The 268,781-nt window shown below is 38.3% G+C and overlaps 1 protein-coding gene across 4 annotated transcripts; it reads left to right on the forward strand.

The window, feature by feature from the left end:
* Positions 1 to 2,497: 2,497 nt before the first annotated feature.
* On the forward strand, positions 2,498 to 237,771 carry pcdh15b (protocadherin-related 15b). Of its 4 annotated transcripts, none has more exons than XM_081393091.1 (37): positions 2,498 to 2,622; positions 22,119 to 22,233; positions 46,410 to 46,424; positions 46,770 to 46,835; positions 61,194 to 61,354; positions 63,175 to 63,330; positions 67,200 to 67,319; positions 69,103 to 69,213; positions 70,131 to 70,301; positions 91,571 to 91,679; positions 92,217 to 92,329; positions 96,940 to 97,146; positions 101,380 to 101,514; positions 118,945 to 119,094; positions 124,976 to 125,169; positions 127,981 to 128,113; positions 129,539 to 129,618; positions 133,847 to 133,940; positions 140,954 to 141,082; positions 147,292 to 147,597; positions 148,773 to 149,000; positions 155,880 to 155,996; positions 176,448 to 176,588; positions 178,838 to 178,950; positions 202,046 to 202,155; positions 204,199 to 204,339; positions 207,241 to 207,368; positions 211,236 to 211,451; positions 213,955 to 214,043; positions 217,895 to 218,071; positions 220,024 to 220,242; positions 221,918 to 222,028; positions 230,857 to 230,878; positions 231,684 to 231,722; positions 231,933 to 232,006; positions 232,813 to 232,942; positions 236,598 to 237,771. In XM_081393091.1, exons 2-37 carry the CDS (start codon positions 22,137 to 22,139, stop codon positions 237,168 to 237,170), a joined length of 5,175 nt encoding a protein of 1,724 aa, XP_081249217.1. In that variant the 5' UTR covers positions 2,498 to 2,622; positions 22,119 to 22,136; the 3' UTR covers positions 237,171 to 237,771. The 4 variants fall into 4 exon arrangements, with proteins under 4 accessions (XP_081249217.1, XP_081249219.1, XP_081249218.1 ...); XM_081393093.1 differs by having other exon boundaries at positions 232,813 to 232,885; XM_081393092.1 differs by lacking the exon at positions 231,684 to 231,722.
* Positions 237,772 to 268,781: the final 31,010 nt, after the last annotated feature.

The raw sequence follows: 268,781 nt of genomic DNA on the forward strand, positions 1-268,781 counted from the left end.
CAGAAGCTTTTGAGTGAGATAATTAACCCACTAGTGAAGTGCTTCAGTAATTCACCGGTGTTCATTGATTTTTCAGCTTCAGCTCAAGCAGGTCAATCCTCAACATTACTGACTGATTAGACTATTTGAAAATCAAACTCTCTATGTTTTTTTTTCTTCAAAAAGCGTTTTTGCTTTTTTATTGTCATATTTTCATTAACACTTTTTATTGTAATTGTCCTCACAATGTACATTTTTCATATCATTTTTGTTATTGATGACAAAAAACAACAAAAAAACAACAGCATCTTTAATAATTCTGCCTGTGATGCATCACGGCACAGACACTCTTTTCATCCATAAGAGTATTATGGTCTGTCTCTCCCGACACAATTTTGACTGATCTTATATCCTATTAACATGAGTGTCCTAAAGCATGCTTGTTTAAAGTTCCCTGTATCTTTCGAGCTGTCCTCATACAGCTTATCAATTCCCTTTCTCCTTGGTAGACTATTTTCTGGCCTCTTGGTGGATGGTTTTCTTAATACTGGGGTTGAATAGGATTTAATGTAATCCCACTCAGCGAACAGATGGACTGATAGCATTAATACAGACCTACGTTTAACCCATGGGCTATATTTATACCCCCAGTGCAGCCCCTCCCAAAGCCTCTCACTGTCTTGGATTATATCTAGACATCAGTTTCCCCCCAACAATGATTCATTCTAGTGCATGAACGTTTAGAGATGGATCTTCATTTTAGAGACTCTTCAATGAACCACTTGCTAATAAAATGCCATATCAGAAATGTACAATAACGATTGTAGACAAAATAACAGTACAATGTCCGGAAATTAATTTCAGTAGTACATTGAGTTTATTTTATCCACATCTCATGTTTAATGTAATAGTTTCGTTCTTACATCTAATATATTACAATGTTGTTAGTCCAGAGATTCTTTACATTCATGAATAAATACTTATATCCACAATTAGCAATTGGATTCAAATGGTTTGGTGGTAGAACATTTGGTAAGTGTGTCAGAGGTTCCGGGTTCTATAATTCGCCCTTTTATAGTTTGCTTTTTTCCTCATGCAGATCAAAGATGTTCATCAATGATTGTATATCAAGTGCAGGGACATGTTTGTATGCGTTTTGTTTTGTGATTTCACCAGATAGAATAGAGAGTCTCCACAACGGCATTAGGCGATAGATTGAAGCGCTCGTCTGTGTGAAGACTGTGCAGGAGCCAAAAGAGAACGTTCCGCAGGTGTTAACATTGGCAACAAACACTCGGCATGATTTAAAAAAACAACACATTCCAGTTTGTCATTTATTTAACACAAGTGAATGTCAACTGGATATGTTTCATTTGTATTTGGTATATCAGTGCAGGGAGATATCGACAGTATCGACCCTGGCAAAAAGTGGTGGGGACATGTCTGTAATTGGTTTTTATAAAATTAGCCTCACAATCTGCTTTTAAATTGGCCCCATTCACTTCCATTATAAATTCCTCACCACAACCTATTTATATATTGTGGTAATCAATATTATTCAACATTACAAATGCTTAAAGCTGCACCATGTACATTTCTGTAAAAAAATATGGTAAAACCATAAAACTGTGAGTACAGGTGAATGAACATCGCGAATGTCATCAAAACTCTCCGACCTCTAAATATGTAAACTAGCAACAAAAGAAAAAGATGATCAGAAAACTGTAAGCCACTACCACACCATATGCGTGAAAAAAACACACATGAGGTCTATTCATTTACGGAAACACACACAGACTAATGACGTAAGTGTGCAGTTTCCTGCGAAATCCGTCCCGACGGTTCTAAAATAAAATATTAAATATCAACATACCCATTATTATATGCTTAAAAGCTGTCAAAAAAAGTTAGATAGTGTAAAAGTTCCCAACACAAAATGTAAAGAGACACAAATGAAAAATATTTTGACATTAGAGCTATACAAATAATATGAATAGCAAAGCTCAGATCCTTTTGGAGAATTTCATGGGGAATTTTTGAGATTATATTGAGATGTCTGACTTAATGTGAACACAGGTAATAGCTCGTCTTTTTCTCAGGAGAACAATCTGAGAAGCATGAAGACTCCGATTGTTCTCCCATTGGTAGTAGCATTTGAGATTTTAAAGAGATATCATTTGTGTGTTTTTTCCCTCTCATGTGGGTGGCTGTGCGCTCTTCACACTCTAATAAGATTACTCCCACGCCAAGGCAGGTGCATATTCACCAATTTGAGCTCTCAAAATAGATGGCTGCCATTAAGGCGGATGAGACCTCAGAGGCTAGATCGCATTGCCACCCAACTTCGTGATATTTTCTCTCTGTGTGGGAATCCTCGCTTTCCTCGGGAGTGAATTAAAGACAGAGGGCAGCAGAGCTCCTAAACCCGACTGCTCGGGATGTGTTCGGCACTGAGGAGTTTCTGATACTCTCCAGCCGTCTGAGGAGGATTTGCATGGCTTTACAACTCACGCGGTAAGACTTTCTGCGCTTCTTCAATCGCTGCGCAGTAGCGCGTCAAGGAAAGTTAGTGACACTTCGCGCGCAAAGCGACCCGATTTTTGGATTGTTATTCCGATGGTTGACAAGTCGTTGGATGAAGAGGTGAGTAGAAATAAGAGAGGGGGTTATTTCTCTGTGGGTCGACTGCACTGACTGAATCACATTTGGGTCTCGGGTTGCGTGTGATGTGAATAGAATCTCGGTTCTTGGCGCGTAACGGCGTCTGGACATGTTGTGAATTTCTCACAGGAGTCAGACGCGTTGACATGCTAGCAAATGCATTTAGAAGATTTATTGATGAAAACCGGCAAGTGGTTTTGGTACAGTGACTGGCACAGTTTTCCAGCCTGACAAGAGGGATGTGTCTAAAGGATTCCGGATTACCGTATGTTGCTCATCCTATTACGCCGCACATTCCCGCAATCTGTTGCCCCCGCGTTTAATTCATTTAACGAAAGTAAAAGAGAAATTGATCAGACTTATTCAAACATTGACAACAGTCTAAAACATAAGATCCGAACGCATGAAAAGTTTGACTTGCATACACAATATAATACAGTTATTGTTAAATACAATTAAGATCAGATCGCTTTTAAACAACACTCTCATTTTAATTTATCTTTATGACAATGATGGCTATGAACTTATTTCAGTTTTACAGTTGTAACAATTGTAACTATGGCGTTTTGGTGATCATGCTAGATTTTTATAAGGAACGGTAATGGTAAATTATGTTGTTAGTGTTAATGAAAATGATCTGTCTACAGAAAAAAAAAAAAAAAAAAAAAAAGGTGAAAATGTGCAGTTGTTAAGGAGCTATTTCAACCTGACTTGACCCTTGAAAAATGACTTCTGTATGTGTAACCTACTGTAGTTTAGTTGATTTAGTCATATTAAAGAAACCACTTTAGGTATTACCACATGAAGAGAACATTCAAAACATATAAATTTAAGTTGTTCCTTGACATAACTAGATCATGTCAGAATTATAATCGACCAGCATTCAAAAGAGAAGAAACCAAAAAGATAATCTCAATATAATGTCCAAATCTGATATCAATATGAACTCAAACATTTCTTTGGGTGTCATTTTTGACAGATCGATGTGTTTTAACAGTCATGTTAAGTTTGTGGTTCGCACCTGTTTTTTTCCATCTCAGGAACATTGCTAAGATTAGATCTATGGTTTCCAAAAAAGAGATGGAGATGCTTGTTCATGCCTTTAATTCTACACGGTTGGACTATTGCAATGTACTGTACACTTGTTTGAATAAATCTTCTATAGATAGACTGCAAGTTGTACAAAATGCAGCTGCTAGGCTTTTGACTAGGACCAGCAGGAGGTTACACATTACTCCTGTGCTGAAGGCCCTTCATTGGCTTCCTGTTGGTTTTAGAGTACATTTAAAAAATTTGGTCATTACTTTCAGAGCCTTGCATGGTCAAGCACCCTCTTACGTCCAGGATCTATTACATATGCATACTCCATGTCGGTCTCTGAGGTCTTCAGGCCAAGATCTTTTAACTGTTCCCAGAACATGCCTTAAGACAAGAGGTGACCGTGCTTTTTGTATTGTGGCTCCAAAGCTCTGGAACTCGCTCCCTTTAGCTCTGAGAACTATGAGTTCTGTGGAATCTTTAAAAAAAACACTTAAAGACTCATATTTTTGGACAAGCTTTTAACTAACAATTTGATTTGTTTGTTATTGAATTTTTATGGAATCTGATGGTAGTAGAGTTGTGGAGTTGTACTAGGTTTGTACTTGTACAGTTGTTATTTTATTTTATTGTTTATTTTTTTGCAGCACTTTTGTGACCCCTTCCACATATATATATATATATATATATATATATATATATATATATATATATATAATATATATATATATATATATATATATATATATATAAATATATATATATATGAACAATATAATTTCTCTCTGGGGAATGTCCCCATCTCAGTGTTCCTCTAGATAAGTAAGTGTGATCTGACACCAGTGATGAATTCCAAAGTTAGACCATATAGAAGGAGCTGATGTGGAACTGCAAGATCACTAAAGTGAACACAATAAAGTGATGCTGGTCTTCTGATAACCTCTTCTGGAGCACGTATGGCGTCTACCCCTCCTTTCCTCATTAATTATTGACCCCCACCACATGTTCCTCAACTCCTTTGTTATTTGTGATGGTGTCTGTCTCTGTGCCGCAGGTTAGGTCAACAGCTTGTGAGTCACCCAGTGGGTCTATTACCATGACGCCGTGTTTGCCCCTTTTAAAAATTTACAGAAGTAGACATGTGCTGGTGGGTTTTACAGTAAATTAAATACTATGTGTTTAATGAGGTAATCCAACCTAATCCCCATTTCCTCCAGTGACAAGAATATGTTAGGGATAATGTACATCCAGCTGGTACAGCACAAAATAAACCCAGAAAGAGCTATCAAGTCTCGTATAAACCTGAAGGGGTTTATTTTTTTTGCGATAACAACTATCTGGATGTACATTTTCCTGCTTATTACACGGCTGCTTGCCACACAAGTAAATAATTATACACTAAATATTGATTCGAGTTGAAATATTTTATTAGCTCAGTAAACGCAAAGCTTCCATGAAAAAAAAAACAGTTCTTAGCAAGCAGCTTTGAGCCTAGACAAATGAAGACTGATAATTTACAGTCGTATCATATCATTTGAGGACATGAAATGCATAACATTTTAAAATCTTCCTGTTTATTATCTTATAATGTACAAAGCAATTGTGCTAGCAACAAGATGAACACTTCAACAACATTACCATAGAGCTACTATTAGTACTAAAGTCCTCCAGTTTTATTTTCTTGTATATACAGTCATTAACTAAGGCGCAAGATGGCGCATTTTAGGAAAACGAGAGAGAGAGAGAGAGAGAGAGAGAGAGAGAGAGAGAGAGAGAGTGTGTTATACGAAAGACATGAAGGAAGTGCTGGTCCCAAATACCCATAAGAGTGGTCATTATACAGCATTGCTATTGACAACGGTGATTATTGGGTAATAAATGACTCCGGAATTTCGCAACTGACCTATCAGAATCAAACATTTTAGAGGGCAGTGTAATAGTGTAAATTAAATTCAGTGTATTTAACTCTTTCCCCGCCAACTTAAAAAAAAAAATTGCTAGCTAGCTCCAGCATTTTTGAAATTGCTGAGAATGCGTTGCAGCCTCCAGACGATTTTGTTGTATGACTTATTGAACGTAATATATCAAACAAAATAACAAACTCACTGCTTTTAAACAATAAAAAACTTTTTATTCTGGCTTCACGCATTCTTTTTTTTATCAACACTTGAAGTTGCATAAAAAACATTTTGAGCAAAAAGCTAAGAAAATCACATTTTTGTCAAAGACTACGTCTGCATCGGATTCAGAATGATGATCAAAACATAGATAGATTATATCGTGTCCATCAACACTTCCAAAGCTTCACAGACCTATACCTCATCCTGCGTCGACATTTCATGTGATAACGTTAGGCAGTCTTCTTTTTTAATGTTCATGATGGCATTATTTTACAGATGCATCTGTTTACATTATACTATCGCTTATGCTATAGCAGCTATAACTGTTAAATATGTTCTGCTTCTTCACATGTGTTTTGATCCGGAGATTCTCTCTCTTTCAGAAGATGTGTCATAGCTAGAGATTTTCTTGACCGATTCAGATGTTTTTGTAAGTGTGACCTGCCGATTCCGATTTTCTTTCAAAGAATAGCATATATGATATATATGACAGCATATACAAATAAAAAATTACCTTTCTTCAATGCAAAATTATAATGAAATAAATAAATGCAATAGAATAAAGAGAGATATGCAATAAACGCGGCTTTAAGTTTTTCCTGGTGGGTATACAGTATATTCAGGTAATACAGAAATTAAAGTAATCAAATGTACAATAGTCTTCATTGTAAAAATTAAATACAGATTAATGCTTACAAGTAGATATACAAAAGTTATTCAGTCAACAGCGGAGAGTAATTTTCTTTGTCTTTTGTTCTTTGATTAACATGACAGACAGCAGCAGGAAATTTAGACTGCTGTCACTTTAAGAGCTTTCTGTATGCACGGATCCAATATACTGATACACAACTTGCGTTATAACTTGCGTAACTAACTAGGTTCCAAAACTGACTGTGTTTAACTGAATACTCACCAATACTGGCATTTTAACCATTTTTTTTTTGTGTAATTGGTCATTTGAGTGCAGTAAGCTACTCAGTACTTGCGACTCAAAGGCTGTTTGAGAGGCGGCTTGTGCGCACCACTTATACAGATCAGTAGTGCACGTTTTTAGTGTGAGCGCGAAACCTGCGGGAATTAGTAAAACTATTCGCAATTCAAGCACTATTTTACTGGAGTGAAGGAGACGACTGAGTGAGAAGAGGCTGGTGTGTGTCACTTTGTCGTAGGAGAGAAGAGAGTGAGAACGCACAGCTGACGTGATTGCCTGTGCCGCTGGCAACAAAACAGACCAGCTCGTAATCGAAAAAACATGATACTGACCGTCCAGTTACCGAGCCGGGCCGATCATGTGGAAAATCGTCCAATTGCGGTCCCTGGCCGGTGGATAGGTGCATCTCTAGTCATAGCGCCTTCTACCATATAACAGTGAAAACACGGAAAGCCGGAAAATTCCGTCAATGGCAGGGAAGCATTGTCTCACAAATTACAGAAAATTCCATCAATGGCGGGGAAAGAGTTAATGAGCTAATCCAAACCTATCCTCATTTCCTCCACTGACAAGAATATTACTACATAATTTCCTCACAATATAGCATCAGTTCTTAGTGCGCATATTCACGCTGGCTATTTTGAAATTGCCAATTTGGCCAAAAGCCAAGCATCCATTGCATCCATAGCTACAGTATGCCCTACATGCTTATGATCCTGCATATCTCAGTGTACCCTCCCCAAACGTCTTGGTTTGCGTGGGTTGATTCATTGCTAGGCTGCCCATCATTGTTTCACTGTCTCTGGCTGTCTCATTAAAGACATTGGCTAATAGGATTTATCCTGCTCCGAGGCAACCATAATAAATGCTCATTTAGCCGGAGCACCCTCATCAAATGGGGCCTCTGTAATCAGACACTCAGGGACGTTCGTCCCTCCAATTCAACTCGGCCACCTGGTCTAAACACTGGCTGGAGGAGGCGGCGGCACCGCGGAGGGCTTGTGGGATACAGTGAGCTTGTCATTAGAAAGAAATGACCCGTCTGGGGTTGGCAAAACCTGGAAGGGGAAAAAGTGAGAGGGTTTTGACCCTCTGATGGAGGTCGACCTCTGACAGAACCCTCAGTGGCTTTTACATTTGCTCTTGGGCTGAATTCTGTCAAGGGTTGAGGACCACATGTCTTTCTCCAGACTAAATACTTTTCAGCTTGTAGAAGTTCAGTGGGTTTTATGTCAGATTTGAGCTTGATATTTATAGATTCTTTTCATTTCTGTGCTACCCTTGCAGGTCACAAGCTCAAAATCCAAGGAAAATTTGATAAAAGATACTTCCATGTACTTGTTCACATGCATTTCAAGAGATAGTTCACCCCAAAATGACAACTCGGTCATTATTTACTCACTTTCAAGGGGTAGTTCAGCCAAACTCAAAAGACTTTTATTCATCTTTGAAACACAAATGAACACATATCAACACACAGACATAGAGCTCATCAAATACAGTTAATTGAAGCTCAACCTTGCTTGCTTGTCAAGCAAGAATATTTGAGCTTCTGTTGATCTGCTGATGTGCTCAATGAATGTTCACTGATCATTGTTTACATTTGAATAGAAGCCTAAATTAGATCTGTTCATCATATTATGTGTTTGTGCCACTTCAGACGACATTGCAGTCGGATTAAACCGCTCGATTCATAAAGTATTTATTTTAGGATCTCTTATTGAGTCGTAAAAGTTTTGGTGGAATGGACTTTGATTGGAGGGCTAGAGATCTATTAGGTTTAATTTAAAATATCTTTATTTGTGTTTCAAAGATGAATCAACAGACTTATGCTTTTGGAACATCATCGGGGTGAGTAACTAATGACTGAATTTCTCATTTGTTGGTGAATTTCTTTCATGTCTTTCCAAACCTGTATTTTTTTCATGGAACACAAAATGGAAAAATGTTACGATTGTTTACGTTGTCCCCCCCCCCCCCATATAATGGTGTTAAAAGTGTCATTAGAGATGTCAGTACAAGTTATGCATTATATTCCATATCGTCTGAAGCCACAAGATCATTATTCACTGAAAATCTGGTAACACTTTACAATAAGGTTCCACTTGTTATCTTTAGTTTACTGTTATTCTAGTTAATGCAACTAAAGTTAACAAATGGAACCTGGAGTGTTTGGAGTGTTTCCAAAACTCTTACCATGAAAATATTATTCTCATTCTGAATTTCAAAATGCCATACACACATGGAGCTAATGGTGTTTTGCATCAATGACAGCAAGAGAGTCAGTAAATAATGACAGATTTTTTTTTAAGTGAACTATTGCTTTAATTTACAGATAATGTGCTTGGATGCATCTTTAAATCCTTTGCATGCATTATTACACAGTTGTTTGTCTGGGTGACATCCAAATATAATAAGTCATAAACCCATGCTTATGTCTTTTGAGCCTAAAAGGGTGTACAAATTAATGAGTCTGTCTTTCTCTCCATGTGTACTGCAACATTTGACTAGATATAATGAATCAGCATGATTTATTATGTTCTTTTGTAGGAATGGTTAATAATGTCTCTCTTAGATGAGTAGTAACTAAATCAGTTATCAGTAAAAAAACCACGAAAAAAACAGATGAGATTGGAGATTACACGCTTCCATTAGTTTACCAAGATGGGTTTTCCCATTGTTTTTTATGCAGGGAATTTAGATTTGCATTAGTGACCTGTTTAGTTCTGTAATGGAAAAGAAGTCCGTTTGAAGCCATTTTCATAATTTTCCCATTTCATCCTTCCTTTTAGCATGCTGAACTGAAACATCTGTGGAAATTATCCTATGAATACTTTCAGGAACAGAATGAAGCGAGGAAATAATCAATTCAGCTTGTGTTTGAGGGGCTCACACTGGTTCACATACCCTGCTTATTTTACACTATTGATCACAGAATGGAAAAAAGTAAATAATTTGACCATAAACGTTCTTTTGTGGCAAACTCAATTCATTTGATTCCTCATCTCAGAGCCAGTAACTCATAGGTTCTTGTGTTTTTGAATGACAGGAAAATATCAGCAAATGTAGATAAAACCCGTTAATAATTTATCCTCATTCATAGGCTAAACAGTTTTACTTCAAAGAGGATATAAGCTCAAGAAGCGTCACTCATCACAAGGCAAATAGACAGAGAATAAGTCATGAGCCAGAGGAAAGACTTATTTTTGTTCATTTGCCGTAGCAGATGACGTCCCCCTCTCTAAGAATACACACTGCCTGATTACCTCACACCAGAGATAATGAAAGATGATTGATTTCAGCCACTCTCCTAATGGACAGTAAAACACCCTTGGCAAGATCAGGCCTTTCAAGAACTGTTCATTCAAAAATTCATTATTTTAAAAGTCTGACAGTCATGGTCACTCTGAACATATGACAAATCATTTTTCAGGACTTTATCATGTTAAAAATAACATAATACACGATTGTGTGTGTGTGTGTGTGTGTGTGTGTGTGTGTGTGTGTGTGTGTGTGTGTGTGTGTGTGTGTGTGTGTGTTGTGTTGTTTTGACAAATCATTTTGTCAGATAAATGCCTTAACAAAGTTTAGTGTTGTTCTTCCCTCATATATAAAATATTAAAACAATATTTTTTCCATTTTTGATAGTTTACTTCCCCAAATATCAAAATATCCCCTTCAGACATCACATTTGGCCACTACTGTATATATATTGGTCAAAAGTTTGGAACAATTAAAATGATATATTTCATATTTTTGAAAGAAGTCTCATGCTCACACCAAGGCTGCATTTAATTGATAAAAAAATACAGTGAAAACAGTAATATTGTGAAATTTTATTAAAATTTAAATCTCTTTTCTATTTGAATATATTATAAAATGTAATTTATTCCTGTCATGGCAAAGCTGAATTTTCAGCAGTCATTACGGTAGTCTTCAGTGTCATATGATCCTTAAAAATCATTATGATATGCTGACTTGGTGCTCAAGAACCATTTCTAATTATTATCAATGTTAAAAAAAAGGTTCAAAAGGTGAGATTTAATAAACCAACAACAACAACAACAAAACATTTTATTCAACAAGGATGTGTTTAATGTAAGAAATTTGTTTTTATGAACTATCCATGTAAACTTGTATACATGTACCTGTAATACAGCTACGCAAAGCTATCTAGCGTGGTCAACAGTGGTTGAATGGTATGTTAATTTCCTCATGGCAGAATAAATCACTGCCTCCTGCAGTTCCATCACACTGCATTTCGCCCCTGCCTCATTATGTCCTGACCGTTGTTTTCTAGCTGGCGTGTGGCTGAAGTAATGGTGTACTGTTCCACAGTCAGTGAAACTGAGAGGAGTGTAATGGATTACCTATGTTGACAGGTTCAGTGTGGCCCATTACCTTACTGATCTCTGTCAGAATCCCAGCCCACTCAGTTCAGCATTGAGACGGACTGATTTTAGCATTACCCACAGTTCTTTACTGAAAGTGCTTTCACACTTTGTCTTGCTTGTTGCCAGGAATAAAAAAAAATGGGATCCATCCATCCATCCATCCATCCATCCATCCATCCATCCATCCATCCATCCATCCATTCATCCATCCATCCATCCATCCATCCATCCATCCATCCATCCATCCATCCATCCATCCATCCATCCATCCATCCATCCATCCATCCATCCATCCATCCATCCATCCATCCAATACATGGGCATACAGTTTTTCTCAAATGCATTAAGGCACATTTTATGAAACAGTCTTAACATTTTCTAAACTATAAGTTAAATTGTCACAACTGTTTGCTTGAACATCTGAACTCTATTGCATGTCTGCAAAACGTAGTTTTCAAAACTCACCCAAAACATTTAATTCATGCTTCAAAACCTAGTTATTGTGTCAGTAAGTTCAAAATCAAAAGTGTTTTTGTCATCGTTTGAGCCACACTTGTCAATATGTTTAGGTGTTTTTCACCATGGAAATATACAATATAACAAGAAATTTGTTATATACAAATGTCATGTTCATTTTCTACTTTTTTGTTGACACTAACTGCTTTATACTATACTAGAATGTCACTTTTGTCCACCTGAATGCTCTTATGGATCACACTGAGCTTTTTAGATAAAGATCCAGACAATACATTTTACTTGAAAGGTCAATACTACAGTACACAAAAAGAAATTGGACATTTATACTGTACATTTATTTTTGCAGAAATTTGTAAATGGAAAATTCTTAGTTGCTTGTTCATTTTTACACACCCTATTATGTCTTTCTCTAATATGGAAGCTTGTTTCTGCCACAAAATAAATAATTGCAACTTTTTATCTCACAATTGCGAGTTTACATCTCGCAATCCTGACTTTATTTCTCAGAATTGCGAGATATAAAGTCAGAATTAAGTGAAATAAAGTCGCAATTGCGTGTTATAAAGTCAGAATTGCGAGGTATAAAGTCAGAATTGCGTGAAATAAATCCACAATTGCGTGTTATAAAGTCAAAATTGCGAGATATAAAGTCGCAATTGCGTGTTATAAAGTCAAAATTCTGACTTTTTTTCTCGCAATTGCGACTTTATATCACGCAATTCTGACTTTATAACACGCAATTGCGACTTTATTTCACGCAATTCTGACATATTTTCTCAGACTTTTTTTTTCTTTTTTTACCTCGGAATAGTTTATCTCACAATTCTGTCTTTATAACACGCAATTGCGACTTTATATCATGCAATTCTGACTTTATATCTCCCAATTGAGTATTATAAAGTCAGAATTGCATGATATAAAGTCACAATTGTTTATATCTTTATATCTCGCAATTCTGACTTTATAACACGCAATTGCGACTTTATTTCACGCAATTCTGACTTTATATCTCGCAATTCTGACTTTATAACACGCAATTGCGACTTTATTTCACGCAATTCTGACTTTATATCTCCCAATTGCATATTATAAAGTCAGAATTGCATGATATAAAGTCGCAATTGCGAGAAAAAAAGTCAGAATTCTGACTTTATAAGACGCAATTACGACTTTTTTTCACACAATTCTGACTTTATATCTCGCAATTCTGACTTTATAACATGCAATTGCGACTTTATTTCACGCAATTCTGACTTTATATCTCGCAATTCTGACTTTATAACACGCAATTGCGACTTTATTTCACGCAATTCTGACTTTATATCTCGAAATTCTGAGAAATAAAGTCAGGATTGCGAGATGTAAACTCGCAATTGTGAGATAAAAAGTCCCAATTATCTCTTAAAATGTTTTATTCTGTGGCGGAAACAAGCTTCCATACTCTAACATACATCTTCTTTCATATCTTCATATTGCTCTTGATTGGCTGATTGATAAGATTGTAGGCCATTTGCCAATTTAGCAAACATTCCATGTCATAAATATTTATGGGACATAACATGTCTAGCAGATTTTGAGAACTGACATTTTGACAATTTTCGATGAAAGAATGTTTAGAGGTTGTGAAGAGTTTGACAATTTCTTTGAGAAACAACTTTTCAGTTTAGACCAATACACCATGTGCATTAAGTCATTGTGCAAATTCTAGACAATAATTGTACTGACTATTTTACACACATGTGCAAAATCAATTAGACATTAAAATCTGATATGAACAAGAAACACATCACATTCAGAGATCTTTGAAATTATTGTTTGAGAAGAATTGAGCCAAATCGATTGAGAAAAACTGTAAATAAAGGTTGCCTAGTGGTAACTGGTAGCACTCATGTGCACTCATCTCATAAATGCAAGTATTCTGACGTGATTTGAAGGCAGCATATGTTCAGCCCCTCTTTGTGAAATTGTGGCTCTGATAAGCCTTTACACAGTCAAGCAGGTGTTGTCTCAGTTACTCTGAAAGATTAGGATTGAACTAGAGAGCGCTGTTCTAGACCATTAGCTTATTGGAGGCCTGCAGCCTTATTGTGCAATGATTGTAAGACTGCACACAAAAGCCTGCACTTAGTTTCATGAAATTTCTCGAAACCAAAAAAATTTCGAAGGAAACGCATTTATAGAACTCGCCCCTTGACATATTGTGTCTGCCGTCAATCCGTTGCATTCTCACAGCGTAGCGCTGAAGCATCTCTCATTGATTGTCCTGAGGAAGACCTTTGTATTGAGGAACGCAGGGGAGAGATATGCTTCCGTCCTGACAACAGAGGATGAAATTACATTCATGTCTCCAAAGACTCTTTCAGTTTGAAAGAACAAAGACCATTCATAATGATAGTCAGCGAGCATGGCAGTGCAATGATCAACTTCGGTGTTGAGGGTTTTGATGTTGTACAATTCGAAAGGCTTGAAAGTCTCCCTTTCTCTCTCTGTATGGTTGTCTCTTTTTCTCTCTGCATTGGATCTTTCAGTCAAGTATCTTTGGATTTGCCGTTTTGATTTGATGTCTGGATCACAACAAGTTATATTTTTGTTGCGATTACTTTTTCAAAATAACCTATGTACGTTTTGCAAAGCCATGTCCTGATACCCGAAGGGAATCTGTCAAGATTGTATTACAGATGCCAAAGACTAGCTTGTTCTCAGCTGATGTTCATTCAGCTCATGTCAGTAGTTTATATTTGCAAATGAACTTATTTCCATTCATGCTGTATATCTGTCAATGACGTCTAATGATTTATTTGTGTCACTGAATCTGAATACTGGGACAAAAATAGGTCACAGAATGAAAAATTGCAATTATGTTTTTGTTCAACCAAGTTAGTTTTTTCTTCCCTTTGCTTATTAGCAGACCCATATATGGAAGCTTGTTTCCACCACAGAATAAAGAATAAAAACTAAAAAAGGTAATTGCGAATTTTTATCCCACAATTCTGACTTTTTTTCCTCACAAATGTGAGTTTACATTCTGACTTTATAACACGCAATTACTACTTTATATCACACAATTCTGACTTTATAACACTATTTCTACTTTATATCACTCAATTCTGACTTTATAACTCGCAATTGTGACTTAATATCACGCAATTCTGAGAAATAAAGTCAGAATTGCGAGATGTAAACTTGCAATTGTGAGATAAAATGTCACAATTATCTTTTAAAATGTTTTATTCTGTGGCGGAAACAAGCTTCCATACCCATATGAATTTGTACCTGCAGAACTCATTTGTAATGCTCTAAACCACATGTGTCAAACTCAAGGCCCGCGGGCCTATTCCGGCCCGCCACATTACTTTATATGGCCCGCGAGAGCATATGGGTAATTAGGGATGCAACGAAATTTAGGCTGCTGCAAATTTTGGCCGAAAATAACATTTTCGGTTTTTGGCCGAAAGATACTAAAGCCGCCGCGCCCCTCCGTGTTCGGCGATGGTTTGACTCTGGCTCAGCGTGTTTTATGACTTTGCGTGCGTGTCTGCTTCCGAAGATGCATAACTTAAAAGCGCGTTCCGCTGTGTGTGCGCGCTGTGCTCTCCGCTCCGTGTTCACAGCGCGTTCTGCTCAATGTTCCGCAAGCAACCTCCGTGTGTGTGTGTGTGTGTGTGTGTGTGTTGCGAGCTCTGCTCACGCTCACCGGAAAGGCAAAGTCCGCTAAAAAAAACGTACCGACATGAAATTTCTCTGGACTTGTTTCTTTAGCACAAATAGCACTACTGTGCTGTAACATGGTGTGTATAGCCGTGCAGGTCAACACTGGTAAAATTACACGAATCACGATCCTCTCGTTCACTGGTTCTCTCCCTGCTCTGCTCATGCTCTGATAAAAATAGCTTTGTAGGACTATACTTTATTTTGATAATTGGTCAAAAAATTATTTTGTTAAATCTGATTCTGCTGCATAGAACTGATTGAAGAATAGTATATTGATATTTTATATTATTTTAATATAGGTACCAGTATTAGCCTTTTCACCATTTGTATCACTCCGCTTGTCTGTGTTTGCTTTGCGCCACTTGCATCATTAAGTGACTGTCAGTAAGTGAGTGACTGTCTTTATGAGTGAACAATTGAACTTTAAACTGATTAGTGCCAAAAACATTGATTAACTGAGGAAAGAAACAAGTTGCTGAAACCAATCTTTAATGCTAATATAAATTGCTCATTTGCCTCTGGACACATAAAGATTGCACTGGTTTTTGATTGAAATGTAACATCTATGCAAAATAATCCTTGAAAGATTTCTCATTTAAGGCCATTCCTGTTTGGAATATGTGATTGTGTATTGTCAACAATAAGCAGAAACATTCTGCATTTCCATTTTGTAGTGTGGATCATTCATTGCAACATTTTTCCTCATTCTCATTTTTAAGAATCTGCTTGACAAATAATTTATGCTACTGCCCATTGACATGCTTTTAAAGCTATTGTTATCCAATTTTTTTGGGCCTTTAAACACCTTAAAATGCACATGTAGGTCCGAGAAATCCAAATTTTATCGGGGGAACATGTCCCCGAACCCCCCTAACTACCTCACATTTGAATACGCATGACTGTGTTGTAATGTGTGCAGTGTGGCTACAGTGCCAGGGCTGAATTTTTTAGCCAGTTTGCCCCTGCATATATACAATATACGTTATTCTCTGTATCAAATCATTATTACCCAGCCCCTGATGTTTCGGGCTCATCCCCTGATGTTTTTAAAACCTAGAAACATCCCTGCAAATGCATATACAATATTTGTAACTTAAATAAGTAATAATAAAGAGACAATATATTAACATTTTAAAAGTCTTACAGTTACAACCGGCCCTTTGAGGGCAGCCATAATGCTGAAGTGGCCCTCAGTGAAAATGAGTTTGACACCCCTGCTCTAAACATATGTTTCACATGTTTTTTTATTTTATTTATTAAATATTAAATAGCTATTAATGTTTAAATATTTTTTTAAATATTTATTTTTTGTTTTCTTATTTATGTTCATGATTATTTATTAGATATTATTAAAGTTTAGGCTAAATTCTTGATTATACTTTCAGCTACCAATACAACTGTTGTCCTCTCAGTTCCCATTAACACATTTTATTATGTTTAAATCAATTCAGAAGATTTTCACAATGTCAATCAGTATAGGTACTACACAGATTTTGTTTGGGTCTGCTCATCATCTGCTCATGGATCAACATAGCCAAATTAAAAAAAAAGGAAAAAAGTGTACTGTCATGTCAAATATTATTTATAAATATTGACAAAAATAACATGCAACTTTTATTAAAAACCAGTAATGATCCTCAGCCCCATCTATTGAACAAGGTAGACCCACGGTGTTGGGAAAACCAGGAGTGGATCTGGAGTGAACTCAATTTCAGAATGTTTTCCAAAGGGATGTCATGGTACCAAAATTCCAGTAGTCGGAACCAATACCATTGAAATTTTACGGTTCTCGGTACCAATTTCGGTACCACAGCAAAATCTGTTGGAACTATTTTTCTATTTTATTTAACTATTTGAAAAACATATTAAATTCAATTCAATTACTTTATTTATTATGCTAATCATAATAATACATACAAGCATTAAAGACTACATGCTGTTTAAACGTAAATATTGCTTATACAAAATCCCATGGAGACGTAGCTAAATCTGTACAGTAGCCTAATTATTTCTGTCAATTTCTTCAAGTTAAACCGAACTTTTATTTTTTTTTTAAATGTTTTTTTTTTTTTGATTCTCTAATATTTATTATTTTTTTTTTAAAAATATCCCTTGAATCTCCGGACCCAGAGGCCGGTCTGCCCTTGTGTGGTCGGCTGCCGGCGGAGCCTGCGGGCTTGCCGTCACGGCACCCTGGGGCGTCTATACTGTGGCTGTCAGGGGTCCCACCTTCGGGTTCTCCTCTGCACTTTTCTGGGTGGGGGCCGCGGTTGTCCCTGCGATTGACCCCCTGGGGGTCCCGTGTCCTGGGGGGCCAAGCACGCTCACACATACAGGTGGACACTCAAGCATTCACATTGGTGTAAAAACAGGTGCTCACAGACACACATTGTCTTGATTTGCTGTTGCTTCAAAACTTATTTTGTAATATTAGTTATGTGTGCTGCTCAATAACATTTAACTATTAGAATGTATTGTGATTCATACAGATGTTGGTTGTTGCTACAGTTTCTCTGATGTTGTGTCTTCTGTTGTTTTCTCTTTTTGTCAGCAGGTATCGAAGCAAATTGTCTGTTTTTTGTTTTTTTTTGTGTTTTCCTTGTTTTTTTTTTCTTGTCTTTTTCCTCGCTTTCCCCCCATTTTCCTTCTTTCTCTCTCTCTTTCCCCCCTCTCTGTTGATTTTTTCCACAACCTTTTTTTTTATTCTTTATTTTTATCATTTATTATTTTTATTATCATTTTTTTTATTATTATTATTATTTTATTTTTTTTGTCTTTCCTCTCTCTCTTCTTTCTCTCTCTTGTTTTCTCTGTCCTCTGGCCTTGTCTGTCATAGTATGATTAAATAAAAGGGTATATAAAAACTACATTAAATTAATTAATTAAAGAAGGAAAAAAAAATAATAATAATAATAATATAAAAATAATAATATATATATAAATAAAAAAAAAATAATAAATATTACCGAACTTTTATTTTGACGGGTTGCCGTGAAGACCTTTGAGTTTCTGTGTGTGTATGATATGACGATAGTTTTTTCTCACATTAAATGGTAAAATGCTCATGAAGTGACACTCAGAGTGGCTTTGGAGATGAATTTCATCATGTCATCATATCGGCAAGAGACTGAAAACAGCGCAAGCGTCTCTCGTGCTTCAGTGTGTGTGTGTGTGTGAGGTGACGTTAAATGAAAGCGCGCGTCTGCGCCATTAATTCACACAGAGACAAGCAGAACATGCAGGGTTAATATTTAAATAGTCTTTTTGCAGTTTAATATACACAGACCCTATATACTGTATATCTATATCGGCTACAGACAGTGCTCCACGTAAAAAAGTTAGTCTGGAGCCCCGCGCTTAGATAAAAACACGGAAGCGACTTAAAGCAGCTGCCTATTAGTGGGCAACGAATATACCCGCCGGTACTACAGAAATGCTGGTATCGTCACATTTTCAGTCAACTGTAATGTAATGCCCTTTCCACATTTCACCTGTTATCAGCTACACAAAATCACACAAGCTTAACGGTTGTGCACAATCATGATGTCAACACTGCCATCCAAACAGAAAGTTTCCTTTCCTTTTAGGTAGATACTGTAAGCCCTATGGCCAACAAAAAATTATGATTCTTTCATGTTTTGTTCATCGTGATCATCTTCACAAATCAACTTTTTTGAATTTTGAAGCATAAATACGATCGCCAGAAGTAAAAAGCTATAGGCTACAAAAGAACTAGCCTACATCATGATCACTACACTTCTTACAACTCTTTCAGTCTTTATTTAAAATGCATTTAAAATACCTTACTTAACCCTAAAAGTTTGAGTTAGAATAGTTGGCAAGAGAGCGATTATAAACATAATGTAAATGTGAACTAGTGAGTAGATGAGTTTACCTGTTCTGTGTGATGATATTTAATGTCCCGACAACCTCTGAATGAATGTTTCTCAGATTTAAAAGTCTGTCCATTTTATTATGAAATTTAAACAGTACATTCAAGCTATTTTAAGGCATGAAAAACTTTTTTTTCAAGGAAAACGTTTAAATATGTCATTTTGGTGATCAAAGATTAGTTTTAAGGTATACAATTATTGACTAGAGGGGGACTTTAAGTTAAGCTTAAAAAAATCACAAGGGGATTATTACTGAAGTACTGTATGTTGTATAAAAGAATAAAACGTGAACATATCTTGAGCTTGTGTTAACCACAGACCTTATTTCAGGCATTGGACCAAAACCCTTTAAAAAAAACCATTGACTTCAGGACGATAGAACAGGAGGTTCTAAACTCATTTACAGGTTTTGGCTTACAAACATTCGTCATCCCTACACCACTTTGTTGGAATGACAGGAAGAGGAGCTTACTGATTTATAGTTAAAAAAAAATCAATCCTAAATATATTATGTTTTTTACAAAGAGCTATAACACAGCTGTGAATCTTTGTAAAACAGGGGGATACAATAAAACAAAGACATAATAAAGTGAAATTGTACACTTGTTTAGAACATTGTCATTTCTGATAAAATGGAAGCACCATTTTGTCCCATGTCTCAATAATCAGTATTTTTGAGCACTGATGTCATTCATTAAAGCCTTATCTAAATAATGACTATTGATTTGCTTGCATTATCTAAATTCTTTCAGATGTTACAGACTTGTATCATTGTAAGAATCACTTCTGACTCTCCTCTGATTAGTCATAATATAAATAAATTGACTTTGTACCAAAGCTTATCTTTCCCTTGCATCCAGACCTGCCAAGACAGGTTGGTCTTTGAGTCTTTTCCAGGAAGGAGTTGTTTGACCCCTTAGACATGTTGCAGACTTCAAAGCTGCACTTGTTGCTGTGGATTGTTATGTCTCTCACAAGGATCATAAACACTATCTCTCTGCTCACTTCAAAGGAAAAGGTTATATGTGCAGCAAATGCTTCCTGCCCGCTGTTATTACAGAGAATTTCAGTTTGATGCAACATCCCCAAAGCCAAACTTTCTATTATTTTTATGATGTAAAATGACTTGAGTAATTATGGTGGGGAAATTGACTCAGCCAGCTTCATTGTCTGTTTTGATGCCAGAATTAATTAGAACGTTCTTTGAGTAAACTTCAAAGTCTTGGGACTGCTTTTTATGGGAAATGGTAAATAATTTTTTCAAAGAGATGAAAATCAAACGGTCACTTGGCATCTAAATCCCCCTGTAAGCCCGTCTAAATAGGCCCAGTGGAGGTTGCCAATAGAACGGGTGAAGGTGTCTGCGTGTTACTGTCTTTCTGCGTGGCAAAGTAATTTAATTCCATTTAAGCTTTTATCTGACTCCATTTAATATCTGAGTCCATTTTATCACGACCTCGAATTTAGGTTAGATTGCCAATTGGCTATTGGTCAATTATATAATAGTTTAGCAATACATTTGGTGGTTCTATTTAACTCTTTACTTATATTTTACCCGTTCATATTGGAAGCTCAGAGGTCCTCACGCCTTGTTTAGCGCGGATCTCACGGTCACAAGCTCGCCAGCTTCGGTCACCAAACAGAGGTAATTGCTATATACCTGAGATTGGTCGCATTCATGCTTACACAATCAAAGATACTTTGGTATAGTCCCCATGGACTTGCATACACTTGAATTTAACGTTGCGTTTACATGAGTAGAGGTATGGCCACTAGTACAGATATAAGCTGACCAACATTACTTCTCTAATCATAGCTTTTGATTGGCCATGCCGTGGTTTCCCATGTACACTTATCTAAAGTAACATTAAATTAAAACAGAGGTAAGACACACCCAAATTTAGATTGGTCAAGCAGCATTTGCTGTTCTAAATGGAGGTTCACTTCTTGTCTTTGCAAAACCATGTACACTTGAATTAGTGCCAAATATTAGTTGTCACTAATCTGACGCAGAACTTGCAGTAACATACGAATCCGTTTAATCTACTTGGGAAAACACTTTCAGAGTCAGTCAGAATAAAATCAAATGTAACAATTTATTATGTCAGGTAAATGTCTCATGGCAATTTCATAATCAGTTCAAAGATAATAAATACAAAACATCAAATGCTCTGGAATAAAGAGAGAAGATGCGAACATGACATTATAAAATACATGATGCGGAGTGGCTGCATACACTCACAGGCTAATTTGAGTTACAAATCGCCACAAGCCTTCTTCAGCATCTCCCTAAATACCCAGACCAAGGCAGAAACTTCTTTCACATGGAAACATTGGCTAACAATTGGAATTTGCATTCAGAGTTTACACCTTTTTGGGAGCAGAATGCCATTTGCCTGGAGGAGCCACCCCTCCTCTATGTGCAAGTTATCTCTAAACTCTTAAGAACTTCATTACCTTTTGGTTTACTTCTTTGGGAATGATACATTTGTACCAGTCGCACTGAGACATTTCAAATGATACCAAACATGTATAATACTGTATGATAATTATTCACACTAAACCATATAGATTTTGGGGTGAATATCTGGTGATCTCAGTGTGAGAGAGAGACAGCATGGGGGAGGTGATTGACTCGGGGATGCTAGTTTCTCAAGGGAGAGTCAAATGTTAATTTCCAGGAAGGTCCTTTGTCTTCTCGAGAGTGGTCGTTCCTCAACCAGACTGCCCGGCATTTCTCAATTCTTACACCCCTGAGGTCTGTTATGAAATGCACCGTATTTAAAGGGTACCAATTATACGACATATGACTCATGCATCTTAAATGGTGCGCCATTATGCAGCTCATGAAAGAAGTGTGAAAGAAGCACTTCAGTCATAGAGGAGATCGTAATATGTCTCTTTATGTTGGCAGGTGAGCATGCTGTAATACATGAAGATGCGCCAGAGGTCGTGGCTCTATAAGTGGTTGGGAATAGGCATTGGCGTTCTTCTGCTCACTGCTGTTAGCTATTCTCAAGATTCAGAAGGTAAGTTCTTCCTCATGCAGTTTCCTCAAAATCTTGCATCTCCAGTATTCCTGCTTCTGAGCAATTGAATTTAGATGATGATTTTCCAAAACTCATAAGTTCTGTTTCATAAGCTGGCGAGCTGCCCACATACACAGGCACAGTCCTGATGTTCTGAAACGTAGGCAGCATGATTATGCTGTCTTCTGAGATAACCAATGAAGCATCACATGCATCCTTCGAGAAGAAGAAGAAAATCAAAGAATTCTTTGCTTTAAGCTCAGTCAAAAAAATGATCTAAGATGGCATACAATGTGACAGAAATGTTGATTGTAGATGTAAATACTTACTGAAAAGTAGCAGTAAGTACGTAATAGCGTTTGTAAAATTGCTATTGAAATGAGAAATGCTATCGTAAAATTTTGGCATTAACAGTGTGGTTCCGAGGTTCAATTTTAGCAGTATACAGCAATGTAGCACACTAGGTTTTGGAACAGAGCCCTTACATTTGCAGATATAAAATGAGAATTTTAAGCTTAATTTTGTGTAATTGTTTTTAAAACAAGAAACATTTAAAAACTTAGTTCATGAATAATAGTCTTTAATAAATCCACAAGAGCAAAAGAAAAATCCACATAACATAGATGACACCAGACAAAGAAAACATGAAACACAGGGCTGAAATAACAAGCAGAACCAATAAGATAATTGACTGGTACAGTAAGACAACAGGTGAACGTTATGAGACACACTGGGAAACATGGGTCACAGAAAAACAAAAAACAAAAGGTGATTTAAATTACTTTGAATGTGGCATGGTTGGTTTGAGTATTTCAGAAACTGCTGATCTACTCGGATGATCTTTAGGGTTCACAGAGAATGGTCAGAAAAAGATAAAATATCCAGTTCTATGGACAAAAATGCCTTGTTAATACCAGAGGTCAGTGGAGAATGGCCAGACTGGTTCGAGCTGATAGAAAGGCATCAGTCACTCAAATAACCACTTTTTAACCAAGGCCTGCCGAAGAGCATCTCTGAACGCACAACACATCGAACCTTGAAGCAGATGGGCTCCCACTCCTGTCAGCTACAAACAGGAAACTGAGGCTACAATTCGCACAGGCTCACCAAAATTTGACAGTTAAAGATTGCAAAAACTTGCCTGGTCTAGTGAGTCTTAATTATTGCTGTGACATTCAGATAGGTAGGGTCAGAATTTGGTGTAGACAACATACATGCATGGATCCATCCTTGTATCAACGGTTCAGGCTGCTGGTGGTGGTGAAATGGTGTGAGGGATATTGTCTTGGCACACTTGGGCCCCTTAGTACCAATTGAGCATCATTTAACCCTCTGAGGTCTGAGCTGTTTTCTGGGCCCTGGAGGTGTTCTGACATGCTCTGACATTTGTGGTTATTTCTGTTACTTGTGACATTTTCATGGCTAAAGTCTAATTACACTGTATTCAGCACAAACTCTGCTACAATAATATATCAGCAGCATGTATGTAAAAGTTTGTAGTTTTGAGATAATGACATTTATGCGTGGTTTGTGAAAATACAAAAATAAATTCTCACTGAAATAAGGTCATGAAACCCATACTGATTATTTCTTCACAAGACTTTTGAAAATTGTATCACGTAGCCTAGAATATTTGCTCTAAAACTATGTGAGAATCACCCTGACTGCTCATTCAGAGAAGACAATATATTGATTTAAAAATTTTACGACGTGTTTTGTGTTAGAAAGCAATATGCGAAGGGGCGGATCACCTCATTAATATGAAAGCTTTCCACACCTGAGAAAGACAAAGAACCTCCCTAATGGCCCTATTAGGAGCTTATCAGGGCCCATCATTCTGACCAACCTTGCACAAAGAATGAGGAGATTTAAAAAAGAATGGCTTTTAAAATTGTTTGGATTTATTTACAACACAACATAATCCAAAGATACACAACAAAAAAGCACTTATTGAAGAAAGAGACCTTTGTGCCATTCCTAAAAACATTGTACATACCTTTCATTTTCTAAGGTGTTTGATTTTCACTTTACCATGTTCATGTACAGAGACATGTACTGTGAATGTTGAAGTCAGCAGGACTCAGTGGCATCTGGTTCCTGAAAAAAAAAAAAAAAAAAGTGAACATACTGATATCAAGAGAAAGGCCTGCACGATTTTGGGAATACATTTTAGATTTTTCATGTTAAAATTGCTTTTTAAAATTCACAGAATACACACACACACTCACACAAATGTTTCCAACAATATATAATGAACACCAGGTTTGTTGTGCCTTGTAGGTATAGGCTATGCGCAGTGCTGTATAAAATAATAACAATATAGCAGCCTATATATATTTTCAAAAAGATTTCAGTAACAACTAAGCTAGAGAAAAATATATTGATTATCATGTTACTTCAAATGTTTCCATTCGTTATGATGATATGAAATGAGATAATAGTAAAAACATGAAGCCGTTTGGAGCGTTTTGCTTTTCCAAAATATGATTCACCATATATCTAGCAACAGTTCAACTGCAATGTGAAATTTATGCAACAATAGCAAACTAATATGTAAGAATTTCTTACCTTATCTTTCTTGTCTTCAAATATCGTTCTTCTTCTTCTGATGTAAATCCAATGTAAGCTCAGGCACGTCTTTCAAACTCGACGAAAAGTGAAGTGTTTTGTTGTTGAGGTAATGAGGGCGATCGCGTTCCATGTGGAGATTTGCATGTGAATATCTTTTGCGCGAGTGGGCGTGGCCGAATTAAAAATAATTAGGAAGCGTTTGAGAAGCTGGAAATCTTGTTGGTTTTATACAAATTACTTAAACAGAGAATATTTGTTTTCGTTTTGAATCCGATCATTTAAAAGTACACACTTAAATGTTTATAAAGGTGTATGGCTCATAAATGTGTAACAAGTATTCGCTGAGTTTTGTTTCAGTTTATAGACGTGCTCAAGAAAAAAAAGTTCACCGCGACGGAGAGGCAGAACGCACACACTGTTTATTTTCTTTATTTTACAAAAGCACAATGTTTTGATTTGATTGGAAGTGGACACATACAAAAGTAGAAATACCACAGATTCTTTTTTTATATTTATTTTTTCTGTATGACCATAAATGACGGAGAAATTTAAGTTTAAAGTGCTACAATGTGGAGAAAATCCAGCAAAACGCGCCGGCGCGTTTGTCGACCTCAGAGGGTTAAATCCTACAGCCTACCTGAGTATTGTTGCTGACCATGTCCATCCCTTTATGTCTACAGTGTATCCATCTTCTGATGGCTACTTCTAGCAGGATAACGCACCATGTCACAAAACTCAGATCATCTCTAACTGGTTTCTTGAACATGTCAATGAGTTCACTATACTCAAATGGCCTCCACAATCACCAGATCACAGTCCAATAGAGCACCTTTTGGATGTAGTGGAACTGGAGATCCACACCATGGATGTGCAGCCAACAAATCTATATGGACCAAAATCTCTGAGGAATGTTTCCAGCACCTTGTTGAATCTATGCCATTAAGAATTAATTACTCATGCTGTGATTACATAAGTCAACCCATCTCGTTACTGATTGAATCATCCTATTGATCATTATACATGTGACACTCTCTGGGTGGTATGGGTTTTTAATGACAGGAATGGTTTTCTTTGAAGAAACATCTTAGAGAAGCTAATTACTGTACATGTGGCAGACAGCATGGATTAAAGCTGTTTGAATTTAACCATTTTATTTTGGTGGGAAAGATAAACCAATTTTTGTCAAAAAATGCAAACAATAATAAAACAAATTAATTAATCAAAATTAGGTGAGTTTTTATTTTATTTTTTTAAACAAGTAAAATTATCTGCCAGTGGTATAAGAAAAATAATCTTAATTCAAACGGAAACATGGTTGATTCTCTTAACCTATTGGCAGATCATTTAGCTTGTTTTTAGCAAAAACTCTCTTCATTTTTATTTAATTTGATTTTTTTTTTCTTAGAAAGCAAGACATTATATCTTATGTCATTGTACTTGTCTAGTAAATGCAACTTGATTGAGAATCTTTAGATACTTGAACTGGAAACAAGACAAAAATACTAAGTAAGAAAAGCATTTTTTTTTTTTTTTTTGCAGAGTGTAGCCTGTCTGAATAACTATGATTACGGTTAAGTCATCTGGAGTGTTTTGTTAGTGAATATTGTACAGAAGGTAGTATGACATATTTTAGGTTCGTTTGTATGGAATTTATGGCTCTACAGGGGGGCAATACATCTATTTTAAATGTGTTTAAAAAAAACCCAATGCAAATAATATCCAAGGTCCAAGCAAGCCATAAGACATGCAAAAGTCTAGATGATTAAAAGAAAATAGAAGATAATAACTGAACAGTGTTTGGCAGGTATACTCAAAGTACATCCCCCCACCACAATTTGGACAACTTTTGAGAATTTATTAGCAGTTTCTGGGTCAACAATACACATGAACACTCCCTTTATAATCAGCAAAGCTGGTTACATCCCAACATTTCATAATGTGAAGTGTCTAGTTTCCCCTTAGTATATTTTACAACTTAATATATTTTAAATTACATTTATGTGGTCGTGTAATCAGATGCATTTACAAAAGGTTTCACAATTATTATTCCCCTTTTAATAATTGTAAAGCAAAGCATTAGGGAATGCAAATACTGTAATCAGTGATTTGTGCATAGTGACAGACTGCAAGAAAATAGCACACAAATGTCAAAAGCTTGATAGCAAAAAAGACAATTTAACACAAAAATGGAACGATTGCTAAAACACTCCATCCAATCACTATGGAAGATTGCTGTTCTGGACAATAAAAATGAATTATAGCGAATTTGTTGAGTATTTTCCATTTTTATAACAGAATAGAATTATATGATAGATAGATAGATAGATAGATAGATAGATAGATAGATAGATAGATAGATAGATAGATAGATAGATAGATAGATAGATAGATAGATAGATAGATAGATAGGTAGGTAGGTAGGTAGGTAGGTAGGTAGGTAGATAGATAGATAGATAGATAGATAGATAGATAGATAGATAGATAGATAGATAGATAGATAGATAGATAGATAGATAGGTAGATAGGTAAGTAGATAGATAGATAGGTAGGTAGGTAGGTAGGTAGATAGGTAGGTAGGTAGGTAGGTAGGTAGGTAAATAGATAGATAGATAGATAGATAGATAGATAGATAGATAGATAGATAGATAGATAGATAGATAGATAGATAGATAGATAGATAGATAGATAGATAGATAGGTAGGTAGGTAGGTAGGTAGGTAGGTAGGTAAGTAGATAGATAGATAGGTAGGTAGGTAGGTAGATAGATAGATAGATAGATAGATAGATAGATAGATAGATAGATAGATAGATAGATAGATAGATAGATAGATAGATAGATAGATAGATAGATAGATAGGTAGGTAGGTAGGTAGGTAGGTAGGTAGGTAAGTAGATAGATAGATAGGTAGGTAGGTAGGTAGGTAGATAGATAGATAGATAGATAGATAGATAGATAGATAGATAGATAGATAGATAGATAGATAGATAGATAGATAGATAGATAGATAGATAGATAGATAGATAGATAGATAGATAGATAGATAGATAGATCTGAAAGATACTTCTTTTACCAGGTCCTTTTGTTCACTGGCCCCTGAACACCCTGCATTTTCTGAAAGTGACCCCTGAGCTGTGCAATTTGAGTATCTGTGGTATATGGTTTTACTGCCCCAGGGTTTCTATGAAGAATCTCTAGAAAAATAAAAGGACAGTGCAGTGCAGGAATGGCATCCACGTCAACACACTGCAGCACATGGATGGTTGTCCAGCGGGACACATCCATCACAGCTAAGGTCAAAGTTCTGAACTTCTACCTTCTGAGTGGGATGGATGTCTCCACGGGGAGCCATTCACTACTGTCTGCTGATCGGTCCTTTTCACGTCTCCTATACATCAATCTGCCCTTGTGCTTACAGTAAGTCACAACTCTTGCCAGAAAATAAGTGTGAAGATGAGCACTCAGCAAAAAACTTCCAATCAATTTAATTTGTTTTGAATTTGAAAGTACAAAAGTTTGCATGAGTGTTTTATAATTTTAATTGAAACTGTTCTGGGTGTTAATGCATGCCAGAACGCAATGATTGGAAGGAAGACGAGGAGGGAATTGCAGTGATGACACACGTACAATAACTGGCTGGTTTTTGCTCATTATGTATCCCATAACTTTAATCCACAAGCCAAATTTACTTTAAATTACTTTTAAGTCTTTAAATGAGGACTGACCTCTTTTGAGTGGAGAACCATCATCAACTCCAATGGGTCTGCAGTGTATTATGCATTATGAACAGCTCTGACCTGATACAATATAAACATGTTGACTCACACCGCGTGGCGTCCCTGAAGGGAAACATTATTGCAATTCTAATGACCACTGAAATGTTTAGCAATGAAGCATGTCTGAGCTGCGAATTCATACAGCCTGATGAAAAATGGATGAGATTATATTTCTTGGAATGAATCTCGGCCTTGTCCTTAGTTAGCATTCAGTGGACACCGTGCCTAGCTGACCTACCCTGGCAGAACCATGTCCCTGAATGGAGCGGGTGCATTTGAAACTTCGGGAGCGAAAGACAAACCGCTTGGGAAGCTGGACCGCCGAACTCTAGTGGTCTTGGTTCAAGTGATTGTGTAATTGTATCCTCGCACACTGCAATATGGGAAGTGTCAGCTGTTCAGTTCAAGTCCGCAGGGGTAAGAATCCACCAGATAACATACAGTATCTAATAGTATCAAAACTTAGTGGTCCAAAAGGACAAAGTTTAGCTGGTTAGCATTGGCCAGTTAGCAGCTACAACTACACACACTGTTCTAAAAAAGGTTTTTCTCAATGGACAATTATCAATAATATATCAGGCAAGCTACTGCCATCGAGATGAATGGGAATGCTTAGGGATAGCTCTCTCTAGACCTCCATGTAAAGGACAGGAACCACAGCAGAGACAGTTTGAGAGATAAAGTCAATGACAAGTAGAGTCTCACAGTAAATGATCCTCTCTGTTGGTTTTGTCTTAAAGCTGCCATCAAACTGAATGAGTTTCATGGGCATCTATTGGAATGCAGCTCCATTTTACCTAAGCAACAAAAAACAGCAAAAGCTGTGGCCCTGTTTACACCTGGTATTAAGAAGCATTTTTGTCAGTCCGATCACAAGTGGTCAACGCTAAATACAGGTGTAAACGGGTTATAAAACGTTTTGACCTTGTCCACCTTCGACCACTTCCAGAGGTAGTCGAAAACACATTTGACCGGATTGCTTTCGTAGTGTGAACGCTCGTGTGGTTAAATGTGTTCAAACAGCCACAAAAGAGCAGCCTGCTCTCTGCCTACTGACTTAATGCATAAACATTTTAGGAAGCGCTCTAGCCAGACGGGATTCAAAATTTGTTGGCTGAAGACCCAAGTCTGGTTTGAAGACGAAAAACGTACCAAGCACAATGTTCTCTCATCATTCCTCATTTCTAACATACACTCTCTGAGTTTGCCATGGTCTTGCGACTATCAGAGCAGAAATGAAAGCTTTTTTGTTTTTGTTTTTCATTAATGCCCTGTTGCATTCTTATGGATTTTATGTGAGCTTATTTCATCCATTAGATCGAAAGATCTGAAAAAGCCCATACTGTACATTTACCCACCCATACACTCTCCCCTCAAAGGAATCAGGGCCGAAGTGGTCGAAAGTGGACAAAAGAGACGGATTACGCAATGACGGATCGACCAAAATACCAGGTGTAAACAGGGTCTGTAAAATCTACCATATTTCCCACAATATAAGGTACAGTATATATATTACCTTATACTGTGGGAAATATGGTAGATCTTACAGACCTTGTTTAGACCTTATTAAACCTGGAGGTCAAATGCAAATTAAGTCTTCAACCCAGACAGACTTAAATAAGTGGCTTTGTGATACACTATGGACAATTCCAGTTGTAGTTTGGCTTTTCCAATCATATATGTGATTTATATGGACTTTGTGCACAGAGGAAATGTCATCATGGAACAGAAAATGCCCCCCTGTTGCCATAAAGTTGGCAACCCATAATGTCACTGCTTGCTTGGTGTAGCATTAAGATTTCAAAAAATCATACAGCTTCCAAAACCACCAAGGGAGGAGTCCACCTTACCTTATAGTTACTTTCAATTTGAACTGGATCAAACTGTTTATATGGGGGTTCATTTAGTATTCAGCTATTAAAGAACTGACAGTTTAATGGAGTTTTACAAAGCTTTTTTTATGATTTCAGAAAACATGAATATAACTCACCCATTATTTATACTACTTTTGTGAATTTCTGTCAGTGGCTATGGGAACTATGAACTACTGTTGAATAGATATAATATTAAAAAAATAATAATATTATTTTGTGTTAAATAAATGGGAAAAAATATATGTATTTTTGGGTTAACCATTTAGTCAACACTCTTGGTAAAGCAAAAAAAAAAATCTAATTGTCTCCAACAATAACATATAGAGTGTGTTCAAGAGAAATTGGGGAGAAAGGTCAATATAGAGAGTTCCTCTGATTTCATATCAGTGTGCTACATCAATAAAACACTAGGAATTAGACATCTGCGTTCCAGTGGCATCCAATGTGACAGTATATGCTTAGTGTGCGTGAGAAGAGAATCTAGTTGCGTTTAAGCTGGAGATGCATTGTGCAAATTTTCTACATCACAATCTTCATGAAATTAGCATCTATCTTACTGTCATGCCAAGTCATTATGGTTTCTGCAGAGACGAATGTTTTCTACAAGTAATGCATATTAAACTGTGACTATGCAAAAAACAAACTGTGTAGCATTGTATCAGTGAATATATGAGAATATGAAAGCATGTTTATTATATTTTGAACACTTTAATTTGTCATGGGTTGTTTTTTTATTAATTGTATTTATTTACTTATTTTGTCACATGAAGGTCACATTAAAACTGGACTCTTTTTACCATAATTTCATCATCTTGCACCATTTCAAGTGCCATTTATGGATTGATTTTACCATTGTGCCAATCCTGAAATATGAAAATCCATCATTAAAAAAATTGTATTATTCATTACATACATGGCTTTACATGGCTCATTGGCCACTTTAATAGGTACACCTTGCTAGTAACAGGTTGGACCCCCTTTTGCATTCAGAACTGCCTTAAACCTGTTAGATCAGAGCAGTCTCAGATGCATCATGGAAGATTTTATGCATTAAAGTTTCATGCATGTCTTTAATGTTTATTTACATTTTATACTACAGAAGAGGGAAATGGCAAATATGGTGTTAACTTAAGTTTAGTATTTTTGTAGCCTGTCAAGCCAGACCTACATCAAGATGTTTGGTCTGGCAACTCACCATAGACACGGCTCAATCCGAGGGGCGGGATAAACGGCTGTCTTTCAAATTCACTCTGCACGCAATAGGACAGCGCTTCAACCAACCAGAGTGTTTTCCCAACAGCGGAGCTAACGTTAGTTGATAGATTCAACTTTTGCCATATCTGGCCGGCAAAACTACGAACACATCTTCCTTTTTTAAGAATGACTTAAGTGCTGTTCTTTGCTCTTTTTCCAAAGAAAAACTCCAAGTCCTCCAGAGTCGCGGCCAAAGCCGATTCGAAAGACTGTTCTCCAGCAGCAGCTCTTCTTTGTTTTCAAGTAACAGTCAGCAGGGAACCGTCGCAACTCTGTCGTCATTATGTTAAGCCCGCCCCGCCTACTCTATACACGACGTGATTGGCCTGACCCAATTTAGGTTTTTCCTGCACGAAAGTCAATGGAGAGTTGCTAGACTACCCTGGCTGCAAAATACATTTTGCTGCCGCTAGGGTGCGTCTAGATTTCTAGGCTAGTATTATTGGTTTTCGATTACAGTTATTTACTAATAAGGGCAAAAAGTAAAATAATAATAAAAAATAAAAAAGTATTTAAATGAAAATATGACTCTGTCACCAGGTATTCAGACAATCTTTAATGAACAATTTAGAGGCTGATATTCTTTGTATCACATTAAAACAGCATACTGATACATTATGATAAACCTCAGTAAGAAACCAAACATTTTTGTAACATCTACGCTCTTCAGAGATCTGTTTCTGGTGTATCCAAAAAGTCATTGTTTATGATTATATTCTTTATTCATATTATTTCTATCCATATTATTAATTTATGATGTATTACTTATCAATTTTATCTTTAAATTATTAGGGGTTCAAGCATGAAATGCTGAAACCCTATTGTAATTGTAAGGATTCGTAAAACGCATCGTGCAGGACAAACCGTAAGGCCTAGAGACTTGAAACCTGGCCAGATGGTAGGCCTCAATTTGGGGACAACCTATCAGAGTATGACCCCGATTGGCCCATAGGTGGCGCTACAGCAACCAAAAGTTCAAAATCGCTCATAACTCTTAGACCGTTTGTCCCGGGATCAAGTGTCTTATATCGTTGGAATCCTTGGCTCAAGGCGGACAAAATGGCTATCTCCGATTTGGATGTAGGCAGGGAAAATTTTCTGCTATGTTGAATTTTGTCCAAAACCTACTTTTGCGAACTAGTCCCTGGTTTTTCGCCCGATCGGAACCAAACCAGTCTAGGACAATTCTCTGGACTCTCTAGATCAATAATTATCAAAAAAAAGTTGAACTTTGGCATTTGCGTGGCTGTAACAGGGTCATTTAGCGTGGCAAAATACGCTCAAAAGCCTATAAATCCCAAAGGAAAACTCAGAACTTCACCAAAATTGATGAGCATATGTGTCAGAACATGGTGAGGAAGCATGCAGAGTTTCATGGAGATCGGACCATAGGTGGCGCTATAACTGGCAAAAAGCCTTCATTCTTATTAGGGGTTCAAGCATGAAATGCTGAAACCCTATTGTAATTGTAAGGATTCGTAAAACGCATCGCGCAGGACAAACCGTAAGGCCTAGAGACTTGAAACCTGGCCAGATGGTAGGCCTCAATTTGGGGACAACCTATCAGAGTATGACCCCGATTGGCCCATAGGTGGCGCTACAGCAACCAAAAGTTCAAAATCGCTCATAACTCTTAGACCGTTTGTCCCGGGATCAAGTGTCTTATATCGTTGGAATCCTTGGCTCAAGGCGGACAAAATGGCTATCTCCGATTTGCTCGCCCTTCAGGCGCCAATTTTGAGTAAATTGCATTTTTTTGAAAAACCTATTTTTGCGAACTTCTCCTAGGTTTTTTGCCCGATCGGAACCAAACCACTGCAAGAATATTCTCTGGAGTCTGACAATCAGTAATCATCCAAAAAATTCAAAATTTCAATTAGAGGTCGACCGATAGTGGATTTTACCGATAACGATAGCTAGGTTGGGCCATACTTGCCGATAACCGATTAATGAACCGATAGTTTTTAAAATTGATACTGGATAAAAACAAATTGCACCTTGATCATTCATGTTAGTTTGATGGTTAACAAATGGTAAACAAATAAAAACCTTAATTTAAAAATGTATTAGTACATGTTAATTAACAAACAAACAATGAACAATCCTTATACAGCAGTTATTAACCATAGTTAATGTTACATATGGAATTTTATTGTAAGTGTTATCATTTCATATAAATCCAAACAGTCATGCTTAAAGATGGCCAACTTTAAATATCTACAACGCCAGAGCATTGAAATGACATAAATATTACATGTATAGTCTCACACTTTTGCTTCTATTTTATAAACACTTGATGATTATCTAATCAAAATAACAAAATACATATTAAAGTGATGATGAAAAAATAACCGAAATCGAATGCTTTTCTGATTTATGTTTCTGTCGGCTGTATGAACATATCAGTTTGCTATCTTACATCTCTAGCTTTAAATATGCAACTTCTCTGCATATTTAATGCATAAAAGTGACTAGCTGGATATAAACTAATGCAAATAGATGTTAACAATTGTGACATTAAACATTCGGTTCGGACTTAGTTTATTTTTGTCAGTGTTTTAACCACTTGAGGTACTGGTACTAATGTTAGCGTCCTCTCAGCCTCGAAGGCAAACAAACAAACTGTTGTGCTGTTCTTTCTCTACTAATGCAGCATTTAGTCAACAAATTAATCGCTTTATAATGATATGAAAAAATACCTTTTAGCTGTTGGTGGGTTAAACGCGCATCTGAGCGCTCTCCACGCAGCGTGTGCTCTCAGTGCAGCACGCAGAATCACGTGTGGAAATAAACAACACGAGGCATCAGCGATAGTTTTTATTACACCTCTAGAGGCCGCTCTTGTACTGCATGATGCCAGCAGAGCCTTCTCAGCTCTCTCTTACTGTGTAATGAATGACAGCGCGCGCTTCTCAGCCGCTCCAGCAACGGACGCAACCAGGAAAAACTATCGGTATGTATTTTTGCCGATAACGATAGTTCCACCAATCAACTATGGGTGCCGATGAATCGGCAAAACCGATGAATCAGTCGACCTCTAATTTCAATTAACGGTCGATAAGGGGAACCAAAATATTTGATGGCACGAGGGCCACTTTTACTAAAACGGTTATAAATTGTGAACAGAAAGAGATTTGTTTGCTAAACTTGGGATACATCTTCCTGAGCTCAATCTGAGATCACTTGAAAAAAATCGCAACAATTGTCCACTTGGTGGCACTATAAAATGGTTATAACTTGTGAACGGAAAGAGATATTTTCGCAAAACTTGGGACACATGTTCATGAGCTCATTCTGAGGTCACGTGAAAAAAATCATGACAATTGGCCACTTGGTGGCACTATAAAATGGTTATAACTTGTGAGCGGAAAGAGATATTTTCGCTAAACTTGGGACACATGTTCATAAGCTCAATCTGAGTTGACATGAAAAAAATCGTGACAATTGGCCACTTGGTGGCGCTATAACAGTGAAAAAAATCATAACAATTGCTATAAGCGCACCCAACTGTTAGTCTACTGAAAATTGGCACGCAGTGTCTTTGTCCAGGGTGCCATGATAGTCTATGAGAACATTGGTGTATCTCAAAAAACTCAGTATACGTCATTGGCACAATGCCTTGAAGGAGCCTTAGAAGTTTCAAGCCAGTGTTTTTTCACAGGAGTGACCTCCTAAGACTCCTGAATCCTTGCCGAGTCCAACAATACCAAACATGACAGGTTTCGCCCATAGACTGTAAAAAATATGGACAAAGCGTCTGTGACGTCACCCATAGACTTTCTGCAGAACGGTTTTGAAGCCTTTTATGGGGGGTATGGGCGGCGCCATCTAGGAAAATCTTGGGAAATCCTAACCCCGCCCACCTTCTGACGCAGCGCGCGTCACTCAGCTCGCTCTGCTACTCCGGTTATCTCTGTATATTTTAGGCAACGAAATATGTTATAAAACACCATACTAACTCTTTTCGTTTTCATTTAAAGAAATCTTAATATTATAGCCACACAAATGTGGTTCAGGCAACGCGTATTGATTATATTCACTGCACACAGTTTGCATATTTATAAAAAAAACAAAATATAAAACACAAACCTGCCTCTTTTCGTTTTAAATATAATATAAAAATATTAAACATTTTAATATGGTCCAGGCAATATGTGCATTTGTACTAAACAACAGATTTTGCAGTAAACAACATATAGATCATCTTCGTTGTGTTAAAATTTAAAATGACAAAACTCAACCCAGTCTCTTTTTGTTAAATTTCAGTTGTATCAATATTAGCCATTATAAAAGTATAAGTAAAAGGTATAAGAAGCTATACAAATAAAGCAAACAATTCAGTCAAAAACACAAAGTCAGCGCTCGATCTAGTCTAACAATACAACAGTAAAGTTAAATAGTTTATAAAGTTATGAAACTTCCCCTCAGCAAAAACGATTGGCCAGGGAACAAATTATAGTTTCACAAAACCAAAAATCGCCCGTTGGATATAGACAAGACAAATTATATTTCATGTTTAACCACTACAGAGACCCCAGGGTCAGCGGCGAACGACTAGCCGAGGAAAAGCTGTTCCAGGCAGGGTACATGCGCCGAGCGCCCGGTCATCATCGCTGGATCTCACAACTGGATAAAATTTTCATAAATCTTTAAATAAACCACAGATTTGAGCTTTAAATAACTACATTCTCGCCTGAAAAACTCTTAAAACTACATTTCATGATACAGAAACCGTAGTATTATATTTCAACTGTGTTAAAAAATGCCGCTTCTTATGTTGTCATTCTCCTTGGCGCAGCCTAAGCTGTCAATCAAGCTGTCAATCAAAGTTAACCACGCCCTTATTTGTCATACATTTTATATCTAAATACTATCTAAACTAACGAGTTAGAAAAAAATTCACTACCCTCGCCATTGTCAGGCACTCGGAACCTATCGAAAAATACAATAAAAGTCCATGGGACCAACCTGTAAAAACATGAATTTATGCTGTGAAAACGGACATTTTAACATGGGGGCTATGGACATTTGCTCCCTTTTGGGACCTTCCCCTAGCAGATTTTCGATGTATTGCAGTTTTTCGCACTTCCGGGTAGGCTTCATTTTTCAGATGAGAATGTTGCCCCTTGGTTTCGCCTTATGGTTTTTGTAAGTGTCATTTAGAGCTTTAAAAAATTGTGGTTATCTTCAAAGCCGTTAGTCCGATCAAGACAAAAAAAAACAAAAAAAAGCTAAACAATAACACCAAAATGTTAAAATTATGATAGGGACTGACAAAAAAAATAATTATATCCAATCAATTTCACCCATGGATCATTTTGATGCTCTCACATGTTTGAAACGAACAATTGATGGATTGTGATGAAATTTGTTTTAAAATGGGACTGGCGAATCCCTGTCCATAGAGCTAGTAAGTCCCGCCCATCCGTAAAACCCCACTGGACCTCTAGGTTGAAAAATCGTCAATGCAAGTGAATGTAAGAAAATAATTATTTTCCGGTCCAGTTTGAATTGTGCCATGAATGTGAACATACGTTGTCTGTGAATTTTTTATATAATTTTTCATATTACGAGTTTGACAGTATATTGTATGATTCTTTGGCTAGCAGTTGTGGAAAAGACATAATGAGAAATTCTACGTCGCCTATGTGACGTCACCCGATAACACATTTTTCCTTCCACTTGTCAAATCACGGTGCTAATGCTGCGATAATCTATGGAGACAGATCGAGATGCCTGTGTGTTTTGTACCCAAATGTCACCATTCAAACCAAATGGGTTGTTCTTTCTTCAGATTCCCGTCTGATGTAAAAACTAGTTGTAGTCCACAAAGTGCTCTCACACAAAGTCTAACCGTATCAAACTTCTACCCGCTAAATTGTAGCATTCTTCACACGAAATATTATATTAAAAATTCACAGACAACATATGTTCACATTCATGCCAAAATTCAAACGAGACCAGAAAATAATTATTTTCTCACATTCACTTGCATTGACGATTTTTCAACCTAGAGGTCCAGTGGGGTTAGCGGAAGGGGCGGGACTTACCAGCTCTATACTGTCAATGACCGTTTTCAAAGACCCGCCCACTTTAGTTACTGTTGCTATGTCTGACAAGCGACGCCACTCTCACACCACATCACCAAGTTCTCACGCAGTGAAAAATACACTGCGGATCAGAGAGGATACTGCGCGCTGACAGACAAGTACTTTTGATATGAAACAAAGTCTCACCTTTCAAATGTAGTCATTTTTTAGAGACATTTAAACAATAAATACCGTTTTGTGACTCTTTAATGTGTCTGACAGATCGCTGTAGACTCGAGGCTCAGTTAAAGCTGCTCGTGAACCGATCATCCTTTCCTTCTAGTTAATTTATAGCATTAAAATAAACATAAATGAACATATAAGGAATGTTGTTTTAAAGTGCTATGACGTCAGTACACTTTGTTTTTCAAATTGAAATCCTCCAATGTTAATCTACTAACTCTCCTGACTGCTTTGTTGGACAAAATGGCGGATTATGATTAGTCAGATCGCCTGTCATTCAAACTCCATACGAAGAGTCAATTGAGAATGCCCATGCTCACAATCCTGATGTAATCGACAACTTTGCAGTTGCACATAGGAAAGCCCGGAAAATCCCACTATAATGTAAGAGAGCATCTTTTTTATGTATTTGGACCTAGGCCTAACAATGTGTTATCGTGCGCTGACACCATGTTTTTTTTTTTTTTTTTTTTTTTTTGGTGAGGCTACTCCTGATTTTGTTAGTCATCTCATCTCTTATATGCTGTGTATGATCATATCCTGCCCTATTCATGGTAGCCTACTTGCAGACATTGCGTCATCAATATCATTAATTGCGTCATCATACTTAAGGGCCCAGTGTTGGCTGGTTACGCCACTGAATATAATTGTCTAAACTCCTTATCAAAATTACATATTTACAACAAATTTGACACATATATATGGGCACACTTTGAGTACTACTAATAAAAGTGGTGGAGATCAGGCAAGACTGTAAGAAGACTCAGGCAAAAAGGTGCTATAACTGTAAAAACGCTTTAAAACCATATATTTCCTATGGTAAACTGCCTGTATTGGCTGTAAATTGACTTTTTCATCTATGATGACAGTTGTTAAATGCTTGCTAAATAAAACTTAATGTCTTTTGATGCTTGTGAGCTTAAAGGCCTTAAAGGCCTTAAATGCTTGAACCCCGATAAATGCTGCTTGCAGTTTTAATTATTATTATTATTATTATTACTAACCTTTATTTAACCAGATAAGTCACTTAAGAACAAGTTCTTATTTTCAACAACAGCCTGGCAGTCGTACAAACATACATTACCATACACACACATAAACATTCATTTAAAACATTTACAGGCTGTAATAAAAACATTGTTTTTTTTTAAATGCAGAGATTGAAATATATGTCTCTAGTTTTAATTACTTTTGTAGCACATTCCAATCATTTGGAGCAGCAAAACCAAAAGCGGAACGACCATAAACAGTTTTCTTCCTAGGGATAATTAAAATAATATGATTAGATGATCTGGTTGAATACGTACTAATATGAGGTTGCAGCAACTCTCGTAGATATTTGGGTAACAAACCTAATAGGACTTTATAAATAAAAATATACCAGTGTATTTCCCTTCTAATACGTCCAATTTAAAAGGGAATACAGTTCACAGTAATGCGTTCTATAAGGTGCATTAGTAATCGGTCTAAAAGCTGCATGATATAACAAATCTAATCGTTCTAGAACACCTATACACATCACCATAGTCAACGGTACATGCATTCATGTATTCATTCCTCATAAATGAACCTTCATCATATACAGTATTTAAGTATTCACTCATTTATGTTTATCTATTCCATTTTATTCAATGTAGTGTTATTCAAGAATTAGCTTGTTGTATTTACATGTTCCTATATGTTAAGAGATATTTTGGTACTTGTGTTTTGTCAGGTATTGGACACTTTCCAACTACTGCCTGAGCGATAATGTTTTTCAGAATTAGTAATTTACGGTACTAGGTGTGCTTGGTGTACTAGGTCTCTTTTCCGTAAGATATGGTATTTGAAAAGTGCTAGCTTTGCTGTCTTTGTTGTAAACCACACTTTGTGTATCTATGTTCGTTTATATTTGCTACAGTCACAATGAACCGTCACGACGACCTGCAGTAAATATCGCACTGTGACACAATGGATCATTCGTTTGACCTTTTCTTATCAGACCAAAACACACTGTTCATTGCTCTTGTTTCTCTATACTCTTCTAGCTCACTGCTACAAGGGCCCTTCTTTTGTGTTCTCTTCTGGCAAAGATGATTATACTCAGAATATCAGATTATAGAATTTAGATTCTTAATTGTTAGACTTAAGTTTTCTTTCTTTTTACTTCAACATTGTACTCAATTATTAAAAGTTGATTATCATCATTTAAAATTGTTCTTCATTGATTATTTCATTTATTTAACAAAATAAAATAATATTTCATCCAACTTCTTCATGTGCCTGTGTCCTCATCCTTTCCTTCCTGTTTGCTGGCTTGTTGCTGACTATTGATTTATTTTTTTATTTTTTTCTGTGATTACTCCCACTGGCTCCGCTCCAAGTTTTCAGAGGTGTGTTATCTAAGGCATTTGTAAGACCGACTCTCATCGTCTTGTTTTTACACCTTTGATTTTGCAGTGAAACCTGGTGCCATACATTTAAAGAATGCTTCACCCAAAATTACAAATCTGACATTTACTCACCCTCACAATCAATCAATCAAATACTTTTTTTTTTTAGTGGATCAATGTTTATGTTGACCAATGTTGACCATGGGCTATAAAGCTCCATAAATGGCAAAGAGATTATCTAATAATGACTTAAATGTTCCTCACGCAAAGCTGAGACGTAGAATTGAAATGATTTCAGAAAAGTTCATTTTAGTTAAAATTTTGGTAATTTTGTTGTGCGTTTTAGTCATTTTTAATAGTTTTTTTTAAATATTTTTTAGAAGTTAATGTAGTACATCAAGTTAAACTAAATGAAAATGATTTTGTTTGAATTTAATTGTTGCATTATTGGCAACTAGCTAAAATAAAATAATGTTAAAGTTTTTTTTATATTTATTTTTTTATATTTTATTTGCATTTCAGATACTGAAAATGTTTATTTTTTTATTATTTTAATATTTATGTTTGTAGTTTCAGTTAACTATTATAACCCTGGTATGGATTACCTATGGACAACACTTATTGTTATATGGAAAAGAGCTGCCAGAACATCCTGACAATCTCTTTTTTTTTGTGGTCGGCCAAAAGAAAGACCATCATGTTGTTCCAAAGCCATATTTAGTTGAGTAAATGATGACAAAATTGTCATTTTTGGGTGAACTATCCCTTTAACAGTGCCATATTTGTTTACTAACTTCAAGCTACACTACACAAATCCGGATAGATTTGAGTTTTTGTTTCAAAAAGCTCTCCATCCATACTAGCGTTTTCAAGCATTTTCCAAAAGTTTCCAGCCCACACTAAAAACGTTGGAAGATGCTTAAAGGTCCCGTTGCATGCGATTCCATGTTTCAAACTTTAGTTAGTGTGTAATGTTGCTGTTAGAGCATAAATAATATCTGTAAAATTATAAAGCTCAAAGTTCAATGCCAAGCGAGATATTTTATTTAACAGAAGTTGACTACAAAAAACGGCTCGATTGGACTACACCCCTCTACATCCTGCATTGGTGACATCACCAGAACCGTTTCTTGACTAACCTCCGCCCACAGGAATGCTCCCTCAACTCTACTGGCTACTTGCACACTTCTTATAACTTAGCCTACTGTGTTTACTCAGCTCTTACGGTGATTTTCTGAAGTAAAACTGACGCTTCATCTTTTGTGTGATGTACAATAAACTTTATTAAACTCATCAGTACATGTTTGATCATCATTCAGACAGCAGACTTGTAGGCTATTAATAAATAATGGATACATAGCCTACAAGCAGATGACAAATACGTTATAATAACCGTAATTAAACTACTAAACCATACCTGTTTCATCTCTATACAGCAATCTGACTCTGTAGGCATTATTGTCCGACTCGAAATGAACGCCGTTACTGAGAGTTTCTGATATTATCATCATTCCGTGAGATGAATTTGTCCTGACAGACTGAGCACGAGCTCATGAAGCTCCGCCCCCTGTGTCGTCCAGCAGCACCTCATTTGCATTTAAAGGGGACACACTGAAACGGCTCGTTTTTCTGAGCCCCAAAAAATGTCAATTTAAACATGCTGTAAAAAATGATCTGTTGGGTATTTTGAGCTCAAACTTCACATACACACTCTGGGGACATCAGAGACTTATTTTACATCTTGTGAAAAGGGGCATAGAACGGGACCTTTAAATTATCTTACTGCACATGCATAAAACATAATAAAAGCTCACTGAGATGATGAGAGACCAGACATAATAAAGTTCTCACTCTGTTCTTATGGCAAGATCACTTTATTAGCAAAATCTCTCACCTGGTGTGTTCAGGTCGCACTGAATAGGCACTCATTATATTGTCTGAAACGCAATTGGCCTCATGATATGCCATAGGGCATCAATTGCGAGTACATTTTCTATCATTTTTGCAGGAATATAATTTAAAGACTGTACAAATGTAACATATCTTTAGCAGTCTGAGACAGTGAATGGCACATATCAATATATGATGATTACTGTTCTGAAATAAGACATCCGTTATGATGTATGCGGTCGACAAATGTGACCTCCTGGGGACGCAGCCTTCGAAAACGCGTTGATCTGTACAATATGTGTCACATAACTAAACATGCGTCATTATTTTCAACTACCTCTGTTAACAGTCCGCATTACAAAGCAATTTTATCCACTTGTCTTCAAAAAGCTTAGTTTTTCAGAGGACAAAAACGCCATCTCAGTGTGGACCCAAGGTCAAAACATAAAGAAAAAGATGCGTTTTCAAATAGACTTGGCCTCAGAGACTACAGAAACTCTATACTGTGGTTCTCACCTCAGCTGAAGCTGAGATAAATGTAGGTCACGTCTTAGGCTAAAAGAAAGAAAATTAAAGCTTATTGGTCTAGGGTGCTACTTAGAACCCAATTTGTCCCAAGTTCATCAATGATAACTATGCTTCTGCCTGAGTCATGCTTTTCCTTTGCTCAGTATAAAGGGGCCCCACAGCCATGAATCTTTAATGGGAACACAAGATAGTCTGTCTTTCCTTTGAAACCCTGCTCGCCATCATAGGCCTAGTTGCTAAGAGAGCCCAGCTTGCCTCGGTTTAATGTGTCAGCACTTCTGATGTTAGGTAACGCCACACAAATGCTATCAATCTCTAATTCATGAGCGGCAGGCCAGAGACAGGACTTGAAGACACAAGCACAGATGCAAACGGTCGTCGTCACAACACAGCAAACCAATCCCAGGAACTTTTACTGTAGACTTGACCTTCACTTGCTCTTCAGACTATTAACCTTTGCGGAACGGGACAGTTAATTTCCTACTTGTCCTCTTTTGTGAATGAAGCGCGGTTTAGCGCCCCTGAAGAAAACCCATTTTGTTCATAATCACTGATCTGTGTTGCAGAATTCATGGTGTCGATTTTGTATGATTTATAGTCTACTGTCTTCTTCTCATAACTTGCCATTAATTTTCGGATAAGGGTACGTAAGGAGGAGAGACCGGTGGAGAAAAGCCAGCGAGTTGAGACCGGATTCCTCCCGCTAGCAACAGCGAGCAACAGCAGTCGTAGATCTGGTCTTGCCTACCGTGAAGGAGCATGTTAATCAAATCAGTCACTCAAGGACTGCAGCGTAGCACTGTCTCATTGCTTGCCACTGTAAATCAAGAGGGCGGGATAGTCAGTTTCTGCACTGCTGAGGCGAAATAAAGCACGCAGGAGCAAAATGCAGTTGAAGCTTAAAGTAGAATTAGCTGGATGGTACAAGGTTAGAAGTTAGAAATTGAGGATTTAAGAGATACTTGGATGATTAGAAGTTGTGGATTTAGGAGATACCTTGTTAAACATCTTGTTGCTTTTCCTGTTAAAGGGTCATGAAACCCCCCTCTTTCAGCTCAAGTCTAGCTCACAATCTTTTTGAAAAATGCTACTTAAATGGGCGTGGTGGCTGTGAGAAGGAGGGAGGGGGAGTGGGTGTGGTCAAAGCCAGTGGCCACACCCACTCCCCCTAAACCCACTAAAGATGGACAATGAATGTGACAGAAATTTGCACAAACTAAGCATACGTTCAGGTATTATCGAAATATCTACATTTTAATAACGAGTGATTATTTAACAAAAGGCAAGTAAAACGGTCAGGGTTACATTTTAGACACACACACACACACCTCTGAAGCGATAGAAAAGTCCTCGGGACCGCATCACTCGCAAGACGAAACCTGCATTGGTGTACAAGGCCGAAGTCCACCATTCTCCAGTTGAATGGTTGCTACACACACATAGTTTAGATGTGCCCGTGGTTGATGGCCAACCGCCCACAGTCAGAGTCCAGCCCTGGCAGCATCGCGGGGACAGATGCACTGGAACTTTTGCACCATGAAAACAAACGCGCGTCCCATCATTTCCTCTCTCATCTACTACGCGATATCACAGTTTGACATGTCTGTCTTTGGAAAGTTCCACGTGGTGTCATGAATAATTAAAAAACAGTGTCTTCTCATTGGATAAGAAAACTCAGTCATGAATAATTATGAGACACCGATGAGTCATCAAAGTACTATAGTGCTCTGCCACGTCACAGCCTGTGACGTGGACACAATGAAGATTTTAAACCCGGAAGACGAAAATAGCGGAAAAAACTCAAATTTAACCATTTTCCCCCTATTATTAAATCTAACAGATGCTAACATTGTCTTTAATGGTGTTCAACACACATACCTCTGTTAAAATCTCAGAAAATTTGGTTTAGGGTTTCATGACCCTTTAAAAAGCAGTCCGTTCTTTCTTTTTTTATTTGTTGTTGTTGATTTTTTTGCCTTTCTTTTGACTACAAAATTCAAAAGTGGACTGTACTAAATTTGAAGGTTTCCATTGTCTCTCTTGTAACTTCAAGATGTGACATGTCTGAAGAACATTTGCTAATGGCAAGGCAATGGCTTTGAAAAATGCAATCGCTATACTGTCAGGAACAATTATATGTATGTCAATCATCTCTTTGTTGTTCTTAATACATGTAGCACTGATGAAGAAATTGCATCGGACTCAAACTGTTTGCAGCCCATTTTGCTGTCAAGCTGTACAGCGATTTGGACAAATGGGACATGTTTAGGATCATCATCCTTGTTGGTCATGGAACAAAATTACGTTAACCATTTGCAGGTTGGAGTGTGAAGAACAACTAGACTAGGTAACTAGAGAGAGTGTCAGCTCCATTTTGGATCCAGCTTCTTATGAAGACTTCAGATGCCCCAACACCTGTGAAGAGCTCAATGTTTCTGCCATAAATTAATACATTGTTAAATTAATATATTATTAGCCAGCTGTGTGATTTGTATATGCACATTTCTGAAGTACATAACTTGGACACAGTCACCTCTGATAACAGATCACTCTAAATTGTAATGTAGACACATGCATTTTCTGTAAAGCTGCTTTGAAACAAAATGCTTTGTGAAAAGCGATTCAAAAAAATCATTTTTATCAACTCATCATATATTTTTTCATCGTTTTTTAGACTTCAAGTTAATGGTTACGGTTAGATGGAGGCATGTACTGTGTGATAAAGGGCTTTATTAGTATGAAAGTATTGGTGTTCTAGGAAACCTTGAAGATATTGATCTGGGTACAATTTGCCCTAATTGGCCAACTCGTGGTCCAGGTCATTTGTGACAATAGTCTTGCCAATTAGGCCATGTTCCTGGATCAACATTTTTGTTGGTATTGAATCAGATGTGCTAACCACCAACTGGGTTTTAAGTTTGTAATTAGTTTTGTGTAAGGTAAAGGTAACATTTTAGCAACCCAGGCTCACTGGAAATGTGCCTGTAGCATCATTTCTAGAAAAGGGAAATGTTTTGTGAAATTTCTGGTTATGTTTGTGACATTTTCAAAGTAAAATGTTCAGGGAGTGGCACTACTAGCATGTTCAGTATTTTCAAAACTTGCAATATTTTATTAATTTGGTTGGTGTACACATTGCAGTAGTTTGGAAATTAAATGTCTGTTAAGTGCTAAAAGATTAATGTTCTATTGAATTTGAAAATAATTCTTTATGAATTGATAATCTGCCCCTTTAATAATAATTTGTGTTAGAATGAATAAAAGTTGTTGGTGTTTTACTGCCACTAGTGTTTACAGTATTTCAGCTAGAAACTGCAGTGAATTATATTTATTGGTATGTTTTTGCCAAAAAAAAAAAAAGGGAAAGTTTGTGGTCCACTTCTGAAAAAAAAAAAAAAAAAAATCATGATCACCTTGAGGTCCATTAGAAAATAAATGTACTCAAATGAACACCACTTGCACTGCTTATCTTCTAATATTCTCCATGTATATGTCTCACTCTCTGTTTTCTTATCTCATGAGCACTGGATAAAAATTTGATTTTGTGCTTCTTTCTCTCTTTTTTTCTTCTGTCTTTCCCCACCTTTTTGTCACTCCATCCTTCTCCTGCTCTCTGCCGATGACACTATCTGTAACTCCAGACTGGCAGTATGAGGGTAAGACAATGTATCTTATCTTTCTGTTACTCTTTTGTTCTCTCATCGGGCATGAGAGCACACCTCTATTAACCCTTCGCAACCCCAGTGGTAACAGCTCTCTCTATACACATAAAGAAATCATTTTGTAAATCTATCTTTGACTTGTGGTCCCGCGGCCGCAGTGGTGGATAGGTTACAGTACTCATAGATCTTTTTTTTATGTGTGGGTTGTGTGACTTAATGTGAGCTGAAATTGAAATGTCTTGTTTAGTATGAGTTACATCGAGGTCTAGACTGGATGAAATTCTGATGTCTTTTTTTTCCATTCCTTATTTCCATTTACTCTGTGTCCTTGCTTTTCAGAGTGCAAGCTCTCCAGAACAGGCCCACCTGCCACCATTGTAGCCATAGATGAAGAGAGCCCTAATGGTAAGTCTGTATTGTTGGTTTCTTTTTTTAGCTGCATTTCATGAAACTAAAATGAAGGTCAGTGAGTTTGAAGGTGTGTGGTCAGAATTCTTAACAGCACTTAAATTTAGTCATGAAATTCAAGTCTGGCAATTTTTGGTTTGGCTCAGATTATCTGTGATGGACAAAATTCACTAAAAAAGAACTGTGCCCACTCAATGCGGCATGTTGTTGTTGTTTTGTTGCTGATTCACCATAGGAATTATGCCAACATGGTAATAACATAAACATGTTCATAAAAATGGACTGAATGCAATTTGAACGGTGCAATTCCGTGAAGGTTTGTACAGGTTTCGTGCAATTTCGTGCAGGTCTGTTCTGAAGGCTGGGTTGTGGAGGATTCTGGTTCGCAAGCTCTTTATTCGATTTGAATTTGATTTTGATTCAGTTATAATTAAATTTAGGAATGCACCAAATCATGATTTTTCATGACCAATTTAGATTTTTTTACAAGAAAATGGGCCGATTCCGTTTCCAGTTGCTGATTGTTTTTTCTTTTTTCTTAAAGCTAATTTATTAGTCTGTTTGCACTTTTACAGACCAATCTGGTCTTAAATGAGAGGCAACCACCACATTTTAATCAAGATCCAAGCAAATATGCTACACACATGTAGCATGAGTTGTTTTTGTTTTAAATTAGATGGTATAATTTCTAGATTTAAAGAAATTATGCAATATAAAACATAGGCTACCTGCTCAAAATAAAAACAGCTGAAAGTACTGAATGAAAAAGCAAATCTGACAGTAGGTGGCACTTATGGAACAGTAGCAAAATAGCATTTCCTTGGTTATTGCTATACACAAAGCAGCGCTGCGCTTATAAACACTAAAACAAACTGGTTCATAAGAGTCATTTGGTTGTGAATACACTGACCATGCAAGGACATCTCTAACGAAGACCTGTTTTCTTGCCATTATTTTGTTTGTGGTAATGAACTTTTACATATAAAAGAGGTGTGCTTGTGCAGAAAAAAAAAACCTGACAAATGACTTAATTTAATACTCATGATACAGTGCAAAGAGTTCCTGGTTAAACTGTATTGTGCGGGGTTAGTTAATAAGAGGCAGATTGAAATAGTGTACAAAAGTGGCGCAACTCTCCTGTGCGGTTTCCCTTCTATATGCGCTAATTGACAGTGATTAATGTGAACAGATTTGCTCCGATCCACTGGAGAACATTTGGACAAAATGATGTGTATGTTGCACTGATGAAAGCAATTTTTGTTCTTCACACTTATCTTAGACCTCCCATGGTGCACCTCACCAGGGTGCAGATGCACAGATGGTGTACAGTACGTTGCTTCTTTGATGGGCCTTTTCAAGTACTGTCTTTTCATCCTCTCTTCATCTGCTCTCTGTCTGCTCAAATAGGTGCAATAGAAAATTGACAGCTTACAGATGTGATAAAGGGTCAACACTTTTGCTGACCTCCTACTCAGCTAACAGGGGAACGTTCTCTTAACGTTCTGGCATGATTCTCTCAAAGTTATGAGCAAACATTCTTTCAGTAATGGTAATAGAAAGTTCGGTCAGAGCTATCTGGGGACCTATTATGCAGAATTCACTTTTACATGGTATTTGAAACTTAATTGTGTGTCGGCAGTGTGTGTACACAACCACCCTAAAATGGTAGAAATCCACCCACTCCTCTTTTTTTAATCCCCATAAATCATTAGCAGAGTCTCAGAACAAGCCTTTGTGTGCAGTGTGACATCACATATGCTTAGGCCCGCCCACTACAATAACTAAAGTTATTCAATCAAGAGCAGTGAGTGATTTTCTGTTTTTCTTTTTTTGTTTGATTCATATTAAAAGCATATATAGCAGTAGGTACTGTATATTATGCTGCTTTCACTTTAATACACAGATCTAATATACACATGTAATTTCTTTACTTGCTGTTTATGTTCACAGACATAACCGACTGTGTTTATGTGAACCGTTTAAGCGCAATAACACGTGAAAGAGAACTTAGTTTAATACTCAATCCAGCTTTCTGTGCGCGTGCTTCGGATGTGTGCGCTCAGAAAACCATATATCTGAAGTTTAGACTGATATGGCCTTAAAACGCATGCATATAAAAAAAACTGTCATGATGATGAAGAACTGCAATGTCATGTGAGCGCGACCGCGATAGAGATGCTAATCAAAACCAAACAGATGTTTTGGATGAGTATCTGAGGCAAGAGCTGTTAAGGCTCCGCCCTCTTCTGGAAAGCAGCAGCTCATTTGCATTTAAAGATACATGCATGAAACCAGCATGTTTTTCCTTCTACTCAAAAATAAGCTTTTACAACATGGTATAATGATCTGTGGGGTATTTTGAGTTGAAACTTCACAGACCCATTCTGGGGACACCTGAGACTTATATTAAATATTGTAAAAAGAGCCATAATAGGTCCTCTTAAATTATGTTCTCAAAATGTTAGCACAAAGTTATTTATACATCGTTCACAGAACATTTTTTTATGAAAAATGTAAGTTGGATGCTCATCTGTGGGTTTTTTCTTAAATGCTAATACTTAGAACATTCAAATAACTTTCAAAAGTAACATTCCTATAATGTTTGCAAAATAATAAAGTGGAATGTTACCTTAACATTCACATTACCCCATTTTTTAAAAAAAAAATGCTTTAAAATGGAGATTCCCTCGCTCCGTTTCAACGGAGTCTGGGTTTTCCAATGTTTGGAGATCATCTCAGCAAACAATTGTATTTTAGTATGAGTGAATCTTTTCTCTCTATTTGTCTATAATACCATATCATGGCAGAAATAGATTAAATAGTTGAGCTTTTGTCCAGAAGTTGGAGAAGTGTTTGCTCGGTCAAATTAAGGAAAATTGCTTCTCTTAGGCTTATTTCAGAGCTTCTGTAAGTTGGCAGGATTTGTGGTAATCTCTCCTTTTGCAATTTACCTTGAAATTTCTCTCCTACAGCTGTGAATCTCTTCGCAATTATTAGAGTAAAGAATAATCATATTCATCCAAGAGTATTATCCTCCTTAATATATGCAATGCGACGCTGCCTTTACCTCAAATTACAGATAATATGCTGTTTTCCTCCATTTTCTCGCATTTCATCCTCCCGTCTCTGAGATCCACTCATTATCTTTAAAACCCCTTGAAAGCTACACCACAAAGGATCATCATTTGACTAAAAATGTGTCAACTTTGGAAAGCTCAAACTGTAATCAAAGTTGTCACAGGGAAATAGTGATAAATGTTTTAGATATAAAATCTTCTCCCTCTCTCTCTATTTCCTTCTCTGTCTGTTGTTTAATGCACTTAGTTACACTTTACACAATACATGTTTATAATCACAATATAATTACTTGGGTAAGTATTGAGTACAAATATTAAACATCATCTACTTGGAATGGGCAAGATGGCCAAGTTTTTGGCCAACAACTGACTAAATGATTGCTGAGGAATAGTTTCGGAGTTTTCAAACTGATGGCTGTAATGGTGGTACATTAAAGGGAAATAATTAAGAGAAGCAACTTAAGCATGCGTTTTATTTCTTCCTTTCAAAGGGCTGCATTTTCTCATTTTGTACTATTTTTTAATCGCTAGTCAATGTAAATGCCATCATGCCATTTTGTCACTTCTCACTGTTTTTTTCTTTTTCTCATGCCATGAGTTAAAATTAGTTAAAAAATATTGCATTCCTTTCCATTTTGTTGTGCTTTATCTAAAACACAAAACATTGGGGTTCTGGTGCACCCTAATTATGCAGGGTCTAAGTATGTGTATGAATTATTAATTCATAGATTTCAAATATTGCCTGTCATGATGGTCTGCAGGGGCCCTTTCTATGACTTCTCATTGCATTTATTTATTTATTGCATGTTGGTTGCATCACAGGGAAACTTTTCTTTTTTTGTGAGAATAATCAAAGGTTGTTATCAGAATTGTATGATGATTTTTGTAAAGTTGCATAATCCTGGTATGTTTAAAGTATGCACTCAAAAACAAATCTTATCAAACAAGAGGTGTATTCAAGTCTTTGTATGTATGAATTGTTTTTAAATATCTTTAAATGAATTAATCTTGAAAAAATAAATAAATAGTGAATTAAATATAATTAGTGTATGTGTTAGTCAGTTGGAGTTTTAAGCATTTAGATGTAAGCATGACTCATTCCAACCTGTGAGATGTCAAACCTTCTATACCCCTATAGAATATATAATTTCTCAGGTTGTTGCTATGATTGTACTTATCTATTAATTAAATATTTTTGACTTATGTATGAAACTACTCATACGCTGTACTCAAATTCTGGAATGTCCGTGCAACTGCTGGGAAATTCATCTAAATGAAACAAACGATTTTTCCAATGGCAGGAAACAAATAAAACTGTAACCTCAAGGACGATTTCACTTAACGCTTGTCTCAGCAATTTCTTCAAATGGCTGGAATTATGATTCTAAATAGCCTTCCACTGAAAAAAGGAACGATTTCATCTTTAGCCTCTCACCATTATTTAGTCCTGTAAGGCATTGTAGGACCATTACACATTGATCATTATTACATTAGCACCTCATTATTGTTCTTGTGCTCCTTTTGTTTACAGTGAATGTGAGGTATTGGGGGTGAGGACCCTGGTGTTGATCGAGTGTACGTTGGAGGTTACCGCATTGTTTGCTGGATAGATTAATTGTCAGAACTCGATGAAGTTGGTGGCTCAATGGATGACCAGGCAAACCTGGTTTAGCATCCCCTTGAGTGTTTTCAATATAGGTGAGATGACAAAGGTGGGATGCTTGGATCAGTGGGTAATTATTGCTACGTTTGAGTGACAGTTAGGCGGTTGGATGGAAAGACTATTGATCTAGGCAATATAAGTCTGGAAAAAGTGTGGGATTTTGGTGTCAAGGTAGAGTTGGATTTGTTGGAGGCTTTTGAGGACTCTTAAGAATAAACTGACTTGTTGTCTGACTGAAAGGATGAGGGGTGGAAGGACATCCATTTATATCCCAACATTCGACATGTCTTGCATCAACTGCAGCAATCATCTTCATCTTACCATGCTGTCCTCTGGCTTTTATTCCCACATGCTCTCTGATCATCCTCTCTGCGTCCAATTACAGCCAAAAAACTGACCAAAACGAACCTTGCTTGCTGATTAGATTTGCTCATGCCTCAGCCAAGTATGTCACTTAGTATGTTGCATTCGATGTGATTTATTAGTTTTGTCCTCATCTTTAATAGGGCCAGCATCCATTTCTTTCTTTGAAATGTGTTTTCTTGTCTCCTAGACCTACTGAGCTGCTCAAAGTCTGTCTTGAATATTATCTATACCAATGGTTCTCCAAGGGGGACTCAAGATTACTTAAAATGGTGGGGGAGGGGGAGAGGCTTGTTGTGATAGTCGGTGTTACCGGAGTTACACAGTGTTCAGCCACACACCAATTTCATCACGTGTCCACCGCGGCACCTCCCCCCACTGTCGTTTAGATTTTTTATAGTAATAAAAATTATTTTGTTAAATTAATAGAAGTTAATAGTTTAGAACAGACACTACAATTAAAAAACTGTTCTAACTCAGGTAACCATAGCGTGAACATATTAAATATGGCGATGTCCATAACTCCAGAATGTTTTATCATAGTTGACAGTTTGTTATTAAATAAATCAATCAAATCAAGGCATCAGTTTATCCATCATATCTTATCAATTCTCCACTAAATTCATATGTCTGAGGGGTGTTGGAGCGGCAAAATCGCACTTAAGGGGGTGGAAATCAATCCGCAGAATTTTTATTTTTACCCACGCCGACAACTTAAAAGTTGCCCAGCGTGGAGTAGGAGGAGGAGGGGAGGGGAAAACAGCTCTATCCAATATTTTGAATTTCGACTGCAGTACCCATTTCAACCACTAGCTGAAATTTACATAGGGGATCTAGAGTTTATATACTACTTTACATACTAATCAATTTAAACTCTAGATTCCCAACTTTTTTCTCGTACATTTCAAAATTTCTCCAATGCATATTTGTTGTATGTACTGTTATGTAACATTTGCAGTCTGAGAGGCATTTTATTATGACATTTTCGGGTAAGATCTTTTTTGGTTTTGGGTTACAGAGGTACTGAAGTGGCGGTAGAGGTAAACAATTCTTAAAAACTGCTTGCGTGGTTTGGAGGATAAAGACTATTGTTAACATGAGTCATTGTGGTGACAGATAAATTGTTCCATACGTCAATATTTTTTCCAGTAATGTGCAACAGATAATTTTAGCTGTAGCCTATATCTGTTTCGAGTTGACAAAACCAAACCATTCCAATCAGGTCATGACACTGATCATCAACTTTCTCTGTCAACTCTGGCTTTGATCCTGAGTTAAGGAGTTTAGGTGTGACATCATAGTGAACAGCCAATCACATGCTGTGGAACAGTGAAACCACGTTTCACCTCTCGCGAGAGAAGCAGCACAAATCACTTTTCTCTATCTGCAAAATATTACGAGGTAGAAAGATATTAAGAATTTAAACAATTTTACACAGCAAGATGAAAATAATTATTAAGATAATAATTGATAAACTAAAATTGTATATGTGTAATGGATTAAGGGTATAATAATTACATAACATCTAAATCATACAAAAATATTTTTATAAATAAGCATTGCAAAAAGCCAGACGATTTTGTCTTTAAAATTATTTTGCTATATAGTGATCTTTAATGGGAGTATAAACAGGTGGAGTGACTTTATTGCATCAGACGTGTCACTTTGCTCACAGCTGATTGGCAGCCATTTTAGGAGCGTAAGTTACTATGGCTATGAACACCGCTAAAAGCTGAGCCACTTTCATGGTGGTTCATCGTCCGTGTTGTCAGTTGGACTGCAGTACCCATTTCAACCACTAGCTGTCAATATTATATACTGAACCTTTAAATATCCAGCAGTGGCTTTAAATGCTTTCTGCTGGAGTGCACAGAGTATGTTTGAGCCATGTGCCTCATAGCTTACACTAACGGCAGCTCCGGGTGAACTTCTTTGGATGATAAGTAAGTAAGCTAAACTAACACAAGACTAAAGATTATATTTCAATGTGGCTTGTGCGTCTTGTTTTGTGTGAAACATGACAGGGATTGGGAATGAACGTAAACAATGTGACACACTGTACGCAAATCAAAGTATTTACATAATTAGCGTCATCGATTACGTCAGCACGTCATTTAGGTCATAGTCCCAGTTAGCTTCAGTGTTTCCCCTTCAATGTGGAGCATAGCTTGGCACCAAACCACCCCCTTCCCCACATCCATTTCTTCTAACGACAATCTGCCAGGCCATATATAGGTTTATAGGGGAAATAAGCCTGTCTCAGCAGCTAGAGTTCGTCCCAAAACCACTTCATCACTGACATCCACCAAACCCTAGAGTTTGCATGGTCTCTTATTTTTACTAGCTGACTATTCATCCAGAAATGCACTTATCGACTAGTCAATGTAAACTCTAGATCCCAAACTTTTTTTGTCTTACATTTCAAAATTTCTCCACTAAACATTTGTTGTATGCTCTGTTATGCATTCGCAGTTTGAGAGGTATCTTATTGTGCACTTTTCAGGTAAGATCTTGTTTGGCCGAAGGTACTGAAGTGACGGTAGAGTTAACAATTCTTGAAGACTGCTTGTGTGGTTTGGAGGATAAAGACTATTGTTGACATGGGTCAGCCAGTGTGGTGGTCACAGAGAAATTTTTCCACAAGTCAATATTTATGGCTCCAGCAATGTGCAACAGGGAATTTTAGCTGTATAATATATGGCTATAGTGAAGTAAACACACAGATGGCCTATATTTGATTTGTGCATGTTGTGAAAAGAGCTGGTGGAAACTTGTCCGTGTCGTCAGTATTTTGTCTTGTCATTCCAAACCTATAGTTTCTTTGTTCCATCAACTAGGGATGCTAATTTCGTCTTTTGTTTTCTAACCGACAACTGAAGCTCATTAATTAACAAAATGTGAAATTAAAATTAAATTAAATTAGAATGGATAAGTGTCTGTGACTCTGAGTTTTACATGTGCAAATAGCAGCATAAACAACAGGATGAGGATTCAGGTGGATTTATCGTCACAACACTTCCATGAAAGGAGGAAAAACAGAATAAAATCATATATATATATATATATATATATATATATATATATATATATATATATATATATATATATATATATATATATAAGAGGAATAAATATGCTAAATATATTTCTTTAAAATAATTAACGGATTCAAAAACTCTGCGACAAGTAGAATATGCTGAGTTTCGGATTATTTTTGTGATGCGCTCCACAAACAAGTTCATCAAAAGGAAACCGAGATGGCATAAAGCGAAAGCGCATCCTGTTTGTTTTCTTTATTTTACAAAAGAAAAGTTTTGTTTTGCAAGCATGGTGTTTCCAGCATCTCAGAGCGGCTCCATCTCTGATGAACTCCATATTTGCATGTTACATTTTAACTTGTATTTGAGAACACAACGTGCATTGTTTACACTTTATTTTTACAGTTAAATAATTTCCAGCATTTCACTAGATTTGTAGTGAGATGACTTTGTAAACCTGTTTTTAAAGAAACTGCGATTTTCTGCCAAAATAAAAGCTCCGACTGTGAAATATTCATTTTTTATTTACATATATTTTACAGTGAAGTTGCATCACAATCTTAATATATTGCTTTCTTAGGAATACTACTAATAATAATGTATTATTTTCAAATTGTTTGGCTTCCTAAAAACACTGTTGTACATTTAGTAATGTCTAGGTGGTCACTGAAAACGGGTTGGTGCTCTAAATTATGCTGTCAAGGTCCACCAGATTTATGTATTTAACTTTAAAACTTTAACCTGATTGTTTCCCCTGGGATTTCCCATACAAAACATTCTCATGCGTTAGGTTAAGTGAAGCAAAGAAGTGGATGATGTTTTGCTCATTTTATTCCACAAAAAGACAAATCTTTCAGCTTTCCAACGTTTCAGAAATAAAGCCTTGCAGTCACAACTCGAGAGGCAAACGAAATATCAATTCTTAGTTTCATGTTTTTGTTATAAGTTGGGAATTGGAGAACAGAGTTTGCTGTGCAGCTTTATTGGGATGTACAGCTTTGGAGATGGTTTAGTATGTCTTTGATCTTGACTGTTATTACTGGTTTAGTTGAGTCACAACTAACTCTGGATTCTTGCGTACATTTTTATGGATGCTTCACAAACAGTATATTGCTATACACAAGCGTTACAATGTCAATTATTTGAATGAATACAAAATGTGTCATAATGAGAATGAACGTGAGCTAATAGAAGTTTGAAAACTAGATTTGACTTTTTATGCTAGTGCAAAAGTCAGCACCACAATTATGGATGGTTCCCTGGGTGTTGCTAGGCAGTTGCGTTTTCTGGATGGTTGCTAGTACATTACAAACCTCTTTCAATGTACATTTATGGTGTTACTAAGTTACTAGTTACTAAGGTCTAACACGTGCTGTTTAAGCCTTGTTTAAGCCTTGACGTATTCACTGAGTGAGAGGTACTGATAGTCGACAATGCAAGGCAGTAGTGCAGAGAAAATATCAGATGAACCATCTAGAAGTAGTTTGATAAATGTAAACATTTTCCAAACTCGAATAAATTATTAATTGTATGCTAGTAGTTGATCATGTAAGGTGATCCAAAAAAAACTTTCAAACACTAGCAAGTATCCAGTATTGAGGGTAATGCATTACATGTTATGTGAGTTACATTATCAGATTACTTTTTTCAAGTAACTAGTAAAGTAATGCATTACTTTTAAAAGTAACTTCCCCCAACACTGCTAGTATCTACACTAGCTATGCCAGTTTTTTTTTTTACTCTTGAATTTCACATTTAAAATAATGCAATCAAATTGCATTTAAACACACTTGAAACTGCATTTAATTTTACAATATATTAAACCAGTTGTACAAGAACCTAGAATGTTTTTTTTTTTTTATTAAATGACCAAACTATACAATATTTATTTAATGAATGAATGAATGACATTTTTTTAGGTTACTTTACTATTTTGAGCTTTCACAATACAAGTAATGTTTCTTAATAATAGTGTTTGAACAATATAGATTTAAATACCCGATGTCAAAATCTTAGAGAATAGGGCCGCTGATGGCTATAAAGCTGATATGACACTACGCTTGTCACGGTTATCTGAACTCATTCATCTTTAGTGTCATTTTCATGGACTTTCAGTTAGTTTTCATTCATCACATGTGTTCCTTTGTGTAATTTTCCCGCCACTCATGGACACAGCCTCTCGTCATTCAGTTCATCACCATCATGTATTTAAGTTCCTCCCTGTGGACCCTCAGTTGTCAGTTGATGTTTGTGTGTGTTAACCTTCGTTTCACACACACACTTTGTAACACTTTCTGTCAGTTCCTGAGTTTATTGTATTATTAAAATCACTTCGTATTGGATCATGTGTACCTTCGTCTTCATCCTCATCTTCATCTTGTGACAACAGTATTAAATTTAAAGATAGTAAATAACACATGCGGAATTGTTACAATGAAATATATATTTATTTTACATAATTACTCAAATAATTGGAAATTATGTGAAAATGAATCTCTTAAATACTGAGTAACTTTAATAAAACACATTTTTAAATCAATTTCTTAATTAAAGGGATAGTTCACTTTGAAATAAAATTTTGGTATGTTTTAGCTTACCTCAAGGGCATCCAAGATGTAGGTGTCTTATTTTCCGCAGTAGTTTCAATTTTGATATTTTTAGCTCAAACCATTCTTGTCTGTCAGTCAAATAATGCAGGTCTATGGTCACTGTCTCAAAGAGCATGCACAAAGTCCAAATTAAAACAATTCCCCATCGTCCAAATTAAACAATTCCCCACTCCAAACGAGCGGTTTGTGTGAGAAAACGAACAGTATTTATATCGTTGTTATCTCTTGAAAACAGCACACGTCCAAATGATCTGAGGGCGCGGGCGGGTATAGATATATACATAGATGTCGCCTTTGCTACTGCAGTTCATTGGAACGAAACCGTAGCCAAGGCAACATCTATGTATATATCTATACCCGCCCGCGCCCTCAGATCATTTGGACGCGGCTGTGTTCAAGAGATAACAACGATATAAATACTGTTCGTTTTCTCACACAAACCGCTCGTTTCGTGTCTTAGGCCGTCAATGTGTACTTACGATGGGGAATTGTTTAATTTGGACGATGGGGAATTGTTTTAATTTGGACTTTGTGCATGCTCTTTGAGACCGTGACCATAGACCTGCATGAAATGACTGACAGACAAGAACAGTTTGAACTAAAAATATCAAAATTGAAACTACTGCGGAAAATAAGACACCTACATCTTGGATGCCCTTCAGGTAAGCTAAAACATACCAAAATTGTATTTCAAAGTGAACTATCCCTTTAAGTTAACTTTTTAATTAGTAAAACTAGTAAAAATACTGACTTCACATCAAACTTCATATTACTTTGTAAAGTGTATTGTTTGGGATTTTTTATTTAATACAGTATATACAATATAGTGTTCAAATACTCAAACACTATAAAACCAACAACTGGTCAGTAATAACAGGCAGTTTCTCTGTGAATCTGATGAAAACACCATCCTGTGTAGTTTGTTTGAATTGTAAATGTCCTTATCAGTGTTAAAACCATTCTTACTAATATATACATAGATGATATTCATGGGTTTTAATATCAGGGTCAGGATGTAACAGCCTGGCTCCGCTTAGCAGGAATGGCTGATAAAACTGCCATTTGGTCTCCAACTGAGGGAATGAGAACAAATGTGCAGTACATTTCTTTTTTATACCGTTATCAATGTGAGTGATAAAACATTCATAGAATGTCAGATTCTCTGTGTCCAAGGAGTCTCTTTACACCACTGCAGTTCAGAAGAACACAGGACGTACATTTTCAGGCCAGGAATGATAGAGCTGGATGGACACGGTGCTTTCTGCTGGGGTGGAACCCTGTAGAGAGAACAGTGAGAACAATGAAGGAAAGGAGGAGGATTCACATTGAAGTGTGAACAGAGATAACTCAACGTACTGTGCCGAGCATCACCCAGGTGTGCTGCCAGCTTGCAAGGGCTTCGGCCTGCTGCAAAACAGCTGCCAAGGGACATCCAGGATCAGGCACACCGCTGTTTGAGACAGCAGAGAGAGGGAATGGCGTGCCACATCCCAGTGCTCGCCAAGAATGCGTTCATCACCCATTGGCGTGACATAGAAAACCATCTGGCCGCATGCTGAGAGACAGGGCTTTAGAGAGGGGGAGGAGGAGAAGCGGTTACCTGTAACCTGGAATAGTGTGAAAGAGCTGTACTGTAGGTGTACGCTGAGAGGAAGAAAAGAACACACTAGAGAGAACACACTTCTAGTGCTTTGCCGAGCTGGGGAATATCATTAGTATGTTGTCAGAGTATATATTTTTCTTTTTCTTTTGTTTTTTTCTATTGAAGTGCACAGAAAACACACAATCCTTTTCAGTGGACCACAACATTTCTATCTGTCTGTCTGTCTATCTTTTAAGTTAAATGAGAGGTCATCTAATGTACACCAAGCAACTGAAGAGTCACAGGTCACTTTGCAACCATTAAAAAAGTATGTTCCATATAGTATGAATGTGTGTATTATGAATTCAATTCTACCATAGTACATCTGTTATGTTGTCATTGTCATGTGACCTATGGCATCAGTTGCGTCGTTTCACCTCCATTCACAACTCTTCTCCCGTGGCCTCATGGGATAGTAAAGTGTCCATCGAGTGTACACTTCAGAATCTCGCCGGAAGTAGTATCATCCAGGTACTTTTCGCTTACTGTTTTATGAATATGAATTCGGACATGTTACTCAGCTCACATACTGTTTCTTTCGCCTGCTATGGAAGTAGGCATATTCAGATGCAGCACAAGTCTGCTGATTTGGGACAGCACATCAATTTCTATTGGCAACTTAAGGAAAGGAAATGATGTTAGCATTATAGTGTTAAAGTGCTCTTACTGTTAGATGCACTTGGCCCTTTAAAATGACATTGTGTTCCCAGGCTGTTTTATGGGCAGCAATCACTGTAGCTGATGACTTGCAGGGAAAAGATGACTTATGAAACCATATTAGTTTATTTTCCATTGCTCAAGGTTTGTGCTTTGTTTACCCTGTTATGTGTCTTAGTGCACCGACTAGCTATGGCTGTGTTTTAAACATAAATCGTCTCTTACAATACGACGCAAACATATAAAACAATATTAAACAACAACTCAGTGTGGAATCTCCTCTAGGATTTAGTTTGAATTAATAATGTCCTACAGCTGTTTGAAATGAAAGGCTAAAGTGAGCGTGAGATGTTCTGCTCTACTCTGTGAACTGCTACTGTTGCTCACGCAGTGTGTTCTTATGCTGTCAGCTGCTTTAAATTACCTGCTGCAGTCAGAGAGGTCTCATTAAACCCACACAACAACCTGGATACTGCTCTACACCGTTTTTGTTTGCATTTTCTGACACACCCCCTGTGAAAAAGAAGTGTGCTTAACGTTTCTTAACACACTTAAGTACACGTAAAAAGTTCACTATGTTTTAATGTCTAATGAAAAGATTGAAGGACAGTTTAAAATTTTTCAATAATCCTTTTTCATGCTTTAAAGAAGTACACTTTTTGATTTTGATGAGTTGACTATGTGTTAACTGTAACGGGTTGTGTGGGAGAGACTCAACACTCGAGGATGATGAAGTAGGTAGACAGGCTTTAATTCCAACTACGTCAATCCAACACAGTACATCCAAAACACAAAAGCACAAAGACGAGACCTGACCAAGACACACCAACTGAACTGAACTTAGGTAGGGGAGATAATGAAACAATGGGAAACAGAACACACTTCAAAACAAGAGTCCATAAACACAAAACCAAGACGGGAACACAGACCGGGATCATGTCAACAATAATATAATTTTTTATATTTTATATATAGCATATCATTGATATCTTTGCAGGCAAACGTCATTGAGATCTATTCTAAAAATTTTGAAGGGAAATTAAAACACATCTGTTCATCCGCTCTACATCTTAGGTCTCTAATTAGCTTTATTGTTTCTTCCTACACAAAAACAACTGACACTTGAAAAAAAAAGGTCCCTAATTATATTTGCATGTGTGCCATTCTATTAGCATGCATATGGCAAGAACAAGCAATTCATGCATTTGCATTTAATAGTATAATTAAATGATTAGGAATATGCCACGAATGCGTTTTGAAAAAGAAACAGTGAGCAAATAAGAATGTTTGTTTGTTATTATTACAGGAACCCTTCTGGTGGAAAACATGCAGATAAACGGGAGAGCAGAAGACCCTGACAGGACCATCTCTTTATCTCTACGGGACAACCATGACCACTGGGTCATTCTGGACCCGGTCAAGCAGCGCTTGTATCTCAACAGTACCGGACGCGTTCTGGACCGAGATGTAATTATCTGAAATCCTTTTACTATTCAAGTCTGAGACCACCATTGAATGCTAGTGATACAGCAATGAACACACTTCACCTTTAAACATTACAATAAAACATGTGTGCCCAAATTATAGTATTTGAAAAGGTTTCTAATTTTGTTTTGGAGGTCTCCTACAATAGATTTACAGTGCTGGTCAGAATTATTTGCCCCCTTGGTAAATATTATCAAGGTAAATAAATCTGAATTGTTAATCCTTTTGATGTTTTATTAAAAAATCACATTATGAAATAAATGTTTTTCTCTAATACACGTTGGGAACAATTATTTGCCCCCTTTCATTAAATAATTTTTGCAAACTCCTTTTCCCAAGATAACAGCTCTGAGGGCTGGGCCTAATTTTCTGCCAGAGGTCCTGGACATCTTGTTCAGATACATGGTATCATGGATTCGATCAAATACCAACTGATAAAAAATCTAAACCTGACGGCCTGTGCTAGAAATCTTATAACGGGCCATGTTTGGATCTTCCAACAGGACAGTGATCCAAAAAAACCATCAAAATCAAAACAAAAATGGGTCACTGAGCAAAAAACAAAGCATCTGCAATGGCCATCCCAGTCCCTGACCTGAACCCTATGAGTGAGCTGAACTGAAGAGAAGAAGCGCCAACATGGATCTGGGAATCTGAAGGATCTGGAGAGATTCTGTATGGAGGAATGGTCTCTGATCTCTTGTCAGGCGTTCTCCAAACTCATCAGGCATTATAGAAGAAGACTCGCAGCTGTTATCTTGGAAAAAGGAGGATGCAAAAAGTATTTAATAAAAAGGGGCAAATAATTGTTCCCAATGTGTTTTGGAGAAAAACCTTTATTTCATATTGTGATTTTTTTTACCCCCACTTTCAATTCTTTTACTTCAATAAAAGGTTAGTTTTTTATATATTTATATTTTATAAAATATCAAAAGGATAAACAATGCAGATTAATTTTTTTACAGCCATCTTTGATTATATTTACCAAGGGGGCAAATAATTCTGACCGTGCATCCAAGGTAAAAACAAACAAACACTTACAGTACATTTTTTCATAATATGCATTGCACATCATCTCATTTCCCAAAGAGTCTGAAAATGGTTAGTTCGAAGATTCAGTCTCTCTAAACCACTCCTTTCCGAGAGCCTACTATGCTCTGATTGGTCTAATGGCCCAGTCTGTTGCGATTGGTCAACCGTTTACAACGCATGTAAGAAACAAAACTCTCAAAAAAAAAAAAGACTCTTCCAGCCCTCTGAAACAAATGAAGTGTTTGAGGACGGGTCAAAGAAGACATTGTTTGTGAGCAGCCAATGAAGACCATTGGCTGTCATTAATCAAATTTGTTACATTGTTACATAGGTTTGTAACAGGAAGTGGGTCTGGAATTGACGACAATAGCTTTTTGTGGTTCACTTTGATCTTTAAAACTTTGCAGAAAGCTTCACAAACAACTATATTATGTACTGCATGAAATGTAATATTCAAATAAGCATAATAGTGGCACTTTAAATCCTAAAATTGTTAGGCTGATAATATAATTTGGAATACAAAATAAATAAAAATCAACCAGTGGTCTTTTGGACACTCTTTACCTATTCATTTCTTTAGGTTCAATCAGAACTATGATAAATAATAAATAAAGAAAATCTTCTTTTTAGCTGGGAAATCTGTTGTTCACAGCATGCACTTTGTAATGGGCTTCATAATGGACTGCAAATGGTCATTTTTAGTTCGTCCTGCTGAATGCACACCATGCAAATGAACTGCTTGAATTCGATCTTTTCTTTTTGTCTTTTAGCCTCCCTCCTACATTCAGTCCATTGTAGTGCAGGTTCAGTGTACTAATGAGCTTGTTGGCACGGTGATCCTACACGAAGTGCGGATAGTCGTCCGGGATCGAAACGACAACACCCCACGCTTTCAGCAGCCACGATACTATGTAGCCATTAATGAGGTGAGTTTCTATTTAGCGGGGCTTCTTTTGTTCTTCTTCTGTAGTTGTAATGACTTTTTCATGAACACCGAAGTCACTGGCATTCTGGAGCGCACGTTATTAAAAGTTTGCAGAAGTGAGTTGCTTAGCTAAAACTGAACATTTGCTAGCTGTAATTGGAAATTCAACCAGTGAATTGTGTCAGTATGATGGTTTACCTACGCCGGGGTTATTTTGCGGTAAATGGATTGCACTTGTGGGCTTTGGAGCTGAATCATTTAGCTGTTAACATTTCTCTGTATTTGACTGCCATGTAATTACCCCAGAAGTGCTGTAGCTCACTGAGTAAATCTGCCAGTCACCTTTTGTGACTTATTTAGCTTCTCTTTGTTTTTCCACAGCAAGGGTTGTGTGAATTCCCATTACACCGTTGTTCAGCATACACAATATTGAAATTTTAGCTGAAACCTTCTTGTGATATACTCTGCCCCTCTTTTTTTTTTTTTTTTTTTTGCATCCCAAATCACAAAAGCTAACATTCATCCATTCTGATCCATTCAACGAGTCAAAAGTTTGGAATAATTGAAGGGATAGTTCACCCAAAAATGAAAATTCTGTCATCAATTACTCACTCTCATGTCGTTCCAAAACCGTAAGACTTTCGTTCATCTTCGGAACACAAATGAAGATCTTTTTGATCAAATCTGAGAGATTTCTGTCCCGCCATTGACAGCTTCACAACTGACACTTTGACGCTTCAAAAAGATAATAAAGAGATCGTAAAACTAATCTATATGAATTGAGCGGTTCAGTCCAAATTTTCTGAAGTGACTCAATCGCTTTATTTGTATGAATTTAGGTAACAAATAGATTTTTTTTTTTTTTTTTGAAAGAAGTCTTTTATGCTCACCAAGGCTGTTTTTATTTAGTTATATTTTGAAAAACAATTACAATTAAAAATGACATTTTAAAAAGTAATTTACTCCTGTGATGGCAAAGCTGAATTTTCAACATCATTACTCATTACATCATTACAGTCTTCAGTGTCACATGATCCTTCAAAAATCATTCTAATATGCTGATATCTCATTTTGGTAGCTAAATGCATTATTAAGTCCAAATACAGTATAAGAGATATGCAAAGGGCCGGAGATGTGTAAAACTTTGTGAATGACAGTAATGCTAGTTCCGTGGAGTTTCATGGTGGAGATTTTGTGTGGGCCTCCCATTACGGTCACGATACACCACATTCTAAGACTCTATCTTTCCCGTTAAAAATGGTGTCCTTTTCTGGACATTCATTAGCCCTATTTTTATTTTTTCCTTCATTTTTGATTAGCTTCCGAGAACATTCAACACGTAGTGTCATGGTGGGTCTGTAGCAATGCTGCCTCGGTCTCCAGAGATCTTCTCACATTGGATTGACTGCATGGAGAGTGTGTGGCTTTCAGCTAATTGAGAGTTGTTCCCCGGAGAGCTGTCAGTAGAGATTTCCCTCATTAGGAGGCAGCTTCAGTGGCAGGCAGCCTCCTCTTGAGTGGCCTCAAAAAACGGCAGGCTGTATTGCCCGCCATTGATTTAAACCGGAGTTTGAAACGTCTGACTGACACACAGATAAGGGGGACTAACACAGCTCAGTCCATCAGTCAACAAGCACTGCAGAGTGCACTATAAAAGTCCACCCTGGTGGTATGCTGAGTTTAAGAGAGACAGTGAAGTAAATAATAATGTTGGGGGAAAAAGCATTTGATGGACGTGTGGATTGAATTGCAAGTGGTTCTAAATGGCTAAAGGGTTGTTTGTGTTCATTGAGTGTCTGCAGATGCTGTGAAGTTATAGAGAAGTTCAGGTGTTCATTGATCAATGTCACTAACTTAATGTCCTTTTGCCCTACAGCTATTGAGATTGATTAAACTGTAAGCTACAAGAGTCTGTGCTATACTGAAATTTGTCAGGCTGACAACTGTTGATGACCATTTTAGTCACGGCTACCCTGTACATTTACTTGTAGCATTTTATTTATGTCAGATCCAAGAACCGTGATTAGCTACTGTGCATGCTCTTCATGGCTGTCGGACAGAAACCTCATATCTCTATATTTCGTGTTTAGTTTTTTTTTTAGTTTTTTTTTTCTTACATAAATCATTACTATTGGTCACACTTTATTTTACACTATTAATTTTGGTCAAATGTTAATATAATGACACGCTCGAGTGTATAACCATAGTGACCCTGGACCACAAAAACAGTCACATAGGATTTTTTTTAAATTGAGATGTATACATAAGCTTTCCATTGACGTATGGCTTGCTAGGATAGGACAATATTTGACTGATATACAACTATTTGAAAATCTGGAATCTGAGGGTGCAAAAAAATGTAAACATTGAGAAAATCACCTTTAAAGTTGTCCATTTATGTTCACGATTGTGCTGCATTCACTCACAAAAATAAATGTTTTATACATTTACGGTTGGAAATTTACAAAATATCTTCATGGAACATGATCTTTACTTTACATTTTACATGATCTTTAATATCCTAATGATTTTTGGTGATTGCCACAAATATACCCATGCGACTTGTGACTGGTTTTGTGATCCAGGGTCACATATGTAAGGCCACAGTATCTACTTTGACAACACAGTGTTTGAAAATTAAAAAATACAGTTTTTTTTTTTTGAAAAATAGTGAATTTGGGCATACAAGGTTTCCATCTGACAGCAACATATTGCTTGTGAGAGCAGAAAGGACATTCTCAGTATTAAGATCAATTGATTGGACAAAAATTTGAGTGCAAGATGAGTATTAAGTCATTAATATTTCAAGATGAGTATTAAGTCATTATAAAACCACCTTTATATATATATAATATATATAAGTATGTAGATTCAATGAAAGTGTATTTGTTTATATATCAGTCATTGCATTGCATTATATGTTAAAAACTGCAGAGCTTTGATCATAAAAGTATTTAAATATAATATTACTAAGACATATTATTGGGAGATATGGAATGACAACTAATATTTAATGCATTAAATAGTCTGCTATACTGTAAAAAAAAAAAAAAAATCTCACTGATTGCACTTTGTGGAACATATGCTAATAGATATTCTATTGTGCTTTATTTGACACTGTCAGATTCACTCAGGATTTTGTTTCTAGGATCTCATTATGCATAACAGGCTGTTTAATTATTCTTTGTTCAGATAGCCTTACATGACCTCGTCATGACAGCAGTCAGAGAGTTTTCCTCACATCGTGATGGCGGTTATTTTCATCATAAAGGCTCTCTGAAGCATCCTAACTCTCTTTGCCAGTTTTGTTGTCTGGAATTTGTCTTTTTTTCTGTGTAATATGTCTTGTCAGAATGTCAGAGTAGCGGCGCAGAAACTAACGTCTGAGTTCCCAGGTGCCTGTAGCTTCCGCAGTAGACTCATACCTATTACTTCCTCTTTTTCTTTGCACTTCTGAGAGCTGCACCACAGCAGGGGCTTCTCGGATCTAAATAGTAATGGGATACTTAGTAATAGTAATGGGATACTATTTAATTAACTCACCATTAAATCAAATATTAAATACCATCACAACCATTCTGGTTCCAGTTGTTTTGAAAAAAGCCAGAATGCGCTGAAAGACATGAAGAGAATGAGCGCTGTGTACTTTATAAGAGCATATCCATCAAACTCTCCCTCAAAGGATTGCTGTTTAACACAACGGTCAAGACACTTAAAGCATAAACCAGTCCGCTAACTTACCAGCACCAGGAATCAAGCACAAGATGATGAAATGGCAGTAGCAACTAAGGATGAAACCACGTTCATTCTGATAGGTGGCCAACTGAGAAAGTGTTAAATATGCTTAACTTGTGTTTCTATCTTTTTCAGCTAACGCCTGTTGGAACCACCATCTTCTCAGGTTTTACAGGGAACAATGGGGCTGTTGACCTTGATGATGGTCCTAACGGGCAAATTGAATACACCATTCGGTACAACCCTAAAGATCCAGTACGTGTTTTTCTTTCTCTTTTTTTTATTGCTCAGAATGTCCTTAGAATAATAATAATAAAAAAGCTTAAAGCTAACATCTTCAAATGTGATTTGAGTAATGAATATGTATTATACCGAATATGCATTGATATGAAAATACAACAGCATCAGCATCAACAACAACAATAACATTAATACAAATGTATATTTATTATAAAAGTAACATCAAAATATGATTACTATTATTAAATTCATTTTAATACATTTTCAGTAACACGTTATTTTACAGTGTCCTTGTTCTATTATATAGTACTATACTCTTACTATAGTAATAACAGTAAATTCTGTATAAATATAAGCAACCTAATGCATAGTAAGTACATGCTGTTCATTTTCCTTTATTTTAAGGTGCCCTTGTTACAATGTACATTTAAGTACTGAGTACTAATTAACTATGTGTACTTACTATAGGGTTATGGTTAGGATGTTTGTTGCAGGGTTAGTTGCATGCAAATATGCAAAATTTATTGTTATTGCAATAGTAACCATATGTAACGTGTAACAATATATTTACGTTTGTGTAATTACACTGTAACAATGTCTCCTTTACATAAAGTATAACCTAATTTTCAATTAGTCTGCCTTCTAACAACTGGTCAGAAATATTTTGTTATAAGTTTAATCACAATTGTTTTTTTTGTTTTTTTGTTTTTTTTTTATATGATTTTTATTTTTTGTTATTTTACTTTATTTTACTGCCAGCCATAGTTTTATATTTCTCTCCATGTTTATTAATTTCTCTATATGGTCTGGGTGTACTGGAGAGGTAACAGAGAATTTCCAGCAAGTTCTTTTTAATTGATTTACTCCACAACCTTACAAAACCTAAACATTGGTGAATACATTGTGCATCATTGATACAAAGCATAATTTAGCACATTTTGGCAACATGAAAATATACAAACAAAGCAGTAAATACACCAAATATAATATAGCAGAAAGTATGCATGCGATGAAATGCAAATACAATTCAGCAAATCGTTTAAATGAATATGGTGGTATTACACATGCAAATTTGTGACATTCTCTGATTGCTTCTTAATGAGTGCAGCATTATTGCTTTGAGTGGAGTGAGAGGAGCTAAACACCACTTAACCATTTCAGGAATATTTTATTCACAAAGTTCAAGTGTTTTGTGTGACATTTCTAAAGTCTCAGCCTCAAAGTAACACATTTAAACCACCCACAGTCTGTTCACTGACCATCTGATGCATATGTTTACTGAAAAGCACTCTCAATGTGATGCAATGAAATCTGTAATTGAGCTCTAAACAGTAATTTTATAAGTTCACCTGGGGAAAAAAAAGTTGATTTCAAGGTATGGCGGGACATTTTCTAGGTAAATAATTATTCCGTCTAAGTGGTTGGTTCTTGGCCAGAGTAACCTGCAATGTGGATTGGATTTAATGTTGAAATTCAAAGGTCTAGCTATGCAAAGACTACTGCGTTCACTTTCTAATTCATGGTTAGGTAATTGTGATAGGTGGCCATTTACACATCAAACATTTTTATTTCAAAAGAGCAAGGAACATCCTGTCTCCATGTCCCTTTTAAAGTGTTACGCATTGTATGTATTGCTAATAAGGGTGAGAAGGTTTTGAAAGTCAAGCAGTTTTGTCCCATCAGCATTCTCTTCTTATTGAAGCAGATAGATGATGAATTTCTCATGAGGCTGGAAGTGTGTGAGCCTTTGTGTATGTGTGTGGGAAACCCTTTTGACCTACTCTTTCCTTCTCCACAGACCACAAACAGGACATTTGACATCCCTCTCACCCTGTCAGGATCTGTGGTTCTGAGAGAGAGGCTGAATTACGAAGAGATCACACGCTACCTGGTCATCATTCAGGCCAACGTAAGTCTCCACGGGAGGAGATGATATATAGTACAAAAGAAAAAAAGAAAAATGTCCCTCATGTCATTCCAATCCTGTAAGACTTTCACAAACTGAGATGTTAAGCAGAGTGTCCAATCTTCTTTTGTCTATAAAACAAAAGTGGATGGTCGTTTACACAGCCAAACTCCAAAATGAAAAATGAAAAAAAAAAAAAAAAAAACAGCTTCATGTAGTTTATACAACTGAAGTCATATGAGAATTTTGTGTGAGGAACAGACTGAAATTGGAGCTATTAATCACTGGAAATCTCTGAATCCCTCAAGTTGCATTTGCTGTTGTGTTCAATACAGAAATGGTGCCTTTAGACACGTAATGAGTTTAACGTTAATTGGTGCTAAATGGCATTGGTTGGACTTAAATTTCAGTCTGTCCCCTACACAAAGGCTGAAGTCTTGGAATATCGTGGGAAAGAGTTGTAGAAACTAATTTTATGATACTTATTTTGTCATTTTGAAGCAAAAATGCGGTCTTAAGGTGCAGTCACATTTACCATTTTCAATTATAATCCACATGATCAGAATTTTGCATGAGGGAAAAAGATTTTCCCAAAGAGATTTTGCAACAGGTTCAAGATGGTAACACATCTGTTTAATGTGAACTTTATTCAGTATCTTAATCTTGTTTGTATGTTGAATTTTTTAGACCTAAACAGCTTTAAATCCCAACCAATTTCATTCACAAGATATTCAACAAGAAAAAGATGTAGGACTTGAAAGGGATTTAAAAACTAAGCGAGATATCCAATCTTCTCATTTTGTCAGTAGAATGTCTTATTTTGACTTTGACTGGAGTCTTTTTGGGTAGCGAGTAAGTTTGAAATCTTGGAGTTGGATTAAAACGTCAGCCCTAAAACCAAAGTTTGTGTTTCCCTTCAGGACCGAGCTCCAAACCCAAAGGACCGGCTCACCGCCACCACTACGCTTACGGTGGATGTGTTGGACGGAGATGACCTGGGCCCCATGTTTCTACCTTGCAGCCTGGTAAACAACACCCGAGACTGCAAACCTCTTACTTACCGCGCCAGCATCTTGGAGCTCACAGATCCGGTGAGTGCTTCCTGATCCTGTGCTTTAACTAGTAGCGTTAAGTCTCCTCATACTCTATCTTGTAGCTCCAGCCCGAGAATTTAACTGGCAATGGTTTGTAGTTTGACTGAAGTGTATTTTGCATTGCTGGTCTTGAAAAACATCTTTATTCTCTATGACAGACCAAATGGCTTTGCACATGCTTCTACCGTTAGAGACCTTTTTAATTCTGGTTTCATTTCCGAAACCACTTAAAAATTCCAGTGTTTTGATTCTTTTAGTATTTTCTGTCGCAAATTAAGTGTCTTGAGACATTTGGCACAAGTTTCGGTTTATTTTGAGTCGGACATGTCGAAAATAATGCCTTGCGGTTCAGTGGATAAGTTGAGAACCGATTTGTTGAGGGAGTGTCTCATGAAACTGATTCAAACAGATTAAATGCTTATCATTTTTAGTGTTTTTGAGCCATATGTTGAAGTTTAGTAAATAAGCCAAGAACCACTCCAACCAATTAAGTAAGCAAGTCCTTAGAGAGATTTTAACTGATTACCTTTCAGTTGGAGACTTTTTCTTTTAGTTTTTTTGTTATTTTAAGCAATTCATTTAAAATAAAAGGCTCATTTTGTGAAATGGACAACTCTGGTCTTGCTGTATGTTTACTTGCAAAGATGTCGCTACACCCTTTTTACTGGGGCACAAGCACTAGTGAAATACTGCTGCACCCAAATAAAATATTTTTCTATAATCTTTATCTCTCAATGGAAATTTCCATATACTAACCTGAAAATCTTTTTTTCCTGAAAATCATGTTCAGTGTTTTCTATCAGCTGTTTAAAATTGTAACTAATGATGCCAAACTCACAAATAAATCAAGTTTCGATTTAATATGTCAAATAGGTTGGCAAAAAGGGTCTGAAATTTTTGCAATTCAGTTAGATTCATTTGGAGAGTTCAATCATACTCTGAATCATCAGCAGGGGCTTCTCGGATCTACTTAATCAGGCAGCTATGTATTATGCTGTACTGCAGGTAAAGACAATTTGTATCCATAACAATGATATATATGTGTGTGTATATATATATATATATATATATACATGCCACAGTACGTTAACTCACTCTCTTTTTAACTCACCATTAAATCAAATATTAAATACCTTTACAACCATTCTGGTTCCAGTTGTTTTGGAAAAAAGTGGACACAGTTCTGCATAAGAACCAGTTCTTGGTTACAAACCCTACAAACAAGTCACTGTTGCATTGACATTTCTTTTTAATTACCACTTAAAATGATTTTGTGAAGTGAAAGTTATAATGTAGATAAATGAGGTGATTAAGGGACAATTTGTGAGTGGGAGTGAATGTGTAGGCGACACAATGCAAGTGTAAAGTGTAAATAATAAAAAAGTCTTATTTTTGTGCTAAACTTTGTCTGGCTCAAGGGCAGAGTGGTGATGGGGTTCTTAGTAACTCAGTTCACGGGTCACCCCTATCTACGATTGCACCTGCAATATTTGCAGCTCCAGCGAAGAGCCTTGAGCACTAGGATATCGCCACCCGGCTTATGTGATAAATGCTTCTTTAAAAACATGAAATTATGGCCATGGGGCATACAACCTTAAATCAGCATTTCTATTAGCTTCAAAATTTGGTTGATGTATTGAAAACTTGATTTATTTTCAGCCAACTCTCAACAAAGTGAAATGATGTTTGACTGAATGATGAATATTGCATGCATTGTTGTTGTTGTTTTGTTTAGTTTTTTTACATTAAGCTACATTCACAAACTATTTTATTATGGTAATGTGTTGTGTTTTCCAAGTGAAACAGGGTAATCAACTAAAAAAAGGGTAGGACAGAACATTATTGTATTCATTGAGAGTTAATTGGATAATGAAAAGTGAGAGTGACAAGAATTCAGTGCTAGTTAAAGGAGAACTCCGGTCAATTTTAACATTGAGCTCATTTTTTTGTAAATTTGGAGTGCTGTCAATACAGAGAACAAAATCGGTGTTGCCTACACCGTGTTATCCTCTTTTTAAAATTTGCACCCTGTTGACTTCAATGGGGCAAGTTTTAAACCTGCTTTTAGCCTCTTAACATCCTTGATGTGACATTACAAGTGCTCAGCCATGTGAGTGATTCCTTTAGAGTGAACGCGGGTCAATCTGACTGCAGTAGATGTGAAAGATATGAATAAAAATGATGTTATTTCAGCCAGCGCACATACCTGTATTTTCTTCCTGTTTTCGGTCGAAGTCCAGAGTAGTCGATTGTCGAGTTCACCCGCATAGGTTTAGTTACCTATGATCACGCGCGTGAACTCGACAATCGATTACTATGGACTTCGACCGAAAACAGGAAGAAAATACAGGTATGTGCGCTGGCTGAAATAACATCATTTTTATTCATATCTTTCACATCTACTGCAGTCAGATTCACCCGTGTTCACTCTGAAGGAATCACTCACATGGCTGAGCACTTGTAATGACACATCAAGGATGTTAAGAGGCTAAAAGCAGGTTTAGTACTTGCCCCATTGAAGTCAACAGGGTGCAAATTTTAAAAAGAGTATAACACGGTGTAGGCAACACCGATTTTTGTCGTTGTTCTCTGTATTGACAGCACTCCAAATTTACAAAAAAATGAGCTCAATGTTAAAATTGACCGGAGTTCTCCTTTAACATTAACCAATATCCCAGGCAGCCTATGTAACGTTGCTTGGAAGTTGTTGAACCTCTGTTATTGGCACCAACCCTAATCCAAGGTTACATCTGTTGGACGTCTTGCTCGATTGGTCTGCTTCTTGTACCGCAACAACGTTTGGCAGGAATGAGTTCTGGATATTTCCTCTGTTTGAGTCACTCTGTTGGTGACGTACTACTTTATATTTAGTCATTGGCATGTTACTTGAATAAGCTTTGAAGTTTTACATCACAGACTGGTGCTTTAATATTCCGCTGTATAATGTCTCGATACACCTTGTAATTATTTTGTTCCTCAATGATAGAAACCCACTACCAGAAAAATAAATAAATAAATAAATAAATAAATAAATAAATAAATAAATAAATATGTATGTATATATATAACATGTACCAATATAGAGTTGAGTAGAAATTAGTTGCAAGTAGAGAAAGAGCAGCTTCTTCTTTCCACCTTTTTCCCCAAGCATGAAAGTTCCTCATGATTCAAACCAGACGCCTGTAGGCATCTGTGTTTTTGTTTTTTACATTCATGTTGCTTCATTTTTATAAAATTGAAAGACCAATTCAAAGTCACCATGAAATCAAAATGGACTATTCTTATTGTTTATGAAATATTGCTGTTCATTATTAATGATTTATCCATGCACATATATATATATATATGTTTTTTTTTTCATGTGCCCTCGTAATAGATAATCAAAATAATATCTTTTCTCTGATGACGTGTTTATTGGCGTGAGGGCGGGGCAACCTGTCACTCACATGACATCACAGCAATAGCAAACCACACCCATCCAATGATCCAATTAATTCCAGATGAACAAATCAAGGCCTGCCCTACATTTTTTTTCCTTGTTCGAAAAGACATTTCACACGAATTACTCTATGTCTCAATAGGGAAGATAAGACTATCAAAACTTCTGTTTCATGCTGACTTTAACTGAGTCTTTTTTTCTAACCAGAATCACACTTGTTTATATTTTTACGTGTAAGACAAGTGGCATAGACATTCTTCTGAAATGTCTTCTTTTACACAAACATTTCCTAGATAGATATTTTTGTAGCAAGCAACAACAGCACATTTAACTTAAGCACACATGTAACTTACATTTCACACAGTTCTGTTAATGCTGTTTGTATAGCTTTTACAATGATTTTAAATGGGACCAAAAAATTTAAAGCAAACAGGGAGTCTTCATTGTTTGGTCAAGACACATGAATTTGCTGGCTCTTAAATCTTTTGTGTACGTTGTTAGTTGAATTTGATTGGAAATATTAGAGAAGCTACAAGAGTAAAAAAAAATGGATATTTTGAATATATTCTTTGTTATAAACCCCAGTGTATCCAGTCAAGCTGTCAGTCCGCAAAGTGCATTAACAGTGCTAAAAGCACGGAAAGCTAAAAGCATTACGAGACAGATAATTCACAGGTAATTAGTTTAACACTTCAAACGCGAGAGGTGACAGTGATTCATTGATTAAATGTTCCCAATTTAAATTTAAAACAGATAGCTTCTTAACAGCCTACTGAAGAAAACTTTTTTAAAACAGAAGGGGAAAAAACATTTCTTAGCCTTACTTCTAACACTGCAGAATCATTCAGTTTTATGATTGTATATAAATAGTAATTTGCTTATTGTTCACACATTTTTGTTTGTTCACTTTTTTAATTAGGTTTGTAAAGTCCCACAAATATAGACTAGAAAAAGTGGCATAAAACACAAATGTTTTGAATCACATTTGCTTTTTCCCAACCGTAGTAAAAGCAACCTAAAAGCTTTTTTTGTTCATTGTGGGAGTGTTACATTAGCACTTTAGTTCTTTCAGCCCATTTGCCTTATTCGTGCTTGACTGACAGCCAGAGTGAGCCAAGAGGTGCTCTAAATCATGTTTACTTTAACATTTGGAGCTGTTTGACTCCGGGCCAGCAGATACATCCAAGGACATGTTTTAGAGGAACTGTGTTGTGCGTGGCCAATGAATAGGCATTCTAAAGCCCAGCTTTCAGAAGAGCTGCACTCTGCTCTGTGTGCCGTTACTCAGGTGGTCGGTTCACAGCTAGCCTCTTTTCACTTCCATGTGTTTCCCTCTGTCTGTACCCGCTTCAATTTTACACATCTGCACTCCTCTTGTTTCTCTCTCTTTTTTTCCCCTTGCCTCCTGTGCTATCTCATGATGTGCTTCCTTGAGTATATCACTACCTCTGCTACAGCACAATTGAAGTACTTCATGTACTTAATTATTTTGCTCATGTTCTTGCTAGATTAAAAAATGCCATCTTCAGAGTATGCATTTAAATGAAAGAAAGCTTTACATACGCGCGAATGATAAAAATCATATCATGCTGTAATTTTTTGTAAAGTAATTTTTTATCATGGCAACCAAGGGGTTAATGTGTAGATATGTGATATAAATATATATTGGAAAAATAACTAAATAAATCAATCAATCTCTTATCTCATCACACATTTAAAGATAATAAATGCATATATATATATACGATACAACTATTTATAAAAATCGTATTTAACTATTTAGTTTGAATAATTATATATATATATATAGTTATATATATAATCATGAATTGTAATAATTAAGTCTTATATTTTGTCTCTGAAAGATAAAGCAAATTTGCATTTTAATTAACTAATTGATATTATACATATTTGCTTTATCTTTCAGATATGTCTATTAATTAGTAGAATTAATGACTATATATTTATAAATTATGTTAATTCTACATGCTTGTTTTTAATCTCAGTTTAGTATCTTTGCTCTAACTGTAACGTCTCTGGGTTGAAGATAAAGATGAAAAAGACGATGATCCACGATATACAAAAATACTCTAAAGTTTATTTACAAAGGAAAACTCGAAACAGTGAGCGTGTGCTCAAACATACACTAACACTCAACATTGACCGACAACTGAAGATCCAAAAGGGAGAACTTAAATACACAGATGATAATGAGTGACGACAGGTGACGGTGATGATGAAGATTGACTAATTAACTAAACACAGGTGACAGAACTGAACTAATAATGATGATACTAATGACAAAGAAAACAAACAGAAAGTCCATGAAAACGGGACATAACTCCCCCCTCCCGCTAGGCGCGACCCGCGCCGAAGAAGGACCAGGGAGGAGACGATGGAGGGAGGAGCCAAGGAGGAGCAGGATGAGGAGAAGGCAGCCACGGTGATGACGGCTGAGCAGGGGTCCACGGTGATGACGGCTGAGCAGGGGTAAAATGAAACCCCGATTGAGCCGGCCAGACCCAGAGCCGAGGCGACACTGCAGGTCCGGAGGGACAAAGCGACACCTACGACCCATGGGACCGAGGTGGAACAGGGGATCCGGAGGGCCGCGGCGGAACCAGTGGTAGTGAGGACGATGGAGGAGCAGTAGGGAAGACGGAGCCCGGTGGATCGGAAGGGGCGAAGGGCAGAGGTGCAGCCGTCAGCACGGAGTCCCGAAGAGGAGCCAGGGTGACGGCTGACCAATGTGATGACAGAAGGACGAGTGAACATGGTGGAGCTGGAGGCCTGACGGGACATGGTGGAGGTGAGGGCACTATGGGTCGAGGAGGAGCTGAAGGGTCGAAGGAGCCAGGTAAAGTCAGAGGTGCAGGGGACATACAGTAGGTCATGACAGGGGATCATCAGCCCAGTGTGCTGATGAGCTGGGCAGAGCCAGCGATGAAGGCTTCGAGGTTGGTGTGACCAGCAATGAGGGCTTTGAGCTGGGCAGATCCAGCAATGAGGGCTTTGAGCTGGACGGAGCCAGCGTCGAAAAGGGTGGGCTGGGCGGGACCAGCGTCGAAGAGGGCTTTCTGCTGGACGGAACCAGCGTTGAAGAGGGCTTTGAGCTGGGTGGGACCAGCGATGAGGGCTTGGTGCTGGGCAGATCCAGCGGTGAAGGCTCTGTGCTGGACGGGCCCAGCGGTGAAGAGGGCTCTGAGCTGGGCAGGACCAGCAGCGAAGAGGGCTCTGAGCTGGACGGGACCAGCGGCGAAGAGGGCTTTGTGCAGGACGGAACCAGCGGCGAAGAGGGCTTTGTGCAGGACGGAACCAGCGGCGAAGAGGGCTCTGAGCTGGACGGGACCAGCAATGAAGAGGGCTCTGAGCTGGACAGGACCAGCTGTGAAGAGGGCTTTAAGCTGGGCGGAACCAGCGGCAAAGAAGGCTCTGATGGATCGATGGGAGGAGGGAGACCAGAGAAATCCTCCACCTCTGGCCGAGCTCCGCACCCAAACCGAAACGCCAGCTCAGCCGGACACAATCGGAGGAGGAACGGGGCTGCGTCGAATTGCAGAGCCAGTAGAGGTGCTGGGATCGCAGGGCGTGAAAGAACTCCATCAAATCAAGCCTACTCATCTTTGTTGGGTCGGTCAATCTGTAACGTCTCTGGGTTGAAGATAAAGATGAAGATGATCCACGATATACAAAAATACTCTAAAGTTTATTTACAAAGGAAACCTCAAAACAGTGTGCTCAAACATACACTAACACTCAACATTGACCGACAACTGAAGATCCAAAAGGGAGAACTTAAATACACAGATGATAATGGGTGACGACAGGTGACGGTGATGATGAAGATGGACTAATTAACTAAACACAGGTGACAGAACTGAACTAATGATGATGATACTAATGACAAAGAAAACAAACAGAAAGTCCATGAAAACGTGACACTAACTCTGGTCTATTTTTATTTTTTTTTACTGGAAAACAAGAGAAGAATACTGATTAACAAATCGTTTTTGTGATGTTCATATCGTCCAGCACTAGCTCCACACATTTTTTTGAATTAAGAAGTCATACAGCTTGCCTACCATGTACACACACGCATACACACCTTACCTCATCCTTACAATCCTCTATTTTTTTCTCAGAAAAAAAGCTGTTTCCTTTATGAGACAACATTTCTCTCAGCAAATCAGCAGAAGAGAGTCACATCTGTTGCTCTCCTGCACAGAAGAATAGCGTGTGGAAGGTGTGAGGAGCGTCGACGCTTTCACCTAGACAAACTGTTTTATTCGGTCTCTGAGAGCCTTTCCACTCCTAACACAACATGAAAGGTCAAGCAAAGCCAGCCTCGAGTGGTGAACGCCTCCCTTTAACCATCTTCCTGCGTAGGCCACCTGAAATGGATACCAAGTCAAATCCCTTTGGGGAAACGGATGAGTGTAAATGTCACATATCCCCCATCCAGGACTGAAGAAATTAATAGCATTTTTTGGAGTCCTGCCCATTTTGGCTGAGCTACAGCTGCTTTTTGAAGTCCTCTCCCGTTCTCACATGGGTGATTATTGAGAATATACATGCAGGATTCACTGTAATGGCTTTTCTCCATTTCAACACATAGCTGAAAGGGTGAGTGAGAAAATGCAGCAGCTGTTGTGATCCAGGTGCTGTTTTATAAATTCTGTAATGGCGATGATTAGGTAATCTTCTGCTTTTGCCATGTGCGTTTCATGTGTTGAGGGTATCCATTACTGTATCACCTTCATAGAGGGTTCTACGCTTTTAAACGCTGAAAACTTCCATTTCTTAAACTTAATTTTCCAGCAAAAAATATCATCAAACATTAAGGTTTAATTTGTATTACATTTTTAGGATTATGATCTTGAATTTACTGATACAATAAAACAAGAATACAATTATTTAAAATTATTATTTTAAATAATTAAAAAATTTAAATATATATATTTTTACTGATTAAAATTATATTTTGCAAGTCAACAGACAGATTATTAAATCTTTTTAAAGGTCCCATGACATGCTATTTTTTGTAGGCTTTAATATAGGCCTTAGTGGTCCCTAGTACTGTATCTGAAATCTCTTTTCAAAAATTCAGCCTCGGTGCAGAATTATAGCCACTACAAGCCAGTCCCAGAATGAGCTTCCTTCAGACAGGCCGTTTCGGTGTCTGTAGCTTTAAATGTTAATGAGGAGGAGAAAGGCGGCGCAAGGTGGAGGGTGGGTGTGGCCTTGACCATCTTGCGCAACGGTACCGGTCCGTGCATGTTAACGTTGGATATAGCAATGGCACGAAGACACGCAGTCGTTCAAGCATTTCAGTTTGACCCAGAATCTGATCCGGATGGAGAAGCAACAACTCAGCGGTTCCAGCAGGACATTTCCGAATGGTTAGTTTAAAATATTATGTCTGGATACGGTACTTTATTCGGATGGTTTACAGTTATTATCATGTAGCTAACGCTAACCTACTGTTGCCTTTTCATGAGAGATCTGTAACATCTGTAATTTATCTTATTACAATTACATCATCAAGCTCTGCGATCTTGAAATGCGGATATCGCGCGCGCCGTATAACCAACAGGAAAACGGTTATCCAAATAACAAAGAAGTGTACAACACTCGCGTTACAGTGTGTGTATTCACACACATAAACTGCATAGCTAATGTGACAGCCACATTCTACGTGTAACAGTCTAGGCAACCATAAACAGTAAAGCAACACACTTATATATCATTAGTTGACTTACTTGTCCGAGGTGTGTAGCTGAGCCAAAGAGAGTGATCCAGACTTTAGTTTCAGACGTTCAGCAAGCCCAGCTCTGTATTGACCCTTCGGTGTTCATTTGTACATCCAATTATTGAGCAATTGTTATGCTTCGCTCGCTCAAAAGCCATGATATCGCTCGTGGACAAACTAAAATCGCGCGCGCGCGTTCCTACTTCCTAGCTCATTTTCTCATGAGCGGAAAATATTCTCTGGGCGGGCAAAGCAGAGACAGGGGAGGTAACATTCCTCCTTATGACGTCACAAGGAGGAGATTCAAGATCAGCGCGATTGAGCTTCCATTTTCTCAAAGGCAGAGAAAGATAACAAAAGCTCGATTTACACCGATTGAAATTTCTAGAAACTTGGGGACCATATACAGGCTAGGGGAACTCATATTAATGTTAAAAAACCTCAGAAAGTGAAAATTTCATGTCATGGGACCTTTAACCAGATTGAATAAATAATTTGTATCCCACCAGGGGTCTGAATGTGTTACATTGGAGACTCTCTGCATGTGGACTCTCTGTGGAAAGCAGTCTTGACATCAGTCCAGTTATATCTAAAGGGCAGAAAACAGGAATGACACACTTTTTGATAATCTAATTTGGTTATTTGGCCAGTTAATTGGTTCAGCGGCCTACTGTTGGGAGCTCTTGGTGGGAGGTTAATAAAACGCCAGTAATGAGTCACGTTCCTCATTAATTACTGTAATAAAAGACCGGGTTCAAAGATCCCGCATGAACCGCGCTCATCTCAACCCCCTGAACACTTAGGTCAGAAACATACTCTTTGCAGAGTCATAAATACCGTTCTTTTTTTTTTTTGGTAAGATTTATTTTTGCTGCTTTTCTGTTATTTGGATAGGGCAGTGTGGAATGTGGACAGTAAGTAGGAAAGAGAGAAAGGGAAGGGACTGAAAAGGACCATGAACCAGGATTCAGAATCGGGTCAAAACTGTTATGCAGTTAATATGACCACAATGACGAATGCAATACCGTTCCAAAGATTGAAGTCAGTAAGTTTTTTTTTCTTTTTTTTTTCTTCTAAGAAATAAATACTTTTATTCAGCAAGGATGCATTGCATTGATCAAGTGAAAGTATTTATTAGACATTTAAAATGTTACAGAATATTTGAAATAACTTCTGTTCTTTTGAACTTTCTATTCATCAAATAATCCTCTCTTATTTTAGCTCATGTTCCACAAAAATATTAAGCAGCAGAACATTGATAATAATATTTTAATATATATATATATATATATATATATATATATATATATATATTTTTTTTTTTTTTTTTGAGCAGCAAATCAGCAATCATGTGACACTGAAGACTGGTGTATTGATGTTGAAAATTCAGCTTTGATAAAGCCCACTATAGCACCCCTTGTGGCAACACTGAGAATTGCATTGCATTTTAAATTACACCACTCAGGACACAATATTGCATTAGTTTGCATAGCGAGAAGCATTTGCATTCACATACTTAAAGGAACGCATCGACTTTTGGGGAATTTAGCTTATTCACCATATCCCCATAAGTCCATACATATCTTTTTCATCACCGTGTGTGCCGTAACTCTCTGACGCACCCACCGCTAGCCTAGCTTAGCACAAAGACCGGAGGTAAACGGCTCCAGCTAGCATACTGCTCCCAATAAGTGACAAAATAACGACAACATTTTCCTATTTACATGATGTGATTTTTATAGTCACAGCGTGTACAAATAACAAGATCACATGAGACACAGCCATCTTCTAACCGCATACATACGGGAACTCTATTCTCAGAAGGCGAAGCACTGCTACTTCTGCGGAGTGATTTACTCCAACTCTGAGCGAACTCTCTGCTCCTTACCACGGGGCTTCTCAGGTGCTGCGAGCAAATCACTCTGCCCAAGTAGCAGAGCTACATGCTGTGACTATACAAATCACAACATGTAAATAGGAAAATGTTGTAGTTATTTTGTCACTTATTGGGAGCAGTATGTTAGCTGGAGCCGTTTACCTCCAGTCTTTGTGCTAAGCTAGGCTAGCGGTGGGTGCGTCAGACTTACGGCACGCACGGAGATGAAAAAGGTATGTATGGACTTATCTAACTCTGGGGGATGCCGTGATTAAGCTAAAGTCCCAAAAAGTTGACGTGTTCCTTTAAGCGGGCTATATTACGGGGCTACATTCAGACAACGGCACTATACAGTTGTCAATCCTGTTTGATAAGCTAAATATGGTTGTGTTTATATGTGACAACCAGCAATTTTCATGGGTCATGACTGAATGTTTAGATTGTGTTCAGTTGGTAAGTGGTGTATTAACGGAACCACAGTCGACAATTAGCTGCCTGTCTATGTCACTGACATATATGTGGCATAAGCGCTCTCTTCGCAGGTTATTGTTTTGCTGTCAATCACTTATTGCCTGTGAGGTTAGGAAAAATGGCAGAAAATAGGGCTATTGTGTAGCTGTTGAGCGAGACTAAACTCTCATTCTGTCTGGGTGCAGGAGGACATAAAAAAAAGAAAACCACATAGAGAAAATTGTTCGCAACAGAAATATTCAATAATGAATTACTTTTTATTAATAATCAATTATTTTACATGCTAGTATAGTTTATTAATTTAGCTATTTATGCTGTTGCCATGCAACCTAATAACAAACAGCCTTAATTTATTTTAAAATATTGATTTGGCAAAGCAAGCATACTAGCCAAACATATTCATGTTTATGTGGGCAAACATTGCTCTAGCTAATATGAAACAAAGCACACTGTGAACTGTGAGCTACTTCAGCTTACGATGTCTCGCATAAGTAAAATCAAATATATGACTGTAAATAATTCATTTTCCCTTGTGTATTTTCTCCCAGGACTGTACAAATACAGCGTTTGTGTGCATAATGGATGACTGAGAGAGTATTATGGGTAATCACACCGAGCGAAGACCCCACAAGCTTGTGATTTACTGCTGTCAGAGGAATTATAATTGCAGGGGCCTGGAATTACAGGGCAGCCATAAGAAATAAATCTTAACCATGCTGATTTTCTGCTGCTGCTTATTAAGTCTAGGAGGAATACATGTGTTTGTGTGTCCACTTACCATTTTTATGCAGCATAGCCGAGACCGGGCAAAGTGTTGGGTTTGTCGAAATGAGAAATGAACTTTGAGATTGTATTGCTCTCCTTGCATTTGGCATTCGTGATCTACGGGTGTATTTGGATTGTATTTATAGTGCTTCTTGCTTATCTCCTATAAGATTATATAAGCCTTTCTGATTACACTCTAAGTCAGTTTTCATTTCACTTTAAATCAGTAGTGTTTTTTATTTTCTTTAAGGTACACATCACTATCACTATTGAACAATTCTAGTACTTCAGTGCATAATTTGTGTCCCTCCAGTTTTGCATTTTTTGCAGCTTGTTGTTGAGAAGAGCTGTGCTATTACTTTTCTGAGCGATCCCAAGTTTTTTACCTTGGCAACTGGGGCATAAGTGACATACCCAAAATAAAAAAAGGCTGCTGCTCATGAGTCATTCTGAAACGACACATAACCAACATATATTTGGAAAGTGAATGTATATATTAAATGTGCAGTGAATGTTGAGCAACAATAATCTGGGTACATAAAGTCTTTGTATGTGAAGGGGTTAACTGAACATCGCTTGTTCTGATTATAAACAAACAACATAAATTATGGGAGACACAAATGTGTTGCTAAAGTATTGGCAGGAAACATTGTAACATTGTGAAACATTGTATCTGAAGCACGTGTACAAACACCAATGCAATTGGCTACGGAAGTCATCTGACTTCACTGCCACGCCAGCATAACTATAAAAGGGCACCTGCATAAAACATCATCAGCTTTAAATTTGTCATGTACTATGCAGGCATGGGTAAATTATCAGTGTCAAAAAGGCCAGAGGGTGAAACCGGGACATCGAGGAGGAATGATTTCTCCTTTATCCTTGAGACAGCGGCACACGCCAAAGGCATCCCCATAGCATCAGCAACTGAAGCTGCATCTCCATCTCTTCTCAGGGAATCGAATTACATATGTAACCCTAAGACGTTTATTCAACCCTGCTACTTAATCAATGGCTTTGCTTCTGAAAAACTGCTTTGCCAGTGAAACTGCATGGTTTAAAAATGAAACCACATGAAGCTACACAATTTGACACTACCACCTTGCTACTAGGAAAGGCAGTTAAAAGAATATCTCTGTTACTTATAGTGATGCTATTGTCCAACATTTAGAACCACATATGTTTTTCAAAAGATTTAAAGTGTTGAATGTTGAATTTTTACTCAGAAGTGAGAGTGATGTCTCACATGCATTAATACTAATGGAAAATATTAAGATGTCTTAAATTGCCATCTTTGTCTGTCTAGATTTTTCATCACCTTTTACTAAATTCCTCTTTAAAGTTAGCGTGATATGAAAATTCATTATCTATTTTCTAAACGCTTTTTATAGATCTTACTGTGAATGATTCATCTGTACGTATGTTTGTTATTATTTTTTTACCTTGTCATTTTTAATCAGAGACTTCTCTCTGGTGACGTATGACATATCTCAAAATCCAAACATTTTCTTACGACCTTACATGAATCATTTTAACAACATACATCATGAAATATAATTGTGTCTGGGTAAAAAGGTGAATTATAGCTAAAATTAGCATGAAGTTACACAAGACCATTTATGAGATTAAAGGTAAAATATGTAAGAATTTTGTATCAAAATATCCAAAATCCACTTGCACAGTGTTATACATTTCTTTCAATTATGTACTTACATTATCCTAAATGTTTCCAAGAATTTGTAAATTCAGGGAAATTCACAATCTTAAATAGTCCCTTGTCACTTGTCGCCTGTCAATGACGTAATAGAGCTGGTAAGTCCCGCCCCTTCCGTAAAACCCCGCTGGACCTCAAAGTTGAAAAACCGTCAATGCAAGTGAATGGGAGAAAATAATTATTTTCTGATCCCGTTTGAATTGTGCCATGAATTGAACATATGTTGTCTGTGAATTTTTTATATAACTTTTCATGTTACGAGTTTGACAGTATATGGTATGATTCTTCGGCTAGCAGTTGTGGAAAAGACATAACGAGAAAGACTACATGTCGCCTATGTGACGTCACCCCATAAAGTTGACTTACCCGTGGTTCACCAACCTTAACGATTTTGTCCTCTCCCTGAAAGAAGGCGATGAAGTGCATCAAAGACACAGCCATGTTTAGCGGGATCCGTGAGCTAGTGTCCGTGTGCTAGCGGTGGTGACGTTTCAAACGCGTCGAAAGCAGCGAGAGTTGTAGTCCACAAAGTGCTCTCACACAAAGTCTTACCGTATCAAACTTCTACCCGCTAAATTCTAGCATTCTTTACACAAAAAGTTATATAAAAAATTCACAGACAACATATGTTCACATTCATGGCACAATTCAAACGGGACCAGAAAATAATTATTTTCTCCCATTCACTTGCATTGACGATTTTTCAACCAAGAGGTCCAGGGGGATTAGCGGAAGGGGCGGGACTTACCAGCTCTATATCTGCCTTATCCCTGGTATTCGCTTGTACTGCCATTGTAACCATAGAGACAGATGTGGACAACTGCATAATGTTTAGCGGCACGCTGTTGTTGTTTCGTTCAAACATTATGGATCATGGCAAGCAGACTTAGGGACAAAAGGAAAATTAAAAGGAGGAGAGTGGCAAATTCGAGATCCTGAGAGCTTTGCTGTAAACTTGGACTTGACAGAGACGCCGCTCTTGCATGTGCTTTATTAGACAGGTGAGCAAATGTACATAAAACAAATCAGTGTTATATAGCTCAGCATGATGAAATGTTAGAATATTATCAGTATGTTATTCAAATGTTGATCTAGCTTACTGCTAGTCTCATATAGCCAACAAACTAACACATAGAATAACATTATAACTTTCAACAGACTCAAATGCAGTTTAGTATGTTAGTGTAACGTTAGACCAAGTGAAACAGCGCTGTGTTACCTCACAAGTTTAATTCATCAAATAAACTGACTTGTATGAGTAGTAGTTCAGCACTTGCGGGTAGTTCGTTTACGTAATATTTTACTATACTATATTACTATACTATTTTATATATAGGGACTCGTGTGGTGCTGATATCTGTCTCTCGTTAGCAATCGTGACCTGCTTCATACCACAGTCATGTTAAAAAACATCAATGCATTCACTCATACATAAACATTATTATATCCATCAGCATGACGACAAGTTCCATGATTCCGCTTATCAATGCATCATCAATTTACGGCTTTGTTATTGTAAGAGGTTAGCGACCCCTAGCAGCGAGAAAAAAACAAAAAACAAACATATTGTAGCTTTAATACTAGGCCTTTACTCATAACTTATGGAAACCACCTTTGAGTGTTTGTAATAACTTCTGACTGCGATCTAATGTGGATTTTGGTCATATGATGAGGCAGAAATGTGTTGTTTGAAGCATTTTAGAAGCTAATCGCTACACCTGTTTAGCATTTCTCTTGTAAACATTCTTATAAAAATATCCCAAATCACACGATTTTCTTTGTTGATAGTCTGTTAACTCTGATGTACGTCACAATATGGAAGAAAATATCTGTCGTTACTTCAATTTCATCGCAACTTTAATCTCGTTCCAGGCACTTTGCTTTAAGTGTTTATCTCAAGATCCTGCCACCCAATTGGACACATAGTTTTTCGGAACAGGGTTTTGACACAGCTGTCTTGGGAACTTGTTTATCTCTGCTCTCTGCTGACTTGCAGAGCAGATTTATATTTATTTATTTATTTTTCTGGAAACTTCATTTTTACCCTGGTCGTCTCAGGGTTCACCCATGCCACTCACTGTAACACTGTCATTTTTCAGAGGCGGCTTGAATTATAGATGAGCAAATTTACTGACTGGTGATATTATGGCCGAGACTGAGAGAGAGGCAGACGGAGATTTGCTTATCCCTCAGGCTCAGGAAACGTGGAAGACGGGTCTCCGGAGCTCATAAACGAGAGAGGGGAAATGTGGCCTTGAATTTTTCGGACAAACATCTGCAGCTCATTTGCAGCAAGTGACAGGAATGTTGATGCTGCTTCTCACATGTGATCATTGTGTTGTCGTTTTGTCCCCTGACAAATTTATGCTGTGTCAATCTCCCCTTGCTGTCTGCTTACCTCTATTTGCAAGTAAGATGCACATAATTATGATGTAACATGACAATGCCAAAAATCGTATTTTCTAGTAAAAAATCGTACAATTGCACAACATCCAATTATTTTGTGTCTTAAGTGTCTAAATACTTTTAGCTTTTATTAAGTATGTTTATTCTTACTGGAAAAATGATGTTACATCTATTAATTTATTCCAAAATATTTTCTGTGGTGTTAATTATTTGTATAGTAAATGTAATCAGTTAATGTACTTGTGTATCTTTTGGCTACTTTGCAGTTTTACTGAGTATCAAATATATTGCCGTTATTGGAATTGGTGACTTTGGAATTGGAATTGGAACTTGCAGTGGGATCATTTTCGCTGTAAGATATCTGTAATTTTACAAGTATGGTTTTCAGGTACTTTTTAAACCTCTGAATATATTACAAATATACAATGAGTGAACACACATGCTATATGATATGAGCATGAGCATGTAATCCAGTTTTTGGGGGCATGAAGTGAAAAAAAAAATGTCTTAGATGTCATCTGTCCTGATAAGATATTGAAGAAAAACATAGTTTAAAAGAAAACCTTAAAGTCCAACTGAAATCAAAATTTACCCTATTTACCTTGTTAGCGCATATTACTAGTCTTGTGGTGAAAAATTAATCCGTGCAAGTTAATACACAGAAAAAAATTGTTTGCCGTCATAATCTTTAATCAAAGTCTGAAAAGTTACTTCCGGTCTGGAATGGCGTTCCTTCTCTGATGATGTAGGTTTGACGGCTTGGGTTGGGAAACGCTTAACCACTCCCCTCAAACCGTTAGTCTGCTATGAGCAGAGATGGAGAGGAGGAGCGCTAAAACCCTGCCCTCTGTTCAATATTCCGTTTCACTTGGAAATACGTCACAACACTGGAGAAAAGTCGTTTGCAACTTCCGGTTCACGCTGACTTTAAGTAGTTTGGTTGATTGATTGATTGATTGCCAGGTCGCCATTGTAAATGAGAAAGTGTTCTCAATGTGCTCACCTGGGTAAATAAAGGTTAAATAAAAAAATAAAATAAATAAATTGATTGATTGATTGAAAAATAAGCAGTGAAGCCATTTTGGGTAAAAAAAGCAACGTTCTGAATTAAAGGGTTAGTTCATACAGAAATTAAATTTCTGTCATTAATTACTCTCTTGTTGTTCAGCATGCATCATGGTGCTCACGTGAACAGCGTCGGCCAATAATGAGCCGGCGTTCTGACGTAGAACCCAGAAGTGCTGCACTGTATTTACGACTTAAAGGAGAACTTGGTAACTTTTTTAACTTAATAAAACTGTCTAGAAATCATTTGGATGGTTAAACAACCTGTTCTGGTGATATTGGTGACTTTCCCCACTCCCCCCAGCGTTCCCAGGCGGAAAACCAACCTTGCAACTTGGGGACTACTGTCCCGGCAAGATAGAAATTGGAAGTCTCGTGAGAAGCGAGAACGAGAATGAGCGCGAAACACGAATTGCTTTACGGCAATTCGACATAAACACACACGCATGTATGATGTATTACCCACCTCGGTAGACATAGCTCCACACGATACAGTTGGCTTGCTCCGATCAAAACAAATGCACATGAGCAGCGGTAGAGAGGGGGAGGAGGCCGCCGCAAGTGAGTTTTTTACGACCGTGTTGTGAAATATACGCCCCCCCACAGCTGTAGGGGGAGCTCGTGGGGAAAACATGCGACAACAAAAGGGAAAATCAGCGAAGAAGTGACTAGAGTTCGGTAGTGTCATAGACATCATATAGATAGACGCTAGGGATGTCAATTTTCACAAATTCCCATGATCGATCGTCGTTTAAATTAACGATCAATTAATCGATTAATCGTTAGCCATAATACTGCGATATGCGTCAACTGCAGTGGCATATGGCCAACAGCATGACAGGGTCTGCAAATGCTAATGTTCCTCACCAAATCGATTAGAATGGTTTTAAATAAAAGGGCTAGTAGGATTGTAAAATGTTTCGATGTGATTGATAATTAAATTAATTATTTAATAATCAAATATAACTACTAATACAACGCGTCACCAGCGCCGCCTCATATGCGCTAGAATGTGTGACTGTTGTGGACGCGCTCTTGATGGAACAACTGCACGCGCTGAATGAATCTGCAACCGTTAAACTGGAGCACTTTGCTAGCACGTTATTTATCTAAAAGAAACGCATCCTATATGAGATTAATCAGATATATTTAAAATAAACAATATTACAAATTATATCTGCACAAAATGACGCAAATTCATGCACAAGTGAACTTGAACTAAGTTACGTGCCATTCATTCAGAACTACTCCTTTTGTGGACGCGCTCTTCCTGAAGCAACGCGACACGGCAACTAAACCCAAATAATTCACAATGTTTTATTACAATATTGTTCTCTTTATAATGTTATGTAATATTACAGTCCCAATAGTCATTATTAGTCGTGCACTGCCGTTTGAGCTGCGTGCGCTGAAGCTGACGCTTTACTACAGAGTTCTTAACCAAATGCATCCAATATGAGATAAATCAGATAAAGATAGGCATACACAAAATAAACAGTATTACAACTTACATTTGAACAAAACAAAAGGCTGCGAATGCACACGCAAACTTACATGATGATGAAGGTGTAAAATGGTCCCAAACATAACTCCGGCGCGCTCGCTTTACATGTTTCGCGGTTGAGCAGCACCCCACGAACCCGCATGAAGACCTGCTTAATCGATGATCGATAAGTTCTATCGATTAAATGTATTATCGACAATTAATCGATCGCCGATTAATCGTTGACATCCCTAATAGACGCCCTATCGACTGCTACTGCCTATTGGCGCGGTCGAGCCGTAGGGCCGCCATCTTAGACCGGTCACCCGCTCCACTCAGTGTAATCTGTATGGCAGGTGCAATGAGCTGTCAGCGCATTTAATTAATCATATCTCACTGAATACCGAACTGATTTTCACGCGGGTTTTTTTGCTGCAAAGGTCATTCATGTTGCTATGATACAGGACATGGTTCGGCGTATTTTAATATTCATAGTAGGCTTAACAGTAATATAATATTCTGAAATAATAAGATATAAGGTGACCAGACGTCCACAATCAAAATATGTGATGTAGGATATAAGATATTTTATAAATCACACACTATAAATATGATAAAGAAGCAGAAACAGATAGTTGCAGTAAAGTAAAATATTTTAATAAGTTGAAGAAACGTGTGTATTACATTGCTTCCTGATATCACATGCGCAAACACAAATAACCTATATTTATATCATATTTATATCATTATATATTATATATAAAACAGTTATGTCCGATCGAACAATGTATGAATTAACTTAAGTTTGGATTATGTTGGTAATAGGCACTTACCTAATGCTAAAAGTAAGTTTCGTGCCTCTAACAAGTGCTGTCGATCTTCTTTCTGATCTGAATGGCATGTGGAAAACACTTGGGGGAGACTTCTCTGTGTCTGCAACTGAACGCCTTTTCAAGCGTCTCAATACTTAATACAAATAACCACAGGAAACTACTTTTAAACTCGAAATTACTTGATTTACAGAGGGTAACGTAATATTCGCACGTCTATTAATATAAACATTTCCTGAGGTTATTTTCCCGGACCTTTTTACAGAAGGTAAAAGTCGACGTAATCTTTAATGACATTGTCCGTAATGATTACTGAGATGGCACATTAGGATGGGACTAAAATAACCGAGAAGCTCTTGTAATTATTACTTTACCCCACCTCTCCATGCCGGGTGAACATCGGCTGGTGCAGTAAACACAGCCTAGCTAACGTTAGCTGGCTACGATTTCAGTACAGTAATATCAAAGATCCTTGCTCCTTCTCAATTATCTGGTAATATTCTATTCACAAAATACAACCAATAGTACGGTAATGTTAAAAGTAATCCCCCGGGCTCTATTTGCGATGGTCCGCCGATTAGTTCTCAGTGCCCAGCGGCCAATAGGGCATCTAGTCTCTATATAATATCTATGGCTAGAGTTGCCGAGTTCTCCTTTAAATAGTGTAGGAGAATGACATGGAAGAGAAGAGATTGTTGAAAAAAGTCGTTTTTGTTTTGTTTTTTTTCCGCACAAAAAGTATTCCCGTCGCTTTATAACATTAAGGTTGAACCACTGTAGTCACATGGACTATTTTAACTATAGTATAGGACTATAGTCTTTACTATCTTTGTGGGCCTTGAAAGTTGCAATGAGATTGCTGCCTATGGCTGGTTCTGAAACCTAGTTAGAAAAATTGGTTGTTCCAATTTAGCAGACTTAAAGTCCACATGAAATCAAAATTGACCATATTTACTTTGTATGCCTAAATTGATCGTTTTGTGGTGAACAATTCATCCATGCAAGTCAATCCACACAAAAAAATGTTTTGGCTTCGTAATCTTTAATCAAAATCTGAAAATGCCCCTCCCCTCTGCATTGGAGGACCTTCCCTGATGACGTAGGTTTGACGGCTTGGTTTGGGAAAAGCTTAACCACTCCCCTCAAACCGTTAGTCTGTTATGAGCAGAGATGGAGAGGAGGAGCGCTAGAGTAAAACCCTGCCCTCTGTTCAATATTCCTTTTCAATGGGAAATACGTCACAACACTGGAGAAAAGTCGTTTGCAACTTCCGGTTCACGCGGACTTTAAAGTATACCAATTTAGTATACTAAAAATACAATCGCAGGGTATTTATATTAAGTACATAAATATGTAAATGTTTTTGTAGTATACTTAGCATAAAATAAATGTATTTCAAATACATTTTAGTATATTTATTTTTCACTAGGGAAATAATGCAATAATCTTCTCTGTGTCTCTTATCCAGAGCCGAGTTAACCCTGTCAATGTGACTCCTCCCATTCAAGCTGTGGATCAAGACAGAAACATCCAGCCTCCGTCAGACCGCCCGGGAATCCTGTACTCCATTCTCATCGGTAGGTGGCTGTCAGGCCCTCTGTACTCTATATCGAGTCGCTACCGGCATGTAAGGCCTCACCGTGGAGGAAACAGTGGTTTTCCAAGAAAAGGCAGAACAGAGTGGAGCGGGAGTCAAATGCATTTATGCCGCAGGCAAGGTGCGCCCACCAACTGTGCTTTGAGATGAAACCTGGAAGCGGGAAACCACGCTGTTCGTGACCTGAGCCGAGGAACTAAAGTGCGCTGCTGGAATGGTTAGACTGCCAGTCAGGAATATGTCAGAACATATTGTAGGCCACAGCTGTGCTGGCTCAATCTGACAGCAGCCTCATGCTTTTAACTATCAACAAAGCACTCACTATTGAGTGTGGCTATTTATAGAGGAAGTGCATTAATGATTTTATTCTGCCTTTCTGTATGAAGTATGGCTATGGAAATGAATACACTATGTTTCTAAATCATGGTGAGTTATTATGTTCAATGGCAAACACTTCAATGCAAGTCGTTAATCTTATGCATCCCTCCATTTCACGCCCATTCTTCTGTTTTTGTAGGGAAACCGGTGCCATATGCAGAGTATTTCTCCTTGAATCAGACAACAGCTGAGCTCCAGCTCCTGAAACCCATCAAAAGGGAACAGTACCAGCATTTCGACTTGGTAATCAAGGTAATAATGACAACTTTGACAACAAAATGTTCACTAATGTAAGCAAGCAAGTAATAAGTAGTGAAGCAAGCAAGCAAGTGGAATTAGGAAATTGTAAATATCTCATCTTTTTGGATAAATAAATAAATAAATAAATAAATAAATAAGTAAATACATGCATACATTCATACATACATACTTGTACATACATACATACATAAATGCTGTGAAAATTAAATGTCAAACATCAAGAAATTTAAAATATCTCTTTTGGATAAGTAAGTGAGTGAGTTGGTCAGTGAGTGAGTGAGTGAGTGAGCTAGTGAATCAGTGAGTGAGTCTGAGTGAGTGAGTGAGTGAGTGAGTGAGTGAATCAGTGAGTGAATCAGTGAGTGAGTGAGTGAGTGAGTGAGTGAGTGAGTGAGTGAGTAAATCAGTGAGTGAGTCTGAGTGAGTGAGTGAGTGAGTGAGTGAGTGAGTCTGAGTGAGTGAGTGAGTGAGTGAGTGAGTGAGTGAGTGAGTGAGTGAGTAAATCAGTGAGTTAGTCTGAGTGAGTGAGTGAGTGAGTGAGTGAGTGAGTGAGTGAGTGAGTGAGTGAGTAAATCAGTGAGTGAGTCTGAGTGAGTGAGTGAGTGAGTGAGTAAATCAGTGAGTGAGTCTGAGTGAGTGAGTGAGTGAGTGAGTGAGTGAGTCTGAGTGAGTGAGTGAGTGAGTGAGTGAGTGAGTGAGTGAGTGAGTAAATCAGTGAGTGAGTCTGAGTGAGTGAGTGAGTGAGTGAGTGAGTGAGTCTGAGTGAGTGAGTGAGTGAGTGAGTGAGTGAGTGAGTGAGTGAGTCTGAGTGAGTGAGTGAGTGAGTGAGTGAGTCTGAGTGAGTGAGTGAGTGAGTGAGTCTGAGTGAGTGAGTGAGTGAGTGAGTGAGTGAGTGAGTGAGTGTGTGTGTGTGTGTGTGTGTGTGTGAATCAGTGATTGAGTCTGAGTGAGTGAGTGAGTGAGTGAGTGAGTAAATAAATAAATAAGTAAATAAATACATACATTCATACATACATACATAAATGCCTCGAAAATTAAATGTCAAACATAAAGACATTTAAAATATCTCTTTTGGGTAAGTAAGTGAGTGAGTGAGTCAGTGAGTGAGTGAACAAGCGAGCAAATGAATGACTGCCTTGAAAATCAGTGAAATTTGATGTCAAACATCAGGAAATGTATCTCATTGTTTTGGATAAATATATACTACATATATACATGCATTAATGCCTATAAAATCAGTGAAATTAAATGCCAAACATCAAGACATTTAAAATATCTCATTGTCTTGGATAAATTAAGGAATTAATAAATGAATACATACATACATACATATTACATGCCTAGATAGATCAATATGCAAGCCTGAGAAATCAGTGACAATTTAATTTTTGAAGTCATGGACAAATAGTATCAGTAGCTAAATATTGTAAATAAATATTTTTAAATGTATCAAAAATAAATGTATTCAGTTATCTTTTATGACTTGGAGATTTGTGGGGAATTTGTTGTTCAAAAAGGTATAGGAACCCTGGACATGGTAAAAAAAAAAGGCAACATCCGCGCAAGTTTAATTGTGATATTTCAACAACAACAACAAAAAAAAAACCACAGAAGATTTAAATATTATTTACAGCATTTTAAGACATACATAACAGGGGTATAAAACTGTACTGCATTCTAGGAATGAATCCCAGGGGCAAGAGAAAAATAATATCGTGGAGTTGAGCCAAGCGTGTTCATGAGTGTAGGAACTGAATGTCAGGCTCTAGGATGATAGTCAATGCAAGCATGATCTGTAAGGAATGCTGTGCATGCCACTGACCTTTTCACAGTGGGAAGCATGGACTGGACATGGATTTATGTTGATGAAACAGACTGGGTGTTGAACATTGTCACTCTTTTCAGGATCAAAGAGCAAGAACAAGACTAGCTGCATACAGCAATACCACTAATACAGCTATGGTTCATGAGAGTAAACAGATTCAATACTAATTGACTACATTAAAAATCCTGACAATATTTACTCACTCTCATGTCATGTCAAACCCATATGCTTTCTGCTGTGGAAAACAAAAGGAGCTCGAACCTCATGTGCCAAGATTTTTAGATTTACAGTACCTATTGGTCTGTTCATCACATAGAGCTACTGTACAATTTCAGATGTCGTGGAATATACATATGAAGTATTTTCATGACTCTTGCATGTCTTTGTGGTCCTTTTATGTCCCTTTTGGAGCTTGACCTGGCCACTGTCTGCTTTCAGTGTATAGAAAAGAGAAGCGTGAACAGTAACTACGTTTACAATACAGTTTGTTTCGATCGGAATGAATTCATTCACATTGAAACAAGGCATCTTTGGAAGAGAGTCCGAAACAATAACTGGTGGTCTTGCTCGACTTCACAGATGATGAGTGGAAGGAGTATTCTATATTATATGCTTTTTAATGTTCCCACAACCAAACTGAAATGTTAGCTGGGTTGGATATAGTCATGAATGTAGTTCACAAAGTATCACAGACTGCCAGGTACAGTAGTTTTTCCCCTGCAAATCAGTGTAAGATCAGCAAAAGAGTAACTCTTAGTTTTTCCTTAGGGAATTTCAGTTCTAGCACCACACATATAAAATCAGTCCTATTGTGACAACAGCATGTCAACCTGCCAGTCAAGATCTCAGTTTCAAAGCAAAAGCAGCAAGGCTGAGCCCCCTCAAAATCCAATCACGTAGTCCGTACGCTACAAGACTCCCAGAATCCATCGGTTTACACATACCTGTCAGTTGGATTCTGTAATATATCAGATATACAGTGGCTTCCAAAAATATTCAAACTCTTAAGCCACACTTAAAAATGGATGAATGTTATTGCATTAGATCAAACTCAATGCTTCAGTAACATTTTTGTTCAGTATGAATGAGAATGTCAGTCAACAGTCTGTGGGTGAACCATAAGCTGATTCACTCGAGTGAGACTAGCTTTATTGACGGAAATATAATCTCTTTCTGTTGCTTTAATTATCTTTTTAATAATGTCTTGCTGTAAGCCAGTATACACCACACCACCAAAATATTATACATCATTTCATTTCACATTTGCATGCATCCCAAACTAAAAATGTCTGCGAGGTTTCAATTTGAGCATGAGAGGTAATCTAGCTGATGCAATAAACTTCATATTCTGATGTTAGCAACAGCCTTTAGCAAAAGTAAAAGCTTAAAAAAAAGAGATTCACAAGTGAGTATGACCAATGCCATCTCATGATCTATTCATACGGATTTGTACAATTTGTCTAAACCCCCGTGATGGGATACTGTAGGTTTAGGGGCGGGTCAGGGTTAGGTCATTCGAACGGATTCATACTTGTGTTAACCTCAGACCTTATTTCAAAATTTCAGAAATATCACAGTTACTCCTACATCATGCAGCCCTAGTATTCAGTCTGTTTTATAAGGGGCCCTATCATACACACAGCGCAATGCAGCGTCAGACGCAAGTGTTTTTTGCTAGTTTAAGCCCGACGCAGTTATAATTTTCATGTCCTGCGCCACGTTGTTTAAATAGCAAATGAATTTGCGCCTATTTATGCGCCCATGGGTGTGCCGGTCTGAAGGCACATTGTTGGCACGTTGCTATTTTGAGGCAAATGAAATAGACTGCGCCATTGACCAACAACAACCTGGTCTAAAGTCAATGGCGCAGTATTTTATTTTATTTTATTTAAAGAGCGCGTTAGTAATGTGCGCCTATAGGCGGGTCCACAACACGCGTGTACTTTGTCCCGTAGATGGTCTTTTTGCGCACTTTAACCTCGTGCACGAGGAGATCCGTTTCCCCGCTACAGAAGCGTTCAGTTTTTCCGCTTGCAAATTCCGCCATGTAAATAGCGAATCCGACATGGCGCGAGCATAACTGGCTTTTAAAGGGAATGGGAGATGAGACTCTGATTGGTTTATAGCACATTATGCCCAAAACACACCCTTTACTCATTAAGATAATAGGGACAATCCTTTTAGACCATACGCCGGGCACGCCGGCCATTTTTCCCATCATTAAACTAGCAAAAGTGGATTCGGACACGACCTAAGTGCACTTGCGCCGTGCACTTTAGACCATGGCTAAGATTGTTGAAATTGGGCCCAAAGTGTGTAATTTTAACAGTACAAAACATTTCTTTATATCTACATGGAGACTATAAACCATGCATTTTTTAAACTTAAAAATCGCTGCATGACCTAGTAATCCAGGACCTCTGTTCAGGATTTTCAGACATTAAAATGTTATGTTAGTTTTATATAGGTGCTGCTGGTGAGGTAGGAATTAAGCAATAGTTACAACACTACATTTTCAGATGCCCAGAGCACTTGGGCGCATGCCAGGCTCAGATGGAATTAAGTTTGAGAATGACCTGAATTAATCAGCCATGGTCTTTATTTAATTTAGCGGGGCAAGTCTGTAGATAGTGTTAAGCCCTCGTATGCCCATAGAGGCTTATCACATTGCAATTATTATATGCTGCATGCAGTAATCCAAAAAAGCAGTGGTTTCACACCACAGTATTCCATCTTAAGGTCAGGATCTCTCAACTCATGGCATTCTTTTCTCTAGGCGGAGCAGGATAATGGACACCCTCTCCCAGCATTTGCCAATCTCCACATTGAGGTGCTTGATGAGAACAATCAGGCACCGTACTTCCAGGTGGCCACTTATCATGGATTCATCTCGGAATCTGCTCCGCTGGGCACAACTATCTCGAGCAGTGCCAATCTCTCCACCCCCCTCGCCATTATAGCCCTGGATAACGACATCGAGGAGGTGAGGACTCGTTCTTTTTCTGTGCTTGGGCTCAGACAGCAATCATTTTCACATGTCCTGAGGGATGTGTGTGTATAGAAATGTTCCTCTGATGTTAAGCAAAGCTCCTGCTCTATAGAGCATTTAGAAAAGCAAATTAAAATTGAAAACAGCATCAGAGATACGGTCTCGGAGGCTCGCACTTAGAGAGTTATTGGGGTGGCGCTTAGTGCGCTAATGTTCTCTCTTTGCAATTATCTCCGCTTTATAGAAAGGCAAAGTATTTAGAACATAGCGAATTCTGACAAACGTCTAACTTAAAGGGACAGTTCACACAACAATAAAACAATCATTTACTCACTCGCATGTCATGATAAATCATCTGAATGCAAAAGAAGATATCTTGAAGAATGTCTATGTTGCTCTTTTCCTTGCTTCTACTCTCATAAGTCAAGTCACCTTTATTTATATAGCAAGTTATACTTTAAATTGCTGAAAAGCAAACTGCTTTATAGTATTAAACATGAAAAAAAAGTTTCAGTGTCACTTTTCATGAGAATTACAACTTACAGTTTCTACTGTAAAGCAGCTGTGCAGTGTGTTCATGTTTTTATTCGCATCTGAGAAGAAAATAAATGAACTTGAATAAATGAAGATGTCCACATCAAAGAAGGCGGAGCCTCAGAGCCACACCTACGTTTTACGTAATCACCATTGACCAATCATGTTTACTTTTCTGGAAAGTTTGCTTTAGCAGTCTGTTTTGAACTCCCAAAATGAACTACAAACAAACTTTGTTTTGGCCCGATTTTGTTCTAAATCATGTCACTCCAGTTCGTTGTTGATTTCGTTTGCTACTAGTATATCGTGATCTTTATGGTGTATGGAAAGTAGAAGTCTGGACATTTTGAAAAATATGTTCTTCTGTGTTCCATGGAAGAAATAAAGTTTTGGAATGACATGAGGATGAATAAACAACGACAGAATGTTCATTTATAGGTGAACTATCTCTTTAATCACATAAGTCTTATAGATGGAAAACACTCTAATGTCAAGCATATGTTTTGTCTCCCATCTAAAGCTGAATCCCAGCGATGTGCCTGTAGGTATTAATAAAATTACTGTGAGATGTGAGAAGTGAAAAAGCCCTTGTTTGCTTTCTCTTTCTCATTTTTGCTGTGCTGTCTTTTTGTATTATTCAATTTGCTTAATGCTCTGCATGATTACTGCCCTGCGTCTTGTTTATTGATTTTGATTTACATTTTTGGGCTGACTGGCAATCAATCTAATGTATCTCATTAATAATCTGGTAAATTTGGAGGACTGCATTCAGCTGAAAAATCTAGAGCATAATGAGGAATTGCAAACAACATCAGTGTTACATTTGAAGTGTGTGATTTGTGTGCCACTAAATGTAAATGCAATAATAATAATAATTTTATATATATATATGTACTGAGATCCACCATGATTATACAGGTGGTCAAAGATAAAATAAAACATTTTCAATAATATACAGTAACTGTATGTGATGTGTCACACAGGGACTTCTAGGAAAGTCCTTTTACTGTCGTTTTCCCCCCGCCATAAATTAAATGGTAATGATAGTTTTTCACCATGTATGATAAATTAATTTAACAAAAACTAAAAAAACTAGTTTATTTATATTTGTATTTATTTATTTACTGTAGCATTCTTACAGTTTTTTTTCTGTACAAACATTACAAACCTGTTTTTTACAGTATAGCATTGCCAAAGCCAAAATTTAACTTGTTAGAGAATTAAATAATGTAAATGCACAGTAATATATATATAATATTTAATGCAATATATATGCAGTAAATCTCTTTCTGGGCTACTGTGTAACATTTGGATTAAATATGGGACGACACAAAAGCAAATGTTAGCGAGTCATTTTCAAACCTTGTATACACAGTTTCTGTGTACAGAACCACACATTCTAAACTTGTCTAGATGTAAAATATTTGATGCAATAATCTTTCCCAATCCCTGATAATCTCAGGGATTCTATTTACAAAAGTATGTACATTTTGGTAGTAAAAAGGTCAGAAATATAATACTTGCTCACAGCTAAGTGATTGTCATGCGAGTATGTACATAAACAGATAAGAGGCTACACAGTCAATGTTCTAAGCCAGTTTACTTCTATTGGCAAGACCACTTAGGGTCTTTTTTGGTCTTCCAACACCTCAAATATTGGGTGAAGCAGGGGTCAGCACCTCTGCAAGGACAACATTGTTATTTTCATCAGTTGTAACCTTGTTTAGGGCATACAATATCTCTATAACTTTCTGCCACAAATTCCCAAATCTCATTGAAGAGGTACATTTTCCTCTTGTTGCTTAGTCCTTCTGGTACCAGAGTGGCAGGTTTCTCACTGTTTGACTGGCTCTGACTGTGTGGCTTGATTGATGGATGCTTTCTGAAAAACTGGTAGGAACCGGTAGGAGTTCAAGCCATACATGGGGACAGTAAAAAGCCTTGTGCCCTGTTCCCAGGTTCCAGCAGTTTGGAGTCACCATTCTCAGCTAAAACTCTGCAGCACTCCCCGACCTTGCTGTTGTAGTATGAATGTTGTTTTGTTGTGTCCTGCCACATATGTTTTTCTGCTTTTGCTAGTGCTCTCCCCCAAGTCTTTCTTTGAGGCCTTTACCAAAAAAGCACTGTCCTTTTGTCAGGTCCAGCATAGATCTGACATCAGTTTCAATGGCGACACGTTTGGCACATTCTGCTGCCATAGACAATAAAATGTGCGTTCACTTATGGCTCGAAAGCCGATGACCTCACTAGAATCACTATACAGTTTGTGCATGTTAACTTCACAGAATACCTCGTTTTAGGTTGTCCCTAACAAGTATATAAATTGAAGTAAATGGTGCCCCACAACTGTTTGGTTAAAACATTCTTCAAAATATCTTCCTTTGTGTTCAGCAGAACAAAGAAATGTATTCAGGTTTGGAACAGCTTGCGGGTGAGTAAATGATGATAGAATTTACATTTTTGGGTGAACTGTCCCATTAACAGGTGTTGACCTGAATGCCGTTGGTGCGGACTGATATTAAGGCCTGTTTGCGTTTTCTAATGGTAGAAAAGAAGTTCCTGAACTGAATGATACAAGAATCAGCAGGTGTTTCTGCACCGAAAGTAAACCAAGAGATGATTGAAATCAATGTTTACGAAGCCAATGTCTGATTTTTTTTTTTTTTGCGCAAAATAATAAAAAGTAGTGTCGATGTTATAAATGAAAATTTGACTACTGTATCTCGAATCCCTTGGTGTAATCCACCATTCACAGCAATAAACACACATTAACTATTTTCTTCATTTTGACTAATTTGATGCTCTTCATCTCATAATTAGATGCTGTGATTTTATCCGGGTTTTCACAGATGGGGTCACTTATTTTGCACTATACTTTTCAATTAAACCTCACACGCAAATTTGTATCTCATGCACTTTTTAAGAGGTCTGCAACAGTATCTGCACTCAGATCACATAATGCACAGTGTGCCATGAAAAATGTATGTACTGCAAGGGCATAATGGTTGATTTAATAGTCTACATATATTGTAGTACTGCAGGAATTCTAGGGTCCGGCAGGAATTTGAGCAGGTATAAACCGCAATCTGCTCTTTTAGATAATGGTTGGGTGGGATTGAGAGCACCATGTAAAATATCAGCATTCATACAGATGGAAAATTCTTAATGTGATTTCAGGAACTCTTTACTCTAAATTTTTCTAAGTATCTTTGTTAAAGCAAATATTTCAATGAAACATAGTAAGAAAATATTGTTAGATCATACATGATATTATTTTTTTCCTATCCCATATTATGTGCAGAAAATACAACGCTATTTTAACCAATTTTGTTAGCATGAAAGTGTTTTTTCAGCTGCTCTCTAAGTCTTGAAATGCTGTTGCTCTTTTATAAACTGTTTAGATATTTATGTTCCTTAATTTACTTTGATATATCAGATATCAGTGCCAGTGCCTTTAACTTCACAAGTCGGTGCTTCTGGCTCTTGCACTTTCTTTCAGAAGGTTTTGAGTTGTTTATCTTTCTTATGACTTGTTTTCTTGAGTTCTCCTTACAGTGTGTTTTTCTAATGCACTTGGTCTATGAGTGTTTTCCCATTCATAGCAATTTGTGTAGCCATATTCCCAGCAAGCTCTATCTTCTGATGTCTCTGCCTTCTGACACGGGTGTTTACGGTGATTTATTTCCACTGCAGACGAAAGATCCTATGGTGCACATCTCTCTGGACAACTACAACAGCATCTTTGCAGTGACGCCCAGTGGGATGGCACGCTACCTGACACTACTGAGGCCCGTGGACCATGAAGAACAGCCGAGTTATGCCTTCACGGTAAGGGCTCCGTGCCACCTTTCCTTGACAAGCCTGCTTAGCTCAGTTTCTGTCACTGGGGCTTGCAGCTTTCATGTCAAGGACTTTGTCCAAACTCGCTTCTCCACACTCGATTTTTCTCTCTGGGGTTATTTTTAAAACTGCATACTGCACTAAAGGAATTCTGATCGACTGCAATCCGTGTCGTTGTATAGATTCTCAATGCAAGTGGAAATATTTTATTATATATATATCGATATATATTGAGTCTGAACTGAATCTGGATCTATAATGCCCTTTTACAAAGTATGATTTTTTTTGTTTTTGGGGGCTACTTAGAATATATTTTTATGCTTGAATGTTCACATATTTTACAATGTTGCAGCACCTCTATTCACAGTCTGTCAGTAACTCTCTGTTTAGTTCTGGTGTCTATGAAGCCTTTATGTCCGAAAAGCTCAATGTGTTCTGATTGGTCGGCTGGACCAGTGTGTCCAGTTCTTGGTCAAATGCCATGCCACTTAGCATAACCATGAGTTTCATCACACTACTAATGCAACTCAACCAGGCCTTGCCTCAAGACTACAATCGAGCCGTTTCAGGGAGTTATGAAACAGTGTGCACTGATATAGAGAATAGCTTTATAACTTTGCAGAACTTTTTCATTCTCAAGCAGCAACATTACACACCAAAAAAAAAAAAAAAAAAAAACGTGTGAAATGTATGTGTGAAACCATTATGAAACCATCAATTAAAAAGCATTGAATCAACACATTAAATATATGCGAGTGTACACACCCTAATCATATATATTTTGACGTTTATTGACCTTGACACAGTCATGAGAAACTGTTTTGTTACTTTGTTCCTGAGCATTTTAATCACACTATATGATTTTATTTTATTTTATTTTATTTTATTTTATTTTGTTTTGTTTTGTTTTGTTTTGTTTTGTTTTGTTTTGTTTTGTTTTGTTTTGTTTTGTTTTATCAAATATTTATAATATTTAAACAAAAAAGGCTGTACTTGAACTTCTTGATTTTATTCATCCTTTTTCATCCATTTAATGAAAAATCAAATGTTAATGTATTTTTTGAATTTTAAATATAATAATTTATTTGAAAATAAAAACTTAAGAGTTAAAGATGCAGTATGGAAGATTTGGCCCATAAGATGTAAAATTGCAAGTTACTCACTGGGGAACATTGTTTTTGTAATTACATGAGATGTGCTTCAGCTCAGCACTTGTGTGCAGATGAATATGATGGTTTGAGGCATACTGGTATACCTGTGATTAAAGTCAATTATTTTATCAGAGCAATTTTCATTAACAATGGCAAAATTCACACCCTCCAAAAAGAAAGGACATAACTTAAAAAAGACGATTATCCATACATTGTCTTTTGAGTAGATAACTGTCTTCTACTATTCAATGAAAACATCTCCAATTCTAAACCATTATTATAGTCTTACCATTTTGAATCAGGATAAGGAAACAGTTTTGAAATATGATATGTGATATACTTGCACAATAACTGATTTTAGCCAAAAAATCTTCTGTAATGCAATTTTTAATATTGTCACTGTTTTTAGTAAGTTACTCTCCAGCAATACTAAATATCACAACACTGCATCAGGTCACATGGAAAGTGCAGGCCACTGTGGTGCCATCAGCTAATTTTCTCTGGGTCCTGCTATTCAGTTCATAACAGCACCATATTTCACTGTCTTTCAAACTGTATTATGAATATAAGCAAATCTCAGTTTGGTAACATGGAGGTTGCTGTTTTCCTAACATTTTTTCTTGGTGGTGAATGGGTTTGTATTAACGCTGCTAAGCACGTCCATGGTTATTTTAGTCTCTGACATATATTACAATGACACAGTGGAGTGAAGTGTATTATAGCCCTGCTGGCTTGTTAATGAGAGAGAACAATGGTATTTTTAGAACCAGGGAAATTATGGTATATGGGTCATACTATTATGACCTACACAAAGGATACACAACTGCATCTCCCTGGTTAATGGAAACACATTTTCTGCGATTACACATGTTTGCACACTTACTTGTCAGTTAACATTTTTAACAGCATTTTCTATGAAGCCAGAATAAATAATGTGTTTTTATTATGTAAACCCACCACGCGGAGTCACCTGTGCTTGACGATTATTGACACAAATGTCACGCTATAATGTTAAATTATAAATTAATACAATGAGGTTATGTATTAATACAAAATAAATACTTAATAAAAAATAGATACTTAAATAAAAAGTTTTAACTTTTTCTTTACTCTTTTACTTCTGAAACTTCTGAAAACAAACTGTCACAAAACATATTAAATACATTATTTGCAAAATATCCTCCAACGTTTTGCAACACTTTGCAGTTTGAATGATGTCTTGTATGAACATGACGGAGTATGTTTTTATATTTCCACTGTTTGATCGCGCCCGCGCCTCACACACACAAACACACACACACACACACACACACACACACACACACACACACACACACACACACACACACACACACACACACACACACACACACACACACACACACACACACACACACACACACACACGCACACACACACACACACACACACACACACACACGCCTGCTCGTTATAGCCATAATAGAATATAATAATAAAATTGTCAACCTAACATATAAAAATTACACTGCTCTGTTTAAATAGTCAGTTGTACAATTCGTACATTCAGCGTAAGCACTGCTCCACTGTGATGTTTCCAAGCACATTTTAGCGCAAGTGAAGAGGATGATTTTTTTCCCCGTCAATATTGGAACGCGAGTAAAGTACAAAACCTATAATAAAGAATAGTTTACCATCCAAATACATCGCGAATGTTGAAACATTTTGATTCTTTTGAGAGAGATACGTGAGCCCAACGCCGCTTACTTTCACTTTCGCTTTCAATTATTTCGTTTTGGCTTGCTTATAGTTATTTTTTTACTCTTGTTCTGTTCAGAATATTATTACATTTAAAGTATAAATCATTGATTTAAATGTAAATCATCAACCATTGATCAAATCCAATTTTTGTGACATGGCTTAACATACCGTGACTTTGCGCACGAATTGTCTATGCACGCGAGGTTATGCGCATGACTCAAACACTGGCAGACACAGTTGTTGTAGGCAGGTATATTGATCATGAAATCAGAATTTTCTTGTCTTGAATTAGTCATTAATTCATTCATTTATGTCACTTGTTTAAGTTAATTAATATGTAAAAAAAAAACAAAAAAAACAAAAAAAAAAACCTCAATTGTCGATTGGGGGCCCCCTGGTGGCCACGGGGCCCTAAGCAGCCGCTTAGTTCGCTTATGCCTCGGGCCGGCTCTGTAGGGCGCTCTGGTTTGAGATGGCACCTTTGTTGTCAGGCATCTGCATTCTATGTGATGTATGCAATTAAAAATAGCATGTAGTGTCATTCAGTAGCTGAGTTTGGTGGAGTTTAGTGAAGTAGCTAAAATCATTTTGTTCCATTCTAAGTTAACAATGAGATGAGCAGTGCAGCACTAAACACTACTCCATACAAAATTAACAGTCCATCCAAGTGTGGGGACTCAAACCAGACGCAATAAAATAAGAAGAAGAAGAAAAAAAAAAAGAGATTACACCTGCATTTATTTAAATGTCAGGACATTACAGTAATGGAGGGATCACTGAAATGTCCTGGAAATGTGAATGAACGCAGGTGTATTCTTGGAATTGTATGGCACTGACTGAACCTGAAAAAAAGCAGAATTTTCAGCAGCCATTACTCCAGTCTTCAGTGTCACATGGTCCTGATTTAGCTGTTTTACCTCTTCTCATGACAGTAGTAGTTGCTAACCTTACTTCTCAGTGGCGTATAAAGATGAAATTTCAACTTTAGTAATGGTGCCTTTCAATAATGAAGCTAGCTTACACTTACTGGAGATACAAATCCTTGAATTAGTTTTTGACAAAGGGGGCCGACATGAAGGACTCCACCGAAGCGGCACCCTGGAGATAACTGAGATGTCTGAGCTTTCCAGTTTGACATGCCAAACTTTGCACATGTTATAAGCACAGCTCTTGAAGCACCTCGCTGAGATGATGTCATGACTGTATGATTGATTCCCCTTTCAATGTCTTGTTGGCAACAGCAATTTTCATTTGCATTATTTTTGGTACAGTGCACTCTTACAGTAACTAGAGATGTGCACCACACCTAATTTCATTAATGTTTAAATGGACATTTTGTAACTGACTAGTACAGTATGTGAATATGCGTATGAATCAGTCTAATCCAATATTGAATACCACTGAAAAAAAAAAAAGATTATAAATATGCAATGTTATTGCCTTGCATTATGATCTTTGTACACTAAACATTCACTAATGGATATTAGCCAATAGTGACATATTTATTAAAATCAACTGAATCAACAGGCAGTGCAGAACCTTTTAACATACAATGTGATCAGGGTTTGAAATGAACTTTTTCACTCACTGGCCAATTTCGCTACTGGATTTTTAAGTTACCGGCTATTCAGAACCTCTACTAGCCAAAAAAAAAAAAATTATATATATATATATATATATATATATATATTATATATATATATATATATATATATATATATATATACAGTGGTGCTCAGAATTAATCATACCCCTGGTGAATATGATCAAAAATGGCTGTAAAAAATAAATCTGCATCGTTTATCCTTTTGATCTTTCATTCAATAAATTGACAAAATCCTAACCTTTCATTTAAGTAAAAGAATTGAAAGTGGGGGGGGGGAATCACATTATGAAATAAATGTTTTTCTCCAAAACACGTTGGCCACAATTATTGATACCCTTTTATTAAATACCTTTTTGCAATCTCCTTTTGCAAAGATACCAGCTCTGAGTCTTCTCCTATAATGCCTGATGAGTTTGGAGAACACCTGACAAGAGATCAGAGACCGTTCCTCCATACAGAATCTCTCCAGATCCTTCAGATTCCCAGATCCATGTTGGCGCTTCTTCTCTTCAGTTCACTCCACTCATCAGGTCAGGGAACTGGGACGTTCATGGCAGAAGCTTCATTTTGTGCTCTCTAACACATTTTTGTGTTGATTTTGATGTTTGTTTTGGATCGTTGTCCTGATGTAAGATCCAACCACGGCCCATTATAAGATTTCTAGCAGAAGGTGTCAGTTTTTGATTTATTATCTGTTGATATTTGATAGAATCCACGACGCCATGTATCTGAATAAGAAGTCCAGGACCTCCAGCAGAAAAATATGTCCACAACATTAAAGATCCAATGGTATATTAAATTATACACATGGGGTACTTTTTATTCTTGTGTGCACCAAACTAGCGTGTTTGCTGGCAAAAAGCTCTTTTTTTGTTTCATCTAACCATAGAACCCTGTGCCGTTTGAAGTTCCAGTCGTGTCTGACAACTGAATATGCTGGAGTTTGTTTTTGGATGAGCGAGGAGCATTTTTCTTAAAAACCTCCCAAACAACATGTGGGGATGTAGGGTTTTTTTTTTTTTTTTTATAGGCTTTCTGACCCCAAGACTCAACTAATCTCTGCAATTCTCCATCTGTGATTATTGAAGAGTCTTTGGCCACTCAAACTTTCATCCTCACCGTCCATTAAGACAATATAGATACACGTCCTCTTCCTGGCAGATTCGTAACATCTTTAGTTGATTATAACTTCTTAATTATTTCCCTGATGGTCAAAATGGGGATTTTCAATTCTTTAGCTATTCTCTTACAGCCACTTTCTATTTTGTGAAGCTCAACAATCTTTTGCTGCACATCAGAACTATATTCTTTGGTTTTACTCATTGTGAAGGATGATTAAGGGAATTTGGCCTTTGTGTTTCCTCATATATAAAGTCCTGTGAAACAAGAAGTCATAGCTGGACAATTTCATGTTCCTAGTCTCCCTGGTGTGCTAAAAAATAAGGTAAATATTAATGGGAATATACTTCAGAGATATTTTATTCATAAAAAAAAAATCTAGAGGTATCAATTATCAATTAAATATAATTGTGGCCAACGTGTTTTGGAGAAAAACATTTATTTCATAATGTGATTTCCCCCCCACTTTCAATTATTTTACTTCAATGAAAGGTTAGATTATTGCCAATTTTTTGAATGAAAGATCAAAAGGATAAACGATGCAGATTTATTTTTTACAGCCATTTTTGATCATATTTACCTGGGGTATGATTAATTCTGAACACGACTGTATATATATATATATATATATATATATATATATATATATATATATATATATATATATATATATATATATATATATATATATATATATATATATATATATGAAGAGTTCAGATGCAAAAGCCTCTAGTCAAGTCAAGTATATTTGTATAGCGCTTTTCACAATACAGATTGTATCAAAGGAGCTTCACAATATTAAATCAAAATAACACAACAAGGTTTGTTTCTAGTGGAAAAAACGTCCACGTTTGGTAAGGCTGATCAATAGTATTATTGATTGATTAAATTAAATTAAATATCCCCAACTGAGCAAGCCAAAGGCAACAGTGGCAAGGAACCGAAAAACTCCATCAAGTGACCTAATGGTGACCTAAAACTCCATCAGGTGACCTAATGGAGAAAAAAAAAAAAACCTTGGGAGAACCCAGGCTCAGTCGGGGGCCAGTTCTCCTCTGGCGTTTATGAACTAGAGGCTGGATTTAACTGTAAGATTAAAAATATTATATGAATGCCTGGCTGAAGAGATGCGTCTTTAATCTAGTTTTAAACTGGGAGAGCGAGTCTGAGCAACGAACAGTATCAGGAAGGCTATTCCAGAGTTTTGGAGCTAAGTGTGAAAATGCTCTCCCTCCTTTGGTGGATCTGGATATCCTAGGTATGACCAAACACCTCGAATTTAGTGATCTTAAAGAGCGCGATGGATTATAGGGCGATAGAAGATCCGTTAAATAGACTGGAGCTAAGCCGTTTAGGGCTTTATAAGTCAGTAGCAATACCTTGTAATTAATACGGAACTTTATAGGTAACCAATGTAGTGATGATAAAATGTTATATGATCATATTTTCTTGATCTAGTAAGAACTCTAGCGGCTGCATTTTGGGCTAACTGTAGCTTGTTTATTGAGGATACAGGACAACCAGCTAACAGCAATTACAGCAATCTAGTCTCGAGGTCATGAATGCATGAACTAACTTTTCTGCATCAGAAACTGATACTGTAGCATATTACGTAGCTTAGCAATGTTTCTAAGGTGGAAAAAGGCTGTTTTTGTAACATATGAAATATGATTTTTAAAAGACAGGTTGCAGTCTAGTATAACACCCAGGTCTTTTACTGTAGAGGATAAAGTAACAGGATATCCTACTATGTTAAATTTGTATTGTGAGAGGTTTTGTGGGCGGTTTTTTGAACCGATAAGTAGTACCTCTGTTTTGTCTGGATTTAATAAAAGAAAATTACGCGTCATCCAATCTTTTATATCTTTAACACACTCTGTCAATTTGGATAATTTAGCGTTTTCAGCCGGCCGTGATGAAATATATATTTGAGTGTCATCAGCATAAGAATGGAAACTAATTCCATGTTTCCTTATAATATTTCCAAGTGGCATCATATATATTGAGAATAATAGAGGGCCCAACACAGATCCCTGCGGCACTCCATAGTTTACTGAAGTTATGATCGATTTTTCTCCATTTAAATAGACAAAATGGTAGCGGTCAGATAGGTATGATTTGAACCAGCTTAATGCTTGTCCTTGAACACCAGCATAATTTTGTAGTCGATCTAAGAGTTTTGTGTGATCTATAGTATCGAACGCAGCACTAAGATCAAGTAAAACTAGTATTGAGATACAGCCTTGGTCAGAAGCTAAAAGTAAATCATTTGTGATTTTAACGAGCACAGTTTCAGTGCTCTAAGTGCCATCTGAAATTTTCTTCTAGAATGATCATTTTTATCAAGCTTGTATATGTAAGTTCAGTAAATTCACTTAAATGGCAATAGAAATTACCTATTAATTGTCATTTAAGTGAAATTACTGAACTTAAATATACAAGCTTGATAAAAATGTTCATTCTAGAAGAAAATTTCAGATGGCACTTAGAGGCTTTTGCATCTGTTATATATATATATATATATATATATATATATATATATATATATATATATATATATATATATATATATATATATATATATACACTCACCTAAAGGATTATTAGGAACACCATACTAATACTGTGTTTGACCCCCTTTCGCCTTCAGAACTGCCTTAATTCTACATGGCATTGATTCAACAAGGTGCTGAAAGCATTCTTTAGAAATGTTGGCCCATATTGATAGGATAGCATCTTGCAGTTGATGGAGATTTGTGGGATGCACATCCAGGGCACGAAGCTCCCGTTCCACCACATCCCAAAGATGCTCTATTGGGTTGAGATCTGGTGACTGTGGGGGCCATTTTAGTACAGTGAACTCATTGTCATGTTCAAGAAACCAATTTGAAATGATTTGAGCTTTGTGACATGGTGCATTATCCTGCTGGAAGTAGCCATTAGAGGATGGGTACATGGTGGCCATAAAGGGATGGACATGTTCAGAAACAATGCTCAGGTAGGCCGTGGCATTTAAACGATGCCCAACTGGCACTAAGGGGCCTAAAGTGTTCCAAGAAAACATCCCCCACACCATTACACCACCACCACCAGCCTGCACAGTGGTAACAAGGCATGATGGATCCATGTTCTCATTCTGTTTACGCCAAATTCTGACTCTACCATCTGAATGTCTCAACAGAAATTGAGACTCATCAGACCAGGCAACATTTTTCCAGTCTTCAACTGTCCAATTTTGGTGAGCTCGTGCAAATTGTAGCCTCTTTTTCCTATTTGTAGTGGAGATGAGTGGTACCCGGTGGGGTCTTCTGCTGTTGTAGCCCATCCGCCTCAAGGTTGTGCGTGTTGTGGCTTCACAAATGCTTTGCTGCATACCTCAGTTGTACTGAGTGGTTATTTCAGTCAAAGTTGCTCTTCTATCAGCTTGAATCAGTCGGCCCATTCTCCTCTGACCTCTAGCATCAACAAGGCATTTTCGCCCACAGGACTGCCGCATACTGGATGTTTTTCCCTTTTCACACCATTCTTTGTAAACCCTAGAAATGGTTGTGCGTGAAAATCCCAGTAACTGAGCAGATTGTGAAATACTCAGACCGGCCCGTCTGGCACCAACAACCATGCCACGCTCAAAATTGCTTAAATCACCTTTCTTTCCCATTCTGACATTCAGTTTGGAGTTCAGGAGATTGTCTTGACCAGGACCACACCCCTAAATGCATTGAAGCAACTGCCATGTGATTGGTTGATTAGATAATTGCATTAATGAGAAATTGAACAGGTGTTCCTAATAATCCTTTAGGTGAGTGTATATATAACAAATGTATATTATACAATTTGGATTTCATACATTTCTTTCTTATTTTTTTTTTATTCAAACAAAACCTGTCATCCTGCGTCCCTCATCTCCTCCCTCTTTCATCCTCATCCTTTTCACCAAAAATGTATTTTAGGTGGACATATCAATACAATACAAAACATATTAAAAAAATGTAGGATGTTGGAAAATAACAATGTATTTTCTGTTAACCGAATGCTTTTTAATCTGTAATTTTTAATGATATATATGGGGATTATTAGGAGGCCATGATGGACTTAATGTTCAAGTAAGCCAGATATGTGCAGATTCTGCACAATACGCTATATTTAATACATCATGATGACTCATGAGTTGAGTATTTGCGTTAAATCTGCGCATATTTGGCTTACACGAACTTCCCCTGCAAAGTGAGTAAACATAATAAGTAACCCGCCAAATTGGCTAGTGATTCAACAGTTGATTTTTACCCGCATTTGGCGGGTGTTAATTTCAAACCCTGAATGTGATGCATGTGATACACCTTGACACATCGTCAAGTAGGCTTGGGCGGTATTCGAATTTTGATACCGTCAAACCCCCTCCCTATTTTACCGGGGTATACGGTATTACCGTGACTAATTAAAAATTATGACATAATGGGCTCAGACGGCGTCACCAAACTGTTGGTTTGTGCCTACACAGTTCAGAAACTGAATGCCAGATCGGGCAAAAAACAAAAACAAATCAAGCCGTGCACGTTGTGTCTGAGTCCGGTCGACGGCATTAACTGTTATTATGAGCCCGAGCCCACCATTATTTAACATAATATCTGTGTGCGTGCAACAAGCAAGAAGTGCCTTTGTAATCCGGTGACGCGTGTCCATTTGATTTTTATTAAAACTTTTCTGCAAAGGTGGAAGTTGACGATCGCCATCTCTGTAGTGAGCGCGCATATAGAGAGAAATGCACATCATTGATTAATCAGACTATATTTCTTTTCGTTTTGAATTGTTTTGTTTAAAGAAATTGACGATCACCATCTCCATAGTGAACGATAGAGAGAAATGCACATCATGGATTACAGAGAGTAGGCTAGTCTATTTCTTTTCGGTTTGTATGGTTTCGTTTGCTGAAATTGATGATCACATCTCCGTATGAACGCGCCTAGAGAGAAATGCACATCATGGATTAAATAATCAGAGTGGCCTTTGTCTTTTCGTTTTGAGAAATTGACGATCGCCATCTCTGTGAACGCCATAGAGAGAAATGCACATCATGGATTAATCAGAGAGTAGGCTACCCTATATTTCTTTTCGTTTTGAATTGTTTTGTTTAAAGAAATTGACGATCGCCATCTCCAAGTTTCGGTTAATTTATGAGATTTCAATGCAAGTGACCGCGGCATGCCATCGCCCATCATGTCATGATTATATTAAATATATAGGCAATTGGTTGATGAAAAATGTATTAAAATTAAGATACAATTTATACAAAACGAAATTCGTTTTAAAGAGGCCTTTTACAAAACGAAATTTATTGAAGTGGTCAAATCGTCTGACTCCCGATGCATCCCATCTTATTTGTGCTGTTCACTTTTCATAATCAAGAAAGATGGAAAAAATAACATTATAATATTTTAACAAATACGAAACTTAATGCGTTTATTTAATGAACTCGAGAACAAAATGCATCCTGGCAGCAGTGAGTGGGTGGTAGTTTCGGAGATGCGACATTAGGTTAGAGGTGTTTACATCTCTCGCGGTCACCTTTTTTTGGAACAATTTACAAATTGCCTCGTCAGTATTTACCGCCTCTCCCTTCTCATTCGGTTGGAACCAGAAATATTGCCAAACTGCAACCACACATAAGCATTTTTTAGGCAATAAATAAATTATATATATTATAGGCTATATAAGTGCCGGTAATGACGGTATTGAAACTGATACCGGTGCTATTTTAAGATCCCGCGGTATCCGATATTAATACCGCCCAACCCTATCGTCAAGTGATGTTGGGGTCATCAGTTGATTTGGCCTTGCCCAGGGGATCCAGGGTTGATCAAGCCCCGACTTGTGTCCAGGTAGCACTACCCCACCCACGACTCTCCTCTTCTGATCCATAACCACCTCGAAGCAACTTCCACTGTCTTTGTGACCGGCTTAATGCCCCTTTGTCTACTGGCCCCTTTTATACCCAGCATGTCATAGGCCCTGCAGAGAGACTGAGCTGCGAACCTTCTGCACCGCACCTCAGTGGGCTCGCACCTTGCATTCTAGCCATTAAATCATCTCTCTTGTACCAGCTCAATGTACTTGACTCAATGTACTCTTCCTCTCATTGGCCTCCTCGAGACAGTCCTTCCAGGGGACTGAAAGTTCTAAGAGGATAATCTGCTAGGAGGCTTCTGAGATCTGGCCTTAGCGATGTAATGGCAGCAGCTTCTGGAAACTTCAGTTCCTCAATTCGACTTTGAGCTCCCAAGCCTGTGCTGCTGTTAGCAGGCCACATGAGGTGATTCTGGCAGCTGGTGTTACCTTCTCCTCAGCCCTGACAAAAGGGAAAAGTACAATAAACACAAACTTAATAGCCCATTATTAACAGAATTCCTCAAATAAAAGTTAATCAACATAAATCAGCACATCAAGGTATTGTTGAGAGAATTCCTCAAATAAAATTATTAACAGAATTCCTCAAATAAAAGTTAATCAACATAAATCAGCACATCAAGGTATTGTTGTTAATTACACATCAACCAATGAACACGCTTCAATGTATGGCCCACGGACCGTTGGCTAAACATCTGATGCATAAGGCACACTAAATAGGAAATACTTCGGGATTTTCAAAGTCATCATTAGGTGAATTCTACAGGAGTTCTGGGAGATTTGTGTCATGTTCTTTAATGGTCTGCCTGGAAACAAAGCCGCTGTGACACCAAATAACATCATGGAAGAGGAAAGCTATCGTGTTTACAACTGTAACAAAAGAGCGCTTATTGCGATCAATTAAAAGCTGGATTTTCAAAAGTATGTGAAGTATGGTAAGTTCACAGCATAGACATTCAAGAGTTTTACACGTCTGTCTGTTAGGGACATCGAGTTCAGATTTTCACATACCTAAATATGACGCTGAACAAAACAAACGGTGATTGCTTGCTTTAAATGTCAGTCAGACTGCCTCTGTTTGGCAGTCTGGCAGTTGGCAGTTCTAGGCCAATGAAAGCTGTTATGGAGTCCAGACCTTCTGCCATTAGTCTGAAGGTCTGGCTATGCAAGAGTAGGACATCCCTACACTTAACGCTTCATACTTTGCCTTTTGTTGATATCACAACTCCGAAATTAAGCCTAAATTGAGCCTAAAGGTTAAGTTGCACTTTGCAAAATGATGCTTCTTTGTTATTTTTCCCCATGTTTTCTTGTTTAAGTTTTACAGGAGATTCATCTTCTTTCTTAGATTGATGCAGTGAAGAGGAGGCAGGAAATTGTGAGAGAGAGAGGAGTGGGTTTAGATAATTGCATACCCTATACCAGATGCAAACTTGCATCTACCACAAGAGAGCCACAACTCAGACATGTCAAGTGCACAGGCACTACCTGACAGATATCACTGAAATATCTGTCCTGTGCAATCACGTCTGTCTGACAGACTTCTAGCAAACAACATTGAGGGGGGTGGCTTATGCTCCCTTTTAGCCAAACCCTGATGACCAGGGGCCTGTTGCACCAGCTGCCTAATTGCAACTTAGCCTAATTGTGAAGTAAAAAGGCACTAAGTTTCAAATTACGCACTACTAAATATTTGTGTTGCGCCATTAAACTTAGCTGAAACGTAACTCTGCATATAAACTAAATATTTACGAAATCCTCCAATAAAGAGGAACCGTTGGACTAAAACAGTATTGATCAAATTGCATCATTAAGCTCATGTTTTCCTTAGTTTTGCACAGTCGAGCACATAGCCTTTAAAGTTTACTCCACTTGATAGCGTGTTTGAACACAGGTGGTCAACACATGCATGCAAGAAAGATTCATCCTTGCCCAGTGTCTGCATTATTTCTCTCCAAATCTTGTGAGCGATAAAAAAAAGTCTTTGTATTTTACTATTATCCAGTAGTTTATCGTTGTTCTGTCTGCTCTGCTTCTTTTTCAACGTGAAACAACTGCCTTATGAACAAACTAATTAGTGAAAAAAATGCATACGTGTGTACAGATTATATGCTGTGCACATACAGTATCCACTTACTGTACTGATGGAATTCATGTCGTCAAGATTAATCGTCACAATACACATTGTTTCAAAGAAGCTTTATAATATCTTCACGCCTTTTGAGATATGCTATATATTATATATCACTGTACGTGAGTAAACTGCATGTTTGTGGATAAAGTTTGTAAATGTATATATGATAATACAGTTTACATTTTGCAATGGTATTTTCAGCCATATAGTCATATTTCAGCAAAGTGATTTGCTATATACTGTAGTATTTATTGCTTTACATAAGTATACTGAATGTATGCAGGTAAAGTAATATGTACTATATATCCAACTTTTAATATATTCCTGGGTGGTAATGTAGTTAAATTTTTTTGACGATATAACAATCAAGAGATTTGATATGTACAGTGTGTAAAAAGCAATGTATCCAGTGGGTTTTTCACTAGGCATTTCTCAACATGGTTTCACTGTTGAAAAGACCTTCGTGCCTGATTCTATAGGAGTGTATAATTACGGTATGAGAAGACTAAATTGTGGAGAGGTCACCGACTGAATGCTGATTCTCAGTCAGACGTGCGTTAAGGTTGGCTCGAGGGACGCGTGCTATGGGACTTAACATTCACTGCACTCCACCTCACTCCTGCCGAATTCATTCAGAAACTGAAACCAGCTGGTCTCGTCTAAGGGAACAGAAGAGTCCGGGTCCCGCTGGTGATGTTACTGTGCCGTGTTAGGCTTGTGTATCACATACAAATGGCTGCTTAGAGATGCCATTATCTGTTTTGCGACAAGATGAACTTTGTTTGCCGAAGCTGTGGAATATCAAGTATCTCATTTGTCCTGTCTTTGAAGCATTGTTTTCACTCATTTAAATGAGTCTGTAGGGCAATGTTGATCTATCCATGATGCAGTAAATTTGTAGGAAAGTGTTCCCTGAAATAACACAAAATATTGCAGTTGCAGCTTTTTTTTTTTTTTTGGTCCTTCATCGATGAATTATCATGTTTCAAAGCAAACCATTAATACAATTTACTGTGGTGACAATAGTTTCTGCCAAAAAAAAAAAAAAAAAAAAAACATTGTCAATACACTATCAGTAAGTACTGTCATAAAAAAGAGAAAAAAATATGTTGTTACAATTTGTGAAAAAAACTATGCAAAAGTAGCTGCCAAAAATGCTAAGTTGTTAGCATGCTGTGATTGAAGTTCTTAGTGGCTTGTGACATTGAGGTTGCTGAGGTGTTGTTAGGTGGTTACTAGGGTGTTGAGGTGACTGCTTAAGCCCAAATTATACTTTGTTTTGTTGAATGCACAGCCCTTTGAATGTCTACTCTATTTGATATCACGCACAACATGCGTGGTGAGAAAAATCCGGAGACCTACACAATACAAACACAAAACTAGATATTTCGAACACCCGGTAGAAAATATACACATCAATAAATAATCATACTTACAGGCTGTGATTCTGAGGAGCAAGCTGGTCCAAATAAACTGGGTACTGACTCATCTTTCAAGAGCAAGCATTTTGCGAATCCCGCGTTGAACTCTGAGATTTGAGAAGCAGTCGTCAGTAAAATGATGTGTTTGAAGGCGGGTCAAGTTGTTGGCGGGCGTAAAACGTACAACCTACTGTAGGGGGGAATTATGCGATTGTCTTTTCTAGTGACGTAGAATACTCACGCAGTAGGATTCGAAACACAAACGACTCGTATTGTCGGTCCAGAGTCAATTCTTTCTTTTCGGAGACAATAGCTTTATTTATCATGCACTTTCGACTTTACAACTTTGCAGAACGTTTACAATCACAAACAGCTATATTACACACTGTATGAAAGGGAATATCAATATTACTTTATACTTGGTCTTAACATCTGCTGCATTGAAGCAAGTGATGCTGCTGGAGTTGACCGTTCCCTGGAAAGAGCGGATAGCCTGCGAGTGGAAGAGGGCTAAGTACCTCAAGCTGGTGGAGGCTTGCACAGGAAATGGGTGGAGGGGCTGCTGTGAACCTATTGAGGTGGGATGCAGGGGATTTCCAGGGCAGTCTCTTCACCGGGCATTCAGGCTCCTTGGTATTAGAGGTTTCCAACTGAGAAAAGCCACCAGAAAAGGTGCTCATGGGTGTCTGTGGATCAAAAGGGGAGACCCATGGTGTAGCATGCTGCTTGGAAACAAACCGGAGACTGATCACCCCTGGTTGGGTTGCCCAGGTGAGGGTATCTGATGATCGAAGGCCCGGAACACCCTATGAACCTGGGTTCATCACTGAGGATGTGTCTAAGCTGCGCCGCACCATCTAGATGTAGATGGTGTTTCTTCAACCTTCTAACTGATTGGTAGTGTATAACCTACTGTATTGTTCATGCCCTAGTATACAAACAGCCCCCCTAAGCCCCCCTAATATTGAAATCCTAGAATTGCCCCTGGACAGCACTGAGAACCAAGTGTCTGAGTGCAAACGCACATGAGCTTCATTGGCTTCCTGCGAACAACATCTACTTTGACCCACTCTCAAACACTGTAGTAGTAGCTGATGCCTGGAAGAGTTTGGTTTGTGTTGTAAGCATGTCGAAAAGACGCTGTTTTCTGCACTGCAAAAGCCATCCACTTTGCATGCTCTTCCAAAAGAAGGGGATGAGGGCTCAAGCTCGAATTGATACGGTAAAACCAACGCCAGCGTTACTGTTCGGATCACTGTGCATACAAGTGCCGAGTGCGCTGTAAGCAGTAGACCTATCGCAACAGACTGGGCCATCTGACCAACCAGAGCAGAGTAGGCTCTCGGAAAGGAGGGGTTTAGAAAGACCGAATCCTTTGTCGAACTGTTTTAAACACTGTGAGAAAAGAAGTGATGTTGCAATGTATATTATGATCTTTTTTTTTTTTTTTTTACTTTGGATGAATTTAAACCTATTGTAGGAGACCTTCAAAACAAAGTTAGGAACCTTTAAGATAGCATTTAAATTCATAATGTTATACTATGCTGCACTATCCAGTTTGCCGCTATAACATATTCACTGTGTACTGTAAATAAAAATAGGCTTACCCTTTCTTTGGATTTTTAGTCCACACAGAAAGAGTACTGTTGGTTACAGTGTTCACTTCCTGTGTAACTGACTTCTTTATTTGTAAAAAATACTGTAACAGGATCTAATAATCAAGTTCAAATTATTTCTTAATTTTTTTTGTTAATATTATGAAACACTTCTAAATTGCAAAATTTAATTGCAGAAATGATGCACATGTTATTTACTATCTGTAAATAAAATAGTGTGGTATCATATAGGCCTATATCGGCTACCAATTATCAACACGTTTTTATTTATTTGCGTTGTCTTTTATTCATAATATTTGACTTGACTACATCCTTTTGTGCACGAGCTTCTGCTTTTTTATTCCATGTGGAGGTTGACAAAAACACTTCACCCTTCTCACAGCACAGTCTGCAACCTCTCTGTGATGTCCCATTAGTCTAGTTGACAGCTAGTGAGGCAGTTGGGAGTACCGCCAATGGACTGTTCTCTTCACACAAGAGCTTTCATTTGAATAATTTGGCTAGGCCTATGCTATCACAATAAGAAAAGGGAAAATGTTATGTCACAGTATATGTTTGCTGATGTGTAATTAGTAGCAATTTTAATACTTTGCCTTTCCTTTCTAAAATGGCTGATTTTCAGTGATTGATCCGTGCACAATGTGCAATTATGAAATTAAGAAGCAAATGTGGTTCTTATCAATGCCTTTCTCTGCCTCACGGTTTTATTACTTGCCTGTGTCTGTAGATGATTGCCTCAGATGGAGTTCAGGAGAGCTCTCCAGTCACTGTTAATATCACTGTGATTGATGCCAATGACAACACACCCACCTTCCCCAACGTCTCCTACAGTGTGAATGTTTACACAGACATGCAGCCTGGGGACACAGTCTTACAGGTAATCATTAAGTTATGCTTTTACTGCAATACAATCACTTTCTTTATTAGCATTTCGTCTTGTTTTCCAAGGAAGACATCTAAGCATCCTCTAGTTTAGCTCCAACCCTGATAAAAACTCTCCTGCCTGTAGCTTTCTAGTAATGCTGAAGACATTGTTCTGGTGTGTTTGATTAGGAATGGTAGACAATGGCACACCAGGACCCATGCCCATCCCTGATCTATAAATAATTTACTTTTAGCCTCATTTTAAGAAAAAAAAAAATATATTGTGGTTTATAAATTACTTTATATATACTGCCAGAAAAAAATAACCATGGATATATTCTCTGAAAATATCCATAATCTTAATATTTTACTACATTTTTCTTCTACATTGATCTTGTGTTAGTGATGTTTTGATATGTTTCCTGGAAAACAAGACTAAATGTTTTTTTTTTTTTTTGCAGAGCTTTTCAACCTTAATCCACTCATTTGAATTGATAGCTGTAGTTCCCACATTTATGAGGGGCTTATTGCTAGAATAATTGCTCAGATCTCGATTTAATCTTTGTCTTAACCGGAATTTTCTTTTGAAATGTGTGCATAACTGATCTTTGCTATCAGGACATGAGCAGAGCGCAGATTTGCTCTGACATCTGACAAGATTAACCCCTCAAGTCAAAATTAAAAAGTGCAAGTTATATCATCTAAAAGGTTAACTGTTCCAGTGTATGCTTGTAGTTGTCACTTTATAAAGGTTCTGAAATAAATCCTTATCTCTCTGTCTGAAGAATCAGTGAGTCGAAAACATCAATGCTACATGGTATTGTAATTCTCACAAAACATGTCTAAATAGTTTTTTTTGTTGTTGTTGTTTTTTTGCTCATTTTTGTTATTCGTATTTTTTCATTTGTGATTCTCATTATTGTATTACAGTAATTACAGTAATTTTATCCATCCATCCATCCATCCATCCATCCATTCATCTTCTACCGCTTCTAAGCTGGGATGCCCAGACTTCCCTCTCCCTAGACACTTCCTCCAGCTTTTCCGGGGGACACCGAGGCGTTCCCAGGCCAGCCGGGAGACATAGTCTCTCCAGCGTGTCCTAGGTCTTTCCCGGGGTCTCCTCCCGGTGGGACATGCCCGGAACACCTTCCCGGGAAGGCGTCCGGGAGGCATCCGGAAAAGATGCCCGAGCCACCTCAACTGACCCCTCTCGATGTGGAGGAGCAGCGGCTCTACTCTGAGCTCCTCCCGAGGGACCAAGCTTCTCACGCTATCTCTAAGGGATCGCCCAGCTACCCTGCGGAGAAAGCTCATTTCGGCCCCTTGTATCCTAGATCTTGTCCTTTCGGTCATGACCCACAGCTCATGACCATAGAATAGAATCGGGCATTTATATAGCGCTTTCATATGTACTACTGTACACCCAAAGCGCTTTACAATCATATCAGGGGATCTCTCCTCAACCACCACCAGTGTGCAGCATCCACTTGGATGATGCGACGGCAGCCACAGTACAACGGCGCCAGTGCGCTCACCACACACCAGCTATAGGTGGAGAGAGGAGAGAGAGTGATAGAGCCAATTCAATGTAAGGGGATTATTAGGAGGCCATGATTGGTAAGGGCCAACGGGTGGAATGTGGCCAGGACACCGGGGTTACACCCCTACTCTTTACGAGAAATGCCATGGGATTTTTAATGACCACAGAGAGTCAGGACCTCGGTTTAACGTCTCATCCGAAGGACGGTGCTCTTTGACAGTATAGTGTCCCTGTCACTACACTGGGGCGTTAGGACCCACACAGACCACACGGTGAGCACCCCCTGCTGGCCTCACTAACACCTCTTCCAGCAGCAACCTGGTTTTTCTCAGGAGGTCTCCCATCCAGGTACTAACCAGGCTCAGCCCTGCTTAGCTTCAGTGGGCAACCAGTTTTGCGCTACAGGGTGATATGGCTGCTGGCGGGACCATAGGTGAGAGTAGGAACGTAGATTGACCGGTAAATCAAGAGCTTCACCTTGCGGCTCAGCTCCTTCTTCACCACGACAGACCGGTACAGTGACCGCATTACTGCAGAAGCTGCACCGATCTGCCTGTCAATCTCCCGTTCCATCCTTCCCTCACTCGTGAACAAGACCCCAAGATACTTGAACTCCTCCACTTGAGGCAGGAGCTCTCCACCAACCTGAAGCGGGCAAACCACCCTTTTCCGACTGAGAACCATGGCCTCGGATTTGGAGGTGCTGATTCTCATCCCAGCCGCTTCACACTCGGCTGCAAACCGTCCCAGTGCATGCTGGAGGTCCTGGTTTTATGAGGCCAGCACGACAACATCATCCGCAAAGAGCAGAGATGAAATCGTGTGGTCCCCAAACCTGACCCCCTCCGGCCCCTGGCTGCGCCTAGAAATAAAAATTATGAACAGAACCGGCGACAAAGGGCAGCCCTGCCGGAGTCCAACATGCACCGGGAACAAATCTGACTTACTGCCGGCAATGCGAACCAAGCTCCTGCTCCGGTCGTACAGGGACCGGATAGCCCTTAGCAAAGGGCCCCGAACCCCATACTCCCAGAGCACCCTCCACAAGATGCCGCGAGGGACACAGTCGAATGCCTTCTCCAAATCCACAAAGCACATGTGGATTGGTTGGGCAAACTCCTATGAGCCCTCCAGCACCCTGTAGAGGGTATAGAGCTGGTCCAGTGTTCCACAACCGGGACGAAAACCACACTGTTCCTCCTGAATCCGAGGTTCAACTATCGGCCGGATTCTCCTATCCAGTACCCTGGCATAGACTTTCCCAGGGAGGCTGAGAAGCGTGATCCCCCTATAGTTGGAGCACACCCTCCGGTCCCCCTTCTTGAAAAGAGGGACCACCACCCCGGTCTGCCAGTCCAAAGGCACTGTCCCCGACCGCCACGCGATGCTGCAGAGGCGTGTCAGCCAAGACAGCCCCACAACATCCAGAGACTTGAGGTACTCAGGAAGGATCTCATCCACCCCCGGTGCCTTGCCACCAAGGAGTTTCTTGACTACCTCGGTGACTTCAGCTTGGGTGATGGACAAGTCCGCCTCCGAGCCCTCAGCCTCTGCTTCCTCAATGGAAGACGTGACGGCGGGATTGAGGAGATCCCCGAAGTATTCCTTCCACCGTCCGGTGATATCCCCAGTCGAGGTCAACAGCTGCCCACCTCCACTGTAAACAGCGTTGGTAGGGCACTGCTTCCCCCTCCTGAGGCGCTGGACGGTTTGCCAGAATCTCTTCGAGGCCGACCGATAGTCCTTCTCCATGGCCTCACCGAACTCCTCCCAGACCCGAGTTTTTGCCTCCACAACCACCCGGGCTGCAGTCCGCTTGGCCCGTCGGTACCCATCAGCTGCCTCAAGAGTCCCACAAGCCAGCCAGGCCCGATAGGACTCCTTCTTCAGCTTGACGGCATCCCTTACTTCCGGTGTCCACCACCGGGTTCGGGGATTGCCGCCTCGACAGGCACCGGAGACCTTACGGCCACAGCTCCGAGTGGCCGCGTTGACAATGGAGGTGGAGAACATGGTCCACTCGGACTCAATATCTCCAGACTCCCTCGGGATCTGGTCGAAGCTCTGCCGGAGGTGGGAGTTGAAGATTTCTCTGACAGGAGATTCGGCCAAATGTTCCCAACAGACCCTCACAGTACGTTTGGGTCTGCCGAGTCTGTCCAGCCTCCTCCCCTGCCATCGGATCCAACTCACCACCAGGTGGTGATCAGTTGACAGCTCCGCCCCTCTCTTCACCCGAGTGTCCAAGACATACGGCCGGAGGTCGGATGAAACGACCACAAAGTCGATCATCGACCTCCGGCCTAGGGTGTCCTGGTGCCATGTGCACTGATGGACACCCTTATGCTTGAACATGGTGTTCGTTATGGACAAGCTGTAACTAGCACAGAAGTCCAATAACAGAACACCACTCGGGTTCAGATCAGGGGGGCCGTTCCTTCCAATCACGCCCCTCCAGGTGTCACTGTTGCTGCCCACGTGGGCGTTGAAGTCCCCCAGTAGAACGACGGAGTCCCCAGTCGGAGCACTTTCCAGCACCACTCCCAGAGACTCCAAGAAGGCCGGGTACTCTGCACTGCCGTTCGGCCCATAGGCACAAATGACAGTGAGAGACCTATCCCCGACCCGAAGGCGCAGGGAAGCGACCCTCTCATTCACCGGGGTGAACTCCAACACATGGCAGCTGAGCTGGGGGGCTATAAGCAAACCCACACCAGCCCGCCGCCTCTCACCATGGGCAACTCCAGAGTGGTGAAGAGTCCATCCTCTCTCGAGGAGTGTGGTTCCAGAGCCCAAGCCGTGCGTAGAGGTGATCCCAACTATCTCTAGTCGGAATCTCTGAACCTCACGCACAATCTCAGGCTCCTTCCCCACCAGAGAGGTGACGTTCCATGTCCCTAGAGCTAGATTCCGCGTCCAGGGATCGGGTTGTCTAGGCCCCCGCCTTCGACTGCCGCCCGATCCACTTAGCACCGGCCCCTTACGGTCCCTCCTGCAGGTGGTGGGTCCACGGGAGGGTGGCCCCACGTCGCTCCTTCGGGCTGAGCCCGGCCGGACCCCATGGGGGGAGGCCCGACCACCAGGCGCTCGCATAAGAGCCCCAACCCCGGGCCTGGCTCCAGGGTGGGGCCCCAGCTGCGCCATACCGGGCGACGTCACGGTCCTCGTTTTTTTTTGCATCATAAGGGTTTTTAAACCGCTCTTAGTCTGACCCGTCACCTAGGACCTGTTTGCCTCGTGGGAGACCCTACCAGGGGCATATAGCCCCAGACAACATAGCTCCTAGGGTCATTCGGGTACTCAAACCCCTCCACCATGGTAAGGTGGTAGTTCAAGGAGGGGAATTTTATTATTATTATTATTATTATTATTAAAGTACCATCAATGTAAGTATTTACGTTTTTGTTAATCATTTATTACTGTATAAGTTAAAGACAGTACAATCAATACGACCTTGAGGCATAAATATTAAATACATACTTAAATACAATTTATATATCATAAAATATTAGTTTTTGCATTGCACCTTGCATTGTAATTGCACCTATTTGATTTTATGATTTTTTTTTTTATCTACAAATTTATTTTCTAAATGCATTTTTTTTTTTTTTTTTTTTATTGCTTAGAATCTGTATGGATCTGTTAAGTGTGAAAATAAAGCAATATATTCAGTTAAATAGTATGGACATGGTTAAAAACTGTCTGTCTAGCTGTTAAGCAAGCAATATTCAATATCCATATTCTACCCATATGTATAAATAATAAATACTTAAATACAAGTTATATCATTATATATATATATATATATATATATATATATATATATATATATATATATATATATATATATTGCTTTATGGTAATTCAAATTTAGATGCGAAATATGATTAATTGTCATAATTTTTTTTTGAATGAATGTATGTATGTATGCATGTATGTCTGTATGTATGTATGTACTGTATGTATGTATGTATGTATGTATGTATGTATGTATGTGTATGTATGTACAGGCATGTATGAATAAATTAATAAATTGATAAATTAATGAATGGAATGAACGAATAAACAAATCACAAATCAAAGTAGTGAACTTCAGCACAAAAAAAAAAAAAAACTAAAACAAAAAAAGTCTGTGCCATTATTCACAAACCACCAACAATCAGTGTTGCCAGGTGATGAATGTGCTGAAATATTTAATCTGAATATTTTATTGAATCTGGCAAACATGACCCGGTTCTGGACATGTACTTGACAGGTTTCATGATTCAAAAGCTTGGACAGTGATGAACGTGAATAAGCGCCTTTGCAGCTCCTTTCTGAAGTAACGGCACCAATTATTTTTATTTTTTAGCTGACAGCAGTGGATGCTGATGAGGGTCCCAACGGGTTGGTGAGCTACAAAATCTTGGCGGGGGATCAGGGACACTTCACCATCAATGACTGTACAGGAGTGATCACCGTGCCGCCCAGTGTCAACCTGACCGTGGGCCGCTCCTACGCCCTCACCGTTAGGGCCTCCGACAACGGCCCTGTGTCCCAGAGGAGGTAAATCAACTGAAAACCCAATGAGGGTTGAAAAGGAGTGTCCCTCTCACTCTCTAACAGAAGACTCAACCTCACATGCCCAGTTTTAGATCAATACAATGCCACATGGTGACAAGTTTTGCTTCGGAAATATCTCTGAGAACACGATATTGGCCCCTGCTCTTGTCCATCTGACACTTGGAAGAGCGGAAATTAAGGGCTTTTCACTCTAATTGCCGCTACCTCCCCTCTTGTTCAATTCATACCAGCCGCTGCCCTCTGTAATTCTTGCTGACCGCTGGATCAATACAGTGGAATGAAGCAGAAATAGAACGAGTGCAAGCGAAGTTCAGGAAATGCATTGTTTCACTTTGCTGTTCGGGAACTAGTTTAAGAGCCTCTAATATACACAACAAATCAACAGATCCTAAACTTGGAAGTAGTGGTAACACTTTTATTTCGATAGTCCACTTTAGACATTCTACTAACTATAAGTAACTTTGCAACTACATGTCAACTAACTGTCATTAAAGTGTTAGTAGACTGTATGCTTAATATCTGCTAACACTTTATTTTGATGGTCCCCCAACAGATATTCTACTGGCTATAAGTAACTTGGCAACTACAAGTCAACTTATTCTACTAACCCGAACCCTAACACCTAACCATAACCTAACAGTCTATTGACAGTCTACTACAGTTTACTAATACTCTAAAGAGAGTTAGTTGACATGTAGTTGCAAATTTACTTATAATTAGTAGAATGTCTAATGTGGACTATCGAAATAAAGTGGAACCATTATACTTGGTTGGAACTGTGTTCTCACTTAATGAGGTACACTTTATCGAGGCTTAAAATTAAGATTTATGTATTTGAATTGACAACACTTTATTTTGATGGTCCCTTTCGAACATTCTGTCGACTATAAGTAGCTTTGCAGTTACATGTCAACTAACTCTCATTAGAGTATTAGTAGACTCTCTGCTTCATATCTGCTAACACTTTATTTTGATGGTCCTCCAACAGACATTCTACCGACTATAAGTAACTTTGCTACTACATGTCAACTTATTATAACCATAACCCTACCAGTCTACTAATAATCTACTAACACTTCAATGAGAGCTAGTAGACATGTAGGTGCAACGTTACTTATAGTCAACAGAATGTGTTAAAGGAACCATCAAAAATGAAGTGAAACCAAATTTCCTTTCCTTTGGATTACACCGTTGTAGCATAAACAAATTAGCAAACTGGGAACACTTTGCAATAAGGTTCTATTTGTTACCAATAGTTAATATGAAAGCATTTAATAATCTAACTTAATATTAATTTTAACATTTACTATAAGATTATTACAATTTAAAAGTTGTATCTGTTAATATTATTTTAATGGACCTGAGCTAACAGGAACTAACAATGAACAGTTGCTAACAAATACACATTTATGTATGACTGACAAATGTACATCACATTAGTTATTTTTATGTGAAAACTTAAGTTAAAACTGTGTAATCTTAACAGATGGACAAGTCAAAAACATGAAACTTTAGACTTAAATATATATTTTTGTATAGAGAGTTAAAGGCAGCAGGTGTGCTATTAGATGTGTTGGACAGATGGCGGTTGAGCTTGTGAGAACCAGAGAGGTATTTTTATCTCTTATCTTCCCATTTTAAAACTTTATGAGACCGCTGGCATCAAATCCACCATATTGGAAAGTTTCCAAATAGAATTATCCCCAATCCAATTTGCTTCAACCACAGCTCCACACACGTTTGATGAGTGCCTTGATACAATGTGTCATAAAATAATGACAATACATGGTTGGGTTTTCACTAAACATCCAGAAAACAACCTAAGCAATTGGACTGCAAAGTCTTGCTTATTGCAAAGTGTTCCCAGTTTGCTATTGTTTGCTAGACTTAAAAGTGTTCAGATCTGGGAGGAAGCTTGGCGATATCTTTTGCCAAAAGACAGAAAATCCATATCAGAGCCCATACAGGAAATGCTGCATTTGCTCAATCGAAAGCATCTGATTACATCTCTTCATTACTGCAGAAAGTATGTTTGAATCGTCTTTCAGTTCGTAAAACTGAAACCAAGAGAAAACAATGTTTACAATAATGTACTTACAAAGGAAGTCAAGGGAGAACAGTTTGTCAAAAACATTGCTGTGATGCATTCATAAAGATTAGAAAACTCTTATACAAATAAATGAATATGTAACAGATAGTAAGAGTGGGTAAACCTCACTCCTCTGACCTCAAGAGGCGCATTGGCAACTGATACTTGTTAGTGCTACCGCCTCACATGTCTGAAACACCAGTTCAAATCCCACTCAGAACAATGCTAGTACTGGAGGGGTAACATTGGTGCCGTGACCCGGATGGGAGTGAGGTTTACGGGAGTGACTGTAACCGAGTCCTCAAGTGGCGCATTAGTGACTGACTGACTGACTGACTGACTGACTGACTGACTATTTATTTATACTTTCATCACTTGAAGGTAAATGTGTTGCCTTATAGTTGGGCCAAAAGATGGTATCTTAGAAGGCAGCATAATTATAGAATCTCATTTTTTTTGCAACAGGAGTGTCTGTGGTGCCTTACAATGGTGTCTATTTTATTAGATCACTATATTTTGGAACAGAGCCATAGTATTTCCAGGAAATTATATGTTGAAACTCCATTCCTGATTGTTTTGTAGCTGGTCAGGCATAGTTGGTAACTGGAGGGGAAGCATAAGCTATCATGTCATACCTCTGAGTGAGTCACTTAATACGTCTGTCTAATAAAGGAATATAAACTCTATTCCTTTTGATTCTTCAGAAGTTCCATCACTACAGTGTATATCGAAGTGCTGCCCCCCAACAACCAGAGCCCTCCCCGTTTCCCTCAGCTCATATACAGCCTGGAGATCAATGAGGCCATGAGGACTGGAGCCACACTGCTCAACATACAGGTGACTTCCCCATCAGCTCCATTGGTGATTAAAGGGATCGTTCACCCAAAAGAGGAAACTTCTGTCATCATTTACTCACTAATTGTTGTACCAAACCTGTATGAGTTTCTTTCTTTTGCTGAACACAAAATAAGATATTTGAAATAATGTTGGTAACCAAACAGTTGATGGTAGTCATTGACTTCCATAGTATTTTTTCCCTGTTTGGAACAACTTGAGGGTGAGTACATGACCTGAACTGAATTTTTCATTTTTGGGTAATCTATCTCTTTAAGCTACTCACATTAGGATCTTGTTTAAACAAAACTGTGTTGAATATTATTAATACTAATATTGTAGATATTGTAGAGAAAAAAAAACATTATTATTACAACCTTTTGACAGATATTGTATACATTTACACTATCTGTCAACAGGTTGTAATAAGGTTTTTTTTTTTTTTTTTTTTCTTCTGCTCACCAAGGCTGCATTAAATGGATCAAAAATACAACCAAAATAGTAATATTGTGAAATATTATTACAATTTAAAAAGTTTTATATTTGAATATATTTTAAAATGTTGAAAAGCTGAATTTTCAGCATCATTGCTCTAGTCTTCAGTGTTACACGACCCTTCAGAAATCATTCTAATATGCTTATTTGCTGATCAGTTATGCATAATTATTATTGGTGCTCAATTATTAGTAATGTTTCTTCTGATTATCAATGTTGATTTTTATGTGTATAAAAATATTTTTGTGATGCATTTTTGATGTTCATGATTCTTTGATAAATAGAAAGTTCAAAATAACAGCATTTGTTTCAAATATAAATCCTTTGTAACATTATAAATGTCTTTACTGACAAGTATTGTGTCCTTGCAGAAATTTTTTTATTCTATTATTTTCTTTTATTTATTTATTTATTTCAATAAATAAATAAAAATAAATAAAAACAATAAATGTTTCTTGAGCTGCAGATCAGCATATTATAATCGTTTTTCAAAGATCATGTGACACTGAAGACTGGAGCAATGATGCTGAAATCCCAGCTTTGCCATCACAGGAATAAATTACAGTTTAAATTATAATAAAATGGAAAACAGTTATAAAAAAAAAGAAAAAAAAAGATCTATTTATCTGACAGCAAAACAAACTATATACTGTATTTAGGCACCTATATATATATATTTACACACACACACACACACACACATACACACATATATATATATATATATATATATATATATATATATATATATATATATATATGTATATATATATTTTTTTTTTTACACACACCCACACACACATATATATATATGTCCAAATACAGTATATATTTTATATTTTGCTGTCAGAGGTTTCGTGATGACGAAGTATGGAGGTTTAGTCTTTCTGAGCGTAATTGAATTAACACAAAATCGCTTTCTGTCATTTGCAGGCAACCGACCGTGAAAGAGATCCCATTACATATACCATCCCGAGAGGAGATCCAAACAACGTCTTTGAAGTCTCCCAAACGTAAGCTGGCTTTAAAGGCCGGAAAAAGGCTGCTCTGCCAAAATCGTTTCTGGCTTTGAATAAGCAAAAAATGATGTCTCAATTGTGATACAGACACTGACTTTAATTTGCTTTGCACTCACACAGAAAAATACAGAGAAACAAAAGCGTATTCTCTTTGAAATATTTGTGTCTTGGTTAGACATGTCCTAGTATGCACTGGATTCAGATTACATTCTGACACAAACATGATGCATAATTAATAAGAACCGATGAAAATATGAAATCCTCCATTTCAAATAGCAGCTTAAGACATTTCAGGTTTTGCTTGCAGCGAAGGACCGATAGTCCTTAAATGTTTTTAGAGCAAATCCTCAGATGCATTTTATTTGATTTAGCACTCAGTAAAACGAGTAAACAACATTAAGTGATGATAGTGGCTGATATCTCACAATCTCTTTCTTTAGTAATGCATTTAGTAAAGCATGTTATAGTCCGTAGTGTGGAGGGTACCAAAGGCTAGTTCAATCATTGCCTGGAGCAAAGTTTCTGATCCTGTTCTCCAGTTATTTAAGCAAGATACTATTTCACAACCATACACTTCTAATGAACTGTTACTGTTCTTTCAATGAGCAGAATAGAACTAATGTGGCTTGATTTCTTGCTTTAACTACCTGTTCTTATCTCTCACGGTTACAGTCCCTTCCCTTCCTCTCCTCCTTCCCACAATGCCTTCTGCTCCCCGCGGAGTTTACGTTAGAGCTGTCTGTTAGAGGGGATTGTGTAACTGTGGAGCCTAGAAAAGTCTGGCTGGAGGGTGAATATGATAATATAAAGTGTATGTTTAAAAGCACATTCATTGGGGTTGAAAGTGTGGGGTTAACCTTTCATGAAGTAAGTGAAATGAAAATTTAAAAGTGGAATTATTTAGGAAAGTTCAAAATGACTGTGATAGATCAAGTGGAAGGGATGTAAGCGTTTTAAATGGATTTTAAATATTCTCAGTTTAGCTTAGGCTCACCTACTTTATTTTGGAAACCAGATGTCTGATAACTTTTACATAAAGCACGATAGATTAGATTTTCGAGCTATGTGTCTTGGGGGTTAAGACACTTAATAGCATGTTGTTTCATGGGGGCCGTCTTTGTAACTTAAAAGGATCATATCACACTTAAAAAAGAAAGAAATAAAATAATAATAATTCTTATTTTATTTTCTTCCCTGAAGTCCATTTCTAAAATCATAATTGTTTTTGGCACATTTTTATTGTTATTTCATCTCATACCCTTTAATTAACTCTTTCCCTACCATTGGTGAGATTTTGTGGAATTTAAGAAACAACGCTTCCCCGCCATTGACATGTTTTTTCAGCAATCCGTGTTTTCACTGTTATACAGTAGGTGGTGCTATTATGCATATACTTAAATAGTACGGAATTTCCAGATCCAAAAACAAGCAAAGAAGATCTGTGTAAACCAGAAGAAGTGAATAGAAGCTGCTTACTAGTAAGCAAACGTAGGGAGACCAGCACATGCAAGAAAAAAAGGCAAATCAAGGGAACGAAATAGTAAATCGTGTGCACAATTTAGTAAATCGAGGGATTTAATTTGTAAATTGCGTGCACAATTTAGCCTACTATTTTTTTTTTTCCTGGATGTCTTGTGCGGGGCTCCTTACAAACGTGATCACCAAAGCATATAATCAAAACCAAATTACATTGCAGCATTCATAAGACAATCTGGACTGAAATGTTACAATCAAACTGTTACAAGATTACTGAAATGATCATAGACATTGTTAAACCGTTGGGATTCCTCAGAAGGATATGCAGAGCTGTAGGTGCTACACACAGCCAGGAAGAGCAGTTTAGCAGTTTTTTCTGCATAGTGTAAAGGGTGTTCGGCATGTCATATTTATTTTGCTTCAATGTGACAAGTTTCTGTCATTATTGATGTGTGACTGTGGGGAATCTTGCATTTATGTGCATTTATTCAAATGTATTCTGCCTGACGTAAGAGAGTTGCAAAAGTAACTTTAAAACAAATCTCTTTTTTAACTTTAGTTTCGATTGAGGAGGAAGTTTTGAGTTCTAAAAGTTACAGTAGATTTTCATATTACAGCAAACTAAAAAAAAAAAAAAAAAAGGGGTAGAAGAAAAATTGATTCAGGGCCTCTTTAGTCTGTGGCGACATCATGACAAATCACAACAAATTCCAAGTCTTGTGACTATAAATATCATACGGTTCACTTTTAGGTATTCATAAAACCCCAGATATAAATGCATTTCCATAACCAGTTCGTCTGGTTTGGTCTATCTTTGCAGCTGCAGTCTATAATAACAGTAATAAACTCTGTGTTCTCTGGTTATCATTCCAATTGATGCTGGTCTGTAGGGCATCGTCTGCACGTCTAAAAGCATACGTGCACCATGCATGCATGCTTTTTTTGGTGTGCAGACTTTGCTTTGCAGTGAATGTGTTATGAATATACATGAGGTCCTCTGGAGACTTGGAGAACGCATGACTGTCTGCGGTTGTGTCCAGCCTTTTTTTTTTTTTTTTTTTTTTTTTTTGCGTCAAGACAGAATGATTGACTGTTTGAAAACATGAAAGGGCAAATTCACTTAATCATTTTCTTTTACACATGGTATTTCAGCAATGCATCTCATTCATTAAACATTCGCAATCTAATTAAGAAGGCATTAAATGTTCTGAAATATTTGCAACGTTTTTCTGCACAAATTAGACCTGTAATATTTTATTTTGTGTGTGTGTGTGTGTATGTGTGTGTGTGTTTGTGTGTGTGTGTGTGTGTGCGTGCGTGCGTGCGTACGTGTGTGTGTGTGTGTGTGTGCGTGCGTGCGTACGTGTGTGTGTGTGTGTGTGTGTGTGCGTGTGTACGTGTGTGTGTGCGTGCGTACGTGTGTGTGTGTGTGTGTGTGTGTGTGTGTGTGTACTCTTTATATCAAACAAGGCAACAGTTATTTATCAGATGATAAAAAATAATAATCTTGATGCTTTAATCTTGAATAACAACAAAGTCGATTGCATAAAAGTGTGATGAAATAAGTACCAAATTAGGTCTTATTTTTTATAACTAGAGATATACAGTATATATAAAAAATGCTCTTTATTAAGGATTTATATGCATTTAATTTATACAGTGAAGAATAAATAAACCTACCTAAAAAGCACTATTTATTTCAAATGTATCTTTGTTCTGTTGTATTTATATAATTCTCTTGGCCAGCTGAATGTTAAATGGATCAGATTCATGTTCATTAAAAATTATTTGATGATATCCAGCTGGTATAACTTAAAACATGCGTTTTTTAACTTTCCTAAATGAAAACATGATCAAAACACTGTCTATTTGAATGACAAAACTTCAGATAAGAGAGAAAGTGACAAATATCGGTATTAGATTCGGACAATAATTGTTTGTTAAAATCGGTATCGGCCCCAAAAAAATCCTATCAGTGAATCCCTAATGTCTATGCATATTTTTCATTTCCAAAAACAAAAAACAACAAAAAAACTTTTTTTATTAGTTAATGACGAGGATAGTCACACCACAAGACTTGAAATTGCAATAAAAATAAAATCAATAAAACACAATTAAAAAGTATGTTCACTTCCCAAACATTTAATTTAATCTAATGTGCCATAAATGCCATAACGCCTACCATAAAGTGTGTATTTATTGATTGATTGATTTGGTTTGTATTGGTATTCGTAGAATAATCAAAGTAAGCCGGCCACCAAACAATCCCCCAACTTTTACAATCCACAGTTTTGTTGTATGACGCAACTCACTGCTTTACGAGTTCTCAATTAAACATGCATTGTCATGTAAACAAAGGTAAATGTGTGAACAAACGCACTGCGTACTAGAACTCATTTGAATGGGGCACAATGTTTCACTCATGGCTGCTGTCGACTGACAATTAATTCAGTCCTAATCGTCCCCAGGCACACGTAAAATATCCTCAGCCTTCCACAGTGGCGTGAGTCTTGCAAGGAATGAACATATTTGCTGGCCATGCCATTCAGCAGCACATAATTCCATCCAGCCTATATTTGATGAACTAATTTCCGCCGAAAATGATTCACTTTGTCTGGATTTTGGCTGTGGCCTGTTCTGCGTATGACATTTTCCAGTTTTGTTTTCTTAGCACATGATGTGAATTTTAACACTTTTAACCTTGTTCCACTTGTCCTCAGGTTTACAACACAATCTTTGCTTTCAGGTCTGGGCTATTGTTGCTGGCGAAGACGCTGGACAGAGAGATCGTGGATCACTACACGCTTACTGTCACAGCCTCCGATGGAAAACCAGATGGGGTAAGACTGAAGTCTGTCAATCAATCACACGAAACACTGCTGTAGAGCGTAGATGCAGTTCAAAAGATCGCAATCGAAACGTCTGCTTAAACGGACATCACACGTAGACGCAGTACAACATGTCAAGCAGAGTCTAGCAGAATCAATCATGTTGAAGCAAAGAAGTGCAAACACAAGAGTTAGAAATAATCATAAAGATGTGCTGGGAATATTGTACAGTCATCTTTAGTACCACAAATCTGTACAGAATTATAGGCTGCATGAATGTTTTTTACACGGTTGTATAGAAATTGGGGAGGCACCGATATATTGGCCAATTAATTTTTGTTCTAGAAATATACTGTCATTTTAAAAAGGTAAATATTCTGAAACATTGAATCAGATCCCATAAATCCCATAATAATTTTATAAAGTTTTACAGTAGTAACAAATAAATATGATATTTTATTATTTGATATGATTAATATTATAATTTTAAATATGATGGTTTCATTATAATCATGGTGATAAATAAGGTGGACACCTAATTTGATCAATTATATTTACCATCTGAATCTAACCATGTCATGTCAACAAATGGAAAAATAAATCTATAACATTTAAAAAACATTAAATTAAATTAAAATCTGCGTAGAATCAACTTTGCGCTGCTGCCCGCGATCGCGTCAAGGATCAGACAAATTTCCATGCGCATCATAAAAAGCGATTTTTTTGTGCCATCTAGTGGTTTAAAAGAGAATAGTCAAATGTGCCTTTTACCCTGGTGCACCTTTAACCCCATTGTACCCTATATGTAGTGATGAAACAAAGTGTATTTTTACCAAAACACCAATGATGTTAAAGATTTTATTCAAATGAAAACTGAAAACAAAAATAAAGTTTAATAATTAATTAATTAATCAGATTAGTTTAATAATCCATGCTTAAATAAAAACATGTTTGTACAAACATTTAAATTGCACAAAAGACTATTTATTTATATCTAATTATTTTTCTACTTGCAATTGAAATATAAACATTTACACGGTGGCTGTAATAACTCGTTTTCATGACAGATTTATTCAAACACACATCAAATAATGAAGACATCACTAACTTCGAAAGCTGAGATTTTGTTTCATATTAGAAGCAACAAAGCACAAAGCCTATGACGATTGCAGGATGGGGGGCCTGTTTAAAAAAAATGGTTAGTGATGTTTTGTTCACACATCAACAGAAAATAGCATTAGATTAAAAGATCGATCTTGGGATTTAAGAACCCATATCAGTATTGATTCAAATCGAGAAATCGATATTGTTCACCCAGCCCTAGCGTCCACACAGCTGACATGTTTACTTGTTGTAACACAAAATAGACAGTCAAAATGTGCCATTGAAGATGCGTCAATTAAAAGTTATTGTTTCGGTCAATACTTTTGGCCCTCCACAACCATTTAGTCCGAAACCGAAAATTGCAGTTTCAGTCGATAATTTTCAGTTGCCAAAATTTCAGTGCAAGTACTATATATTCGTCCACCAAAGAGTTTTTTCACGCGGCTGGCGTGTTTTTTCAATTGTTTTCAATGGGAGCGCCGCGTTTTTAAAACGCCATGAGCGTAACGAGGCACTGAGCGTCTTTTTCACGCTGAAGCGCTGAGCATTCGGCGTTTTTTACAGGTTGCCGAGAGTTGAAGAATGTTCAACTTTTGGTAAAACGCAGCACTCATCACTGTCACTTTTTACTCAACCGTCCAATCACAGTGGAGGAGGGGCGGGACTAATACCACACCGACCAACCACGTCCGCCACATTCTGCTTGTACAACGTACGTCAACAGATGACAACAACAAGCATAATAATGGAACAAAATGATTTAAAACAAGAGCCAGAGAAAATACATTACATTGTATTGACATTTTAATATAGAATCAACACAGAAACAAAATATGTGTAAAATGAGATACTAGTAACACTTTTGCGGATATTCCGTATCATAACAAGCAAAGTGTCTCAACTGAAAAAAACGCAAACGCTGGCAAATCGCTCTCAAGCGCCCACAGCTAGGCGTTTTCAGCAGAGCGTGTCTTTGGTGGACACACGGCCTAAGGCCCCAATCACACCTAACGTGTTTTTCAGGTTCGAAAACGCGAGGCACACAGCACTGCCCCATCACACAGAACGAGCAGTGCGCTGCGTTTTTTATGTTGCTAGGCAACCACCGAAACAGCTGTCCTGTCAGTCAAGTAAACGTCAAATCAGCCTTTTATTAACTTTATTTAATTTCTGTTAACATTGTGGTAGTTACGGCTTGTGAAGTCGTTAAGCTCCTGGTAACCCGCGAGAGCACCACAAGTTTATCCTCCATCATCGCATTCTCCGGGCGTTCAAAGCAACTGTAGCTTTCATCACTACAACGGAAGGCCCGCCTCTCCATTCATTCGATTGGACAGTGAAAAAAAAAAATGCGATGACGTTGTACGCATTATCCGCTCGGAGTTGCTTTTTTTTCAACTGCAAAAACACGAGGCGCCTGGGGCGCATAAACAGCACGCAGAACGCTCACTGCCATAGGAACATTTTTGAAAAAAGGCGCCTCTCACTGCAAAAAATGCCTTAGGTGTGATCGGGGCCTAACATTGATTCATTTATGCAACAAATCAGTCAATAATGTGAGTCGATCAAGCAAATGATTCCGCCACTCACTGATTTCTGTTTGTTCGTTCATTTGTTCATTTGCTCGTTTGTTTGTTCTTTTGTAAAAGTATTTGATTTCATTTAATGGGGTGAGTTTCCTAGCAGTCGCTAGTGACTCTCTTTTGCACTCCACTCTCACAAAGGGCTCAAAGAGATTGATCTAAATAGAGGAAAATGAGGTGCATCTTACAATGGAGTGATTATGCCGTAATGATGGAGATAAAATGAGCCGAACGGGCTTTTTAATTATGAAGCACCTTCTTTCACTCCATTTTCTCACTGAGCCTATCTTACTGGATGAACCAACAGAGAAAATCTCACTTAGTATTCATCAATAAAAGAAATGCCTGGATTTACAACCCACTTCAAGGACATGTGATGTGTTCACCTCCAAACTCAAGGATAATCACTTGCCTTCCTCAGGAAGAAAGTGCATAAAGATCCGGCCTTAAGCACAATGGTGTCCATAAATATCCAAACTGTCAAGGTGTTTTTCAGATGGTGGAATTATGTTACACCAGAGTCGCATGTCTTTGCCTTCACCGTCACGTCAGCGTAGCCTTTACAAACAAATGCATGTGATTCCAATACTTTAATAATAACCCCTAGAATAATTCAAAGCACATCTTAATTGGCAGAATTCTCCGAGCCTTGACGGCTCCTCTTTCCCGACCTGTTGAGAAAGACGTCTCTGCGTGCTTAGCTCATGAAAGTAAGATGAGAAAACAGTGCAGTAGGTTTCATTCCCATCTTCCCATTTACCCACGAGTGTCCCTCCATGACCTTTCTGCTTCTCTTGCGGATAAGAGCCAAGGGTGAAGTTGAGACATAAGGCTGGGGGAGCAGGTGCGGTTTGGAAGGTTTTTAAAATTCAGTGACCTTTGCTAAACCACCTGGTCATTAGCCAATTCAATAAACAGTCCTTTTTTTCTGAGGAGGAGAGTTGGGGAAATGGGTCCCTTTCTAAGGGCCCTTGGCGACACACAGCGTTTGACCTCTGTGCCTGCTGAGGGCCTACAGGGAGTAGGAGAGATTTGAGCCAGACAGATTCACAGAACCAAAGTCCATGAGAGACTTTTTCATCCCCAAACTGTGGCTTGTCACAGAAATTTGACTATTGGCATAAAGTCTTTCTTGTTCTCTTTGCACGGATGGGCAAAATTCTGAATTTTGAAAAAAAATATCTGTCCGTCCGTCCGTCCATCTATCCTGTCTGTCTATCTATCTCCCTGTCTGTCTGTCTGTCCATGCATCTATCATCTGTCCGTCTGTCCATCCATCTATCATCTATCCCTCTGTCTGTCTGTCTGTCCATCCGTCCGTCCATCCATCCATCCGTCTGTCTGTCTGTCCGTCCGTCTCTGTCTGTCCATCCGTATCCGTCCGTCTCTGTAAATACACTTTTAAATCAACTGTCTGTTAAATCAACTGTTTTAAATCAACCGTCCATCCATCCATCTGTCTGTCTGTCTGTCTTTCTATCCGTCAAGTCCAGCTATTTTCTGTCTGTCTATCTATCTATTCGTCCGTCTGTCCAGCAATTGTCTGTCTATCTATCCGTCCGTCCGTCCAGCTATTGTCTGTCTGTCTGTCTATCCGTCCGTCCGTCCGTCCAGCTATTGTCTGTCTGTCTATCTGTCTATCCGTCCGTCCGTCCAGCTATTGTCTGTCTGTCTGTCTGTCTGTCTGTCTGTCATGTCCCTCCAGCTATTGTCTGTCTGTCTGTCTGTCTGTCTGTCCGTCATGTCCGTCCAGCTATTGTCTGTCTGTCTGTCATGTCCGTCCAGCTATTGTCTGTCTGTCTATCTATCTGTCCGTCCGTCCAGCTATTGTCTGTCCGTCTGTCTGTCTGTCTGTCATGTCCGTCCAGCTATTGTCTGTCTGTCTGTCTATCTATCTATCCGTCCGTCCGTCCGTCCAGCTATTGTCTGTCTGTCTGTCTGTCAAGTCCGTCCAGCTATTGTCTATCTGTCTATCTGTCTATCTATCTATCCGTCCGTCCGTCCGTCCAGCTTTTGTCTGTCTGTCTGTCAAGTCCGTCCAGCTATTGTCTGTCTGTCTGTCTGTCTGTCTATCTATCTAGCCGTCCATCCGTCCGTCCGTCCAGCTATTGTCTGTCTGTCTGTCTATCTATCTATCCGTCCGTCCGTCCGTCCGTCAAGCTATTGTCTGTCTGTCTGTCTGTCTATCTATCTATCCGTCCGTCCGTCCGTCCGTCCGTCCAGCTATTGTCTGTCTGTCTGTCTATCTATCTATCCGTCCATCCGTCCGTCCGTCCGTCCGTCCAGCTATTGTCTGTCTGTCAAGTCCGTCCAGCTATTGTCTGTCTGTCTATCTATCTATCCATCCGTCCGTCCGTCCAGCTATTGTCTGTCTGTCTACCTATCCGTCCGTCCGTCCAGCTATAATCTGTCTGTCCATCTGTCCGTTTGTTCGTTCGTTCCAAGCTTGTATCCTTGCCGTTCCTAATCACAAGATGTGAACCTGTGTTTGTTGACAAATGAAAGCACCAGTTTACCTTATGTTACCTCCACGGCGTAGTGCAAACTCAGCAGGCTTTATTGCCGGCACATGAAAGATGTACAGGGCCAATCTGCCGAATACTCCAGCCTTTAAACCTTTAACATATAAGTCCAAGCAGCAGGGGAGAAAAAAAAAAGCTAATTAATGGAATATTGGTTTCCTCGCTCGCCCGTCTGGGATTTCTCTCTAATGTTTCATGTTTCAGGGAAAGTAACAAAATTGACTCCGACTTGACATAAATGGATGCAGAATGATCCGAGAAGAGACTAAACAATGTTGTCAGGGGAAAACTTCCTTACTTCATGGGTTTCAGTCTGCTAGGTTTTGGACTGTTTTCCTTCTAATTGTTTCAATGATTTATTTCTAGTGATGGAGTATGTCAGGCTGCTTGTATATACAGTGTGCCCAAATAGTATTTAGCCATTTAAGACACTATTACGAATCTGTTTTTGCATTATATATCACCACATCAAACCAACTGTCATTCAATTTAAAGAAATATATCAGAAATACACTTTTACAGCAACAAGTTTTTAATGAGACTGATCATTACGATACACTGCTGATCTGTTTGTCTGACTCGCTTGTTCATCATTCATTTGTTTGTTTGTGAAACCTGGTCTAAAAGGCCTGGCTGGCTCACTTGCTCATTTATTTATTTTTGTTTGTTTATTCATTTAGTCATTTGTTGGTTCACACAACAATTTTTTTGCAGTAGTATTTGTTTTGTTTGATTTATTATGTAATTTTCATTTGTGTAGTCTGAGCGTCTAGAAGACTTGGTAGGAGGAAAAGCAATAATTTGTATGAAATGTTCTCAGACACATCTTTCACCCTGTAGACTATGCAGTTCTAATTTGAACTGACTGCTGCTTCCAACCTAGCCAGCTGAAGAGACACTACATAACCTGACTTCCAAAAAAAAAAAAAAAAATACTTGTACTCAGAAAATAAGCACACACAAATAATATGATTTATAGTCTACTGCAAATAACTTGTGTAAAGTAAAGTCAATGCCCTCAATTTATGTATTTATTTATTTATTTAACTTTTTGCTTCTTTTTTAATGAGAAATAAGAAAACACATGGCAAACCTTGCTTTCATAACCACTAGGACAGCTTGCAGCTGGTTATAAATGCCAACATGAGTTACTGGACCATTGGACCATTTATTTCTGTCAATAACATAATTTATGGGGTTTTATTTCTCCCCAAAATCAAAAGAAAGAAGCAAGTAATTATCTATAGAATAAATGAGAAATTAATAATTAGACTGTTTTAGGATATTTTGGATTATGGCATTATGCAAGTTTAATAAGTAACTGTAGATAAATGTCAATTATATGTTTGCTGTGCATGCATGAATGTTTCAGTGTTGTTTCCATTACTCATCTTTCAAAATAAGACACTTTGTGAAGTATCGGAAATGTAGACAGTTAATTGTTGTTACTGAGTAGAAGGAATTCTCCCTGCCAGCTTGTTAATTTGGTTGCATCCATCAATTTGTTGAGGCGATCTATACTCTGAAACACTAATCTGCTCAACAGCTGTGGATATTTTTCATTAGACCCCATTCATAGCTTGATGATGAATGCAAATATGTTAGCAATTTTGCAAGTTCTTTGCAAATTAATCATGGGAAATGGATAATTGTGTATGAAAGCCAACAGTGTCTGTTACCAGACAGTAACAAAATCACACGAGGTTTGAATTTCAGATTTATTGATGTCGTTAGATTACTGACTGAAACTGTGGAAGTTTTTTATTTAGAGGTGTCCATGTAACGATTTAAGTAACCTGAAGGCTCTTGTTTTCAGACCTCGACTGCTACGGTGAATATAGTGGTGACTGATGTCAATGATAATGACCCTGAGTTCGATCCTCTGCTGCCCCGTAATCTCACAGTTCAAGAGGAAGAGGCAAATGCTTTTGTGGGTCAAGTAAAGGTAAGGTCGCAACCACATTCAAAATTCTTTATACTTGTTCTCCTCTCTGTTTGATCTCCAGACTATTTGCTCTGCAGCAGTGGAGTCAACACAGATGGAAATCATGAATCTCTACAAGTCTCTTCAGAGTTTAACTTTCTGATTTCTTATATCTTATAGTTGAGTATCTTCACCCAGAAATGAAAGTGATTTTTTTTCACCCTCATGTCGCTCCAAAACCAAAAAGGAAAAACTAAATAGCAAAATCTTTTACACCTTTTTTATTGAATATTCCAAGGGTTTGTTTTATGTTTTTTTCCCGTGAGAAACAGACCAGTATTTAGAATCATCACCTCCATGGAGCTGTTAACTGTGAACTGCTGTTACCAGACTGAATCAGTGAGTTGAACTTGTTGTTGAAGGGATAAAATCAACCTAAAGAACTCATGTGCTTGCTCTGTCATAGTTATGTGCACAGAGCATAAATGTTCTTTTGTCCAGTTCTATGTGAGTATTTCAGTCCCTTCCGCGGTCTCATATGAGCGGTGTTAATCAGTGCCTGCTGGGGTTTGGGCCTGACGCCAGCAGCTGGAGTGTCTTCCTCTGCCCTCTTGAGCCCTCATCTCACTCTTTCCCCATCGCCCAGCTGGCAAACACCCGCAGCCTATCCGCCAAAGTCCCTGCCCGCTCCACTGTTTATGATTTTCCAATTAAAGAAATGTAATTTAAATAATTTGTTACCTTCGGGGACATCCTGTAATGAGCAGCTTTGTTGGGCTCTGTTAAGCTGCGAGACTTGTAATTAGTGGTCTAGATTAATAGAGCTGCACTTTGTCATCAAAATAATCACAGGCTAATGCTGGCAGACTGTTTATTAGCAGAGCGTTCCTTAAACATGTCTACTTTGTGTCTGATAAATATACATTACACATCATAAGAGGACGGGCACCATGTTCCAAGGCTTGATTGCTACTGTCTAGGAATAAGCACAAAATCCTACATCATTCTGTATTATTTGATTTGATGGTAATGAGGCTGGAAATAAATAAAATAGTTTATATTTTAAATAACTTTGTATTAAAGTTCATTTTTGGATAATCCAGTTAAGTAAATGGTTTATAAATGCTACTTCATCTCATCTGATTATTTTCTATTTTATTTGGGACTTGATTTGAATGCAAAACCAAATTAAGATTATGCACAAAAGTCTGGGATCAGTGCTGAAACAGCTTCATATCATACACAAATAAAGAGAGACAAAACAGTGAAGCTAATTTTATAAAACAGGCTGGAGATTGATACTGTTGTTTTTGATATTCTAAAAAGTATCAGCTCATTGGGAGCATTTGTTTGTGAATCAGACTGCTCGCATTGTGTTTTGTTTTTGCATGCAGCCCACAGAACAACTGGTTATACTTTACAATAAGGTTCATTAGTTAACATTCGTTAACTACCTTAGTTAACATGAACTAAGAACGAACAATACTTCTTTAGCATCTTAGTTAATATTAAGTTCAACATTTACTAATACATTGTTAAAATCAAAGGTTGTATTTGTTAACATTAGTTAATGCACTGTGAACTAACATGAACAAACAATGAACAGCTGCATTTTTATTAACTAACATTAAGAAAGATTAATAAATACTGTAACACATGTATTGCTCATTGTTAGTTCATGTTAGTTAATACATGAACTAATGTTAACAAATGAAGCCTTATTGTAAAGTGTTACTGAACAACGCAATAGGAACACATTTTTTTGTTTGCTTCTCAATCACTGAACTCACTTTCACATCTTGAATTGGGCCACATCCCACTTCATATTTTACTCCCTTTTTCTCAGGTGTAATTAACACAAAGTCGTCCCACCCTCTGATATTCACGCCAATATTTATACTTCAACTACGAGCTACAGTTACAAACCCTCACTTGTCTTGAATTCATTTGGAGCTCCTGACACGTCTCCCAGCATGTTGGACATGGTCCAAAGCTTAACGCTAGCTAAACATCCCCTACGGCTAACATAAAGCAGCAGAGGTTTCCATATCATTAGAGGAATGCCCACAGAGCTCTATCAGCGCTATCACAGCAGAGCCTGCATCGCTGTAGATATTACACCTGGCCGACGTGCTCATTTCAAATGATTCCAAATAAGCCACAGCATTGGGAATTTAAACTTGTTTGAAGTTGGTTAAGTTCAGGCCAGGCAGTCCTGCCTCACTGTCTGTGGTCGGAGTGCTTGTCAGCTGACTTGCTGTCTAGACTCTTGCAATTGTTTTTCATCAAAAAGCTTTTTATGAACTTGTGTACTTGCCATATTGATGTGGACAGAAGCAGACACCTTCATTTTCTGCCGGTCTTCTCTTTGATGTGCTTGTCTGCATTCCGTCAATATGCCTAATAATGATTAAAACTCAAAGCAGCTGTGAGACAAATAAGTGGGCTAATGTTGTTATCAGAGATGCTACAAAGTAGTGTGAAATATGAGTGCTAATTAGAAAAGTTAGTTAGAACTTGTCTTTCTGCCATTATCTGCCTGATAGCGCAAGCATCCTTCTTAAAGTCAATGTGAAACGCTTTTCACAACCTATTTACTTGCATAATCTGAAGTTGTACCGAGTGAAACAGTATATTCAACAAGAAGAAAATGTAGGACTAGACTTGATTTTGTTTAAATTGATTATATACTTTCTCACCTCCTACTGTGTTTTTACAAGACAAGCATCACAACACGCGCCCAAACACGAGCATGCATCGTGTGGCATTTCTGCTGTGCCCTATATTCAAGTTTAATTAACTTTCGATTGATTGCTGAGAAGATGAATGCTTTCATTACCAGCATTTGCTTACCTTAGCATGTGATAAAGAACGCACAGGAAGTTCTGCCATCTCCTTAATGCTATCTTTATTTCATGTTTGTTTTCCTACCATTTTACGCCTTTTTTTCAGAGGGCAGCTAACCTAAAAGTTTTCAAATAATCAAAATAATGAATAACAAAAAATAGTAATAATTCATTTAGAGCAGCAGAAGAAAGAAAACGATTTCTTGACACCATAACAGCCTATAATAAAGGTGCTGTGCTTCTGTGAAATTAAGAAATACATTATTATTACTACTACTATTAGAACACTACATTAGACATATTGCTGTTGGTTGATTGAGTTATCAATTTCAACTTACTGTTTGGAAAACGGCAACAGAGTTGCACTTGATGTTGAATGTCCACTTTGTGAAAATCGAGAACGAGAAAATCACAGAGATATAGATGTATCATTTCATGCAAATGTGGTGGATATGCACAAAGATAATGATAAACATTTGCTTTTATGCAAATAAAATGCATCAGTGACTCAAAAGTTCCTATATTTATTGATAATAAAATCTGTTTCTGAAAACATTTGCTGAGCCAGGTGCATAAAACACAGTAAATTATCTTCTCTTTTCATAATCGCACACCTGCAAAACATACGTTAGCGGTGCCATTGTGTTTCTTAATCCATCATATTCTGAGCTTCGGTTAATGGAACGTTATATGTGAAAGCAGCTGATTTGTGGTTTACTTACAGTTGTATCTGCATATTCAACTGGGATTGGAGAAAGTATTTTAATACTGAAAACACAACAGTTGTTAATGAAAGTGACAGCTTCTGTAGCTGATGTGATATTTTCAAAAACCAGAAAAAGTGTCTTCTTTGGTATTATTAATTGAAGAAACAGGTCGCCTTTTCACTTTTACTGTTACTTTTGACAAGCTTGTTGGGCTTTAGAAAGCTCATTGTCACCACCACTTCAATTACTACATGCTAAAACATTTTATGAACCGTCTATGTAAATAACATTTTCTTTAAGCATTTATCTCTCCAAATTATATTTGAAACACCTCAAATAACACAAGACATCTCTGTAACGCACACGAATGGAGAAAAAATGAAAGGAACCTTTGAAGCAAGCATTGCATGAAGCTAATATCCCTTCACTAATACACGTAGAGCTTGATTTTTCTGATTCTGTTCCTTTAAACATGGAAAATATGACCTGTCTGTCAAAGGGTCGAGTCTGTAATTGACTGCGCCATCGCCATCTTGGCCTCCTCTGGGTTTTCAGCTTTGACTGAAGTAAATGAGTTTGGGTCCGACCCTTTGGCGAAGGACAGTGCTCGCTTTATCTATGTCTGTAAAATTTATCGCAGGGGGTCTTTTAGAACTTTCTTTCAGGCCTTATCAAAAACAAAAGCACTTTGCCTTAGTGTCAATGAGGTGCTTTCATGCTCAAGTGCTGAACGAATAAGAAGTGGATAGCACAGTTGGTAGTTTGTTTGATGCCATTAAATCTGATTTTTAAGACTTGTCTATATGGAGAGACTTGAGAGACCACAGAGAATGTCATTGACCATGCCATTCCATATTACATTCTTTCTTCGATGAAACATGAAATGGATGTTTTTGAACAAAATCCGGGCTGCTCTTTTCCATATAATAAAAGTGAATGAGGCTTTCAAGTTCCAAGATAACAAATAGGGAGTCATGTGGACTAATTTTATAATTCTTTTAAGGTGCTTTTGCATCCTTTTTGAAGCTTGAAAGCTTGCCATATGGGTTTGGAATGAGGGCAGTGGTGAACAGTAAAAAAGTATTTTTACTTTGTTAATGTACTTAAGTACATTTTTCAGCTGTCTGTACTTTATAAGAGTATTCTAATTTTGGAAAATTTTGCTTTTACATTATTACATTTCAAAGCGCAATATCATACTTTTCACTCCACTACATTTCATTAAAACATGTCGTTCCTTGTTATTTTGAAGTTAAAAAAAGTCACCCACGAACAAACTGATTCTTTTCAATTAAAGGGTTAGTTCACCCAAAAATGAAAATTCTGTCAGTAATTACTCACCTTCATGTTGTTACAACCCCGCAAGACTTTCGTTCATCTTCGGAACACAAATTAAGATATTTTTGATGAAATCTGAGAGCTGGATCACTCCTCCTGCAGGCTTATGGACACCTTAACTTGCTGGCCCAGAAAATGTATTAAAGACATTGTTAATATAGTCCAAGTGACTCCAGTGGCTCAATCTTAAGTTTATAAAGCGACAAGAATACTTTTTGTGCGCAAAAACAAACAAAAATAACGACTTTATTCCACTTTTCATTTCTGAACTACAGTATTCCTTATTGGTGTCTGTGAGCTGAGTGTGGATAATTGCCATGAGAATATCAAAGAATAACACATGCACCTGTGTGCGCCACTGCAGGGAGTCACAAATCTTGCTGTTGTTTTTGTTGATTGTCTCATCACCCCGCTGATGAAGCAGGTGTCTCTAGGGGTGTGTGTGGTTCATTGACTCTGCGTAGTGACGTGTTGAAATTATAAATTAAGGTTATATTTTCACAGCCATATGGACAGGTTATTTCTCTCTGTGTGTGGCAGGAATCCCACAGTCAATGAGAAATCTATGGCAATTTTGGTAACGCTTTACTGCAAAGATCAATAAATAATAATGTTGGGTATCATTTATCATGAACAAAGCAATGAATATTTGCATTTGATATTGATCTAATATTATATTGTTCATTACTAATTCATGTTTATTTGTAATATTAACCGTTACTTCATAATATCATTTATTTAACAATTTTTTTCATAATTTTAACTATTGTTAATTTATTTAACATGAAATTTTAACGTGTACTAGTCGCAATATAATGTAACGCTGTAAACATATTGTTTATTGTTAGTCAATGATACCTAATGCATTTGTTAATTTTACCAAATTGAACATAAAGTGTATCCAAAATTTCTATAGTAGAAAAATAGTTTGCGGTCAGTAAGATTTAAAATAATACAAAGCCATATCCAGAAAAGTTAAGACATTTTGTTAAATGCTAAAAAAGAAAGAAAAAGAAAAATCAAGAATCTGTGATTTGTAAATTATCTTTAAAATTAATTTAACTGACAAAAATACAAAGAAAATATTTTCAAAGTTTTCACTGACCAATTTTGATTTTGATGGCTCCAACACACTCTAAAAAGTGCCTATATAAAGATTCCGAAAAGAAAGAATCCTAATCCAGTAATCATGAATGACTGAAAGAGTAAAAAAATAAATGTCACATATGATTGTGATGTCCAGGTATCCACATTATTATTATTTTTTTTTTGGTGTAGTTATGTCTTCTTTTAGATATGGTAAATGTGTATATGTGTGTGTGTGTGTTTCCACATCCAGGCCACTGATCTGGACCTGGGCATTAACGGGCAGGTCCGTTACCGTCTGGTCAGTCACACAGATCTCTTCAGGATCAGCACAGACGGCAGCATCTTCACAGCTGTGCCTCTGGACCGTGAGGAGAGGGCTCAGTATGATTTGGTTGTGGAGGCTTCGGATGGGGCCAAAGACCCCCGCCGGACCACCGTTGCACTCTCCATCAAAGTGCTGGACGTGGATGACAACAGCCCAGTCTTCTCCCAGCCTGCCTATCACGTCACACTGCCAGAAAACAGCCCAATGAGCATGATCATCCTCAATATCAGTGTAAGTTATACACAGGCACACACACACACACACACACACACACACACACCGCACATGCATATTCGACACATCAAACACGGCCAGATCAAAAACATGACTCCATGAAATTAGCCTCCTGAAAACATCTCTTTGCTAATGTTATGTCTTAACTTGACAAGTCAGACATGTTTTACATTTGTAAAGGTGTTCTTGGCTTGAAGTTAATTTATTTGAAATATGTAGCTTGTTAACTTGAAACCGGTTGGATTGTATGGTTAGTTGCATTTTATCATTTCAATCAGAAAAAACCTGCTGCCTATTTTTGCAGTTTCTACCCACCATTTGATAACCACTGTGAGGACAATTTTGTCCTCAGAACCTACACTCTGCCTCATAGAAACATCCAAAGGCCTGTGTCCTCTGGTATGTTGTTCAGTTTGATGTGATGGTGAATGTGTGATTTCCTGCTGCTCTGTGCCTTGCTGCCAGTTCTAATTTACTCATTGTTTCAGGGTCACTACAGGATTCTGATTTTAATCATTATTGTAACCTGGTCATTTGGTTTATTCAGAAAAAATATAAGGGCCCTATTTTAATGATCTAATCCCATGGTCCAAAGCGTACAGCACAAGTGCACTTAGGGCGTGTCTGAAACCACTTTTGCTAGTTTAACGACGGAAAATTTCTGTCTAAAAGGTAATGGGTGTGTTTTGGGATGTACGTACATTAAACCAATCAGAATCTCATCTCCTATTCCCTTTAAATGCCAGCTGCGCTCGCGCCATGGCAGATTCGCTATACATGACGGAATTTGATAGTGGAAAGACCAAACGCATCTCCAGAGTGCAAACGGAAATGCTCGTGGTAAAAGTGTGCAAGCAGATCATCTATGGGACAAGACGGATTCCACCATATCTTTATGTAAACAATAATAATCTTTTACATTGTAATTCTTTTATTTTAAATATTTGGCATGTTTATGTGCTGATGTGTGTCCCTGTGTCCCCCTTGCTATTTAAACAACGTGGCGCAGGACGTGAAAATGATAACTGCGTCGGACTGACACTAGCAAAAAACACTTGCGTCACGCTTGGTGCTGCATTGCACCAGGTGTAAGATAAGGCCCAATGAGTTTAATTAATGCTGAGAGTAGAATTACTCATTCGTGTTTTGATCCTAATGATTGTCTCACGCAGGCACTGGACCCCGATCTGGATGCAAACGTCACATACCGTATCAGGACCAAGGAGGCCAGAGAGCTGTTTGCAGTGAACCCCCTCACTGGAGAGCTGATGGTGCTTCACTCACTTGATTTCGAGAAACTCTCACCTAATGGGACAACACGCACCTTTGTAGTGGAGGCTGTGGATGGCGGAAGTGGTAAAATGCCCCCGGGGTTGGCCTCTGTTACCATCACTGTATTGGTAAGTCTTAATTATGTCCCTCAAATTCCTGACTAATTTTTAGGGATTAACCATTTAACCATGGGTCATTCTAAACATCCAGGTAAATGGAATCCTGGGTTATCTTGCTTCACGTTTCACACTGCTCATGATTTATCTGGGGTTAACAATCTATCCTGGGTATTCATATGCTGACTTTTCACACTGTACATTCCTAAACCCTAGGTTAACGTTCTTATTTGTAAATTTGTGGTGTCAGTGTCATTGATTGCACATCCTCCTATTTAAATATTTCCAACTGTTGTTTATCCTCAATGGACTTTGCGGACTATACATATCTAAGAATGAAACAGCCTCTTAAAGGTGATGTATGTTTTTTTAATATTAAAATACATTCTCTTAACCCAGTTTTTTGGTCATTGACTACTTTGGTATGCCATTCATGGGTTTATCTCCCCCAAAAGTGTAAACACTGAGCCCCATAGGCACAATCTAAACACTGAGAGTGGTCCGTACAGATCTTTACATTTCTTTCCATCTCAACCGATAGTATGAGTTTGGAGCGTGGATACAGTAGCAGGTGGAGCCAGAGGATGTTTAGCTGGTATGGCACCATGACTGATGCATTACATGAGAAAAGACATTCAGCTGCAGTTATTGAATTGCAAGCCAAATTTCTCTGCATTTAAACCTTCAAAGATTAAACAGGTCATGACTATGTCAGAGCAAATGAGGCGTTGCGATGCAATGCACTACAATGGATGTTCAATACAACAACATCACACAACTGTTCAGAAAGCCAAATGTCCCAGGTCATATTGGTTACTTTGATGTGTCCAGGGTAGACATCCTCAAATAGTTACAGTGGGAATGTCAAAAAATGTGCCCGGTGCAGATACGTTAGATGGGGATATTATAAGCGAGATGGCTTGCGTTCCCTCTAGACAGTGTTAGCCTAATCAGTTGCTGAACTGACTTCTGCTGAACAACAACCGAAATGCATAATTTTCCTGTTATCACTGTAAAGGGCCGTACACACCGGGACGAATATCGGTGCGCGTTATTCGCCAGCGTTTTTCAACGCGTTTTTTGTGTTCACACCCAATCGATTTTCGCTGACGATGAGCCGAGTGAACATGCAAATTCATTCCCTGACATTAGATGGTGCTTAATGTAAAACAGAAATACCCCGGTACTCCTCCACTACAGCACACAAACGATGGCGATTGTCAAACGTTTGTGGGAAAAAATTACAAGCCTATGTACATATAAGACAATTAAGTGAAATGAAACTCACCATCAAGGCCCATTTGCTCTCCAATACCACTCAATAACAGTTCTCTTTTATCAAGATTTTTGTAGTCGCTGTCACGTTTGTCATATAGTTCTTTATGTTCCGACACCAATGAGACCAGCAGCTCTACATTCATCTTGCCTTGCATCTTCCTCGTCTTATTTCTTCCCGGCAATGTAGAAGCTACTTGGCGTATATCTTCTTCGCCGTTACGTATGTGTGCTCGGCAAGACCGTTTTGTGTTTGAGCGCCCCCAAGTAGTGTTTTACTAGTGTCACAGAAACTACATACTTAATTTTTAACTCCAATTGTCGTGTTTTATCATCATTTGACATTTTCTCTTGAACTGAAACATACCTTTTATACAACGTACAGTGTTTCAGTGACTGTCCCAATCATGTAAATACAAGGCGCATGATTGGCTATTGGTTGCAAAGAAATCTAGGTGTAACATTCTAACACTGCACTGCTTCGTACTGTACACGTTTGACACCACAAAAGCAGTGCTAACCCTGCTCTGAAGGGTTTCATAACCCCTCTTCCAAATTACAAGCGTGAAATCCTGTACCCTGTGTTAAAAGTGGGGTTTAGAGTGACGACAACCCAGGGTTTAGGGCATTGTGAAAAGCCCTTATCTGTATCCAACCAAACCCCTTTCTGCCAAATGTTCTAACCTGGCAAGCAAGGAGATTCATACTGGTTTAAGCTGGTCTTTTCAGCAGGGGATATCCCGAAACGTTGCCATCCTGTGATTGCTCTCCATAGCCACTCCTAAGCCCTGTAGACAGTGACAGATAGACCCTGTATTTTGTCTGAAATGGTCATTAGGTCCACAAGATCTCTGTTGTGTAAGTAGCTCATTTGTAAGGTCTCAGAAGATTAAGTTCTACACATGGGATGAATTAGCTCTTGCTGGAAATGCTGCTGTCGGTTAAGTGGGTAGAAGAGGTGGTTGTGGTGGTTCAGTATTTTTGTTTATCGGTGCATCCTATATATATAGATTCGTAATCAAAAAACGTAACATTCTCATTTTCCACTAGATATTTTCCTTAACATCTCATCAGCAATTTCGATTTTGGCACGCTCTGCAGCAGCTGACCACTAAGAAGCGAATGAACAGTGACGTGACATAACTGCCAGATTCAAAATGTGCTTTTGCGCTATGGCTGGCGCTGAGCCAAAGATGGACACGCTCAGCGCTTTTCATATATCACAACTATTCAGTGTTTTTAACCACATGTTTATTTTAGGTTTCAGACAATTAAATACATATAATTTATATCAAAACAATACATTTATAGTTTGCAAAATACACAATAGTTTATATGGAAGCAGCAATAACAATCCATTCAAATATATTTGCCGTATATTTGTGTATCGCGATGCCGGCTCAACATCGTGATGTGTGTCAGCCATCGCGATGGATCGTCTATCGGCCCAACCCTAGTGTGCTTGAACTAGAACACATGAAATATCTGAACTGGCTTGGTTTGTTGAGTGTCACATTGGACTGCATGTTGGAAATATGAAAGGAAGATATTTAGAAGAATGTCAGTAACCAAACAGTTTCTGGTCTCATTGACTTCCATAGTAGGAAGAAAATATACTATGGAAGTCAATGAGACCAGAAACTGTCTGGTTACTGATATTCTTCTAAATATCTTCCTTTCTGTTCAGCAGAAGAAAAAAATTCATAAAGGATTGAGACAACATGAGGGTGAGTATATGATGACAGAATTTTCATTTTAAAGTGGAGTATCCCTTTAAAGGAACAGTGGTTACATTACCTGGTTTTACATTACCAGGTTCAGAAAAACCCTCGAGTGACTGCAAAAGACCTGCAGCAGGACAGTTTCAGCTTGCACAGTAAGGCGCGTACTAAACGCATTCGGTTTCCATGCCAGACGTACACCACTACTGACCGAAAAGCATAAGAAAAATCGGCTCCAATTTGCTCAAAATCATATAAATAAGCCACAGAAGTTTTGGGATTCTGTTCTGTGGAGCGATGACACAAAACTGGAACCTTTCGGCCCGATCGATCAGCAGTATGTCTGGCGGAAGAAGAATGAAGCATATGCTGAAAAGAACACTCTGTGTACAGTTAAGCATGGTGGTGCTCTGTGATGCTCTTGCGGCTGCTTTACATCCTCTGGCTCTGGAAACCTGCAGCGTGTGGAAGGCAAGATGGATTCATTGAAGGATCAGGAAATCCTAGGAGAAAACGTCATGCCATCAGTGAGGAAGCTGAAGCTTGGCCGTCATTGGACCTTCCAACAGGACAATGATCCCAAGAATACCTAAAATTCCACCAAGGCTTGGTTGCAGAAGAAGTCCTGGATGATTCTACAGTGGCATCACAGTCACCTGTCTTGAACCCCATAGAAATTATCTGGTGGGTTTTGAAGAAGGCGGTTGCAGCACGAATAGAATACCCAAGAATATTACTGAACTGGAGGCAATTGCTCATGAGGAATGGGCTAAGATTCCTCAGAAACGCTGCCAGAAGCTGGTATCTGGTTATACATCTCGTTTGCAGCAGGTGTTCTACTAAGTACTGAAGATGCTTGCCATGAAGGGGTTGAATAATTTTGAGACTGCAGAAGTCATTAAAAGTTGCATTTTCAGTTGAATTTGGGGAAACCACTTGAAACATTTGTTGTGTTGAGCTGTTTCAAGTTTGATTTTTTTTGTCTTAGGACAACTTTTTTGATCCACAAATGTTGACTACTGTAATTAGTTGAGTATAATAAAAGCATTGATAGCAAGTTTTGTACCATGAATTTTGTTTTGGATTTTGTGGCGCATTACTTTTTTTCCCAACAAGTTTCAGGGTAGTATTTCAAAGTGCTACATTGGCTTTTTTTTCTTTCTTTTTTTTACAATCTGTTCACACACAGTAACACAATAATAAATATTCTCTCCTAAATTGTCATTTACTGTAGCACATTTGTTGAATTTTAGTGAATCACTTCATTTTGACTTTTCAAATAAATTAAAGTTCACAAAAATGATTCAGCAATTTAAGGTAGTTTTTGAAGAGAAGTGTTTAGTTTAATGCTGTTGTTAATCATTACATTTAACTCTGTTATATACATGGTGTTTTATTTAATTTAATTTTTAGTTTTAGTAGTTGAATTTAGAGTAAAGGATGTCAGTTAAAATACTGTCACCATCTTTGAGATCCTTATGGTTTTTGTTCCAGATGAATTCTATTCTCATTGCTAAATTATATAATCTGATTGTTTTTTTTAATTTCAAAAGATATTGATTCAATGAAGTTAGTTACTTATTGTTAAGAACTTTAAAAAGATAATTAGACTACAATTGATCTACATTATGAGTAGCTTGTAGTTTGTTAACCTACAGTTTCGCAATGTCTTACCCTATTCATATGACTGTTATATTCCCTTTGATAGGGCATTGTTAGACATTTAACCAGTTGTTTAAAATCACATCTGTTTTTTCATGTTTATTTCAGTTAGCAATCCTTTTGCATTTGGATCAGCTTCAAAGATAAAGAGTTTAAGCAAAAGCATTTTCATGCAAGGAAACACACAGCTTATTGCGTCCTCTACAGTCTCCCAAGAAGCCCTAATTGTTTCTTTGTTGGACTTATTTATTAATTTTCCTTCTGTGCACGGTGTGGCTAATTGAAAATTAGTTGCTGTGGAAAATGAAAAGCAGAAATGAACGGTGGAAACAAATGTGCTACCTGATGCATGGAGACTCGGGATATCAGAGTGATTATGATGGGATAGAGGCCCCAAGGCACCGTCCTGATGGAGAAAACGGTCCCAGTGCGACTAAGAGCACCATCGTGAACTCACTACACTTTGCAGATTTACTTTAAGGCTTGACATATTTTATTTTTCATCTGGGAAGAGAGAAGACACACAGAAATGTGTGGGATTAAAAAATAAGAGAAAAAAAATACCAATTTCACTCCAAAGTACTTTCCTCAAGACCTTTTATTTTGGGGATGTGAGCAATTGCAAAGTTTTATTAGTCGGGACTCAAGACTCAAGGGCATCCTTGAATAAGCGCATTCTCACAGAAAGGACGAAGGGTGGGGGGATTGACAGGGGAGGGAGGTGTAATTTGGATACCTGAACCCACCTGGCCTCTCCTTGGACTCGGAGATGGGTGATCTATTGAGTGTATTAGGTCGCATCGCGTCTCTTGCATCTCCCGGAATCAGCTGTCATCAGCATTCATGGGAGCCGACCGCACTTTCTCTTTGCTGTATCTTTCACATATATAACTTTGTGGGAAAAAGTTAATGCCCTCTGCAAAGTAAGCACCACTATTTCAAAGTTCAAAGAGTTTTAAACCTTGAACCAAACAGTTAAACAACATTACAAATACTGAATTAAAGAAACATTTCAAATTGGAGGGGAAAATCCCATAAGGTGTTATAAATTATCACAATGGAAATGTCACAATAGACTATGCATGCCGACTGCCTGCATATTTCCTCTCAAATCTCTGTGATAGTAGCAATCTTTTTCTGTCATATTTCTAATAACTGTCGATCAGAAATCAATGAATAAATTATAATTACACTGTATTATAATATAACACATCATATCTATATTAAACATAACATTTTAGTATATTAAACCATAATGTTGTTCCAGAAGCTTTAAATACCTTTAGTGAGATTGCAGATCTTATCAGTATTGCTTTGTCCTCTCATGCAACAATTCATTAGGATTTAATTTTGTGCTTATTTTTCCCATAATTTCCATACACTGTGCTGCACCGGTTGCCACTGAGGCTAAATTCGGAAGCGTTTTTGCAAAGAGTCCATTGTATAAAAGTGATGGTATGATATAAAGCTATCCACTTAGAGTACATAAAAAAACAAAACAAACAAAAAACACTGCCGTTCAAAGTTTTGGGATTGGTAAGATTTTTTGTGTTTTTAAACCCGGTCCCAAACTTTTGAAGCAGTGTGTATATATAGTGTGAAATATTTAAATGGTCACAAATATATCAGTGACTTTAGTGTTGTAAGACATTTTTAATATTTATGGGAGTAGACAGTTGTTACTGAGCTTTTTTTTGCAGTGATTGTCATTTCTAGAACAGTGAATTCTCTGATTGGTGGATATTTGTTTATGGGTAATGTAGTTCTTCACTGGAAGTTGAAATCACATTAAGAAGCATATAGCACTGTTACAGATTTCTGAGGGCATGGTATGTGTTATAGGTAAAAAGGAATTTCTATATGGAGAAAAGGAATAGAGTTTTTCACTCCCGAACCCTACTGTTGCACTATATACACCCCTTTTCAGCTTTGCCTCTTTATCCTCTCTAGTAACCTTTTCATCTGCCTTTTGCAGTCTCTCAGCGGCTATAATTATGTCTCACCCAACTTTTCCCCCAAAAAGTCCCTAGGCACATAGCACTGTGACACATCCTTAATGCACTGCATGATCTACTATTGAATAAATGCCATTTTTGCTTAGTGTTTTAGTGTTCGGGGCTAGCTAATGGGGCCTGAGCTAGCACACAGTCTGACAGTTGCAAAAGAGTAAAGGTAGGCGAAGAGAGCAGGAATCGAGGCACTAATCGGAGTTTGATATTCTGTGTCTGGACAGGACATGAACGACTTCCCGCCAGTGTTCAGTCAAATGCTGTACCGGGGAATGGTGGCACCCAACGCAATCAAGGGGACCGTAGTGACCACTGTGCATGCCGAGGACCTGGACCCACCGGTGAGTTGGCTTGATTGTGTGTGTTTCTTCATCACTAAGGTATTTCATTTTTTCAAATTGTGACTGAAGATATATCGAGTGTAGCATCAAGTCTCCCATGATTAAGCTTGAGTGTCATTAACAGTCTTTATTGGTCACTGCCTGAAGTGATTGTGAATCGGTGTGACTGTGGTGTGCAACGAGCGAATGTTTGCTATGTGACATGACTTCAAAGGGCTAAGCACAATAAAACAATTATAAGAGGAGAAAAAAAACATCAGAAAAAGATTCAAAGCTGTGTGCGTGTGTATGTTTAACTGAAGAGGCAGCCACACCAGCCCGAACTGTGAATAACAGCCTGTCACGTCTCCAGCATAAAGCCCCAGACTCTATGCTCCACAGTCACAACCACAAACAAACACAACCAGCGTCACACAACAGCTTGCTCAACTTTATGGTAATGAGCTATGACGCGGTTCAGCGGCAAGCAGCGGCAAACGCCACCAACCAATCGGAATATAGACGTCCTTCGCGCTGGCTGATTCCGGAGAAACATACGATGTAAACTTTCGTTCCTACCAAAACATTAGTTCCGAGAAAAAAATATTAATTGCAGAGTTTAACCATCATAGAGTGAAAGTGTATCATTTGCATGTGTTTTTAAGTCCTGTCAGTTTAACAGGGCGCGCTTGACAGGGTTTAAGAACGAGCAGAGAGAGAGAGAGCTCTGGCCGCGCGCGCACTCACCCGAGCGCTGTCTTGAATGCAAGACTCTTGCTCTCTCTTTCCCTCGCGCATATTAATCAAAATCAATTGATACGATGGTGTCGAAAAAAAAACTCTCCAGTGATGAAATGTTTTCTGTGTTGACAAATCTTGTGCGATATCCTAAACTGCTGAATGCATTGCTTGTTTTTTCTGTTTACATTTCATGGTGTGACACTTCTCTTCTCCCATGATCGAACATAGAATGCTGCTACGTCAGAGCGGCCAAAGCGTCAACAAGCTTCCCCGTACTTTTTGACAAGCGTCCTTGACTGGGCGGCCAGAGCTTCTTTGCAGCTCAAGTCGGCGGCGGTGTGAACGTACAGTTAGTCTTATAGGGATCTGGCGAACCAGAAACCAGTAGTGTTTTATACTGCAGCTGATGACATGCTATAGGGTAAATTCAATTTAGCTTCCTGTTCTCCAGATTTGCTCACCCCTAAAAGTCACATATATATTCTACATGTCAGTCAGACACTCCCTTCTTGTCGAACTGAGCAGCACACACTGATAGCATTGGGAGATAAAATAAATGATCATATACTATTCATTATGTATAATGACAGAAAGAATTTGTAGTTATTGTAAACTAACTAATATCTCTGCGATTATATTCCTGAAATAAACTACCTACTTACTTACATTATGTATATTTGTATTCATTTATATTAATAACTTGCAAATCCCACTTAGCAACCACACAAACAACCTTTCTTCAATTTGTTGTCAATTTGGCTTTACTCTGTCCCTATCTCTTGCTCTTTCGTGCTTTCTGTTTTCTTACTTTTTCAATCCATGGAGGTCTGCAGATGAAATGGTTCTCTATGCCCTCACCTTGCCAGAAACCTCAACCTTAAAAATATCAATTGTGCTTCTCTATTCAGCCCATAACTCAGCGCACATGCCAAGACTGGTCAGGGCCAAAGCAGGCCAACAGTCCCAGCTGTGACTGGAAATTGAATTTAACCTGACAGTCCTGCTTGCATGTCATCAGTTGCAGTATAAAACACTGCTTGGGATTTCTAGTTCAACACATCCCTGTAAGACTAAGCAATTGTCACATTGTACATTGCTGATATACACTCACCTAAAGGATTATTAGGAACACCATACTAATACTGTGTTTGACCCCCTTTCGCCTTCAGAACTGCCTTAATTCTACGTGGCATTGATTCAACAAGGTGCTGAAAGCATTCTTTAGAAATGTTGGCCCATATTGATAGGATAGCATCTTGCAGTTGATGGAGATTTGTGGGATGCACATCCAGGGCACGAAGCTCCCGTTCCACCACATCCCAAAGATGCTCTATTGGGTTGAGATCTGGTGACTGTGGGGGCCATTTTAGTACAGTGAACTCATTGTCATGTTCAAGAAACCAATTTGAAATGATTCGAGCTTTGTGACATGGTGCGTTATCCTGCTGGAAGTAGCCATCAGAGGATGGGTTTTATTTTTTGGGATCTGACTCTACCATCTGAATTCTGTTGAGACAGAAATCGAGACTCATCAGACCAGGCAACATTTTTCCAGTCTTCAACTGTCCAATTTTGGTGAGCTCGTGCAAATTGTAGCCTCTTTTTCCTATTTGTAGTGGAGATGAGTGGTAAATCACCTTTCTTTCCCATTCTGACATTCAGTTTGGAGTTCAGGAGATTGTCTTGACCAGGACCACACCCCTAAATGCATTGAAGCAACTGCCATGTGATTGGTTGATTAGATAATTGCATTAATGAGAAATTGAACAGGTGTTCCTAATAATCCTTTAGGTGAGTGTACAGTAGGTTAATGGAGAGATTTCTGTTTTCATTGGTGAACTGTAAACTACTGTAAGCTGCTGTCTGCTTATAATTACAGAATGAAGCTGCACTTCAAGCTGGAGACAATGAAAAATGAAAATATTGCATTTTCTATTGTATTTATTTTATAAATAAAAATATTTATTGATATATATATAAAAAAAAATATATATATATAGATATGACAAACACAATATGGATATTAATTAAATTAATAACATCAAACTGGAACAACTAACCACACTTGATCAAATTGATGAAAAACTGAAGCTAATCATTTATTGAAATTAAAAAAATGAACACATTAAATACAGAGCAGGAACAGCATAACAATACCAATCCAGTTCATTAAAACCATCAAGATTAATGTTGTCAGCTATATATTTTTAAATTTAGACCATGTCCTGTTTTTGTTTAGATAAGTTTTATTCAACTATGTCTGGGCATTTTAGTCTAGTTTTAGTCAATGAAAACTTGTCACATTATCGTCATGCTGCATAATGGTTAAATCGATTATCGTGGTTAGTTTGCTCAAAATTATAATTGCAATGATTGTTGTCATTTGAGAAATTAATTTTTACATTTAATCAGAATGATTGCACTTTCACCTATAAGCACAAATCAAGAGAATGTCAAGTCAAATGCATGGTTAATTTGACCTCATCTAGTTTCCTGGTTTATTATTGGCTATTTGTAGTATAAATTAACACACACATTACATTATGAAAACTGGTAAAACAAGAAACTTCTCACAAAAATGAAAACAGTGAAATTCCTAAAAGTAATTCCAACAATTCCAAATGACATTTATGTTTTTCTAATAAAACAACAGCAAAAAAGACTGCATTGTTACACAGAGGTTGCATAAAAGCCCTTATTCCGGAACCACAATCGCAAACAATATAGTTAAGATCCATGTTTGGATTATTATGACCGCCGCTAGCGTAGCTAGCGAAAGCGGTCATATAGGGATTGTCAAAGTTTTTTGTTTTTTTTTTTCCGTCACCTTACTGAATTTTTCGTCAACGATACCAGGGACACCGAAACACCGGGGAACATGAAATTTGGTGAGCATGTAGCCCCACTAGACTTCTAAGGAAAAATTTCGTTTGGTCCCCGGGGGCCACTCCCCCCCCCGCGCTGGGCCCCCCAAACCCCAAAAAATGCAGTTTTTCCTAAATAACTACCTGAACCGTGGCACCGAGGATGAAGAAATTTTTATGGTATGTTGGTCTACTAGACTTTTACGGAAAAATTTCATTTGGTCCCCGGGGGCCACTTCCCCCCCCCCGCGCTGGGGCCCCTGTAAATTTTTCGTCAACGATACCAGGGACACCGAAGCACCTGGGAACATGAAATTTGGTGGGCATGTAGCCCCACTAGACTTCTAAGGAAAAATTTCGTTTGGTCCCCGGGGGCCACTCCCCCCCCGCGCTGGGCCCCCCCAAACCCAAAAAATGCAGTTTTTCCTAAATAACTACCTGAACCGTGGCACCGAGGATGAAGAAATTTTTATGGTATGTTGGTCTACTAGACTTTTACAGAAAAATTTCGTTTGGTCCCCGGGGGCCACTTCCCCCCCCCGCGCTGGGGCCCCCGTAAATTTTTCGTCAACGATACCAGGGACACCGAAGCACCGAGGAACATGAAATTTGGTGGGCATGTAGCCCCACTAGACTTCTAAGGAAAAATTTCGTTTGGTCCCCGGGGGCCACTCCCCCCCCGCGCTGGGCCCCCCCAAACCCAAAAAAATGCAGTTTTTCCTAAATAACTACCTGAACCGTGGCACCGAGGATGAAGAAATTTTTATGGTATGTTGGTCTACTAGACTTTTACAGAAAAATTTTGTTTGGTCCCCGGGGGCCACTTCCCCCCCCGCGCTGGGGCCCCCTTAAATTTTTCGTCAACGATACCAGGGACACCGAAGCACCGGGGAACATGAAATTGGGTGGGCATGTAGCCCCACTAGACTTCTAAGGAAAAATTTAGTTTGGTCCCCGGGGGCCACTCCCCCCCCCCCGCGCCGGGCCCCCCCAAACCCCAAAAAATGCAGTTTTTCCTAAATAACTACCTGAACCGTGGCACCGAGGATGAAGAAATTTTTATGGTATGTTGGTCTACTAGACTTTTACGGAAAAATTTCATTTGGTCCCCGGGGGCCACTCCCCCCCCCCCCCCCCCCCCCGCGCTGGGGCCCCCGTAAATTTTTCGTCAACGATACCAGGGACACCGAAGCACCGGGGAACATGAAATTTGGTGGGCATGTAGCCCCACTAGACTTCTAAGGAAAAATTTCGTTTGGTCCCCGGGGGCCACTCCCCCCCCCCGCGCTGGGCCCCCCCAAACCCAAAACAATGCAGTTTTTCCTAAATAACTACCTGAACCGTGGCACCGAGGATGAAGAAATTTTTATGGTATGTTGGTCTACTAGACTTTTACAGAAAAATTTCGTGTGGTCCCCGGGGGCCACTTCCCCCCCCCGCGCTGGGGCCCCCGTAAATTTTTCGTCAACGATACCAGGGACACCGAAGCACCGGGGAACATGAAATTTGGTGGGCATGTAGCCCCACTAGACTTCTAAGGAAAAATTTAGTTTGGTCCCCGGGGGCCACTCCCCCCCCGCGCTGGGCCCCCCCAAACCCAAAAAAATGCAGTTTTTCCTAAATAACTACCTGAACCGTGGCACCGAGGATGAAGAAATTTTTATGGTATGTTGGTCTATTAGACTTTTACAGAAAAATTTCGTTTGGTCCCCGGGGGCCACTTCCCCCCCCGCGCTGGGGCCCCCGTAAATTTTTCGTCAACGATACCAGGGACACCGAAGCACCGAGGAACATGAAATTTGGTGGGCATGTAGCCCCACTAGACTTCTAAGGAAAAATTTCGTTTGGTCCCCGGGGGCCACTCCCCCCCCGCGCTGGGCCCCCCCAAACCCAAAAAAATGCAGTTTTTCCTAAATAACTACCTGAACCGTGGCACCGAGGATGAAGAAATTTTTATGGTATGTTGGTCTACTAGACTTTTACAGAAAAATTTTGTTTGGTCCCCGGGGGCCACTTCCCCCCCCGCGCTGGGGCCCCCTTAAATTTTTCGTCAACGATACCAGGGACACCGAAGCACCGGGGAACATGAAATTGGGTGGGCATGTAGCCCCACTAGACTTCTAAGGAAAAATTTAGTTTGGTCCCCGGGGGCCACTCCCCCCCCCCGCGCCGGGCCCCCCCAAACCCCAAAAAATGCAGTTTTTCCTAAATAACTACCTGAACCGTGGCACCGAGGATGAAGAAATTTTTATGGTATGTTGGTCTACTAGACTTTTACGGAAAAATTTCATTTGGTCCCCGGGGGCCACTCCCCCCCCACCCCCCCCCCCCCCCCGCGCTGGGGCCCCCGTAAATTTTTCGTCAACGATACCAGGGACACCGAAGCACCGGGGAACATGAAATTTGGTGGGCATGTAGCCCCACTAGACTTCTAAGGAAAAATTTTGTTTGGTCCCCGGGGGCCACTCCCCCCCCCCGCGCTGGGCCCCCCCAAACCCAAAACAATGCAGTTTTTCCTAAATAACTACCTGAACCGTGGCACCGAGGATGAAGAAATTTTTATGGTATGTTGGTCTACTAGACTTTTACAGAAAAATTTCGTTTGGTCCCCGGGGGCCACTTCCCCCCCCCGCGCTGGGGCCCCCGTAAATTTTTCGTCAACGATACCAGGGACACCGAAGCACCGGGGAACATGAAATTTGGTGGGCATGTAGCCCCACTAGACTTCTAAGGAAAAATTTCGTTTGGTCCCCGGGGGCCACTCCCCCCCCGCGCTGGGCCCCCCCAAACCCAAAAAAATGCAGTTTTTCCTAAATAACTACCTGAACCGTGGCACCGAGGATGAAGAAATTTTTATGGTATGTTGGTCTATTAGACTTTTACAGAAAAATTTCGTTTGGTCCCCGGGGGCCACTTAAGCCACCCCCCCCCCCCCCCGCGCTGGGGCCCCCGTAAATTTTTCGTCAACGATACCAGGGACACCGAAGCACCGGGGAACATGAAATTTGGTGGGCATGTAGCCCCACTAGACTTCTAAGGAAAAATTTCGTTTGGTCCCCGGGGGCCACTCCCCCCCCGCGCTGGGCCCCCCCAAACCCAAAAAAATGCAGTTTTTCCTAAATAACTACCTGAACCGTGGCACCGAGGATGAAGAAATTTTTATGGTATGTTGGTCTACTAGACTTTTACAGAAAAATTTTGTTTGGTCCCCGGGGGCCACTTCCCCCCCCGCGCTGGGGCCCCCTTAAATTTTGCGTCAACGATACCAGGGACACCGAAGCACCGGGGAACATGAAATTGGGTGGGCATGTAGCCCCACTAGACTTCTAAGGAAAAATTTAGTTTGGTCCCCGGGGGCCACTCCCCCCCCCCGCGCCGGGCCCCCCCAAACCCCAAAAAATGCAGTTTTTCCTAAATAACTACCTGAACCGTGGCACCGAGGATGAAGAAATTTTTATGGTATGTTGGTCTACTAGACTTTTACGGAAAAATTTCATTTGGTCCCCGGGGGCCACTCCCCCCCCACCCCCCCCCCCCCCCCCCCCGCGCTGGGGCCCCCGTAAATTTTTCGTCAACGATACCAGGGACACCGAAGCACCGGGGAACATGAAATTTGGTGGGCATGTAGCCCCACTAGACTTCTAAGGAAAAATTTTGTTTGGTCCCCGGGGGCCACTCCCCCCCCCCGCGCTGGGCCCCCCCAAACCCAAAACAATGCAGTTTTTCCTAAATAACTACCTGAACCGTGGCACCGAGGATGAAGAAATTTTTATGGTATGTTGGTCTACTAGACTTTTACAGAAAAATTTCGTTTGGTCCCCGGGGGCCACTTCCCCCCCCCGCGCTGGGGCCCCCGTAAATTTTTCGTCAACGATACCAGGGACACCGAAGCACCGGGGAACATGAAATTTGGTGGGCATGTAGCCCCACTAGACTTCTAAGGAAAAATTTCGTTTGGTCCCCGGGGGCCACTCCCCCCCCGCGCTGGGCCCCCCCAAACCCAAAAAAATGCAGTTTTTCCTAAATAACTACCTGAACCGTGGCACCGAGGATGAAGAAATTTTTATGGTATGTTGGTCTATTAGACTTTTACAGAAAAATTTCGTTTGGTCCCCGGGGGCCACTTAAGCCACCCCCCCCCCCCCCCCGCGCTGGGGCCCCCGTAAATTTTTCGTCAACGATACCAGGGACACCGAAGCACCGGGGAACATGAAATTTGGTGGGCATGTAGCCCCACTAGACTTCTAAGGAAAAATTTCGTTTGGTCCCCGGGGGCCACTCCCCCCCCGCGCTGGGCCCCCCCAAACCCAAAAAAATGCAGTTTTTCCTAAATAACTACCTGAACCGTGGCACCGAGGATGAAGAAATTTTTATGGTATGTTGGTCTACTAGACTTTTACAGAAAAATTTTGTTTGGTCCCCGGGGGCCACTTCCCCCCCCGCGCTGGGGCCCCCGTAAATTTTTCGTCAACGATACCAGGGACACCGAAGCACCGGGGAACATGAAATTTGGTGGGCATGTAGCCCCACTAGACTTCTAAGGAAAAATTTAGTTTGGTCCCCGGGGGCCACTCCCCCCCCCCCCGCGCTGGGCCCCCCCAAACCCCAAAAAATGCAGTTTTTCCTAAATAACTACCTGAACCGTGGCACCGAGGATGAAGAAATTTTTATGGTATGTTGGTCTACTAGACTTTTACGGAAAAATTTCATTTGGTCCCCGGGGGCCACTTCCCCCCCCCCCCCGCGCTGGGGCCCCCGTAAATTTTTCGTCAACGATACCAGGGACACCGAAGCACCGGGGAACATGAAATTTGGTGGGCATGTAGCCCCACTAAATTTTTCGTCAACGATACCAGGGACACCGAAGCACCGGGGAACATGAAATTTGGTGGGCATGTAGCCCCACTAGACTTCTAAGGAAAAATTTCGTTTGGTCCCCGGGGGCCACTCCCCCCCCGCGCTGGGCCCCCCCAAACCCAAAAAAATGCAGTTTTTCCTAAATAACTACCTGAACCGTGGCACCGAGGATGAAGAAATTTTTATGGTATGTTGGTCTACTAGACTTTTACGGAAAAATTTCATTTGGTCCCCGGGGGCCACTTCCCCCCCCCCCCCCGCGCTGGGGCCCCCGTAAATTTTTCGTCAACGATACCAGGGACACCGAAGCACCGGGGAACATGAAATTTGGTGGGCATGTAGCCCCACTAAATTTTTCGTCAACGATACCAGGGACACCGAAGCAACCGGGGAACATGAAATTTGGTGGGCATGTAGCCCCACTAGACTTCTAAGGAAAAATTTCGTTTGGTCCCCGGGGGCCACTCCCCCCCCGCGCTGGGCCCCCCCAAACCCAAAAAAATGCAGTTTTTCCTAAATAACTACCTGAACCGTGGCACCGAGGATGAAGAAATTTTTATGGTATGTTGGTCTATTAGACTTTTACAGAAAAATTTCGTTTGGTTCCCGGGGGCCACTTCCCCCCCCCCCTGCGCTGGGGCCCCCGTAAATTTTTCGTCAACGATACCAGGGACACCGAAGCACCGGGGAACATGAAATTTGGTGGGCATGTAGCCCCACTAGACTTCTAAGGAAAAATTTCGTTTGGTCCCCGGGGGCCACTCCCCCCCCGCGCTGGGCCCCCCCAAACCCAAAAAAATGCAGTTTTTCCTAAATAACTACCTGAACCGTGGCACCGAGGATGAAGAAATTTTTATGGTATGTTGGTCTACTAGACTTTTACAGAAAAATTTCGTTTGGTCCCCGGGGGCCACTTCCCCCCCCCCGCGCTGGGGCCCCCGTAAATTTTTCGTCAACGATACCAGGGACACCGAAGCACCGGGGAACATGAAATTTGGTGGGCATGTAGCCCCACTAGACTTCTAAGGAAAATTTTGTTTGGTCCCCGGGGGCCACTCCCCCCCCCGCGCTGGGCCCCCCCAAACCCCAAAAAATGCAGTTTTTCCTAAATAACTACCTGAACCGTGGCACCGAGGATGAAAATTTTTTTATGGTATGTTGGTCTACTAGACTTTTACGGAAAAATTTCATTTGGTCCCCGGGGGCCACTTCCCCCCCCGCGCTGGGGCCCCCATAAATTTTTCGTCAACGATACCAGGGACACCGAAGCACCGGGGAACATGAAATTTGGTGGGCATGTAGCCCCACTAGACTTCTAAGGAAAAATTTCGTTTGGTCCCCGGGGGCCACTCCCCCCCCCCCCCCGCGCTGGCCCCCCCCAAACCCAAAACAATGCAGTTTTTCCTAAATAACTACCTGAACCGTGGCACCGAGGATGAAAAAATTTTTATGGTATGTTGGTCTACTAGACTTTTACGGAAAAATTTCATTTGGTCCCCGGGGGCCACTTCCCCCCCCCGCGCTGGGGCCCCCGTAAATTTTTCGTCAACGATACCAGGGACACCGAAGCACCGGGGAACATGAAATTTGGTGGGCATGTAGCCCCACTAGACTTCTAAGGAAAAATTTCGTTTGGTCCCCGGGGGCCACTCCCCCCCCCCCGCGCGCTGGCCCCCCCCCAAACCCAAAACAATGCAGTTTTTCCTAAATAACTACCTGAACCGTGGCACCGAGGATGAAGAAATTTTTATGGTATGTTGGTCTACTAGACTTTTAGGGAAAAATTTCGTTTGGTCCCCGGGGGCCACTTCCCCCCCGCGCTGGGGCCCCCGTAAATTTTTCGTCAACGATACCAGGGACACCGAAGCACCGGGGAACATGAAATTTGGTGGGCATGTAGCCCCACTAGACTTCTAAGGAAAAATTTAGTTTGGTCCCCGGGGGCCACTCCCCCCCCCGCGCTGGGCCCCCCCAAACCCAAAAAAAATGCAGTTTTTCCTAAATAACTACCTGAACCGTGGCACCGAGGATGAAGAAATTTTTATGGTATGTTGGTCTACTAGACTTTTAGGGAAAAATTTCGTTTGGTCCCCGGGGGCCACTTCCCCCCCCCCCCCCCCCGCGCTGGGGCCCCCGTAAATTTTTCGTCAACGATACCAGGGACACCGAAGCACCGGGGAACATGAAATTTGGTGGGCATGTAGCCCCACTAGACTTCTAAGGAAAAATTTCGTTTGGTCCCCGGGGGCCACTCCCCCCCCCCCGCGCTGGGCCCCCCCAAACCCCAAAAAATGCAGTTTTTCCTAAATAACTACCTGAACCGTGGCACCGAGGATGAAGAAATTTTTATGGTATGTTGGTCTACTAGACTTTTAGGGAAAAATTTCGTTTGGTCCCCGGGGGCCACTTTCCCCCCCCCCGCGCTGGGGCCCCCGTAAATTTTTTGTCAACGATACCAGGGACACTGAAGCACCGGGGAACATGAAATTTGGTGGGCATGTAGCCCCACTAGACTTCTAAGGAAAAATTTCGTTTGGTCCCCGGGGGCCACTCCCCCCCCGCGCTGGGCCCCCCCAAACCCAAAAAAATGCAGTTTTTCCTAAATAACTACCTGAACCGTGGCACCGAGGATGAAGAAATTTTTATGGTATGTTGGTCTACTAGACTTTTACAGAAAAATTTCGTTTGGTCCCCGGGGGCCACTTCCCCCCCTGAGCTGGGGCCCCCGTAAATTTTTCGTCAACGATACCAGGGACACCGAAGCACCGGGGAACATGAAATTTGGTGGGCATGTAGCCCCACTAGACTTCTACGGAAAAATTTCGTTTGGTCCCCGGGGGCCACTCCCCCCCCCCCCCGCGCTGGGCCCCCCCAAACCCAAAAAAATGCAGTTTTTCCTAAATAACTACCTGAACCGTGGCAACGAGGATGAAGAAATTTTTATGGTATGTTGCTCTTAAGGGCCCACATCAACCTAGCCCATAATCACTCATTTGTGATTTGCGCCCCTCCCATAAAAAATGAAAATGCAATATTATTCTGCTTTAATCGCCCCTATCTTCAGTGGAGATGTTCAGAACTGCACCATATTTCATGTGTATGATTAACTTGACATCCTCTGGGGGTATCCTCTGCTAAGTTTTGTAGAATTTCATCCATGGGGGGGTATAAAATAAATTCATTTATGTGCACATTGAGGGCCCTATTTTAACGATCTGAAACGCAAGTGTCAAAGCGCAAAGCGCAAGTAACTTTGTGGGCGGGTCTTGGCGCTGTTGCTATTTTCCCGGCGGGATAAATGACTCTTGCGCCAGGCGCAAATCTAAAATGGGTTGGTCTGAAGTAGCTTCGTTATTCATAGGTGTGGTTTGGGCGTAACGTGAAATAAACCAATCAGAGCGTCATCTCACATTCCCTTTAAGAGCAGGCGCACTTGTTCTAAAGCGGATTCCTATTATAACAGCGGATTTGCCAGGCGCGCGCCAGGAGCGTTTCACATCCGAGGAGAGCAACGCTCTCGTCAGGGACGTTGGGGAAGGAGAAACCCACCCAAATTAACTTCGGTTAAAAAGGCGTATGATAATTTGGGTAAATGTGTAAGTTAGATGTATGCTTTTATAATAAATTATCTAACTATCTATCTATCTATCTATCTATCTATCTATCTATCTATCTATCTATCGTAATAATGTATGATTTGCAAAAATGAAAACTGCTGCTTCTGTGTAGATGAGACAATCAAAGTGTATGCGCGTTGTGCACACGCTACATTGATTATGGCCAAGCATGCGCCCTTAAAATAGCACATGAATAACATGCGCAATGCGCCACTGACTTTAAACTATTTTTTCCTGGTTAGTGGCGCAATTGTTTTCTAAACCTGCAAAATAGCATGAAGGAACGTTTGCGCCGGAACACGCCTCCTTTTTTGCGCTGAACCGCCCAGGGAGCGCAAGTTCATTCCCTAGTTTAGCGACGTGCTTCTGTGGAGGGAAAAGCGCGCTTTGCGCGGGTGCAAAATAGGAATGATACATGCGTCGGTGTACAAAGTCAATTGCGCTGGGTGCAAGATAGGGCCCTTAGTGACTGTACACTCATCGGCCTGTAGATGGTGCTGTTGAGCGAAGGGTTGCTGGTTTAGGATGATACTGTCACACACACACATGCAGGAATACAAAGAAACGCAAGCATGCACACACACTGACATCCACACGCACAGACACACACCCATACACACACATACAAATCCACATGCACAGACACACACACACAAACACACACGTGCACACATGTACGCACACATACATACACGCACAGACACACACACACACACACACACACAGACACACACATACAAACACACACACACATACACACACACACACACACACACACACACACAGACAGACATGCACATACTATTACTTTTTTTAGGTATATACATAAACACGCAATACAGCCAAATTACTCCACGTCATTTATTTTTGTGGAAAGCCAGTGCAGGCCTGAGCGGCGGTCATATTTTGTACCGCGATGCGGTACATCTAGTTACAGTTGTTTTGAGCACAGACTTGCTATATGACACTTTCATTTGAGTAGAATATCCCAGTGGAGATCACTGAACTTTCTTTTCAGACTAAAATCGTGTCAGATCATCTTCCACAGTGTAGAGAGAGCACACATGTTTGCCAGATTATATATACAGTATATATAAAAAAATAAATAGAGAAAAGAGAAAAGCTCTGATTGGGGGATTTCAAATCTTGACATCTAGCAACCACAAACCTGAAAGCTGTAATATTTTGTCTCCGACAAAAACAATGAGAGAGATTTTGGTAAAGTTTTTATTTTGTAACTACAATTTAGTCGCTTTTTTTGTCAACGAAACGTGTCATTGATTGATGAAAAAAACGTAGATCTTACAGTGTGAAAAGGCTTACAGCAAGGATCATGTTCGTACAGTCTGACAAACAATAATCATAAAGGACTGGTATAAATTGTACAGTGTGTTCCTAGCTTTAGTCAATGATGAAAATTTTTCGTCATACTGTAGATTTCGTTAAATTAACACTAATCCAAATGATTCGGTACAGAAAAGGTTTTTTTTTTTTTTGGCATAGTTGCTTGAGAGCAACGACATTGCTCTTATATATATATATATATATATATATATATATATATATATCAGTGACGTGCGGTCTGGGTAGGCAAACTAGGCACTGCCTACCCTGCCAAAATTCAAAAATAAAATTGTTTATTAAATAATAAACTTGTATTTGTATTTTTACTGTTTATTCTTGTGATTTATATATGCAATATGTGTGTTATGATGACAAATGTAGCAGTTACGCATAATCAAATAAAAAACAAATCGTAGAATAAGCAGTGCTTTTACTGTCCATTCATTGCAGACGGCAAGCGAAAAACCCATGTTGCGCATGCGCACTTCGATCCTGTATTCTTTAACATGTACGTAAAAAAGCACAACTCTGCTGTGCCTTTGGACGTAAATATGGTATGCCCGTAACATCTCCGTAACATATCAGACATGGACCAATTAAAATCGAGATATTACTGGACATTTGCGCAGCTAACGTCATTAACGTTACACCACAGCTAGCCTACATGCCTAATCCCCGCGCCAAATTCAAAGCCAAAATGACAGCACCGGAGTTAAAAGGCCGTCATCACAGAGTTTAATGTTTTAAATTGAGAACCAGAGACTTTGCAAACTGAAGGCCCGTAAAGACGAGTTTTACAAAGCTGTGATCGACGTCTTCACGAGGAAAGGGCGGCGGATGAATTTTATGTAGGCTACAAATAATCTACCGATTGGTGAGTCAAAAACTATTTTGGGCTTAATATTGAATTGATAAATATGGTTGAATTAATGCAAGCCATTTGCCTTCATATTCAATTGAGCAGTGTGTGATTTTACTTTTACTTTTGGCCGTTGTGCAACAATAAGGATTAATAATGGTTGCATTCTAATGCTGGAGTGGACATAAACTACTGTTACCGGTGTGTGCCTGTGTGCTGCGCTTGTGTGTGTGTGTGACGTGCGTGTATGTGTGTGTGTGTGTGTGTGTGTGTGTGTGTGTGTGTGAGACGTGTGTGTGTGTGACAGAGAGAGAGAGAGATACATCCTGATTTGTACATTTCTTGATATGCCGCGCTTGTGTGTAACGTTTACTGTTATTATGTATTATTAGCCTAAACAATAAATCAGGTAATCTGGCTTTCATAACTCAGTGCCTAGCCTCTTTAAGACATCACCGCACGTCACTGATATATATATATATTTAATGTGACATTAAAACACAGATGTTGCATTTACTGCTGTCACACTACTGAACAAAAATGAAGTTAGGTTAGTAGCATCGCTGCTTCTGTTAACTACTTAACACTGGGACTACATGAGTGATTTGAACAAATAATTATGTGAGCATACATCTGTTGTGGCGCTAAACCGAAATTGAATTTCTGACTCCGACGTCAACTTGAGCGATACACAAGGACTTTATTAGTGAGCGTTCTGATAAATGGCACTGTACAAAATGTCAGCTCATTGCATTTACAGGAGCAATGTAAATATGTGTAAGCGACACTGTTTATCTGTCTTTGAAACTGAGGGATACTTATCTTCTTCACTGTATCTGATCATGCAGAAAGCTGTTATCACTCATAAGAGCTGGAGCATTTTGTTGCAAATGGTGGTTGTTGAATGTCAGTTATCTATTTATTTTTTGCACGAGTCAGAGTCTAGAAACTACAACCTCTCAGTTCCTGCCATAAATGACATTTCAATGGGTCAATTTTGGCAGGAAAGCAGTGCTAAGGAATACAGGGCTCGGTTTTGAATCTCTTTTCACTTGTAATGGGTTTTATTTTTAGAATATTCTTTGCTGCTTGCAAGTAGTCATTTGAGCTGCAACTTCTGGTATTCAACCCTCTTGAGTTGTTGCAGACCATTTTAACCTGCTTTTGACTATAGCGCAGATTTAATGCAACTTAATGTACACTCTTAAAAATAAAGGTTTCAAATTGGTGTTTTTGCCATAAATGAACCATTTTCTGTTCCCCAAAGAACCTTTCCGTCAACAGTTCTTGAAATAACCACTTTGTCTCCCTTTAGTGTGAAGAACATTCTAAAAATCTTAAGAACCCCTTTCCACTATAAAGAACCTTTTTGTGGAATGGAAAGTTTCCATGAATGTTAAAGGTTCTTCATGGAACCATAAATGCCAATAAAGAACCTTTATTTTTAAGAGTGTACACTTTTCAGTCTGATTCACAGGTTGTCACCTTGTTTTATGCACACTCTCAGTAACAAACAACGAATTGTGACTTTTGAGTTGTTATTTGCAGGATTTTCATTGTCATAAATGTGATTTACAGGCCTGGAAAACTCTTGAAAAAAATAATTGTAGAACTTTTTGTTGAAATTTGTAGACAACATCAGTGTTTCCAGTCACTCTCTGTTCTAAAGTATTTCTTGGCTTGTTTTAGGGATTATTATAGAATCCTCATCACAAACTAATGGAAAAGTCATTGAAAAGTCTTGGGAAAATCAGTGAAATTCATTGGTCAGAAAATGAGAAAATCATTTCATGTTTAATGTGTGGTCAAACTGATGCTTGATCGGATTGGAGCAGCAGAATTAAAAACCTGAGCAAAAAGTTCCCAAGACTTTGTATCAGAAAGTGTTCTTGTCCCTCTTTAAACTGTTCGCTTTTTTTTTCTTTTTTTTTTTTTCTCTCTGTAATTGGAGGCTTAGGCTACCCGTGATTACTCGTTACGCATCCAGAAATGTTGATATCATTAAAAAGTTGCATTTCTTAATGAGGGCAGGGTAATGACAGTCTACTGGGCTTTCTGTATCAAGAGTTCAATTAGTATTCTAATTTACCATCTTGCCTAATAATGTTTTCGATGTGCTGCACAATTAACAAAATCCTATAAACAGCTTGTGTGGTAATCATTCACTGAAGTGGTATGAAGTAATGCATCCAAGATTGAAAGACATTTCCCCATTAATATGACTGATTTGTTCTAGTCACGTGTTGTTGTGGACCATTTTAATTGTGAGCCTCTTCATTAGCCTCGGGGAATATGTACTGCTCAATCGTGTTTGTGTTTGTCACTGTTGTGATAGTGTGAGTCTGGATTTGTTCCTGTGTTAGCGCTACATTGGTCCAGATACAGGTATATTTGTGTGCCCCTTGTCCCTGAGGTCTTCTGTAGCAGACGGTGATTGAGTTAGTTCCAGGGGCCCTAGAGCCCTAGTGATCAGCTCAAGTTGTAAAGGCAGAAGAGGCCCGGGTCCCTTGAGCCCTATTGGTCAGCTCACACTGAATATTCTGAGAGGCTCAGGAGCCTTAGTGACTGCTTGCACTACATACACAAAAGGACCCATTGCCCCAGAATCCATAGCAATCAGCTCGCACTGTATACATTCAGGGTCCCCGGAGCCCTAGTGGTCAGCTTATGCTGTAAAGGCTTGCACTATATATTTTAGGAGCCTGAGGGGCCCTAATGGTTAGCCTGCAGTTTATGAGCCAAAGGCACTGGTTCAGTTTTCTCGGGCTGTGCACCCAGAGGCTTTGGAGGCCTCTGGCCAGTCTGAGGCACTATAGTACTGGCCCTATCCATAATTCAACCATATAGTTTGTTTCCTAAAAAAAAAACATTCAGATAGCATCTCAGGGACTCTCATTGAGTTATAATTTGGCATACTGTATTTGACCTCATGTGAAGCACCTTGTTATCCTCTTGCACATTAAGCAATTAACAATAGCACTATCAATATTTTACATGGTGATCTTTGAGTGAGCAAATGTTTTAAAGCTAATTTGACAGCATATTACTTCCCAGCCTGTTAAAACACGGCTGATAGAGCCTTTTGCAGATATTCAGGCAGAAATCATCACATCCAAAGCAGTGCTTCTTCCGTAAATTACTTCAATCTTGTTCATGGACTTTTGCATATTCTCTTGGCAAATTAAATACACACACAAAAAGAAAATAAAAATCCACTAAGCAACATCATTTTCAAGGGTTATTTTGTACTGGAACATAATGATTTTGTTTTTCGCAAACAGCAGCTCTTATTTACGACATCTCTTCAGCGGGCTGAAGGGTGACCGGTGACTGGGTTTGTTTTGCTGTCTATCAATGTGTTTCTGGCAACTCTCTCCTTTTCTCTATTCTCTGAGCATCTGTCAGATGGCACTTCATACTGGCATCTGATGTGTTCTCATGCCCATCTGCGTGTTTTATTCATTAGCCATCCTCACACACACAGAAATAAATAAGAATTAAACCTGAGCGCTGTCTTATCCACGCCTTCCTTAATACCTTGTGGAAAAAAGAGAAGAAGCTCTGACTTTTTCTGGGCACGATGCAATCATATCTGCAATTATAGAGTCTCATCAAATTAAAAAGACATCAAATATTAACCTTCTGGTGCTCTTCGGTCAGTTTTTACCGAAACATTTTATGTTTACTTGATCGGAATGGTACAAACCTTGGTAAAGGTTTTGGCACTTATGTTAACACACACACACACACACACACACACACTAAAAAAAAAAAAAAAAAAAAAAAATTCATGGACATAATTTAAAAAGGCTAAATGGTCCTGAAAAAAAGTGTCACTCTTGTGCTTCTTGCGGTCAAAAATGACTGCATTGGAAATGAATGGGAGACGAATATCATAGTGAAAACCTTTGGTACTGCGGCCAAACAAAATTTTACTGAAAGCTCATTTTTTGAGATATCAAGCTCAAATTTGGAACAAAACTTGTTTATATTTATGGCTATGACTTGTAGTCTTTGAAAATGTATAAAGTATTTCATTTAAAAATTTTAAATAGTATTTTGTGCATTTCTAATAACAATAAACGCAAAATCATTTTTATATTAAATTATTATTTTTTATTTTTTTACTTTTTTCACTTCAGCAATAATCTGCCAAGTGGTGTCTTTGAAAAGAGATCAAACTTAAGTCTGTGCTCTACAGCGTTCAAGATTTATGACAGTTTAAGGTGGAAATTTTTATTTTCAGCAGGTCTATGCTCAGAAAGTGAATAAATGGATTTTAAATACAGTGTAAATATAATTTAGTATCATAAAATCCCCTAAAAATACAAAATATTAAATAAAAAAATATTATCAAACTAAAATATAGTACATTCATTTCATTGAAAAAAAAAAAAAGAATTTCGGTCACATTTGAGGTCAAGAAATGAGAGTGACGTTAATCAAACTCATCAGGATTTTAAAAGAGCAGCGATGAAATGTAATGTATGATAAAACACAGTGTGGCATAAGAAGCCCCATGACCCCAGTCCTCTCCATACGCCCTGAAGACACAGGAGTGAGCTGAAATATCATTTATAGTCTGATTTCACAGCAAACACATGCCCCGACTGGCACTACGTGTGGTGCTGTCCCCACCCGTGGGTGGATGGATGGGTTTTTCAGCACGTTCTCGCGAGGACAGGCCCACCCGCTGGCTCCATTTCTCACCCGGCATCACCCTCGTAATTATCTCCATCTCAGCGGGTTACAAAACCCTTTTGTCCCCAGGCCAACTCTACACATTGACTCTCACAGACTTATGAAACTCACAGCGGGATACGTGACTTTAGAAGAACAGAATCAAATGAACAAATTGAGTTTGTCAGATTTATTTGAATCCTGCTAAGAGCGCTCTGCAAAAGAATTTACTTTGACCATTGCTTGAAAGATTTTGGTTTAAACATGCTTTACACCTATTAGAGTTTGTGTCTTGTATCTTGATTTATAGCTCTAAAAGCTAGAATACAGTATATGACTTTTGCCCAGATTTGCAGTCTGAACTTGGTCGGCAGATTTTGGCCGGTCAGATTGGACAGATTTCACAGAAAAGCGTACTAGATATCTGTACTATGATTCTGTCCAATTGGAGGATATCAAACATGTATGAAATTTTGAGCCAATTTTAGAACAATTTTTCATTTGTCTTGTGTTTCCTAGCAACAAGGCACATGTTTCCTTGAGTTGTGTTCGAAATGACTTGCAAGTTTTGTAGTATGTGACCCTTAGTTGTTTAGTGTACGATGCTCAATTCTTCTCTATAATTACCACATTCTCTCTTTTGAAAACCTTTTTATTTTGTATTTTAATATTAAAGGGATAGTTCACTCAAAAATGCCAATTCTGTCATTAATTGCTCACCCTCATGTCGTTCCAAACCCGTGAGACTTTCGTTCATCTTCGGAACACAAATGAAGATCTTTTTGATGAAATCTGAGAGATTTCTGTCCCTCTGTTGACAACTACCACTTTGACGCTTCAAAAACGTCATAAAGAGATCGTAAAACTAATCCATATGAATTGAACAGTTTAGTCCAAATTTTCCGAAGCGACTCAATCGCTTTATATGATGAACAGACTGAATTTATTCACATATAAACATTGATCCCGAACATAAACAGAAGCTCAACCTCACTTTCTTGACGAGTGAGAACAAACCTCTTGCGGAACCCAAGAATGACCCTCATTGGCTCTCACATGTAAAGCGAACACACTTAAGCTTCCGTTTACCACAACTGATGTGTGTTTTAATGAATGTTTATATTAATAAACTCAAACTAAATTCAATCTGTTCATCATATAAAGCGATTGAGTCTCTTCAGAAAATTTGGACTAAACCACTTGAATCATATAGATTAGTTTTACAATCTCTTTATGAACTTTTTGAAGCTTCAAAGTGGTAGTTGCGTAGCAGTCAATGGAGGGACAGAAAGCTCTCAGATTTGATCAAAAAGATCTTCATTTGTGTTCCGAATATTGGGTTCCAAAGTCTTGCGTGTCTGGAACTACATGAGGGTGGGTGAGTAATTAATGAAGGAATTTTCATTTTTGGGTGAACTATCCCTTTAATACAAAATACTGATATAATTGGAACAAACAATGGCTTTGTTTTATTTATTTATTTATTTATTTATTTATTTTTATCTTTCAGGGTACATCGGCCAGTCGAGTTCACTATAAAGTGGATTTGGAGCATTTTTCTTACAGCACTAGTATCTTCGACGTGGAGGAGAACTCAGGCAATGTTCTCACCAGGGTCAATCTGAATGAGGAGCCCAACACTAAATTCAGTGTAAGTGCATAACAATCTTTTCTTAATACAGGGCTTGTCAACTTGCTACCTACAGGCCATAACTGGCCCATCAATCATTTTTATGCGTCCCACAGATTGATTTAGATGAAATTGCTGCACTGCCTGATGCTGTCAGAGTAAAACTAACTGACTGGTGAGTTTAGAAACACTCATCATAATGGTTCAAATTCAGACGGGATTGAAGCTTTTCTGGACATTTTCATGCATGACCCCTAGGGTTGGGTATCGATTGAATTTTAACGATTCCGATTCCAATTGCGATTCTGCTTATCGATTCCGATTCTTATTGGTTCCTAATTTGGATGTGTGTGAGTCGTCCTGCGCTTGAATGGTTTAAAATAAAAAAAAATTGTGAGCGCGCAATATGCATGTGCAGCACTTAAAATAGCATGTGAGTCATCTCGTGCTTGAATTGTTAAAAGTTATATTGAAATGCTCACAAAGGAATCAATAAGGAATAGAAATATTAATTTTATGACAAGTATCCGATTCCTGACCCTAGACCCAACACAATGGTTCTGTCTTATCAGATGCATTTACACATACAGCATCTATAAAAATACACTTTTTTTTTGTCTTGTATAGGATGATATTGTCATACAAAAAGAGAACATATCTTTTATATACTTTTCCACCAGTTCACAAGTCTCGTCTTTTGCACACTCAAAATTTTAAATGTAGACACGTGACAAGCGGGTTCGCATATAGAGCGATGCCGTGACATCTACGCCACAGTGAGATGAAAAAATCTCAGTCTTTTCCAAAAAAAAAAAAAAATCAAGCATTGTGGCATCTTGTCGTGTGACAAGAACCAGCTTCACCCTTTCCGTGACAACATTGAAAGCTCAGACAAAATGGATGAACAGCTGATTATATAGCTGTACAGGGCAGGGTTTTTTACTCATCCCCATAAATATATCTAGTTGCAGAGCTAATGCAAGGGCTGGAAATCAATTTATGCATTGCTGAAACTTCCTCGTCTTCATGGAAACCGCGGCTACTGATTGCTCAGCTACAGGCTCCCGATCACTTTTGAAAGGTGGAGAAAGTGGCGCGGCCGTAATGAACAGCCCCTTAATCAGTATTTTTTACTTGTTTTTCTGACAAACTTTGATCATCCTTAAAATTAGGTTGAGTTATGTGAGAAAAAGGAGTGTAAAATATAAAAAAAAAAAAAAAAAAAATATATATATATATATATATATATATATATATATATATATATATATATATATATATACTTTTATTACAATTCTAATAGAGACAGTAGTAGTGAGAAAACTAAAAAGGAAGTCAATTGGAGTCAATGGGAGGGGGGCTGCGGTGTTACGGGGGACCAGGATGGCACCATGAGCCTGACAGCTCAATACATTGGTGCATTTGTCCTGTCCACAAGACCACCACACAGACTAAGGCTTGTGCAGAGGTGCAAAGAGTACAAGAGTACAAGCAAAGAGTGATACCTTACAGTGAAAATGACTCCATTACATTACCTTTGCGACTACATGCCAGCTACCAGTCATTAGAATATTAGTAGAGTGTCTGCTTCATATCTGCTAACACTGAATTTTGATGGTCCCTCAACAGACATTCTACTGACTATAATAAACTTTGTAACTACATCGTATTATGTTAACCCTAACCTAACAGTCTACTACAGTCTACTAATTCTCTAATTAGAGTTAGTTGACATGTAGTTGCAAAGTTACTTATAGTTAGTAGATGGTCTAAAGTGGACCAATGAAATAAAGTGTAACCGTTACAAGACACCAATCCCAATACCACTTGAGTAAAAGTCTTAGAGTATCTGATTTTAACAGTACTTAAGTATTTTACTCATACTGAATGTCTTACCTCATTTTCAAATAGTTTTTTTTCTGTAAGCATAAACAAGAAAAACGATCTGCAAAGAGGAAAATAACAATGATCTTGTCTTATTTTAATGCAGTTTTCTAAAGTAAAGTAAATTTATTTTGTTTAAATATTGTTTATAACTTTTACTGCAACAAAATTATATTATATTATATTATATTATATTATATTATATTATATTATATTATATTATATTATATTATATTATATTATATTATATTATATTATATTATATTATATTTACTCTGAAATTAGTTGTGGCCTGTGTTAAAATTAGACTTTTATACAATCCTCAATGCGGATTCCTAGTCCTCTTTTTTTTTCTTAAAATTGATTGTTCTCTTGTTCCCAAACAGTTGGCGGTTATTGCCTATGATGATGGCGAGCCGATGAAGTTCAATAAGACTCTGGTGGAGATCACTGTCCTGCAGCCGTCCATAATTCCTGTGTTCACGCAGGAGGAGTACAGGTGAGCAAACACTTCATGTGAAAAAGAAAATACACCCTTTTGAATTCTATAGTTTTACGTAGCAGATTAGATTACGATTAATATTAATATTAGGTAAATACAACCTCAGATGAACAACAACACTAACTTTATTTATTTAACAAAAATAAAGCTAAAATGGAGAAGCCATGTGTGACAAACTTAGTACACCCTATGATTTAATTGCTTTGACAACCACCCTTAGTAGCAATAACAAAGTCATTATTTTCTATATGAATTTATTTGGTCCTGCCACAACATTTCAATCAGGTCGAGGTCTGAACTTTTACTGGGTTATTGCAACACCTTGATTCTTTCTTTTTCAGCCATTCTGCTGTAGATTTGCTGGTGTACTTGGGATATTTTCCTTCAGCCAAGCTTTAGCTGTCAGAGAGATGGCCTCACATTTGACTCTATAATACATTAGTATACAGATGAGTTCATTGGCAACTCAATGACTGCAAGGTGCCCAGGTCCTGTGGCTGCAAAACAAGCCAAAAATCATCTCTGCTCCACCACCGTGCTTGACAGTTGGAATGAGGTGTTTGTGCTGAAATGTTGTTTGGTTTTCGCCTAAAGTGGTGCTGTGCATTATGGCCAAACATCTCCAATTTGGTCTCGTCTGTCCAAAGGACATTGTTCCAGAAGTCATGTGGTTTGTTCAGATGCAACTTTGCAAACCTAAGCCGTGCTGCCATGTTCTTTTTAGAGAGAACTAAACAAGCCTTCCAAAACAAGCCATACTTGTTCATCTTTTTCTAATTGCACTGTCATGAACTTTAACATTTAACATGCCAGGTGAGGCCTGTAGAGTTTGAGGTGTAGCTCTTGGATGTTTTGCAGTTTCTGAGCAGTGCATGGTCTGATTTTGTGGTGAATTTGCTGGGATGTCCCCTCCTGGGAAGATTGGCAACTGTCTTGAATGTTTTCCACTTGTGAATAATCTCCCTCACTGTAGAATAATAGACTACAGATTTTTTTTTTTTAATTACCTTGTAAGCCTTCCCAGATATATAGGCAACAATAATTTCTTCTCTAAGATCATTGCACACCTGAATGCTCTAGGCCAGCAAACTGCCAAAACTTCTGCTTTTACACAGTTGGTCAAGCTTGCTGATGATCAATTAATCAAATGCATTTGATTAGCAGCGTCTAACTGCTACTTACCCTCTTAAAGTGTCCCTTTTCTGCTATTTTAAAGTTTCCTAATGTTTTGGAGTCTCCTACAACAGGTTTGCATGCATCAAAGGTCAAAAAACTGTTTAATTACCTCATAATATACATTTGCACATCACCACATTTTTCAATGATTTTCAAACAACTCGTCAAATGAATCAATCTCGCTAAATCCATCCTTTCCGCAAGCTACTCTGCTCTGATTAGCCAGATAGCTCAGTCTGTTGTAACTGGTTTACCACGTACAGCGCGTGTGTCGCAAACAAAAACACCCATTGCCATAACAACGTTATGTTGTCCTGTCCTGTGAGGCTTCCTACACCATAAACTAAAGACAGTAACAAAACAATGACATTGATTTTACCATATCAATGCGAGCGCGAGTCCGATGATGAAACACTGGAAGAACTAGTCATTCAACCCGAACCTCCATCGCAAGGACGACTCGAGCAGGACGTTTCTCAGTGATACACTACTCAGTTTGAGGTACAGTATGAGATGCTGCAACTGTAATTCATCCCCATCAGCATTAACACGTGCATGTCCATCAACAAACCAATTATTTTACTTGTACTAATTTATTTACCAAGTATTTTTGGAATATATTGCGGTGAACACGTGGAAACTGTATCAATAACAGTGCATGTATGGAATGTATACATTAGCTGAGCTGTAGCGTGAATGACTGATGTAACATAAACGTTGGTAAAACAAATCTTGCTCCAAGCTTAATCTTTCCTCAAAGTAGTGAGAATGACAGACAATCTGCATTAATAGACACAGTTATAGGTAATAGTGGCACACAAACTGATTAGCAGAATTATTTAAGTAAGACAGTGATAACGTGAGTTAGCCAGTTAGCAGGAGACCTACACAAAATAAAATTCAAAACTAAGTATTTTGAACACCATCTTTCAAGAGCAAGCGGTTTGCGAATCCTACATTGAACTCAGTCGTCAGTGAAATAAAGGGAACACAGCAAAAGTTTAGGATTATACTGCTGTGATATCATGGTAAAGATGAATTTTAAATGATGTTTTATAAACAAAATTCGGGAGGAGCACGTTTAAATAATCAATCCAATCAACTTGCCATCAAACAATTACTATGTCTACCCTATCAGCATGAAAAGAAGCATATATATATTCAACTCACCTAACATTCCTTGACAGTTTTTCAGCATCCCTCCACCACCCTGACTCCTCACTCTTGGCTCATTCTTTTACAGCCAGGAATACAGGGGGAGTACTCTGGGTTCGGGCCGAATACCGAGCCCGGAGCCCTCTCCTTGGACAGCACGCCAAATACGCTTTTAGTCTATCTGACTTATTTGTAAGTGTGAACTCATGAACCACTTATTCTTCACATGCTCATCCTTGGGCAGTGAAAAAATACTGGCTTTACCTTTACATTTCAGAGCACAGCGCCGTCTTGATGCGGTCCAGCATCCACAGGCATCAGCTGTTGGTTTGAGGTTCAAGTTTTCCCTGGTGTCTGTGCGTGCAATAAGTGGGCGGGCAATATACTAATGTTTCGTCTCGACGTCACAACGAAACGGCTTGTGACTCGTTTGAAAAACCATTCATTTCATTGACTCACAGTCGACTCTTACTTTTGAAAGACAATAACTTTATATACGGTGCACTTTCAGATTTAAAACTTTGCAGGACTTAGAGCTTTCACTTAGAGCTGTTACACACTACATGAAAGGTCATTTAAAAAAAAAATGTAATTTAATTCCTTAATTCCAATAGTTTTTCACTCATGGCTTCTCCATTTTAGCCTAATTTTTGTTCAATAATGTCACAGTATTATATGTCATGTGTTGTTGTTCATCAGAGGTTGTATCTACCTAATTTTAAAACCTGCTAAAGATATGTAAAACCATATAATTCAATAGGGTGTGTTTTCTTTTTCTCATAAATGTATGTATATATTGTTCTGAACTTGCTGTATGCTTCCAAAACTGCATTTCCTTTGACTTGACTTCAAACAAATGTAATTGAATGGCCGTAAGCCAAAAAGCAGAGGTGGAGCTAGTACAAATTTGATCCTGTTTTGATTATGAAGATACATTAAAATGCAATTGGAGATAATTCACAATAAGACACGAAACATGTATTTTAAAAAGTAAATAGGGTCTTTAGCATAAAAGCACTATGAAAATAACCAGCTTTAGGTAGTTTTATTCAGTATAAAACTGTCAGCATAGATGTAATCATAGACTGATTATGCATAATAGCTAAAAGGTAAAGTGTGCTGCAAAGGTGCAATGTAATGTTTTATACACACTGTTGTTTCCTCAAAGGACATTTGCACACCATTTAAATGCATCTTGGCTGCTTTATTAAATTACTTATTTAATATGTTTGACATGGGGTAATCAGTTCAATTCACATGGTTCTGAGGCTAATAAGACTTCCACTGGCTTGCCTAAATTGATTTAAAGCTAAAAACATTCAATCTTATTTTGCTGAATTTATCACACAACCTATTCATCTGTATGTTCAGAAGAAGACAGCACCGTCTGTGCAGATAGATCTGTGATCAAACATTATTTTATTAACAGCTTTATAGTGAAGTGGTAATTGTACGCAGGCTTTGATGACCAATGGGGTTAAAATAGCCTTGATAACATTCTTATTCATTGATTAATCAGGGCTACAGAGACAGAAACATGGAGATGAAAAGACTTGGCCGAAGGTCTGAATTAATGTTGTGTCCTACAGAGCTGCAGAAAGGTCATAGTTGATAGTAGCTCTGTAGCACAGTGAGAATAACAATAGCTTTCAGATGCAGCCCTCCGCCAGCTCTTGACTGCTGCCAGTAGACACATTAGCCAGGTGTCTGTTGCCCCGGTGTGGTGAGCACGGGGCTGGATAGAGTATGTCTGATCTCCACGGCTTTGCTGGTTCTTGAAACTGCTATTTGGGATCATCTAGATGTGGACTAGAGATAACACTGCCTCCATAATTACCTACTCACGGTACAGCCTTCAAGTAGTTTACATTCAATTGTGAGAGAAATAGCTTTCTAAGGCAAGCACCACTATTTTTATTGCTAATATGATACAAATGATACCTCATATCATGGTACTTGTTGAGGAGAGGCATTCTGCTTATTGTCTCTAAAATTAGTTTTGGAGCTTTTTTTTTTTTTTTTTTTACTTTAAAATAGGGAAAAATGCAATAGTTGAAAATGCAGTAGACTGAGTCATTTCTGATGAAAACTATATAAGTGGTTTACTTGTCTGAACTGGCCACCTAACTGTTTTGAAACACCTAGGCTAGCCTAGTTTGATGGTTTTACATAAACATCTATGCATTTGCATTTTCAACCTAGGCTCATTGGAAAAATTGGCCTCTACCTACATTTCTGCAAAATTCCAAAAACGTACCTACAATTTTTTTTTTTGCCTGGTTACTTGCACAATACTATGTTATGACCTCAAAACACTTTTGCAATTGTGTATTGTTTGTAAACTAATACATTTTTTATATTTAATCACATGACAAACTCCATATGTTTGGCTTTTCTAATGTACCATACTTGCTTGGTAGCTCACCTGATTCAGCTTTGCATTTGTAATGCAGAGCACACATGTACGAGTCTCGTGAAACACGTCCCGATCAAAGAGCTGAAATGGCATGGTTGCTTCAACAAATTTGTTTTTATCAAACGTTTTGACCTTTTAGCGCATTAACCTTTTGGCGCCACTCACCCCCAGTCACTCGAACTACCACAATACGTGCAAGTCGTCAACCAACGTAATTAAAATGTTGCTAGATTCTCCTTAATCTGCTTTGGATAAAACTGAACATACTTTTAGCGCCACTCACTGGACATTCAACTCTGAAAGTGTCACGAAACATGCAAGAACATGCCAGCAGCCGTATCACCTGGTGGCCCAAGACTGGTTGCCCACTGAAGCTAAGCAGGGTTGAGCCTGGTCAGTACCTGGATGGGAGACCTCCTGAGAAAACCAGGTTGCTGCTGGAAGAGGTGTTAGTGAGGCCAGCAGGGGGCGCTCACCCTGTGGTCTGTGTGGGTTCTAACGCCCCAGTGTAGTGGTGGGGACACTATACTGTCAAAGAGCAGTGTCCTTCGGATGAGACGTTAAACCGAGGACCTGACTCTCTGTGGTCATTACAAATACCAGGATGTCCTTCGGAAAAAGAGTAGGGTTTAACCCTGGCATCCTGGCCAAATTTGCCCATTGGCATCTATCCATCATGGCCTCCCAATCATCCCCGTATACTGATTGGTTTCATCACTCTGTCTGCTCTCCACCTATAAGCTGGTGTGTGGTGGGCGTTCTGGCACAATATGGCTGCCGTCGCATCATCCAGGTGGATGCTGCACATTGGTGGTGGTTGAGGAGATTTTCCCCTTCCATATGTAAAGCGCTTTGATTACCCAGAAAAGCGATATATAAATGTAACGACTTATTATTATTATTATTATTATTATTACTATTAAGAATCAACAACATATAATTTTCCAATTGGTTACATTTATGCATTTCCATTTATCCATTTGCATTTATCTAAAGCGACTTACTTTGCCTTACAAAGTACAGGTATGCATTGTTTTTAATCAATTGTATGTCCTGTGAATTGAACCAACAACCTTGGCATTGTTAGCGCCATGCTATTCCGTTTGAGCTACAAAGCAACAGTTTAAGAGGGGTTTGGATCATGCTGAGAGAGTGGCTGGCCAACCATCTGCACATTGTCCAGGTTAGAAAAAAAACAGCTTAGCCTGGCTGTGATACCATAAAAATAATTTTAAATCAACTAAGACCAACAAAGCACCTTATAGCTGGTCATTTTAGCAGGGGTATTTCTGTCTTTTGACCTGGGCTAGTATGCAACCACCCAACGCACCCCAGCAACCAGATAGCAACACTCTAACAACAGCTTTAAAACACTTTAACAGATGCATAACAACATGCAAAGAAAAAGCATTGCATCTTGTTAGCAGCCGTAGAGTTTTTGTGATGTTTGCCAACTAAAATGTGCAGCCTATGCATTTTCGCACGGCATATCTCATAAAAATGCTTAATGAATCTCTGTGACTGCTAAATCACCCACCGAGGATCCTGCCACTTCTGTTTTTCATTTTGACGATCACACCCTTCCATCACTGTCTCATTTTTATGCTTTCCTTTTTGTCACTGTTTTTATCAATTCAGTTTTTCTCTTCAGTCATGCAGTTGGAGAAAGTGTGAAGCGTGAAGCAAGATAACCCAGGATTCTGTTTACCCAGGGTTTAGAATTGACCCAGGGTTAACTATTTCAGGTGTGAAAAGACCGTAAGTGATATTGGAGGACCAAATTAATACAAAACATACCATGTACAGACAAGCACCAAGAATATGAACGCACCATGTTAAATGTTAACTGTTTTCCCAGAGAAAACCATTGTAAAGAAAATGCTTATCATGCAATTTAGCGCATTTGCATTCATATTCTTGGCTCATCTTCTCGCCTGTAGAATGCATCATCATCCATAAGATCTATGCTGAATTTGATCTTTTAAAACCACTGTCTTATTACATTAAGCCATGTCAAGCGGTTTTGATTGTACCTCTGTCTTTAGTAATTGAAATACACATCTTCATTTTACTTTATTTGAGAGGTGACCTGAACAATAATTGTTTGAAACAAATGGAAAATTGACAGACATTTCCTGCAGTTCTATGGATGTTTTGCCCTCTAGGTCTCCGCACCAGTCATGTGGCTGAAAACTGTTGAAGGGGTAGTTCGCCCAAAAAAAGAAAAATACGTGAACAAGAGCCTAAATTAAATCTATTCATCATATAATGTGATTGTGTCTCTTCAGAAGACTTGATTCATATGGATTTATATTAATCTTTATGAACGTTTTTAATCATCAGAGTTTCGGGTTAATAGACTTTCAATGGCGGGACAGAAAGAATGCAATAAAAACATTGTCATTAGTGTTTCGAAGATAAACGAAAGAACATCAGAGTGATTAAATGATGACAGAATTGAACTTTCATAATTTAGCATTTTACTGTTCAGCTTTCTGGGGTTTTGTGAATTTATAAAACTTGAATCTGGTGCTCTACAAACTTTGACACACATTTCTGCCTGTTGTGCAGTAGAATCAGTGTTCAAGTGCGTGATAAATTGTTCCCTCAAAAGTGATTCCAGTGTGCATTTATTTATAAGTGGAGAATTTATTTGGCCTCTGCAAAGGTTTGAGTTCTTGTACATTAGTGTGTCTCTTTATATGTGGCTCTAAGAGTACACTGGATATGTGATGAGACGGTCGATCATATGTCTGCGGTTCTCCCTCCATCACCTCGGATGCTGGAGTGCAGATTGGGATCCTCTTTACTCAGCTTCATTTGACAGTGAACGAGCAGCACTTGAGCCGTCGCTGAACTGAAGTATGATTAGTTTCTGTTGGTAAAGTTATCTGGGCAGCAGTAGAGTTCCACTCTTGACAGAAACAAATGACTTTGATTCTCTTCTTCAAGTATCTTTTTTTTTTTTTTTTTTTGTAAGATTTACCCAAAAGTGTTTGGCTCGCAGGTGGAGAGCGTGTCATCACGACAAGTTTTGAGAGAAATTTAGTTTGAAGTGCCGGCTGACGATTGCATCCCTTGATCTGAAGTGCTGTTACGCTGTCAGGTCGTTGTACAGTGTGTCGCTGAAACGTTGCATTGCCGAATGTAATCTGCCATGAATTGCTGTGATGGGACTCCGGTTAACCACATGTGGAGCTCTTTTCTGATACCCTGTGGTCTCCCCCTCCAGTCATGCAGAGGTAATGGAAACGCTTGGCCGGCGCGGGAGTCCCCGTCTCCGCTGCACCTGCAGGATTAGTATGCAGACACTGGTGGTCCCTTTGTGCCGTCCCACCAGCTCAGGGTCAGACAAACAACCACACCATTAGCACAGCGCTCCTTATTAACATGTAAAGCCCTGCTGCTGCTGTCGTTTTCAGACCGCCACACTGGCATACTGGCATTAGACTTGATAATGAATGTAACTGAGATGTTTTTAGATTCTGTGGTTGTGTGATGATGTATCATCATGATGTTGTTAGCATACACATCTACAAACAGGTAATTTAGGACTGTGCAAAATTGCATTTCATTTGGTAAGATATGGTTGTTCTTGTGTTGGATTATCTATAATCATCGCAAAACATTCATTTCAATGTTTGGGAGTTTTGAGTTGCTTTAGTGGATACAATATTTACATTGGTGAATCCCGGCTGCTTTTCTTGCAGGTGTCGTTGACACACAGTTTGCTATAGCCTATATGCTAGCATATAAAACATAGCATATTTTCTATTTGCATACCATCTATTATTGCACTGAATAAGTTATTTCACATGTTTACATACTGTAGTCCACAAGATAAAAAATTAGTGCTAAATTTATAAAAATGATCTCGTTCAAAAGTTAATCTTTGTTTCCTAATACTGCGGTTTGTTACATGGATGATGCGTTGTTTTCTTTTCAAATCTATTAAAAAGAATCCTTATCTGAGTAGTCAGAAGTCATTAAGTTACAGTAGTACAACTTACATTAGATATTTGTTTATAACAAGTCTATATTTTAAAAACTTGTGCGAGCATTGATGAAATGATTCATATCTGCAGAACTTTAGCCATCAGGTTTTCAGACTTCCATGCTCAAATGTGAAAAGAAATATAAACAAGAAAAAAATAAAAATATATTAACATCAGCATGTCACAGACATTGTTATTTCGGTCTTGGTTTCAAAACAACTTTTAGTTTGTTTTCATTAGTTTCCTGATTGTCTAGTTTTCCCACCACTTAAGTGTTGTCAGAGATTAATTTAATTATCACGGGTGTTTGTCATTATTACCCTCATTTGCCTTCTATATTTTACTTTGAGTTTTCCGCGTACAGACGACACCTTTGTTAAAACGATCCCCATTCACATGGACCCGTGAAAACGACTAAAAACGCTGTATTCTGCAGCCAGGCCATTAGATGGCGATGAAACACAATAGACTGAACACATAATACGCAGGTGCATGCCGTCATCGTCTTCAGAGATTTGAGTTTTTGTTGTTAACACGGAGACTGTTTTCAAAAACTTGCACTTTGAAACCTGTTTTCAAAATTTTGCGTTTTCAGCTACCCAAAACGCCGTTGTTGTGTAAATGAACTGCCAAAACACATTAGGGGCCCTATTTTAACGATCTGAAATGCAAGTATCAAGCGCGAAAGGCAAGTAACTTTGTGGGTGGATCTTGGGCGCTGTTGCTATTATACCGGCAGGATAAATGACTCTTGCGCCCGACGCAAATCTAAAATGGGTTGGTCTGAAGTAGCTTCATTATTCATAGGTGTGGTTTGGGCGTAACGTGGAATAAACCAATCAGAGCGTCATCTCACATTCCCTTTAAGAGCAGACACGCTTGTTCCATGGCAGATTGCTATTGTAATGGCGGATTTGCCAGGCGGATTTCAGGCGGAGACCGACGTTCTCGTCACGGCCGTAAAAGACAGAGAAGTTACATTGGGGATGGAGAAACCCAGCCAAATCAGCTTTGGTTAAACAGGTGTATGATTATTTGGGTAAATGTGTAAGCTAGATTTATGCCTATTTTTTCACATCTTCATGGACACAACAAAGATTTCCCTCGTGTGTTAATATTTTTCCTTGTAATAATGTACGGTTTTCTAAAAATGAGAACTGCTGCGTCTGTGTGTAGATGAGATAAGCACAGTGTATGCGCGTTGTGCACACGCTACATTGATTATGTCCAAGCATGCACCCTTAAAATAGCATAGCCTATGAATAACATGCGCAACGCGGCACTGACTTTAGACTAGGTTTTTCCTGGTCAGTGGCGGAATTGTTTTCTAAACCTGCAAAATAGCACCAGGGAACGTTTGCGCCGGATCACGCCTCCTCTTTGCGCTGAACCGCCCCCGGGAGCACATGTTCATTTCCTAATTTACTGACGTGCGTCTGTGGAGGGAAATGTCCGCTGTGTGCGGGTGCAAAATAGGAATGATACATGCGTCGGGCCCAAAAAGTTTTACGTTTTTATTTGAAAACGGTGTTGTGTAAACAGTTTTTTCTTATATTCTGTCCATATGCCCTTGTAATCATCTTCTATACATTTCTAAATTTAAAGGTGCTCTGTAACTTCTTTTGTTGCTGTTAAAAATTAACACAATTTAAATAATGAGTCAAAACACCATCATTCCTTCTTCCAAGTTGTGTTTTTGTCCCACCCTGATTCACTATGGCAAGCCTGTTATAAGTGTTTATATTTTAGACCGAGGGCGATGCTTTTCATGCGAATTTGCATATGTCTCACTCGTCTGTGTGTGTCATATTCGTAAATAGAGAAAAGTTGCTCCGGCTGCTTTGATGCATGTGGGATTGGCATAGATAAGACGAGAAAAGTTGACACGGAGCAGCTAAATCTGGAACCTCCGGGGAATCACCTGTTTAAAAAAATACTCTGAACTGAGAAGCTTCTGCTTGCAAAAAGATAATGTTACAGAGCTCGTAATAAAACGTGAATCAACATTGGCTTGGCTTTTCAGAGATGGCTAGAACTGAGGGATTTGAAATCTTGTAAAAGCAATGCAGAGATTTGTAGACATTTCCATCTAAACTGGTTATATCTTATAAGTCTAGTAGTGAATGTTTTATGAGCAGCAGGATAACCATATTCATCTGCACAGTCATGCAAAATGCATGTAGATTTGTTTCATAACCACTAGAAAAGCAAAAGTTACATATAGTGTACCTTTAAAAAAGATTGTCAGGCAACATAATCACAAATGTTTCTTCATCGAATACTCAATATTTTGACACATTTATTTGTTTGGTGGGTTATTTACTTATTTTTTGAGGGTTTTTAAAAGTATAAGGACTTTATGCTTTTGACGCTTTTTTGTTCTTGTACCTTAAATCAATTGTTGTTGTCACAATGTAATTTTCCAGTGGCTATGATAAGTCACAAGACATTTACAGCTCAGATGATTGGCCCAAAAATGCAGTGGTTCCTATGAGTAAAGATGACAAAATTCTAAACTGGCTCCTTCTGAGGAGCAGCCGAGCAACCGCCATTGAGATGAATGCTAATGCTAATGGATTGTTTCTCCAGCAGGTATTAAACCTCCTTATTTATAATGTGCCACCCATCTCCCCGAATTAATGCTTGGTACAGATATATAAATTATCAACACCTATTGTCAACAAAAAAAAAACGATTTCCCTTTCAAAGTCAGCTTCCACACACTGTGATAATTAACTGAATCTTTCTCCTTAATTAAAAGTTATGCTTCCATTAGGGCCATAAAACAGCTAAAAGGTGCATTTGTATTGACTCTTAAAACTTTGTGACCTTGCAGCACTTTAAGTCATATAAACAAAGCTGTTTCATGTCTTTAATATATAACCCTTCAAGATGTTCTGTTCTGGCTAATCTCTTTTATTCCGTGTCCTGTTGCATTCTAGTTTAGAGTGCATGCTGTGTTTGTCTGTCACCCGTTTGAGAGAGAATAGAAGGCAGCCGCGAGGTCCGCTTCTCATTAATCATCTCAATGAGCTTTTGTTACTTTTTTTTTTTCTTTCCAGAATGGGTCAATCAAACCAAGATGCTTTAGCGCATTTTCTTTTGTCTGTTTCTTTCACTAGGGTTGCTCATCAAATATTCATAGCTTTTTCAATAATTTATTTCCTGTACACCCTTATCTTGTTTTAAGACACTCGTGCATGTGATTAGTAAACTTCTGAAAGTGTGCTATGTATGTAAATGAGGCCGACATTTTCAACGAGATCAGCTGAGAGTTTATAGCTACTCGAGCTTTCAAGTGGAGCTATTCATCTCTCTTTTCCTTCTCCAGCTTTTATGTCATTTACACATCATGTAGAAGCACCATCCCTCATTATTATTCTTCTCATGTCTTCGTCTGTCAGTTTTTGCCATTGACCCTCAAGCCTATAATGGTACTAAAATTTCAGTAGTCGATACCAGTGAAATTTCACAATTCCTTAAACCAATTTAATACCAATGCTAAAAATAATATGATACTGAGCACGCTTTTTAAATGAAATATTAATATAACAGGGGTGTTATCTAAAATGAGGCAAGGGGCCAGCAGCACCCCCTAAAATAAAATGAATGAGAATGTAACAAAAATGTTTAAATTAAATAGATACCTTGAGTGTTTTGGTTTTATGAAAAAAAAAAAAAAAAAATATATATATATATATATATATATATATACTGTATACTGTTTTTTTTTTTTTTTAATAGATATTGTGTCTAAAGGTTTAATAAACTGTTCCCAAAAAAAAAAAAAAAATGTTGGACTATTATTTCATGTAAGGCTTTATGGGGTTAATCAGTATTTTTGTCTTACTCTTACTTTTTTTTTCTTTTTTAGATTTATGTTTAAAGCAAGGAGGAACAAATACTTAAAAGTGTAGTTGTTTTAAACATGTTAGTTCTCAGTCTTACCAATGCGGTGCTGCTATTGTAACTTTTCTTTTTTAACTTGACTTGGTACCAAATTACCTCCACTTTTATTAGCCCTAATCCATATTTAGACTTACTGAGGGTGTGTAGATCTCCTTAGTGAAGTTCTTAACGCTGGGTATCATAGATTTGCCCTTTGTAAACCCATCCAAGAGCAAACAAACCCATTTGTTGTACACTGGCTGTGCATGTAATGCACTCTTTCAGTATTCATGTATTCTGCTGGAGTGAAAGTTGTTTTTGAATGATGGAAGATGAGCAAGCCTCCCTGCCCTAAGTTCAGCAGGAGGAAATTTGCCCTTTGCCTCTTGTTTAGAAACGACAGACACAGTATGGCACGCAGTTGCCAAACGCACTGATCTCAAATAGTTTGAAAAGGTCAGTGGCTAATCCACAGGCAGAACCTTTGAAAGCGGCAGGAAGGCTCTTTCATTTGAAGAGGGGCTGATGGTTTTGCAGTGTCATGATGTTGACTCGTTTTTGTCCAGTGTTAAGTGCTATCTGTTGATCTGTCTGTCTGTCTGTCTGTCTGTCTGTCTGTCTGTCTGCCTGTCTGTCTCTCTCTCTGTCTATAGACCTTATTCACAGCTGAGCCATCTATATTTTTTAACTGGAATGAAAGTGAGGCTGTGAGGAATAGACACACATCTCTTCAGTGGGTTGTACTTTTATTTAATTTGTTTTTGGATTGTTCTGCTGATGAAACATGGCAAAAAAAATATGTAAATATATATATATATATATATATATATATATATATATACGGTATGTTTTGGGGGTCTGTGGCATCAGAAAGTTTGAAAACTAGCACTAGCATCAAAGCTAACATACATGGGCTAACACATTTATTTCATGGAGCCTTTCATGTTGATATGAAATATGAAAGGACATTCTTCCTGATAAAGAGTATTCGTAAGGTACAGATGTGCTGTTTATGTATAAGCCATATTGTTTTAAGGATTTTCTGGTTAACCTTCTAAATTGATATAATCAGAGACCAATACAGTAGTTCTCTTATCATAGGCCAAAAAAAAAACTGTAGTCAAGCCATATAAACAAGGACATTTATATTCAGATTAGTGAATATGTTATTCCAAAATGTCATGCAATTAAAATCAGATACATTTGTGTTGCCAGAGCTCCTATGTTTGGGCATTTGTTACAGAGATTTTAAAGACAGTTGGCTTTGATTCATAAAGAACCCTTTTACCCTTTAGATGAATTTGTATTCCTGCAGATTGATGTCGATAACACGCGTCTTATGTTTTATTAAATAGCAGGATTAAATAAGCCCTGATAGCTGTTATGTATTGCCAATGGAGGCCTGTGGTTTTTACTCATTTTATAAAAGACCAAGATCAAAGAACGTGATACAGGGATTAGACTTCGACCATTTCCAGCGTCTCACGTCATCAAAGTAAAACACAACAAATCTACATGAAAAATCCTGTGATCCATTGTTGATTAACTCAATCTTTGATATCACAATCATTTTCAATGAGAAGAGGTCAAAGGTTCTGTATTGCTATTTTGATATCATGTCTTAATCTAACAAACAGAAAATCTAACATCAAACAAATGGAAAAGTAGTTAGAAACTGCCCTGTGGCCCTTCCTCATCTTTTGGATTAAACACAGTTAAGTCTGGATTGAACGCCATAAGTTCAAAAATGGTCTGATAAAATAATGACATTGGAATGGAGGTTGCAGGATGCGAGTTTGCCGGCTCAGTGGACCTCATTAGTGTCGAACACTTGAGCGTGTGCTTGTGTGAAGCGACCATTAGAGCACTGTCAGAACACAGAGCGTACAAGGATTTTTTTTCTCTTTTATCTGCAAGAACAGCACACCGTGCACCAGACAAGAAGGCGCCTCTATACAGGGTGAACATGTCCATGTGCGTATGGAGGGATTATATGGAAGGTACTCTGTCATCTTTCTGAATAACAAAAACCTGTGTATCTTCCACGGAGCAACCCAAGGGAGACAAATCACCCTGTAAGCCTGTGTACAACAAACTCTAAGCACTCCGAACCGAGGATGAAGGTTGTCTTGTCACCAAGCCGAGCGCGAGAAACGCAGGGAACGAAAGTAAAAATCACTGAACAGACAATTCTGACAGGATTATTAGCTTTTGTATTCAAAGTGTCCTTGAGGAGTTTTTGTCCATGTTGTTGGATTTGATAGGAGAAAACCTTGCTGTTCTAACTTAGAGCTTTTCACCCCACTGTTTGCATGCCAAAGGTTTTGAAAGACTGCAGACTTGCTGTTTGAGGACAGTGAGCTTTGAGAGACATTCTTCAGTTTGTCCTCTAAGCAATATGCCAGCAGTGAACAGTTAACAGTGAAGCGTCTTAGTACAGAAAGTCAAATTTACAGAATGTTTGTCCTTCTGAGTCTTTATATGTCAACAATATTTTAAGTTTTCAGACAATGGAAGCTGGGAACGGCTAAATTATGGCAGTTCAATTACATGATTTTGTAAGTTTGCCCAATTACAAAGAAATGAAGGGTCAATCATTTTTATGCTAGGTTTATTTTAATGGATAGAGACAGAATAACATTTACAGTATATATATATATATATATATAGGTTATAAATTGATTTGCATTTCAGTGAGTAAAATAAGTATTTGATCCCCAAGCAAAACATTATTTAGTATTTGGTGGAGAAACCCTTGTTGGCAAGCACAGAGGTAAGAAGTTTCTTGTAGTTGGTCACCAGGTTTGCACTCATCTCGGGAGGGATTTTGGTCCATTCCTCTTTACAGATCCTCTAAATCCTAAATCCTTAAGGTTTCTTGACTGTCGCTTTGCAACTAGAAGTGTCGGCTCCCTCCACAGATTTTCTATAGGATTAAAATTTGGAGACTCCAAGACCTCAATGTGCTTCTTCTTGAGCCACTCCTTTATTGCCTTGGCGGTATGTTTTGGGTCATTGTCATGCTGGAAGACCCATCCAAGACCCATCTTCAGTGTTCTGGCTGAAGGAAGGAGTTTCTCGTCCAAGATTTTACGGTACATGGCCCTGTTCGTCGGCCCCTCAATACAGTGAAGTCGTATATAATGTTACATAATGAATACATAATGTTTCCACCTCCGTGCTTGACTGTAGGGATGGTGTTCTTGGGGTCATAGTCAGCATTTCTCTCCCTCCAAACGCGACGAGTTGAGTTGATGCAAAAGAGCTCGCTTTTGATTTCATCTGACCACAGCACTTCCTCCCAAGCCTTCTCTGAATCATTAGATGTTCATTGGCAAACTTACGGCTCATGTATTCTCCTCTCATGCAGTTACAGATGCAGCATTTTGACTGTATACCATTTCTTCTGCTGCTGCATGAGATTGAGAGCACTTGTATAATTTTGTGGGTCAAGAAAGAGTCTGAGTTTGCAATATATATTTCCTCCTCCCTTACTGCAAAATACTCGCTCTGTCTGGATGCGCTTAAATCCACATTAAGGATGCATTCCTGTCAGATATCACACATGCACACTTCAATAAGCCGACAGAAAGCAGGTTAATGCATTCACATGATGAGTGAAATCTTGCAAAAATCTAGCTGTGACGATCGGTTTATGCTGAAGCCATTTATGACCTTACTCCGTTAAAGGAAAGTGGGTTAACGCGTTTACACGATCACTTGCATTGTCGGCTTATTAAGCATAATTGGGTTAAGAATGTGCATAGGCTCACATTGATGGTTTCATGAAGAACCTTTAACATCCATGTATTGTACAAAGGGCAGAGATGTATAGTAACGAAGTAGAACTACTTCACTACTGTACTTAAGTACTAAAAGGCTGTATCTGTACTTTTCTAGAGTATTATTTTTTTCTCCTACTTCCACTTTTACTTCAGTACATATTTTCGGCGAGTGTAATACTTTTACTCCGATACTTTTTTTATGTGCTGCATCGTTACTCGTTACAATTATAAAAATGTTACGAATCATTCCAAACCCACATTATCACTGCCAGAGCGGTAGATGGCTCTGTCACCAGGTTTGATGAAGCTAGCCCAGCGAATCAAACGATCAAGAAGACCGCGCGTGCTCCCGTTCTGCCTTTCGCTCTGCTGCCTGCCTCCACTGAGAACACTTGAGCTTTGTTCATTTGTTTCGAGATGGAAGTACCAGAACTTCGAGTGATCGTGGCGGTGAGGGTGAGGAAGGAGACCACTCCTGGCCCTACTAGTCCATGTTTTCATTTTTCGGAATGAAAGACAATTCATAAAGATTGAAGTGCGTAACTGTTAGCTGTCATGAGGACGCCGATGCACTGAATCGTTCCTTGTTTAAATAGTTTAAAGTTAGGCTACTATTATATGTAATGTTATTACCTTGACAAACTATACATCATTAAAATGATATAAGACTCAAGTTTCAGTATTTGAGCACTATTTTATTCTGAGAAACCTATAGGGACAGTTATGTCTTAATTTATGTCAGTTATATATATCAGGAAAAAATAGTCGAATCCTTTAATATGAATTATGAGCGTCAGCCGCACCCATTCAGAAAAAAAAAAAAAAAAAACTCATGTGCGGTCGTCATGAAAGCGCTTGGCCAAACAACGTCCCTCAGGGCTTTTAGCTCAAAAATGTGCAGATTTTGATAGATTGATAGATTTCATAGGTTTACGTTAGATTTCTATAGAGAGGAATAATATTTATTTAAATTATTATAACCAAAATGGGCCGATGTAATCATTATGAGCGCTGGATACTCTGATGTAGCCTACTGTGTTTTCAGTCCATACTGGCAGCCAGAGGGCGCCCTATGCACATTAGACCATATATGGAACACATGAAGAAGAGCCATTCCAGGAACTCCCTGACATAAACAAAGCTTCCAGAGATCGCTGTTACATGCTGATAAATACACAATAAGCTGTAGAGAAAAAAGGCACAAGCAGGGAAGAGAAGAGAGGGATGCTTTAGAGGGGGAAGGGACATATTTGATCTGTTTTTCTCAGTGTGTTAAGGTGTTCTTGAACATTCATGTCTTTGTACTGCTGCTTCAGCCAAATTAATTGTGTCCTAAACATTTGAAATAATATAAACAATATGATGTTCAAACTTTTGACTCTTTTCTTTAATAACTTCATAACACAATACTTGTACTTTTACTTTCAGTACTTGAGTAGTAATTTTTTAAATAAACTACTTGCAATACTTAAGTACAAAAAAGTTTGAATACTTTAGTACTTCTACTTAAGTATTTTGCTTAAAGAGCACTTCAACTTCTACTCAAGTCACTTTTTTGATAGAGCACTTGTACTTTTACTCAAGTCTGGGTCTCTAGTACTTTAACCATTTTATTCTTAAAGTGAAGAACATTTTAATTACATAAAGAACCCTTTTTCACTATAAAGAACCCTTTGTCAGAGATGTATATTTTAATAACTAATCACTGAAAAGTTCTTTGGGGAACCAAAGTTGGTTCTTCTAGCATCACTGTAAAAAAAAAAAAAAAAACTTTTTTGAAACCTTTATTTATTCATAAGAGTGTATGTGCCAACAATATGCAGGTACATTTGACAAACTGTTAATTATCATTCATCAATTATTCACCAACATGCACCTTTCTGGAGCTATTAGAGTCCAAAATCTAATTTATGCTGCTTTAATAAATAATATTGGGGTAAAACAAAAGGAAGCACACGGAATTTACTAATTACATTCACCAGAGGCCTTTTAGATGGCACACACATACAAAATTGGTAATTAAGGAATATTAACAACCGTATTGACATGAAAAAGAATTACAACCCTTTCTGCCCTTGGCTGGTTAACTTTAGTAGCTTTAATAAGCGATTTAAAAAATATCATTAACATGAAGTTCTACAAGGCTGCATTTATTTGATACAGTAATATAATATTAAGAAATTTCATTAGACTATAAAATAACTGTTTTCTGTTTTAATGTTTCAAGATGTAATTTATTCCTGTGATGGCAAAACTTAATTTTCCGCATCATTACTCCAATCTTCGGTGTCACATGATCCTTAAGAAATGTTTTTGACATTTCTTATTATTGTTGAAAGTTTAAAACAGTTGAAAACAGTTGTGCTGCTTAATATTTTTGTGGAAACTGATACATTTTATTTAGGATTCCTTGGTTAATAGAAAGTTCAAAAGAACAGATTTTTTTTTGATAATGTCACTTTTGATCAATTTAATAAAAGTGTTAATTTCTTCTAGCGAAAATGACAAACAAACAAATGTAATAAAAATTGAGCATACCGTACACAAGAGTATACAAGGAAGAGTTGGTTGTTAGTCAGCAGCAACACAGCAGCTCCACACAAACAATGACACCTAAAATTGCAACAAAGGCTCATTGGAAAAATGTTCCTATGGCAACATTTTTGCGAAACGCAAAATACGTACCAATACGGCTCCTTGCACAATTATGTTATGACCTCAAAACACTTTTTACCAGAGTGCATGATTTGTAAACTAATATATTGTAGAGTTTGCATCACTTAAGCAGCTCCATATCTTCGTTTTGTGTTTTTTAAGCTTGCTCAGTAGCTCAGTTGGTAAAGAATTGTACTTGTGATGTGAAAAGCTCGGGTACGAATCCCGTGAAAGACGAGTCACGATAAAAGAGCTCAAAGTTCAAAATCAATCTAAAATGTCATGGTTGTGATTACGTTTTTATTTTTACATTTGCTTTTGTTAACACTATCTGGTAGGTTTAGGGCAGGGTATAGTTTGTGTACGTTATTTTAAAACGTAATTGAGCATTGATCTTTTAGCGCCACTCACTGGACATTTCAATTCAGAACTGCAGTGATGCGTACAAACTCATACGTAATAAAACGTTGCCATATTCATGTTCATTTGTTCCGGAAAAAAACTAAACCCGCTTTTAGCGCTACTCACTGGACATTTCACTTTGAAACTGTCGCGAAACGTGCACAATGCAACGTATATGATGAAACACTCTAGACCAGTGGTTCTCAACCTCTCCTGCAGGGACCCCCTGACAGGCCATGTTTCTGTTTTAACCCTGAAATGGCACACCTGATTCAATTAATTAAAGGCTTAATGAGTAGTTGACTAATTGATTAATTGACTAATTCCTACTCTTCCTACTCCAATAACTACTCATTAATTGAATCAGGTGTGCCATTTCAGGGTTAAAACAGAAACATGGCCTGTCAGGGGGTCCCTGCAGGAGAGGTTGAGAACCACTGCTCTAGACTGAACATGTAATACGCATGTGCATGATGTCATCGTCTTCAGAGAAATGTGACCGTTTTCAAAAACTTGCACTTTGAAACCCGTTTTGAAAACTTTGTGTTTTCAGTCACCCAAAACGCTGTTGTCATGTAAACGAACGAACGGCCAAAACGCATAAAAAGTTTTACGTTTTTAGTTGAAAACGGTGTCATGTAAACAGCCCCTAATATTAACACAGGTCCCAAAGCTCTTGCCTGATCATGACTCTTCTTTTTCCAGTGATATTCTTCTGACTTTTTCTCTTTTGTAATGTCTCTCAGCCATCTCTCTTTCTACAGTCTTTCTTTCCCTCTTCTCCCTCTTGCTCACTCTCTCTCCTCCCCCATCATGAGTGATTGGCTACAGGTGTGTTGTGGTGCTCAGTCTGATCAGTGTTTCTCAGAAATCGCTTAATTCTCCTTTAACACTGCCCACTCATGATTGAAGCGTACGAAACTAATAATTATACCAGATATAAACAGGGTCACACTGGCTACATTTACATGCAACCAAATAATCCATTATTAATTGGATTGACAGCTCAATCGGACTGAAAAGCCTTCATGTAAACACCTTAATAGATCTAAATGAGCTCGATCCGAATGAAATTTCGATCTGATTGAAAGGGGTGGTTTATTCCTTTTGTAATCGGATCGCGAGAACATGTAAACACTAGATCGGATTGAAAACCGAAACTGAAAGAACTGCGCATGTGCAGTAACAAAGTGAAAAAGTGTAATGACATATGATGCGCGGAATGAGCTTATTATATGCAATTATTACTATTATAAGAATTATTATTATATGCAAACAGCGGAGAACTCTGTAAATTCGTGCAGTGTGTGCACATGCCAAAAAATCTATTCTGATTTGAAGCTTGTGACATATAAACGCGCACATCAACCCGATCACATGTGTAGCGTTCATGTAAACACTACGTTCAGATTCATCAATCGGAATGAATTCAGTCCGATTGAAACACAAGTTGTGCATGTAAACGTAGCCACTGTCTCTGATAGCCACATTGACTCCTAAATATTTTTAAATTATTATTTTATTAAATTCAATTCAATTATATATATATATTTTTTTTTTTCTCTATAGTCCAAATTGTGCTTTTCTCACCCACTGGCTCTGAAATATGTCTCGTAGTCCAATGTATGTCTGTTCTGGTGAGGCAACAGCTGATATCAAGCATATGTTTCATTATGAATCAGTTCTGCTGTTGGGTTCATCTGAGGTGAAGATCTGTTCAGTCTCACACTCACATTCCATCAACACTCTTTATTCTGCCTAGTTTAGCAACTGTGTAGGAGGCCCAGTTAACACTATGATCTGGTTAACTTCTTAATTGATTAATTTCCTGTGAATATTTTGTCTTGGTAATTATGGACCTGAATCCATTACAGCTCAAATTAATTAATTTTTTTTATAAAATAAAACTGTATGCTGGCCGCGCTTGATTCAAAATGTGAAAAAATCATGCTGACTTGGCAATTGATTTTCTGTCAAATATGTGTACGTTTAATTCTGTTTGATAGTGCTGAATAGCCTACAGTGCATTTATATCAAGGAGCAAAAGTGCACCATTTAGATTATCAGTAGATTCAGTAATAGGCGGTTTTGCAGTTCCAGCAGTTCTTGAAACTCAAGCCACGGTTTTGACTGACCATTTTCCAACCTCTATGTACCACAGGCTTTTATTATGTGCCTTCAAACATTGCTTGTAGCTCAAACAGTAAAGTGCTGGCAATGCCAAGATCATGAGTTCAAATCCACGGAAATGCTAAAATACTGATATACAGAAATGAGTTTATACCGTTTAAATACAGTTAATTTCCAGCATCACTACTCCAGTCTTCACATGATCATTCAGAAAGCATTTTAATATACCGATCTGCTGCTCAAGAAACATTTCTTATTATTATCAATGTTGAATGATTATTTTGCTTAATATTTGTGTGGAAACCGTGATACATTTCTTCATGGATTATTTTAACATCCCCCTGTGGTGATAATCAAGGTTTTAATATTGTTTATATGTCTATGTGGTGTTTTTAATATGCTTTAAATTAAATTTAATATGCAAATTCATGTCAACACCATTGCTGAGTATTTCTCTTTAAAACTGCAGTGAACCAAAGACAGTCTCAAAAACGTGATTTGAAATTGCTGGTGTTTCTGATATCACAAACTACCTTGTAACCAATCACTTCAACATGTGATCTTCAACAAGTAGATCTGAGCTGGTGTAAGTGAGTGGAGGCGGGGTTCATTTGCATATTCATAGAACCACATATATACTATATGAGGCAAGGGTATAGTTACATTAAAGTAATTTTAAGGCATGAAGATTGATCTTCAACAAGTAGATCTCTGAGTTGGTGTAAGTGAGTGGAGGCGGGGTTCATTTGCATATTCATAGAACCACATATGCTATATGAGGCAAGGGTATAGTTACTTTAAAGTAATTTTAAGGCATGAAGATTGATCTTCAACAAGTAGATCTCTGAGTTGGTGTAAGTGAGTGGAGGCGGGGCTCATTTGCATATTCATAGAACCACATATACTATATGAGCCAAGGGTATAGTTACATTCAAGTAATTTTAAGGCCTGAAGATTTTTTTTCCAAGGAAAAAACACTTCAATATGTCATTTTGATGATCAAAGATGAGTTTTAAGTGATAAAATTAATGTCTACAGGTGTACTTTGAGAATGGACAGCACTTGTTGAACAGCATCCTTCCTGAATAAAATGTGTTCTTTATCATTTATTTATTTTATTTTTATTTTATCTGCACAGTAGGATACATTATGAACAATAATTGTGTGAATATATGCACAGTAATTGTGTGAATGTCCCCCTTGCACAATTTCCCCCTTCCTGGATCTTATGGGTGGAGCTTGTCCTCATCCAGCTCCACCTCTATGGACCTAATGGGTGGAGTTATGTTTAGGGATAGGGTTATGGGTAGGGTTAGGACCATCTAGCTCCACCCATTACATCCAACCCTCTCAAATAATTTGGCACTTTTTGCTATATTTTATTAGCAAGTTTTAAAACTCATTCTAATGCAGTGGAACGACCCACCAGAACCATTATATTATGCGCGATGTGTGATACATTATTAATGCGGTGCACTGTGTATGTGCAGGTTCTCTCCTGTCAGCGAGAACGCTCCCGTGGGAACGGTCACTGGAGTCATCTTGGCGGCTGCCATAAACCAGACCATCGTCTACTCCATCATCGAAGGAAATGAAGGCGGTGAGCACTTACTGGATTTGCATAATTTGTTTAGTGAATCAAGTGCTAAAACGATGCAGAAAGGGCATGCAATTAAATCCTCACTGGCAGTTCTCATACATGCTAGGCCTTTAAGTATATACTTCAACCAGAATATGGTTTATTCCTTCACCAGAAAGATTGCAGGAAATGTCACACTGGTCTTTTATGAGCTGGATATTATTGTATTGTAATAAATTATAGTTTGTAAGACATCAAGCATGGGATAATGACAGCCCACACACTCCTAGACGTCATTTCTTTGGTGGCTGTCAACTGCAAGTTATCAAAAGTTCCATGAAAGGAACTACCTCGGCTTTTTTTTTTCTTTTTTTTTTTTTCTTTTTCCTGTTGCCGTGTGTCATTGGAAAGCGAGTGAGAGCAGGAAGAGGGAGGTGTGCGTGATTAAATCCTCTCTTCTCACATTCTGAATGTGTTCAGCTGAAATCACATTTGAATCCATCTGGCGCTGGTTTAGAGTGAAGGGGAAATCGTTTCGGTACATTCTCATTAGATGGAATCAAGGAGCGTTGATAGATAATCAAAAGGCTGTTTTCATTAGCGTAAACTAGAAAAAGCGAGGAAGAATAAGGTAATCATCCCACCCTTCAAACCGCCTGGATCCAAGACATTTAATGCGATGACATCACCAAGATCAGAGCTAATCCTTTAGGAATGTTAATGAGACTCAAGAGGTGGGTAGTGCGCTCTGGACCTGAAATCCCAATATAGCTAAGTGCATTACTTATACAGTTCACTGAAGTGGTGAAGGGATGAGTTGTAAGACCTGGGCTTAGAATTACTGTGAGCGAATGTTTATATCCTGGTATGAGTTATGTCATATCACGGTAAAAGTATGGGTGGTAATATAGTTTTGTTTTGTTTTTTTGTAAATGCAATGGAATAAAATTGTTTATATAGTAAATGACCATGTGGTAAACCTATTTTTGATAATCAGGTGATTAAAATCCAATGAATGCTTTACAAATGAAAGGTACTTCATCTCACTTGATAATTTGGTAACACTTTACTCTAAGGTCCCATTAGTTAGCATACAATAATGCATGAACTAGCAATGAGCAATATACATTTGACAAATTTCATAAAAATACAGCTGTTTATTGTTAGTTCATGTTTGTTACAAACTTGCTCCGAAACAAGAAGGTTGAGGATCCAAATGCAGTATTTATTGAACAGGGTAATCCAAAGACGTAATCCAAAGTACAGGCAAGGTCAAACACAGGCAGGCAGTCCATAGAAACAAACACAACAAGGCAGGGAACACGGGCAAAAGAGTAATTCACGGAACAGGCAAGAAATCCAAAACCAAGAGACATGAATCCAGGGACAATGCTCGGAATTGCATTGCAACACTAAACAAGACATCGCAGGGAATGAATGAGTGTACAATAGGTTTAATGTTTGAGTGAATGAATGTTGAATGTTTAAAATAGGCTGAGACTGACAAGGTACTGTAATGAGACACAGGTGTATGCAATCAGGGATGATGAGTCCGGGCAGTGAGTGCCCTCTGGTGGCTCTCAAGGGCACTCCAGCTGGTGACCGTTAGCTCAGTTCCATTAAATAATATTAAAAGATTAATTAAACAAAGTAAATTTTGAGGTGAATCCATTTGGTAACAGTTTTACCTTGTCCTTGTTACATAATAAAAGTAAATTATGAATAAATACATGCAGCTAACCCTAATTTCCCTGTATTTAAATGTATAATTACACCATAACAATTAAGGACACCTTAAAATAGTGTAAACAACATAAATGCTTAAGAAGGCATATCATTCATTGTAAATTCATGTTAACTAATGTAGTTAAAGGGGTCCTATTATGCTTTTTTACATTGTCAAGTTTTGTTAGTGTGTATGTTGCTATTTGATCATGAAAAAGTCACAAGTCTCACACTACATAATAAATATCTTTTTTTTAAGATTAAAAATGCATAATTTTGACTCTGAGTGCGAAGCTGTTGTAAAATAGCAAGTAAAGGTTTTCTCTCCCGTTGCGACAGGTGAATTTGTCATGAACAACATCACTGGAGTTATCAGCACTGCCAAGCCGCTGGACTATGAGAGCAACAGCAGTTACGTCATCCGCGTGGAAGCCCATTCCATGAAGGTGGTGTCGTCCAACCTACGAGCCCCAGCCAAAAGTGAGGCTATTTTTAGTGCCTGTTCACACATATAATGATAATTATAAAGTTTTAATAATTGTTCAAATTCTGTGAAAATAGGGATGTTTACACAACAATGACGACACAGGGAAACAATAGTGTTAGAATCACTTTCAGAACGTTTTTTTTTTCTTTCTTTCAACTAATGAATGATAAAAATACTGACAGCCAATGAGAATCCATTTGCTTTAAAGAGCGATAGCTTTTAAATTGGCAGATGACATGCATATGCTAAAAGTTTAAAATATATAATCTACATCTGTTTTTTATATTATAGTAAACAGATGCTAATGTAGTTATTGTTATAATTATGGTTCTTAGTGTGAACTCAAATTCTTCCGAATGGATTTAAATGCTTAAATGTGTTAAACAGAATTTTAGTCTTTGAACACATCAGTCAAATCATCCAAGATAAAAACCTTCCGTATTGTTCTGCTTTTGACCCTGAGACATTTTATGTGTCTTAAAAGCTTGTTCAGGATGTTTTTGCTTTTTCACTTCCTTTTAGAGTGAATAAAACACTTCCTTTCCAGCGTGCCAGTGCAGAATGTCTCAATATAATTAAAATATAATGACTTCTTGTCATATAGCGTTCAGTGAACGTGGGGGGATGGGGGTTACTTGTCCATCCCTTCCATGAGCAGGTGATTATGGAGAATCATTATTTGAGAAATCTTTTCTGATTAACCAGAATCTGATTAACCAGTTTAATATTACAAGTATGCAAACCTGATGATAAAATCAAATGATTAGTTGAGTCCAGCCGGGCCGTGTCAGCTTAGTGGTATTAATTGATTGTTAAAAGCAAGTTTTAATTAATTATATCTTGTCAGTGTACTTGAAAGAGCTGCCAGGTCCTAGATTTAACTAAGACCTCATGGGTCTCATGAAAATCTAGATGGATAAATATGCATATTATTCCATAGATCAATGTCTGCTGGAAAAGAGAGAATTCAAATGTTACATTATTGTGGCTTACGAAAGCATTTAGCTGTCAATTTATAGTTTGTTTTATTATATGCGTTAATTTGAAACACTTGCTTTGTGTTTTCAGGTGGCTAATTTGCTCATTTTATTCATTGTCGTTGGTTTCCATTGCTTTACAGTGGTCAGCGATGTGCCATGTCACTCTGCTCTGTGCAGCGATGCTTCAGTGCTCCACACGGAGTGACTGTGCAGAAATGAACAGAAGGCTCTGGAAACCCCTTTGGCATGAGCGCTGAAGTGTATCAGATGATAAATCGTGTTGTTGCTCTCATACCCCCACAAAATATGACTCTGCCTTTTACTTTGAGAAGTGACAGATGATGGTCGTGAAGGACTTGATGAAGAAATGCTGTGTATAGAGATGTACTTTAGCAGCTTAGATGTTCAGAACTGAGGGTGGTGAGCTGGGTTTTGATGATTTACTGAATTTGATTTTAATTGCTTTTAGGCATTTTCCATGAATGAAAATGCGGTCATGGGAAAAATGACAAATGACAAGTTAAAATCAGTGTAATAATTTTTGACAAAATTGACAGCCTACACCACTAATTTGATGCTTTAAAAAGTTCATAAAGAGATTGTAAAACTAATCCATATGAATTGAGCGGTTTAGTTCAAATTGGTTCTTGCTGAAGCTCAAACGTTTGCATAACATGGGAATGAACCTCATTGGTTCTTGCAGAAGCTCAAGCGTGCTGCGTAACATGAGAATGAACCTCATTGGTTCTTGCTGAAGCTCAAACGTGATGCGTAACAAGAGAATGAACCTCATTGGTTCTTGCAGAAGCTCAAACGTGATGCGGAACACGAGAATGAACCTCATTGGTTCTTGCTGAAGCTCAAACATGCTGAGTAACACGAGATTGAGCCTCATTGGTTCTTGCTGAAGCTCAAACGTGATGCGGAACACGAGAATGAACCTCATTGGTTCTTGCTGAAGCTCAAACATGCTGAACAACACGAGATAGAGCCTCATTGGTTCTTGCTGAAGCTCAAATGTCTGCATAACATGAGAATGAACCTCATTGGTTCTTGCAGAAGCTCAAGCGTGCTGTGTAACATGAGAATGAACCTCATTGGTTCTTGCTGAAGCTCTAACGTCTGCATAACATGAGAATGAACCTCACTGGTTCTTGCTGAAGCTCAAACGTGCTGCGGAACACGAGAATGAACCTCATTGGTTCTTGCAGAAGCTCAAACATGATGCGTAACACGAGAATGAACCTCATTGGTTCTTGAGGAAGCTCAAACGTGATGCGTAACATGAGAATGAACCTCATTGGTTCTTGCAGAAGCTCAAACATGATGCGTAACACGAGAATGAACCTCATTGGTTCTTGAGGAAGCTCAAACGTGATGCGTAACACGAGAATGAACCTCATTGGTTCTTGAGGAAGCTCAAACATGCTGAACAACACAAGATTGAGCCTCATTGGTACTTACTGAAGCTCAAATGTCTGCATAACATGAGAATGAACCTCATTGGTTCTTGCAGAAGCTCAAGCGTGCTGCGTAACACGAGAATGAACCTCATTGGTTATTGCAGAAGCTCAAACGAGATGCGTAACACGAGAATGAACCTCATTGGTTCTTGCTGAAGCTCAAACATGCTGCGTTACACGAGAATGAACCTCATTGGTTCTTGCTGAAGCTCAAACGTGCTGCGTTACACGAGAATGAACCTCATTGGTTTTTGCTGAAGCTCAAACGTGCTGCGTTACACGAGAATGAACCTCATTGGTTTTTGCTGAAGCTCAAACGTGCTGCGTAACACCAGAATGAACCTCATGGAAAGCGCCTTGCTATAACATATTCTCAGATGTTTTGTAGGTGATAGGCCGTCACTTTATTTTAATGATAATTTGTATTTTGTGATATTTTTTTCTCTCTCAGGCAACACAGCAAAGGTCTTCATTGACGTGCAAGATGAGAACGACCATCCTCCGGAGTTCACTAAGCCCTTTTACCTTGGTGGGGTTGCAGAGGATGCCAAGACCTTCACCTCTGTTTTACAGGTCCAGGTAAAGTGTCTCTCCCCTGCAGGATTGTAACCGTATCCATGAGGCCTCATGCAGGCAGCACTACCATGAATAAGCCAACAATCGTTCACTAACTGATGCACATTTCATAAGAATGGCAAAAGCTGGCACAAATTGTAATTTGATTGGCTGGCTGCTAAGCATGCATAACAAGATGTCAGTCCAGCACCAATGGACGCATTTCAGAGAACAAAGCTACACAGCAATGAAAAATAATTCAGTTCTTCAACATGAGGAAATCACCAATTTCATGGTCATGGAAGACCTGGAAATATCAAGGAGTTTTAAAATAGTTTTCCTGGCCTGGAAAAGTCATGGATATTAATCAACTCTTAAAAGTCATGGATATTTCTGTGGTGAATAATATACATTTTTCAAAAGTTTTAGTGGTTTGAAATTTCTCTAGTGTGGAGAAAAACTTGCTCAAGCAAGCTGATATTTGGTATGTGAGCAAATCATACTTTTGAGACAGTTTATGTTCAATTAATCAGTCGAACCAGTTCTCAAATTCACCAGAATGTTTCATTAGTGAATTTATCTGAATTGGATTCTTAAATGACTGTATGACTATAACAGTGTCCAAAACAGATTAGACAATATGCGATAAAAGCAATATTTTCAATGTCAATCAGAGTTTTTGTCCTAACCCGCCACAACGTGATACGCAAGACATACTAAGATGGTGCAATATTTATCATTTTGATTATTTACTTAGTGCAGTGGGCTTGCACACATAGCTCCACCCACACACTCTTCTGATTTGCAGATTTTTTTAAACTTTGTTTTGTCCAGCTTGTAGTCGTGTTGTCAGTGTGTGGTCAGACCAATTGCTTGTTGTTGTAATCTCACCGCATTGAGTCTGGTTAGGACACATTTTAATGGAGTAATGGACAAGCCATGGTAATTTATTGTTAAAAAAGCTTGGAATGCTAGTTTTTGCTGGAGTGCCGGTGGTTCTTGGTTTGTGTGAGGTGTTTGTCAGATTGCTGGTCTCGGTTGAAGAGCTTAAGTCTGACCAGCTGGGGTCTGAAAGATTGGATCATCGTGAGACAGCTTATAAAATGCCACGGCTCGGGAGGCTCGCTGATACAGATCTCAACACAGCTGTGGACAAGGGCGCCGCATTCTCTGGAAAAGAAAATGAATCAAAGATCCTCATAAATCAGCCAGGCTTTCTCTTAGAGCACAGAGCACTGTCATTTTCCATCCTCTTTCTCTCTCTGTAATATTCTTTTGTTTTCTCTCTCTGCAAGTTATTTTCTCTCACAGTGACTTTCTGTGTTCTCTGACTAACCGTTTCTCACTCATATCTATTTGTCATGCCTTTATTCAACCATAAGCCTGAAATTTTACCTATACAAGTACATAAACAGATACTACTAGCTTCTCCAGCTTGATTTTACGCATTTTTTCCAACTTGATTTATAACACACAGATTTAATTGTCAGTGTTGCAGGGTGGCACTATAGCAGAAAATGTCTCCAAGTCAAATCCTTTCATGGCAGAGTAAAAGTTTCTCCATTAAAGTGAGTTAATCTGTTGCCATGTTTATGGCTGACTACCGGAATAATAGAGTGCTGCTGTATTTTTGCAGGCCAAAACCCAGACATGAGTTAATACTGTATTTTAGCTTACTTCCATTTCCATCTTCTTGAAGTCAATGGGTTATTTGAATGGATTATTGGTTAAATGCCTGAAATAAGGTCTGTAAACACAAGCTCAAGATATTTTCCTGTTTTATTCGACCACATAAAATGCAGCAGTAATACCCCCTGTTGATTATTTTAAAACTTTAACTTTTCTTGAAAATAGTAGTCCGCTTTCAAGGCCTTGTTGTGTTTATAATCGTGATTCGGGCTCTTGCAAATTATTGTAACTCAAACTTTCAGGAAAAATGTTTTAAATAAAGACTAAAAGGGTTGTCGGAACTTTAAAGGTGGCGGCATTGAAGTCATATGACTGTAGTTTGTTTATTGCTTTTGTTTAGCTTTTTACTTTTGCTGATTTATTTAGGCTTCAAATTCAAGCTGTGTTCATTTGTGAAGATTATCATGGTGAACAAAACTTGTTGGAATCATAAACTTTTGTTGTTGTTTTTTGCAATAAACCAAAAGTCAATGGAATATGGTAACAGAAACAGATGGAAACAGAGTGATGCTGACTTCAGTTGGCCTACAAAAATACATCATGTAACATATGGGTTAATAGCACAGATTTGAAGGTAACTCTATCACCCCCTAGAGTGCTGAATTTCTAGGAATGTCTAAATATCCGGTGCCTATACAAAGCTGATTCTAAATGAAAATGCTAAAATCATAATGTTAATAAAAAAAAACAGTATTGACAAGTAAAATAGAAAAACACTCACTACTTCTGGCTGGAACATTTTAATAATTAATCATTTTAAGTTTAATTTGAACTTTATCACTAATTCATTTTAATTGTTTAAGTATAATTATCTTTAACATTTGATTACTTTTTTTTATTACTTTGTTTACTTGCTTGATAGTGATGTCAAATACCCAGAAAACAAGCACTGTTTATTTCATTAGTTCTAATAGCATATTAGTTTTTACTGTGGTATCAAAATTGCAATGTATTCAACAGGCATTTCAATTTCTGGCCTCAGAGCTACAGCCTGAAAAAGTTGTCCATTTAATTACATCAGTGTTACTCAAATCAGACATGCAGACCACATGCTGTCACTCACTCTGGGTTTTACCTCATATGGCTTCACCCTGCCTTAAGTTCATGTGCCAACTATAAGAACACCGGCGTCCTGCGTTCGTTCAAGGAGACCTTATTAGCCAAGACCCCAGACTGAGTTAAGCCACGCAGCAGAAGTCCTGGGTTTTATAGGGTCACATTCACTGCGAATACAGATTACCACTCGTCATGGTCTTCTGTTTACTTGTAGAAACATCTGAGATGTGAAGTTCAGCGGGCAAAAAGCCAAATACGCTGCTTTGACATACACAGTCATGCTTTTTGTCCATTTCTCAGGTGTCATGGGAATTGCGTATACAGGCGGCCACTATGGAATTTTGTTCAAACAGCTCAGGGGTCGTAGATTAGACTACTTTAATGTACTTTGAAATCCTTCTTTAAATAGTTTTGAAGAGAAAAGGGCAAGAAAATTGTAACCATTCTTTGCTCTGCCAACCCTAAGGACAGGGATTGAAATGCTTTTAATTTTACGCGTTGTTGTGGAAGCGCCTTTTCCGATTCTCCCAGCATTCATTGTTCCCTCCTGATCTGATAATTAGTTTAAGCAATCCTTCTTAGAAAACATTGCCTTACTGATGTTCTCTGAGTTTAATCTGAGGTTTAAGAACATGAAGAAAGAAACGAATAGAGACGTTTGTGGAACTACGAACTCAATTTCAAACAGTTTCGGCTCAAGATCTCATCGCAGCGCAGATCGAATGTTTTCTCCACCGAGTTTAGCCACATTAAGCGACCAATTAAAAGACAGACCTTTTGTTTGCAAGGGACTTTAATACACACTTACTGTATTTATTGAAACGGGTCTCCCAGGCATTGGTAAAAGTCTCATTTGTGTTAATGACTCTGCCTGCTCCGGGGCACCCTGCTGCCCATGGAGCCGCCTGTTTTCCTCTCATGTAAAAAGCCATTATAAATCATTGTCACTGCAGTGGAGTGCTGTAATGCTCATCTGAGACTAGCCAAAGTGACGTTGGTGCTGGGAAGTCGGAGCTTGGAGCTCCTCCTAAGGGCGGAAGGTGGAATGGCGTGTGACGGCAGAGGTTGAGCAGCTCTCTGTTGTAGGTGAAAAGTAGCTCATGGCTATTCCTCTCTTTGACATGTCTGCTCTATTGTTTCTGACAGGCTCTGGATAAGGACACAGGGAATTTCAGTGCCATGCTGTACAGGCTGATTATCCCCCCAACTACTGACGGCAAAGACGGCTTTGTTATTGAGCCCTTCACTGGCGTAATTAAGACAGCCATCATGTACAGGAACATGCGGCGCTCCTACTTCAAATTTGACGTGGTTGCTACAGACGACTACGGGGAGGGACTCAGCAGCAGCGCTCAAGTGGTGGTAAGTATGTGATCGGGAAGCATAAGGTTGAGCATTTTTGTCGTTTTCCATTCAAAAGTCAGATTTGAGAAAGAGCTGGATCTTTTTAATGAATCACTCAAAAAGATGGTTTGATTACAAGTCCCTTATTCGCAAAAATAGTCTTAAATGTAACATCTGACTCGGTGAATGGAACTTTCAAGACATGTCTTCACTTTAATTCGTATTCGTTTAATTACGGTCTGGTTGTTCATATGACAACATGTGATTAAAGATACAAATCCAGAGCAGCATTTTGTTTTAAAAAATGGTATTTGGATTAGGATAAAAAACAAATACATGTATGTTGCCAAAAATATAATTGGCTTTGTTTAGAATATACAGTATTTAGCATAAATTTTAACTCTTTCCACGCCAGTGTTTTCAAAAAAAAAAAAGGTACCAGCCAGCACCAGCATTTTTGATATTCACAAAACTTTCATTACCTCAAGAAAGTTTTGTTGTATGAATCCTGTATGTAAACATTCAATATATCAAGAGAAAGAACAGAGTCTCTGCTTTTAAGCAAGACATACAGTATATATATATATATATATATACTGTATTTATATATACACACTCACACACACACACACACATTTATATATATATATATTACATGGCTTGGTTGAATTCTAATGTAGAATGCGGTATATTATTTCTTGATAACAGACCGCTGCTAAGGATCACACACCGTTGCCATGAAAAACAGAGCATTGCTATGGACGCAGGATTCTAACCGTAGAGACAGAACGGACTATTTTCTTAAGAGGAAGCAATACAAATTGACTTTTAAATCAATAAACTCCTTTTTAAATCAATATTTTGTGTCAAATTATTGATTTATTTGTTAGGTAGCCATGTAATAAGCGGGATAATGTAGAGCGAGACGGTTGTTATAGCGAATACAACCCCTTCAGACTCAACCGCCTCGCTCTTTATCCCTTACTTATATTATAGCTTCATTCATTCATGTTTTATCAACACTTGAATGAGTAAGTTTCATTCAAAAACAGCATTTCAAACAAAAAGCTGAGAAAAGTTATTTGTCAAAAATATAGTTTTATATATAGCAAAACATAAGATAGATGTAGTCTATCATGTAGATGTAGTCTTTAGATGTAGTAGATTGAGTCTTTAAACACCCCCAAAGCTTAAATGTGAATAAGCAATCTTCTATCTGATCCTTCTGGTATATAAGCAGATCATCTTCTTTGTTTTTTTTTTTGTTTTTTTGATCTGGAGATGCTGAATTCTTTCAGAAGCCATATAACCATAACCATAACCATATAAGCCAGAAAAAGCGGGGAATCGTGGTGTCTTAAATTAAGAAAAATCTTGTCAATGGCGAAGAAAGAGAAAGAATTTTAGTATTAAAAGAATAATTAATGGAATCGTAAAGGAACCAGAATCATTAAGTGGCATCAGAATCAGGGCGATTGCAGATGAGAAGCAATTCTGCTTTTGCAAGAAGGATAGAAATTATACACTTTGCCTTTAAATGCACATTCCCTGGCCAGTTTGAACAGAACGATTCGAGTTTAATGCAGTAATCTGTCCTGAGATGCAATCCATCATCTGATTTTACAGCAGTGGCAACTCCGTTAGCTGATTTTGATTAGAAAAATACAGTCCCTGTAAGCTTGCTTGAAGAACGTCCAAAGCTGATGCCGAAGAGACATCGATTTTTTTGTGGGCAGAAGGGCTCCAGCAGTATTTAAACCCATAAATCAATCTCTCAATAGCTCTCACTATCTTGAACCTGCACTTGGTCTGTGAGTTAAATAAATATGCAGAGATAAGGGTATTTATATGATGTCAGCTAGCCCGCTCCATGTATAGAGCTTGATTTAAATACAGACTAAAGGATTTTATAGGTTACGAGTCCTTAACAATTCCATTTGTGATTCTTCTAGTACTTTTGAGGGAGATTCATCACCATTATTACTCACATACATTCGGTAATACTATTTTCGGTGACACACTTACGTTAAGTTTAACTTAATGTCTGAAGTTCACTGCATTCAAAATACCAAACCAATTTTTTTTTTTTTAGTTTTAACTGTATATCAAGTATATACAGTTATGACCAAAAGTGATGTCCAAAGGGGATCTGATCAAAGGAACATCAAAATGCTAAACTTGGTTAATGTATTTATCTGACAAAATAATTTAGCAAAAAAGGCAAACTACAGTTTTTAGTTTACTATGCAAAAAAATGCATAGAACAACAAAGAGCACACACTGACTACAGCATAATCGGTTATTAATATTTCATTGGTTCTCTCTTTGTTTTGCAAGTGTTCATAATTTCTTTGTGACAAAGTACGACCTACTTAAAGTTCCTTGTTTAATTTTTACTGATTTCTGTCTCCCAGTTTCATCAACCAAAGGAACAGCATATATTTGAAACAGTTCAGAACCTTCATGCTACACCATCATTTTCCCTTTTTTAACTAGAGATTATTTTTGTCCTATCACCCAGGTGTCAGTGGTTAACCAGCTGGACATGCAGGTGGTCGTATCCAACGTGTCGCCCACTGTAGTTGAACAGAACAAGGATCAGCTGATTGGGTAACTCGTTCTATACAAACACACTCTTCACCCAGACACACTCCCCAACATAACATTCCGAGCAGCCAGAGAGTGCTTGAAGCTGTAATGTATGCATGAGTACTTGACTCCTGTTGGTGCAGATGTTTGTGTTGGTGATCAGTGGGCTGCTTGATCTGTCAAACCATCTAAGATAAAAGCAGGACCCACACTGTTTAACATCTGCATCAAGAGCAGAATTACCCCTCAACCTTCCTCTGTCAGCCATGGGAGTAGCACTTATCATTGATTAAAATGCTTAAAGAAATAGTTCACTTAAAAGTTATGCTTTTATAATTTATTTACTTTATGTTGTCACAAATCTAAATTATTTTTTTTTTAATGAAACATGAACATAAATGGAACATTCCCCTACCCCACACCCCCAGAATTTTGACGCTGTGAAACCAAACGTGCCGCACAAGCCCTGAAAAGTGAAGCCACGCCCCCCGGTGACTGGTCCTAGTATAGGTCATAAGCCCCGCCTCCCCGTGTTATTCAACGGGACGTGAGACCAAACAATTAAATTACACTTCAAATATCTTTTTTCCAAAGGTGCTTTCTGTCTTTTACTGTAGTTTTTATCACGCTGATGTAAGTTCAAGTGTCTGTTTTTAAAATAAGTTTGTTTTTAGTTAGCTACGCAATGCTATAAAAACGGTGGTGTAACGTCATGATTGACAGCTGTGATTGACAGGTTCTCTGAGCGAAGTAGTCACTGAAGCACCAACAGACTTTTTATCGGGATCTTCGGAGGACTGAGGAGATTGTATTTACTTTATTTTAACAAGCCTCTTGTCGTACTGCAATCAACAGACATCAAAATTGGAGCAGAACGGAGGAACAAAAAAACGTATAAAAGTGCAGGGAGAGTGCATTCTGCGAGAGTGAGGGCGGGGCGTTGATTTCACGGCTTTACTTCCTGCTCGCTACTGCGCAGACTCGAGTCCCAAGATGTCAGCGCCATATCAGGACACTGGCAGCTTCAGTTTTCACCAATGGAAGAGAGCGAAGGGGCGTCATCCATCTTTTTTTACAGTCTATGTGTGAAACTCTATAAAGGTCCCAATATACTAACAGCATTTTTTTTTTTTTCGTTCTTCATTTAGGGTTAAAAAGAAGTTTGAAATACCTGAGGCAGCGGTATGCTATTTTTGAACATCCCGAATATAATGTAATCGCCACTGACTAGTGGTAATTTTAAATAGGGCTGCACGATTAATCGAAATGAAACTGCACACGATTTGGCAAAGGCTGCGATTATTTTATGTGCCGCTTGTCAGTGAAGTACGGTTCTGTGCTCAGTAGTAAATGTTGCTCCATCTGAAAGCCAGAGGGCGCTCTCGCGCAAACACGGCAAATATGCCCCGCAGAAGAAGATAACACGTCTTCCAGGAAATCCCCATGGGCATCATACTAGCTGTAGCTGAATAAACAGAAGATTGAAATGCTTTGATTTATTAAAGGTTGTCTTTTGTTGAACAAGAGAAAGATGTTCTCATGTTTGAAAAGATGTTTGACGCGTGTTGCTTTCTCGAATGCACGTTAAAAGCGACTCAAACTCGCTGTGCTTTCAGATGGAGCAGCATTTACTACTGATAACAGAGCCATACGTCACTGACAAGCTGCGCATAAAAAATAATCACAACCTTTGCGATTTCATAATCGTAGTAAGCCAAATTGGTTTAAGCGCCATTTCATGTTAATTGCTATTAATCGTGCAGCCCTAATTTGAAAGTATTTACCAGCCAGAGTCAACTCCCCAATACGAACCTCCTCTAAACAAACTTTGTTTTGGCATTATATTATCAGTTTGTCCTCCTATTTCGTTTGAAATACATCAGGGTCTTAAAATTGTGTCCCCTATCGACGGCTCTGGACTACATTAGCTGTATATGCATTATATTCCATTATATTATATGCCATACATTAGCATTGTGAAATTTAAGTTGCTATGTACTGAAAATCACAGCTGCAGCTTTGCGTTTATTTATATTCAAATGTGAAATATGAAAATTCTTTCATCTGTGATGCCAAACATGATTCATTATTGTGTGGCATAACCAATCATGAACGGCAGCTGAATTTGTCAAATTTGAGATTTGTGAATAACAACTTCAATTTCAGTCCCTTTCTCATACAAATTTAGAATCAGATCAAGAATCAATCAAGTGTGCACAAGGAATTTGGTATGGTGTCTGGAAGCTCTAGGTACTTACATGCTTATATACACAAGACAACAGAGAGAAAGAAATAAAGAAGAAAAACTTAACATAATATACATCTAAAAAATATTAAACAAGTAGAATTTAATAAGAGTAGATTAATGACCTAAGAAGATAAAATATAGAGCATATTAAGTCAATAAGTCATTTAAACCACTGTTATCATACTTTTAGGATGTTGTTATGGCATTTTGGTGGTCAACAGCACCCATCTCAATTCATCTTCATCATATGGAAAAGAGCAGCATGAATTTTTTTTTGAATATCTCCTTGTGTTTCACAGGAGAAAATTTGGTAACACTTTATTTTGATGATCCCCTTTAGACATTCTACTAACTATAAGTATATTTGCAAGTGCATGTCAGCTTATTCTAGTGAATAAGTTAACCTAACCCTTATTCTACTAACCCTACCCCTGCTCCTAACAGTCTACTAATACTTAGCCTAACTAATACTCTGAGTTACTTGTCTAAAGGGGATCATCAAAATAAGGTGTAACTGGAAATTCTTTTGCTTCTGTAACGACAAAAGGATGAGAGTATTCATTTTCACATAGACAGGAAAGTGCTGAGATAGTACAGTGCAAATATGGAGACATAAACACATCTTTATATTCCTAGTATATACACAGCCACTAATACACATTTTCTGCCTCAGGTGATATAACTCACAGCCCGAGTTTTCTCAAACCTCCTCATCATCTCTTGTCAGGCTGTTTCCTCAGAAAACCCGCTCCTTGTTCCTTTAGAGTCATCATTCCAGCCTCTGTTCTTTTTTGTCCCATGTTCTTATTTCCCCTCGGCAGCTGCGAAGGGGATATCGGAGGCACTGCTGGTAATTGGCTGAGCAGGGCTGGCTGCTCTGAGATGTGAGCTGAGGGGTAATAAAGGCACCTATTGGGAGACAAGGACACCAGCTTTGAAGCAACGTTGTCTTACACAGCTCATTTCAGCCCTTGCTTTGTATTTGTCCTCTGCGCACCTCTGCGTTCAAAACAGCCCCTGTTCAGCCTGATAAACATGGATAATATAGGGATTTGCAGCTTTTGGGTTAGATTTAGGCAGTGTAATTGTTGCTCTTGTGCAATTTTTCCTGTTTTATTTATCCAGTTACGGTGATTACTGCAATTAGTGTTTGTTGTGCATGTTTGTAATTGTGTGGAAGTTGATTGTCAGTTTATTTTCTCTGATATATGCCCACCAATTAATGGCTTTGGGGCTCTCAAATTAGCACAAAAAAAAAAAAATTTGATGCAGACCCTGTAATTTTTTTTATTTTTATTTTTTTCCACAATGAGTTTTATTTTGTGTTCAGTTTGTTATTTGTTCTCATTTACAGATCAAGTTTGTGGTTTTGAAGTCCATATGCAGTATCCTTTAAATTGTTGGTGTACTGTGCCAGTCCAACGTCTTTGGCTGTTTTCTTTTCTTTTCTTTTCTTTTCTTTTCTTTTCTTTTCTTTTCTTTTCTTTTCTTTTCTTTTCTTTTCTTTTCTTTTCTTTTCTTTTCTTTTCTTTTCTTTTCTTTTCTTTTCTTTTCTTTTCTTTTCTTTTGTATGTCAAGAGGTTCTGTTATAGATCTCTCATCTTCTGTCTGTCTTTTAATTCAGGATTTTAGAGCGCTACGTCCAGGATCAGATCCCAGGAGCTAAAGTAGTCGTGGAATCAATCGGGCCTCGACGTTTTGGTGAGGGTTATGAACAGGAGGACTACTCCAAATCTGACCTGATGGTTTACGCAATTGACCCTCTAACCAACAGAGCTCTCTCAAGACAGGAGCTTTTCAAGTAAGTGCATCCAATTTACCCAACTTATAACGTTTTCAAAAGTCAGCATTTTCATACTCCCAATACGCTGTTTTTGTGTAATTGAACGGCCAAAACGCATAAAAACTTTTCCGTTTTTAGTTGAAAATGTCTACCCATATCTACCCTTCATACACCCTTAAAAATAAAGTTTTTCATACACTCTTAATATCCATGGTATCATTCCATTGTACAAAAGGTTGTTCATTGTGGAAAAAGGTTCCCTAGCTATGTTCTGCGTACAAATAAAAAGGTTAGTTTGCTGAAAGGTTCTTTGGGCAACCAAAAATTGTCCGTCTATGGCATCGCTGCGGAAAAACCCTTTTGGAACCTTTATTTTTAAGATTGATACTGTGATACTGTGTCTGTGTGGCTATACCAAGCGTGCCGCACAAGCCCTGAAAAGTGAAGGCAAAATGTCTCGATCGCCTCCCGGTGACTGGTCCTAGTATAGGTCATAAGCCCCACCTCCCCGTGTTATTCAACGGGACGTGAGACAATTAAATTACACTTCAAACATATTCTTTCCAAAGGTGGTTTCTGTCATTTACTGTAGTTTTTATCACGCTGATGTAAGTACAAGTGTCTGTTTCAAAAATAAGTTGGTTTTTAGTTAGTTACGTGATGCTATAAAAACGGTGGTGTAACGTCATGATTGACAGCTGTGATTGACAGGTTCTCTGAGCGAAGTAGTCACTGAAGCACTGATCTTCAGAGGACTGAGGAGATTGTATTTACTTTATTTTAACAAGCCTCTTGTCGTACTGCAATCAATTTTTAAAAAAGTGCACTCAGGGAAAGTGCATTCAGCGAGAGTGAGGGCGGGGCCTTGATTTCGCGGCTTTGCTTCCTGCTCACTACTGCGCAGGTCTGGTCCCGAGATCGCTACTGCGCAGACTCAAGTTCCAATATGTCAGCGCCATATCGGGACACTGGCGGCTTCAGTTCTCAACAATGGAAGAGAGCGAAGGGGCGTCGTCCATATTTCTTTACAGTCTATGGGCTATACAATCAATGGGCAGGAATGCTTTATTATTTACATGGATTAATGTGAAAATTCAGAGAGCTACACATCTAAAAAATGCCACAACAATGTTGTTGGTGCATCAAGTGGACATGTTTTGGATTTGAAAAATGTAACACCACGTAAAAAAAAATGTCCCGTTATTGTGTTCTGTTACTGGAGGTGGAAATATGACTTCATTTTTACCAACTACAAGATGAAGCATGTTGGCTGTCTGTGGCTCTCGGCTCATTTTGACCAGTCTGCACAGATGTATAACTTATTAATTTGTTATGAATAATCATTTATTTTGTGTTGCGTCAATCAGGTTCCACAATAACTTTGAAATAAAATTGCTTATAGCTTGATTTAAGAGGCCATCCATCCCTAGCCATTAGTTAGTCTTACGACGTGCATTTATGTTTGCCCGGTTTTTTTTTTCAAGCAGCACGATAAAGCAGATGGAGTGTGTGTTTGTTTGTTTAGACATTTTCTCATTTTTCATAAAAATGAGACTTGTGGTTAAATCCTTAGCCATATTGTCTGTCTTGTCACAGTAATTATCCTGCTCAGACAGCACTGTTTCTAACGCTTGTACGGGCAAATCGTGAATTGTAGGCTGTGGAATGCACTTTAAAACCCTTTAGTTCTAATATAGACAACATTTCTTTTATCAACGTTTTGTTTAGCTGTCTGCAATGTGAATGATATTTAGAAATTGTGCACATTACATTGCATTTAAACAAAAATGGGGACATATTTGAGAACTTTATTATAAAAGTTACATTTAAATACGTCTGCTTAGCCATTCACTGATTGTCTAAAAAGCAAGTGAGATCTCTATTGCCAGATTTATGTTGCTTGCACTGCAAAACTAATCGAATAGCATATACAAGGCCACATACGTGACTGTTCGTTTGGTTTTTCCCAGGTTTTTAGATGGGAAGTTATTGGATATCAATAAGGAGTTCCAGCCCTACCTAGGTCGCGGAGGACGCATTCTGGAGATCCGCACACCGGATGTGGTGGAGAGCGTAAAGAAGGCGGTTCAGTCTGTTGGATACACTGAAGGAGCACTGCTGGCCCTGGCCGTCATCATCATCATGTGCTGTATCCCAGCCATTCTCATCGTCATCATCACCTACCGACAGTGAGTGTCACCACTATATAGTCCAGTACACCTTAAAGCTCAAATCCAAATTCCCAAAAATGGCCTTTAATAATAATGTTTAGTAAAATTAGCCATATGTTGTAAATCGTTGCCTTTTTTCTAGTTTTTATTTTTTATTTTTTTATTTTTAACAGAAATATTATGTTACTTTCATGCCCTGTGTGGGAATGCAAGTGAATCAGTGGAAAGATTGCTCAGACTGAAGATTTCTCCACTTAGCAACTAATAAAAAAAATGTAAAGTTCATTAAAGTTAGAAACATTTTGTGTTAAGCAGGCAGCTTCCCTCCGCTGGGATTTCAGTGCAACATTTACACGTTCACACATTCTCTCTTTTCACAATGGTAACACCTTTGAGAACTGCCTGGTCTTGTGTTTATTCGGTGTGAAAGAAGATTAATTAAGGCCATGAGAGGTAAATATGAGAAAACCGTCTGTAGTTGAGTTTTACATGTTGTGCCAGCTGAGCCAGTGCCATATGGCAGACCTGACGATGAGATTCAGGAATGAGATGACAGGATCTGAGCTAGAGATATAAGGGTCATTCTAGAATCACTGATGGTTTAGTTCAGGATGAAGATAATTCATACTTATTGGGATCAGAGAGCCAATTTATTAATTGTGTGGCTGAAATCCACCATACATTTTTGCAGTGCTGTTACTGATACTGCTGTGCAATAAGTGTCATCGTCTAATATATCTCTTTTTTTTTTCTTTTCACAATGCACCAATTTCAGATTCAAAGAGTAAGTATTGTACAGAGACGTGTATGTGTTATGATATGTTGGTTAACATTTCCCTCTCTCAAGCATTATTAAATTCAGTGGTTCTCAAATGATATTGCTTCAAGACCCAGATTTTACATTCAAAAAATATAATAGCAAAAACCAAATAGCAACCCAACACTACCTAAATAGCTTGACGTACAAAAGTCAAATGATACAACAACAAAAATCAACAACAATGAAATGTATTAACATAAAAAAATATATTTTGAGTGTTTGGTTTCTAAATGTCTCTTGAATTTAAATGTGTATGCTGTTGACAGTCGATAATTCACTGCAAAAAAATGCAAATTATGTTTATCCTCATTGCAACCCGTATTTAATGTAGTCTGGGATTTTTTTTTTTTTTGTGTGTGTGTGTGTGTGTGTGTGTGTGTGTGTGTGTGTGTGTGTGTGTGTGTGTGTGTGTGTGTGTGTGTGTGTAATTTTCCAAGGACGAGGGCACGTGCAACCTGTCCATGGTGGCGTTTGCCAAAATATGACTAGCTTAGATACATTTTAGCTAAAATACCATTTTAATTAACAACTTTTGGCTTTAAAAAAAGTATTTTTACTGTGCACTCCTAACTATACAAGATTATATGCTTAGTTGCATTTTATTATTTACAAAGTATTGTTTATTATTATTATTATTATTATTATTATATTGCTGTCTCTGACCCACAATTAGAGAACCACTGATCTAATTATTATTTATTTATTTATTTATTTATTTATTTATTTATTTATTTATTTATTTATTTATTTATTTATTTATTTATTTATTTATTTTTATCTGAGAAACTCCAAAATAGCTAAATGTCCAGAGAATATTTCATTATATAAGAAATGCTTTTATTTTGCTCAACTTGTTGACTTCATTATCTAAAGACGGCAGGCAGAATGTGCAAAAACAGCCAGGATCCAAATGGCGCTTCCCACTGGCAAATCTGGAGGTGCTGCCACCAACAATCTGTATGAAGAGCTCGGCGACAGCACCATGTAAGTTTTATACCTTCAGAACTTTACTTGTCAATGTCTCCAAACATTGACTGACATAAATAGTCTAAAAATGTTTTTAAAAAAGTCTGTTTATGACTCTAAATTAAGGAATTAGAGTTGTACGATTAGAACAAGAAATTACTTACTTACTTACTTACTTCAATTTGAGTAAATGGAATTTTTTGTTTGGTTGTTAAGATGCTCTGGGTGCAGTATTTCTAATTAATAAACATATGAATTAACATAACCTGATTTTATGGCTAAGCAAAGCTTGGGCAAGGGCTTCTGTTGATGGTGTTCCAGGTTGGGGTGATCACCAAACTGTTTTGTTACCCCTAGGGTATGGTCCCAAGCTCACAAGGTTTCAAAAAAAGTTATAATATAAAGCTTCCCGTCTTGTTTGGTGCGTTTGTAGTCATCATTTCATAGAATATTACAGGAAGGTTTGTTGGAATACCAAAGATCCACTTTTATCATGGTCTGATTATCATCTGACTCAAATTTGTTGAAGACTGGACTTTTTAGGAGGTGAAGGAAGGCAGGAGATTTGCCCCCACGGCAATTTAATTGGCAAAAAAGTTTTGTTGCCAAGATACAATCAAAATTCCCATCTTTTTCACTGTCATATTCAGAAGTGTTTTGCATGCCAACCATTTTTATTTTATTTTTTCAGAAAGAAAGTACCTTTTTTTGTTGTTTATTTTAAATTGTTCCATAACTTTTGACCCAAAACTGGCATAATAAAAGACAGTTTGTCTTCTATGAATATGCCGAATTTCATTACTTTTTATCATACAATTCCAGGGATTTCCATATACTCCCTGTGTGGAGGAAGAATAAGCAACCAACTGATTTCTTGTTGGTTTTCATTTTCTAGACAGCTTTGGTGCATATTACCTAATTAAGCTTTACGTGAGCATACCCTCTTTCTGAACTGGCTGTTTTTATACTGCTACCCGGATCTAATTGTGTCTGTTGTTGTGTCTGGTTCAGATTACACAATTTTTTTGTCTGTTACGATAGTCACTGTGTCAGATTACACGATTTTGACTCCTAAAATCTTGTCGTGTCGTGGACAAGAAACATGTCAGACTACACGTTGCTTTCCGACCAGTCATCGCGTGCCGTCTCAAACACATTCACTCAAACACATACACACGCACTCACTCACTCACATATACGCACTCACACACACATGCTCACTCACACACACTCACTCACACACACACAGACACGCACACTCACTCTCGGTCACTCACTCACTCACTCACTCACACACACACACACACACACACTCTCACTCACTCAATCACTCACTCTCACTCACACACACTCTCGCTCACTCACTCACTCACTCACTCGCGCACACACACACACTCACACACACTCGCTCACTCTCTCATGCTAGTCTTTTTATCATGATGTGAAGCATTGCAGACACGGCGTAGGTTGTCGCCCACTATGACACACTATACGAGATGAAACGATCGAATCTTGCGCCCCGACGCCCGTTGTCGTTTACGAATCCCCACGATACCCTACATCAAACGGATCGCGCCAAAATCGGGCTAAAATCGTGTAATCTGAACCAGGCATTGGGCTGGATTCCCCCTTAAAAGACTAACACTTACAGTATAAACTTTATAAAACTTTTCACTTATATATATATATCTTTTGTCTTTTCCTCATCTCTCATTCTCATTTCTTGGATATCAGACCTAAGTAAGTAGGCAGTCATCTGTTTCCAAATGTTTTAGACAATTTAATTAAGGTAGTGATGTATTTGTGATTGTTTCTCAGAAAGCTGTTGAACATTCTTGCCTTCCATTGCCTAGCATTGTGATCAGTTGCCTCGCTCCTTCTAATTAGTGATATTAGCTAAGAACTGTGTTAGTGCCCTTCATTGGAATGTGTTGTAGATGTTTGCTTAGGATTTAATTAGCACTTTTTGTTATTTTTACTGAAGTCAATCAAGGCAGGTGCTTTTTGTAGCTGGCTTCCATCCTACTTCCCCGTCTACCTTGTTGTACACATCCTCTGTTAAGTCGTTCTTTGTCTCTTTTTGCGGTTATGCTGAAAGCAGGACTAAGAGGTGTGTTCTGAAGGATGGCGATCGGCAGCGTCTCATTAGCTCATTTGCCACCCGTGCCATCGCTGCTCACAAGCTTTCCACCGCTAATGGAATCCTACTGAACAACTTGCCCAAGTCGGAAAGCAACATTACCTTCCTTTCAGATGAGAACCCGCTTACTACAACCAACCCCCTGTACCATGATGACGGCACCCTCAGCAGCCCCGAGCACCAAAATCTGAGGTATCTCCTGGGCATGTATTCACCCAACATGAGAGGTCTGGGAAAGTCCATCCTGCGCTTCCCATCTGCAGGCTCAGGACAGTCCTGGACTTTACCCTCTAGATTGCACAAATGTGAGACCAATGAAGCCCTACGGAGTAGAAGGGTGGTAATGGACCCAGTTCAGTGGGAACTGCAACTTCTGAAGTCTGGCCTTAAGGGCAGTAAAGAAATGATTGATGAATTTGATGGGCTTGAGGACGAAGACACAGAGCCCAAATTGACAGTAAAAGAGCAGGCACGGCAGTTTGAGCAGCAGGCCATGCAGGACATGAGGCAAAGGCAAGGCCAGGACTCTCGTGGGTCACTCTCTTCTGATATCTTTCTCTCTGTTTTTGAGACCCCACAATCTTCAATCATGGGACATAACAACAGGCCCCCATCCATAATCATTACCCAGAGTGACGGAACACCTCCGCCCAGTCACAAGCCCACTCCGCCAGTTCTGCGGAAGTACAGCAGAATAACTTCCTATCCTGATGCGGAGTCTTATGAGGTCAATGTGGAGATTATCCCCGACCCTCCAGATATACCTGCCCCACCACCACCACCTCCTCCACCTCCCTCCAGTCCTCCACCACCACCACCTCTTCCACCCCCCTTCAGTCCCCCACCCCAGTCTATTCCTATCCCTCCATCCTCACCTGTTCCTCCACATCCAGCCCCTCCACCTCCTCCTCCTCTCCCCCCTGCCTTATCACCAGTCTTTTCCCGTCCCATGCCTCCTTCTCCATTCGTCCTTCCTCCTCTTCCCTCCATCACAACCCTCCGACCGGTGTCCTTACGCCCCGCAGCACCTCCACCGCCGTCCGAGCCGGAGCCTCCTAAGAGGGAACTCAAGGGGATCCTGAAGAACTTCCAGAACATAGCAGACTTAGAGAAATCTGTTGCCAACATGTACAGACAAATAGATAAAAAGCAGTGCCCGCCAAAGATTGTCCCCAAACCACAAGTGTCTGTCGAACCAGAGGCTGGCGTGTCAGATGCGGAGCCTGTGCAAGAAGCACCACCACCAGAGCCCAATCCAAACATGAACTCACTAGTGGAGGAGCTGGAGAAACGCTTTCCATCTCAGTCCACTATCATGTGACACTCTATTTGTCCATGTTGCTATCACTCTTTTAGAGGCAGTTCACACAGGATGCATTTTAGTACAGCGGAACTGAAAAGAAGTCATGTTCATATGTAAATATTATGGACAAGGTGTTCCTAGAAATGCCATGCTTCCCAGGGAATGCATAGTTTGATTAAAGGTATACTTTCAACGCAAAGTAAAGCTGCATTTCCACCGCAGGAACTTTCCTCAGGTACTCGTTGTGTTTCGACCACAGGAAGCAGGGTCTAAATGAAGTTCCGGGTAAATATTTCCCCCTCCGAAAGTCCCTGCTCGCAAGGTAGTACTTTCAGGGGTGGGACTTGGGAGCTGAACATGCTGATTGGTTTAGTTCATGCTGCATTTTGATTGGTTGACTCCATGCAGCATTTTATTTCAATCACCAATCACGTCTGCTATTCGAATCAGTAATGGAGGTTAAAAAATACAACAGATTCAGGTTCAGGTTTTAAGCTTAAATTCAGAGGAAATCCAGCAGGAACTGTAAAGTTGCGCACAGTCCTACGTCACTGGACTATTTGCCTAATCTTCATGGTACTTTAGACCGCGCTGGAAACGCAGACAGCAATAGGTCTGGGGAAAAAAGTTCCTTGGAAAAAAGTTCCTTGGACATATTGTTCCGGGTAATTTCTGTGGAAACGCGGCTTAAAGGAGAACTCCGGTCAATTTTAACATTGAGCTAATTTTTTTGTAAATTTGGAGTGCTGTCAATACAGAGAACAACGACAAAAAACGGTGTTGCCTACACCGTGTTATCCTCTTTTTAAAATTTGCACCCTGTTGACTTAAATGGGGCAAGTTTTAAATCTGCTTTTAGACTCTTAACAACCTTGATGTGTCATTACAAGTGCCCAGCCATGTGAGTGATTCCTTCAGAGTGATCACGGTGAATCTGACTGCAGTAGATGTGAAAGATATGAATAAAAGTGATGTTAATTCAGCCAGCGCACATACCTGTATTTACTTCCTGTTTTCGGTCGAAATCCACAGTAGTCGATTGTCGAGTTCACGCGCATAGGTTTAGTTACCTATGATCACCTATGGAGTTCTCCTTTAAGTCACTTTGGATTAAAGCATACATGTAAATGTTTTTTAAACCCCCAGAAACGTGATGTTTTGTAACCTGACATTGATCCACCACACTGTAAATAAAATAATTAAAATGTGGCACCAGACACTGAAGAGTGAAATGGGAAAAAAAAGGTTAATCTAGCACACGTGCACATAGACCAAAAATGCCAATTTAATCATTAAAAAATGGCGATGGAGCAAGAGAATGTGTCCTGTGTGAATGGCCCATTAGACTATCACTACATTTTTGTCATCTTTACTTTTTGTCTTACCATTGTGTTTCATCTTACTATAACACAAAATCAAGTGTTTGTGCTTCACAGTTTTTGTAAAATATTTTTAATCAGTTTTGCAAGAGTGTTTTGTTATTTAGTTGAGTTTAAACCATTCATACAGGCATTTTATTGTATCCCTTCAAACTGTTTTAGTACACAAAACATTATTACTTATTCAGAAATTCTCTTATTCATATGCCCTAATGTTGGGCTATAAGTTACTGTCACTGGATGGGATCAATGTCCTCTATAAAGCTTTTTCTCTGGGGTACACTGCATGCTCTCACCTCTCATTTTTTCTTTATTTTCTTCTTTTCTCCCTCTTTTGATAATTGTGTTAGCTTAGCCTCTGTGGCCACATTTAAACTCTCTACCAGTTTTCACCAATATCTGTCACATGATATTTATGTAAACTATGATCAATTTATTAACAGTATCAGACACAGCTGTTATGGGTCTCTGGTAGAAGGACTAGAAAGGTGCAGAAAAGAAACAAGTTTGTTTTAATGTTAAATGGCTTTATGTTACGTGACTGTGCACACATTAGGAGGTTTGAGAGGCAACCGAGTCTTCAAGTTGGTTGTAATTACCGGCTAAATCAATTTAGTGTGTGTGTGTGTGTGTGTGAGATATAGGCTTGTGTGATTGGCGACATGTCCTCCATTTACTCTTTGAGATGGAAACACGCTGCATTCAATTCAGCAAACGTCCTCCTAATCCCAGCTTTAATTGTTGTGATACTAATGGATGGATACTGAACCATTACATCCGATTATTGTCGACTCGCAGCAGTACACAACTATACCATATTGTTTTTGTTCTTGTGCTGTAGCACATTCAGAAATGTCTCCGTGACCTTATGAAAATTGATTATGTTCTGTTTCTGTAATGATTCCACCTTCTGTTTACAATGAGCAGCACTGTATTGATGTGACTCGGATATTCTGGTTAGGCTTTGTTTTAAACCTCTTTCCCTATTAAAGTTCTGCAATAAATTCAGCCCCTTAATACAGATATTTGTTTTGTAGGTCACCTCATTGTTCATGTGCTATATATTTTTGGCTTTATTCAGTGTTGTTAAACTAAAGAAATTTAAGAGAAAAGTCAGAAAATCTCCTAATGAATGCTAAGCATTATTGCAATATTTGTTATTTAAATTGTGATTTGTTCTTCTTTCTTCCATTTATTTGTAATCTGAATTGTAATTATCCTTTTCTTTCTTATGCAACCATTTAAAGTTCTTTTACAGAGCAAAGATGAGTTGTGTCAATACTCATGTGTCACTTCCTTGGCAAAGAAAAGCTTAAAACCTGGAAATACCTAAAACTTATCATAAATAACTATTCCTTCACAATTTCTTTGCAGATAACCCAGGCATGCCACACTTTCCCATCTCATATCTTGATTTGTTTATCTACTGTGTAGTGCCATGTTCCATTAAGACTAGCAGTTGCCATCATGACATATTAACAGTGTTCGAGAACAGACAAACAAGCAAACATCCTTATGGCAATCAGAGGGAGGAGGGAAAGCTCTGTTAAATTTAGCATGATCAAATAAGATTCATCTGTCACCACTATTGTATGTTTAGTCAGCATTTCAAAACAGATGCAAGATACAAACTGCAGAAAAGCATATATGTTTAAAACTAGTACTGTCAATGTCAACACATTAATTTAGTGTTTTTGATTATAAAAAGAACAATGTGCTAACACATACATTGATATATGTAATTCGTAACGATCTGGTTGAATGATAGGAGGAAGCAGGATCCACGTGCAGCAAACTAAATAAACCCAAAACTAGACAAACTCAGCCACGGGAAACGGGAAACGAACAGCCAACATACAATAACATTAAGAACTCACCAAGACTGAACTAGACACAGGTCTTAAATACAAAGGCAAACAAGCTAAACAATATAACAAGGGGGTGTGGCTAATCAGAAACACCTGGGGACATTAATAAACAAGAAAAACTACAAAGGACTACAAAACATGGCACAGAACAGGAAATAACAAAAGTGCACACAATAGGGGAACACAAAACAGGAATCATGACATAATTACACATTCATTTAATTAATATGCATATTGTAAGTGTGGTCATTTTTTTGTGAGTGAGCCTTTTTAACCTATTTATACTTTGGTAACTATTTATATTATTTATAATAGTAATAAATAACTTTTTTATGTTTGTATTTATCACACAAATCTTAATGAAATTCTGCATTTTTGGTCAAAATCCATTTAAAAAAATGCAAGGGGCTTTTGACATATCAGTGGTTTTTGCCCTGTTATCATTAATATAATTTATATAATTGAAAAAAATAATTATATATACCACTGAAAGCACATAGAAGAAGGTATTTTAAATACAAAAAGGCTACCATATAGATCTCAACATCATATACTGTATATAACATGATGTGAGATCTATATGGTAGCCTTTTTGAATCTAAAATACCTTCTTCTATGTGCTTTCAGTGGTTCCCATTATTTTAATTAACATTAACTCCACCTACAAAGAGCATGCCAGCCAATGGTAAAAAAAAAATGTAAATCAATAATTATTTAGTGTGACCTTGAAGGAAATCAGAAAGAAGATAATTAATATAGACCACTAGGTTTAATTTAAGTTTCATTTTTTGAAAGACAAAAAAGGAGATGGAAATGCCACTGCAATCGTACCATGACCCAGTTAAAACTATATAACATAATTAGTATTTAATCATAGTGTATAATTATATACTTTAATTATAATTACATGTCATGTAATACATCATGTTTAATTCATGGACTGCCACATTACTGCACCTGCAAACACGCTCGCATAGAGAGAGAAAAGTCAACAAAACAGAAGTCCCTTGAAAGTCGCATTATCGTTAACAGATAAATCTTCATTTGAATCCCTCGTTATGCCCACATCAGGGAAGAATTGCTGTAATTTGCTCTCGCTGATCTGCTGCCTGGAGAGAATTTTAATTCGCTACGCTTTCAGTGAAATGGCCCTACCACTTAGGAAAGGCTGGCCCGTCTCCATGTACACTCTGTGTACCCCTAACACACCTGATAAACTGTTATCAATTTTTTTTAGGCTGTCTTTGCGTGCCAAGCATTGTCACAGATGATATTGTCTAATATCATTAAAGGCTTGAGGGTGTTAACATTCATCTGACTGATAAACAAACAGTGTGCCATGTGTCCTTGCAGCTAAACAGTGTAAAGCTTTTCTCCTCTGAAGGCATGCCATTCTCGTATTGTCTACTTTGAATTAGTTGTGTTAACACTGAATCATTATTCGATGAGGTAATGAACACTCACTGACCCCTAAACTAATGTTCCCAAGACTAAAATCTCATAATTAATAGCACAGTCGATAAAGAAGTTTTAGTGGTTAAAAAAATAAATTGACATATTAGTAGGTTACGCTTAATTTTCTATAGTCCCCTTTAGACATTCTACTAACTGTAAGTACCTTTTCAACGACATGTCAAATAACTCTCATTATAGCATTAGTAGACTGTTGGGTTAGTGGAAGTTGACTTGGAAAGTTACTTTTAGTCAGTAGAATGTCTGTTGGCGGACCATCAGCAGATATGAAGCAGACAGCACTAATACTCTAATGACCAGTAGACTTAGTAGAAGTGGACTATTGAGATAAAGTGTTACCTATTAAAATCCTAATGCATCATCATGGGAAATTGTGCTGAAGACAACCATTAGTTTTTCCCCCATATCTTCTGCATTTCTGCATATTAATCCACACACATATGCTCAGTTCTTCACAGTTATACATTATTCATCAGAGTTTGAGACAGCCATGCAAAAGCTTTATTGACATCGTCTTTGAAACCTCTAGGACTCAAGGACTTCAATATCATGTATATGCTAAACATTTAAAGACTTTGTGATCTGACCATCCAGTTTGAGAAAAAAGAATAAAGATATTAAATATCAAGGTTTTATTTCGATGACCTTACTGACTTTATTTCCATACTGTTATCTCCTCACAGGAGAGGCTACGGGCATCACGAGGTATGTGTTTATATTCTTTGGAATTGCATTATGTTTAAATAATGTCCCATCTTGAGACAGTTTTATTGGCCATCATTTTTATCAGTTGATGCTTTTTGATAGGGACAGTGATGAGAGAGGAAATAACTATTTGTCAAGATCTCATCTTTAAAATTGCTGAAGGCTAGATCTGTCAGTCTGGAGTTTGACTTGCTGATAACATTTCTCAAATGTTTTTGTTCTTAGGAGGTTAGATTTTATGAATGTACACCAAGTGTCTCTTATAAAACTATAGCAACAGCAATATGATTGATAAATAGTTATGTTTATATTGACACTAAACTGTATAATTACTAATTGTCCCAGTCAACATTTCAAGACTTCATATGTAAACAGATTTATTCTCTTCTCCCTATATTTTACAATGGGATCCTAAAGTCTGGCAACACTAGTGAAAATGCTTCTATTTTCAGGTTTTCTTGTTGGATTGGAAAAAATACAATTTATTTCATAGGCATAATATGAGTGAAAATTTTAACTAAAATAAACAAAAATTGAAGAATGTCAGTGTCTGAAAGCAAGTAAATCTTTGTACAAATCCGTTCTCATTTGTCGCAAATTTGCTGATTTGATGCTTTGTTACATTTTTTCAGACTTACAACTCTCAGATGTAAATTTAGATTTTGTTTTGAATTCAGTGTAATCTCAGACTTGTGGATCCAACTGTATTCATCTTCAATTATTCACCACCTCATAAATTCATAAATGTAATATTCCTACATTTCTCTCTTGTTTCTGCACTGTTTCTCTTCTAAATGCTGTGCAGCAACAGCAGTTGCTTCGGCCCTCACTGTTGAGACCAGAGGTAGAGTAGAGAATCTCAACCTTTCTCCTTGCAGAAAACTGTTTCTGTTGAGCTGAACATGCTAGAATATACAAATACTGTATACTGAATTCAGAATCGTTTATTTTATTATTATTTTTTTGTAATGGACAGCACTTTCATCTGACTTCCCCAAGGATTTCGCCTAAAGCGATGCACACTTTGAATTATAACTCTTTACTCCGCTTGCAGGAGCTCTCTATGGAATCTGGCATTGACCCAGGACAGGACTATTATACACAGGATTACTATAACTATGACCATGGGTGAGTGTGCGTTCATTGGTTAAAATGTGCTGCTGGCCCAAATCACACCTTTCAGATATATTCCTGGCCTGCTGCTTTTAATAAATCAGTTTGTATGATTTTCGCACCATTTTATCTCTTCCAGATGATGAACTTTGTCATTTTCCCTTAACATTGTGGGCATCAATTTGTGTTTTTGACTGTAATAGCAAATACGATTATTTACTGATGCTTGTGCAAGGTGAACTGGAATCATAATGAGCTGGAGAAAATAGAAATAATAAATGCTATAAATGAATGCCCTCCTGAGGGAAGTGATGGTAATTGCAGACTATCAAATATATTTGAGCAGAATTAAATGCTAGTAAGTTTTCTTACTATGTTTTAAAGTAGGTCATACAAATTGCATCGGTAGCAGTCCCCATCCATATCTCACATTGGTCTTATATATCCTTTTATTCTCAATAAATCCAATTGAAAGGCCTCCATGACTACAGGCGGGTGAGGGTCAATATAATCCTGAATTTCAGCCCGTTTCTTGTTAAATGGGCTGTCTGAGCTGTATTTGGGTTCAGACAGCCTGCTGCTCCCCAGGAATACTCAAAGTCCTTTAATGAAGGTCTGTTTTGACCTTTTCCATTCAGTGTTATGTGGAGGTTCTGCTACTAGATCTTACTTATTGGATTTGCCATTTCATTTCTCTGTTCCAAATGTTATAGTTTTGATTTAGTGGATAGGGACAAAGTTGTTGCTCATTTATTCAGGAATGTTTGCATTGGTGTGTGTGTTTGAGGAATATGCATTAATCATGTAAACCTGTTGTTTAGATATGACTTGCCTCAGTATGGGAGTCGACGGAAGCTGATCTCTCCAGCAGGAATGTATGATGAATATGGAGAGGTGATTATGGAAGATGACGGTAGCTACTACTACAGTCCACACGAATCTGAGGGAGAGGTATCACATATTTATTTGTTCTGTTTGGTTGGCTTAAACCAATACAATGTGCAGGATTTTTTAATAAAGTTAGTTTTATCCTGCCTCTGGCTTAAGGCCCTTACACATGACTCATGGCAGGGCTCCAATGCCTTCAGCACTTTGACATTCACATGAAAAGCAGATAACAAGGTGGCAAGGAAGCCGGAGGTTTACACAATGAACAGTAAACATAGTGCAACCAAATGAAACATATTTGAGCCTACAAAAAATAGGTCCTTGCGATTACTTAGAATCATTGCAAAAAATGAAATAAAAATACTGGTCAATTTTCTTTTACTCTAAATGTAATGATATGTTTTTGATGATATTTTGCTTTAAACAGATATGTTCATTATCACTCAGGAATATCTAGAAGTTGATCCTCATACAAGAGCACATTTACTCCAAGGTGTATGGTTAGGGTGATTCTCACAAGAGTTTTGCAAACAATTTAGGGCAGGGATGGGCCAGTCCGGTCCAGGAGGGTTCAGGATTCACTGGTCTGTAGATTTTAGCTCCATCCCTAATTGGAAATTACAGGCAGGTGTGTTTGATTAGGGATGAAGCTAAACTCTGCAGGATAGGAATTGGCCATCCCTGATCATTATGTTTTGATTTTTGCTGGCATCACCCAAGTAATGATATATCATGCTGATTGTCCAGTAATCAATGGAAATTGGGTTCAAGTTCAAATTTAACCATAGTGTTACAATGTTGTACTGGGGGTAATGTTGTCCCTTGACACTCCCCAAAGTGCATTTGGGAATGCTGACGTGAGTCATGTGAAATGGCCAAAGTCACAAAGATGATGAGTGATTTGAATTGTTAACTAAATATTCTGAATGATAAAAATCCTGGCTAATATCAATGTAATAGGTTGTGAGGCAAGGCAGAAGGCTGGCTCCACCACCAGGCAAGTCTCCACCATGGAGGCCTAGACTATGTTTTGGAGACCAACATCCAGGGCTTGAGAAACACCTGCCTGGACCATCTGAGGGCATAACACACCCTTACAGCTCAAAGGCTGAAACTACACTCAAAGCACCCATACAACTCAGCCAAATGTTTGACAGAAGGTCCAGTCCAGCTCCATTCCACCTTCCATGGAAGAACAACAAAATTTTTCCGACTGCAGTTCCTGAGGAGAAAGGAGGAAGTACTGATGACCCCAAACCAACCAGGATGCAGCATTCAAACTGTGTGGACAATGGCATGGTCATTGATGGAAGCTATTTCCAGACTAAAGAAGCCATGCCTTCAGCAAAGACAAGACTTGGTAAAGTTTTGAGTCAGATGAACATCTTTAAAACATTGCAGACTCAAAAGAACACTCTGAGTAGCATTAGTGGGACTGTAGATCATGAGAGTAATGGAAACGCCTCAAACTCTTGGGTACTCAAAGAGCCAGAGAGAGAATCACAGAGAATCCCAGGTGATATTGTGGAAAGTGAGCAAGAAAGAGGTAGAAACTGGGAAGACATAATTCATCAGTCGTACACTGGAAGTGCCATGTCGTTCACACCTTACCATCCATACAGACTCCAAGAAGGAGCACATATGAGTAGTTTAGACTCGGATGATGATCAAGACCAGAGTCCTGTTGATTCAGACAGGGAGAGCCAAATAAAAACTCCGCTAGATGACACTGACATAGAGTCAAGGACTGAATCAGACTCAGACCAAGACACAGAGATTGAGACAGAACAAGAGTCAGACACAGAGAGAACATACGAGACGGAGAATGAATCCGATTCCGGACAAGAGGCTGCAAAGGAGTCAAGCTCGGAGGAAGATAGCAGCGGAATAGAGAGTGTCAAATCAGAGGAAAGAGGAACAGCGTCACCTGTCAGGTCTTCCCCGTCCAGACACAGCAGCACAACCTCTGAAAGCATCAAGTTCAAAGCTAGTTTTGCTGGCAGTGGTACCCAGAGATCAGCAACCTACAGGCAAAAGAGCAGCAGATCATCTCCAGAACCTGCAACTACTTTCACCCACACCAAAGCATTAGAAGAGACCATCATGAATGAGGATGATAGGGAAGGCAAAGGGCAGTTGAAAGAAGGTGACTCTGAGGGCCAAAATAAGGATCCAGAGTCCTCTAGGTCTAAAAGCAGCCGTTCTCCAGAGAGAAGACCCGATTCAAGCTTCCACAGCATGAGCAGCTTCTCGGTGGCCAGCAGTAGTGTAGCAAGAGCTTTAGAGATCGACAAACTGTCTCCAATAGATGAGAACGAAGAAGGAGGAATTACTCCAGAGAAATGTGGCAGCCCTGGTGATAGTGCAAGCTCTTCGGATGGACCAAGAATCCTTAAAGTAGATGGGGAGGATGAGGACTCTAATTCAGATGCAGTTGATATTGTCGATGCCTCCTGAAGTATATTCTGATATGTTCAGTAAGACTATCCAGTACCTTCATTTCTTGTGTTGAACTTTTTATTGGCCTTTTGAATGCCCTCGTCTGATTCGAGTTGTTCTTCTTGTCTTCCTCTCGCTGAGCACAACTTGGCATTTCTCCTTAACCTTTGCTGGATGACATGCATGCTCTTTCCTATGTAGTGTTACCTGTACAGGTCACCCTTCAAAAGTTTAAGTCAGCAATTAATGTTCAGATCAAAATTAGGTTGGTCATTGTTGCATAAGAAACCTGTAATCCAATGACATTTGGTCAATGAGCACATTGCTTTTAATGAGCTCATGAAAGGACATTAAGTGTGTGTGTTAAGTTGCTTTGTTTTTTAATGCAGTGGTGGTCCAGGAAGGAATTGTTGGGGAAGCTGATGTGTACATTTAATATTCATCAAACCTGCTTTCGTAATAATATTTTGTTGAATTTTTCTTGATAATTAACAGCACGTTATAACAGTTTTCCAGATCACCAGCCCAACGTTTGTCATAAAAAAAATGGATTTATCTAAAAACATGTATGAATTAATGGAGAGCCATATTCATCATACATATGGCAGTATAGAGCTGGTAAGTCCCGCCCATCCGTAAAACCCCTAGTGGACCTCTAGGTTGAAAAATCGTCAATGCAAGTGAATGGGAGAAAATAATTATTTTCTGGTCCCGTTTGAATTTTGCCATGAATGTGAACATATGTTGTCTGTGATTTTTTTATATAACTTTTCGTGTAAAGAATGCTAGAATTTAGCGGGTAGAAGTTTGATACGGTTAGACTTTGTGTGAGAGCACTTTGTGGACTACATATTCACAATTCACAGACAACATATGTTCACATTCATGGCACAATTCAAATGGGACCGGAAAATAATTATTTTCTCCCATTCACTTGCATTGACGATTTTTCAACCTAGAGGTCCACTTGGGGTTTTACGGATGGGCGGGACTTACCAGCTCTATAACACACATGACTTCTTTTTTTTTAAATAAAATATATTTTACAATTTCTATTTATTTATTTTTTTTGCATCTCTATATGCACATTGGTAGGACATCAATTAAAACAACAGTTAATAATATAGCTTTAGTTGTGCCTTTTTGAAAGGCTCTGCCTTCCTTGCCTCCTTTGACAGAACACCACTGTTGTGTGCTGTGTAAAAAAAAAAAAAAAAAAAAAAAAAAAACCTTCTGTTATTCTGTAGTCATCTTACACTCCTGTTTTCTTTTTTTTCAGTACGGTAGAAAAAAGAGGATCAAGCTAATTGTAGATCGTGAATACGAGACTAGTTCAACTGGAGAAGAAAGTGCACCTGAATCGCACAGGAACCGCCTATCTAATGTGAACAGCCACAGCAACATTAATGGGAGCATATACTTGGCCCAGAATGGCTCAATAATCCGGACACGACGGGTCGCACACACCAACAACATCAAGCTCAACTCTCCAATACGACTGGGAAAGCACTTTAAGAAAATGGACAAACTTGCTGTTACGCACGAAGAGCGAATTCCTTTAAACAGCCCCATAATCACAGGCGCCTCAGCAGGTGAACAGAACCTCACGACCAGGCCCTCCAGTGGGTCCCTGGCCTCCAGCACCACAGGCCCAGAGAGTATAGCTTCAAAATCAAACGTGGTAAATGGTGGGGATGAAAGAACACAAAATGTGGATGAACAAGAGTCCACAGTGGGCAATCAGGAGGTGAGGGACTCTTTAGGATCACACAGTGACCGTACTCAGTCAGATGAGGAGGAGCTCTGGATGGGGCCTTGGAATAACCTGCACATACCAATGACAAAACTGTGACTTGTGACTTACAAACAGATGCTCTATTGTCTTAAAGAACTTAAGGGGGGGAAAAAACTGAATTTGCAGCAGAAAATGATGAAATTGCACTTTCATTCAGTATTATATTTGCTTTTCCATGGCCCTGAACAATGAGCTTCTCAATGATTGTTGCATTCATAAGTACCTTAAAAATCAAACACTTGTTTTTAGCCCATTGATATTTGCTCATCAGTACTTTATTCTATTTTTATTTGGAATTTGTTATCAATGTATTGTATGCTTTCACAAATACATTTATGTGCTTTTTACCGTTTAAAAGGCAAAAACAATTGTCCGCTGAAGTGTATTTTTGGTAAATAGTCAACAATGAAAAATAATTGTGATGAATCTAAGGTGCACTTATGCGCTGTACGTTTGCTTGATGCCACAGTCATTTGAATGGACTTGCACCAGAGTTCAAAGTGCTTTATTTTTGTGCTTTTTATACCGAGTTATATCAAAACAGAATTATTCAGTATATGGTCACATTATGTTACAGAAACTTGCCAAAATGAAGAGAACAACTTTTTCGTTTTTGTTTGATTTTTATTTTGTTTCATTTTATTTTTTATTATTGGCAGGCTGGTTTATATATACAATATATATATATATAAATATATAAATATATAAATATATATATATATATATATATATATATAAATATATAATATATAATATATATATATATATAAACTGCTCTCATTGTGCAGCCTTTGATGATACCTGGGTGTTTCTACAAAGCAGAGAAACGGGCACATCAAATAAAACATTCCTGATAAAACTACAGCTTTCCATTTATCCATATTTTCATCAATATAATGAAACAAGAAGGTGGCACATGATTTGTTAACTGCTTAAAGATACATTCTGAAATGATCTCATTTGACATCTGTGGTTGAAACAACATTGCAAGTACTAGGAACAATTTTGACATCAGGTGTGCTTCGACACTGCTGTTCTACGTGGATGAACCTAATGATGTTTTGAGCAGGGCTCCAGACTGCAACTAAATGGTCGCATTTTGGGCTTTCCTGACAGTGTTAATGATTTTACCAATGAAAATAAATTTCCATCTGCAGGGAATAACTCAAGCTCAGGCTACTGCTGTCAACTCAAGCTGCCGTCAAATGCGCATTTCTAATTGACAAAACATGTAATATTATGTTTTATATTACATTTAAATGTGCATCTGTAGAACTTGGTGGCACCGGTGCCACTGCTCACAAATGTTAGTCTGAAGTTATTAATCAGAATGGTATTTTTTATTACTTGACCTGCCAGACCCATGGATTATCCGCAGTGTCCGCAGATATAACTGTGAACCGTGGGTCAATAACCTCAAGCCATAGGATTCATCCACTCAGAATAGTGCAGCCTAAGCACAGCCCAGAAAACAAGCAACCACTGAAACAATGTTAAGTCAATGTTGGTGGCTCAACATTAATTGCATTGAATTAACATTACAAAGTGAAGTTTCTTCAGTATCACTTTTGCACCCTCAGTTTAGCAATGTTGAGATTTCAACCACAAATCAATGGTATTGATTTAAGATTACAGTGTTGATTCTTCAGTATCACTTTTGCACCATCAGTTCCTGTTGAAACAATGGTGAATTTTCAACAAAAAATCAATGATAATGTCATTGAATCAATGTAATGTAGTGATGTTAGTTCAATATCATGTTTGCACCTGCAATTACTGTTGAAACAATGGTGACATTTCATCCAAAACATCAATGGTAATTCTATTAAATCAGCATTAACAAAAATAATCAATTGTAGTATTGTTGAAACAACGTTACACTAACAAAAATCAATTGTAATGTCAGTGAATCAAAGTTACACTATTATGTTGATTCTACATCACTGCTGTTGAATCAACATTGAAATGAATAAAAATAGTCAATGGTAATGTTGTTGAATCAACGTTACACTATGATGTTGAATCTTCGTCACTGCTGTTGAATCAACACTGAAATTAACTAAAATAATCTTTGGTAATATTGTTCGATCAATGTTACAATGTGATATTTTTTCTAAATCCCATTTGTTGAAACACTGAAAATACAACTGAAATGGAATGGCAACATAAAACAATGTTGCCATCTAATGTACCAAGTTAATGTTGGAACAACATTAATATTTTAACTACACTTCACTGGTATGCCAACAAATTCCTGACCATTTCATAGTTTGAATTTCAAATGACACCTTTCCAGCAGTTGAGTCAATTTATTTTATTTAACAGTTTAACACAATCAATTACAAAAATATAAAAGGTTTCCATAGCCATTGATTTCCATAGCAGGAAACAAATAATATGGATGTCAATGGCTACCGTCAAATATCTGGTTACAACCTTAAAGGGTTAGTTCACCCAAAAATGAAAATTCTGTCAGTAATTACTCACCCTCATGTTGTTCCAACCGCGTAAGACCTTCGTTCATCTTCGGAACACAAATTAAGATATTTTTGATGAAATCTGAGAGCTGGATCACTCCTCCATAGACTTCTAAGGGACTGAAACTTGCTGGCCCAGAAAAGTTATTAAAGAGATCGTTAATATACTGTAGTCCAAGTGACTACAGTGGCTTAATCTTAAGTATATCAAGCGACGAGAATACTTTTTGTGCGCAAAAACAAACAAAAATAACGACTTTATTCCACTATTCATTTCCTTCTCTCTGGGCCTCTAGTTGGTTCACGTAGTGTTTTTGCGTAGCGCGTCTGTGTTACACGTCACCACGTAGGCTCACAATTGGCCGAAGCTGGTAATGTGTGTGATGCGTGTTGACGTGCAACACAGACGCTCAGCGCAAAAACACTACGAGGCCCAGAGAGAAGGAAATGAATAGTGGAATAAAGTCGTTATTTTTGTTTGTTTTTACGCACAAAAATAGTATTCTCGTCGCTTGATATACTTAAGATTAAGCCACTGTAGTCAATTGGACTATATTAACGATCTCTTTAATAACTTTTCTGGGCCAGCAAGTTTCGGTCACCTAGCAGCCTATGGAGAAGCGATCCAGCTCTCAGATTTAATCAAAAATATCTTAATTTGTGTTCCGAAGATGAACGAAGGTCTTACGCGGTTGGAACAACATGAGGGTGAGTAATTACTGACAGAATTTTCATTTTTGAGTGAACTAACCCTTTAATTCTGGTTCTCAACAAAAATGATGGTTTGGATCAAAACTCAACATTGTTTCAATGTCACCATGCTATCTGGGAGCTCACGTTAACAACAAAATGTTCGTCTGCCAGTTTTATGCTTCAATTGCTATAGAGGGCCAAAAGGTACTATAGGCCTATTCCAATACCCACACTTGCAGTCTTTGTCCTTGACCACTTGCCTACTTACATGACGTATTTCCTGAATTCAGCCAAAGGGTTCAAGTGAGTGTGAGTGTAGAACTTATTAATATCCAGAACGCAAGTATCGCACTTCATATTGTGTGAATGCTTGCAAATCGCCTTTCTAAATGTGCTTGTTAGCAAATGTGCTAAAGTTACCATTGTCTCTTACTGTATTCACAGAGACCAGAGCTATGTCGTTATTTTTTATTTTGAAGAAGGAATAAAGGTGTGTTTATGAATTATACAGACGGTGAGCGTTTTCGGGTTAAAAATAAAAGTAATTACATAGCTATGCTTTCTGTAAACACAGTAAGAGACAACATGTTAACATGCACATTTGCAAACATTCATGAAATTATGAAGTGAGGGAGCAGAAAACTGGAACAGCATTTATGCTGCATTTGATATCCAACTGGATTAAATTATTTTAGTCAAGATACACAATCACTGGATTTGCACGTCTCCCAAACTATAGCCAATGTAGTTATGACCAACCTGGTCAGATCACTAAAACAAACACTGCAATTCTGTTTAGTCCCGTTATTGGCACAGAAATGACACGCATCACCTTTAAGGTATAACGATGAAGAAACACCAATGCTTGAATGTTCAGAGGTTACGGGATGGGGGACAAAAACTATTTCCCCAAGAACACATTTTAAGCCCATCTCTGAAATTGCCTCTGCTACCACTGTGACCTTAACCACCGATCCTCTCGCTTCAATTTCCTGTCAAATTAGTGTCATCAGATGACACCCTTAAAAACAACCCAGACCCCCTGGCTATCATAATCCATCATGAAGTGTCAGAAGAATGGGTTTACTGTGTATAGCCTTAAAAAAATAGGCTGGTTATAAAATTGTTCCTTCTTTAAACAGTACCTGTCAAAAGTTTGGAAAGAAGTCTCTTATACTCACCAAGGCTGCATTTATATAATCAAAAATACAGTGAAAACAGTAATATTGTGAGATAGTATTACAAATTAAAAGAACTGTTTTCTATTTAAATATATTTTAAAAATGTAATTAATTGCTGTGATGCAAAGCTGAATTTTAATTACTCCATTCTTCAGTGTCACATGATCCTTCTGAAATCATGATTCTAATATGCTGATTTGCTGTTTAACATTTCTTATTATTATTAATGTTGAAAACATTTGTGCTGCTTAAAATTTTCGTTGAAATGGTGATACTTTTTCAGGATTCTTCGATGAATAGAAAGCATTTATTAAATTGGTAACACTTTACAATAAGATTCATTAGGTAACATTAGTTAACTACCTCAGTTAACATGAACCGTATAAGAATGAACAATACTTCTTCAGCATTTATTAATCTTAGTTCATATTAATTTCAACATTTACTAATACGTTATTAAATCAAATGTCGTATTTGTTAACATTAGTTAATGCACTGTGAACTAACATGAACAAACAATGAACAGCTGTATTTTTATTTACTAACATTAACAAAGATTAATAAATACTGTAACAAATATATTGCTCATTTTTAGTTAATGTTAGTTAATACATTTACTAATGTTAATTAATAAACCTTATTGTAAAGTGTTACCATTAAACTTTACGCCTTTATTAAATATATTAAATATATTTTTTTACCATTATAAATGCCTTCACTGTCACTTTTGATCAATTTAATGCATCCTTGATGAATAAAAGTATTAATTTCTCTCTCTCGTTTAATCGTAGGCTACCACAAATGTGACCCTGGACCACAAAACCAGTCACATGGGTAATATTTTTTCTGAAAGCTGAATACATAGGCCTAAGCTTTCCATTGATGTATAGTTTGTTATGACAGGAGATAGGATATTTGTCCGAGATACAATTATTTGAAAATCTGGAATCTGAGGATGCAAAAAAAAAAAAAAAAAAAAAAAAAAAAAAAAATAGAAACATTGAGAAAATCACCTTTAAAGTTGTAAATTTATGATTCGCGATTGTGCTGCATTCACTCACAAAAATAAATGTTTTATATATTTACGGTAGGAAATTTACAAAATATCTTCATGGAAAGTGATCTTTACCTAATATAGGCAACTAATGATTTTTGGCATCAAAGAAAAATCGATTATTTTGACCCATACAATGTATTGTTGGCTATTGCCACAAATATAGGCCTACCCGTGCTACTTGTGACTGGTTTTGTGATCCAGGGTCACAAATGTTTGAATGTCATAAGCAGCAATAACGAGAAGTTTACCAAAATGTTGATTATGCTTATTCCCGTTATGTTAAAGTGAACAGTGATAAACACTGTCGAGCTTCAAAAATGATAACAAAAACTATAATAAAAGTAGTCCATAAAGTAATATGATCGTTTTGTGTGAGGAACAGCCGCTAGAAATCTTCCCATGTATCAGAGCACGTGTTGTTCTCATTTTCCCCACTAGTGGGCATAAGTGACCATTTGTTGAAAATCAATCGACCTCTGTTGCAGGCAGCGGCTTCTCCACTAGGTGTCACGAGACTCTTATATTTGTGCTACTAAATCTGTTGAAATTGATAGGCTGTTAGTCATTTTAAACTATTGTATTTGATTTAAGAAACACTTCCAAACCTATCAGTGATCATATGTCTGAAAAATCTTCAACCCAAAAGTCACGAATTCCCTTCCATTAAACAGCCCTTAGGGAACACACTAACGTCTGAATCATACTATTAAAAATGCCAAGAGCAAGAAAAAACACGATTATCCAGGGCTTGGCGAAGTAATTACACTGTAATGATTACTGATGAGCTCATGTTAATAACGTCCGCGGCACTTTGATCTTCAGATCACGATACCAGCGGTTAATTATTTCAAACAAACATCCGAAAAGTAAATAAAGTAGGCTAAGTAATTACAAGCTGGCATACATGTTATTACGGGTACCTGCCCACGCGTCACGGATATTTAAAATTCTATAATTAACCATCAGATGAGAGACAGAGCGAGCGTTTCAAAGTATCAAACTGCACATCCTGGAGCCAAGTGTCAGGGTGTGTGTGCGTGTCTTTAAAAAGGACTAAATACATAAACACACATTTTTTTTTTTTTTTTTTTTTTTTATGCAGACACTTCATGGGTGCCATCCAAAAGCTCCCTGCCGACAGTTTGGCCTCAGTGGTTAATGGGTTTGTGGTCATGTTTTAAATGCACTGAATATGGAGACACACCTGACACATTCAGTGTCAAGATGAAGATCCCTTTGATTGTTGTAATTAAGCATTGATGTCTTTGTTGTCAGGTAGACAGCGCTTTTGTTGTCATTGGACATGAGCGACAAACGTAAATACCTCATCAGTTGAATGCATTTTAACCGTGGCAAATTTTCACATAAAATCATTGCATTAATATAACTGTATATTTAATCATGTTTGATGGATTTAACCAAACTGTTTCTGTCAGAATTATCACAATCATTTAACCAATGTGATTTTCTTCAGACCCAAACTTGGCTTCCTTAAAATCAAACTTAGCCATAATATTAAACCAATGTATTTTCAGTCAAACAGCTGTTACATTGACTTAAGCTAATACATACACTTGCATATCTTCACAAATATGGACAGTATGTACACCAAAAAGCAAACAAATAGTCTTTTGTTTATTAATTTAATAAATTTAACACAATTAGAAAAAACAAACAAACAAACTGACACATGACATATTGTATGGATGGAAGAACTTAAAATAATATCAGGATCAAATTACTCTCGTGCCATCCTATATACAACTCTCTCTCTCTCTCTCTCTCTCTCTCTCTCTCTCTCTCTCTCTCTCTCTCTCTCTCTCTCTCTCTCTCTCTCTCTCTCTCTCTCTCTCTCTCTCTCTCTCTCTCTCTCTCTCTCTCTTCAGATGAACACAAACAAAGGTTTTATGGCCCAAAGGCCTAGTGTAGCAGGCTAATTCATGAGACTTGCAATGTGAAACCAGACATAGCAACTATTTTTGTGAACTGTGTATATTTTGAGCCATTTTTTGGCTAGTTTTTGGTTTTCTAAACTATATGCTAAGTGTTCCTCTTCCTGTGTAATTTATATCCATACAGAGAAAGTTAGTATTTGAAAGATGTTTGTGATCATCCTGGTGAAAAAAAAAAGGAAAAAAAAAAAATCACACACACACTGCTGCACTTGCAAATATGCCGCATACTCTAGGAGAGGGAAAAAAAAAATTGATGGCATCCCACCCAAGCATTTTATTATTTCTGAAAGGCAGGGCATATAGAAAAATATAAGTTTGGCAGTCTGGCTCTCGTAATGAAGGGGTTGATCAGGCATGGCTCCAGTGCAGACATTTGAAGATATGCCTTGGCCATCGTGCCACCGTAACCAGTAATATAGCATGTCACAGGAATATAGAAACGGTCCTTCATTTGCCGTCATGCGTGCTGTTTGTACCTGCGCGCTTGTCAGAACTCACGTTTTGTCTCGCATTTGTTAAGTGGAGTTGACGCTGTAAACAAACCCATGCTTGCTGTCCACAGCTAAACTTTTTTTTTTTTTTTTTCGCATTTGTTCAGTTGGCTTTTTCGCATATTTGATTTTGTTAATATTTGTTTGTATTTTAAACACTTTTTATATTCAATTTTTTTTTTTTTTTTTTTTTTTTTTTTTTTGTTGCATGTACTATATATATATATATATATGTCTCAGGATATGAATGGAAGAGGGGAAGGTGATGCTGCACCATGACATTGACGCTATGGGAATGCATGAACCGGTGTCTGAATCTGATCAGGTGAAGGTATGGATGTCACAACGCATTGTGGTGCATCACCAGGTCCATAAATACACGCCAGAAACAAGCATTGACAGATTTATTTGACTGAGGAAGACGCTCAGGCGTAGCCAGGGCAGAGCAACAAGATGCAGTGTCTCATTCCCCTCTCAGGGAACCAAGTTACAAACGTAACCTGAGATGTTGCCTTTCGAGTGGAACTCAATGCCACATCATGATGTTGACGCTATGGAACTTGATTCCAACTTCGCCACACCTAAGGCAAGAGCCTGCCCACTCTTGTTGAGCGCAGACTAGACTTGGACTAACCCTGAAGGATATGGGATCCTGGGGTTGAATCCACGTCTAAGCTATAAAACCTAATGAAGAGTGTGTGGAGAAGACCAGCCTTCTGGAGCACAATTATTGTGTAAAGGTGCACCCCTTGCAATAGCGCTAAAAGATGCTACACTCCCAATGGAGTAGGCCCTAACGCCTGGAGGTGAAGCAACGCCGCACGCCTCATCCGCCCACACTCCCGCCACAGAGAGCGAGTTGCTGCTGGACTATGTGGACAGTTTTTTTGCATTTGAAGAGGGTGATCCCCTGCACCCGCTGATTCCACTCAGCATTAGTTCTCCTGTGTCTTTTCTGGTTCCGCCCAGCAAAAGTTCCCCTGTGCTTCCAGTATGCCCTCCCAGCCTTCCGCTCCCGCCTCCTCTTCACACCTCAGCCTGTCCCTCTGATCAGTGCCTGTTGTCCCCCATCAGTCCCTCATCCTCTCCACTACCTCCTCTCTGTGGTGTGGATCCACCTGCGGCCAGACGTTTACCAGCGCCGCCTGAATGCTCAGGTCCCCTGGCTCCGCCTCCAGCTGCTGTTCCTGCCACTTTACCTCGGGCTGTCGTCCAGGCTCCTTCGCCTTCGCTCCTCCCTCCCTCATCTCCACCAGAGACCATCGACCTTCCGGCTCCACCGGGCTCCCTCGATCCTCCGGCTCCACCTTGGTCGGACGTTGCAGCATCTACGCCGCGGATTTACAAGCCATCCACGACGCTCCGTCTCTCCACCCCTACGGCTCCAACTGGCTCCACCCTCTCGCCGGTTCCGCCCTTAGTCTCCTCCTCAGGTCTCCTGTACCCTGGTTCCACCTCGGAGGATCGTCGCTGCTGCTTCGTCACAGGCCTCCGAAGCTGGCAATCTCGCTCTGGACCATTGGCTCTTCGTCTGCACGTTGGGCTACTCCACCATCAGCTCCGTCATCGTCAATCATCCCCATGGCGTCGAGTCCACCTCCACAGCTCCTCCCTTCTTCAACTCCACCTTGGGATGTCATCCAAATGAGCTCTGGGTTCACGTCGACCGGTATGTTTGCTCCTGGTTTCTCGTTGGCTCCTCTCGCCGCCTGTACCACCGTGGCAACCCTTCGCCAGCTCCTCGTCCTCCTCCACAGCCCCCTCCCTCCCTCCTCAGTTCAACCTTATGGCACAAAGACGCGCCTTTCCAGAGGGGGTCGTTATGTCACGTTAATGTTCATGTTCTGTTTCTGTTGATTATTTTTCCAGTTTGCCTGCCTGTTTAAGTTCTCATTAATATCCTTGGTAACTGACTGATTAGTTATTCAGCTGTGATCCTGTTTTCCTGCATGTTATATTAAAGCATGTTGTAATTGTATTCCTGTTGTCGTGCGATTCATTCATCACAGCTAACTCGTGACATGGGGTCAAATTATCAATTTATAATAACAATAATAAAACAAATTATATAATACTATTAGAAATATAATAATAATAATAATAATAATAATTATCTAATCTAAAAAATGGGCTGGATGACGTATTTTGTTGCATGAGGCTACATTTGGCCATGCTGCCTGGGGGCAACACTGCAGAGATAAGCATGTTTGACATGTAAAACACAAATGTAATAAAACGAAATAAAAAAACAGGGTCTCAAGCATTAAACATGCTTATTACACAGTACATAAATTTTTGTAGATGCACTTTAAATAAACCAATTCATCATGCAGCCTGTTCCTGTTTTATTAAGATTCATTTTGGCTGAATACTGCTGACAGAACCAAATATCACAGAAATGACATGAGTGTATGTTTATGCCTTTTTTCTCTTACTTATGGTTTTATCGTAGTACAAAAGCTGCAAATCTAATTCCTGGATGTGCTTTCGCTACTGGGTGTTCTCTGCAATGAATCAGCCATGGAGCTCGACACAGCGGTGCTTGGCCAGCGGCCTGCGAGTATTAATGTGCACTGTGGCATCAGCGGGGCCTCTAGTTAAAGAGAAATGAGATGAGAGGAGTTAGGAGCTCTGCGGTACAAGCGCCTGCTGGACTGAGGTTAAACGCAGATCTTGAAATGAGAATTTGACTATCTGCTCTCATAAAAGCCTCAGTGAGGGCCGAGCGCGAGAGAGAAACCGCGGCGTCTCTTTCGCTACTTGCTCGCTGAGAGCAAACAGAAGTGCTGTGTGTACGCCAGGCCTCTGTGGGTGTCGATTTGCCTCTCTGTGTTTTTTCTTGCTTACCCGAACAGAATTTAGTTGTATGTCATCAAGTAGTTACTCCGTTTGTCCATCTCCACTACCAATGAGACAAATAAGGCATTAAACCTATGCTCCCTGCACGTTTAGCTTAATTCACACTGTAAAAAAAAAGTGACAACCTGCAAATGTCAACCTGCTTTAATCCATATAAATAGTTTGGTTGTATAAATGAAAGTATTTAGTTTGATTTTGAATCTTAATTTTGAATGTAGCTAATTAATATAGATATTACCACTTTTTGTTACCATTTCAATGCTAGTTATTCGAGCCAACACACAATAGAACACAACAATTCAGAAGTAAAACTGTACATATGATATTATATGCTTCTGTAGAAAAAATGTTTATTTGTCAAAGTCCTGGTGAAATACCCACAATCCTGGAGTGCAGCAATCAGAGAAAGCCCTGTAACCACGGAAAGCAGAATCATGTCAATCTGACTCAAGCATTGCCAAGCTATTTAGATTTTTTTTTTTTTTTTCCTTAATATTTCCAATGTGGTTTTGAACTTCATTGATTTGCTTTGTATCATACAGGGTTATTAACGTTAACTGAAACTAAATTTAAAAAAAAAAAGAAAAAAGTTTTAGTTACTTGAAACAAAATAAATAAATTTATTGTATTTAAAAAAATAACTTATTTTAATTTTAGATAAATGCCAATGCAACATTTCTTAATAAAAATGACCAAAACGCACAAAGTTACTAAAACTTAATGTGAAGAAGTAAAAAATAAAATTATTTATAATATTTAAAAAACTATAACAGTATATCAACGATACTAAAATAACACTAATATGGACAAACAGTTTATTAGCCCTTCAAAAGATCCTTTGCGTTCCACAGAATAAAGTTTGGAATAACATGAAAGTGAGTAAATGGTGACAGAATTTTCCCTTTGGGCTGAACTATCTCTTTAAGTTGACTAGTTTTTATTATTATTTCATTAAAATAAATAATTTTATTGAGATGATAGGTAATAGTCTTTTTTGAAACATTTTTGAAAAATGAAAGGAAAGATAAAAGGCTGCTTAAAAAGTTGACCGGTCTCTGGTCAGTCAAACACTACAGTTTGCATTTAATAAGCAATAATGTTTTCATCTCTCACCACACAAACGGTTATAATTTCTAGATTATGTAACATGAATCATAAATGGCTCACGTATGGTTGACCCTGACCTTTAACCCTCGTCGGCTGATGTTGCCACTTGCCTCGTGAACCCCACACGACAGTTTTACTAGAGCTTAGCTTCAGTTAATCGCTAGAGTTTGAGTTTGTTGTTTTATGGAGTCACTTTATCTGATGCCACAGGAAAACACGGTCCTTGGACAGCGAAGGGAAGCTCTTGCCAGCTCAGTGCGGTGATCCTGAACTATGCAACACCAGTTAAACATTGAGTGCTTGCTTGGAGCTGTGGTCGAATCCCGCTGCAGCTTTACGCTTTATTCTCCGTTTATCATGGCAGTGCAGAGCCTGGCGCCGTTGCCGCCTTTTAAAATGACATTGGTTAAATGACGTTAACATCCCCGTTCTGAGGTTTGAACTCTAGTTTAGGGCGGCTAACTTGTTTGTGTCTGTAACTTATGATCAAAGCAAAGAGATTTGTACTGAGATTTCTTACCATGAAAAACGTCACACGTCCAATTGCTTTGTCCTATGATGTGTTAACCTCTGTCTTTATATGGGGTGTTTGGAAAGTTGTGTGCTTGTTATGGGTTCTTTATACTGGAAGTGAGAAGTCTTAATAGGAGCGGTTTATTGAAATATCTCAAGTATTTGGGCACTTAAGATCACCAGATCCTCTGTATGGCATTAGAAAGGAGTGTCCACATCATTTTTGCAGTGACATTCATACAGTTTTGAAGCCACAGCTCACCCAAAAATGAAACATTTGTTCGGAATTTAACCCTTGTGCTGTTCCAAACACGTATAACTTTCTTTCTTCTGCAGAACACTGTGGAAGAACGTTGGAAAACAAACTGTTTTTGTAACCATTGGACAAACTAGAAGAAGAAAAGAAGACATTTCTCAAAATAACTTCTTTTATGTTCCACAGAAAGAAATGAGGGTGAACTTTCCTTTTAAGTGTGATTTAAATGACCAAATACCTTTTTTTTTTTTTTTTTTGGCTTGCAGTCAAAAGGGAACATGTTTCTGACACAAAAAGTGTCTTACACTTTACCGCATGCTGGCCTCCATTCAGCAGAAAGTGGTTCACATCCTCAGGCAGCACTGCTCCCATCCATCAGCGCAGTGATAGGAAAACAATAGTGGGTTGTTCTGTCCGTCATTGGGTCTGTTTTGATCTCTCTGTAATGCTAATGAGGCTATCAGTCAGTCCGGCCAAACCCACTCGCCCCAATACATATTTAAGCACCTCGAACATCATTCCCCAGTCTCAAATGACTCAACAGATGGGCTTCTGGTGAGCATCAGTGATCTTTAAATGTTGAGAACTGATTATTGTTCTGTAACATAAAGATATGGCAGAACTAGTCTGGTGGAAAAACCTGTGAAGCCAAATACTATAGAATTTGATTGTAAGACGCCCACTGAAAAACCACCAACAAGAAGTAAATCTTCTGTGTTCTTGGGAGGTGAGGAGTTGGAGTTAGTAGCCCAGTTTAAGTACCTTGGGATTATACTAGATTCGAACCTCACTTTCACATAGCATATAAAAAAGGTAACCAAAGCTATAAAATTGAATTTACAAAATTACAGGTCTTTCATTACAACAGAGGCTGCTAAATCCTATCTCCATTGTATGATTTTTTTCTCACATTGAATATTGCTTCACAGTTTGGTCATTTGCTGGTGTTACTGCACTAAAACCCATTGATCAACTCTACAAAAGAGCAATTAAGGTATTTGATAGGAAACCTCAGTCGTTTCACCTTTGTTCAATTCTAGAGAAGTATCAATTTCTAAGTTTTGAAAATCTTAAAGTTTTTAGCTGTCTTATATATAGATCAATGAATGGAATGGCCCCACCACCCCTGGGGGATTTGATCAAAAAGAGAAATAGCGAGACTAGTACTAGATCCGAGTAATTGATCTAGTACTAGTCTCGCTATTTCTCTTTTTGATAAAATCCCCCAGGGGTGGTGGGGCCATTCCATGGAGGATTGTGAAGTACAATTTAGAAAGTCTACTTTTGCACAAAACATCCTTTCTATTAAAGGCTGCACAAAATGGAACAGTATGCCGACGGAAATTAGAGGTAGCCCCACTTTTGTTTCATTTAAGAAACAGCTTAAAAGATGGCTGAATAACAATCAAAAATGTGAACATAAGGTAATAAGGTAGATTTTGATTGGTATACAGATAGGTAGATTTTTATATTTATAACAAGTACTTTGGGATGTCTATGCACAGGCATTTACGCACCTTAAATAATTATTATAATAAGTACTTTATAGGCACTTTTAATGTTTTTTAGCTTTATATGTCTATTAGTTATGTATGTTTTTTTTTTTTTTTCTATGTCTGGGACTATGGATGGAAATTAGCATTGTGCTAAATCCGGCGTATTTACGTAAATTTCTATTGTACGTTCATTAATATGCACTGTCCCATCCAAATAAAAACAAAATTCAAAAGATAGCTGCGTGAGCGTTTCTCTGGCGCATAAGGTCTATAGAATGAACATGTAATTCGCTTGTGCACAACATCACCGTTTTCACAAATTCTCGTTTCTGTAGTTTACATGGAGATGATAACGATACCTTTATCAAAAACTTTTATTTTGAAACCTGTTTTCAAAAGTTTGTGTTTTCAGGTAAACACCATTCACAACACATAAAGAGTTGTGTTAACGGCCCCTAAATTATCCCGACTGAGTAAATGATCACAGAATTTTCATTTTGGGGTGAACTAACCCTTTAACTCAAGGATTGTGACCATTTGTGGTTGTCAAATATTAGTGGATGATGTTGATAGTTGATGTGATGAACTACATCTGTGGTTCCTCTAATATGACACCTGTGTGAACTTGAGAACTGCACCTCATATATCCAAAAATGGCTCAGAAAGTGAAGTTGGTCCTGGAAAAAGCTCTAACATTGTTTGAGAGAAGATGACTTTGATATTTCATTTTTAACGCAGAGACACTGATATTTACAAATGTGCCTTAAATGCTTTTGGGTCAATTGTGCAAGGAATTTCAATTGATTAGTCAATTACATAGCCACCTATTAGAAGTAACGTTAATTATGTTTATTATGAATGTTAGGATAATAATACCATTTAGCATTATGAATGATAAAATAGAGGGTTAGCATTGTTGACTCGTACTCTCTCTGGAGTCATTAGTGGTCAAAGTGAAGAGTTTGTGGCGCCAGTGCTGTATGAGACTCTTTGATTTGTGACCTTTCCCAGGTTAATTATAAAGAAGCAGCCTATTAGAGTCAAGGGTGCTGGTTTTCGTCTCAGTCTTACATTTACCGTAGTGTTGTATCTCTGAGGTCTCTATTAATAGCTAAAATGTTTAATTATATATTTTGCTCATTCTGAATGAAGTAATGTCAGACTGCAGTGCTTGTGTAGTTTTAATGCTTCTCTAATGCTAAATGATGCACTCTCTTAATAAAGGCTGAACAGTCATTACCTTGCAATTTTCAGATTACTTTTAACTTGAGGTGGTCAGTCTTCATTTGTGACAGGTTAACTGATCCAGTACTTTCATCTTGTGAAAAGAGCGACCTGTGAAAGAGTTGGCTTTATTGAATGACTTCAAGGGACTTGACTTATTGGCATAGTTGCAAAAACGCTCAGAAGTTTCTTAATAGAGATTATTCATTGCATAACTTGATAATTTGTTAAACATACCAATATGTTAGCAGCATATCTTATAACATTTAGGCCTAAAACTGTGTTTTACAATGTAACACAAACACAACAATGGACATGTATATTAAAGATTATAAAAGCTTTGTTGGATGATAGTATACAATACAGACCTACTGATTTGTTTGCTTCCAATATCCATAGGAAAGAAAAGCACAAATAGTTACTTTATATCTCAACTGTTTTTCCAAGATGGCAATAAAAATAAGTGGAGAGCAACCAGAGAGACGTTTGCTTATTTGTTCACATTGTGCTCCAGAGAAAAAAAAATATCTCATAGTTTTCTCAGAATAAGCTCTCTCAATTTATTTTTTTATTATTTGTGCATATGCAAATAATACAGTGATTTTTTTTTTTTTTTTTTTTGCGTTCAGCAAAGGTGCATGTCTCTTGAAGAATTGTCAGTATTAAATATATATATATATAAATACATTTTTAAAAAAAAAGAAATTCCTTTTACCGACAAACCCCCAAACAAAAGTTTCTATAGGGTAATTGATATTGATTTATTTGCTGAAATACCCACTAATTGTTAATGGTATTTGTTTAAGTTTTGTTATCCTCTTTTACATCATGCTTTGGGTTTGAATTGGTCTGTATAGCTTCAAAAGTCTTCAAATGGATCTCTAATGACATGTTTGGTCTGTTATTGTGTCAACTTCACCACATTTTCTGCTGTAAAGCCCCACTTCAATAACACAATCATGATATTGTCATCTCAGCCCTCCCAGTAAACAGTCCTTGTTTCCGTCTTGAGCTTTTGACAGACAGTGTGTGTGTGGATGGAGACTGCAGCAATTGGCTGTTTGTGGCATTTCCTCCTGTATAAGCACAGCTGTGTTTGGTATGCTGGTCGTCCGAGCTCCAGTCACTTACGCTGACGCCTGCTCGCTCTTGCAAAACATGCAGGCGGCACTACTGGGAGACATGACTCGGCTGTAGAAAGATAACGACGGTTTGTGTAAACCATTCAAACGATGACTGTGCTTGAAACGCCATCATTTATTCAGATAATTGACCAGCCCACATTTTTTATGGGTCTTGAGAGCTCATGAGAATGCCAGACATAGTTTTGGGAGTGTGCTGTTATGCTTGTGGTTTGAGACACCAGAAATGTGTAAATTGAAGTTTACCTCACAACTAAGCGCTCCTCATTCCTCTCTTTTTGACACGCATGAAAACACAAGGTATGGATAACTTTTAATGCCAGTGTAATTCTAGGACTCGAGGGTCAATGGCCCGACGCCAGTGTGAGAATGTTTCCGGACAGTTGCGCTATTCCTTTCTGACATTGGTAATGTTTTGTCAGAATTGTGAGAATGACTTTTTGACAGCGCTGGTCTGGAGGTATCAAACATCTGTAAAATCTGAACTGCATTCAATCATTTGACATTAAAACTGGGTGCATGAATTCATAGGTTTCAGGAAGTTGTATAAAATGCAAATATTATTAATACAATTAAAACTAATTTGTATTCTATTTTCATATTGTAATATATTATAAAGCCCAACATTAAATTATATGTTACCTATCTAAAGTGTTACCAAAAATATCTTTAATGCTGAGTCCTGTTGTGGGGTCCAAAAGCCTGAAAATGCTTCTTTACTAATATAAATTAAACATAAAATAACATGTATTTTCTTTAACTTTTTTCACAAAAAATAGATGCTCTAACGATCATCTCAGAAGCAAGAACATCTGACGTTCTGTTCAAAGAGTTTACATGATCAATCCCACAAATTTACTCAATTTATTTAGAAAATATACCAAATCCAGTGTCCTAAATCAATGTCACTGTGGTCTCAGACTTGTTGACCAGCTGTATATCATATTCTATTTTAAAAAATAAAAATAAACTGAAAAAAAAACAACAACAATAAACCACCCCATCCTGTTTGCAACTTGCAGTATTCAGTTTTAAACTACTGGGTCATTTTCAAGATCATGCAGGAGTTCATCTCATACAAGAGTGTTTTGGTCCAGTGAGATGTACAGTACTGAAGCGACAGGGTTTAGTCAAGGGTTCTGGCTCTGAAAGGGGCTCTATGGCAGATAAATGGTATGTCTGAGAGTAAGGAGTGGTGCGGAAATAGGGATGACTGCTTTCCTATTACTGTCAAAATGTGATAAACAAGCTACTAAAGTCCTGCCGGAGATGCTGTGGTCCTGGTTCTCATCATAGTCAGACCGATACAGATCACTACTCTGAGATGCTCTGGACCAGGTTGGGAAACAAAAAGTTTTTTTTTTTTTTTTTTTATGCAAATGTTATGTGGCTTATAAAGTTTCGGTCACATTTAGCAATGCTTGTCGTAATTTCACAGACAAAATCCAGTCATTCCAAAAGTAACTTGAGTGACTGGGAGTTTTGCGTGAGTAGATTTCTCTCATGTTCAAGTTGGTCATGTGAATTTTTAGCTGGTGGGACATAACCAAAAACCTTTGCAAGGTAAAAGAAAACAAGCTAATTTTACCAGCTTGATATTACTAAATATTACTTGTTTTTTGCAATTAATCATTGGCTGCCACGAGCATCATCCATCGAGAAACCATCTACATTAACATGTATGCATTTGGCAGATGCTTTCATCCAAAGCAACTTAGGGTGCTGATGTATTTCAAGCAAAATCAAACTGGGGTGATGTCATTTTTTAACCAAATCAGGTCAAATCAAGTTTTGTTTTGAGTTAATTTCTGAAGTTTGATACCGCTTGCCAAAGCGAACTTTCGCTCTGGGGTGCGTTTCCGTATATAGCTCGCTGCTTAACTACCATAGTAGTCTACGATGCATCGTTGGAGAAATCAACTAGCTAGTCTCGACTGTTTCCCGAAACCGTACGTATGTCGCAAAGTATCGTTCAACCACGTTGGGGTGCGTTTCCGTATATAGCTCGCTGCTTAACTACCATAGTAGCCTACGATGCATCGTTGGAGAAATCAACTAGCTAGTCTCGACATACTTCCCGAAACCGTACGTATGTCGCAAAGTATCGTTCAACCACGTTGGTTTATGACGTCTCGCACGTGGTGGACTAATAACTTATTTTAATTAATCTGTTTGAGATCGAATTAACGCTAGATTTTGTCATATAAGTTACAGACATGGCATCTGAAGACCATTTCTAATTTTTCTCAGTTATTTTGCTTTATTACCAGACTCAATATTTGGCTCGTTCTTACATAGTAGGCTAGAGCACGTTCGCACATGCGCAGTCTTCAAAAACGGTGCTTTAAATCTCTTGACAAACTAAAAGACGTAAATTACATTTGTATGTATTCTAAATAAATAACACGGGTTGTATTGAATGCCAGCTTGCTTATTTTGCTAAAGATAAGGATTTATTCAGTCTACCCACAGCTCGAGAGCTGTCGTTCCAACCACACAAGTTTGCGATGCTGTTTGCGAACGTTCGTTGGAACGATGGTTTCGGGAAACACCAAATCGTTGAACTATGCTGATAACGACGGAACTTGCGACCATAGTTGGCTAACGATGCTTTCGGGAAACGCACCCCTGCCCGGTAAAAACCTTCGAACTACCATTGGTCTGTGGTTCCTTTTGTCCATTCCGCTCAGTCACGGGTAAAAACATTAAAACACAGGAGAGCTGCTTTATAGAAGAAATTGAAGTTGTACTGTAATTCTAATGACACTGACTCTGTTTTTTCATGTTTAATACTTTAAAGCTGCTTTCTTTAAAGCAATCTATTGTATAAAGCTATATAAATATCCGTGGCATGACTTTGGAGTGCAAAATTGCTGAGCTCATGCAAACATCCACATCCAGGGTTTGAAATGAACTTCTTCACTTACCGGCCATTTTGGCTACAACATTTTTAAGTTACCGGCCATTCAGAACTTCTAGCTAAAAAAAAATAAAAAATGTAACCAGATTAACTACGTCATAGCTTTATATATATTATAAAATGTGGATTTCATAATTCATACATTCTTTTCTTATTCAATCTAAATCCTGTCATCCAGCCATCTCCCTTCCTCTTTCATCCTCATCCTTTTCAACAAAAGTTGTTTTAGGTGGACAGATCAATACAGTACAAAAAAAACATTAAAAATTGTAGGATGTTGGAAAATAACAATGTCTTCGCTAGTGATTTGACAGCGTTACCCGCTTCAGTTGATTTTTGCCCACATTTGGCTGGTTGGCTGGTTTTTCTCACCGCTGTCATATTTTTTGTGCGTTTATTTTGTTATTGAGAGGAAAGCGCACAGCACTTATTTACGTAGTCAGGATGTTCGCTAACAATATACCATTGATCTGGTATTATTTTCTTTTTACCCCTAAGCGAAAAATGAAAAGAACTTTGCTGGAAGTATATCAGGGCCTTTACATTGAATTCAAAGTGTACATTCTGCCAGCACATGCATTCCCTGGGAATCAAACCCATGACATTGCTTTTGCTAACACCATGCACTACTGCTTCAGTAGCTTCACTGATTCTCATCTACAGTTAGAAAGCAAAATCGACTATTTCCAATTGTCTATATCGTATTAATATGTGTGCATATTGTTGGGCCAACCCTGCTGAAAAAAGAACTGCTTAAAACAGTCTAAGCTTGTTAGCAGCTAAGACCAGCTTTATTTTCCAGTGAAGGCTGCAGTCAGGCTGTTCCCAGACCTGATGGTCAGGCTAAACCAAACAGCGCAACTCAGATCACCCAGAAATTGGCCTTTCATTGCAGCAGCAGCAGCACCAGCTATCGCCACAGACAGACGGGCAGGCCTGGCGACAGGGGTGCAGCGGCAGACCGCGGCTGTTTGTCTTTCATGTTCTCAGAGCGCGCCTCTGCACCCGCTCCCCCCTTCAGGCCGCGACAGTTTGCTGTGTCGCTGCGGCTTTTCCCAGGCTGCAGACAGCCGAGAGAGAGAGAGAGAGAGAGAGAGAGAGAGAGAGAGAGAGAGAGAGAGAGAGAGAGGGTGTCTCCCAGATCAAACAGGAACTTCCTGACAGTGATGAGAAGCTTGGGAAATTAGGAGCAAGCCAGGCAAACGCATTATGCAGAGTGGCAGAGACAGCATGCTAAGAGTCAGTAGCAATAACAACAACAGAAGAAGAAGAGGACTGTGGTTTTCAACTGTGCCAACTAGTGGAGAACAGTCTGTCTTCTAGGGATAAAACTGAGTTGAGCATTTAACCGTGCGTTGTATGGAAGAAAAAAAAACACAACTGTGAGCTGCATGGTTATCTATATGAATGATGGCGTTTCAAGCTTCGATCTCTTTAACACAGGGGTCAACAATAAAGTTGGCCCACAGTTTGAGAGACTTTGAAGAACTGTCATGCATGTACAGTTTTACACCAACAGGGGGACTGTAATGACACTGCATTTTAAATACATAGGCCGTGATATGGAGCCATAACAGCTTCCACTCTTCAGGGAAGGCTTTCCACAGGGTTTTAGAGTGTTTCTGTGGGAGTTTTCCAGCATAGCATTTCTGAGGACAGGTACTGACGTTGGGCGAGAAGGCCTGGCTCGCAATCTTCACTCCAGTTCATCCCAAAGCTGTTCAGTGGGGTTGAGGTCAGGGCTCTGTGCGGGCCAGTCAAGTTCTTCAACACCAAACTCATCCAACATTGTTCTGATGGGCCTTGCTTAGTGCACTGGGACACAGTCATGCTGGAATTGAAAAGGGCTTTCCCCAATCTGTTCCCACAAAGTTGGAAGCATAACATTGTCCAAAATGTCTTGTTATGTTGAAGTATTAAGATTTCACTTCACTGTAAGTAAGGACTAGCCCAACCCATGAAAAACAGCCCCATACTATTAAAGCTTCCATGAAGCTCCCGCTTCACAGGTTTTATGCTGATATTAATGCAAGTGGAAGTTTGAAACAGTTATGCATTGGCGACTCTTATGAATCATGCTCCTCAGCACTCACCAGTTGACCCCGCTCTGTGATTTTACGTGGTCTTCCATTTTGTGGCTGAGTTGCTGATGTTCCTAAATGCTTCCGCTTTCTAATAATACCACTTACAGTTGACCATGAAATATAGCAGGGATGAAATTTCACAAACTGACTTTTGTACCACACAGTTCATTAATACGCCAGTTCATGTTGCATTTTTATTGGCTAGTCAGTAGACGTAAGTCGTGGCAGCGAACACACTGTGAGATGATCATGCTAAAGTTCTGACACACTGATCACAGTACCACACTTGAATTCACTGAGCTTGACAGTACAATCTATTTTTCTACTTAAAAACAGTCTACTACAGTCTACTAACACTCTAATAAGAGTTAGTTGACATATAGTTGCAAAGTTACTTATAGTTAGTAGAATGTCTAAAGTGGAGGGAACCACGGTGATGCTAACTTATGGGTTGGCCTGCAAAAATATGTGATCATTGCTCTATACAAAATGTAGAAATGTCCTGGCTCATAATTCACAGACATACAGCAGCCATTTTGGTTTATTAAAATGATTAAAAAGTCAGAACTTGCAACCCCTCACACTCAAAGCGAAACATAGACTAACTATCAAGACGGATAGTTCCCTAAAGTTGCTCTAGGATCATTAACTTTTCTGTCCCGTCTCTGTCTCTGTCTGTGTCTCTCTTTCCACTCCCCTTTATCTTACTCATCTCATTCTCTGCTCTCTCTGCTTTGAAGAAATCATGCAACTAATGAAAGAGTCATTTAGCTTTGGACTTTGATGTATCATTCATTACACTCTCTTCGCTCGCCTCACGTTTCCTTTTATTTGCTAGCGCTGTGTCCGAGACCGTCTTTTGGTTGTTGTTGTCTAATTAAATGTAATTGCTTATTTTTGTGGTTGTTGTGTGCCCTGCCTAGCCTTGTAATAAGAGAAATTGCACGGATGGTCCACAGAGGAGCGACGCCACCGACAAGACGCTCCTGCTGTCACTCCTGGGCACGGCCTGTACATCTGCCCCAAAACCTTATCATTACCCTGCTCTGACACGAACACACACATTCACACCCGCAGAGACCTGCTGAAGTCACTCGCCTTACGGGAAAGAACTCTGACTCCACGCTGTCACTCCAAACTGTTGCATAATTGTTTTTGGTTTCCGTGTTAGAGATTTTGCTATGTCATTTACACTGTGGTAAGAGTGCTTGACTTTCCCGCCAAAGTATTATTTTTTAGTTGCTTGACAGTGCCAGCATTTTTGATCATATTCACAAATTTTGAATGGCCCCCAGAATACTTTGTTGTATGAATATGTAAACATTAAATATATAAAAAGAAAGAACAAAGTTCCTTCACTTTAATTTGGGCAAGTTTCATAAAAAAATAAAATAAAATAAAATAAAATAAAATAAAAACATTTCAAACAAAAAAGCTGAGAATATTGCTTTTTTGTCAAAGACTTTGTCCAGATCGGATTCAGAACAATGATCAAAGCTGGATATGTCCTAAATAAGTCAAGTTGAGCCTTGTTATGGGTGGAGTTTAGTTGTTTACAGTTGTGTTTACAGTAAATAAATGCATAAAAAAAAGTCTACTGATGCGAATCTGATGCTCAGGATATTTTAAATGATTGTTCAAATGTTATTTTCATATAGCTTATTCATACTGAGATTTTTATTAACTATATATATTTTTTTGGTGTCAAAATGTTTCCCATTTTTTACCCTACTATTTTTGTTTTGTTTGTTTGCAATCATTTCTTGAGGTTTTATGTTATTATTATTAATGAAAATATAATATTTAATAATATTATAATATAAATACGTATAATATTATATTAATCATATTATAAATATTATTATAAATATTAATACTATTGTAATAATGTTGTATCTAAATTGTCTTGTATTTGAACACACTTTATGTTATCAATATTTTGTATGTTTTATCGATTTTGGGGAGTTTGAAATTTGAAGACTGAAAAGTTTAATTAATATTCCATATTTTTTATTTATTAATGATTGATAGATAGATAGATAGATAGATAGATAGATAGATAGATAGATAGATAGATAGATAGATAGATAGATAGATAGATAGATAGATAGATAGATAGATAGATAGATAGATAGATAGATAGATAGATAGATAGATAGATAGATAGATAGATAGATAGATAGATAGATAGATAGACTTATTCAGAGATTAATTTCAATCAAAAATATATATTGTAATTTACACAGCCCAACTCTAAAAGGGGCAATTCATCTTTTTTTTTTTCTTTTTTTACCTCCAATGAATTTGTACAATTATGACAAACACACAGCAGGACACATAAATCTCCACCAGCGTCCTTCTAAAAGTATCCCAAAAATTCGGTCAGAATTCCATTCATGGAACCTGCAGGTTTGTCTGGAGGTTCTCTGACGGCGTTTGGCGGAGAAGACAGTAAATTACAAGCCAAGCAGGGATATAATGAGGAGCAGGGAGTTTGTGGACCCTAACAGGCGCTCGACTGAAGGTGTGTCTCCCGAGCTGGATAATTAATCACGGCACTGATCTGGAGTCAGCTCCTCTAATGACAGGCCTTCCCTGCAGCACTGTGAGTTCTGGCCCTCTCTGCTCTGGTGCCAGGAGGTCTGCCACTGAGAGCACGCTGGCTCCGGATCAGGTTTCAACCCCGTGTGAGAAAGTCTGGCCTGGGTAACATGAGTCTGGACCATCTCATGATCAATATGAATCTCACTTCCTGCAGTGTAAGGAAAAGGCCTTTTCAATTAATTGTTTCTGGAGAGGACACGGTTGTATGCCTGGTTTTATTAGTCTCTTGTGAGTAAAGCAGAACAACAAGCTAATGAAATGACAATTTCATTTTAGATGCTAAAAATACAAAGCAATTGTATATTAGACAACTATTTAATATGTGTTATTGTATTTATATGATACTTGATTGCATTTTATATCATTGTGATTTTTATTAAATATAGTTTTTTTTTGTTGGTGTAATAACTTTTGTTGTTATTTTTGCAATTTCTTTTTAATATTTTATACTACAGTATTATTATTATTTGTTAATAATATTATTTTTTTGTATTCGTGAAAATGCTTTATGTTATTATAATTATCAAATTGTAACTTTTAAATATAATTTATATGTTTTGTCAATTTGGGGGAGTTTAAATATGATATTTGAAAAATGTAATCAATATTTTATATTTGTACTATTTATCAATAATATTATAATAATTATTCTGTATTCTAAATTGTGTTGTATGTGAACGCTTTGTATTATTATAATTTAGAAATTTTAACTTTTTTCGATTTGGGGAGTTTGAAAAAAATCTATCAATATTTGTACTACTTATTAATAATATAATCATATTTCATATCATATTTCTATGGTATTAAATATGAATATGTTTGTATTATTATCATTATTATTTTGCAGTGCCTTCAAAAATGCGTTTTCCCCCTCTATGTTGATGTGTTTTGGACAGGCTCTAATTCTCTTGACCTGGACCATGTCATTATTTATCCATGAATCTCAATCTTGTCTCCTTCAACACTTTATAATGTCTCCCTGGCTCCACGCTGCCTTGTCCCCCACTGAGCATTTTTAGAGTGAGTTATAGATCAACAAATGACTCAACGGAGGACGTCTAAGTGCACGGCCAGTCTTTTGATGTTGAAGAACTCTCTTCCGGAAGCCTTTTTCCATATGCATTGTCTTCGATCCCCCTCTCAGACATCAACAGGCACCTTTTGGCATGATGATAAGATCTGTCAAACTCTGTTATTACTACAATAGAGAAACTCAGGTTTACTACGTTCCAGTACTTCAGTGGTGAGTCAGGCTGATTGGGAATCATATGAGGGTGTGGAGTGGAGCCAGGCATGAGACGTCGAGAGGATTAAAGGAGGACCACTCCTTACACTTCTCCAATTAATTCACTCACACTCCTCTTGACCCCTCAACGGGCTCCTCTAAGGAGAACCAGGGCTCCACGAGCCCTCCCAACCCCAACAGTTTACGTCAACTCTAATCCTCCTGATATTTCATTAATGCCCAGTCCATTCACCATAATCCCCCATTTATCACAATGCTTTCATGATTCAGCCTACAAATTAGATGAAGGCACCAAGGCGGAAGGAGAGTGGGAGACTTGAGGACAGGACAGAGATATCTGGCTTTCTTCTTTAAGCGTCTGTCTCTGGGAAGAGCATGGAGAACATGTGACATCAATTATCATTAGCATTGCGGTCTGTGTGTCGGGAACTTTGCCGCAGAGCTGCCCATTATCATCTTGCTTCAATGTCTTTTAAGTATGGCAGATTGTTCAGGCTATCAGGCATTCTCTGTGTTATCTTTCAAACAAGTTTTTTTTTTTTTTTATGCATACATACACAATTAGTGAATCCAGTTGTCTCTTGCCAGCAGAATCCAGGAAGAACATCAGACATTCCAAATCAAAGAATGTCCAGTTGAAAGGGAATTAAACGCATTCTGAGAAGAGTGCTCTTCAGATCAACTCACGCTATATTTAGCTAATAATATGTTCCATCGCCTCAAAATAGCTTGCCCATTTGTTTTCTTTGATGCTTATTTATACTAAATGATCATTTTCAAATGGCTCTTGGTCTACAAACACCAGCCAGCTATTCTAAAATAATTGCCCTCCTCAAATCTGTGTGGTTGTCCTCCGCTCCTTTCCCTTCATGGCTTAATTTGCTGTCAAATTAAATGGCTGTCAAAGTTTTAAGTGTGAAATTGTGGATTTGACTCTAGTGGCAGTGCTTCTTAGTCAGCAAAGCCTGAAAGGAAAACTACTTATCTTTCAGGACCTATTATGTTATTTCGTTTTTTGCGTTTTCAAGTTTCTTTAGTGTGTATGTTGTGGTTTGATCATGAAAAAAGTCTGCAAAGTTACTAAGCACAAAGTTACTCAAAAGGGAATTATTCTCTATATCAGTGCACATTGTTACTGAACTCCTTGAAATGACTGTAGTCTTGAGTTTTCTTCCGGGAACACATACAGTACATCACAATTACCTCCTCATTTAATGGATTCTCGCCCACAGCAGACGCAAAATAAAGGGTGCAAAGCATGGATGAGTTGTGCTCGTATAGGGTGTTGTTGGACAAGAGACTTTTATTTTTCACCCAGGATCTAATGCCTGCTACAGACTGCGATTTCAGCAATCCTATAAGATCTCACTGTATGACGTGGATCTAATAAACTTGGGTACGACAGATGATGACATCTATTGAATCGTAGGCTAGGACGCAAGTTAGTATAGAAGAATAAAACATCATCAGCATGTGCTAGAGGTAAACAGATAGAGAAAGGTTTTTATGTGCGCTGAAAAAAGAGGAGGAAGCTAAAGAGGAGAATATGGACACGATCATGGATATGGAAAAGAGGCCAACTTGGCATGCCAGTCTTGCAAATGGAGCTTGACGCAAGTAGTTTTAAGTTTTAGCGTCATGTCGTGTTGATCCATACACTAGTTCATGTTGCATTTTTATTGGCTAGTCAGTAGACGTAGGTCGTATAGCACCAAACACACTGGGAGAAGATCATGCTAAAGTTCAGAAAATTATCGCAGGCTATCTTTGGTTGCAAGAACGTGAAAACAGCCGTCTTTGAACATCTCTCACTGTATGACGTAATACCACCGCTTAGGAGCCACGGCCACAGAAATCGCCACGATTGGTCATCTTTCGTCTGGGACAGCCCAAAATCGTAAAATGTGTCCCGAGCATAACAAGATTATGGTAAGGGGCGTGACATTTCAGAAACGTGCTCAAAGTGGTTGACCAATCACAATACACTGTTCCAGCTGACCAATCACAACACACTGTTCCAGCTGTCCAATCAGAACACACTGTGCTTTTTGGAAGGAGGGGGTTCATAGAGAAAGCAACTAAACAGAGTTACTGACTTACATGGAAGGGAGGTGCTACAACAATGTAAAATATGTGAAAAAAATTGTTTTTGAACATCTAACCATGAAAATTACATTTTTGCCCAGCTTTTTAAATAAACTTGGATGAGTAGGCCTATGTATGTCCAACTTTATCCGCACACATGCAGTATACTTGAGTGGGGCGTTTATAGCAAATCTCAAAAGCATAACTTTTAAAACTGTTTTATGGAGTTTTTGTCTACTGAAAGAAATGTTTCGTCAACAGTACAATCCATTGAACGCACTGCATTATATCCGTCACAGCCTCATTTTCATTCATGTCCAAAATTAAATATGGCGCTACCCTGACCAAGGTCTATTATCGCCCAGCTCCAATCTGCTAAACGTTACTATAAGGCATTAAGGTATTAAGAAATTATGGACATTAAAATCTTGATTTTGTGAAGCTGCTTTAAAACAATGTGTATTGTGAAAAGCGCTATATAAATAAATGTGACTTGACGCATGTCACCTCGATCAAAGTAATACTCAGGTTAAATTTTCAAAATGGATATTCAAAAGAGCAAAAAATAGAAACATAGTTTATGGTTTAACTGTTGTGAGATGACATGGTTATGGTTTATGATGGCGCGTGTGTTCTCTCTTATTACAGATAATTGTATTTATGTTGCACTTCACATCTTTAATTTACTTTAATTTACTTGTCTTTATCTAAACAGCACAGTCACTAACTGCTTCAAACGGTAACCCCAAGTGTAGGTCAGAAATATCTCCACAGAGGAGTATATGTAACAGGTCAGGACCACAGCTGTTTATTTATGCTACAATGTTATTTTGGCCCTGAGAGCTCCATTAAAGCCTGTCGGTGTCCTACAGGCCTCTGGGAAGAAAGAAAACACTGCATGAGAAATATACCATCACCTGTACATAAGAATTTGACAACATACTCAAATTTGATTATTGATTACAGACAGATTCCAGAGTCGGCAGATTCCACTGGAAATTATGCAACTATAGATTAATACTTATCATTGAATTACTGTAATGTTTTAACTTGAACTAAACATTATATATATATATATATATATATATATATATATATATATATATATATATATATATATATATATATATATATATATATGTCCTACTCACAGAAGCCCTCTTTAAGTTAAAAATAAAGAAATTCATCAAAATAAAAATACTTAAAAAGTTATATCCAAAGGATATCTGGATACTCAGGACATGTATTGCTTTTATTTTAAAACAATTTTGTTAGTATTATTTTAAATACATGCTCTATACTTAGAAAATAAATGTAATTTAACCTGTCCTCAGCATGAGGTCACAATGTAAAACTGCCAAACAAAGTATTTAAAAGTGCAAAAAAAAAAAGAAAAAAAGATATTGGCCCTGTCCCAAATGGCACCCTAAGCACTCGTGGTCTTCCTACGAGTCCGCACTTTCGTGACGTAATGCCGCTTTGAGTGTTGGGAAGAAGTCTGCTGCTGAGCCCAGTGCGGGCTAGCATACGACCGCAAAGGGGGCGCTTGCGATTACCCTTCTGAAGCCTAAAATGACAAATGGGACACCCCACGGTCTCACAGACTTAATAGACACACGCACGCAGCAGCCACTGTAAGTCCACAAGACCGAAAGTGCATATGAAGTGAGCTATTTGGGACAGGGCCATTGTGTATCTCACAGTAGGACACATAGGCTACGTCTCAATTCGCCTACTTATACTTCGCCCTAAAAATATGTACCCTTTTGGTGAAGAAAAAGTATATACTTTTGAGTGTGTAGCAGAAGAGCAGACAGGCTTTGGGACATGCTATCACGCCATACAATTGCGTCTTTAACGCTTGCTCTCTGTCGCTTAGTTACTCGCATCCTGTCACGTAAACTGACCTGTCAATCATCTTGTCAAAGATAAAATCCTCCACATTTCATTTCCTATCGTATCAGAGAGAAACGCAGTACCACGTTGATCTGCAGTCGCGGGTCTTTCATGTGGAGACTCTCCTCGTATTCATGGATAACGATGCATTTAAAAGTTAATGGCCAAACGTATCTTTATAAAAGTCCACATTGTTATTGCAGATGAAATATAATACGGATAACATTAAATAAATATTTTTTTTTATCAGGTTAAACTTTGATTAGTCACTCAAACCTTTATCTAAACCTCTCACCGTTGATCGCGCATATCCGCCATGTTTTGTATTTTTTTAACACTTTTTACTTGTGTTTGTAGTTTCTCCTCCAAAGCGCAATGGGTTGTGGGCAATATTAGCCTTTAGAGTGAAAATCTCGAATCGAAAATCTACCGGAAATAGTAGACCATCTAGGACTTCTGGCATACTCTTTTCAACATACTATGCTTGGGGACACACTTATTTCAATCTCACATACTGTTTAGGATGCATAGTATGGACATTGAGATGTTTGGATAGTCCTTAAAGTAAAAAAAATAATAATAATTGATACAAACAATGAAGTCTCTGCGGTCACACCTTTAACAGCTTTAACGCCATCAGAAGTCAACTCCATCAGGTTTTATGTCTGATGGAGTTGACCTGTAAGCTGATGGAGTTGACAAGTGCTCACATAACTCTTTATATAGTGATCTTATTATTATTATTATTTTATTTTGCATATGGGGAATTAATGTAATATTGTTTCACATAATTATGCGTACCGTTACACTCATCCTAACACACACTACACACACTTGTCTTAATGTGTTGTCTTGTCAATCAGTTGTTGTAACCTTTAGTTGGACCTGTCAACTTGTCAACTCTGACAGTTTTTGTCAACTCCGTCAGTATTTAACACTGTTGAATGAAGATTTTCAATACATTTTGAAAGAAATGTTATAAATTTTTTCATTTATTATGTTAAAATATTAAAACATCTACTGAACTACATGATATTATGTCCGTTTTACATAAGAACATTGGTTATATATGTTTAATATTAAAAAGGAATGTAGGCCTATAGATTTAAGGAATTTAGGAACTGGATTGTTCATAATAACCCTAACCCAGTGGAAAAAAAAAATAGAGAATGTATTTTTTTCACTTAGCTCCTTTTCCGAACACCAGTATTACATAATTGAAGACTTAACACTGTTGTTGGATGAATCAAATTAAAATATCATGCTTTTTAATGCATCTGACGGAGTTGACACAAATTAAGTTATGAAGTGAATAAATGTAAATTTTAAGAAGAAAACAAAATCTGAAAAACCTGTTCCCTTACAAGGTTCATTGGCTGAGACCTTTGTCTATAGCAGTTTATAAATTAATGTATTATTAAATAATAAAAACTAACTGCAATCGAGAACATTTTCTACATCAGAAAAGCCATGTATATGGAGCTGGTTATGTGATGCAAGCTTCAAAATGTATTAGTTTACAAAGCATGACCCATGGTAAAACTGACTTGTTTTTGAAGTCCCGACTCTGGGTGCTCTGGTTTCCTACACAAATATATTGCAGATACAGGTTAATTGGAGACCATAAATTACAAATGGGTGAGTGCGTGTTAGCGCTCCAATTGACTGACAATGCACCTACGGCCGGGGTGTCAAACTCAGTTCCACAGACCTGTAGAGTTTAGCTTTAACCTTAATTAAACACATGTGATCCAGCTAATCAAGTCTATTTGAAAACTACTTGTATGTGCCTTGGGGTAAGGTTGGAACTCTGTACTGTAGGACCCTCCAAAAGCTGAGACTGACACTCCTGATCTAAGATGTTTCCCGAACTATGGCACAAAATTCTGGGAAAGACTCCAGCATCCCCGCAACTCTACATAGGACAAGCGGTTTTGGAATACAGATGTGGAATTTTTATGAATAGTTGCATTCTCTTTTCTACAATAAAGAATTTTGGTTTAGTGTTGATTTGCCACTTAATGTCCAATGATTGCAAAATCCACTGTTCTAGATGAGAAACATTAGGAAAGCCTTCACTGAACAGAAAAGCGGGTCCTCAACAGACGGGCCCCACATTCCACAGACATGCCTTTGACCACATTGAACTGCAGCCAGGTCTTGATTTCACTACTTTGGGGACTGGAGAAACTGTGGCATGTAACGGTCCTTACACTGTGGTCTTGGCAATTATCTCTTGCCACCCTCTCGAAATGCTCAAACATCCTGATTACCTTCTAATTGGCCGTTAAGTAGTTTGTCATTCTAGTCTAGTGGCCTGTCCAGTGTACAGCCTCTAAGGTGACGATGAGGCGGTGTGGTTGGGGCCGAGACTCTGGAGAA

Source organism: Scardinius erythrophthalmus (genome assembly GCF_964197995.2).
Source record: "Scardinius erythrophthalmus genome assembly, chromosome: 18".
Taxonomy (NCBI): Eukaryota; Metazoa; Chordata; class Actinopteri; order Cypriniformes; family Leuciscidae; genus Scardinius; species Scardinius erythrophthalmus.

Coding starts and splice junctions, on each gene's coding strand:
- pcdh15b (XM_081393091.1), top strand. CDS start 22,137: ATGAAGATGCGCCAGAGGTCGTGGCTCTATAAGTGGTTGGGAATAGGC. Junction 147,598..148,772: donor TGATCATCCTCAATATCAGT/GTAAGTTATACA, acceptor TGTCTCACGCAG/GCACTGGACCCCGATCTGGA. Junction 178,951..202,045: donor TTCACGCAGGAGGAGTACAG/GTGAGCAAACAC, acceptor GTGTATGTGCAG/GTTCTCTCCTGTCAGCGAGA.